A 255,597-nucleotide genomic window follows, 5' to 3' on the forward strand; every position below is an offset into this window, starting at 1 on the left:
ATGTAATGTAATAATTATGTCTGTGTATTGTTGAGTTTGTAGAATCTATAGATATGATAACAATAAAATTTTTAAAAATGATGAGTTGACTTTGTCAATCATGACTAGGCTCACATATCTAAGATCTTAGAAGGGACAGCTGGGCTGACCTGATCAGCTCCACATGGCCTCTCATCCTCCAGCAGGTTAGCATATGCTTGTTGATATGACAGAAGTAGATATTTCAATAAGAGTGAAAAAACAGTCTCTCAAGGATCAAGCCCATTACTAGCCCACTGTCACTTTCCCATTTTATTTCCCCAAGTAGTAAGACCAACCCAGATTTAAGAGGTGGAGATATAGGCACCATGTCTTGAGCAGCTGCAAAGTCACATTTTTTAAAAAATGTGGATACAGTGTGGATACAAAGAATGATATAATTGTGACCACTTCTGCAATCTATCACACAGTATTACAAGCATTCATTCTATGCTTACTTGCTCTCTTAGAACCTTTTTTCTTTTTTTATCATTGCTTAATTTAAAAAATTATGTTCATGCTCACTCAGACTTGAGAAATGGATCAAAGTGCCAAGAAGTCTTTTAAAGTCCAGATTCTTCATTGCTCGTGGATAGATACAATGCCATCTCAGTCCCCCTCCTGCACTCATGTGCAGTCACACCAAGTACTTCACTGCTTTAGAGATTCGCCCATTCCATCTTTCTGGAATGTTCTTTCTCTTAACACTTCTCTACCTCATTCCCTATTCTTGTGCCAGTTCTCAGTTTCAATGTCCCTTGCTCAGAGGATATTCCTTGATTATTTCATCAAAGTTATACCTCTTTATAATTTTGCCCTCTAGAGGACATTTTTTTCATCTTTATTAAAATATAGTAGAAAACTAGTGGCCTGTATTTACATTGTACAATCAATGAGGTTTTTTTTTCAATTATAGTTGGTATACAAAACACCAGCGTCAGCTGTACAGCATATTGATATCCATACAACTCACAAAGTGCTCACCCCACCAAATCTAGCACCCCTCCTCCCCGCTACAGATTCATTCCAACATTATTAACCATCTTTCCCATGCTACACTCTACAATCCCATATCTACTCTGCAACCATCCACCTGCATCTCTCAGTCCATTTGCCCTCTTTCCCCCCTCCCATCTAGTATCCCTCAAATTATTCTCTGTATCTATGAATTTAGACTTTTTTTTGTTTTTGATGATTTTGTTTTTTAGATTCCACATGTTCGTGAAATCATCTGATATTTGCCTTTCTCTGTCTGACTCATTTCATTCAACACAATACCCTCTAGATCCATCAAAGCAATATATTTCTCCATCCTCTTACTTTTAGTCTGTGTGTGTCTTTTAATCTGAAGTGAGTCTCTTGTAGGCAGCATATGTAGGGGTCTTGTTTTCTTATCCATTTAGTCACTCTATCTTTTGGTTGGAGCACTTAATTCTTTTCCATTTGAGGTACTTATGGATAGGAATATAGTTGTTACCATTCTTTATTCCTGTTTTTGATACATGTTTTTTCTCCTTAAAGAAGTCCCTCCAACATTTCCTGGCTTGATGTTGATAAATGCCTTTAGCTTATTTTTGTCTGGGAAGCTCTTTATTTGTCCTTTAACTCTAAATGATAGCTTTGCTGGATCAAGTATTCTTGGTTGTGGATCCTGGGTCTTCATCACTTCGAGTATTTTGTGCCAAGCCCTTCTGTCCTGCGTAGTTTCTTTTGAGAAATCAGCTGCCAGTCTTATGTGTGTTTCCTTATAGGTAATTATTTGTTTTGCTGCCTTTAATAGTCTTTCTTTGTATTTAACCTTTGGCATTTGAATTATGATGTGTCTTGGTGTGGGCCTCTTTGGATTCACCTCTTTGGGACTCTCTGAGCTTCCTGGGGTTGTATGTCATTTTCCTTCACTACGTTAGGGAAGTTTTCCATTATTTCTTCAAATAGCTGTTCAACATCTTGTTTTCCCTCAGGTATTCCAACGACACAGACATTTTTATATTTTATAGTGTCCCATAGGCTCCTTAAATTATTATTATAGTCTTGGCTTCTTTTTTCTTGCCATTCTGATTGAGTGTCCTTGACTTCCCCATCCTCTATATCAGTGACTGTTTCACTCTTCTTTATCAACTGTTTATTCCCTGTAATATCTTCTTCATCTCAGATAAAGTGTTTTTCATTTCTGACTGGTTCCCTTTTATAATTTCCATTTCCATTTTTGTTTTTTAAATTTCTTTAAGTTCTCCCTGAGTTCATCTACTCTTCCCCTAAGTTCATCGAGCATCTTTATAACCGCTGTTTTGAAGTCTGCATCTGTGAGATTGCTTGACTCCATTATTTCTGGATCTCTGTTCTGTCCTCTCATAAGGTTTCTAATTATTTGTCTTCCCATTTTGGCTGCATTTCTGTGTCTATTTCTATGTACTAAACAAAGCTCCTAAGTCTCCCGATCTTATTAGTATGGCTTTGTGTGATATGTGTCCAGTGGCAGAGTCCTGAGAGGAGTTTAGCGGCAGGTCAAATTGAGCCCAAGCCTCTACCCCACTGGGGTCACCTGTTAAGATTCAACAAGCAATACATAGATGCTGTGCTTGTAGTTGCCTCAAAAGGCCATGCCAGAAACCGAGGCCAGCTGCTTCCAGTGTGAGTCTTGGCACTGCTCAGCAAGGCACGTCTGAGTCGCTGGGGACACACCTGGATGTGGCTTGGTTGGGACTTTGAGTTCGGGGAGGTACGGTTTCAGGGAATCCTCTGGGTGGAGCAACCTCTGTTACCCAGTTCGATGCCATCTCTGCTGTGGCTGTGCTGAATCCACACACTGGGAAGGGAGAGGGCTCAACAGAGAACAATGTATACTGCCAGCACTTCTACTGGGGAGAGAGCTTCATTATGACACTCACTCAGACAACTCAGTGTCCCCCCGTAAGTTCTTGTGCAGCTGAATGGGTACTGGTGCTCAGAGCTAGCAGGTCCGTCACCAGGGTAGTCCGTTTGCGGCCGCAGCCCCTTTAATAGGCATCTGCTGCTGCCGCAGCCTCAGTCTTACTCAGCAGCTGGAGACCCAGCAGCCTTGCATCTTTGTCCCGTCCTACCTTCTGCGGTTGCAGAGCGATTTCTTAGATTTCTCCCTAGTTGTATGGCTTGTTCATCTAGCTCCCAGGTGACTTTTCTTGCTGTTTGCTCCTTATTTCTGTCACAACTTTGATTTGCTTGCCAAGAGGGATGAACAGAGCCTCTCTCATCTATGCCATTTCCCCCCTCTGCCTGTAGGGGACATTTGACAATCTCTGGAGATACTTTTTGGCACCACAGCTGGATGGTGCTATTATCTTGCTGGTGGAGGCTAAGGATGGCTAAAAATTCTATGCCAGGAACAGCCCTCCTACTCAACAACAAAGAATTATCTTGTCTAAAATGTCAGCAGTGCTGAGGTTGATACACTCTACTGTAGACCATGCATGACTATTTGGAATTACATATGTTTGTGGGTATTTATTTCACGTCTGTCTTTCCCACTAGACTGGATGCTCCATAAGGATGAGATAATGTCTATTTTGTTCATTAATGAATATCCAGCATCTAACTTGGGGCTTGATATCAGGTTATCTGCACAATAAACATTTGTTAAATGAAGGAAGAAGGAGTGGACAGGAGGTAAGGGGAAAAGGCTTTATAAGGAAGGTGTATAAACATGCCAGGGTGTAGAAGATGCTGTCATTGCCCTGCCCTTACCCCCACAGCCTTTACCACCATTTATATGCATATTGGCCTGAATTTCAAATGTCACTACCTGAGTTTCTTTGTGTGAGGGGTTTTATCAGGCTGTCAGAGCCAACTCTGCCCAGTAGCATGATAGTCCAGAATGCTAGGCATTATATTCTCCTGACAAATGTGTTTTCTAGTGTCCCTTAAAGTTCTTCAGTGATATTAAGTTAATTAATGTTGAACTCTTTGCTTCCTTCTATTACCTGTTTAAATCCCTCACATCCCTACTAGAGTTTCCTGGGAATATCTTCTGTAGTAGCCTGAATGATAGCCCCCAAAGATAATCAGATATGAATCCCTTGAACTTGCTAATGTTACCTTATATATCAAAAGAGAATTTACATATAAGATTAAGGCTCTTGAGATGGGAGAGTCTTCTGTATTATCTGACAAAGCCTAAGTGTAAACACACATGTCCTTATGAGAGGGAGGCAGAGATACATGTGACACAGAAGAAGGAAATCTGACCACTGAAGCAAGATGTTACACTGCTGGCTGTGAAGCCGAAGGAAGGGAATACAGACAAGGAATGCAGCTCTTGGAGCTGGAAAAAGCCAGATTTTCCTCTAGAGCCTCCAGAAAGAGCATTGCCCCGATGGCAATTTGTTTTCAACCCAGTGAAGCTATTTTGGAGTGCTTAACTCCAGAACTTTATGAGACTAAATGCGTGCTTTTTTAAACCACCAAATTTATAGCAGCTCACTACAGCAGCTATAGGAGTCTAATACAGATTTTGGTACCAGGAAGTGGGTTTCTGCTATAACAGTCATCTAAAAGTGTAGAAGTGGTTTTGGAGTTGGATAAAGGCTATAGGCTAGAATAATATTGAGAAGCATAATTTTTAAAAATCCTGGGTTGCCTTTGAACAGTTATTAGAAATATGGATGTTAAAAGTGCTGCTGGTGGGAGCTCAAAAGTAAGGAGTACAGCAGAGAATACCTATATTAGAGAATACCTATATCATCATAAACAGACTGTTGATAGAAATATGAAAGTCAAAGGTATTAATGGTGAAGGTTTAGAAGTAAATGTGGAATTTAATATTGGAAACTGTAGGAAAGGGGTTTCTTGTTATATGACAGAAATCTTAGCTGAATTGTAAGCAATGAAAATTTAGCTGAGTGGATTCCCAAGACATGCTCTTGTTTCTTGTTGCTGTTAATGCTAAAATGTTAGAGGAAAGACATAAATCGAGGGAAGAACTGTTAAGTAAAAAAGAACCAGGACACGAAGATACAGAAAATCTTAGCTTATCCAGATTGCAAAAGTCATTAATATGAGAGGATTCACTGTCAGGAAAATGTCCTGTGGAGATAAAATCGAGGATGTAACTAGACGTCTATATGTTAGTACCTCCGACGGATCAAAAGATCAGAGTATTCAAACAGAGAACTCTTTGAAGCAGTATGGGTTGTGAATCATTTGATCTTAGGCAAAAGGCTGAGAAGTGATGTGGGATGTGAATCATGCCATTTTAGTAGTAGCAACAAATAAATAGAAATGGGATTTTCCAAGAGAGATCTGTGAATGAGCCTCTTGTCTAAAGACATGAATCCCAGGACATATTGGGAAGCTACAAGATTTCTGAGTATGTTGAATAAACAGAAACAATGACATCTTTAAATGAAAGGATAAAGGATGAGATAAAAGAAGATTGTGGGACTTGCAAATGTTTACAGCAGAAAAGCTGATAAAACTACTTAGTTGCAAACATATGCTCAATTCAAAATAAAGATCATTCTGAGGGCAGAGCTTAGAACGTGGAAGGCAGAGATATGGACCCAGGTGAAGTCACGGAATCAGAGGGAGGAACTTCAAGTCACGAAAAATTATTCCCAGGTCTTCAACCTATGGAGGTTTGCCTGCTTGGATATTGAAATTGCTTGTATCAGAGACTCCTTTCTTCTCCTTTCTCTCTTTTGGAATGCAAATGTCTATAACTGTTAACAGCTGTAAATGAACAAAAAACAAAGCAGAAACACACTCAGTGGAGAGGAAAATTAAAATTATATATATATATAGATATATACATACATGTGTGTGTGTGTATATACATATACACATACACACGTATGTATGTATGTATGTATGTATGTATGTATGTATGTATAAAGAAACATCTCTTGGTGCTTTGGCTTGACTGAAGACGCCAAGAAAAGACATCTGGGCATAAACTGCACACAAGTTACACTTCTCTCTCTCAACAGTGTTCATCTGGTTCTGACAGATGAATCCATTAAGCATCTCATTTTGACTTCCAAAATTATTAAAAGATATTTTTTGACTGTAAAATCAAGACACTCATACAGATAATGAAATGAACATTTGTTAAAAGGTTCTATTTACTCAATGAGGGAATGGGAAGTTAAAACTGATTCAAAAGAAATTCCGAAAGTTAGATACAGGAATATTAAGAATATTTAAATGAATGTAAACTGAGGCAAAATGGGTTTCATTATATCATGGCTGGGGGACAACTTAATCCCTACTAGAAAATACATGTTACATATTAGTAACATACAACTAACAAAACATTATAAAGGACCTTGAAGACAGTGTAAGGCTAGAATCAGATAAGATGGAGTGTGTCCTAAAAATGGGAAAAGTTTTCCATTGAAACATTTATTTATACAATGTTAAAGTCAAACAGAAAATGACAGATCCTTCAAAATCAGAGTTCAGTCACTAGGGTTACCAGGGACATTTCTAGGCTGAGGCCTGATGAGGGCACAAAGGACACCAATGACATCGCAAAGTCTAGGATGTCACAAAGGGCATCCTGACCAATGAGGACTAGAGCACGGGTATAATAGGCAGAGCAGAGCACTGGTGTCTTCAGAGGCCCAGTCCAGCTGGAGAGTTAAGAAGAGCTTATTGGAGCTAAACCCAGCAACCATCATGTCAGAAAAACGAAGCCATGAGAGCTCCAATGAGGCTCCAGCCCATATTTTAACAACTGAGTTAGAGTACCCTTTGAGCTACTTGGATCGTCTTCTACAGAACGGTGAACATAATCAGAGTGTGAGTCCATCCACAGTCGATTTTCTGATGATGATGCTCGACTACCTGACAGACTACATCGTAGAGATGGTAGCCATTGAGGCCTGCAACGGAGGTCTGCAGATCTACCCGCAAGAAGATGAAAGAGCAGCAAACAATGGAGAGCGCCACAACCGAATGAAGGATACAGCCTTCACTTTGTTTGACCAGATGCCGGGATCCAGAAGGAAGGGATGAAGATCGAGTCCCAGAGCCTGGCAAGAGTCATCAGAAGAGCCCAAGCTAAACAACGAATAACTGAGGAAGCCTAGCTCTATGATTAACTGATGACAATAAAAGATTGAAATTGAATATTGTGCATCTGATTCCTCTGTTTCTGTCATTCTGCGTGGCAAGTGTATGTGAGACATCCAGAAGGAGATGTCTCATGGGGCATTGGAGGGCAGAAGGTGGGGGTCAGTGTGGGATGCTGGACTCAGGGATTTCAGGGAGCAGTTTCTAGAGGTGGCAGAGTGGGGAGCGGCCCTGGTGGGAGTAGCTGGCCAAGGTCATGGGGGAGAGAAGACTTCCTCACTGGGTCTGGGCAAGTCAAGGCCTGGGAGGCCAGGAGGCTGGCGGGGGGGGGTGAGGGGGGTGGGGGGCGGGGGGGCGGGGCTGCCAGAGTGATGGTGGTAACTGGGGGTGGAGCTATGGCTGAAGAACCGAGACCGAGGTACCAGAGGCTTTATTCATGGTAGCAAACATCTAACAGTAGAAGGTGATGGCGACGGCGCTGGGTGGAGAGGGTGGCACAGAAGTTGGCATGAACTTGATGGGACGAGCTTCACATGAAGATTGAAGAGTGATAATAGTTCCAAAATAATAATTCCAAAATAATAATAATAATAATTCCAAAATAATTAAAATAATTCCAAGATAATAATAATTCCAAAATAATAATAATAATGATGATGATGATGATGATGATGAAGAATTGAGATAGATTATTAGCTAACGCTGTGTTACTCTCTGTCCCCTGTTGTGGACACTGAAAGATTCCATACAAGCTACTCTGTGGACTAAGACAAGTCAAACAGTCCTCAATGGTTATTCTTTATGAATGGATTATAAATGCACCCCATCATAGACCATTATAAGCCTCATGTGCAGATGAAACACGTAGTCCGTCTCTGGTCATACAGTTGATAGAGTAGAAGAGTTATCAGTGGCCGAATACATGTTTGGAGAGGTTTTTAAGCATGTTCTGTGTAAGTTCTCTCCTAAGTGGTGGGCTCAGAAGTGCATATAATTCTTATAAATACTCTCATGTGCTTGTTTTAATTTAAAACACAACTGTTCTAGCAATCTATCCCCTTGCCCGTGACTGGCAACACTCGACACTTTCGCCTGTTCATCGTATGCTCGATGGCTGCCCTCTTGCCTCCTGGCCTGCCACACAGGGCCGGTCAGAGAGAGGCAGCCCAGGCGGCTTCAACAGTGGGGTCAGGTGACCTGGGCTGGCCATCCCCGTTCACCACTTTGTGGCCATGGGATCCCGGACACTCATCTGTTGCCTCTGAGCAGCAGTTCCCTCGTGTGTATAATGGAGGTAGTAAGGGTTCCTCCATTTTGGGGTTTTCCCAGTGTTTGAGTCAACGTATGTCAGTAATTGCTGCCTGACAACAGTGTCTGGGCCTGGGAGAGAGGAGGCCCCTAGAACCAGCTGCACATGTCTCCGTCCCTGTCGACCAGATGCTTAGGCGAGCTCCCCAAGGTGCCTCTGGACGTGGTTCTCATGTGACTGCTGGAGACTCAGGCCACTGGCTGAGAAAACCACGACCTGCTGAGCCTTGTGGAGAGACGGGGTGGGCCACACAGAGGAGGAAGCCAGAGGTACACCCGGGAACTAGACAGTCCTCATCCCGGTTTCCTCTCGGCTCCCCTCTGCCTGGGGACTCGGCCTCTCTCCACCTCTGGCCACCACTTGGGAAAGCTGCTGGAGCTGGCCTCACCTTTCCCATGTCAGAGGAGCGTCCTGAGCATCAGTGTCAGGGTTGTGCTTAGAGCTCCTTGGAATATGTGCGTGTAGAAATCCAAGACTCCTTTCCTGACACTGAATGCTTATTGAAATCATATTCGCAGCCTTTGTCAGGATGTCCACCTCACAATTTTCCTCAGGTTTCATCCTCTTAATCTTAGTAATACACTGGTAGTCAAGTGAGGGAGGTTCAAGGAGTTGTCCAACACAGCAGAGGCGTCTTTGGCAGCTTTCTGTCTGCCAGCATCCCCTGCCTCTGTTTTAGCATTTTCTGCCTGAAAAATGGGCCCCTGGGTCATGATATGGGTCCTGGGAAGCCTGGGCCTTCGGGGGAGCTGCTCTAGCTCCTTGGTGATTTGTTTTAGAGAGCCATGAACTCTCCTAGCCTTAGCCAGGTTGAACTCTTATTCTTGTCTTCCTGTCACTTGGCCAGCAGACCTCTCTGCAGCAACTGCAGGTGGGTCATTACCAAGTTCTCTTTGCCCTTGATGTAGTTTACATAGGGCACATCAGCTTCCATGGCTATAAAATGAGGTTGGACTCAGCTATTTCAAAGATCTGCTCAAGGTGTACAATGACCCATCTATGATCTTTTCCTAAGGAAAGTTGTCTACTGAAGTGGGTAAATGTGGCACAGGGGACAGGGATCAGTTTGTAGGGTCTCCATTTTATAGCTGAGGCTCTTTAGGTTCATAGGTGTTGATCGGCTCTTCCTTGTCCACATCCAATAGGAAATATGGCTTCTCCTACCTGTTTTGAGGCTCTTTTTTTTTCTACTATAATCTGGAAATGTAGCCTTGAGATAGAAAATAGTTTATGCTCTCTGTATAAAGAACCTAAACTCTTCAATATTTATCTTTGATTTTTTTTTTTGGATTTCTGTTAAATACTCAGCTCATTCTCATGATCTTTCAGTATGTTTTATTTGGGAAATCCTGATAGTTAAGAAGAGAAGTTTAATTTCATACTGTAAGTTTTTGTACTTTGCAAACGTAGGTCTTATTCTACTGCACATAATGTTATATAAAATGTTGTGAACACTTTTGCTTTTCAATTATCTTTTTTCTGTTAATTCTGCTTCTGTCCACTGACATGATCTTCAAAGTGATTATGTGATGACATCAGTATCCTCTGTCCGGAGACTGTTCTTTGAAGTGTCTGTCCTTTACCTGGCAGTTCTTAGCAGTTCTTTGTCAAAAACGTGGTCTCTGTTCTGTAGCTGATTGTTCAGCCCCTTGGGAACCATCAGAGTTAAATAATCTGGGGGAGACCAACACTCAGAATGACTGTGGTTAACTTAGTACTGATAATGTTTACAAAGAAAGTTTTTCTCAGAGAGCATAACAGAAATAATGTAAGGAAGGTTAAATACCTTTTGTTCTGTAATATGTAAAATAACATATAACCAATTCCAAAATAATTAGGTTTGGCGTAAAAGCCTTTGAACATAATGGTTAAGGCCATTTTAGAAAAAGTCTACTATAGGTCCCAAACATCTGTATTTCTACAAAGCTCCAGTGGTAAGTTTCATCTTCAGTTTGAAAGCACTGGTCTTGAAGATGTCAGGTGGAAACTAAATTTGGAAGATAGCAATCAAGTATTTAAAAATAACAACGAAGTTATATGTAATCACACAATTGTGTTGTTCCCTAGTATCATCAGGGAAAGTATTGCTAGGACTCTGATAAATAACAGATAATGGACAGAGAGAGAGCTGACAAATCTCCAGGAACTTCTTAGACTTGATAAAACTTCTTAAAGATGTTAGCAATATTTTCCTTATTCATATTGAACCTCAGGAAGTCTGATTACTTTCTTTAGAGAGATTTCTAAATGGTCTGACTCTACAACCAAATTTCCATCCATTTCTGCCAACAATGGAGAATAACTTATGAGCTACAGTGTATCCAGAATAAAGCACAGACTAAGTTAGGAGATAAGAAAATTAAAACTAGAGAAACAGGATTAACATAATTATATCGGTGTTTTGGATTCACCTAGACCACCAAGAAAAGACATACCTGTGTTTAAACTTTGCATGAGTTATACTTATCTGTCATTGAAATTTACCTGGCTCTGGTAGGTAATACATTGAACATTTTGATTTGATCTCTTGGATGATTAAAAGATAATTTTCAGAACAGGTTAAAATCATGATGTTCATATAGATATAAAATGAACACATCTGATAAGATTTTACTTAACTCCTAAGAGAACTGGTCGATATTATAACTATTCAAAAAGGGAATGCAAAAAATCAACAGGAAAATACTGCTCAGTAATGTTGAATTGTGCCCAGAGGTCAGAGCCACAGGCCCTAGGTAGAGGCTCTGTCCTAAAGGGTTGATCCACAGGCTGAGGGCAGAACTTCGAGCCATAGAGGATTATTTTCAGGCCTTAAAATCTAATGGAACTTGCTGGTTGGATTTCAAAATTGCTTGGGGTGATGACTGTTATTTCCTTGTTCTCCCTTATAAAATCAGAATATCCATAACTATTGTCCTATGCCTGTCCCACCATTGTATTATGAGAGTAAATTACCTGTTTTCCATTTTCGTAAGTCCACAAATGGAGAAGAACTTTTCCCCAGGGTGGATCATTCCCAGGATTTCACCCATACATGATTTACATGATATTTTTAGACTTTTAGTTCGTACTGAAAGGGGTTCAGACTTTTCAGGCTGATGGCATGGTGTGAATGCATTCTGTGTATGGGATGGACATGAATCTCTAGGGGCTCAAGGGTAGACTGGATAATGGCCCCAAAAGACATCTAGGTTCTAATCCAAAGATCTGTGAATATTACCTTATATGGCAAAAGAGACTTTGTAAATATGATTAAGTGAAGGATTTTACGATGGGGAGAATATCCTGGATTATATGAATGGGCCCTAAATGTAATCACAAGTGTCCTTATAAGAGGAAGGTAGAAAGAGATTTGACAAAGAAATAGAGGCCAGTGTGACCACTGAAGCATGATGCCGTGTTGTTATTGGCTTTGAAGATGATGGAAGGGGCCATAGACAAGGAATATAAGGAACGCATTTCTAGAAGCTGGAAAAGGCTGGGAAACAGATTCTTCCATAGAGTCTCTGGAGGAAGTGTGGCCCTGTGAACACCCAGAGTTTAGCCTAGTGAAAGTTATTTCAAACTTCTGAACTTCAGAACTGTAAGACAATAAATGTGTATTGTTTTTAGTCACCACGATTGTGGTAATTTGTTACAGAAGCCATGGAAAACTAATACACTTCCTAAATAAACTACTTGCACTCAAATCCATGTCTCAGCATCTGCTGAACCCAAACTAAGATGCTAGGTGAGGATAAAGGATATAGCAGCCATCTAATTTATCCCATTTCCCCTAAAGTTGTTCCCTATCACCTTCCTGTCACATAATGTGTATGAGTATGTTTTGAGATGATTAAAATTGTACAAACGTAAGACTACATAGAGAAAATAGGTGTCTTATGACACTTAAATGAGGTCAAAAATGAATCCCCTTGGGAGACTTTCTCTCTGACTATGATAAACTGTTACTGGACTAGCCCTTCTGCTATAAACAGCCATAAAACTGAACAAATTGATGAGCTGACTATTTGGGGGCAGTGTACAAGAGGCAGCACAATGCTGTGATTCCAGAGAGAAAGGAAACCCACAATGTAATGCAACCACCACTCCAGTTCTCTGCCTGAGGAAAACTTCCCAGTGGCACAGTGAGTTGGATTCCAGGTAGAACACAGTATTGCTGTTGGCCTGAGGAGGCATAACTCAGAGTTCAATGGACCCGAAGAAGCTGGAATTTTCAAGACAAGGCATTAGAGAACAGGGAGCTATATAAAGGAAGATCTTCAAAAGTTCATTTGGAATTTTTTCAAGAGTCTTTGGCTGAGGACTGAGCAAGACTACCTGAGATTCACCAGAGCACACAAGGTTGAGAGCAGAACAGAGATATTACTAGTTGACCCATGCTGGGTGATGTTGAAGCTGCAGGCAATAAGAGTGGAGAGACCTTGATGATACCACATGAATAACCTGGGCATCCAGCTGAGAAACTAGAGGCCTTAGGAGTAAAGATCATTCCCTAAATCAAGACCTATAATCCACCCTTAAAATTTCTAAAAACCAACCCTTTCAAGACCTGTAGAGAAGATAGGATTTAAAGGCTGGTTCCTTAAATTCTCAGGTTTAGGAAAGACCTTAGGCTTTCTGCATGTCTACCTTAACAAAGCGTAAAACCAAATGTATTGAACTCCATACTAGAACCAAAATGAACACTCTTAAGAAGATAGCAGAACCTAGGGTTTTGAAATGTATCATCCACATTGTTCAATATATAATAAAAAGTATTTAGCATGAAAAGAAAAAAGAAAATATGACCTATAGTCAAGGAAAAAAAGTCAATAGAAACAAATCTCAAGATGTTGTTGTTGGACTCTACTCTTCAGACAAAGACTCTAAAGTGATTACTGTATGGTCAAAGAACTAAAGGAGAATATGTTCAGAGAATGAAAAGTAATATAATCTTTATGAATAACCATATAGGGAATTTCAGCAGATAAAGGGAAACCCAAAATAAGTAAATGGAAATTTTAGAATTTAAAATTACAATAACCAAAATTAAAAAACATACTAAATGGACTCAATATCATCTTAGAGATGGCTGAAGAAAGACAAAATGAATTTGAAGACAGGTCAGTAGAAATTATTCAATCTGAAAAACAGAACAAAACATATATCCTTGAGACTTTTTAAAGGTGTTGTATTGGCTTCTCATGTGTGACTCAACATAAGAAAGTAATAGCTCTCTTGGTACTTTAAGCTAGACTCATATTTTTTTCCCCCATCCCCAGGACCTCACAGGGCTACTACAGCTAAAAAGAGGCCTACTGTGATAATATAAATGAATAATTATCTTAAGAAAATAATCTTCCAAAATTTTAACTTCAACCTAAGATGTAATACAGTACAAACACTAAGAAAACTTTATATATTATCCAATGTTCAGCTGAGTAGCCACGCCCTGTTACACAGTTATCTTCTGAAAGTCATAATACTTCATTGTCATGTTTAGATACTCCGACTGTGGTGCCAAAGTACCTCCATTTAACTTAAGGCCGTACCATTTACTAATTGGATAACTGTGGGCAAAATACTTAGTTTGCTCATCTGTAATATTGATATTATGATAGTTCATACTTAATATGTTTTGGAAAATATATATAATCTCACACTTGGACTAGTACTTGGCACATATGTGTTGTTATCATTAGATATATTTTTCCTCAGATTCTTTAAGAATCAAGTTTTTCAGAACAGAATATTTAAAAAAAATGAATCCTCTTTACCACATTCTCATGACAAAAATTCTAAATGTTCTTTAGAGGATGAAACAGCTATTACCTTTCCACTCCTGATCAAGAGGCATTCCTTTTTTGAAAATGGAGATACTGCCTGCTTCTTAGAATAGCCGTCCACCACAGATAAACATTACTCTGTGCTATTGGGTGTGTTCAATGTGTAAATAGATTGTGGGAACATGAAAGACTGGTTTTTCAAGTTCTTCTAGTAATACATGAGGGTCAAGTAGTCTAGCATTCTACAGTTTGTGTTTGAAAGAAAAGTGAGCGTCCAAAAATGTTCTAACCATCAGATTGAGGTAAGAATAATGTGTTTGGGGGTCTTCAGTGTGACATTTGTTTTCTTGATTTTTGTATTTTTGTTAGGGGAGTGGGGTTTGCTTGTCAAGAAATAACTTCTACCATTTGATATGAGATTTTACAATAAAAGGAGAAGGAAGAATATATACAGAGGGGGCATTTTGGTGGTTTGGCTGCTGTATAAGTTTGATGGCTTGAGGAGGGAAATGTACATATCTTATTGTTATTAGCACTTAATCTACAAATTGAAACATTGCACTGTATCCCATGGAACAATGAATGTCTCCAGGAACAAATGTGTATCCTAGTGACATAAAGAAATCAAGTTCTCAGCAGAACTGTGTCATTTTGCCAAAAAATGTCTCACACCTCTATTTATGTACAACAGTCCTTTTGCTCTGATTTTCTTTGTTTGAAAACTTAGATGTTTTATTTAGCTTTGTTGAATTGATTTTTGCATTCACTCCTATTCTTCATACGGTTAAATATCTAGTATAGATATATATATTTAGTAGAAGGATTGTTAATGTCTGGAAACCCTGGAATAACTTCAGCAAGAATGTGATATTTTTAACACCATGAGGAGATGGCTTACTGACTCTGAATGAGAATATACACTAGAAAGATACGTCGGGTTTTAAAATTTTTCTCTTTCATATTGATTATTTTAATTAGCAATGTCACCTTCCTTTTAAGTGGAAATACATTTCAACATTATATATCCAACTATGTATTTGAAGAAAAAAGAGTTATATAAAGCATTCAGAATCGTGAGAAAATATAACTTATAGATGATATATTTTAAAATGCTACTTAAAATTAGCCTCCTTAAAATATCTTTTAAGCACAGGAATTGAGTGTTTATTTTTTTTACTTTATAATAAATTGTTTATATGTTGTTTAGATAACATCTTAAACACAAGACTGTTACAATTTATACGCTAGTGCTTTAAGTGCATGAAGACATTCAATTGGACTCTTATGAAATCCTTAAAAAACAGATCCATGTGGGGCGTTGCCCTGGGAGCTGGGAATGGTCACCCACGTTACAGCATGGTGGACTGTTGACAGGCACTGCTGCACACGGCCTGACACTATCCGTGGCCTACAAATGTGCAGCTCTATGCTGTGACCTTCTCGGATGGTGACACATTGCAGCAGTGGCTGCACGTTCGCCTGGCCAACTGGCGGCATATCTGGCTTGTGGCCAGCATGGCTGTGCCCTTTTACACCAATTTCAACTGCTGGAGCACAGGCTGCCGGGCCACATGCCATGTGCCATCCTGGCCAAGGTGCTGTGAGACCAGGCTGTTAGCATGCCCGTAGCTCTCTTGGCTTTATACACTGGTGTGAGTACTCTCTAGGGAAGGGGTGACATATTTTTGTACCTGAAGCAGAAATTCTGGAATACATATAAGACCGGTTTGATGTACTGGCCTTTCATACAGCTGAACAAATTGAGCTTTGTTCCTATTCACTGGAGAACAGTTTATATTGTTTTTTTGTGGGCCACCTTCCTTTGCTATTTACAACAGAGTGAGATGGCATTACAGTTAGCTTTCATGTAAAGGAGACCGACACAACTGAAAGGCCCCCAGAGAAATAAGATGTCAAGGACTCCATGAGAGTGGCAATATTTTTTTCCCTTAAATGCACTGGATTGCCTGCTGATAAAATATTCTACTTATCATTAATGTGCTCCAGTTGGTGGAATTACTATTCCATAGAGCCACCTGTTTCTTAATTATCAATAGGTACTTTAAATTTTTCCAAAAATTTTGTTCCTGCATTCTAGCCTGAAAGTGTTACTTCTGTAATATTTTCACTTCTTTAATACTTTGGTAAATACCAATAATAATGCCCAAATGGCATTATATAATTATTACTATTTCTATTCTAATATTTTAATGCCATTATATTTAATGCATGTAATTATTAATGCCATTTAAGGGACGTTTTAATTGTATATATCTCTTTTCTAACATCTCAGGTTATTCCTAAACACTTTTAGAGCAGATTACCTTTTATACTAAAAATAGTTCTTATAATAAATTACTGTTTACATAGAACTCTATCAGGGATAAGAAAATAACCACAATACCACCCCCCAATACTTTATGCTGATATTGAAGTTCTGATATTTTATATCATAAAAAATAATGAATGATCGATGTGTCCTGTATAGAATATTTTTCATTGCTGTATTCTATTTTTTGTAATTTCTAAGTTAAGAACTTTTGAATTAGTGTTTTTAAGTTTTGAGCATATTCCATTCCCCATTTCCCAGACATACAAACTATACAAAATATTTGACTTCTTAAAGAAATATATTGAGTGAAGTTTCTGAAAAAGATGAACATTTTTTTTTCCTTTGGAAGGAAGAACTCTATTCCATAATTTTCCAGGGAAAATAGTTACCCCACATTTCACACTGATGTTATATTTTTAAACTAAATCTTTAAGGTAGACATGAGAAACTTGATCCAGTTTTTCAGATTTACTCAATTTGTCTCACATCAAAACCAGAGGGAATGCAGTCAGCAGTAATGTAATAGCTAGGTGGAGAGCCAGAGGAGAGAGAGAGCAATCAGGAAGATCATTTTATAAATTTACAAATATCTAACCAATATACTGTATATTTGAAAATAATAATAAAATAAAAAATAGACAAAACCAGGGTTTAAAAATATATGAATATCTTAAGAAATTTCAGTAAATTTCATCCAAGAATTTAACCGCAGTTCTGTTGCTTCCAGTTTGAGTATTGCACCAATTTAAGATGTTAAGCACTGAAATGTTAATAAATTTATCTTGATAATTTATATTTAAGATTAAGAATGTATACCTAAAAAAGTTAAATGATGTTATTTATATAATTTGTAATATAATTTTTTATGTCATAAGTATAGAACTTCTAAGTATATGATTTATTTGAATTTTAGTTTACATTATTGGGACCCATCTGTGGGACAATAGTAAGGAAATTTTTAGTTTAATTCTAAAATAATTTGTTATTTGCATTGTTTTAAAAATAGTTAATACAACAGAAAAGCTATCTCACAACCCATAAGACAAATTTTGTCATTAAAAAGTATATCCAGAGGGTATTATGCTAAGTGAAATAAGTCAGACAAAGACATACCATAAGATCTCACTTATAAACTGAATCAAAGGAACAAAAGGGACAAACAAAATGAGAACAGACTCGCAGACAACAAACTGGTGATTGCTGGGTTAGCGGGGAGGGTTGAGGGTTGGATTAAAAGGTGGAGGGATTAAGAATACAAATTAGTAGTTACAAAACAGTCATGGGTACCTGGAGTACAGCATAAGGTGTGCAATCAGTAATATTGTAATGGCTATGTGTAGAACCAGATGGGTACTAGAGTCATCAGGGTGATCACTTCATAAATTAGATGAATGTCTAACCATTGTGCTGTATACTTGAAACTAATATATATTTAAAAAGAAGTATATCTAGAGTAGCTATAGTAACTACTACCTGGCAATCTTTTTTCTAGCTTTATTGAAATATAATAGATAGTTACTCATATTTACATTGTACGATTCGATGATTTTTTTTTCAATTATGGTTGTTATACAATATATTAGTTTTAGTTGCACAGCATAATAATTAGAGATCTATATACTATGTAACTTAGCAGTGATCACCCCACTAAACTAGTACCTCTCTTCTCCCTTACATATTTATTACATTGTTAAATATTTTCCTTATGCTACACTTTATATCCCCATGTCTGTTTTGTACTATCCATTTGTACTTCCTAATCCTTTTGCCATTGTTCACTCCCCCAACATCCCTCCAATCTCATATCCCTCAAAATAGTCTCTGTATATATGAGTTTTATTTCTGTTTTTTGTTGTTATTTATTTTGTTCTTTAGATTCCACATGTAAGTGAAATCATGCAGTATTTGTCTTTCTCTGTCTGACTTATTAAGCACAATACCCTCTAGGTCCATCAAGATAATATCTTTTTCCATCCCCTTCCTTTTAGTCTCTGTGTGTCTTTTATTCTGAAGTGAGTCTCTTGTAGGCAGCATATGTAGAGATCTTGTTTTCTTATCTATTCAGCCACTCTGTCTTTTGATTGGAGCACTTAATTCTTTTCCATGTGAGGTACTCATTTATTGGAATGTAGTTATTACCATTTCTTATTCCTGTTTTTGATACATGTTTTTTTTTTCTTCTTAAAGAAGTCCCTCCAACATTTCCTGTAATACTGGCTTGGTGTTGATAAATTCCTTTAGCTTATTTTTGTCTGGGAAGCTCTTTATCTGTCCTTCAACTCTAAATGATAGTTTTGCTGGATCAAGTATTCTTGGTTGTAGATCCTGGGTCTTCATCACATCGAGTGTTTTGTGCCAAGCCCTTCTGTCCTGCGTAGTTTCTTTTGAGAAATCAGCTGCCAGTCTTATGGCCACTCCCTTGTAGGTAACTAACAATTTTTTCCTTGCTGCTTTTAAGATACTCTTTTTGTATTTAACCTTCGGCATTTGAAGTATGGTGTGTCTTGGTGTGGGCCTATTTGGGTTCATCTCTCTGAGACTTTCTGAGCTTCCTGGGGTTTTATGTCCATTTCCTTCACCAGATTAAGGAAGTTTTCCATTATTTCTTCAAATATATATTCAGCTTCTTGTTTTCCTTCAGCTACCCCTATGACATGGATATTTTTACATTTAATTGTGTCCTATAGGCTCCTCAAATTATTGTTATAGTCTTGGCTTCTTTTTTCTTGCCATTCTGATTGTGTCCTTGGCTTTCCTATCCTCTATATCGGTGGTTCACTCCTCTTCTTTATCCACTCTGTTTTTTCCTTCTAATACACTCTTCATCTCAGATAATGTGTTCTTCATTTCAGATCGGTTCCTTTTTATAATTTCCATTTTTTTTTGTTTTTAAATTACTTTGTTACAAAGTTCTCACTGAATTCATCTACTCTTCCCAAAAGTTCATTGAGCATCTCTATAACCAGTGTTTTGAACTCTGCACCTGTGAGATTGCTTGACTCCATTATTTCTGGATCTCTGTTCTGTTCTCTCATATGGTTTCTGCTTCTTTGTCTTCCCATTTTGGCTGTCTTTCCATGTTTAGTTCTATGTACTAAGCAAAGCTCTTAAGTCTCCTGGTCTGGTTAGTGTGGCTTTGTGCAGTAAGTGTCCAGTGGTACAGTCCTGAGAGGGATTCAGCTGCAGGCCAAGTTTAGTCCCAGCCTGTGCCCCTCTGGGGCTACCTGTTAAGATTCAACAAGCAATCCACATCACAGGTGCTGTGATTATAGTGGCCTCCAGATGCCACACCAGAAACCGAGGTCAGCTGCCACCAGTGTGAGTCATGGAGTTAGCTCAGCAAGGAGCATGGGACTCTTTGAAGACATACCTGGATGTGACTTGGGTGGGGCCATGAGTTGGGCAAGGCAGGGTTTCAGATAATCCTCTGTGCTATGGACCTCTGATATCCAGTTTAATGATATCTCAGCTATGACAGCTCTGAGTTCGCACATTGGGAGGGGAATGGGCTCAAGACAGGAACAATGGATACCGCCAGTACTTTTTCCAGGGAAAGAACCTTGTCTCCGGCCCTTGCTCCGACAACTCAGTGTCCCCCTGTTAGTCCATGGTGTACCACCAGCAGGTCCATCACTGCAAAAATTCGCTAACAGACACGGCCCCTTTAAGAGGTGTCTGCATTAGTGGTTACCAGAGGGTAGAAGGGAGGGGGGAGGTAGACAGGATAAAGGGGGTCAAATATGTGGTGACAGAAAGAAATCTAACTATGGGGAGGTGAACACACAGTGTAAATGTATATATGCCTTACTGTTAAAGTGTACAGCTGAAAGTTATTAGAATTTTTTAACCAATGTCACCATAGAAAATTAATTAGTTAAAAAAAGGGATGTCTGTAGCTTCCAGCTGCAGCTGCTGCATCCTCTGTCCCACTCAGCCACTAGGGAAGAGGCAGCCTCACATCATCACCCCCTCCTACCTTCTGCAATTGCAGGGCGATTTCTTATTTCTCTTCCTAGTTGTCCCTCTGTTCATCTGGATCCCAGGTAACTTTGCTTACTGTTTGCTCCCTATTTCTGTCACAACTTTGATTTGGTCACAAGAGGGATGAAGAAATCCCCTATCATTTATGCTATTTTTCCCTCCCCTTACCTGGCAGTCTTTTAGATGAGCTTCAGCATTATTTTTATGATGTAAGAAAAGTGTTTACATTTCATATAAAAGTCATTGGGAAACCTGACCTTGTTTATGCTATATCAAGGGGAAAGGTTATTCATAAAAGAGTATGATGATCTTTATTCCATGTGTTACTCTGTACTATCGAGAATATAAACATATATTCTCTGAGTTTTTGGAAGTAATACACTTTCAGTGTAAATAAAATAGATCCCTACATCTCTGAGTGTGTGTTACATGTCTGTGTATACACACATACACACATATATTAACATTTGGGCAACTAATAACTTGGTAACAGTTAAGGAAAAAAAGTGAGAAAATGTCTTTTTGTTGTCAAATCATATTTATTCTGTATATTTATAATTATCTGAAATTCTCTTTCTGCCTTTTTGGGAAATAGCTGTTGTCATTCAGTTTATTCATGTCTTATAATGTCTTCTAATAGGTTTAGGGAATTAAATAATGAAATAATTATCTCTACCTCTTTGTGTCCCAGAAGCACATTTAGAAGCACATATTTGTCAAAATTATTTTATTTTTTAGGATGTTAAGGAAAGGAAAAGGAAATGCAACTTTAATATGTGAAATGAACAGTTTACCTAAGCTTTATTGTGTTATGACTATTTTGCCAGTATCTGTAAACACTTAGCTAATTGTCTGTAATGCTTTCTATTTGAAATGTATTTGTAACTATGTTTTCGTACATCGCATATGTTGCTTGTATATGTGCTATCACTCAGACATTCACCCACCCACAAACATTCACACATTTTGGATGGTTTCACAAGACTTTTTAACTTCTCTTCAGCTTGGTTCCATTCTTGGCTCTGTCTTTCTATGCATAGTATCATCATTTCCTTTGACCTCTGTTTCCTTACCGTATTTTCTTCACATCTTCCATCATGTCTAGCCCATGGACTTCTGATTCTACTGAAGAGAACAATAATAAAGCCAGCAGTCCTATTGCTTCTATCACTTATGGAGTTGACAGCTGTAGTGGCTACCTTAAGTTCTAGAAGATCATCTGGAAGTTGGGCAGAATTCTTAGAAGTACAAAATCTGACAAATATATTTTGCACTAGGACAGGAAATTCACTTGATCTGGTTTCTCTCTCCTTTCAGCAAAAACACATCTCTAAGTGGTAGTTGATAAAATATGTCCCTACTGCCTTACTACTCATTTTCTCTCTTTTAATATTTCACTTTCTTTAAATTCCCCTATGATATGACATCTACCTCCATTGCTTTATTGACATTCTAATTCCAAGGGTCACTTGTGGTGCTATGAGGAAATCTCATTATATTCATTCATTTACTTATCCAGTAAATATTTAGTGACAGATATACATAAAGTATTACTAGACACTGAAGTCATAGTAGGAAACACTAAAGTCTGCTCTTATGTAACTCTAGTCAAGTTGGGAAAGATATTAATTGTTCATTTACCCATGTAATTCTATTTAACTTCTTTGTTTTATGTGACATTCATGAGCACTTTCTTTTTTTTTTAATTATTAGTTCTAAGTATACAGTACATTGGTTAGACATTTATATAGTTTATAAAATAATCCCCCTAATTGCTCTTTCTTTCTACTTCTTGAATTTTCTTTTTTTCCTTTTTATCCATGATTCTATATTATCTATTAAACTACTTTTCTACCACTTTTCCTTTTGTCTTCTCCTCTTCCCTAGTGTTGGTTTCCCCTAAAGGTTTAGCATTTGGCTCATATTACTTCTTTTATCTGCCTGTGACTTCTCATCAAGCCATAGTCTTAAATATCACCCTAAGTGAATGCCTCCAGGATATCAATTTCCAGATCTTTCCATCTGTTATATATTTCCCCACTTGCATGTTTAACTGTCACCCAATATTCATTATGGTTGTAGCCAAACTTACTGTCTTTTATGTCATACCACTTCCTCTTTCATCTGTGTTTCTGTTAATGGCATTGATGATTCCCTGGTTTCGCATTTGAAACCTGGAAGTCAATTTTGCTTCTAACTTTTCCTTTGCTCTCAATACCCAAACCACTACCAAGTCCTTTCATTTCTTTCATGATACTATGTCTGGCATCTATCCTTTTCCGGGTCTCTTTTCTGTTATTTTTTCTTTTAGTCTCTATTTTCTCATCCTTTCCTCCCCTAGTCTGAGAGCTACTTAGAATTCAAAGTCTTGGTCATACCCCACCTCTCTCAGAGAGTTCACATCTCATGGATATCTTCTTTTTCTAAATCTTGCATATGGAATCAGAGTACTGGAAAACACAGGCTTTAGTAGCCAAAGACCCAGGTTTAAGTTCTGATTCTACCATTCACTGCTTCCTGCGTACTTTATCTCTCTGTGAGCCTCAGTTTTCTCTTATACAGTAATCGCAGAGAACAATAAGATCATGGAGGTGAAATAATGTTAAACCATGAAACACTATATGAATATTAATGTAAGATTTGTCCATAGAAGACTAACTCAGGAGCAGTAAGCAAAGCACTGAGTCTTAATTTCTGAGGCAGTATGGTATAAGGGTTAAGAGCATGGAATCTGCAATCAGACTCCTGAACTTTAATCCTGGCTCTGCTACTTACTACCTCTGTGAACTTGGGAAAATTTAATTAGCTATTCTGTTCTTGAGTTTCCTCATCTGTAAAGTTGGAGTAATAATAGTTTGCACTTACAGGAGTTATAGAATTAAAAGGGCTAATAGATGTAAAATGCTCAAAAACAGTTCCTGGCACACAGTGCCCTATAAGTATGGAAGTGGTAATGGGGCGCCATGTGGGTACAAGGTGGGAGTGAGTCATTGGAACTGAGTCATCAGATGAGGATCAGGTGCATCAAGGATGGAAACACAGAGCCACAGTGTATATACACCTCTACTTGGCTGAATCCTCATGACTCAGATCAAAAATGTTCCTGATATCTGGAATAGAACTGAGCAAATGAACATCAAGGAGGCATGAACATTCTGAACAACATTTTGGGGCTTAAGGATGGGGATAAAGGTCTTTCAGACATATTTTTTTTTTAAATTTTTTGGTTAAAGAGAATGGTAAGTAGTTTGTCCTTTAGAGTTATGAAATATGTCAGTATGTTATGGAATCAAATATCAGTATCCATATGTCTAAATGTTAAGAAATCAGACTTAAGCTATCTTATGTATTCTAGAAATCTCTTTCTTGAATAAGCACAGGGTTATAGCATTTTAGAGTGCAAAGGACCTTAGAAATTCTATTCCTTTGAATTTATAGGATCTTTTCCCAGACTGTGTATTTTTACTAACACACTGTAGCAGTTCATTTTGGATAAGGATTTTCTTTTTTTCATCTTAAGAAAGGACAAAAAATAATGCTTAGAATATTCCAGAGGTGGTTGTTAATGCTTTAAATTGTTTAACTAATTGAATCTTCACAAAAACCTCATGAGATAGATATCATCATTATCCAATTTACATAAGAATAAATTTAGGATCATAGGATTATGCATAATTAGTGAATGATTGAACCAGGTTTCAAATCCAAGCAGCTCAACACTACAGCCCATATTCTCGACCATTGAGCCCTATCATCTTAGCACCAATGCGCTCTTGTGTGTGGTTAGGTGGACAGGTTCTGGAGTGCTGGGCAGCTTTTAAATATTGCAGCTCCAGTTTTCCTCGACAGCTGGTCTTAAATGTTCGACAGTTTTTTTTATAGTATATAAAATTACTTAAAATTTATACCAGGTACTCCAATATCTATAAGAATATATGATTTTTCTCAGTTATGATTCTGTATGTGGAAATCAAAGATCTCAAATAGTGATGTTCTCTATTTCCTGGACTTTATATTTTACTCTAAGTTTGCAGCTACTTTGCACTGTACTTAATTATTGTTTCTGACCATGGGGATACTCTCTTGAGTGCATACTTCCATCTTTGTTTTTGCTAATGTTTCAAAAGTTTAGGCTCAATATTTGGAGTTGCTGTTTTATTTGTTTCCTGTTTTAACTTCTTGTTCATTTAAATGTTCTCTTACCTTAGTTTTTTTCTTACTTTCTACAAACATTATCAACTACAAAAGAATTAATAGACTTACTTCACTGAATAAAAATATTAAAATCAGACTTTCCTTCACTGAGCCCCTTAATAACCTTATTCATTTCCAAATAGGCATAGTACCATTTGTTAAAGTTTGTTAAAGTTTAATTTTGCAGTTTCCAGTCCTTGTAACACCCGACTTATCCAGGCTAATTTGATTTAATCTTTCTAACCAATGCCAGGAAACACTCTGTTCATATATTAAGGAGTTGTCCAGTTCATTTAAGGGTCTGTGGTTTATATAAATACACTTCAAGTCACATTTTCATTTTGATGTTGTGCAGTCAGAAAAGATTTCCAAGAGAATGTCAGGATTTGGAAAGAAATTAAGAAAATTAATAAAACAAGCAACCCTTAAGATATATTTTAAAGCAAGTAAAATCCTCAACATTATTTTAAAATCATTTAATATTGATAGTATATTCTAAGAATAGAAGTGGTAGATTTTACCAGAAAATATAGTTGAAGTAGAGTGGGAGTTGGGACATGTGGAATGTAGCCATCAAACAATGTTGTTTCAGAGTTCAAAAATAGACTTTAAATCTAAACATACTTTTATCTGGGTTATAAAAAAACAAGTTCAGCAACAGCCTACTTGGTAAACACCAACAAAGATCCTATCAAACATTTAATTCAAGTATCAGAGATTATAGACAAGTCCATTAATATCCTCCCAGGAACTATATATAGACATCAATAGTTTTTAGTCTCCTGGCTTGAAAGTACATTAAAGTTAGTATATGATTAAAATTTTGGAAATTAATTTTATTTAAATCAAGTGATTTGATATTAAGAATGAGTTTTCAAGCAAAGCAGTAAGGGCCTAATGTGAAATAGGCATTTTACCCCCAACTTTCAACAAATAATGGAATATCCAAAGATGTCTGTGCCTATAAACAAATGTTTAATTAGGCTGCATATCTTGACTATAAACTGGATATGTATTGAAACACATTTTGTGACAGAATCACTGCTCTCAAGAGGCTAGCACAGGGAAAATAACTACAAGGAGTCCAGTCAGTAACAAGAGGTAAAAAGACTGAGTTGTTCTCTTGGCATTAGCTATGTTCAAGAAGGAAAAATTAAATCTGCTTCAAACCATTCACAGCTAAAAAATAATTTAATAGGCTTTTACTGATTTTATTGACTCTTACTGAGTCTGTGCTCTAAACACAGGAAGATTATTTCTAAATTAGTTATACATAACAAACAGCCATTGATTTTCCCTCAAGCAAATTCTTCTTTGACTCTCATTGTTCTTGTAATGGTTATATATTTGACTTTATACTTAAGCCCACTGCAACATAACTAAATATTAGCACCATCCAGGTCTACAGAGTAGGTTCCTGAACAATGAAGATAAAGCCCTGTGGTAAGATTTAGTCAATTGTATTGGGAAAGCTCTTGAACCTGGGTCAGCAAAGAAGAAATGTAGGTCCACTATCACTACTACTAATAATAGTAACTGCTCACATATTATGAGGATTTACTATGACCCAAAAACTATTCAAGTGCTTTCTATGTAACCAATATCCCACAGCTAACAAATTTCAGAGTCTGGATTTGAATCAGAGTCCCTGCACCGTGCCATGGTTAGCTTGGTCAAGTTAAGTAACTTCTAAGGGTATCTCCCTGGGATGTTTTTTTTCCATGCTGGCCCGATTTCTACCTTTCTCTCTGGGTCATAGGCTCACTCAATCTGTGCTGGTATCTATAAAGCTTTTGTTGATCTAGCGCTGTCCCCAGTGTCTCACTGGTCAGTATCCTTTCTTTGACCTTTTGTCAAGGGGGCCCTGTGTTCTCTGGGGCCCTCACCATTACTCAAGGTTCTTTGGTCTCTTGGTCCCCTCAGCACTTCCCATTCCCTAAACCACTACCAGCTCCCTTTCCTCCAACTGAGCTCTTCAGGTCGTACTTTCAGGTGCCAAGTAGCATCAGACACTTCCTAATCTCATTTTCCTCTATTCATTCCACACCCTGACCACTGCTGGAGCTTTTCTTTTCTCAGTCAAGGGAAGCTGCTCCAATGTCATATCCTACATCTTCTCTACACTTATAATGAAAATCGATGTTCAGACCTCCAAGTACTGTTCTTGGAAGAGAGAACACAGTTTGAGGAACATTAAAAGAAAAGGAAAACATATTGAGGATCACCTCAAGGTGTTTCCAAAACCAGCTGGTAAAAAACAGGTTTCTTTGTTTTTAATTTTCCAAACCACTTCAAACTAATACTTTTGTAAAATACACTGATGAAATGAGTCCACTGATTACATTCTTATGTCAATGTCATATTCCTATAAAAGTTTTCAAATATCCTTAAATTTTGTACATGTATTATCTCAGGACAGTAGCAGTTTGTAGACTAGCATCAGATCATGAACTACATTTGGAGTAGCATTGCTGTACAGACTACCTTTTTTCAGGAACAAACGGATGTGCATTGACTACAGTCGATCTTTCATTTTTCAGGTGTGCTTGTATATCCATCTTTGTACAATCTGTTGGTGTATACAAAGGTACACACTCAAAAGCAGAAATGTTGGGTATGATTGACCAAGACAAAATTGTGTGTGTTTATAGTTTTCTGCAAATGCCCCCCCCACACACCAAAATAAAAGAGCTGTATTCTAAAATGGCCCGCTAGCTCCAACCCTACCATTTGTTCTTCCATACATTTACAATGTGCACTATAAATGTGTTTAGAGAGTTAAGAACAAACTGATTTTCACCAAAAATGGAATTATTACACAATTTAAATATATAAATATATGCCTGTTAGTTATGTTATATATTGTTATATATGTATATATTATATATATATATAGTAACAAACTCAAAGGGTTGATGTGATGATTTAATGAGCTAATATATGTAAATCAAGACCTTAGAACAGTGTCTGGCATATATATATATATATATATATATGTGTGTGTGTGTGTGTGTGTGTGTGTGTGTTATGTGAGTTGTTATGTGTTTATTGTCATTACTGTCATGAGTCATAAGGAAAAGTACTTAAGACAAGTATAATAATGGAGCAGGAAATTATAACCTAATATAATACAACATATGGATAGTAAGAACAAGTATTATTAATTATGACTTGGATAATGGGAAGTATATAATGATATCTTTTTGTTTTTGCATTTGTTATTTGAGAAATTCTATCACTTCACATGGAAAAAGAGTGTGTAACAAAGACTATGTAGTTTCTTTCGATCCTCTCAGAAACCCCATAAGGTAGTAGCTGTTATTGTCTCCACTTTATATAAGAAACTGAGGTTCAGAGAGCTTAAGTAGCTTAGCTTCTATAACATAGTAAAAGGCTCAGATTTGAATGTAATCTAATTTTAGAACATTTTTGCCTTGGGATAGGCTTGGGAACAGTCTCTGGGGTCTGGGGCCACAGACTCTGTAGGAATTCTTGAATGGACTTCAAGTGGTTCATGAACCTTTTTAAATGTACACAGCTTTCATTGTCTTCTCTGAAGGGAGAGAGAAATGCAGCCCAGATAGTATTAAGAAACTCTAGGCCAGTATGTTCTCATACTTCAGAATGTACACAAATCACTGGGAACTCTAATTAAAATTTAGATTCAAATTTAGTTGGTCTAGGATGGAGTCAGACTTAACTATCATCAGTTTTGGTTCTAGGAATACTAACATTGGACCTCAATTAAATGAAATGTTATCTGCTCTAAAACTCCCTTCTCATTAACATATCTGTGATAACAACAACAACAACAAAACTCAGTCATTATTATTGTATTTTGAATTGTGTTAATAAAATATTTGCGTGCATCTGTTTTCTCTATTGTTACGTAAGTATCTACAGAATAGCCATGATTTTGCCCCTTGTACCAAAAAGCCTAAAATATCTCCTGGCTGGCTCTTAATTAGAAAAAGTTTGTCAACCCCCTAGTGTAGACCGCGGTGTTAGGCCACCTTTGAGGATCATAAATGTTTCTCATCTTACTCTCCACAGTTTCTTGCCGCATTTGGCAGACATGGCATTACCAGTCAGATTGAAAGGAATCCTAACAAAGTATGAGGGGCAGCAAGGCTCTATTTATGGGAAATGTGCCCACTAGAAGAGAGGTCTGAGAAGGTGAGAGTCAACTTCAGGTGTAGTTTAAAAATAGATCTTCCTGGGGTTCCAAACTGAGTTTTCACAAAGGACCTAGTGTCTTTTCCGCTAGGTCATGTCAATAAGACTTTGGAAGAAATCCGCAGTCCATATAGAAAACTTGATTAATTGGGGATGTATGGCAGTTAGGCAGACGTCTGGGCAGAATACTGTATTTTCTTATACCAGCCTTCAAACTACTTATAGATGTTTGTTCAGGACCTTGAACTTGCAAGAGATATCTTACCATGTGTTTAATATGTCTGAATACATTTCTGCTTATTTTCCAACACTTTGACTGTTTCGTAAAGGACTTCTTTGATTCCTTTGAGCTCACATTGACTCCTGTAAAAGGGTCTGTACTATACTGATTCTAGTACATATATGACTCTTCAAAATTCTCCAGGCTTCAAGTGGTCTCCTGCATTATAACCTCTATCGTAGAGCTTCCTCTCAGATGTCCATCTTGAACTATTCTTTCCTTTGGTCTTGGTCAATGACAGCTTTAGATTTCCTAACTAATGGCTGATTTTCAGACTATCTACATAAGTATTTTTTAAATGTAATAAGATTATTTATTCTTAACACCTGCCCCAAACAGTCTTTGTTTCCACAAGGCCCAGAACTGTGTTCAGATGTTAGCATGCTCCAGGGGTCAAGTACAACATATAACCTGGAAGGAATTAAATTATGTGCCAAAATAATAGCAAAATTTACTAATATACATTATTAGAAACCTAGGGCATTAGGCCAAGGAAGACGTGATATAACACTGGATTGGGCTGAATTTATCAATATGGATTTACTGCGATCATGTAGCTGGAAGTGTTTTTAACAGTTTACTTGATTGGCTGAAATCATAACTTAATGATGGGCTGTATTGACTCCAAGTGACATACCTGACTCCCAATTCATTAGACTTAACTGCTTCTACTGTTGATTATGCCTCTTCAGTCTTTTTCATCAACTCACTTTTTCCTTTGTCCCTTCTTTAAACATTGTTATTCTTCACAGTCTATCCCTGGCCCCCTTCTCTTTTCTCAACAGCTCGATGACATGGGAGCATTTTTCAGACTGTTTCAGGTCATAGAACTCTTTCTTCACACAAAATCCTGTCAGGAAATCCAACTTACAGAATAGACAAAAGCAGACCTTCTCTGTGAAGCAGGGATTGATTGGCACTGCAGGTTTGGCCACTCAACTCCCCTTGCTGTGTTTCCAAAGAAACCATTCCCAAAGTCACAATTTGTAAAACACTGGATTAAATCCAGATGCTTTATCTGGATACCAAACTCCTCTCTGGATGACACCTCTTTATCATTAACTAGGACCGCAGCCCTAGGGTTATTCACTATTCTCTGGACTAGTGTGTTCTTGTGACTTTTCATAATTGCTGTCTTTCTGTCCTAGAGTGACCACTCTCCTCTTCCTGATTGTCTTTTCTTCATGTTTTCAAAGCCAAGTAGGCATTTATAAGACTTTTTAAATGTTGTTTGTCTATATCCTCTAGAAAATAGACAAGTTCCTTGAGAACAGAACTCATGCTTTTTTCATTGGTGTATTCCCTAGATCCAGCATGGTTTCTGACACATGGTTTTGCACATGTTTATTGCATGAACATTTATATCCTCTGTAACCCAATTCTATCTGTTCTTTGGTTTTATCTTTTTCCAGACTGAACATGCCTTAGTGAATTAGACATTACTTTAAAAAGATAGATTTATTATCCTCAAGGCTGACTCTACTACTGATTTTTTTTCTGTCCAGTAGCCAAACAAGATAATTGATATATACATTGTATATCATGGAATATGAAGCTGTGCTAATATTGCTAGAATATTTTTGGCAACAGTGGCATTTGATGTATTTTTCTTTGTTGATTTATAAGTATAATATGTATTCATTATAGAAGCATGGAATTAAAGACAACTGTAAAGATGAAATTAAAATACAGCCATAATATAACTACCCAGAGATAGACTTACTATTCTGACTTCTTCCCTCCTATTCTTTCTTCTGTAATATTTAGGTGTGTATTTCCTTTAACACAATATAGGTAGTCTTATATTTCTGATTTTTTCACTTATCTTCATATTATAAGCCTTCCATCATTTCATCATATATGACAATCTTAGTATTATTAAAAATCTCATTACTAATAAAAATTGTGGAGTTTCTGAGCAATTGCTAAGAAGTTTATAAATTCTCAATAGAAAGTCTAGGAAGCCAGAAAGAGACCTTTGCATATTTGGGAATCAAAGGGAATAAGAAAATGTTTTTGACTGATCTCTGTTAATGACATATTTCTTAAGTGTAAGAACAGAGAGGATGGAAGGGTCTAAAATATTTTGAGTGTCTGTTATGTAACATATTGTGCTAGATACTTTATATAGTAATTCACTTTATATTCACAACAAAAGAAGTAGATATTAATATTCCAATTTTACAGATGATAAACTGAGATGCAAAAACTTGGAGCAGCTTGTCCATGTTATTCTCTCTGGGAGGAGAATTTTAATTCCATTAGTTTCTAAAGCCCCACACTTACTCCAACACCAAATTTGAAAGGGTACACTGAGCCTGCCTTTGATTCTTATTCTTCTGATTTTATATTAGCAGCGCTTGCCCTATAGACTTTAAACCTTTGGGTAACCACAGTTATAGTTTTCGATCCCTTGAAATTACCTCCCTTTGTCTATTAGAGCATAGGCATATTTTTTCAAGGTAGAGAGTCTGTAGTTCTTATTGATCATTTAATATATCCATCAAAAATTTTCTGAATTTTTACTGCAAATGATGGGGCACCAACAAGTCTTGCAGAAACTCTTTGAGGAGCTGTTAGTTTTACTTGCCAGACCCTGCACTGGAAACATTGTCTTTTCTTGCTCTGTTATCTTTTTATGACTCCCTGGAGCCCGTGGAACCAGTTTTCTCCCAATACCACCATTACCGTTGATACTATTTGTTTATAGAAGAGTCTCAAATAATTTCCATGTCTGCTAACTGTGCTGCCATTTTACTGATTTGTGTGTTCATGTAAAATAATAATAACTCTCGTATTTTTATCTCTTAATTGCTGAACATTTCAAACCCTACTTCTCTTTGTATAGCTAAAGGTACCTACACTTGTGCCGACCTGATAACAATAAATAGGGAATCATGATGCACATGCAATTTCTTCATTCCCATGAAGAACTGGAGGAATGTATGACCCTTCATCCATAATATTCCTGGTAACCACAATTTTACACATTTTCTATAGTAGTAAGTGACATGGTAAATTGAAGAAGGCCACGAATTCTTCACTACTCTCAGTACATTGGAATCTAATTCACTCCTTTCAGTCTGAGATGACTTTCGTGAGGTCCTTGACAAAGACAAACAAAACAAAAACAAAAATATGTGACAGAAATAATGTCTGGGACTTCCAAGGGTAAATCTTAAGATGTCTTACACCTTCTGCTTGGGCCTTTGGTACACTTGTTCTGGGGGAAGATAGCTGCCATGTAAAAAGTCTGACTACCCTGAGACCACCATGAGGAAGAAACCACATATAAGTGTTGTGGTTAACAGCCCTAGCTGTGCTCCCAGCAAACAGCTGACATCAAATGCCAGACATGTGAGTATATCATCCTTAACATCCCACCTAATCTAGCGTTCAGATGACTTTAGCCCCAGCGACCATCTGACTGCATCTCTCCAGCTTTCATCTTGCTGGCAATGTCACCTGTACTATTCCAAGATCAAATTCTTAAAATTATTTTTAACTTCTCTCTTTCCTTTGCATCTAACTCTAGTCAGTTACCATATCTTATTGCGTCTTGAAATTTCTAAAAGACATAAATAATATATGATTATGTGAATATGTCTAGAATAATAAACAGTATAGAAATAAGACCCTTTTCATCTCTTCTTTAACCCCTGACAATCCAGCTCCCATCCATATAGGCAACATGATTAATGGATCAATAGGTATCATTCTGTGCCTTTCCTATGCATTTACATACACACACATATTGATTACATTACATTGGAAGCATATACATTTAAAAACATAGAAACCGTCTACGGCCATGCCGCCCTGAACAAGCCCGATCCCATCTGATCTCAAGCTAAGTCAGGTCGGGCCTGTTTAGTACTTGGATGGGAGACCATCTAGGAAGACCAGGTGCTGTAGGCATAAAAAATAAGGGATTATAAACTGACAAGGTCCTTGCAATCCCGGAGGTCAACAAAGGGTTACCTCACCTAAAAAAAATAAAAATAAAAACATAGAAACTTCCTACTTTCAACTAACAATGTAAATTAGGTATTCACGTGTCAATACATATTTTTAAATACATTATTTTAATATAGCACCATGGTATTACTGTAACTTAGGATATTTCAAAATTTTCACCCTTGATAATTATACTAAAATGAATATCTATACATTGCCTTCAAGTATCTACACAGGTAAGATAGATTCTTAAAAGTGGTCAAAACATGTATATCTTAATTTTAAAAACTTTATCAAGGTACGATTGACATACAAAACTGTATGTATTTAATGTATACAACTTAATGAGTTTGGAAGTAAGTATATACCCATGAAAGCATGACCTCAATCAGTATCATAAACATCTATCACCTCCAAAAGTTTCCTCCTGCCTTATTTATTAATAAGGATACTTAGCAACATTTTAAGTATACAGCACAGTATCATTAACTATGGGCACTATGCTGTACAGTATATGTCTAGGATTTACTTATTTAGCATAACTGAAATTTTGTATCCTTTGTCCAATTTTGAAAGACTCAACTAATCCTCTAAAAAGGGTGACAAGAACTATTTGCAGATGACATTATTATATAGAAAACCCTAAAGACTCCACAAGAACACTACTAGAAACAATAAGCAAATACGGTAAAGTCTCTGCATACAAAATCAAAGTTCAAAAATCCATAGCTTTCTTACATTATAATAATGAAGTGTCAGAAAAAGAAGTGGAAAAAATAATTACTTTTGCAATTGCAACAAAAAGAGTAAAATACCTAGGAATAAATTTAATGAAACATATAAAGGACCTATATAATGAAATTCAAAGAAGATACAAAGAAATGGAAAGATATTCCATATTCTTAGATTGGAAGACTCAACATAGTTAAAATGACCATATTACCTAAAGTATTATACAGAGTTAATGCAATCCCCATCAGAATCCCATCAGCATTTTTTAAAGAAATGTAACAAAAAGTTATCAGATTTGTATGGAAGCACAAAAGACCGTGAATTGGCAAAACCATCCTGAGAAAAGAATAAGGCTGGAAGCATCACTCTGCCCAACTTAAAAGTATACTACAAAACAACAGTAATCAAAACGGCATGGTATTAGCAGCAAAACAAACACACAGACCAGTGGAACAGAATCGAGAGTCCATAAGAAACCCATACTTATATGGGCAAATAATTTTCAACAAAAAAGCCAAAAACATACATTGGAGAAAAGAAAGGCTCTTTAATAAATGGTGCTTGGAAAACTGGAAAGCCACCTGCAAAGTATGAAACTAGACTGTTGTCTATCACCACACACTAAAATTAACTCAAAATAGATTAAGGACCTGAATGTAAGACCTGAACCAATAAAATGCATAGAAGAAAACATAGCAACTAAATTCAAGGACCTTGGACTTAAAGAGGATTTTATGAATTTGATTTCAAAAGCAAGGGAAGTAAAAGCTAAAATAAATGAATGGGACTGCATCAAACTAAAAAGCTCCTGCTCAACAAAAGAAATCATCAACAAGGTAAAGAGAGAACCATCCGAATGGGAAAATATATTTGCAAGCAATACCTCCGATAAGGACCTAATATACAAAATATACAAAGAACTCATATGACTCAGGAACAACAAAAAACCAAACTATTCAATCAAAAAATGGGCAGAGGACCTGAACAGACACTTTTCCCTAGAGGACAAATGGCCAACAAATATTTTAAAAGATGCTCAACATCACTAGCTTTTAGGGAAATGTAAATCAAAAGCACAATGAGATACCATTTCACACCTGTCAGAATAGCTATAATTAATGGGACAAGTAATAACAAATGTTGGAGAGGATGCAGAGAAAAAGGAACTCTTGTACACTGTTGGTGGGACTGCAAATTGGTACACCCACTATGGAAAACAGTATGGAGTTTCCTCAAAAAACTAAGAATTGATCTACCATATGATCCAGCAATCCTTATACTGGGTATTTATTTACCCCAAAGACTTGAAAACAGACATCCGAAAAGCTATTTGCACACCAGTGTTCATAGCAGCATTATTCACAGTGGCCAGGACATGGAAGCAACCAAAGTGTCCTACAATAGATGAATGTATAAAGAAGCATATATACAATGGAATATTTGTCAGGCATAAGAAGAGATGAAATACTGCCATTTGGGACAACATGGATGTACCTTGAGTTAATCATGCTAAGCGAAATAAGCCAGACAGAAAAAGGTGAAAATCACATATCACTTATATGTGGCATATAAACCTAAAACAACAAATGAACAGGACAAACAAACAGAGACTCATGGACATAGACTATAGATTAGTGGTTACCAGAGGGTAGGGGGTGGGGGAGGAGGGGAGAGGTAGACAGGATAAAGGGGGTCAAATATAGGGGGGGGTCAGGGTAGGGCAAAGTGGGTAAACAGGATCAAATATATGGTTCCTGAAGGAAACTGGACTTTGGGTGGTAAACACAATAGAATATACAGATGTCGAAATATAATGTACACCTGAAAATTATATACTTGTACTAACCAATGTTACACCAATAAACTTAATTAAAAAATAATTAGTGATCATGAACTTACAAGAACTATAAAAGCTCTGAGATTTTACTTTCAATATAACAAGTAGGTCTGCCACGGTTTTATATGTGATAGTTGAAGACACCTGGGTCAGATACTATGGACTTTATTACTCACAGCACAGCAAGTCTCATGAGCTTCATGCTTGCATTGGTTTCCTTTGTCCCCAAGAACCCAGGCGGAAATTGGGCATGAGAGGACTTTCATAACAGCTGAGGAACCCTGAATTTAAGGAACCCAGACTTTTTCACAGTGGATTGTAAGCACATCTGCCTTCTGCCCTGGAGAGAAACTTTTGTTTTACTAAGCAGTAAACAAATCTGCCCTTTGCTCCAGAGACAGACAGTGTATCTTTCAAAGCTGGTCACTAAACAGACATTCTTGGAAGATATGTAGATATGAAAGAAACCTATGGAGAATTCTCTTTCAACTAAGGGTTGAACTTATTTCCACTTCCACTAATGGATGAGTATGCCCACTTCTACACACCTTCACCAAACACTGGATGATACAGATTTTTTTTTTACATTTCATAATCTAATGGAAAGCTAAGAATTTTTCTCCTTGTTGTAATTTGCAGTCACATAACTAGTGAGCTAAGTGAGCATCTTTTCATGTTTACGTGAATTGGTTGTGAATTGACTTTTCTTATTTTTTTCCCCTTAATGATTTACTTTCTTATAACTTATAAGAGCTTTTATGTTTTCTAGATAGTAATCTTTTTCCTGATTTTTATGAAACAATCTTATTTTCCCAATCTATCTCTTGTTTCTTTTAGTTTTATTTGCAGTGGCTTCCTTTGTACAGATACTTTAAATTTATATATGGTCTATTCTGTGAAACTATTGGGGAGCAATATAGAATTTTGTAGGTCTTGGTAGTTAAAAAGCATTTGGAGGTTAAATATGATATAAGTATATTGTCTAATTTTTGTTTCAAATCTTTTCTCTTGAATTTATTTAGGTTTCCTTCTAACCAGATATTTTTAAGATAGTGAGTATCCTCTTTAAAAACATCAAAGTACATGATGCCAGGATAAGAATCAATAATGTTAACTGTCATATTCCAAACTAGAGGTTCTGTGACAATTCACAGTAAACATTAGAGCATTAAAGTCTCAGAAGTTCTGTAGAAGAAAAAATATTTAGTTTGGCTTCACTCCACATATTCAAAACTTTGTTGGCCCAAAGAACTTTTAAAGATTTTGTATCTTATAACAGTTTGTGGGATGCTGTTGTTCCATGGGGATACTGAGAGGCGGTCATATCTAATGGTTAGAACCAGCATCCCTGAAACCAAAGTACTCTGAGTTACTAAATGGGTAACTTTGGACATGTTAATTCTCTACACCTCAATTTTCTCATCTCTATAATGGGGGTGTTACAGTTCATTTTATTATAAGAGGGACATAAGGGTTAGTTGCATTTGTATGTGTTGGCTGTTAAGATTGTGGAACATTTTGGGGATGCTGCTCATGGAACATCATTATGAAGCTGATAAAAGCTGATGGTATTGTTAATTGTTCTTTGTATTATTGTTCAGAGGATCAATACCACTTTAATTTTCTTTAAAAAATTCAACTACTGAACTCTTGTGGCATGTGCCACACAGAGTTGCCCATCTGAGAAGAAACTGCTCTATTGAAAAATCAATCCCTGCGGTTCCATAGCATCTGTCCTTGAGTCTTTCAGCTTTGGGTTCATAGTGAAAGAACTATTTATTTCTCTCCCCAAAATATCTTTATCTCTATGGCAGCTCTTATCTTTTGGCAGTCATGTGGATTCTTGTCTGCTTATCTATTTGAAAGGAACCCCCAAGATAATTTTGCAATATGCCTTTTAGCTTGTATTCTAAGCCTCCTAAACATTCCTTTAAGTGTGCCAAAAATCTACCTGTTGTGTTGTCACACAGTAACAGACAAGGAGGAAATTAATTTTATTCTTACTAATTTCATCCTAAGCACGTCCAGAAATGTTTCATTTTTAAAGCTGCATTTCAAGTACCCCTTCATGAGATATATTTAGATATACCCTCTCTTTGATTAAAATATCAACCCTATTATTTTAAGTGTCTATTACTACTCAAAACAAAAGCTTTTTAAAAAGCTTGTGATGCTGTGTGATCATTTGAGAATTTTTGATTATTGCCTCTTTTCTGATGCTCGGAGTTAGTGACCTGCCCAAAGCTATCTATGCCGAAAGGCAGTAGAATGATGTACAAATCATCTTGTCATCTTTTTAAATATTTGGGCTCAATTTGGCAAGGCTACTGGACAAAGGGACAAATCCACATCTATAATATTTAAGGAGAGTTACCTATATAAGTGAAAATATTAAAGAATAAAGTAAAACTGAATTTCTTCCTTTAAATCGGTTCAGTGTTCACTGGGTACACTTAACTAAAATAATGAGAATTGACTCTAGATAAAATGTACTCATTATTTTTACTCATTCATTTTTCATTTAATTAAAGTGTATAGTGAGTACGGGATTCTCTAGGAGGTTCCTGTAAACTAGCTGAAAACAGGCATCAAAAACAGTACATACTTAGGTGAATTCATCACAACCCAGATGCAGGTCCTCCAAATGCTCAGAAATTTGATTCAATCAGCATACAGAGACCAGCTAAGACACAGGTTCAAACTAAACCAAACATGGAGAGTTTCACTGACAGGACCTGGAATTCACTCCCTGAAGAGAAAGCTTTATGGAAAGCCAACTTACAATCAAGAGTTTTCCAGGAGGAAGTGAAATTCCAGCAAGAGAAAATAGTTGTATGATTTGTGTGATTAATGTCATGAAAATTTGCTAGACTCAGGCCCCATCACCCAAGTGGAAGGTGTGCTACAGGGAATAAACAGGTTATTTTCATTTTGAGGCCTGAGTGTTTCTCCTCTGGTTAGAGTCTGGATGGGAATTATTGTCATCTAGCTTCTTAGATCTCTTTTATCTATCCCCAGACTCACTGTCTCCTCTTCTCCACCCTGTATTATTCCAGGAGGACTGTTTTATTATAAGTTAGAGACCATCTTACAAATTATAATCACAGTCTAGTCCTGCCTCCTAGAGGAAGCATCCTGTTTTTCTTAATAAGGTTTTGGCTACTTCCGATCTACTTGGCCACTTATTTACAAATCAGCTCTAGCAGTTCTGGTACAGATGAGCAAAAATCCATTTGGGGCTAATTTTGTTAAACTCTCACAGGGTAATTTTATTTCTCTTATATCTTTGCTTGATTTCCCATCTTCTCTGTCACATTTGCTACCCCCATGGTGTTACTACCTCCCTTTATTCTCCTTACAGGGCAGACTCTTGTATTTTTAGAGGGCCAGCTTACATTTACATCCCAAGGTCAGGATGACCGGAAGCTTCGGTCAAGTATTTTTCTGGCTCCTAATCTCTTGAATAATTTCTAAATATGACTCTATAAAACAGTTGGGACATTCTAAATTTGATATTTCAAATATAAAATATGTCTTAAGTAAACCTGACTGTAATGATAACATGCTCATTTATTGAGTTACCAAGTGGTTTTCCCATATCAGCATGAAACGTGATGAGACACACAGGGATGAAAAAATCTGTGTGTTCTTTATCTGAGGAGACCACAGTTGACAGTGATGTAAAAACCAGACCCTTAATCCCTCTGAATAATCTCTTTTGTTTTTCATCATCTTGCTTCCTGTTCATGTCAACCTTAGAGTCCTTGATCCCTTCTGCCTCTAGGACTTTGGAGATGGAGAAAAATCCTGAAGTAAATCTAGAAAGTCTGGACTAACCAGGGCAGTTTTCTCAGAGGGAGCTTACTCTTGGTCTATAGGAAACAGTTCAATTCTGAGTCATTTCAGCAAAGTTCTGGTTTGGTGTACAATGTATAGAACAGACACGTGGGGACTTTGGAAAGTTTGAGGCTCTTGACAAGACCCTATGCTTTCAGATCTCCTGAGATTTTAAGGTTAGCCTAACCTTATGGTTGCTGGGAAGCCCTTAAACAGCTTCTAAGTTAGTATCTAGTTATGCTTAGAAACCTGGATAGAACCAAGCAAACCAAGTGTAACTTGCAAATAGATTGTAGTTCATAGACCTAGGAGGAAGCTGAGGGACAGTGTCATGGGATGATGCCAAATCACAAAACCTGGTAGATCATTCTAAGAGTCATTGTTCTTAAGGGAATGTACAGAAAGAATCCAGGTACAAAGCCAATGAAAGTATGTGCTCAAGAGGTAATATGAGGGGCAGGGCTTTATGAGCTTCTGATGTTGACAAGGGAGTAGTTTTAGAACATCTGTTTTGCAGTATATATTACATACCTAGAACAATTCACAAACCATTTAAATCATGAGATATAAACCCCCATCTTGAGAATAAAACATTACTCAATATAGTTGAAGTTCTTGTGTTCTATAAGCACATCTCTCTAAATTTCTGTATTTATACTACAGATATATGAATTCCTTAATTAGATACAATGTTAAAGTTATTTCCTTTATATATACATGTGTGAGTATGTGTATGAAGGATATATATATATATGAAGTATGTGTGTGTGTATATGTATGTATACTGTCATTCTGCATGAATTTTTCTGTAACTTTAGATTTTCATTCATCATGATGTTTGTGAGGTATATTCAGGTTGATATATATATAGCACTTGTTCATGTTTGTTTTGCTAGCAGTGCTTTTTATGCAGTGGTTTTACTTGTGAGAAGGAAGTGGGAGGAGGTGCGAGCCACTTAAGGGACTGGTCCTATCATGGACAGTCCAGACTGTGCATTTAGTGTCCCCAGGTGGTGACCCGATTCACCCATGGGTCAGCCGCAAGTATGGTATGGGAGCTGGCTGGCAGAGGAAGCTAATTGTAAGGGAAGAAACTGAATTTGCATAGAGAACCTCGAATCAACTAAATATAAATAACATTTCATGGTAATAAACACAATATGGATTAAAATTTATTTTTTATGTTAAATATATCACTGTAAACAATTAGACACTCTTACAAGTGCAGTGGGAAAATGACCTAATGAATTTTTCTCTTCTTTGTTTTCTCCACCTTTTCAGTGTTTTCTGGGTTCTGCCCCAGCAGATCTGATTCCTGCCCTATAGCTTTCTGAAAGATTAATGATGAGCATCATTAGTGAAACTCAGCTGCCACCTCTGTACACCACAGCAAAGGCTTTGGAGAGCTTTTTCAGTTAAAACAATAATGACTTTCTTGGACTGTAATCCCAGTGGATCCTGTTTTCTGTGTAGCCCGGATGAACACCTAACTACCATTGGTAGTTCTTCAGAGACCTTATAAAAACACTCTACATCAAAAAACTGAGTGCCTCTGGGTTGTTGAAGAGGGCCTTAAGAATTGGGATATCAATTCACCTGGAAGATTCAACCACTGCTACTTGGAGCTGCTGCTGAAATACCATGTCGAAGAACTCAGAGTTCATCAACCTATCATTTTTATTAGATCATGAAAAGGAAATTATTCTGGGAGTCTTAAAGAGAGATGAATATTTGAAAAAAGTGGAAGACAAGAGAATAAGGTAATATTCTTTGATCTTTTCTGCCCTCCTTGACTGCTGTTTGTTTGAAGCAATTTAGATCAGAAATGGAGCAATTGCAACCACTTTGGAGACAAATATTGGTCAGTGACTGCATAGGTTCCCAGCAATAGATCAAATATTAGAAAACATCTTTGGTGCTTTATTATTTAGTTAGATGGAAGAATGGAATCGAGCTAATAATATAGTGGTGATGAGAATGTCCATTTGGTAATAACATCATACCTAGTAGTAGCTAAGTGGAAGGACTTCCCAGGTTTTAGTACCAGCTCTAATATGTGTTAATTGTGTGACCTTGAGTAAGTTACTCAACTTCTCTATGCCTTTGTTCCCTCTTCAATAAAACAAGGGTAATAATAGAAGCTAACTCATAGGGTTATTGCAAGAATTAAGGAAGATAATACATGGGCAGGGCCTGGTAACTAAGTGTACAATAAATCTTAGCTATTATTTATTTATAATGCCATCCTCAGGTCAGTCTTACTGAGAATTTGCCTCCACTGTAGCTGGGAGAAGAGTAAGGGGCTCTGGAGAGTGAAAAGTAACCATAGTACCCTCAGAAATCACCTGAATATCTTGAAATAAGTTTCTCTGTGAGGGAAGTTGAATAATATGGGTACGATTGAGTTTCACATCAATCGTAAGCATGGTTGATATTTAGCTGGATCCCCAGTTATGACCTCACCTATGTTTCAGCCAGCATCCATTATGATTGGTTGTATCATCTGTTCTGCATGGTCATAGCATCATTCTGATTGGTTGCTGCATTCATTGTGATTGGTTGCTGTCTGTCATGTTTTGCTTGTTAAATATATTTGATTATTACATCTCACCTATGAATAGAGGAGTAGAAATAAATGGAGTTGCCTCTTCAGTCAGTGCCTGCTATGAAACATGTAGCTTTAGTGTCTTGTATGTTACTCAAAACCAAAATCAGAAAGTTATGTTTATTTTTCGTGGGGAGAAAACTTGTCATAAGATTATCTTAACATGTTACAAAAATATTCAAAGTACCTGAAGGAACTAGGATCTTTAGAATTGGAAATACATTGAAATATTCTTGATAAATGCTTATTTCATAGTTTAGAGCCCAGAATTTTCATTTCCATCATTCTAAGATATTTAGTCAATCTTAAAGAAACAATGACTTTTTAAAAAATTATTGTACTTTTACTATTCCTACAATTCAAGTGGCAACAAAAGGCAGTTAATGATTTTAAAGAAATAAGAAATAATATTTTTGGCATTGGTATTCCAGTCATTAAAAATGGCTAAATTTTCTTTTTTCGCTTATGATTATTGTCCTCAGATTCCCTTTTTAAAAAATTTTTAAATTTTAATTTTTTCTTTAAGTTTATTGGGGTAACATTGGTTAATACAGTTATATAATTTTCAAGTGTACATTATAATTTGACATCTGTATATAAAAGTGACTAAATTTTCTAATGTGCTACAAAAAGTTATATGGTTTATGGGGGGCAAGCTGCTAACCAGTTATTCATGACATTCTCAAAAGAATTAAAATTCACTCTCTTCAGCAAAAAGTTTAATAATCAGATTCCAGGAAACACTGAAGTACAATGAATAGGCTTTCGTTCAGAATATTTTTTTTCTGTCATTCTCAATATCTTTTAGTCATAATGTATTATCCTCCTTCTTCCTTTTGCTCTATTTTTCTTCCCTTGCCTTCTTTCCTTATTCTCTGTAAAGAAATTTAGCCAAATAGTATAATATACAAAATAGCTACGAAGGATAAAGTTGTTGATTTTCTGGCTATTTAAACCTTTTTGAGGATTTGAGTATTTTTTCTACACTGTGTTAGATATGTTGTCTTGTTTTGTTCTGAGCTACCAAGGCATGATCCCAGGCCAGATGACTCAGGCTCTGCCACTCTTAACAGCCTTTTGTATTGAAAAGCCACATCAAAGTCAATGGCATGGTATTTAGAATGCATGCTGTTGAATCACACACACCCACACTTGTTGATTAAAATCTTAGTCACACCATGGAATCTTTGTGTCACCTTAGACAAGTTACTTCCTTAGATAAATCTAGTTTCCTCATTCGACAAAACAGAAATAATAATATTAACTACCTCATAAGGTTGTTGTAAGGATTAAACAAGCTATTATCAAGAGCTTAGAGCAATGCTGACATACAGTAAGTACTCAATAATCCTGGGTATAATCATTAGCCCTATTGCTGGTTTGCATGGCTCTTGATTTATCAGTTGTAGTGACCGCTATTGGTGCTCCATTCAGATCCTCTGGTATCCTTTGTTGGATCTATGCTCCCATCTCCTAGTTTCCACATGCTTTACTTCAAAGGGCTAGCACCTACTAACTTTTTAAGAGGACTGCCTTTGGGCGGCAGGAGTTACCCATAGGATTAAAGAACCACAAGTGTCAGGTAAAGGTGAATTTATGTCCCTAATGGGCAGCCAAAGCCGATGGCCAAAAGGTGCAGAAACACTTTGCCTCAAGGTCAGACAGACTGCAGTGCAGCTTCTGCTTCAGAGCTCCTTATGGGATCATATGTGAGGCCGGACTTCATACTTGCTTAGCCCCTCTTCCATTCCCTTTCCTGCCTCACCTCCTTGTACACAAATCTACATCTCAGAGTTAGCTTCTGGAAAACCTGACCAGAAAATTTGCCAGATAAGACAGAGAACTTAGTCCTTTTTTCTCGATATCCTCCCTAATCATCAACACAAGGTATTTACGGTGTAGTAGATTTTATTGTGACAGTAAACTTTGTACTAGCTATTATAATAATTGTTTTCACCATGCTATAGAGATATAGGCTGATATTTTTTGGGAAACTAGAGGAAGATGTAATTAATTATGAATAATATATAAGATAGAAATGGAAGGAATGGTTTCAAAGAAGAGGTCATAGTTGAGCTTAGCCAAGAAATGTGAAAAGGATTTTGATATTGGCAAATATATGCCAACTGTGTTTCATTTGTTTACCATGAACCATAAAAATCATCTTTAGATTCTCCTAATAAGTTTCAGAAGGGAATGGAAACCAAATAAACTTTTTTAATGCATTATAATGATGACAAAGAAGAAACTGATCTAGAAAGTAAATGGGAGTTTGGGGAGCATTAGATTTACTGTTTGTGTATTTCTTTGCTTGAGTAGGTTTTCCTTAGAGATAAAGAAAATAGAACAATGGGAGAGTGTAAGAGTTTTAATAAATCAACATTTCAGAGACTTATCACCCAACCCTGCTCCACAGTCCACATAGCCACTGAAGTATGGCAGTAATTAAAGTGAGACTGATCTCTGGGTGCTCCTAAAGGTGCTCTGCACTCAGAGTCACATGAGAAGCCTAATAATTACCTCAAGGCATGAACTATAGACTGGGAGAGGGATCTGCCTATTATCAGAGCATTATAGGTTCATCCAAAAGGCTCAAATATATTTTTTCCTTCAGTCCAAGTAGGAAGAGGTAGTCGGAGATACCTAGACAGAGATTTTGACTATTAGAGAGTAAGAGTATTTTAAATGTTCTCTCTGAAGAACAGATCACTTAGATTTATTGATGGTTTTAATGCAATGAATAGAGGGAAGAACTGATGCAAAAGTTGTGATAACAGTGATTGCAGGTGGACTAGTTGGAAGCACAAAATAAACATCTTTGTTGGTCATTTTGCACCTTAGATGTTTCTAACTTTGGAAGAACTGAGCTTAACATAAAGAAGTACATGGATCATAGTATCTACTCCCCCCAAAATCTCATTAACAAATTCTAACTCTACTTGACCTTCTGTGGCTGAATACAAATACTACTAAATGTCTACATTGTGGTATTGCCTTGTGTAAGAAATTATCTTATAAAAGACTGTTCATTTCAGCAGTTCATCTGTGGGCTTCATTCAAAGAGGATGTAATTTCCATTTGACTACAATACCTGAGAACATATTTAGACTTAACATTCTCTTTATCACCTATTTTTGGATTTCTAATGGAAAACACTATTGATTGCTTTATAGCATACATTTCTCTTTTCTTCCTCACTATCTAAATCTCAGTTTTGCTCAGCTTCAGCAATGGATTTTTAAATAATCAGTCACCCCTTGACTGGGATATCTCTGGCAACCATTATTAGTCTGGAAGTGGACATGAAACTAAAGATGACCCATTTAGACAATAGCCCTAATTTGTGGAATGCTCACATGGAAGGACCTGTTCAATGAAATATGTAATCCTGATTGTTGTCAAATTTGAAAGCCAGCATAACAATGAAGCTGAGCCAAAAGAGAGGCAGTGAATTGTTGTCAGCATCCTGATATATAAGAACTGGCCATACTTCTGGACTTCTTCTTTAAGCAATATAATATATGTCTGCATTATTTATAGCAGTTTGAATCAGATTTTCTGTTACATGCAGACACGAGCATCCCACTGTCCCCAAGAGTCAGAAGTAATCAACATTTGTTGAATACTTTCTATTGGCCAAATGCTATGTATTTATTGTCAGAATAGAATAATGGAGGTGAGAAGAGACACAATCTAATGCTTGTTGGGTCCATAAACATAAAGACATTTGTAGTTATGGATCAGGCTTTATCCATGTTGTAGACCAGGGGTCAGCAAACTTTGTAGTAAAGGACCATATAGTAAATAGTTTAAGCTCTACAGGGCATATATTCCCTGTTATGATTACTTCACTCTGCCATTGTAGTATGAAAGAAGAAATAGACAATATGTAGGGAAATGGGTATGGCTCATGTTCCAATTAAAAAAAAATGACCCAACTAAATGTTATCTGTAAGAAACTCACTTCAAATTTAACAGTAAAAGGATAAAAAGTAAATAAAAACTTTATTAACAAAAACAGGGAGTGGGTTGGATTTGACCCAAGGGCTATAGTTTGCTGACCTTTGGTGTTGAAAACACCATCTTGGTAGTTTCCATCCTTAAGAATAGCCACATATAACCCGAAAGCTTGATAAGCCTTCTCAGGGAGAAGCAGGACATTTATAGTCCAAGATATAGGATAGAGTTGAACTAGAAACAGTCAACTATCAGAGATAGAGCATAGGCTTCTGTCTGGGAGGTTAGATTCTCCAGAGTCCTGCCATCTCAGGGGATATTTATGCCTTGCCCAATCTGTAGTGGCTCATGTGTTGGAATAGCTTAAATGTGTTTCATTGCCTCTGTAGAAGAACAGAAAAATTAACCTGGAAGAATAGAAAATACCAAGAAATCATAGAGGGTTCTGTAAATTACAAGGGAAAAATTACAAATTAATCTTTCCTATGAGGAGAAAATTATTAATATCCCCCCATAGATAGGAAAACTGAAGTGTACAGTTAAATAACTAGTCCAAATAACTTGCACAGCTAGTAAGTGGCAGAACTGCGATTTATATTCCCACAGACTGACTCCAGAGCTCACACTCAACTCTTAGGTCACTCTTAACTTCTGAGTGACATATCTGACCTTTTGGTGGGGAGTGAAGGGAGGCAGAAAAAAGAGATGGTAAACTATCCAATGTATACCTCACACCAGAGAATGTATTACTCAATTCACAAATGTATCTTCATTTAATCCCCATGTCATCCCTGAGGTATGTGCTATTAAAATGTACTATAGCTGTGACAACTAAAATAAATTTAGATTAAATAATTTGTTCAGCTGGTAAACATTAGAGCTAAGGTTCTCTCCATATTGCTTCCCTTTCTTCTCTGCTGTGATGCTCATGCAATAAGTGTACTATTCACACTCTGATGAAAGCCCACACACAGCCTTACTAATAGCTTTCAGAAAAATGGAACAAAGTGGAAAACATTTCTTTAGGCTGGTATTTACTGACAGTTCTGACCTATAAGCTGTATAACACTATCCAAAGTTACTATGACATTTAGTGAAGCATTGCTTTTGCCCAATAAAAGCTGACGAGAATTCCTTATACTGTTCTCTTCCTGCTGAAAACCAAAGTGCAAGTGTTTTCTGTTTTGTTCCACAGAACTGGCTCAGCTGATGGGCCACTCAGCAAGCCAGATCTGTGGTATCATCAAGAGACCACAGATCCCAGCCTGGAAACTTCCATTCACCTTGTGGCTTTGTTTTTATGTAGTCAACTCCATCATTTTAGAGCAGGGGGAGGGAGGAAAGAGGAGGAAGAAACAGAAGTGGACAGTATATTCAAATAAGCTATTTGGAATCCTGCAAATAAGGTAAATAGTTGGTTCAAATAGATAAATGAGTTGAAGAATTATATATTCAGCCTGGAAGTTAGGGAGGCCAGTAAATGCCTTCCCTCTTAATACTCTACAAATATTTGATGTGTGGGGCTGTTTGTTTTTCCAAATCTTATCACTACCACTAAGAACAAAATTAGTTTGACCTTCTCAAAAGCTTAAAGACTCACTGTCACCATAAAACACCAGGAGAACTATTGTAGTGGGCTTCTGGTTTGTTAAACATTTTGTTTTAATCCTTGTAAAATTGCCACAGAGTGTCTTAATGGATTAATAGAAACTCCCAGCATGAACACACTGGCTCCCTAATAGAACTCATACTCTAAAAGAGTCACAGAGAAATGGAAAAAAAAATCTGGCTTTGCCTTAAACAAATTTAAAACCTTAGGGTTTTTCCCACCACAGACCTATACACACATTGGGAAGCTAACCTAAATTTTGATTTTACAGCATTTTCCTCCAAGTAATTCTTGTAGGGCTCACTTTAGGCACAGGGCCACTAATACCTGATATTTGGGGACATTTCGAAAGCCAGATTGTCCAAATAGATATAATTGCCAGATCTTTTTGTTTGTTTGTTTGAAATAATATTGTCACCATAGTCATAAGTAAAATTGTTACCTATGGGCAGGGCGAGAGAAGGGGGTAGGAATGAATGAGAATAAATCTATCTCTTTGATTCTTCTTCAAATTCCCCTTTTCATACCCTTTCCCTTTCTTGTGTTCCTTGTGTACTGTCTAGGCAGATTTGGTGTAGAGCAGGTGTTCCCAATCCCCATGCTATGGACCAATACTGGTCGATGGCCTGTTAGTAACAGGGACACATCGCAGGAGGTGAATGGCGGGCATGCAAGTGAGTAAATCTTCATCTATATTTGCAGCCGTTCCCCAGCATTAGTGTTACTGCCTCTGCTCCACCTCAGATCATCAGGTATTAGGTTCTCATAGGAGCACTGGTCTCTGGTGCCAAAAAGGTTGGAGACTGCTGGTGTAGAGGACATGGCCCTAAGATAGCAGAGATTAATTTGCACTCATGTCTGGACACTACCATTTCCTTTTAAAAAAATATTATGGTGACGTTGGTTAATAAACTACAGTAAGTTTCAGGTGTACAATTTAGCAGTAAGACATGCATGTGTATGTGTGGTGTTCACCATCCATAGTTAGATTTCTTTCTTTCACCACATATTTGACCCCCTTTACCCTATCTACCTGCCCCCATCCCCCACCCTCTGGTAACCAATAGTCTATAGTCTATGTTCATGAGTCTTTGTTTGTTCTGTTCGTTTGTTGCTTTTAGGTTTATATCCCACATATAAGTGATATCGTGTGGTTTTCAATTTTTTCTGTCTGGCTTATTTCCTTAGCATGATTATCTCGAGGTCCATCCACACTGTCACAAATTGAAGTATTTCATCTCTTCTTATGGCTGAATAATATTCCATAGTATATATGTACCACAGCTTCTTTAGCTAGTCATCTATCATAGGACATTTCGGTTCCTTTTATTGTCAGTGGAAGAAACAGAACTATAATTCCCATGTAATCTACAACATGGCTGAATGATTGTAGAGTAGAATGTTGGGGCTGGGAGGATGAGAGAAGAGGACTCACTCTGCAAAAGGTAGGTAAGTTTATAAGGGAAGATTATATTAAGCAAATACCAACTACATTCTTGGTGAAATAGGCATTTTATTTATAAGGAAATATAAGTGAAAAATTCATTAACAAACTAACACCTCTAACATTTTAGGCTTCAGGCATGTGACCATTTTATATCAACAGTTTATATGACTGTTCCTATATTAATAGAAGTTAGAGTTTGATTGATTTAAATCTGTAATAAAATTTAGAGGACATTTAATAGTTTTTTCTAATCATTATTTCATTGCAGAGTAATTAAATGTAACTTCCAAGCATTTCCTGCAAATGTCTAAAATTAAAACTTACACAGCAAAGGATTTTTTATAATTTTGTAAAATCAATAATGTATAAGAATCTATAAAGGGCATCAATGTATACAACATTTTTTATATCATAAATCCTTATGTCAAAGAAATACTTAGAATATTTTGATATATTTTAATTATAGAAGTAATATGTATATTATAGAATATTAGAAAATGCATATAATATGAACTTTCCAGAGATAGTTTCCCCTTTTGTTAAATTCCTTTCCTGATATTTTCCTGTGACTACAGGTAACTTTCATATAATTGGAACCATATTATTTATGTAATTTTCTATCCTTCAGTTTTGCTTAACTTTATTTAATGAAAATTATTTTTATGTTATTAAAAATTCTTTGGAAGCATCATTCTTATTGGCTGGGTAAGATTTCACAACATGGATATGCAATATTTGATTATTTGTCTGAATTAACAGGAACATCCTTATTCTTAAATCCTCTGTCTTAATTTTTATTATATTATTCATATTTTGATAGACATTTCCTTTGAATTAAAAAATTGTCTCCAGAAATGTCATGTCAATTTCCTCTTCACTAAACTATTACATCATACCACTGCTAACATCAAATGTATTGTTATAAATAATTACTAATTTGATAAAGTCGTGCCCTATGTTAATTTGCACTTACATGGTTATTAGTGTTTTTACAGGGTTGCTAGTCATTTGTATTTCCTCTTTGAAATTTTTATTCACATTGTTTATCCATTTAGTATTGGGTGTTAGTATTCAATGTTATATAAATTCTTTTGTCATATATTTGGGAAATACATTTTCAAGATTCAGCAAAAATTTATTATGTGCTTATTGAATGCAATGCATAGGAGATGGAGATGAATTCATTTCCAATTAATAGAAGCAAAATTTTATTTGGATTGTGAAAAGTCTCCAATTTTACATGGACTCAAATCAAATTAACATATTCTTTCTGTAAAATATAAATAATTTACATTTTTGATTCTATATATAGTTAGTATTTTACAGCCAGGATTTGCATTCTTTTCTACTTCTGTAATAGTATCCATACTATTTAGTAGTGTAGAAATTTGGGTAAATTCAAATCTGAGTGTTAGAGAAACAAAATAATAGCTTAAGTAAGAGAGAAGTTTCTTTTTTTTACCTAGATGAAGCTAAGAGGAAAGCAACCCAGGGCTGATAATGGTGGCTCCATACTCATCAGAGGCCTTTGGTCCTTCTAACTGGTTGCTCTGCCATCTTCAACATGGGCTAATACCTGTTAAAAATATTCTGCTACCTATTAAAATGGTAAGGAAGACTTTATTTAGGACTATTGCAATAGATTTCAAGACTATCATTAAAAATATAGAAAACAAAAAAGGAGTATGGCGATAGGGAAGAGAGAACAGGCTCAACTCCCAATACAGCAAAGACAGCTGAGGATTTATAGCACAGTGAGAGGGTCAATAAATGGAAAATTACTAAGAGGAGACATTGATGATAGAGGGATTCTTACTAAACTGACCTATCAGAATTCTTGCTGAGGGCAGGCCAGATATCAGATATCAAGGGCGGGGAATTCTCATTAAACTAATTTAACAGAATTCTTAGTAAATCTTGACTATTCAGGCTGAAGACAGGACCCAAGGACAAGATCTAATCAAAAAGAGGTCTCAGAGGATCCTGTCTAAAGTTTGGTCAAGGAGAGAGTCTTAGTTACACCTAATGGTGGTCCAAGATGGCTGCTACAGCTCTTGTCCTACTGTCCTCATTTCAGTCAACTGGGAGAAAGGCAAAGTGCAGAAAAAAAGACAGGTTTCCTTCTCTTAAGGGCATGTTTTGAAAAGTTTCACAGATGACCTTGCTTACATTGTATTGGCTATAATGTAGTCGCATGACCATACATGCTACGAGGGAGCCTGTATATTTAACTGGGAAATGTAGTCTTTATTCTGGGTGGCCATGTATCCAGCTCATTTTTTTTATTGGTATAAAAGAGTAGAAAGAATACTCGAAAAAAAAACAGCAATCTGAGAAAAATGGGTGTAATTAAGATCATACATCTTATGGTTCAGATTGATTTGTGTCTCAGCAAAAATCTCATCTTCCTTTTTATGGAATCTGAAAGCAATTGTCAGTGATGATTTTCAGTGAAGGATATAAGAAAAAAACATAGCGTAGAAAGAAGACATTTATAGTCATCTTCAATGAATTTCAAAGAAATGGTGACTTGGCATTTCTTGTACGAGATACTGATACTGATTACTAGGAAAAATGCCGAAAATGTGTTTTATAATAACCTTTACCTATAAAAATGTGAGTCCCTATAAACATACTTAAAGAGGTAAAATGGGAAAAATTAAGTACTGATAACTGTCTTTGCTGAACAAATAACTCCTTCCTTGCTGCATTTAAAATAAGTTAGTATACACAAATTCAATTTAGAGACATTTTAGAAGTAAAATATGTTTATAAAAATTAAAACTAGTACATATTTATTTTAGCAGCAGAAATAATTTTAAAGAATGTTTAATGGCACCATGTTTTCTTTAAATTACCTATTTTTATGTACAAATGCCCAATTTTCTCCCATCAAGTCACTTCTATCCTGCATTGTCATAGCAATAATCTTTAGAAGTCTAGTACTTTATCTTTGTTTTTTTTTTAAAGAAATGTAGCTTTCCTACTTGCTTTACCGATTCTATCTCCACCCCCTCTTTCTTTTTCTTTTTTGTAAACACTATAGTTTAATCGTCTAAATCTGTTTCTTTTAACTTTTAAATTATTTTGTGCTTTATATTTTCATATTTATCAGTGGAAACACTTCGTAAGTTACATAATCGGCTGTTCACTCCCCTCTTTTTCTAAGTAATTTACGATATTCATAACAGGATTTTCTGCTGTTTTTCCTTATTCAAGAAAGATGTCCTTTGGATTTTAGATTAGTAAAACACATCATTGTTTCTTGTTGGGCCAGGAAATTGAGATGATAGTTATTTCAAAGTATTTCCAGGTGGAGGACTTGGTTGGTTAATTACATATGAGATCAATTTCTGCTATGATTTTGAGACTACAGGCATACCTTGGAGATACTGAGGGTTTGGTTTCAGACCACCACAATAAAGTGAGTCACAGTCATATTGCTGGTGGAATGTCTTACTTTTAACTTGTAAAAAAATGAAATATCTGTGAAGTGCAATAAAGTGAAACACAACAATATGAAGTATGCCTATATAGTTAATAATAAATAGTTGCCTGTCTGTTCACATGGCTTTGTGAGATGATCTGGTGTATTTCTACGAGTGGAGTGTTTTGCTACCAAGAAGTGTTTGGTGTCATCTGTAGACATGAAGATTTCGCAATGCCCTCTTTCCTTGAGGCAATTTCTAAACACATGAAATTTGCAGTTTACAATTTTTTTTAATCTGGACAAGTGTTTTTTCAATCCTGTTCCTTATTACTTTCTCTGAAGTGGCTTTCTCCCTAGCCAAAACTTTCTCCCAGTTCTCAGATGGTCTTGATTCTTTTTAATAACATTGGATTTGAAAGCTAATCAAAAGCTTTATAAAGTTTATTAGGACCAGAGTGGTATATTTGTTGAAGAACAGTTCCATTGGGGAATGTTTGCCATGAGAGGCTCTGTGATAAGAGGCCATTTGGGCAGATGCCATTTGGTTAGAGAAGCTGGGTGGGCAGAAGAAACCCTTCATGTTTACTGGAGCATAACTCTGAGTTGCCTCAGCGTGGCTTTGTACAACTAAGAAAGAAATAGCATTCTTTAATAATACATTGTTCTTTCTGAGAAAAAAAAAACTATTTTAATAGATTGAGAACCAAGGAGACAAACCTGATGTTGGGGAAGAGTGCGGATCTTGGAATATAAAATTCTGGATATGATTCCTGACTGCACCACTTTATAACCCCATGAACCATAGCAGGTTCCTTTCTGAGATTTTACTTTTTTATCTATAAAATGGAAATCTTTATGTCTTTCTCAAAGGTTACTGTCAAATGGCATGACGTGTAAAATAGACTGCCTGTAAGTATTTTGGCTAAGTGTTGTGATGGTTAGTTTTCAATAATGAATAGGTTCTGCTCACAGAAGCTATGATCAAAATAAAAAGTAATGTTTTTATATTCAGAGTAGAGGAAGGAGGTCTGGTCACCCCTGGATTTTCCTTAGGCAAATATGAAATAGCACCAGTGTTTATGGCATTGCCTCTGGATGTAAACAGAAGTCAGGAGTGTTAGGAGGTATGCAGTCATTGACAACAGGCTGCTGTGACATTATTCTGCCTACATATAGTATTTCAAGTGATTTTTCTCTCATTGTTTCTGGTTTGACAGTATTTTTCATCAGTCACCATGGTTTTGCTATCTTAAAAGAATATGAAACTCTAGCTCTAGACAAGGATTTAGCTTGCAGGCATTGCCACAGAGGTTGAAGCAGAACCTGAAGCAACATCTCTGCAAGAGGACAATAATAAAAAAAAGAGCTAATATTTATTGAAGTTCTTATTGTATTTATTGGAAAATACACTTGGTTGTGGGTGACAGAGACACCTTATAATAATGGCTTAAACAAGATGAAAATACATTTCTCTCAAATGGAAAAGTGCCAGTTGGTTGGCAACTTTGTGATATTGTTATGGTGGCTCCCTTATAGCATGAATATGAGCTACTTTACTTTTGTCATTCCACCAACTGGAGAGTTTGGCTGTTAATCCAAGATGGTTCACCCTATTGTTTTCATTTCAGCCTCTGGGAAGGTTAAAGAGTTCAAGGGAATGGAAGCCCTTTCCTGTTAGGGGTATGACCTAGAGGTTGTCTATATCATTTCTGATCACATCATATTGGCCAACATTTAGTCTCAGGACAAAATTTAACTGCAAGGGATACTGGGAAATATAGTATTTATTCTGAGTGGTCATGAGCCTAGCTAGGCATTCCACTAATAAAGAAGGGTAGAACAGATATTGGCAGATACATGCCAGAATTGTCTATTCCACAATTACTATATATCAAGCTTGTTTAACACTTAATGCTCACATTAAACCTATGTGGTTGTAACTATTATGATTTTTTTTAACAGAAGGAATATTTTGAGAGGCAGAGAGATTAAGTAATTTTCTTAAAGTCTCAAAGGAAATAAGTGGTAAGGCCAGGATGTGTACCCAGGCTGTCTGACTTTAGAGCCCTGTGCTCTAGGCCACTAGTATATAGTCCTTGCTTGTTCATTCTCTCTGTTGAGCCTTGATAGGCTCTTGTAGATGAGATTGGGGATTATTTAAAGGCATAAGTTAATCAAAGATGCTTTTCAAATTGTTATCTCTGGCTTCCTCTTCTAAGTACCTAGTTGCTTCTATTCTAAAATTCCTATCTTATTTGGTGCAAAATAGTGTTGAGTACAATTGGGACTAGGCAGGGTAACAAAAGAAAAATAATGCTACTCAAATGTGACAGGAATTTTGATGCAAGCAATTCCTGATTTGAAAGGAATGTATCTATGCAAAGATGAAGCAAGCAGTCTTTGTAATTTATTGAACACTTTTGATGATGGACTAGAAAAAATGAATTCAGAGTCCAGAGTGCTAACCATTACACCATGGAACCAAAAAAATGAGTTCACTATATCACCAGAATATAGAAATGACAAGATTCTGTCATTCAACCACAGTCGAGATAATTCATCTTTATAATATTTAAAATTTCAATTACATATGGGTCATGAATTCACATATTAATATGAATGTATCTGTGTAACAACAATGAAACATAAAGAGTAAACTAATATTTTAAAATGTGAGAGCATCCTGAGCTTATCTCAAATGAAGAATTGGTGTTGGCTGGAATTAAATGTCTTCAATAGCTTTTTTTCTTTTTCTTTGTATTCTTCAGTTTTTAACAGTTTATTTGGTGCCATATTTATCTCTACTACAATTTTTCATCCATCTCCTATATGCTTTGCTTCTCTTTAGACAAGAAAAACTAGAGGGATGGTTAGATTTTTAATATTTTCAAGAATCAACATAATTTTGCTTACTGAACAAAAGTGTAGGAATGAGGTTAAGGAAGATGTAAAAGGTTCTGGAAATTTTAACAAAGTAATTGATAACATTTTGTAGTTTTCTCAGGCTTGCATTATTTTTCCAAAGTGTATTAGATCTCGATTTAAAACAATTTTAATTTGACTTTATTCCTAATGGATCCAACATTGCACATTTAAAATTTTCTCATTCTCTTTTAAATAATGATAGCTTTATATTGTAAAGGCTTCTATAATTCAGAAATCACACTACCATATTTCATTGCCTCTGGCCTTCACAAACACCCTCAGAGGAAGATAGGAAAAGAATCGTTATCTTCATTTTGAAGTTAAAGTAGCTGAGACTCAGAGAGGTTAAATGGAATGCCCAGTGATACCCAGTAAGTAGCATGGTTGAGTTTCCCTCCCTCCCTCTTCTCCTGTCACTTGCTAACTTTTTTACTTATGCTTTTTAAAATTCAATTAAATACTATAATGTTACAACCACTCTTCATGTGCTTTAAAATGCAAAGCTGAACAAAATAGATAGTCTTACCCTCATGGGGATTACAGAGGAGTTGGCAAAACAAACATTAAACCAGTTAAAAACAGCCCAATAAAGATAGAATTATAAATTATGGTATGTTCTGTGAAGAAAAAGAATACAGTCCTATGAGTGAGAATATGATGAAAATCTGCTATAAATTTGGTGGTCAGAGAAAGCCTCTCTGGGGAAGCAGCAGTAAAACTGAAGTAAAAAGGATATATAGGAGCCAGATAAAGAACTAGGCTGTATATTTATCAGTCAGCATAGGCTAAGTGATGCTGAAATAACAGCCTCAAATTCTTTGTGGCTTATTATAACAAAGATTTAGTTTTCTCTCATGCTATATGTCCATAACAGGATGGTTGGGGACTCTACTTCATTGGCATCCTCAGACCAGGACCCAGACTTACAAAGCAGACACTATTTGGGACATTGCCATTGTCCATGCAAAGAAGAGGGTATGTAGCAAACCAAGCACTCACTCTTACAGCTTTTACCTGGAGTCATTTACCACACTTCATGGATGAATACTAGTCATATGACCATTTCTAATGCCAAGAGGACAGGGATATGCAGTCCCAACTTGTTTTACTTTTCCAGTATCCTTTGCAGCTAGTGGTGGTGATGCGACACTGACTAATCAAGGAAATCTAAGAAGAGTTCTGATGGCAGGACTTCCAAGTCAATTTTTGCTTTTCTATTAAGAAACAGGTACAACTCACATCTCTTATGCCTTCTTTCTGCCTTAAATGGGGATTCTATGCTGGAGCTGCCTGGTCATTTTGTATAGGAATGACAAGCCACATCTTGAAAGTAGGAAACCATTAGGATGAAAGGATGAAAGGAATCCTTAATGACCTGATTTTGTAGCTGAACTAATACAGGCAACTGCCTCATTTTGGATTTCTCATTTTGTGTGTGTGGGGGGGATGAAACCAATATTTTAAGCTCATTACTTGAAACCAAAAGCATTCTTAGCTTATGTGGATGAGAGAGATGAACAGATACTGTGCTTATGGCCCAGAAACTCACCATCCTCAGATATGTCTGTGAGACTGGGCCCATAATGCAGGCACCAAATGAGGTCTACTTTGCTTTGTAAGTGGTGGCTAGTAAAGCAAGGGGAAGAGATATCTCCCATCCTGTTCCTCTCTTCTAGCTCCCTATACTTCCCTTTTTCTTTGGTACTAATTCTCCAGTTGCATGCTTTCTTTTCTTGGTTGCAATTACCCTCTTTTCTCCTCTTCTTGACTGTCCAAAACTGGCTGTGTCCACTTAATATGAATTATCTAGACATGATTGAATTAGGTCAGTTTCAAAGAGACATTTGGGAAAAAAAAGTAAGCTGCTTAATATTTTGTGCCACTCTATGGAATTCTTCCCAGCTTTCCCCACATGTCTCAGAGATAGTTTCCAGAATATGTAGGACAATTAACACGAATTACCTTAAGAATTCCCCAACTAATGTGTTTGGACCTTTAAATTCTTGCCTCCCTGTGGCCTGATTTATATAGAGATTCAGGTCTTTTCAGACTCTAGAAATGCTAACTAGGTGAAACCTGACTGCTAAATAAAGTCCTGTCAGTAGAACACAAAGAAAGATACAATATAAATATTTGACTTTATGGCCATAATTTCTCCAAGTAGTCTCACCTACTCTAGTTTAAGTGGTTGAACTTCAGGTACCTGATCATATAAGTTTTTCCACGAGAGAATTTATTGTTGGAATACCCCATTTTCTCAATTAATTACTCTTTGGAATCCAGCCTACTGGGATAGGACTACTGTCTAGGATTGCTATCTTTGTTCTACACATTTTGATTACTTTGTTTCTTTATTATTGTTGCACAATTGTTATACTACTTTTTTTCCCTTTTTTTTACACCTATAGCACCTGATATTCTTAGGTGGTCTCTCATCCAAGTCCTAACCAGGCCCGACCCTGCTTAGCTTCCAAGATCAGACAAGATGGGGCACATCCAGGGTGGAAATTGTTATACATTTTGAATAGGCAATGTTTTATTTCTCCTGTGTCCTGAGGTGTTTAAATGTTTGCTGTGCTTCTCCAAACAAAACAGTTGTGGTCTTCAAATGAGAACTTATCCTGTTATTTTAAAGCTTGTAGCTTCTACAGATTTTCAAAAGTAAATTGTATGGAAATTTTCTTACAATTTTATGAGCCATTTATCATGGAAAAAAGGGACATGAGGGTACTTTGTATGGGATTAGGAAAGCATGTGTTGTGGGTTTTTGTCATTTGCGTTTAGATAAAAGATTGAGCATTTCAGAGTGCTCTGTGTGGCTCTTACATCATTTGTCCTCTACTCAACTAATATCAAGGATAATGGAAATTCTTAACAGATATCCTGTTTTGACTCATTTTTATCCCTGAGTACCAGAATGCCTAGCACACAATAGGTATTCATTGGATAAATGAATGAGACAATTAAATGTTTTGGAAATCTTCTCACTTTTTAAATTCCCCATTTATAAATCTCTTCTTAGGCTAGAAATTAAAAACCTGGTTTCTGTTTTTATCTATACTGCATACTACCTTTAATGTGAGACTCGTAATACCTCACAAGTTAGTTTGAAGGCCCAAAAGAGATAATAATTTTAAACATTTAAGTACCATTTAATCTGGCATGAGAAGCATAATCTGGTCCCGAGCAGTATGTATAAGAGACTGAAGTCTTTGTTTCTGCCTTTGGGGAGATGCTAGTCTAGTTGGGTATAACAAAGCACAGTAACACAAATGTAAAAGGGGATGGTATGAGATGTGTGGGATGATTCTGGGATGTTTGTTAGAAATGTTGTGTTGATGAAGGGATTAGAGATAAATAGAGTTAAGAAATGGCATGTCTGTGAAGCATTTAATTGTGAATAAACCTATTTTTCTAGAGTAATGTTTTCCAAATTTGGATGTATAATAAATTAAATAAGGAAGCTTTTAAAAATATCGTTCTGTAAGCCACATCCCAAACCAGTTACATCAGGATCTGTGAGGGTGAGACTCGGAAATCAGTATTTTTAATGATATACCAATATGTAGCCAAATGCGAAAATAAATGTTCCAGAGCTATGCTTCTCAAACTCTAATCACCTGGATATTTTGTGAAAATGCAGAATCTAATCTAGTAGATCTGAGGTGGGACCCTGACATTCCTAACAAGCTCCCAGATGATGCCAACACTTCTAGAACAAATGCAACTAGATGACATTTCAGGTAGTAAATAAAAGAAGGGACATGGAAATGGCATTTATTTAGTACCTATGTGCCAGGAATCATGCTAGTAACTTTCCAAATATTATTTCGTTTAATCTTAAAACCAATCATGTAAGAGTATTACTACCCCCATTTTAGAAATGAGGAGATAGAGTCGAGTAGGTAAATCACTGCCTAAGATCATACAGCAAATTCATGATGGAACCTGGATTCAAACATAGTCATATCTGACAGCAAAGCCCATAGGTCAATGGAAATTGTTGGAAACCCTAAAATGCTAAGTAAAAGGGTTTAGATTTAGAATGGCGGGCAATGTCTATGTAGCAAACTCTTCATTGGAAGACTTAAGGAAAGTACCCAAATTGTTACCAAGGAACAAAAGTCCTCTTTTCGAGGACCCCAAGCAGGGTTCTCTCCCCCTTTGGTGTCACAAAGCCAATTAGGAAACCAAAAGTGAGCATTAACAAGGCGAGCTTTTATTCTATGGCCAGAGAATGGAGCAGCGGGAGCGCAACTCTCAAATTCACTTCCTTAGCAGTCGAGAGATGGCCTAAATAGAGTAGTAGAAATTAAGGAGAGGTTTAAGTAAATAGGTAGGAGGAATATTCATGGATTTTGGGGGGTGGGAGTGGGAAGGGGCAGTTGCTTTCCTGGGATCATAGTTCCACCCTCTTTTTGTTCTTAATGTCTCTTCCGGCTGTTGTCATGGCGATTGTCAACTGTCCTGGCGCTGATAGGTGTGTTTAGCATGGAGATTGTAATGAACTTTAACATCTTTTGGAGGTTATTTAGACAGTCAACTGGTTTCAGCTAATATTGACAAGTTCTTAACTGCTGATCACTGCCCTACCTATTTTCAGATATAGAGTTAGAGTGGGGGAGGCATTTGGCCAGGCTCTGCAAGCCTCTCACAGGGGAACAATGTTGCCAAATTTAATTTCACACTCTTGCCTCATATAGTTTAGGCAAGAAAGAACATGGTATGTATATCTCCAGATGGGGGATTACACTCTAATGTTATAGTATCAAAGATATCCTGGTGAAGTTAGAGTTGAATGTGAATAAATACTACCAGCAAAATAGTAGGGCTGGTGACGGATGTCAAAATTCAGAAGTAAAACACAAACATGTATTGATGTCAAAACATTGTGGATTCTGGAGGGCGATACGGTGCTTTCAGAAAGTACTTGGCTCTGACTCCTTAATTCTTTCAAATGTTCTTCCACTTAAAATATCCCTTAAATAAAGATAACTAATCTCCTTTGTTTTATTTTTTTTCATATAATTTAATCTATTTAAGACATTTATCTTTTACCTATTTATTTATTTATTTATTTATTTATTTATTTATTGTGGTGACATTGGTTAATGAAATCCAGTAAGTTTTAGGTGTACAATTCAACAGTAAGGCATGTGTGTATGTGTGTATGTGTATGTATATGTATATACATACACATATACCTACACATATACATATATATGTATATAACCCCTTTTATCCCATATACCTCCCCCATCTGCCATCCACCCCACCCTTTCGTAACCACTAGTCTATTGTCCATGTCCATGAGTCTTTGTTTGTTTATCTCGTTGACTTGTTTTTAGGTTTATATCCCACATATAAGTGATATCATGTGGTTTTCAACTTTTTCTGTCTGGCTCATTTCCTTAGCATGATTATCTTGAGGTCCATCCACACTGTCACAAATGTCAATATTTCATCTTTTCTATGGCTTAGGAATATTCCATTGTATATATGTACCGCAGCTTCTTTATCCAACCATCTATTGTAGGATACTTCAGTTGCTTCCATGTCCTGGCCACGGTGAATAATGCTGCTATGAATATCTGTGTGCAAATATCTTTTCGGATATGTGATTTTTTCCCTCTTTTTCCAGGAAACTGAAAAATGAACTCTTAGAAGCAAAACATAGAAGTGGGAAGACTCAACAAGAGACCAGCAGAGTCTGTGTCCACTGTCAGAGAAACCTGGGCTTAATATTTGACCGAGGAGATCCATGCCAGGCCTGCTCACTGAGAGTGTGCAGTGAGTGTCGAGTCTCAGGATATGATGGCAGCTGGAAGTGCACTGTCTGTGCCAAAGTCGCGTGAGTTTCTTGCCTTTGTTTGGAAAACCAGATTTGATGAGTAAAGGGATTGGCATGGAGAAAGCAAACAAGAAAGAGTATTTAAAATTTAGGGATAGAATGTGTAATTAAAAGTATAGCCAAACCAATCATAAGATCAGCAATGCCTTGGCAGTACTGTGTGTGTGCGTGTGTGTGTGCACGTGTGCATGTGAGAGAGAGAGAGAGAGCGAGAGAGAGAGAGAGAGAATGAGAGAAGAGGAGAGTAGAATAGAGGAGGGGGATGGAGAGGGAGGGAAGAAGGGAGAAAAAGAGAAATAGAGAACAGTATTTTTATTTTCAAAAGCTATAACATATATTAAAATTAGAAGCCTCACAGAATGAAATCTTTTCTCTGCATTTGAAAACCACCCATGAGCTTTCTTCTCTTAGAAGCCCGCTTGGCTCCACATAGCTTCTCAGAAGGCACAGACAATTCCCCTGAGACATTCTTAGACATTTGGGGCCCCCTGCAAGATGAGTTTGAAATATCCAGCCTGCTTTTCATATCAGCTGAAGGGCAAAGCTAGAGTATTTTCTAAATTTCTTCCAAACCCAGTTCTTGAGAAAGGATGAAGGTTGAGAACCTTCTCATTCACCTTTGTGTTTAGCCTGTGAATGTGCAGGCACAATGGGTTTCACTCTGCCAACCTAGGTTCAGTTAAACTAGAGTCTATATGTGATATGGTATCTATGCCTCCTGGGGGCCTACCAAACTTCACCCTTTTGAGAAATCTCCCCCTGGATCAATTGATATGTTTTCTCCCTCCCAAGGTCCCTTTAACTCCTCTGCTCTGGGAGGTGCCTAATGATCTAATCTCAAGGCAGCTCCCTGTTGGTCTCTCTTTCCTGTGGTTGAGGAGGGGAATACTGGCATCACTTCAGGTTGGGTTGATTGATAGGTTTGGTTAGGTTTGGTTTAATTTAGTTTATGTTTTTTCCTTACTAACTCATCTTATAGGAGTTAAGAGACTACATCAAGAGGAAAGACAATAGTTTAGTAGTAAGAGTAAGTGACCTTCCATTTCCAACTTCTCTGAATAAGGACTACTGTGTTCTATTGAGGATTCCTATATTTAGTGATTGCATTGTTTTTCATAAAAATGATCCTGACTTGAACAATTCATACTATGTTTCACACTGAATTGAGTTAAGCAATTCTGAAAATATGAACCATTTAAGTTATTTTATTACTTTCCTTGGATACATTAATTTATTTAAGCAACCATCTTAAATTCTTTATCCTGCATAAGTAAATTTCTTTTGGCATTTCCTTTAATTAGCAAACACCCTTTAACAGATTTGATGGAATGAACACTGATAGAATCATTGACATATGGGTTACAATGTAGCCTTTGTCGAAATTTGTATTTATTTTCTAAACCGAGTTTAGTCATATCCAAAATCAGGATGCAAAAATAATGCTGGATATCTTCCTATTTTTCCCATGAAATCAAAGTATTTACTTTGGATATTTCTCCATATACTTATACAGAAAAAGTATCAATAATACACTTTGCTTTCTATTTAAAAGTAATGTGATACATCGGTGACTCAAATAAGTAATGCAAAAGTTGCTGTTTTAGACCCTGGTCACTTCTTAGAAAACTTGTCTCCATGTGGAATATTGGCTTTCTCCAACTCTGCTCCCCTTAATTTAGCATTTCAGAGTTGGATGTAAAAGCTCTTCTAGAATAGTCAAATAATGAGTCATAGAAAAAATGATAAATGGACAGAATTTCCTCAATTTTAGTTTTGCTTCATACATTTTTCCAGGAGTATTTGTCCCTCTCAGCACTTAATGACCACTAAAAGATAAAGCAAATCAAATTAACAAGAAACAAAGAAATAGAAATAGGAAAACTTGGAAAGAAAGTAGCATCCTTGTTTTTTTTTTTTATGGATACATGTACATATGGCCTTAAAAAATAGAGTTAACTTACATACACAAAAGGGCACAAGTAACAAGTGTACGATAAGGTTTCTCAATTTCAGCATTACTGATATTTTGAGGCAATGTGATTCTTTGCTGGGGAGTGAGGGGGGACTGACTATCCCGTGCACTGTAGGATGTTTAGTAGCATCCTTGGCTTCCACCCCCTAGGTGCCAGTAGCAACCCTCCTCCTTTCCAGTTGTGACAATGAAAAATTCCTCCAAACATTGCTAAGTGTCTTAAGAAGAGCAAAAGTGGCCCCTGGTTGAGAAGCATTGGTGTACAGCTTGGCAAATTATCACATTTTCTGTTTAACTATCACCAGGTGAAGAAATAAAACATTACTAACACTCCAGTAGTCTTTCTCATTCCTCCTCCCAATCACTACTCCCTTTTTATTCCCCTACTATAATCACTATCCTGCTAGCACCATAGATGAGCTTTGATTTTTTTGTATAGCTGCTCCTTGACTTCCGATGGAGTTATGTACAGATAAATCCATCTTAATTTGAAAATACTGTAAAAGTAAAACAATGTATTTAATACACCTAATTCACCAGACGTCATAACTTAGCTTAGCCTACCTTAAATGGGCTCAAACATTTACATTAGCCCACAGTTGGGCAAAATCATTTAAAACAAAGCCTATTTTATAATAATGTGTTGAATATCTTATGTGATTTAATATGCATATTGCTTTTACAACATCGTAAAGTCAAAACATAAGTGGAAACATTGTAAGTTGGGGACCATCTGTGTTTTGTATAAATTGAATTATACACTATGTATTTGTTTATAATGTATTTCAGTTAACATTACATTTGTGAGACTAATCCATTTTTGTTGCATATAGCAGTTATCTATTTTCACTGTTTTATGATATATTTTATAAATATATCATGATTTATGTACTGTTGTATCATTGACAGATATTTGGCATGTTTTCAGTTTTCATCTCACAAATAATGTTATTGTAAATATTCTTGTGTATGTCTCTTGGTGCACATGTGTGTATTTCTAATGGATATATACATAGGAGTAAAATTCCTGGGCCATAGGATATGCATATGTTCAACTTCAGTCGATGATGCCAAATAGTTTCCAACGTGGTTGTGCCAAGTTACCCTCTCACTAGCAATGCATGAGAGTCACAGTTACTTCGCATTTTTACCAACACTTTTTTTTTCATTTTTGTGATTTTGTTGGGTGTGGAGTAGATTCAATTTGCATATTTATTACTAATGAAAATGAGAATATTTCACAGTTTATTGAACATCCTATTTTGTAAAGTGCTAGTTCAAGTGCCTTGCCTATTTTTATCTTTGAATTGTCTGTCTTTTACTGATTAGAAGGAGTTCTTTATATGTTCTGCATATGAGCTACAACTTGTGTTTCAAATATCTTCACCCACCTTTTGACTTACCTTTTCATTTGCTTAATGGTGTCATTTGATGAGCAGAAATCTCTAAGTTTTAGTAACTCAATTTGTTCATCTTTTCCTGTATAATTAGTGGGATTTTTTTCTGTATCCTGCTAAAGAAAATTTTCTCTAACTTTTGTCATGAAACTATCCGCCTATGTTATCTTTTATAATTGTTATAGTTTCAGCCTTTACCCTTAGACTTACAATATAACTGGAACTGATTTTTATGTATGCTACATGTTAGGGATTAATTATTTTATTTTAATATGGACATTCGCTTGACCTAGCAACATTCATTAAAAAGACAATCATTTTTTCACTGCTCTACAATGTCATCTTCACAAACAAGTATCATTTCTGACCACTCTATTATGTGTCTAACATCATGCCAATGTCACATTATTTTAATTCTTGTAGCTTTATCAGAATTATTATATTCATTAGATTGCCACTTTGTTCTTATTCAAAATGATCTGGATATTCTTCATCCTTGGTATTTTCATATAAATTTTAGAATCAGCTTAACATTTTCCACAAAACAAACCTTACTGGCATTTTTATCAGCATTGTATTACATCAATAGATCATTCTGAGGGAGAACTGACATCTTTCAATATTTAGTCTCAATCCACAAACACTATGTGCCCCTCCATATTTTTAAGTCTTTAATTTCTGTCAATAATATTTTATAGTTTACTGGTATAAATCTTACACATTCTTAGATTTGTTATAAGTATTTGATTTTTGTTATTATAGTGTTCTTTTAAAATTTTTTATTTACTTATTGTTTGTTTTCATATACAGTTGTAGAGAAGGAATTGACTTGGATAGTCTGACTTTGTATTCAGAAATCTTGTTAAATTCACTAAATTGTAACAGTTTCTGTGAATCCTTTCAGATTTTCTTTATATACAATCATGTCATCTGTGAAAAATATTTTATTTCTCTTCTAACACATATCTTTTTTCTTGCCATATTGCTATTTTCAATTTTATTGAATTCTCCTTGTTCTGTATTTGTTTCTTTCTTTTTACATTCTTTGGATTTAAATTATTTTTTATTAACAGTTTTTTGATACCAATGCTTAGATACTTAATTTTTCAGTTTTTGTTCTTTTTTAACATATGTATTTATGGATTGAATTTCTGTTTTCACTACTCTAACTGCATCCCACACATTTTGATATCAGTTATTTTTATGATACACATTTTATTTTATATTCTAATTTCCATTGTGATCATTATCTTTGACCATGGGTTATTTATAATTGTCTTTCTTCATTTCTAATTCCACCGATATTTTTCTGTATCTTTTTCATATTGAATTCTTGTTTAATTCTACTGTGATCAGAGAACATACTCTATATGATTTCTATGTTTTTAAATTATTTTTTAATTTATTTATTTGAATGTTTCAAGTATACAATACATTGGTTAGACATTTATATAGTTAATAAAATGATCCCCACATTTATTCCCACCCTCCTCCAGCCCTCCACCTAAGCCATCATATTAATTGCATTCTAATTGCATTTCCTCTGCCATGCTCCCCTACCCAGTGACCAACTATCAACTACTAATTTGTACTTCTTTTTTTAAAATAAATTTTTTTATTCAAATTAGTTTCAAATATACAGTACATTGGTTAAACATCTATATAGTTCATAAAATGATCCCCCTATTTGTTTCCTCCCTTCCCTGGCCCTTCACTTAGCCATCATATTAATCCTATCCGCATTCCTTGTGCGATGCTCCGCATCCTCATGCCCAACTATTAACTACTAATTTGTACTTCTTTAATCCTTCACCCCATTCTTCCAGTCCCCCCAAACCCCCTCCCCTCTCTGTCACCAAATTGTCCACTATATTTGTGAGTCTGTTTTTAATTAGTTTGTTCTTTCTATTCCTTAGATTCCACATATAAATGAAATCATATGGTATTTATCTTTCTATGTCTGACTTACTGAACTCAGCATAATAACCTCTAGGTCCACCCATGTCATTGCAAATGGTAGGCTTTCATTTTTTTAATGACTAAGTGATATTCCATTGTATATATGAACCATAATTTCTTTATCCATAATTTCTTTTTTGATGGGCATTTAGGTTGCTTCCATATCTTGGCTATTGTAAATGGTGCTGCCATGAATATTGGACTCCATAGATGTTTATGAATCATTGTTTTGGTTTTCTTTAGATAAACACCCAGAAATGCAATTGCTAGGTCAAAAGGTATATCCATTTTTAATTTTTTGAGAAACTTCCGTACTGTTTTCCATAGTGGCTGTACTCATTTGCAATCCCATCAAAAATGTATAAGGGTTCCGTTTTCTCCGCATTCTCACCAACACTTGCTGTTTTTTGATTTATTGATGGTAATCATTCTGACAGGTGTGAGGTAATATCTCATTGTGTTTTTAATTTGTATTTCACTGATGATTAGTGACCTTGAACATCTTTCCATATGTCTGTTAGCTATCTGTATTTCCTCTTTGGAGAAGTATCTGTTCAAGTCTTCCGCCCATTTTTTAATTGGATTGCTTGTTTTTTTGTTGTTGTTGAGTTGTGTGAGCTCTTTATAAAATTTGAATATTAACCCCTTATCAGATATATCATTAGTCAATATTTTCTCCCAAACAGTCAGTTGTCTTTTTTTCTTGTTGATGGTTTCCTTTGCTGTACAAAACCTTTTTAGTTTGATATAGTCCCATTTGTTTATTTTTTCTTTTGATTCTCTTTCCCAAGAAGATATGTCCGAAAAGAAATTCCTATTAGTAATATCAGAGGGTTTACTGCCTATGTTTTCTTCTAAAATTTTTATGGTTTTGGGTCTCACATTTAAGTCTTTAATCCATTTTGAGTCTATTCTTGTATAAGATGTAAGAGGATAGTCAAGCTTTTTTTTTTTTGCAAGGATCTGTCCAATTTTCTCAGCATTATTTATTGAAGAGACTCTCTTTACCCCATTGCATATTCTTATATTTTTTGTCATATATTAAGTGAACATATAGGTGTAGATTTATTTCTGGGCTCTCTATTCTGTTCCATTGATCAACATATATGTTTTTATGGCAGTTCCATGGTGTTTTGATTACTGTAGCCTTGTAGTATAGTTTGATATCAGGTGGTAAGATACCTCCAACTTTGTTCTTCTTTCTCAAGATTGCTGTGGCTATTTGGGTTTTTTTATGGCTCCATATAAATTTTGGGATGATTTGTTCTAGCCCTCTGAAAATGACATTGGTATTTTGATAGGAATTGTATTGAATCTATAGATGGCTTTGGGTAATATTGCCATTTTAACAATGTTGATTCTTCCTACCCATGAACAGGTATATGCTTCCACTTATTTGTATTTTCTGAAAACAGGTCTTCTACCTTCTTAGTTAATTTGATTCCCAGGTATTTCATAGTTTTCGACGCAATCGTAAATGGGATTGTTTTCTTAATTTCTATTTCTGAAAGTTCATCAATTGTGTATAAAAATGCCATTGAATTCCGAATATTTATTTTGTAACCTGCTACTTTACTGAATTCATTGATCAGTTATAACAGTGTTTTGGTGGAATCTTTAGGGTTCTCTCTATGTAGTATCATGTCATCCTTTCTAATTCGGATGCCTTTTATTTCTCTTTCTTGCCTTATTGCTGTGTTTAAGACTTCCAATACAATGTTGAAGAGGAGTGGTGAAAGTGGACATCCCTGTCTTGTTCCTGTTCTTAATGGAAATGTTTTTAGTTTCTGCCCATTGAGTATGATGTTGGCTGTAGGTCTTTCATATATGGCCTTTATTATGTCGAGATATGATCCCTCTATTCCCACATTGCTGAGCGTTTTTATCAGAAATGGATGCTGGATTTTGTCAAATGCTTTTTCGGCATCTATTGATATGATCATATGGTTTTTATCTTTCATTTTGTTTATGTGATGTATCATATTAATTGATTTGCAGATATCGTACCAACATTGCATCCCAGGAATAAATCCAACTTGATCACGGTGTATGATAATTTTACTGTATTGCTGAATTCGTTTTGCTAATATTTTGTTGAGGATTTTTACATTAATGTTCATAAGAAATATCAGCCTATAGTTTTCTTTTTTTTTAATATGTTTTCCTGGTTTTGGAATCAAGGTAATGGTGGCCTCATAAAAGGAGTTAGGGAGCCTTCCCTCTTCTTGAAATTTTTTTGGAATAGTTTGAGAACAATAGGTGATAATTCTTTTTTGAATGTTTGGTAAAATTCGCCTGTGAAGCCATCTGGTCCAGGACGTTTGTTTTTTGGGAGGTTTTTAATTACTGATTCGATTTCATTGGTGGTAATTGGTCAGTTCAAATTTTCTGTTTCTTCTTGACTCAGTCTTGGGAAGTTGCATGTTTCTAGGAATGTGTCTATTTCTTCCAGATTGTCCAATTTGTTGGCGTATAATTCCTTGTAGTATTTTCTTACGATCCGTTGCATTTCTGTGGAGTCTGTGGTTCTTTCTCCTCTTTCATTTCTGATTATTTGAGTCCTCTCTCTCTTTTCCTTGATGAGTCTGGCTAAGGGTCTATCAATTTGGTTTATCGTTTCAAAGAACCAGCTCTTGGTTTCATTAATCTTTTGCATTGTTTTTCCAGACTCTTTTATTTATTTCCTCTCTGATCTTTATTATTTCTTTCCTTCTATTCACTTTGGGCTTTGTTTGCTGTTCTTTTTCTAGTTCTTTTAGTTGTAAGGTTAGATTTTTTTATTTGAGCTTTTTCTTGTTTTTTTTTTTTTTTTTTTTTTTTTGAGGTAGGTCTGTATTGCTCTGAATTTCCCTCTTAGGACTGCTTTTGCTGTGTCCCATAAATTTTGAGTCGTGTTTTTATTTTCATTTGTCTATAGGTATCTTTTGATTTCTTTCTTGATTGCATTAATTACCCATTCACTGTTTAGTAGCATGTTATGTAGCCTCCAAGTGTTTGTATATTTTCTCATTTTTTTCTTGTAGTTGATATCTAGTTTCATACCACTGTGATCAGAGAAGATGGTTAATATGATTTCAATCTTCTTAAATTCATTGAGACTTGATTTGTGTCTTAACATGTGGTCTATCTTTGAAAATGTTTCATGTGCACTTGAGAAGAATGTAGATTTTGCAGCTTTGGGATAAAATGCTCTGAAAATATCTATTAAGTCCACTTGTTCAAGTGTATCTTTTAGGCCCATTGTTTCCTTGTTGATTCTTTGCCTGGAAGATCTATTCATTGGTGTCAATAGGGTGTTAAAGTCTCCTATTATGATTGTGTTACTATTGATCTCTCCTTTTTTGTCAGTCAATAATTGCTTTGTGTATGTAGGTGCACCTATGTTGGGTGCACATATGCTTATTAGGGTTATGTCCTCTTGATTTTCGATCCCTTTATTATTACATAATTCCCTTTTTCATCTCTTATTATAACCTTTGTTTTAAAGTTTATTTTATCAGATACAAGTATTGCTACTCTGGCTTTTTTTTTTTTCATTTCCGTTTGTGTGAAGTATCCTTTTCCATCCCTTTACTTTCAGTCTGAGTGTTGTTTGATCTGAAGTGGGTCTCTTGTAGACAGCATATGTATGGGTCTTGTTTTCTTATCCATTCAGTTACCCTATGTCTTTTGATTGGAGCATTTAATCCATTTACATTTAAAGTGATTACTGATAGGTACATTGTTACTGTCATTATTCATATTCGTTATTTCTGTTTTCTTTTTTACCCCTTCTCTTTTTACAGAAGACCCTTTAACATTTCTTGTAATGCTGGCTTGTTGGTGATGAACTCCTTAAGCTTTTTTTTTTCTATCTGGGAAACTCTTTATCCCACCTTCCATTTTGATCAAAAGCCTTGTTGGGTAGAATATCGTGGTTGTAGATTCTTGTTTTTCATTCTTGTTTTGAATATTTCTTGCTATTCCCTTTTGGCCTGCAAAGTTTCCATTGAGAAGTCAGCAGACATTCTTATGGGGGTACCCTTGTAAGTAACTAGCTCCCTTTCTCTTGCTGCTTTTAATATTTTCTCTTTGTCTGTGACCTTTGGCATTTTAATTATGATGCGTCCTGGCGTAGGTGTTTGAGTTCCTCTTGTTCGGGACTCTTTGTGCTTCCTGAACTTGTATGTCTAATTCCTTTGCCAGGTTAGGGAAGTTTTCTGTCATTATTTCTCCAAGTAGATTCTCAATCCCTTGCTCTTTCTTTTCCTCTTCAGGTATGCCTATGATCTGAATATTGTTACAATTCATGTTGCCCCAGAGGTTTCTTAAAACCTCCTCATTTTTTAAAATTCTTTTTTATCTTCGTTTCTCTGATTGGGTGTATTCTGCTACCTTGTCTTCTAATTTGCTGATTCGACCTTCTGCTTCATCCAATCTACTGTTAAATCCTTCTTCATTTCTGTTATCATATTCCTCATTTCTCTCTGGTTCTTTTTTATGGTTACTATGTCCTTTTTTATGCTGTTGAGGTTCTCATTGTGTTCATCTATTCTCCCTATAAGTTCAATGAGCATCCTTATAATCATTATGTTGAACTCTGTCTCTGGTAAGTTGCTTGCTTCCATTTAATTTAGCTTATTTTCTGGAGTTTTCTCCTGTTGTTTCATTTGTGGTATGTTTCTTTGTTTTCTTTTTATTAGCCTCTCTGTGTTTGTGTCTATGTGTCAGGAATATTTGTTTTGTCTCTCAGCTTTGGCCAGAAGACCTAATGTGGAAGGTGTCCTGTATGGCCCAGTGGTGCACTCCTCTTGATCCCTTATGCTGGGAGCTCTGGACGTGATCTTTGTATAGATTGTGTGTGATCTTCTGTTCTTGCCAAGACTTCATTGTTGTTAGTAGATCAGTGGATGAGATTAATGCTCTGGCTGACTAATTGTGGGAATTAGCTACACCCACAGGGTAAGAGTTGCTGTGTGTGGCTGACCCCACTGAGTGAAAGGTGCCCTAGCAGGCTTGTTTACTTGTTGCAACCACCCTTTGTGTATATTACTAATGGGACTAGGCAGGAGTTGCTCCATTGTGATCTGGTGCCAGCCTCCAAATGCGTTGGCTTTGTGGTCTCTTGGGAGGGTCTCCACTGTAGGCCAAGATCAGCCCCTGTGTTTGATTGCTCAGGGCTACCTGGTGAGAACTACAAAGCGATTGACAGATGGTTTTTGCTTATGCTGGATCTGTATGTAAGTGGAAGAGACAACACTGTAGGCAGCGGTTGGTCATCCCTTGTCCTTGACCTATGGCAGTTTAGCAGAGGGACCAATGCTTCTCATGGCCTGACACTGCCTGTTGGTTGCCCGTAAGTCTCAGAAACTGGAAGAGCCTCTGGATAATGTGCATGTTGGGTGGCACAGGGACCCTGGGAGTCTCCTGGGTCTATTGAACAAATTTCCCCCAGCCACTGCAGTGTCAGTGTATGTGCCAATGATGTCTCTGTGGCTCCCTGTACAAGTTTCCACTTGTAGCAAGGTCAGGTGCTGCCTACCCTGAGCCTAAATGTGCTACTCCAGGGCAGGGACAGCTGCCTACCAATGTGCAGCAGGCACTTTGTGTGCTGGATGGGGCAGGAGCTCAGGAGTCAAGGGCCATCAGACCAATACAGACCCCTGCAAACCCCTCAAGAGATATTGTAGCTCGTACAGGCAGCAGTGGTCTGTCCACAACTATTTTCCTCAAAATACACTCACTGTGCTAGCCAAAGTCTGTTGCCTGTGCTAAATGCTCAACTCCAGAGCCAAGCAGGACACAAGAGGCTGCCTATCAATTGGCTGCAGGCACTTTGTGGCTTAAGTGAAGTGGGATCTCAGGGAGACAAGGTCCGTCTAGCCAATATAGCCTCAGTTTTGCTGCAACTTCTGTGCCTGGGCATTCCCACTGTAGTCACAGATCACAGTGAGACCAGCTGCTGTCAGGGGCAGTCCCACAGACCTCTGTGCTCCCCAGACATAATATTGCAACTCTTGCAGGCAGCAAAAGTCTGCCTGCTGTTGATTTCTGTTTAATACCCACCCTGTGCCAGACAGTTTGTTGTCTGTGGGGATTGGGAAATCAGGAGAGGGGAAAGGCAGGGCTGTGGCAGTTCACTGACAATGGGCCACCTCGGGCAATTTGTGGGTAGGGTGGGGTGGGGTCTCAGAGACACAATGGCAGTCAGATCAATACAGCCTCATTCTTGCTGTAAATTTGGTAACTGTTCAGAAGTCCCAGATCACAGCAAGACCAGCTGTTGTCTGGGACCCGCCCACAGGTCCCTGATATCTACCCATATTTGTGCTGGCAGCAGTGATCTTCCTGACCCTATCTCAGAAATGTAGCTCACATAGCTGGTTGCCTGCTGGGATTGGAAATGTGGCTCACAGTGCTGGTTGTCCCCTGTGAATACTTGGCCTGAATCAGAGCAGGGCTTCACAGCCATCCAGTAACAAAAGGCACCCCCACCTTCACCCCCTCCCCCCCACAATCTGAAGGTTGGGTGGGGTGGACTGAATCCCTTTGACCAGTGCTTCCTAATGGCTCTGTGGGAGCGGTCTGTAGATTGCCTGGTAAGGGAGCTGGACTAAGGCACAATGGTGACTGTCCTTCCAGCCCTTGTTCTGGTACCAGATAATGTAGACTTTCTCAGAATGAATCTTTCTCAAGCTTCTGACCCACCACTGGTGTCCCTGGTAAGTGTCCCCAGGTCTGAATGTCTGTGCACAGGTTCTTCAAAGGGGCGTCTAGGGTTTCAGTTGCCTTCCATCTCACTCATATGGCTGGAATCCTCTCTAGTTTTATTGGGGAATCTCCTCTTCCCTGGACTGGGACCCTGAGCTGGGGAGCCCCCAGATGAGACCAGGATGCCCCTCTCCTTCAGGGAAGCTTCTGTAGCCTTGCTCTCCCTCCCAGTGATCCTCTACCGCCAATAGGTGCGGGTCTAGCCCTATTTGTGATTTTGCTCCTCCTACCGTCTTTGATGTGGCTCCTTTATATTTTCAGATGTAGGTGTTTTGATCAACTGGACTTCAGGTGATTCTCCATGTTGTTTATTTTATAATTTGGTTGTAATTTCAATGTGGACCTAGAAAGAAATGAATCCTGCTTTTATCTAGTCTGCCATATTCCTCCCACATGCCTTTTCCTTAAGAGCGACTAGCCATCTCACTCCTCTGTCTGAACAGATGGGCCTTTCCAAGTCTATGATTTCAATCTGGAATTGTTGATTTGAATATCTTAGATATGTCTATTAAACAATGTCTGTTAGTTGTGTTGTCCAAATCTTCCATATCCTTACTGATATTTTATTTACATATTCTATCTGATTTTAGGAGAGATATATACTAACCCATTTTGGTAATTATTGTGTATTATCTAGTTTTCCTTTTGGTTCTGATAATATTGGCTTTATATATGTTGAAGTGATAGTCTTTAGTACCTAAATACTTAGGATTATAAGATTTTATGGGTGTACAGAACCTTAAGAATTATGAAAAGTCTCTCCTTATTTCTAGTTATAATTTTTTCTTAAAATTTACTTTGTAATTAGTTTAGCTACAACAGCTTTCTTTTGGTTAGTATATGCTTTTGCTCTTTTACTTTCAACTTCTCTGTTTCCTTATATTTCAAGTGTGTCTCTTGTAAGCAGCATATAATTGTGTGTGTGTACGTGTTTGTGTAAATCCTGTCCAAAAATTGTCATTTAATTAGAATATTTGTAGTAATGAAATTACTCATGTATTTTACTTAAAATCTACCACCTGCTTGCTCTCTTTGTCCCATCTGTTCTGTTCCTTTTTCTTCTACTTATTTGCTTTCATTTAGGTTGTCTAAGTGTTTTTCTATTTTTATCCTCTATTATTTATATATTTTTATCATTCAACCAGTGATTAGAGGTTATAGCATACATTCTTGATTTTTTAATATCTAATATAAATTACTGCTTTTAGCACTCCCAAGATAATACCAGGGTCTTAAAATTTTTCATCTTTGTTTACTCCGTTCCTGGCGCTATTATATATTTTAAATATCTATATATTTATATCTATATACACATACACAAACATATACACATATATATTTATTTATGTACATATTTTGTCTTAGTTTATGTAGGCAACTGTAACAGAATAACAGACTGGGTTGCTTATAAACAACAGAAATTTCTCACAGTTCTAGAGACTTTGAAAGTCCAAGACCAAGATTTTGGCAGATTTGTTGTCTGGTAAGGGCCTGTTTCCTGGATCATAGACAACTGTGTTTTCACTGTATCTTTTCATAGTGAAAGGAACAAGGAAGCTCTCTGGGGTCTCTTTTATAAGGCAGAAATCACATCCTAAAGGCTTCGCCTTCCAAGTACCATCACATTGGGGATTACATTTCAACATATGAATTATGTGTATGTGGGGGGGAGAGGGCACACGTTCAGTCTATAACATAGTTAATTCCACAAGATATTGTTACTTTATAGTCAATGTTCACTTAGATTTACTGCATAGTTACCCTTTCCATTGATTTCTATTTTTTTATTACTACATGTCTTTGTTACTCTCTAGAATAATTTTCATTCTGCTTAAAGAATACCTTTTAGCATTTGCTTCAGTGTAGTTCTGCTAGTATTGAATACTCTTAGTTATTGTTTTTATTACTATGGCTTTATTTCACTTTGTTTTCAAACACGTTTTTGTTGGTTATTGAATTCTGAGTTAGAAGTTGTTAACTTTTAGTAATTTGAAGGTATTATTCATTCTATTGGTTTCTGGTCCTCAGTGTTTCTGTTTAGAAATCAGATGTCAATATATTGTTGCTCCTTTGAAAGTAATAATGTTTTTCTTTGACTATTAATATTTTCTCTATCCTGTTGGATTTTGAATGGTTATTATAACAGGACTAGGTCTGATTTTCATTGTGTTTATTCATCTTGCAATTTCTAGAGTGTCTTAAATTTCTACTTATTAATGTATTTCTACTTATTCACATTTGAAAATTTCTCAGATAACATCTTTTCACATATTGCTTTTGCCCTATCTTCTCTCTCCTCTACTCCAGGTACTACAAATATATATCTTAGTTCTATTAAACATCTTTCATACATCTCTTAAACTCCTTTCCGTATTTTCTATCCTTTTCATCTCTGGATTCATTTCACATATTTTTTGTCTTATTTGTCTTTCAATTCACTAATCTTGTCATTGGCCATGTCTAATTTGCTGTCAAGTCTATTTAATTTATAATTTCAGTGGTGTTTTTCAATTTTGGAATTTTCATTTTGCTTTCATTATGTTTTCTAACTCTCTGCTGACCTCACTCTTTTCTTGTAATTTCTTGAATAAATTATCTGTAATTATTTTTAAGTCTATGAATTATAACTCCATTATCCGAGTCCCCTATGAGACTGATTCTATTTTTTGTTATTTCTCTTGGTTTTGGTCATATCTTATTTTCTTATAAACTTAGTTTTGATTGATAGAAAAATTGAATAATTGTGCAACCAAAAAAATTTAAAGCTTAGTGAGACTATAGAATAATATGTATCTATTGAGAATATACATTTTTCTTCTAGTGGGGAAATAGATAGTGTTTATTCTAGTGAGGCCACTAGGTAGTGTTACCTTGATAAAACCAGGAATTGAGCTAATTTCAAAACTAGAGCATTGGACCTTGTGAGAGCCGATCTGTTTTTGGATCACAGTTGCTTCTAGTCCTCCAAGGTCTCAAAATATACCTATTAGGTAATTGATTTTATATTTTATAGATAGTGGAAATAAGAACACTAAGTGGTTAGAATGTGTTAGTAGAATTGGGATGAATAAGTTTCTTCATGTGTTTCTCCACCTAGCTCTTTTCCTACCAGACTCTTCCAAGGTGATGTTTGCCATTTCAGGGCAATGAAGAAGGAAATGGAACTTTAACAAATGACTCACCTTCCAGTTTCAGGGTCTGCTGACTTATAAGGAATTTCTCAAAAATTTTTTCCAGTCCTTATACATTATTATTTGATCCTTGGTATTTAATCATTTTCATTTTTCCATTACTGTTGACTCTCTTTTCTATAACCTGTACCCTTCATTCACTCAGACAACAGTAACTAGGTACTATGACTCATGAGCTCTTTAGTCAATCAGGAGTTGCCTCAGGATTCTGTATGGGGAGAGGAATTTTGTCTTTAACTTCTAAATGCCACTTAAAATTACAACCCAATGGGGCTTATGTATTTACACATTGCTAATTGAAAGTTTAGCCATCAACTTGTCTGCTAGTCAACATGGATGGTAACTGCAGGTGTAATTCACACAAATGTTCCCCCTAAATATTGTCAGATCGACATTAGTTTATATTGAAAGATAAACTTTTAATGTGTTAAGTCAATGGAACTTGTAGGTTGGTGTTTACAGAAGTAGCATCCCAAACTAAATCACTTCCTGTGTTTTTCCCCTTAATACAAATAGGCTATATATTTTACTTATTATATTTCTTCTTCCACTAGAATATAAGCTTCATAATCATATAGTAAGTATTCAATGAATATTCGTTAAATGGATGAATGAATAAACAAATGAATGAATGAATAGATGAATAGTTGGCAGAGTTCCACAGAAAGCATTTCAGGCTTAAGCAAGTTGTGAAACAAGTGTGATTTTCTTCTGCCACGAGCATGGGGATAAACACACACAAATACATAAACATACACAAAACATGAGCCCTCTGAAATACATTTGCCCACTGAACAGAATAAATTTCCAGTTGTCACAGAAAGATATAACTGTGAGATAAATTGTTATCAGAAGAGTGTAAGAATCAATAATAGCAAATTGAAAGTTCTGTGTCTTCTTATGAAATATTAATGCATCAATACAGACCATCTGAATCACATGTACTTCTTTCATTGGTGAAACAATAATTTAATAAACCTATCCACCCATCTATCCCATTGTTATGCCCATCATCCCATCCATCCATCTCTCTTACAACATTGATAACCTGTTGGTATACTAAGGGATAAGGATACAAAGATGAATGAAACATGGACTACCCTCAGTGGCTTCACAGCCTAAGGAGGAAGGTGAGTTTATTATATTATTGTCTCATCATCGGAATAGATTCTGTCTTCATGCATTAACATGTCCTAAGCAAGAAATAGAGTTTACATTGTGTGATTATTATACCTCTGTGACAACAAAGAAATAACTTACAGTTATATTTTTCTGTGTTAGCTGGAAATTTACATGATGAGTGTTTAATAATTTGACATATCAAAATCTCTCTTCATTTTTAAAGCTGAAAACAGACTATTACTTCACCGATATTCCAGGTACTAGTGAGTGTTATCTCAGACTTAATCTGTCAGTATTGGAAGTATCTTGTATGCTATTCATAGAGTGGTTTTTCAAAAGGAAGCATGAATGATATTTTATTGGCAGTGAACACCCTTTGTTGTGAGAGAATGCTGCAATGCCACTGGGCTGTCTCCATGTTTAATAGACCATAAAATCGAAATTTCCACCATGACCTCTAAGAGATGGGATGAGTCAGAAAGTGACTCATTCTCTAATCAGTTGGAAGCACAGCCTTTATTGTCATTTACCTTGGATTGGGTAAAAGTAAAGAGGTTTTATTGCTGTAGCACTGAAATGATTATAGCAAAGAGTGATGGAGAGAGACTAACTTAAAATGGGCTGAGCAGCCTTTGACATTTTCTCCAACCCCTTCTGATTTTAACAAGTTGATTACTGTAGAGTCAGTTTTTAAACAAACTCTATAGAAACAGAATGAGAGGGACCCTGACATAGCCAGTTCATTTTGCTATCTTAATGAGACCTACAAAATTCCACAATTATATTAGTGGAGGTAGTTACCATTCAACAGAAAGACAGTCATAATGATCATTTTTTCCTAATTAGCACCCCATTTGAATTCATAAAGACCTCAAAGATAAAAGCTATGTGACAGAGAATCAAAAGATGAAATACTTCATGAGCTGATCCAATTCATGCTATATTGTGACATTTCATGCTGCCTTATGTCCTTGTGAGAGTCTGTCTTTTTAAAGAAAGAAGACTCTGATGTTTTTTTGATGAATTGGTAATGACTACTGAACTAGATGAAATACAACTGAAGTAGATGAAATATGAGACTCTGTCAGTAAATTGAAACAAGGAAGTACCAATGGTTGGAACATACACAGAGAGAGTGCAGAAGGGAATTTATAGTCCTTTGTTATGCAAAAGAGAAATACAGCTCCCAACATCTGGAAAGTGGTCTGATACTTACATATAGGTCTTGATGTTGTTAGGAGCTGGCCTGATACTCACAGGTAGGCCATGGTGTTCTCCTGTTGGACATAAACGATCTTAGAGCATCAGCATCTTCCAAGATCACTCTGCACCTATGATGAAGTGAAACAAAATAAGAACACTTCATAATCTTGTCTAAGCATAGACAAATTCAGGGTGACTGTTCAAGCCTAAAAGTACCAAACATCCCCCTTTCTTGGCTAATGTGAATGACTTGCTGCTTCCAACTACAGCTTTAGACTTGTTCTAGTGTGCCCTCCTTCTAGATAAAACTTATTAAGAAACCAGTCATAGCATTGTCCCCATGTCCTGACATCACATAATCTGGAGCAGATATCTGTTCCCTTGAACTTGCCAAAACTACCTAACATAAACCCAAATCCTATGTTAAATCCTTTCAAGCATCCTTTTACTGAGAAACCCATGATTCTTCATGGTGTGTGTTTTCCTTCATTATAATGAACAAAAATCTCAACTTGTTCAACAGTAGGTGGGTTCCTGGTGATCTTTGGTCTGATGGGTATTGACAGTTGCCACATAGTCATTTCGAAGTCACCCCTAGTTTAGCAGATATTCATAACTTTGCTATGAGAGAGAGATTCACATCAGAGTAATCTCACATTGACCCAGAGGTTTTTGGAGTGGTAAGAAACAGTTTGGAGTGCCTTGATGTGCTATTTTTAACCACTTATTAATTATATACAGGAGCCCTCCTCCCTTTTAGAATGCTTTGTTCACTGTGGTATGGCATTTTAATACCTACATGGACTAGAGGGATTTTTAAATGTGAACCTGTCATACATATCAACACTCTGTAATGTATATGAAGATTTAAACAATAATAAAATGTATCTTTGTATATATCATCCAGTTTAAGAAAAGAACATTCTTGTTTTACATTTTTCATTCCCCTTGCTTTATAGTTTTACTGCACTTGGATGTGTCCCTAAGTAATAAATTTTCTAATTTTTCATTTTTGAATACTGTAGAAATGAAAATCATACTTAGTCCAATCTTTAACACCATTACATTAATCTTCACTATATCTCCTAATGTATCTATTTTCATGTTAATGGATCTTTATGTTGTCTCATTTTATAATGTTACAAAAAATACTGCCATGATATTTTTGTACTTATGGCCTGACAAACATATGCAAGAGTTCTTCTACGGTGAAGTATTTAAAACTATGGGTCGTGATCTATTGGTGGGTTTTCCATTTAAAAAAATGAAGAAGCATAGAAAATGTCAATATACATATAGCTAGTGTACATGTATGTGTATATATGTGTATGTATATAATAATAAATATATACACACATATATCTGTAATGCAAATGTATATATAAATGTGTAAATGTGTATATTCCAGTACTTAGTGTGTGTGTGTGCGCGCGCGCGCGTGCGTGTGTGTGTTTATTTCTGGATTTGATATAAAATGTATTCCTTACTGTGAATTCTGCCAAGGTGTTTGAGAAGACTCTTTAGGGAGCACTCCTAGGAATGAAATTGCAGGGCAAATCCTGTGAGCATTTTTAGCTTTACAAGATAATGTGAAATTGTTTTTCATAGTGGTTATACTAGTATAAATTCCACCAGCATTGTATAAAAGTTTTCTTTGCTTTGCAATCTCACCAACACTTGGTATGATGACAATTTTCAATTTTTGCCAAACTGGTAGATATAAATGGATATCTTACTGTGATTTTAATTTGAATGTTTCTTTTTTATTAAAATAATTGGGGTAACATTAGTTAATAAAATCGTATAGATTTCAAGTGTACTATTCAATAATACATCATATGTATATTGCATTGTTTGTTCACCACCCACAGTTAAATCTCCTCTGTGACAATATATTTGACCCCCTTTACCCCTATCTACCTGCCCCCTCCACCCTTTCCCTAATCTGCCATTACGTCTGCAGCTATAGCACCCTGAATTAGCCTGATCTTGGAATTTTTTTTGGAATTGATTTTGGAATAATAAAGTTGAGCATCTTTTCATAAGTGTATTGGCCTTTTTTGTTTCCTTTTCTATGATATGACTACTTATGTATATTGCCCAATTTTCTATTAAGCTGTCTTTTCTTTACTGATTTGAAGCTGGGTTTTTTTTTGTGAACCCCTTCATCTCTAGAGACGCTTTGGCCTTAAAGTCCATTTTGTCAGCTATTAATTCAACTGTTATCATATTTCTTTCAGTTGGTATTTACAGGGTACATATTTTTCTACCACTTGACTTTCAACCTTTTTCTTTCCATATGCTTAAGGTGAGACTCTTCTATATAGCATATATGCTATTTTAAATATGTATTTAAATATTTGCTATATGTATGCTATATACATAATTTACGTGTTGTATATACATATACGTGCTATGAATATATGCTATATATAATTTTAGAAGTTTAATCTGACAATGTTTTTTAAACTATAGAGTTTGTCTAGTTATCTCCATTTTATTTACTGCAATTTTTATATTCCCTTTATTGTGATTACTGTAATATTTGCTTTTATTCATATCAGCTCTAGATAGATTGAAGTATATTTTTCTCATTCCATTTTATCCTTTCTACTATTGTGGATACCCTAAAAATCACAACATTCATATTTAATTTTACAAAGCAGTTGTTTTACCTTTCTTCTAGTCAGTAAAAAGAACTTGATGTTCTTTAACTTCAAATATCTTTTTCTTGCTTATATGTTACTTTTTGTCTTATATTTTAGACATATCCTTTAATTCTATAATTTAGATATTTTAATTTTTGTTTATACATCAATATTTATTTAGACTTATCCACATTATACCAGTTCAATTTTTTCACCATTTTTTATATTTCAGCTCTAGTTACCTCCTCTTGAAATATAGTCTTTAGAAGTTCCTTTAGTGAAACTCTACTGATAATAAATTATCTCAGTTTTTATTTTGATGAAAATTTCTTTATTTCACCCTCATTCTTGAACAGTGGTTTCTCTAGATATGTTATTCTAGGTTGATAGTTATGGTTTCTCAGAACTTTGAAGATTCTATTTCACTGGCTTCTGGATTTCATTATTACTGTTAGAAGTAAATTTCCATTCTAATTGTCATTCTTTGTATGTAATCTGGATTGTTTTTCCTTCCCTAGCTACAAAGATGTTCTCTTTGTCTATAATGTTCTGTAGGTTTACCATAAGGTGTCTAGCATCTAGGGATTTCTTTTTACTTTTCCTGTTTGGAAAGAGAGAAAGGAGTAAATATCAACCATCATCTCCATAAGGCCCAGGTCTTCATTTGTCTTATTCATGTCTATACTCATAGCCCTAGAAAAGGCCCTAACACATACTAGGAATGCAATAAATATTTGATGTGTAATGAGTAAATTTATAAATAATTTAATTACTTTCCTTATAAATAATAAGAAGGAAACTCTAATAAGCATATCTTATCTCAGAGGTTTCTAATAGTTAATAGAAAAAAAGGACAAAGATTTATTTTTGGTTACTGTTGTTCATTTTTAGAGTAAGATTACCTATTTTTCCCATATAAATCTAAGAATTTGACTTTACATTTAAGCTTCAAGTGAAAGTTTGAAGTTCCAGGAATTTAATGTTAGAATTGGGGCCTAGATAATTTTGAATACTCAGTGATCATTAATCACAAATAATGAGTGTAACTCACTTAATTTCAGTCAAACTCATTCTTCAGAGTATGACCTAGAGGAAACAAAAAATCTGTTTCAAGCCTTGTATTTTTTACACATTATATTGATGTGGCAGAAAAGGATATAAATTTCATATTGGGTATCATGTTTATTTTCTTTCCTCTTTCACCCCTCCTTTGTTCCTATCACTACCTTCAACAAACACAAACACAAACACAATCACAGTCCATTATATGAAATACTACACATTATTACTTGACTTCCATAGCTTTCACCCTTATTCAGAGCCTTATTAAAGCTGACAAGTATGAGTTCTCATCTAGCGATTTTGTCACATATAAAGGCTGTGGATTTCAGTATAAATCCTATTTCTGTCCTAATATCTTTATAACTTTGGGCAAATTATTTAACCTATGTGAGCTTTAGTTTACAGAAGGATAATAGCTACGTTATGGCTTATTGTGAGTATTAGAGGTATATATAAAGTGCCTAGCATGTTACTTAGTGCATGGTATACAGTTACTAGGTATTAGTTTCTTATTCTTCTAAGCTTTCCATCTAATTCCTGGACCTGAGAAGATGGCAAGAGCATAATTCCAAGAGACTGGTCTGATGTCATAGAGCTCTGAAATTACAAGTGACTCAAGAGCATATTTGAATTGAGCAAATAAAAGGATAATAGTGTTCTTACAAGGATAGTAAAAGGTAATGACTAAGAATTCTTGGTAGATCTTATTTGTGTTAGGTGTTAGCAGCTCTAGACATATATGGTAAAGATGATACGGAGACCCATTTCCTGGGTCATGTAGACTGGATGTGTCTTACTTTTTCCCGTCATATGTGAAAGTGTCCTCAGTGTGCTTTTCACATCACCCCACATCCCAAGGACATAAAAAAAAAACCTCTGAGATTTTGGCATCCCACTATTGGGTGGTTTTCAACCACTGATTGATATTATTTCTCTTGTTCTTATTTCTTTTTATGTAAACTCTTTGTGCTATTGCAGAAGTTAGCAACTTTTTTAAAAAATAAAATGCTAGAAAATATTTTAGATATTTTGGCCATGTGATTTCTGCTTCGTCTACTCAACTTTGCAGTTGTAACAGAAAAACAGCCAGAAATAATAGATTTAAACAAATGAGAATGAGAATATTCAAATAAAACTATTATGGATATTGAATTTTTAATATAATTAATGTAATTTTCATATGTCATGAAATAGTCTTCTTTTGACTTTTCCCCCCCAACCATTTAAAAATTTAAAAAACATCCCTAATTTGTAGGCCATACAAAACAGCTAGTTGGGCTAATTTGGCCCATAGCCCACAGTTTGCTTACCTCTGCCCTATTGCTCTTCTGAATTTTCCATATTTATCTTCTCACAACTTGTGCTAGTCACTTTCTTGGATGAATATTAAAAATATATAAATTTCTATGTTCTTTTATTGTGTTAGTTTTCTATTGCCACCATGACAAATTGCCACAGTTTAGCAGCTTAAAACAATACAACTATGTTATCTCATAGTTCCATAGCTGAGAGGTCTGGATTGGTGTGGTTCGACTCCTCACGGTTCACAAGGCTGAAATCAAGATGTGGGCTGGCTGAGCTCCTATCAGGAGGCTCTGGGAAAATTCTACTTTCAAGCTCATTTTTTGGGGGGCAGAATCTGATTCCCTTGTGGTTGTAAGAATGAGACTCCCAATTCTTTGTTGGCTGTTAGTTGAGGGCCAGGATTAGCTCCTAGAGGCCTCACTCTCTATACTTGCATGTGGACCTCTACAACTCAAAGTTTTCTCAGCACATCAAATCTTTCTCATGTTTGGAATCTCTCTGACTTCTCATTCTGTAGCACAGCATAGCATCTGACTTCTTCTTCCTCCGTTTTTAAGGACTCACTGATACTTTTGGCTCACCCAGATAATGTAGGACAATCTCCCCATTTTAAGGTCAACTGATTAGTAGTTTTAATTTCATCAGCAAAGTTCGATCATAACAGTAGCTAAATTTGCATTTGGCTGAATAACTAAAGCACAGGAAACTTTAGGAGGTTTAGAATTTAGAATAGCACAATTACCACCTAGAATTTCAACATAAATAATGATATATAAATCTATAGAGCACTTGAAATGTATCCCGAAATAATTTAACCCATTCAGGCATTTGGTTTTGGTAAATTATATCTTCTTAGATTTGATGTATTTTATAGGTGAATTTTATATAGTTTTTGAACTAATGCAATGCTTCTCATTTAGATGATCTAGTGACTTGGGAGTAAGTCCGAGATGTACATGCTATGGTATTTCATTTAAGTGAATAATTTGCTCCAAGGATACCATTTTAATTTTTTCCCCCTTAGAGCAATTGTTTTTCATATATAACTTGCCTTTTCTCTCCTACATTCAGAAGTAGAATTTCAGAGTAATTACTGTGGGGAACAATTGAACATTTTTTGGAGTGATTTTTATATTTAGGATCCAGTTGTTATTTTCTAAGTCCAATCAGTTATGAATCACATGGAAATGTTACTCTGGGGTTAGAAATTTTTATTTGACCCTCAGTTGCTTTTCCTCAGGCACCATGTGAGACTTGTCACCAATCTTGCTGATTCTCATCCTCATGAACCCAAGTATCTACATCTTTCTTTTCTCCCCTCGCCCCTATGATACCCTGGTTTAAATCTCCATCATTTTCTATCTCATCTATTGCAGTAACTTCTAATTGGCCTGCCTGCTTCTGGTTTCTCCCTTCTCCATATAATGCTCCAATCTGAACTTTAGAAAAACTGCCAGATTTTCCCCAGTGCTTCCAGAATGGCATTTCAACTCCTTAAAAGTCAAAGATTTTTATTATATGACTCAATCCTACCTTTCAACCTCATTTTCCATTAAAATATAGTAAGGGGACACTTCTATCCCATCAGGTCTGTGGGCCATGTTCTGAGAATGGTAAATAGGCCTGAATATCTGGGGTAAAGGGTTTGTGTAACAATTGCAATTGAGGCTTAAAAGATGGGTTTGATTATTCAAAATCCTTCTTTTTCACCTTCAACATTCAATTGATTGTGAAATCCAGGCAGGCCTTTAGACAACCTACATTTTTAATTTATCTCCTCCTCTCTGTTATTCTTACTAGTACCCTAATTTGAATCTTGTCATCTCTCTCCTGGGCTATTGCCATAGCAACCTGTCTCTTTCTCTCATTCTCTCTTTTCTCTAACCCAGTCATCATATTATATCAAGGTATCATTCTAAAACAGAATCTGATTATGACCCCTTTGTAATTCAAAACTTTCGCTTGTTTCCGCATTGTTTTCACTGAAAATTATGTACCCACTGAGCCCTAGGCCAGACTTCTTGGGATGGGATCCTTGCTCTACTACTTACCAGATAATGTGATGCGAGACACATCACTTTATTACTCTATCTCAGTTGTATCATCTATAAAATGGGGATAATAATGTTTACATAGAGTTGTTATGTGGATAAAAATATAAATATGAAGAGAAATTAGCCAGTACCTGGTACATAGTACGTATTCAACTAATAGTGTCCATAATAATCACTATAAAATACTCTAGAGATTAGGATGGACTTGTAAATATTCGGCTATTTTTTTACTTAACTAGGGGTTTTCAAGCATAAATTATTTTGTTAAATAACTGAATTTCAATGTTATCTCCTTTTTCCTTGAGTAGGCAACTAAGGATTGTAACTGGTGAATGGTTTTTTGAAGAAAAGGCAAAGCGTTTCAAGCAAGCCAATGTTCTAGGCACCGATGTTGTCCGACAGTCCATCTTAAAAAGAAATCCAGGTAGTTAAAGCAATTATTGGTTTTAAAATTGTTTTAATCTTCATTTTGGCAAGCTAAATAACTTCCTTGTATTATGTAGCAGATGAATGCAGTTGAATTTCCTGAATCCCTTAGTCATTTTAAAACATGAAATCTAAATTTGCAATTCATACAAGGGCAGAAGAAATCAGTAGAAAAGAAAATCCACAATGATTTTCCATAGATGTGACACACTGAGATTTTCAAAAGGAGCATTTATCTTCATCATAGACAGTTCTTTTACTGCATGCACTTCCAATTTTACTAAACATTTAAGGAAGTAACAGAAAGTGGATGAATTAAATGATTTATATTGTCATATTGTGAAAGCAATCATTGATTTCTCCATAGGATGTATTTCAGATTTCTTTTAAATGTTACTTTTTTGAATCCAGTGGTTCTCAGGCAAGGGGTGATATCGTGTACTGTGCTCCCTTCCTCCAAGCCAAGGAAACATTTAGAAATGCAAAGGGGACATTTCCGGTTGTCTTGGTGACTTGCGAGGTAGGGAGGTTAATGGCATTTAGTGGGCAGGAGCCAAAGATGCTCAACAGCCTGAAAAGCACAGGACAATTTCACTCAATAAAGAATTATACTGTCACCAAATGCAAATAACACCCCACCCTATGAATACTATTGTGTGCATTCGAACTATAGTTTGATCAGTTAAATATTGACTAAAACTTGTGTTTAGGAGCATATTTCTCATGCGTTGTGTAGTAAAGGTAAGCAGGCATCTTCTGGCCTGTTCCTAAAATATCTCATCTTTCATATACTAGAGACTAATACCCTTGTTTTGAAGTCTGGCAGGAAGGCCTAGGAGGCTTGGAACTGATTCCATTGCCGCTTCTGAGTATGGCACTAGCAAGGAAAGGGATTGCCAGATGGCCAATATCAAGTCTGATGCCACATATGGACAGAATGAAGTAGAGTTAGAATTAAGCTGTTAGCTATGGCTACTTCCTTCACTCAAACTTCAACACCTGCCAGAGTATAGACTCTTTCTCAAGTCATGAGATGTATGCATAGGTGCTCATCCTCCCAGGAAATCTAGCTTAGGTGTTCAGGATACTGTTTCTAGAATTCCATGCTTGAATTCAGTCTCTAGATATATGAATCCTCTGTCCTAAAAATACCTTTAGAGGGAGGATGTATTATTCTTCCACTGTAGTCATCCCTATAAAGCTTATCTCAGTAAGACCCCCCACCAACAGATGAGTCCTGATCTTAGTCCTCATTTAACTCTGGAACAAACCAAATGGGTTAGAAATAACTCTATGACTGGATTTCTTAGAATGGGAGACATCATTGCCAATTATTATAGACTTCTTTGTCCTACTGAAAAATAGAAAATTGCTCTAATTTCTGGTCATTTTGTATGTAAATTTGTCTTCTGATTATTTTTAACGAGGAGCTGAAGAAATACAAAACCAAGAACAAACCCGCCAGGACACAGAGAAGTCAAACACTTTACCTTTTTCCGGGCAGAAGGCCAGCCACGATGGGCCCAGGAGAAAGGGGTAAGACACAGCCTTTCCAAGGGAATTTTTCCTTTATTCCAGACACCTCTAAAATAAAGACTCCTTAGTTTTTGAAGTCTGATGTCATTTCAGTGACCCGGAGAAGGTCAGTGACTTAACCAAGGTAACATTGTCCTGTCATTCTCCTCGGAAAGTGTAGTTTTAATAACTTTCAGTCTTAGATTAATAAAGGTTCCCTCTAATCTGAACATATAAGAGTTTTTCTTGCATTTGACCTATCTGGTTTTGTACCAAATGATTCTCATTGCTTTTAGGTAGAAGGTTTCAAGTCAGGGCCATTCTTGTTTATAAAGATGTGATGACTGCCTTTGTTGTAGAATGTCAGCACCTCTCCCCTCAACCTGAATGCTAATATATGAATATCCAAATCAAAGATTTATTAATTGGGCTAAAAATGTTATATCCCCTGTTTAAAATCTAGCCTTCCTTAAGAGAAAGAAAATCACATTTGGCTATCTCAGTAACTTAATTCAGAAAGCAAATATATATGTCAGATACTAAAAATAGAAATGGGAGGCACATAGGAAAGTAAATTCAGAAAGGCATTGGGAAACTAGGAGCAAGAGGATTCCATCAGGAAGAAAAGTGGCCCCTAAAATGCAAGCTATAAGGACCAAAAGGCAAACTGCTGTTTCACATTTTGAAGTCTGTTCTTCAGGTAGCTGTTGACCAATTTTGTGGCTGAAGTAATGAGAGTTCTAATATATACCAAGTTACTTTATGGTTCTTTCCAAATAGCATTGAATTGTCTTCTCAGTAGAAATCAATGTGAGAGACTGCCAGTGTCTGAGGCTTTCCCTGGCTCTACAGAAAGTCTTTGTTATCGTTGTTATTATTGTTGTTTTTTAGAATCTCGAACTGTAAATAGGAATGAAACCTGAGTGTCTTCTAACTCAAACACTCATGACTCATCATGTCTTTATTAATTAGCAGAGATGAATGGAAAGGTAGCATAGAGTGACCATATATCTGATGTATTGATCAATCCTACCATGCTGAATCCATTTGTCACTACTCAGGACTTCCACAATGCCTTGTGCCTGTGTATCACACTTTACATTGCACTCTGACACCACTTATTACCACCCCCCCCCACTACTTAATTATAAGCGATCTCAGTGTTAAACTTGTGACTTTCTTGTTTTTGTGCTACAGTATCCAGCATGGTGTCTGGCTCATCAAAAACAATCAGTGGCATGATTGAATAAGTAACTCAGGGCCTACAAGTGCTTTTAGGATCTTTAGTTTGTAGACCCAAGTTCAAGCACCTGTGTAGATTATAGAAGGATAAGCTTGCATAGGTTATAGAGTGATGGGCTTGGAACTGGGGGACAATAAGCAACTCACAGCACAGTGAATTATATACATCGTGAATTGTTAAAAACAGTTATAGCACTGGACTGAGCCCCGTTGGAACTCATAACTGGGACCTGATGTTTCTCAGTATTCGAGAAATATAATTCCTAGTTGAGGGGAAAAGGTACACACCTGGAAAGTGAATATGTATAGAAGAATTTTAGGAAAATATAACATGACAATATGAGCTGCTTGAAAGACTTTCTAAAACAAGACAAGGTGTTAATTAACTACAAGAGATGTCATAAGGCAATAAGTAAATATTAAATAAGTGGTTTAGGTAATCAATGTCAGGAGGACACAGGGGTCATCGGGAAAGACATGGAATTGTAAGTGGGACTTGCTGAGGACTTTAAAAGATGGAATGGGTCCAGGATAGCAAATGGTGGAGAAGAGTGATTGAGGTGCACGAGACATCTTGAGTAGAAGTGTGGAAGTGGGAACATGTACAAGGTGATTCTCAGAGCAGTATAGATTTACACAATATTAAGTGCTATTCTCAACAAAAATATAATTTTTCCAGTTAGATTGCAGTTTCTGACACTGCAAAACACTCTTCCAGTGGTCTTTGAAACAGAGACAACTTGGCATATTCCATTATGATTGTCCTAATAACCTTGGATACATTGCCCGCCCCCCACTTAGAAAACTGTAGAATGTTGACTAAATGAACTGACCTCTCCTAGTGCCATCACAAAAAAAAGAATATAGTTTTGGTTTTTTATCAAAGTGAATTAGGAAACCCCCATGTTTTGAGCATTCATTAGCCTAGATTATTACTTGAATCTTGGTTCTTGAAAGCTGTTTTTACTCAAGTTCCAAATAATTTAGTGAAGTAGGAATGCAATCACATTTCATGCCACATGAGACACTCCATTGTTTAAACTTTATTCCCACAGGGAAAAATGTCATGGAAGATAAAAAGATGGTTCCTACTACATGATTTCAGTCACTCATTCCACAAGAATTGGTTGGGTTCTAGTATGTGCCAGGCATAATCTAGACTCAGGGAACTTGGAGGGAACAAGAGCAGAGTTGCTGCTCTCATGGAGCTGCAGTCTAATAAGTTGCCACCTCAGTTTGTCTTAGGACCATCAGAGCTCCCCTCTCTAGCAAGGTGAGTTCAAACTCTTTATTCTCAGCACCCCGGCAGACAGGCTCAGCCCAGGCAGTACTTATCCCTTCTCAGGTAACAATGATTAAGTTCCCAACGTCAATGGTCTCTTTTTTTTGTCAGGGACAGAGGCCTGCCTTACCAACCAGTGTTATGGCCTTGGGGGAATATCATAACCTTCTCATCCACCACCCTTGACACTATACTATAGAGGCACGGGAATACCCCACAACCTCTCAGGCCTAAGCCCACTTGACTGAAGAATCATTTACTATTGAAAGTACTACAAATGGTATTTTTGAAATTATATTTTGAAATGCTTTCTTTCCTATCTTTTAAATATACATATGTATACTTTCAGATTTCTTCTTAGCAAGTTTAGATCAGCAACCAGAGGAGAAATCATCATAACTCCCAAAACTGAAAGTGGAAGGAGCTACAGCATGGACTTAGACAGCCAACATTTTCGGAGTTTAAAGTCAGCCCCCAGTTCAGACAGGTAAGACACGTGCAGTTTGGAGCTGGGAAACAATATGTAACTCTCATTGTTTGAGGATAACAGTGTTGTATTTCCATTCAAATGGTGCTTCTAGGTGTCTGTAAAGTATTATCTCTTTGAGAACTCCTCAAACATAGCATGGAAAGCCAGGGGGATATTTTTTAGTTGAAATGGAAAGCACTTACACTTCCGGAATTACAGTGATTGAAATTGTCTGTTGCCTGCAGGGATGAAACTATGTCATGGAACTCAGGGCTACAGTTCAAATAGAGATGTACAGAGAAACAAAAATTCTTTTTATTGATTTCTCAATCTTTTTTTTTTGTTTAAACTTCTGAAAAAAAAAACCACTAAGCATCATGGATGTTCCTGATAGCTTTTGAAAATTATTAATAATTCATCATTTTAATCACTTTCGAGCATTTCCATAAATTTTACTTTCACCTCCTCTAACTCATCGGTTGGGCCAAGTGAGAATCTCCTATGCACAGAGCTATCACCTTGTCAAGAAAAGGAAATAGAAATAGAAAGGATAGCCAAGAGCATAGTCTTCTCATATCAAGTTTAATTTTCTTTATCTTATTGGGGCAGAAATCAAGGCTTACTTTCATGATTAATGTATTTTCAAAGGCAGCAATGAGAAAAAAGACCTATCCTCATGTTTCTCTGCTTCATCCAAAATGTTAACTCACTTTTGTTTGCTTAGAGCTGCAGTAATTCTTCAAAGCCAGAATAGTAAAACCTTCTTAGGCTCTATGAGCAGAAATACATTCTCCTTGTTATTCATTTTAGAATATAGAAGAGCAAATTCCCCTAGAGAGGACACTCTCAAGACTGTTGTTGTTTTTTTTTTCATGGTGGCACTTCATACCTGTTTCTTTTTTCCCTGAAGCATTTCTTTGAACATATCACTTTATGTAAAACTGCACAGGAAAACATATGGAAGCATAAAATGAATAATTTATCCACTATCAAAAGCTCATCACCATATTCAATATTTTCCAAATTTTCAAGACTATGTATATATTTCCTTTGTGATAAAATTTAAACTATGGTTGCCTTTGTCCTTGAAATAGTTACCTTTGACCTCCCTTAGAGTAGCCCCATGTTCTGTCCCAGAAAACTTTGTATAAAAATATCATTTTTGTTTTTGATTGTTCAACTCCTGACTCTTAAGACATCGAAATTACTTAGAGATGATAAGCAACTAGTTTAGTGTTGCAGTTTTTGATCAGCCTCTTAGGGACTTCATGGATGAGCCATCTTGGCTTATACTTCAGGCTAGCATTTGAGAGAGATATAGATAGATGATAAATAGAAAGATAGATAGATAGATAGATAGATAGATAGATAGATAGATAGATAGATGGATGGATGATAGATAGGCAGGTATACAGATATATAGACAAACAGAGACAGACAGACAGAGGGAGAGAGGACAGAGGAATAGGAGAGAGAAGGAAAGAGGGAGGGAGGGAGAGAGAAAGAAGAAATATGGAATTCTTTTTCTTAAAAAAAATAAACCAAAGTCTCTTGGCCCACAAAACAAAATTAGATTATTTCCTTTTAAATTAATTTGTTTTAGAGTTACTCAACAAGAATAAAGGTCATGGTCTCCAATATCACAGTGCTTGTACCATTCTTCCAGATTTTGTCTGCCTCAGTTTATTCATTGTGTCTTATCTCTTGCTGAATATAAATAACCACAAAGCTGGAAAGCTATATGGACATGTTTCACCAAAAACTGGTGTATTGACCCAGGGGTTTCTTGTTCTTATTTTAAACTGGAAGAAGGTCTCTAAAAGACTTTGTCTTTTAAATTGTAAATACCTGAAATGGTTTACAGATAATCAAAATATAGTAGTCAGGGATACTTTGGCTTAGACATGCCAAGAACAGTGTTTTGTCATTAAGAAAGGGAGTAAGGATGTTTGGGAGATCAGTAGAGCAAAATATCCTTTTCCTAGAATATGCATTTATCACAATTAACAGACTGGCTCATTAATAGACTGCCCCAGTGATATGAGTTACATTATCCCAAATTATTCCTTAGAAAGTTGGTGCAGAGGTGGCCCATCTTTTCTTAACTCCCATCACCTAAAGATGTTAACTCCCTTTTGTTTGCTTGGAGAGGCAGTAATTCTGCAAAGTAAGGTGAAACCTGGAGGATTTTCTTTTCTCCTTGCATTCTACAAGCAGACTTGCATTTTCCCCTGTAATTCATTTTAGGCTATGGAACAGCAAATGGTTGGAAGAAGATTGTAAGATCCCAGTATCTTTGGTCTATTACCTGACCCAGCTTAGCAGCTAATTCCCCTTTCTCCTCCACAATACATATTTCATCATGGTTCATTGCTCTGTTCCTGGAACAACAGGGCTGGGACATTCTTTTTTAACACTCACATCGTATCAGTGGAAACAGTGTTTTATCAGATGCCTGGCTGACTTTATTACTTTTCAGTCATTTCAAAGCAGGGAAAAGCATGAATGGGTTGGGCAAGGCCCAGCAGCTTCTCAGAAGAACATGACACATGACTCTTCACTGGTTGCTAGGGACTTGACACAAGAAGCAAATGTAAATGTAAACTATAGTTAATAAACAGAATGCTCTTCCAGGCAGTGATTCCTAATTCCTTTTACATCATGATGAGTTGTCAATGCGGCATAATTTGTGAGATGTCTATCATGCTCTCCCGGAAATAAACCCTCTGACAAAGATTCATAAGGGGGTGATTTATTAAGCGATTCCAGGGGAAACCAGTAAGGGAGTAAGAGAAACAGAATAAGGATAGGAGAAAAAATAAGCAATGCCCTCAGGTGGAGTCAGCTTGATCCTAGAAGGGACTCTAGCATAAGTTATATCTCTGAATTTTTCCATTTTGAGGAGCTGGACCGTCACACTTCTATACCAATCAGTTGTTGACTGTGAATTCACTTGGATAGAGTTTCTGAATTTAGCAAATAAAGATACAGGATGCCCAGGTAAATTTGAATTTTAGATAAACAACTTTTTTTCAAGTATGTCCCAAGAAATATTTTCATTTATTTTATTTTTATTTTTTATTAAGTTTATTAGAGTAATATTGGTTAATGCAATTATATAATTTTCAAGTGTACATTATCATTTGACATCTGTATATTTTATTGTGTTTATTGTGTTTGTGTGTTTACCACCCAAAGTCCAGTTTTCTTCAGCTATCATATATTTGATCCCCTTTACCTACTTCACCCTTCCCCTATCCCCTTTACCCCGTCTACCTCTCCTCTCCTCCCCCACCCACTAGTAACCACTACTCTATAGTCCTCTGGTAATCACTAGTCTATAGTTCATACCCATGAGTCTCTGTTTGTCCTGCTCATTTGTTGCTTTTAGGTTTATATCCCACATATAAACCTAAAAGCAACATGTGATTTTCATCTTTTTCTGTCTGGTTTGAAATACTTTCATTTATATGCTATATAAACATTAGTATATTTTTATACTAAAAATTATTTATCATTTATCTGAAATTCAAATGTAACTGGGAGTTCTGTATTTTATCTGACAACTTTATACTTCAAAGTATTCCTAGACCTCTAGCTTCAGTGCTGAAGGGCAGATTGCTGAAGGGTCACAGGTGCAAACTATTCGCAGAAAAGCACTCAAACTAGAGATGGGCACACAGAGCTGGTCCACGGGATCTGAGGAGATCTAGGTAGGATTCAACAATGTCGCCTAAAACATCAGTCCACAACCTTTTTGGCACCAGGAACCAGTGCTCCTATGAGAATCTAATGCTTGAGCTGAGGTGGAGCTGAGGCGGTGATGTTAGTGCTGGGGAGCGGCTACAAATTACAGATGAAGCTTCGCTCACTGGCCCACCATCCATCTGCTGTTCAGTCTGGTTCCTAACAGGCAGTGGACTGGTATTGGTCTAAAGATTGGGGACTCCTACCCTAAAGCACATAATGGAAAGGTAGAACTTCAAACTTAAAATTCACTCTGTTCAGTAAAAAAAAAATGGAAAGATAATACTGAGTTTTTCAGCAGCAACTCTGTCATGACATTGGAGGATATGATAAGCATTTTCCCATGGAGCCTTCTTTCCTCTTCTGTTTCTCATCCTTCTTCTTCTCCACCCTCAACATATGCCAGCATACCAGTTATATCCAAATATTTTTTCATTGCTCTCTAAGAGGCCTGGGACTATCACAATGTCTGTGAAGCTTCACAAGCTGCTTTGGTTGGCTCTAATCTAAAAGCAGAGACCATACCATTCAAGCCAGCCCTAAGCTAGTCCTCACCCACATGCAAGCACTACCCCTAGTGTATTCTCTCTCCTTTCTCTACCCCCACCCCCACCCCCGGCTTTCTCACTCATACACACAGACATGTTTGGTACCTTTATGACTATGAAAATCAATCTTTCATTATATCTATTATTTTGGCAAAATAAGTTTATGAAACTCATTCCCACAATGCATGATCCATCATCTTTTTAAAATCAGAAGTGATTTTCCTATTCTCAATGTAATTTTCATTGTCATCTTTGCATTTAAGATGCTAATTAAGCAATGCTCTCTTATTAATAATTCGAAGATAGCAAGGTGTGAGTATTCTAGCTCTGAGTTTGGACCACATCTATAAAGTCAATACTGATTTTGTATATTAGATAAAATGTTATGTAACTAGTTGCTAATGCACTTAGCAAAAACCTTTCCTTACCAGGCTTTACAAGTTATTCAAATTTATACCACATCTCTAATAGTATATGCATTTTATTTCATAATAATAGCTGTGGTAGTTTTGTGATTGTCCTCCAAAAAAATTGCTTTCACCTCTTTCTTGTGCCTTCGCTTCATTTGTCTGGTGCTAATTCCTCTTTCTTCCTTTTTACCCTCTTTGGGCGAGCTCAGCCCTCTTTAGTGGCAGCAAGAAATGGGTAATCAAAGACACAAGCTGTCACAAATGTTAACAACCTAAAACCATAGTGTCTTGAGAAAAGTGATTTTTACTTCCATGACATGATGAATATATGATAGAACAGGCGAGGAAACATAGATTCACAAGAGTATTTAATTTACTTGGACTGGGACCATATCAGTGGGAGTTACCTGAGGTCTGGAGTTGCCAAATAATTATTCAGCTAGAAAGTTATATTGATAATTCAAAACCATACCTTTTTACTCATCCTTTGCCCACCATGAACACCTATCTTGATTTGGGTTCCCCTAGAAACAAACCCTGAAATAAAGATTCAAGAACAAGTAAATTTTTTAAGATAGGGTCTTAGAAAACACAGCTAGGAGAGTGAAGAAGTGAGCCAGGGAAGGGAAGGAAGCTGAAAAAATGTGTCATTAAGTCAGTTACCACTATAGGCAGCTAGACCTCAACCTCTGGGGACAACTATAGGAAACAGAACATACCTCAGACTTATTCAATCAAGAGAGCAAGAATATGGCATATTTATAAACCAGTGCCCTGTTCATCACTGATTGAGGGATAATGCTGGGACACTAACTTTCTGGCACTTCTGACTTGTTCTGTGCACATGAGCTCCATGTTCTTGTGACCTGAGAAAGTCCCCAGGCATAGAGTTGTGAGTGTTCCCAGTAAACAGGATTCTGTGGGTGGATGTGAATGCTAGGGAAGTGGTCAGGGGCACTTGATGTCTGCTGTATTATCCCTCCCAAACTGCTCTTGGACCTCTTCCAAAGGTACAGTTTGTCAGACCACAAGTTGCTCAGCCCCTGATTTATGTTTACTTTATGCATGTGATTTTCCTTATTATAATGTCTATAATGTTTGGGGGTGTAGGGACTTGGTAGTTCAGCCAGACCCTTGACATTATACTTTGGTAAACTACATTTGGTTTCTTGACTTGCCTCATTTTTGTAGTCAAATAATGATTATAAGCCTGAAGCCTTCTCCTTGCTATCTCGTTTGTTTCTCCATTAGTTTCCGAAGATTTGCTGCCTTAGCATGTTATATTTATATGAACTAAATGGAATACCTTTCTCTTCCCTAATATAATAAATTTCATTTTTACTCACTATTACCTAAGGTATATAATGTGATATGTTACATTCTCAGGTTAGCTAAGAGAAAGTAATGGCCTTCTTCAAATCATCGAGGAGTACAGATATATGGCTTGCTTACCTATGTATTTTATTTATACCAATAAATTCAACACATAGTTCTGCCAATATTATTGACCTATTACTATATGCCAAGTGGTAAATGTGGAAGATCTTAGACAATGATACTGCTCCACCCCTTCACGAACTTTTAATTTGGCAGGGAAGATTGGGATAAGTGAACAAATAATTTCAAGGCAATATGGTATCATAATAATAAGATATTGTGTTTGCTCTGTGAAAACCAAAGATGGGCATTTATTTTTGTAGAGAATTCAGGGAAGCTTAATGTAGATGATCCCTAAACAATTTTAAGTAATGAAGTGGCCTTGGCCAGGTGAAGAAAGGTAAGAAGAACATTCTAGACAGAGGAAATAGTACAAAGAAGAAGAGGAATAATGCAATCTTGCATGTGCTGAAAAACACAAAGTTAAGAATTTTTAAAGTGTAAAAATTGAAGTATGGTATACAAGAGATGAGCTGTAAAGCTAAGTTGGGCCAAGATATGGATGGCTTTGGATGCCTTGATAACGTTTGTCTTATAAGCAACATAGCATCATAGGTAGAACAGGAGTTTAGCAAATCTGAACTACTGAGTACAGAGTAAGTGCTCATTCCATTTAGTTACTGAAAGCTAAGTTCTGCTAAACACTTGCTTTCCTTGGTGTCCACAGGGAAAGGCACTTGGCTTTCTTGCTCCTGACTGCTGGTCCACCCAAGGTTTTTCATCACTTCTGGACTCTCTCCTCCAACTGGCTTGCAGCCATTGTTTAGAAATAAGATATGAGATCAGGATTAGCTTCTGATAGTGATTGTCTCCTCCATTTTAGAGAGTCTTTTTTAAAAGGAAACTGATCCTTTAAGGAAACCATAAACATTTTTAAACCACCACACAAGTCAGCGCTTGTTTTAGTAAATCAAATTATAAAGGTTTTTTTATATAATTAACTTTGAGATTAATTGAACAAAATTTTATTGAGCACCCACCATATTGTATTATCTTTGTGCTTTCTCCAAAAAGGAAAAGGAGAGAAAATATGTGTAATTAAGCCACACGAATCCAGTGGCTTCAGAGAAAAGTACAGCTAGAAAAGCTGCCATAATGAATTTCTGCTTCTTCCTCATTTCTCTGCTTCCCTAATTATGTATTCAAGAGCTCCCGTGATGGTTCACCTGTGCCTAAGTATAACCCTCCCAAACACATACATATGTATAAACACATGCACCTAATACCTGAAATTCATTTCTTTAGCATATGTTGACCTCTCAAAAGAGTTTGGTTTTTAAATAGAGACACTCATATTCATTTATTTGTGTGCCTGTGTATATGGACACACATACACAGGGATCAATAAACATTTTTTATAGAGGTATATAGATAGTTGAGACTTTTGGCTTTGTAGGCCATACGATCTCTGCTTCAATATAAACCACAGGAAGAATATCATGTAGTCTCTTTGTCATATTACTCACTAGTCTCATTGTCTCAGGGAGTATTAGTATCTCTCAGGTTAATGCTGCCTTATGGCTGATCTTACTTAGAGCAATCAATTAACCATGTAGGCATAGGCTCAACATTGTCAGCGCACTCTGGGAAGGTTGGATCCTGGAAAATTCTTTCCAGACTACAACTCCTAGGAGACCATTATGTAAACCAGAAAGGCAACTCATTAAATTATGGTGTTTTTCCCCTATCCTTGAATTCTTTTTCTAGAAATAGATATATCTAGGAAGCTATTATCAAGGTTTTGGGCCAGCATGAAATTAGAAATAACAAAATTGAGGGATTTTAAAGTATATTTCATAAGCTAAAGTAAATGAGACTCTTTTCTACTTTAAGAAATGTATCTTTCAAGTAACCCAGAATATATAAGCTCCTCAGATAGTGTCATATCTGTACACTTTGAGTCTTATTAGAATAAGACAAATGTATCTCTTTCTTGCTAGTTTCCCCTTAAGGAAATTTTAGCTTGAAGTTTTGTTGGCACTGATTTCTAATATTTCTAATTCAAATATCAATAACATGATATGTGAATCAAAAATAGTTTTTTACTCATTGAACTTTAAACTTCTATAATTTAAATTTGGCAAAACTTTTATCCTTTTCTTGTTTAAGTGGCAAAGATTTATGTATTACATGTCATATTTTCCATAACTTTTAAGAAAGTTGCTGCCCAAATATTTATGACATTCTGCCTCATTAGACTAAATATTTTTAGTCTAATTAACTGAAACAACCAACTAAGAGGAAAATAATTTTGAGAAGCCCAGAGTGAATGTCAGGGACAAATGTGAAATTATATGTCATTTTTGAGATAATGCTTCTGGCAACAATAGTTTCCAGTAGCTGACTTAGAAAGCACAAGAATTTTTTTTTGTTATTATTACAGGGTAGCCTCTTGAATGTCATCACCACAATTAATCAACTTCTGCCATAACTTCTATACACATAGATCTTTTTGTTCTAGTAAGGCTAATTCATGATGGAGACTTTTTCAAAACTACCTAGGTCACGGAGAACTTTCAGCACAGACACAAGCAGAAATATCCACATGAGTTCCTTTAGATCATAGCTTCTTGACTCATTTCTGCAAAATTCGCTCCTATTCTTTCTTTTTTAAAGGAGATTTTACCTAAAACAATAGGGAGAGAGATTTTTTGAGGTAATATTCTGAGAGTAGAGAACCTATGGTCACAGCACAGCATTACTGCATAGTTCTCTAAGCTCTTCTAAATGGGATTACTGAAATAAGCAGAATCACTTGGAAAGGTATGAATATGGTTAATGTTGTCAAGTGAAGAAATGTAACATCTGAGATAGGAGGGCTCAAGAAAATCACCAGGGAACTTAGAATTTATTTAATCTATTTAGTCACAAAATTTATTATCTTATTGTCAGGATCAAAAAGACACAGTCATAGACCCCTCCTAAGCAGAGTCCACACAATACTATAATTTATTCAGAGTGCCATTCTAGAAAGAAGAAGCCAGAGACTGTTTCTATGTAGTATCAAAGGAATGCCACCAGAGATTTTTCATAGTTCTCTTAATTGAATTCCATGAAACTAACCCCTAGCTCTCTTTCTTTGATCATCTTCTTGATAGCTCTCTCTATCAATGTAGAACCTGCCTGGTTGTAACAAGTTGATCTTGATGAAATGATGAGTAAGCAATAATATGCACAATCAGATAATTTTTTGTTTTCATCCTGACTTTGTCATGTATACTATATGTGTGACAGTGTAGTGATTGTAGTGGTGTGGTGATGGTGGTGGTGTGTGTGTGTGCATGCACGCACGTATATGCGTGCGTGTATGTATACATATGCATGCATGTACGGAATAATTATTTAACCTCTCAGAGACTCAGTTTCTTCAATTTTAGAGTAGGAATGTTAATACTTTTTTTTACAGGGGTGTTGGTGAACGGAAAGCATCTAACTTCTAGAAAATACTCAGTAAATGAAGTTGGTATTCGCATAATTGTTGAAGGTGATGGCAGCTGGTAGTATCAATTAGGGCATATTTGATTTTAGTGGCTCTTCTTGTGTACAACTTTGAAAAACCTATAAGCTGTAGTTGATAGCTTCAGTGGTCACCGCCAATTCTTTTGACAGATTTATCTTCTAGTAATGACACATGCACAGTCAGACATTCTTTTTAAAAGCACCTTTCCTTTATTACGTTAAGTCTCTCCTCTGATTGGTTCAACTGTAAGCCTTAATTGCTATCACTGCTGTGCTTTAACAGTAAGGTATTTATTATTATAGGTACACTTATAACTTATTAAAATAGTAATTGAAAGAGTGAAATTCATAAAATTGTTTTACCACTAAGCATATTCTTTGTTAACTAAGGGTAAAGAATATAAGAACAAACTCTTCAACTCTAATTTGTCAAAGCTTATATTTACTTATGAAGCTCCATTCCATGAAAAAATGTGTGATTGCCTCAAGGGCAAGACCTGTATTTTCATTAATCATTATTGAATGGAACTGAATCAATTTTAGCAAACATGAACGTGAGTCAATCCCATTTGCCAAATGTCATTATTTTCATACCACAATTATTAAATGTACACCATGAGTCAGTCATTAAAACGACATAGAAATAAAATATAATGTCAAGTCTTTGATTAAATATTTACTGAGTGCCTCCTTTGCACCAAGACATCATGAAGATGCTGGAGATATTATGGTAAATATATCATGAACTCTGTCCCCAAGGAGCTTACAGTTGTTAGAGGCACCCAGGCCTACATATGTTGATCAGTTAGGGAGCCACACAAGACATTGTGTACTCAAGTGCTACATATTTTGGTAAAGACTGTAAGTGAATAGGAATTGGGTAGAGTAAAGGTTGACAAGGCCTGTGATTGACAAGAGGGTCTGATGGGGGAGGCTAGACTTCATCTGAACCTTGAAGGATGGGGAAGATTTGCATGAATTGAGAGTGGCAAATGGGGGAATATCAGGTGGGGAGAATGTGAGCAAAAACCTTAGAGATAGGTGCATGACTATGAGCATGGTGAATTGAGAGGATAGTAAGGATCCTGGACTGGCTGGGAGAGTGCTGGTGAGCCATGTGAAATATAGTTGGAAAGGTAGGATGAAGTTCAATGAAGAAGATCCTGGAGTCAGACTAATGGAGCTGAACCTAGTGAGTCGTGAAGGTCTTTGAGGAGGATGGTGTCATGTTAGTTGATGACCAGTTGCAGTGTGACTCTGGTTGTTCACCATGTGGTTTACACCTTGTCATCATTTTCTTGTAAGCTTTTCCTTGACTGTGTCTTTTGTTGTTGCTCTGCTTCCATCTTAATTTGGAATATTCTTTCTCATTTAGGGGAAGCACTGGTTCATCAGATCTTACTGACCAGGAAGCTGGTCCTGGTATCCCAAAGAGCAGCCAGAGCAATGGTATGACCCCAGTCGCTCAGAAGTCACCAGCCTCAAGCACACGCAGTGTGACCTCAGTCAGCAGTAGAGTAAGTACACAGATATGAAAGGACAACCAGCTTCTGGAAATCAACCTCACCACTGTAGCATGACTGGGTTTTAACTCTCTATGTCTCAGCACATGTTGTTTACACTGCTTAATGGTAGAAGCTTCTTTATCAGGACTGAACCTGTTGCATCTTTAGCTCCTGGCAGGAACCCCTGAAATGAAAAGGAAAGGGAAGGAACAGGTCAAAAGTGGCATTTGTAAAATGAGGGTTTAAATGGCTGTATGATTTGAACAAAATACAAATAAGTTTAAGAAGTCTTTGACTTTGACCTTCCATGTTACTTCTCAAGATGCTGACTGCACTAAAATATTTTCCAAACTGATTTAAATCAGGAAAAGTAGAATCTTGAACTCTTTTTGTAGTTTTCTTTTCTATATATCTATTGAAATAAGGAGTCGACACATAATGAAAACTTAAATTGCATAATATGTGTAAATATATAATATATAACATATATAATATGGAAGCTTTTCTTTTGAATGAGCATCTACCAGATTTTTTGATAAAGCATGAAATAATATATATAGCTAACATCTATATATAAGAAGTCTTTATATACAAACTTCAATTTTTTTGAGTCAGCCAATATTTAATGAGGGTCTACTATATGCCAGGGCCTGGTCAAACAAAGACTTGAAGGAAGTGAGAGAATTAGCCATGAGGGAGTCTGGGGCAAATTGTTCCTCCAGGCAGAGACAACACTGATATTTAGCAAGTATATTACAGGAAGGCTGTTCAATTACTTATGGCTAGCCTCCATCTTGAACAGTCAATGCCCTTGCTCAACCATTGTGCAAAATATCTTTAATGACCCTAGAAGAACAGCCAGTGCAAAGACCGTAAGTTGGGGGCATAGCTGGTATGTTCAAGGAAAAGCAAGATCGCCAATGTGGCTATTGTGAGTGAACGAAGGAAAGAGTACTAGGAAATGAGTTCAGAGAGGTGATAAGGCCAGATGAGGCCTTGAAGATCACTGTTTACACTTAGTCACTTACTCTGGATAAGATGGGGGCAGTTGGAAGATTGGGGCAGTTGGAAGATTTGAGCAGAGGAGCAACATGATTTGCCTTCTGTTTATGCAGGGCCTGGGGACTGTGTTAAGAAGAAGCTGTAGGGGTATGAGAGTAGAAGCCATGAGGCCATGGCATTACTGCAGGCAAGAGACTTGACTTTGGAACAGGGAACTAGAAGTGAAAGTTTGTAAGCAATCAGATTCTATAGATTTTGTTTTAAGAAAGAGCCAAAAGGCCTTCAGACAAATTGAATAATAAAAATAAATAATAATAATAATAATATATTTAAACACTAAATTATGTTTGCTGATAAGAAAAAAAGGCATATTTAAAATTTTATAAATATTTATATTTAGCTCAGCAAGCAGTACTGTTCAATAGCCAAAAAAATGAATAGATGGTTGATGATAATGCTCACTTCTTTGGCAAGGAATAATATTCAAAATATTTAGCAACCAAGCAATAAGAACAAACACTGGCACAAGGTTAGGGCAGTATCTTGGGGGCCCTTCCATGCCATGCATTATCCTGGGTTATAGGGAAACTAGGGTTGTAGAGGGGGGAGCACAGGGAAGGGAGGTGAGGGTGGGCTGAGAATAGTCCTGTTTAAAAATTTTTTAACGGTACAGTCGTACCAATGGGTAGCAGCAGACCATTTGTCCAATAACCAGTAAGTTAGTCTAGTTTGTTCTCAAAATAACCATTATCTTCCTAAGTACAATTTTTGAGAGAAAAAAGTCATGCTTTTCATGTGCTGATACCCTCAGAACTAATAGCATCTACACGAGTATTTCTTTATTAAACAATACACCTATTTCCCTAATAGAAATTCCCTGCAATGCAGTTAAGTATATGTACATATATAAGCAGTTGCCTGTGTTTTTCTCGCTTTTGCTAGTCTAGCTAGTCTTTTTAAGACAAAAAGAGAGACAAAGGGAAATATTTTCTGTTGAATACACATAAGAGCACAGTACTTTAAGAAGTACATTTGCTCTTCCATGATGAAGAGAAGAAGTATATAGCATGAGATGATGATCAAGGTGATAGCTTCTTAATTTCTCCCATTTCTCTTTGTTTTCATGTTCTTTTCTGCTTTAGCATATGAGAAGTAAGTTTTTAAAATGGAAAACTCTTAGAACATGAAAGTCTCTAACTTGTCTTCTGCTATTATGTACCTTGTTAATTTTAGGTTTCACATCCTGAATCTCCAGGGTATGTGTTGCACATTAATACTTGTGCAATATTATTTGGCCCATTAGATCTCAATATTACTGATAGTCCAGGGAACCAATTGGATAATTTGCTACCAACATAATTGCCACTAAGGAAGTTGGTCTTGCTTCATTGGAGGACTCCATGTGTGAATAACATTTTGAAGAAGTGTCAAAAACTGACCTAAACTTATTTATCTGTTTGACCTCTGTCATAGTCTTTTGATAAACCTTAGTAGTCTATGGCAGTTAATTAGAAGCTACATTCTTTTTGCTATAGAGAGAATGTGTTAGAGAATAATCAAAGACCGAAATAGTCTATATTGAAGCTGCATTGATTAGTACGTACACTAAGCCAGTGAGAGCCACATCTCTCTGGAGTGAGTTCATCTGTTTCCCTCAGTGTTTAAGGTATGGGCTTCTTATAGGGCAACAAGGAGGGAATTCCTTCCTGTAGGACTTTGGAAGGCAGTTTTTGATTGTTTATAGAAGGGGGAATTGAAACTTCTCTTTTTAGTTTGGTCATTATCACACCGTGGTATCATTTGCATGGATATTTAACCTTATCCCAGTTCTCAAAAGTTTCAAATTAGTTTTGTAATGCTCAAGCAAACTTGAAGTGATGCAATTGCCAATCCCTTATGGGCTTAGACAATTTTGGGACAGAGTTTTCCTTTATTATATGTTACAAAGAAAGCAAGTCTCAGACTGAATTCTGTCACATGCACATTTATTAGCAAGCAGGCACCCCCAAAAGTTACCTATTTCTCTAAACTAGGAAAGTCCCCATTACTTATTCTTTTATGAACTTTTATAAGCCACTTGCATAAAAGTTTCCTTCCAATAATGATGTAACCAACCATGCTCTGATCATCCAGTCTGGTGAATGAAAAAAGTGGCATGGTCTTCTGTTAAATAGGGGTGGAGGAGATAAAGGGTGGTGGAGGAGAGAAGGTATTGAGAGTGGGGAAAAACAGAGTTCTAAGCCTGAGTACTATTCTGAGGGTATAAAGCTTGCCAGATTCTTGTACATAGTTCATGTAAGATTGGAGATACCTGTATCATTCTTCTCGCTAACCATATATTAGAACACTCACTAAATTTGTGAATGAAAAATTATTTCGAATGTCTTTTGTGATAATTAATAAGCCTCTTGCCATAGATTTTAGAAAGTGATTATTAATAGTTTTAGAGTTATATGGACTCCAGATGAGGGTCCTCCAAATATCAACTAGCTCCTCCTAAAAAGTATACACATAAACGTGGTTATACAGAAGTATGTTTCTATGGAAGAATTTTAAAGGAAATTAGTGCCAGTATAATGCTTTTTATTTTATTTTATTTTATTTTATTTTCACTTTGTGAGAAGGAGCACAGTTTTAAAAATTCCATGGATTCGATTGCCTTTGAAAGAACCTCAGAGGATCTCATAAAGAATCATCGCAGAAAAACTTCTGGTACACCTTCCATAGCAGTGTCTGGGGCCTCCTTCTCCTCAGGTAGGTATTTACAACATGACTACTCTGTTGTATACAAAATATCTAAATCAGATGGAACTATACTTTTGTGTAGCATTCATGTTTGATCCACGGTGGTAGGCCCCCTCCATAAGAATTGCTTGAAGGAGGTCCCAGGTGATGTGTTCTTACATTCATGCAAAATCCATTTATTAAGTGTATACTCTTGCCAGGCATCATTGCCAGGTTTCAGAGCTATATAAATGTCAGTATAAGAATACAGGAAATATAATTGTCTCATTTGGTACAAAAGATAAGGACTCTTGCCCAGAGTTCAAGGAAATAGTAGTTCAATTGATATGGTGGTCAGAACTGCCCTATATCTAGACAGATTAATTATTTCATGGTTTAAATAAAGAATTATTTTCAAGTAGCATTAAGGTTTTAATAATAACCCCTTTCATTTGTATGGCACATTCAAATATGTCATTTCACTTCATCACAACAACCCTGTGAAACAGGTATTATTTATGTTGCAATTTCATTATGTAATACTATGCATAAAGGCACTCTTTAGACATATTTGTCATAATGATGAAGTTTATGTCCCATGTGTAGAATTAAGATCATGACAACATTCTCAACATAAAAAAGTTACTTGTTACCTAATGACAGTATTTGCATAAAGCCTAATGCTGGATTCTGTGTGCTGAGTTGGGGAATCTCTCCTAGCCAGGTGGCTCCCAAAGGTTTTCTAAATGTGTATGGTTACTGTTGCATTTTGTTCAGGACTAGAAAATCAGCTCACCTGTGAAATGCAAGATTTTAAACTAGTCTAGAAGCGAACCTCCTAGAGTATATTTCTACTCCTTCTGAACAGCCCCTGTTTATTGAGTCCTCTATGTCAGACACTATGCTAAGTACTTCTGCATTATTTCATTTACAGTTTCAAACTTAGTACTTGATCACTCTCTTAAATCTTTTTTTGTTTATAAGCAACTATATCTCTCTCAGCAGGACTTTGACATAGGACTGTTCAGTGGAAGTAAATTGTCTGTGTCTTGGTAAGCTATCTACAGCATTACTGAGTAGTGCATTGTCCTTTAACTTATATTTTCAAAAGCAAGATGTTCTTCTGATCAAAGATGTTCTGGTGCCTAAAGACATAGAACTTCCTCCCAATTTACCTTTAGCCGGGCCTTTTTGTATAAATTATCTAAATTTTTAAGAATGGCTATTGTCTTATTTTTTCTAAGCTTGAGGGCCATTCTAGGAGAGTTTTTCAATGTCTACAAGCAAAACAGACGATTTAAATAGCTTAAAATAAGTGTTTTATGGTAGGGCATTTAATCTCCTGTGATCAAAGGAGAAATAAACACGTTAATTTGGTGACTTAGTCCAAGGAAATTTCAAAATACTATAAAAAATACATGTGTGATGGCATAAATAGAATGAAGTTAATGACTCTTGACTGTTGCATTCATGACACTATTTATATCCCATGCCTATAAAGAATGGAATAAAGATTACACATTTGCAACTTAATAAAAAATTAAAACTTCTAACAGAATAAACTGTTTACTTTTCTCTTCTTTCCTCTAGACCGGACTCAATCTGAGTTAGATTTGAGTGGGTCATTTACAGAAGACTCAGAGGATACTGTAAATATAAGAAGCAAGTCTGTCCCTGGGGCTTTAGACAAAGACTTGGTAAGTTGAATGTGGAAGAGACTAATGATCATGAAGAAAGGACATGATCTTGTTTCAGACCCGTCCACTTTTAGGTGAAGATAAATTGAGACTAAAGTGAGGATATAAAATGATCTCCTCCTATTAAGTCTTCACAACCAGCACATATAAACGACTAAGTAATGATTTAGAAAGAGTAAGAGATAATCAGGTTAATGAGTGAAGACTATCCCTAAGAAGACACCTATAGAAAATTTCAGTTCCTGGCTAAAAGTATATCACTTATTCTAAACCTGGAAATTCAGGGATCTCAGCATTTCCTAAACTAAATAGTACTAGACTTATCTGACTATATATTTTATACGAACCTTTCTACCTCTCAGGTTAAACCCATTAAATTGCCTTCTCGAGACTGAATTTTATGAAAATTATTATTTAAGCAAACGCATTTATAAAATGAGAAAGTTGAATTAGATTATTGTTAAGGTTCCTTCCAGTTCTAATCTCATATTCTGATTTCTATAATTGCTACAATTAAATTTGAACTCTTGAAGGAAAGATAAAACACAAATGTTGAATGATATTAATATAATTTTTACAAAGCAAGCCAAGAAACTCAGAGTCCTAAAACTCAGTGTTACTTACCATACTATAACATGACTATGAAAATATTTTAAAATCTATCAAAAGAAAGGGGGAGGGTTGGCAATGACATCAAATGGTTTCAAAGATTATTTCTATTCAACCTTTAAAGGACAGCTAATTTCAATGTTATTAAACTATCCCTGATCTTAGAAAACTCTGAATATCTTCAAATCCATAGTTTGAAGCTGTTATAACCTTAATACTCAAACTCGATTTTAAAAATAGTTAAAAAAGAAAACTATATATAGTCATACATTAATGTATGTGCAAAACTTGAAATATAATATTAAGTAAAACCTAGCAATGAATCAAAAAATACTGCAGTTAAAACAAGTACATTTAAATCTAGGTATGAATGGAAGAATTACACTATATGAGAATGTCAATTACATAATTAATATTTCAGTATATTAAAGGAGAAAATGCAAAACTGTAAATAGATGCTAAAAACTATTGACAAAATTTTAGTTATACCTAATAAAATACTAATTTAAAACTAATAGAAACCATTAAAAAATGTTTTTAACAATACTATATATCAAAACATCCATAGTATATAGCCTTTTAAATGTTAAAATGATAAAGCCATTTCCATTAAAATCTAGAACAAAACAGATGCCCACTATTAATATTGTTTTGAAGGTACTGGCAAGTGTAATCTGAGAAGAAAATAAAATGATCTTTATATATACTGGATATGAAATTGTGTTTTTTTCCTTATAATATACTTGAATAACAAAAAAATTCTAGGTGATTTAGTAAGAAAAACTGCTAGGATTAACAAGAGAATTTGAGAAGACCAACAACTCAGCTAATCCAAGGTTATGGTTCTGGTTGGGACAAGCAGTAGGCCCATAAACTAACCAGAAATGTATCAGGAAATTTGATCAATGAGACAGCAATACAGGACCTTGATAAGCTCTTCAGACGATCTTGTGGGAAGTGGTGAGGAGAGTGAAGACTGAAGTGAGCCCAAGCTATTGAATTATTCTTGGCTGACTACGAGCCTGAGCACTTGTACAAATAAGACATGATAAGGCCTAGTAGGAAGTAAGAGCTGGAGGAGACTTGAAAACTACCTGATTTTGAATGTACTCTAAAAACAACACTCAGATTTCACAATTGAAAGAGGGTTGAGGGCCACTGGCTTTAGTCGTTTGAACAACCTCTAAACAATTACTAACTGACCAATAAACCATGCACATATAGGGGTGATCTATAGGAAGTTGGGCTTAAAAATAAAAAAAACAAGAATTTTTAAAAACAAACTGAGCAAGAGACATCAGCAGCCACAAACAGGGCAGGAAACGGATTCCATAGATTGGTCCAGCCAAGTTACTAAGCAAACAGACAAATAGAAAGCAAGGAACAACAGTAACCCTCAGTGGTAAAAATAATCAGAATCCAGAGTTGCTATGATATAAAAGGGAAAATGTTGGTTCTTTGAGAAGGTCAACAAAACTGATAAGCCTTTAAGTAGCCATGGTCACTAAACCTCATTATTGACATTTTTGGCTATATAATTTTTTGTTGTGGGGGACTGCCCTATGCACTACTGTAAGATGTTTGGGAAGATCCCTGGTTTTTACCCACTAGATGCCAGTAGCACTCTCCAAGTTGTGACAACCAAAGATATCTCCAGATATTACCAAATGTTCCCTTTGGGGCAAAATCGCCCCCAGATGCAAACCACTAAGCTAGACTAGCCAAGAAAAAGAGAGAACAAAAAACAAACTAATCAAAAACAGATTCATAAATATGGAGGAAAATCTGGTGACGGCCAGAGGGGAGGATGGTAGGGGGGTGGGGAGAAAGGGGTGAAGGGTTAAAGAAGTACGAATTAGTAGTTAATAGATGGTCACAGAGATGGGGAGCACAACATAGGGAATGCAGTCAGTGGTAATGTAATGGCTAGGCGTAGAGCCAGAGGAGAGAAAGAGCAAATAGGGAAATCACTTCATAAACTGTTTAAATGTTTAACAAATGTAGTGTATTCTGAAACTAATAAAGTAAAATTTTTTAAAAAAGGAAAACATAGGACACAAATTACCAAAATCAGGAATGAAAGAGGGGACATCACTACCAACATAACAAATTTAAATGATGGTAAAGTAATACTGTGAACAACTGCATGCCAACAAGATTGACAATTTATATGACAGATTCCTAGGAAAACACACATTAATAAAATTTACTCAAAAAATATAAATTCTAGGTAGATCTAGAATAAGTTAAAAGTATTTAATTAATAGTTAACAATCTTCCTTCAGAGAAAAGCCCAGGTATAGATGGCTTCACTGATTAAGTATATCAAATATTTGAAAAAGAAATATCAATTCTTCACAGACTGTTTCAGAAAACTGAGGAAATACTTCCCCACTCCTTTTATTAGGCCAGTATTATACTGATATGAAAACTAACAACACTGCAAGAAAAGAAAACTAGAAACTAATACTCATCATGGTATAGGTAGAAAAAATCCTTAATAAAATAAAATATTAGAAAACCAAGTTCGGTAATACTAAAGGATTATACACTATAACCATGTGGGATTTAACCTATGGATGCAGTGTATCAGTAGAATAAAATACAATAACTACATCACCTCAATAGATGCAGAAAAAGCACTTGACAAAATCTAACATCCATTCATAATAAAACTGTCAAACTAGGAATAGAGGGAGCTTCTTTATTCGAATAAGGGGGCATCTACAAAACTCCTACAACTAATATCATATATAAAGAATAAAAGGACCAAATGCTTTCCTCCTAAGTGCAAGAAGGAGGTGAGGGTTTTCACTTTCACTTCTCTTCAACACTATACAGGAGAGTTTAGCCAATGCAGTAGGAAAGGGGAAAGAAATAAAAAGAAGGGAGAGAGCAAGGGTGGAAGAAAATGGAAAATAAGGCATATCATTGGAAAGAAAGAAATAATATCTTTTTTGTTTATACATGACATGATTTCTTATGGAAGATCCTAAAGATTCTGAAACACATTACTAGAATTAATAGATAAGTTTAACGAGGTTGAAGGATATGAGATCAAATATAAAATACAATTGTGTTTCTATATATTAGTAATGAATAACCTGAAAATGAAATGAAGACTATAATTCCATTAATGATAGTATTAGAATAAAAAAAAATAGGAATAAATTTATCCAAAAATGTAAGATAGTCATGTGTATTGAAATTTAGAAAAATATTGCTGTGTTAAATTAAAGATCTAAATATATGGAGAGACATTCTATGTTCATTGATTAGCAGAATAAAAAATTTAAGACAGATTCTCTCCAGATGAACCTATAAACACAAAGTCTAAGAAGGCTGTTCTTTTAATCTGAGTATTTATTCACATAGTTTAATCAGTTTCTTAGCCAAATGTGTTTCTAATACCATCTCACTGATATTTTCCCTAAATAACATAGTTTTTAATATTATCACCATATTATTATTTAATATTATGACCATATTATTTTTTTAAATAGTTTGACATCTTCGAGGTAGTGTTTTATAGTTAGTAGCACTAAAATTTTGGGGGAAGGGTCTGGATTCTTTCAGAGTTTTTTTTTTAATTTATATTTTATATTAAAGCAAGCTATTTTATAGAAATAGACATCCTGATTCTAAAATGTATGTGGAAATGATCCAGAATAATAAAATCAGTTTTAAAGAGCAAAGTTGGAAGACTCATTTATTCTTCTAGATGTTGAAACTTACTATACAGTTATAGTATTAAGTATAGTGTGGTATTGGCATGCACATAGGCAATCGAAGAAATATAATAGGGTCCAGAAATAGCTTTTACATTTATGTTCTGTTGTTTTGGGGCAATTCAGTGGGGAAAGTATGTCTTTTCAACAGATCATGCTGAGACAATTGGATATCCATACAGAAACAAAAACAAAAACAAGAAAAAAACTAACTAAAAATGGATTACATATCTAAATGTAAAACTTAAACTATAAAATTTTAAAAGAAAACCTAGGAGAAAATTTTTGTGACTTTAGAGAAAAAATCCTTAGATATGACACCAAATGCATGATGCACACTGCATTCAGGAAAATAACCGATAAATTGAATTTCATCAAAGTAAAAATTTTGAACTTCAAAAAACATTATTAAAATGTAAAGACAAGCTGAAGACTGGAACAAAATATTTACAAATCAGATATTTGATAACAGACTTAAATCTAGACTATATAAAGAATACACTCAACATTAAAAAGGCAAATAATTCTATTTAAAAACAGATAAGAGGGTTTATAAATAGTCAATAACTACATGAAAATATGCATCACTAGTCACTAAAGAAATGAACAATTAAAACCACAATGATATACCACTTCATACCCACTATAATAGCTATAAACAAAATATAGAAGTATTGGCAAAGATGTAGAGAAAATGAAGCCTTCATACATTGCTTGTAGGAATGTAAAATGATATGGGCACTCTGAAGAAAATTTTAGCAATTTCTTTAAAAGTTAAACATAAATTTACTAAACCACCCAGAATTTAACTCCTAGGTATCTACCCAAGAAAAATGAAAAATTGTGTTAACACAAAGACTTGCACACAAATATTCATAGGTTCATTAATCATAGTACTCAAAAAGTGGAAATGATCAAGACATCCAGCAACTGGTGAATAGATAACAAATTATATATTGTATTCCATACAATGGAATAATCAACAATAAAAAGGAATAAAGTACAAATACACACTACAACATGGATGAACCATAAAAAAATATGCCTAATGAAAGAAGCCAGACATAAAAAGCCATATATTTTATGATTCTGTTTATATGAAATGTCCAGAAAAATCTATGGAGAAAATAATGCAGATTAATGGCTTCCAGGAGAATGAAGATTGATTGCAGACAGACATGAAGGAACTTATTGGGTTGATAGAAATGTTCTAAAACCGGATTATGCTGATGTTTGCACAAATATAAATTTGCTAAAAGTCACTGAGGTACATTTACAATTCATAAATTTTATGGTTTGTAAATTATACTTCAATAAAGCTGCGAGGGAAAAGTAAACAGCAAGGAGAATAGCTGAAAAAATATTTGCCAATATATTGATAATTGTTAGAGCTGGGTGATGTTATAATGATTCATTATACTGTCACCAATTTTATAGATGTTTAAGTTTTCATAATATCCTTTTTTATAATACCTTTTTAATAAAAGAAAATGAAGAAATAAGAGTAGTAGTTTGAGTGCTATTAGCTGAGGAATAGCATACACAGAAAGTACAAAACATAAAAATATAGAAAAGAGACTGTTTGAAAAAATAATATGGATATATTTCACAGAATTAAAGAAAAATATTTCTCAGTTTGAAAGTGCCAAAATTTAGAAATAACAGCTTACAGCTAGACGTATTATAGTGAAATCTAAATAGATCAAATACAAGAGAACATTCCAAAAACTTCTAGAGACAAATCCTGTATTACATACAGATAAACAAGGATCAAATTAATATCAGTTTTCATAGAAACAGTGGGTATAAGATTTTAAAAATCATTTTGAATGAAATACTTAAGAGGAGAAAGAAATGCAGGAATGGTTGCAAGGGATATAAAAAGTACAGATGATTATATAAGTTAGTGAAGTTTTTTAAAAAAAATTTTCCCCGGCTTTATTGAAACATAATAGACAATTAGTTGCTCATACTTACATTGTACAATTCAATGATTTGTTTTCAATTATAGTCGGCATACAATAATATACTAGTTTCAGTTGTACAACCTAGTAATCAGAGAATCACATAATTTGCAGAGCAGTCACCCTATTAAATCTGATACCCCTCTTCCCCCTTACATATTTATTACATTATTAACTATATTCTCCATGCTACACTCTACATCTTCATGTCTATTCAACTATCCGTTTGTACCACTTAATCCCTTTGCCTTTTTTTTCCACCCCCAACCCCTGTCCTGTCTAGTAGCTCTCAAAATATTTTTTGTATGTATGAGTTTATTACTGCTTTTGTTGTTGTTTATTTATTCTTTAGATTCCACATGTGAAATCATGTGATATTTGTCTTTCTCTTTCCCATTTCATTCAGTGCAATACCCTCTAGGTCCATCAAGGCAATATCTTTCTTCATCCCCTTCCTTTTAGTCTGTGTGTATCTTTTAATCTGAAGTGAGTCTCTTGTGGGCAGCATATGTAGAGGTCTTGTTTTCTTATCCATTCAGCTACTCTGTCTTTTGGTTGGAGCACTTAATTCTTTTCCATTTAAAGTACTTATTGATAGAAATGTAGTTATCATCATTTTTTATTCCCGTTTTCGATACATGTTTTTCCTTCTTAAAGAAGTCTCTCCAACATTTCCTGTAATACTGGCTAGGTATTGATAAATTCCTTTAGCTTATTTTTGTCCTTCCACTCTAAATGAAAGCTTTTCAGGATAAAGTATTCTTGGTTGTAGATCCTCTGTTTTCATCATGTCGAATATTTTATGCCAAGGCCTTTTGTCCTGCATGGTTTCTTTTGAGAAATCAGCTACCAGTCTTATGGGTGCTCTCTTTTGAGTAACTAACTGATTTTCTCTTGCTGCTTTTAAGATTCTCTCTTTGTATTTAATCTTTAGCATTTTAATTATGATGTGTCTAGATGTGGGCCTCTTTGGATTCCTATTTCTTGGGACTCTGAGCTTACTGGGATTGTATGTCTAGTTCCTTCACCATGTTAGGAAAGTTTTCCATCATTTTTTTTTTCAAATAGCTCTTCAACTGATTGTTTTCATTCAGGTATCTCTGTGATAAGGATATTTTTACATTTAACAGTGTCCCAGAGGCTCCTTAAATTATTATTATAGTCTTGGCTTCTTTTTTCTTGCCATTCTGATTGAATGTCCTTGGCTTCCCCATCCTCTATATAGGACATTTGATCCTCTTCTTTATTCACTTTATTTTTTCCATTTAATATACTTCTTATCTCAGATAAAGTGTTTTTCATTTCTGACTGGTTCCCTTTTATAATTTCCATTTCCATTTTTATGTTTTTTTATTTCTTTGCTAAAGTTCTCATTGAATTCATCTATACTTCCAATAAGTTCATTGAGCATCTTTATAACCAGTGTTTCGAACTCTGCATCTATGAGATTGCTTGACTCCATTATTCCTGGATCTCTTGATCTGTTCTTTCATATTGTTTCTGCTTCTTTGTCTTCCCATTTTGGCCACCTTTATGTGTCCGTTTCTATAAACTAAGCAAAATTCTTAAGTCTTCCAGTCTCGTTAGTGTGGCATTGTGTGGTAAGTGTCCGGTGGCATAGTTCTGAGAGGGGTTCAGCTGCAGGCCAAGTTTACCCCCAGCCTGTGCCCCTCTGGTGCTATCTGTTAAGATTCAGCAAGCAATCCACAGATGCTGTGCTTATAGTTGCTTCAAGAAGCCGTATCAGAAACCAAGGTCAGCTCCCACTAGTGTGAGTCGTGGCTCTGCTCAGCAAGGAGCAACTGACTCATCAATGATATACCTATATATGGCTTAGGTGGGGCTGTGAGTTGGGGGAGATGGAGTTTTAGGGAATCCTCTGGGCAGAGCAACTTCTGTTATCCAGTTTGATGATGTCTCAACTATTGCAGCACTGTGTCAGCACACTGGGAGGTGGGAGGACTCAACAGAGGAACGATGGATACTGCTGGCACTTCTGTCCATGGGAGACCCTAGCCATCGGCCCTCTGACAACTCAGTGTACCTTTATAAGTCCCTGGTACCTCCTGCACAGACAAAGCAGTGCTGGTGTTCAGAACGAGTAGGTCCATCCCCGTGAAAGTCTGCTTGCAGACACAGCCCCTTTAAGAGGCATCTGCAGCTGCCACTGCTGTAGCCTCTGTCCCACCCATCTGCTTGGGACCGGGCAGCCTCGCATCCTCACCTCATCCTACCTCCTCCCGTTGCAGGGTGATTTATTATTTCTCTCTCAAGTTGTAGGGCTTGTTTATCTAGATCCCAAGTGACTTTCCTTGCTGTTTGCTCCTTGTTTCTGTCACAACATTGCTAAGGAATTAACTGGGTTAAAGAAAAAAATTATAATAAGCATATAAAAACAATCAGAACTACATGAAAATAAAAATACTGCCAAAAAAAATAAGGGATGCAGCAACAGTCTTACTTGGGGAAAAATTTTATAGCCTTAAATATTCACATAAGAGAAGGAAAAGGGGTGAAAATTATTTACTATGAATAAACTTTTTAGTTAGGACAATAACACTAAAAAAGAACTTAAAGACATAATTACAACAAATTAATCAACTACAAAACAAAGATAAAATACAGAACAATAAAAACAAACATTGGTGCTTTGAAAAAACTAATATACAATCTCTTAAAGTATTGGTTAGGACAAAAAGAGGGCAAAAACAAGTATGAATGACAAAGGAAGCATATCTACAGATAAAAACAGATTTGAAGATAATATCAGCAATTATATGCCAAGAATTTTGGAAACATGCAATGAATACATTTCTATAAAATGTAATTTTTCAAAACTGACAAGAAAAATTGAAAAACCTGAAATTTCTGGACACGATAATAAAACTGAAACAGTAGTTTACAAACTTCTGATAAAGACAGAAACAGACCCAGATAACTTTACTGGCAAGCGCTATGAAGTTTCAAGGAAATTATTATCCTAAACATTACATACATTTTTTATTGTGGTAAAGTATACATAAAATTTACTAATTTACCTAGCTTTAAATCTATAGTTCTGTGGCAAAGAATGCATTCATTTTTTTTATAACTATCACTACTATTCATCTCTGCAAATTTTTTTTATTTTCACCGACTGAAATTCTGTACCTATTAAATACTAACCATCATTCCTCCTCCTTCCAACCCCTGGCAACTACCATTCCACTTTCTGTCTCTATGAGTTTGATGTCTCTAGAAACCTCATATAAAAGAACTCACACAACATTCGTCCTTACATACAAACTTTTTGAGACAATTGAGAGAATATTTTCAACTCTTTTGTGAGGCCAGTGGAAAACCAGACCAAGGCATTTTGAAAAAGAAAATGGCAAGCCTTTTTTATTCCTGAATATAGATGAAAAATTCCTAAGCATTTTTTTTAGCAAATTGAATTTAGTCATGTATAAGAAGGACATTATCTTTAATATAGATAAGCATGTGGAGGTGTGCATTCTCTATGACTTGGAAATTCTTCTCACTGGTCTGTCTATATCCAAGGAAAACTTGGGTTTTTGTTCATCAGGGTACATATTTATAGATATTCACAGCAGCTTTGTTCATAATAGAAAAAATCTGGAAACAACCCAGATATGCAGCAACAGAAGAATGGATAAGTAAAATGTGGGATATCATACAGTTGAATACTAAATAAAAATGAACAAACTATAAAAATATGCAACAATTTGGATGCCTTTTAAAGCTGTAATATTTAGACAAAAATGGAAAACACAAAGGATTATATAATACTTAATTTCACTTACATAAAGTTCAAAAACAAGGCAAAAAAAATCATTGTTTAGGGGTGTATGCTTAAGTAGTAAAACTAAAAAGCAAAGATGTAATTACCATAAGACTAAAGATATTATTTCAAATAGCAAAAGGGCTCTTAATATGGACAAGACACAAGGGGGGCTTCTGATTGATCACTTTATATTGTTATTATACTGTACATTTATGTTTTATGTACTTTGTATTTGCTATATTTATAATGAAGAGATTTTTTAAAGCACAAAATTATATATATATATATATAATCTCAATTTATAAAGCTTTGTCTAAAAGAAATTCTTATGTATGACTAATCAATTTGTATGTGGATAATATTATATGATTTTTCACATAAACAAGGAGAAAAATGTGGAATGTAATATGCACAGCAGGATGCAAAATATTAGTTTAATAGGATGAGAGAAGGGAAATGGAAAGGGTAAGCAAGAAAGAAAGGTGTGCATTAAAAAAAGCAATATGCATGACATAATCCATTTATGTGTATGTATGTGTGTATGTATATGTATGTATATATATTTTGGACAAGAATGCAGTGTCAAAAATAGTTTATTCTATTGGAGAGATGTTTGAAATATGGTTCCCATCTTGACAGTATACAGTTAAAAAAAATACGTACATTGCCCCAAATAAATCACCTTAGAGATCATGGAGGTAGTAATTGAACACTAGATCTGCGTGTTTCTTAAATTCATGTTTTTTTCCCATAAAGTAAGCACCACTAGGAGGGAGACCCCACTCATCTGATGAGGTAATTCAGATTGAATGGAGATAAAAGATGGAAACCTAGGAATAAGGTGATTTCTAGATATTTGTATCTGATTTTTCAGATAGTTAAATAAGAAGTTTTTGAAGTGAAAAGACTTTCTAGGAAAGAAATAAACCCAACCACTGTTTTTATCTCTTTCTTCCTTAGGACTCCTTGGAAGAGACTGAAGAAGGCTTTGATGACTTAGTGTCCTCTCAGTTTTCTGCAAACACCCAGGGTCTAGCAAGTGGCCCGTCAACAGTAAGCGGTTCTGTAGCACACACTGAAAGTTTCTTCTTTCTCTCGTTGATTTTTTGTGCATGTCCAAAAGGGATAGGAATACTCTTAGGACAATGTGTGATAGTGAGTTAAAAGTCATTATGGTCTCCTGCTTTGCCCACTGAGTGCTTTTCAGTATAATTTTGTGTGGGCTTTTCCTAAGGGTCCTGATTTCTTTCCTCTCCTTCCATGGTCCTCACCCACATTTTAAAACTCCTGCACTCCCTAGTTGAGGCTCTCATGAGCTCATGCCTATAAATTATCTCAGTTCTCTGCTGATACATTTTCCTCCCACAATTATTTCAATTCCCAGCTGTCCCCCACACTGCTGCCAGTCATTTTCCTAAAACATACCCAGTCAGATATCTCTCCTACTCAAACACCATCCATACCTTCCCACTGCCAACAGAACAATGTCCCTTCTTTAGTGTTCAAGGCTTTCCTTGAGGGGTAGGCTTTAGGAGCCCATGTTTTCTTGTACCCATCTATGTACCAGAAGTTTTTTTCTTTGCTTCTCTGATTTCTGACTGTTGCTCTAATATCCCTTTTTCCTTTTGACCTTTGGGTGACTTCTTTAAAGAATTCTCAAGCAGGCTCCAATAGGAAGTGGACCTACCTAAATGTACCTGATGCTGACTCAGACACTGTGAGTTTTCAATCTTTCTTTTTCCTTCTTCCCAACAATACTTCACAAATTTTATGGCAAGATAAATCTGATTATGTGGGCTATTTTTCCACCATTTATCTTTTTCCAACTTGCATACAGTTAAACAGAAGTTCTATTTGAAAAGGTAAATAATGTTGTCAAAATCCAAAGAAAAACATTCCAAAGAAAAACATTTATTAAACACAATCTGAGTACCAGTCAAAAGACACATGGTCCAAAATGATTTACCATTAACAAGATACCTTTAGAATAAATATCTCTTCTAAATAACAGCATTGGCTTGGTTAAGAGCATCAGGTTGGTTAGTAGTAGAATTGCCTTAACTGCCTTAATTTATCCCAAGCTTCAGCATTTGTGGGTTCTTAAATTTTTCTTCTATCCATAGGCACCCCCTGCTGACAAAGGATCTTCTATGAATAATGACTACAGAGGGATGTGTTTTAGACACAAATTAGTGATACGAGGAGGTAGTGAGGTATCGTGGGGAGACCCTCAAACTAAAAATCTGGAGATCTTGCTGTATGTCTTGGCACTGCCAACAATTTCTTTGAGCCAGAATTTTCTCATATGTAACATGAGGAGGTTGGGGCTTATTCTCAAAGCCCTTGAAACTCAAAAGTATGGTTCATGAATCAGCAACATTGCATTACCTGGGACAGAGACTCTAAAACTTTGTCAGTTCAGAGAGCCCCTAGTATCTTAGTGATACTTTCATAGCATTCTTAGGTCAAAAGTAATACCTACCTAGCCCATTTATTAAGTACTTAGGTCAAAAATAAGCGCTGGTATCCTACTAACTTAGTGGCCATTTGAAAAAATAATATGCATAAATCAAAAGAAAAATAATATTTTTATTCCATTCTTAAATAGTCCCCAATACTTACCAATGAGGTACATGTGTCTATCAAACACTACATAAATTGTCAAATCTTGAAAGCTAATTGGACAGCATCACTTTAATTTCTTGTTCTAAAGTGATTTTTTGTGCAGTATTTGTTTGTTTGTTGTTTTGTTTTTTGTTTGTTTGTTTGTTTTATCTTTGGTCATAGCAGCTACCAAAAACTTAGCTTCACACAGGTAGGACTTCATTGAAAAAAATAAAGTATGATGTAATGTTGACACTGGGAACTACTGTTAGTAGTTTGTGTGATGTCCGACAGTTGTTGCCCTGTTTTCTAATGAAATTTTAAAATATCTATGGTGCCTCTATGAGTTTGCTGTGGTGCTGCGGGATGCCTCAACATGGTTTGGAAACTGTGAAGCTAGAATTTTGTTAGAAAAGCAGAATCTCAGACCGCACCTAAGCCGGAATATATCTGAACCCTCACTTTAATAAGATCCCCAGGTGATTTACATGTACGATTAAAGTTTGAAACACACTGCTCAAAGCCATCTGCTATCATAACAATTATGTTGCTTTATTTTAGGAATAGGAAAGAGAAATTAGGTCAGTCACTGACTCTTTTAAGTTATAATTTCCCAGTACAGTCCTTCCTCAGTATCCTTGGGATGCAGAACTGATGGATATGGAGACCTGGCTGGAATTATTACATCATTGATTTTCTCTTGTCCTTGACTTAAGTTTAAAAGAGATACTAGCCACATCATTCACATTTTGTTTTTTTATCAGTCTCTGAACAATTTTATTCATATATATATATATGAATGAAAAAGTAGAAAGTCAAGGCTCTCTTTACACTCACGATAGTCATTACTTTCCAGTGATTTACAGATAGGACTTTTGAAACTACTGTGTCAGTCATGAAAACCTTCCAGGTGGCCTTTGGTGACAGTCTTGTTGCTAAAATATAGAGTTTGTGTTTCTGACACTGAAGGATAATTTTGTTATATTTAATTTAAAATATGCCTTTTGTCATTAGTGACATGTCAGAAACGTCATACAGTTTTGGTAGATTTGAACTTTTTTACGTTTTGTTTTCTTTGTTGTTTGGTGTGTTATTGTTTAGTATTGTATTTTAAGGGTTGCTATTTTACAGAGGTTTATTAAGCTGTTGTCTTATACTACCCAGGTGGCCACACAGCTGCTCAGGGGAATCACAGCAGCTGTGGGTACCCTTGTGCTGCAGTTATGGCTTCTCAGAGGCTGATGGGATGCTCTCTGTGGGTGTCTGAGAGCTTATGGCTCCTGCTAGTACTGAATATGAGATGAGCTTTTCTTTGTCCTAATCAAGCATTCTAGACCTTGAAGTAGATTGACTTTGAGACTACCAGTGAAAAAGGAGAAAGCTACATGGATGGGGAGAGGAGATAAGCTTGGAAATACCTCAATGACTCTATGTTTGTAAGAGGTAAATAAACAAAGGGTATTTGCTTTCCTGAAAGGGAAACACTTTTGCTCTCAGCAAATTTCCTGCCTTTCTTACTAACAGTCCTAGATCTTGTCCTTTCTCGAGGCTGGATTTTATACAACACCAGAAAAATAGCTTTATTTTTTATTTTTTATTTTTATTTTTTGCTTTCTAACCTCTCACTAGACTTCCTTGCTTATTCTAAAGAACAGAAATTGTAATTGAATGAAGAAGGTAGCTTCTGTGAAGAGTTAGTTAGATTAACAATGGATGCCTCTTTTCATCTTGTTTATTTCAGACTAGCCTTAACAGCATGATGAGCGTTTACAGTGAAACAGGAGACTACGGCAACGTGAAGGTCAGTGGTGAAATCCTTCTCCACATCAGCTACTGCTACAAAACTGGCGGGCTCTACATTTTTGTCAAGAATTGCAGAAATCTGGCCATAGGAGATGAAAAGAAACAGAGGACAGATGCGTAAGCACATAACATATTCCTCAGATTATTTCAGTCACTGAATTTTTTTGTCAGTATATGTGTTTCTTTTTCAGAAGTCTCTTAACATTCCTCTTGATTCAGAACCTTCTCTGAAGGTTGATTGTTACTTTCCTCCTATGCCACACTTCTAAATATTTTCTGAAGTGCATGTATAATGATTGTGTTACCATTGGGGGAGATCTAAATCCATCATTGCCCCAGTGATGCTGAGGGGCACTCGGTTATTTTTACTAATGCAGTAAAGAATTACAGATCAGCGAAATTTAGGAAAAATATTCATTGAAGTACATTTCAAGAGAGAAACAGGTTATGCGAGAGATGGCCGTAGGACCATAGAAGCGGGAGTCTGCATTATATTTGGGCCATGATGGGAGGTTACAAGAGTGGTTGGTGCTAGCTGATTGGCGTGTGAGGTCATTTTGATTGACAGTTAGCTGTTATATAACCTTTTGTCTACTGCACATGTGGTTATCCAGAATTCAGTCTGTTATAATTAGATTCATGAATTTCCAGGTGTATGTGTGATATTATAATGATGGTATAATGAGGCTGAAGTGAAAAGGTCAGTATAGTCCTCACTGTACAGATGTTTGTGGCTGGCCTAAACCAGTGGCTATTTTGTGGCTTTTTATTTCCTTGTACTTCAGGACGTAGGGGCATTGTTATTTGAAAAAAAAATGGGTGTTTCTGGAAGGTCCTAGGCGTGGGCCTTTGGATTGAGCCGTCATTCTTGTAATTCCTGAGATTTCAGAGCTGGGCCTTCACTCTCATTGCTCATGGCTACCTAACTGCCTAACAGTTATGTCTGTGGTTACCTGATTTTAAAGAAGCTATTACCGAACATGGTTTAGAACTGACATATTTGTAATTTGCACAGAGGCAGCTCTTTGAAATAGAAAGCTGACATGTTGGCATACCCCGAGATGTATAACAGCTGATTTTTGTTCTGGGAAACCCTCCAGAGAAAATTACCAAGCTGTTAGCCCAAACAACTCAAAAGGGCAATTATGAGGCTCTCGGGCTTCCAGGGATCAGCCTGAGAGGGCAGGTGGTGTGGATGATGCCACATTAGAGGGAAGCTGGATACGAAGATGTGTCAGGTTCCAAAGACCACTGCCAGGTTTAATGATTTCCTAGGAAGAATCATAGGACTCCACGCATAGTCATAATCAGCAAAAGGAAAAGGCATATGTGATGAAATTCTAAAGAATCCAGGCTTAAGCTTCCAAGTGTTCTCTCCCAGTGTAGCCACATAGGATGCATTTAATTCCTCTAGCAACAGAGTGTGACAACACTTGTGAAGTGTTGTCTGCTAGGGAAGCTATTTAGAGACTCAGCTGGTCACATACCAAAATTCCAGTCTCCCAGAAAGCAGATATTCAACGTCCGCCATATTGTTTTTATAAATAATTTAGTCACAGTGAGTACCTTATATCTGTTCTGGGAATGATGAGAATCCTCTTGAAATCTACATTCCCAGATGCTAGCCAAGGACCAACTTTGTAAGCAGGCTTTTCTAAAGATAGCATTCTCCAACCTGCTATGTGACCCCTTTTCTACATACTAGAGGACCTAGGTTAAAATAAACAACTCAGCAAAGCTGTTTTCAAGTGTCCTAAGACAGACAAATGAAAAGATTATGAATACATATTAGTCCACCTACTTTCTCAGCTAAATATCACTGGGCTTCAGTACCAATATAATCATTTAGACTAGCATGGAAAGGGGTCATCTAAAGCCCCAGGAGATGTGCTTCAGGACTCTGGTAGCATCTTGTATGTCTTATAAATTTCTGAGTCTGCCATGATGCCCCTGCCCCAACAGGCTTCTGGGATAGTTCAAAGCAAGGTGTTGGGTAGAATTGCTATTTTGACTTAGGTTGTTATTTTCTATTTCTTATTTTTCATCATTTTCCTTCATTCACTCATTACCATTGACTCCACTCACACTCATCAGAAGACCTGACATGTGAATGGAGAGGAATGTAACCCCATAATATTTTGTGATACCATTGATCATAATAATAGATTATATTTATTGAGTGGTATAGTATGTCAGCTCTTTATATATATCAACTGATTTAATCCTTACAATGCCATAAGTTAGATATTGTTACTATCCCAGTTTTACAGATGAGGAAACTGAGACATAGAGAGAGGTTAGGTAAGTTCTTGAGTTCATCAAAACTAGTGAGGCATGGAATAGCTCAACTCCAGAGCCCACACTCTTTAACACTACACCTTACTACTTTTCTCTCAATGAAGGCCCAGAATGATTTTTAAGGTATTCTGTTGTGTAGACTATATTCTCTTTGGTTCTATCTCTTATGCTTACTGGTTTATTCCCTTTACCTCTTTTATTCACTGCAGTCCCTGAGCATTTCTTGCAAAGTAGATGTTTCCCAATAATTACTTTCATCTTTTATCATCAACAGTTATGTCAAGTCATACCTTCTTCCTGACAAGTCTAGAAACAGTAAGCGCAAGACCAAAATCAGAACAGGCACTAATCCAGAATTCAATGAAACACTAAAGGTAGGTAAATAGTCTGTCATAGTAACTAAGTGGTACTGTTCACAACTTCATTGGTTTAAAAGTAACTACAGAGAATTTGCATGGTAAGGCTTATGTATATTTTAGAAAAAAAGAATTTGAATAAATTAATGCAATATGCTTTCCTAACAGTTTTTGGAAAAGAAAAAATGTAAACCACTCCTGTTCTGTTTATTTCTGTGCTGCTGCTGAATTTGCACCTTAAGTGGAGATGATCCAGCAAAATCACATCTGAGCTGGTACATCTTGTCAAAAAATATGTTTTGCCCTCGGTAAAATAGTGTTTTTTCTAGCTCCCCTTAAAGGAAGTTTATTACTTTTAACACTGACTTAGCAGGTCACTTTGTGCACACTCATTGTTCTGCTAACATAGCATGAATATGTGCTGTTTCTTGTTACAGTTTCAGAATTTGGCTATAGTTAGGAATGTGTTTAATGAACAGTGGAAATGCAGGATTAGATTTGAGAAATATCAGAGAATGTGGCCTAGATAAGATATGACCTAGGTCCCAATCCTAGAGAAATTATTTTTCCCCATGGGCTTCCATATAATAACCTTTTCTCTCAACCTGGACCAATATAGCCTGTTAAGAAAGATCTGGGGAGACAGAAATGTATAAATTATTGCCAGTCATGGGGAAATTTATGGACCTTATGCCCACAGTGATGGAGTCAGAGTCCAGGAAGTAGGTGAATGGGGGCATTTGTGGAAGCAGAAGCCAATATCAAGACAGATCAAAATGAGAATGAATGAATACAGGCAGAGGGTGAATCCAGTGGCCATAACAGGATAGCAAAGATGAGCCCATGCAGAATAGACAAACAGAGTGATATGGCAAATTCAGGAAGCAGGGAGACAAGGTTAATTATGCCAGGAATGGCAGGGGCAGACATAGAAGCAAACCCAAAATGAGTCAGTTAAGTCTGAAGCATGTCCCAGGCAGTAGTTGCAAAGAGCATGAAGGAGGTTTGAAGGAATTTGGCATGTGGACCTGGATGACATTCTTCTGGAAAGGGAAAAGCTACCCCAGCAGTATTTTCTTTCTGATTAATCTGCATATGTATCTATTCATCTCTGCATTTAGGCTGGACTTTATTAAGTTTGGTATTTGCAAGTGTCTCACTACCAATACTTTTCTGGATTTGGGAGTTCTCATGAATAAAATACGATAGAGTGGTTGGAGAATTGACAGAATGAAACTTGATCTTATAAAGTAGATGGTAAAAAAAATAATAATAATTAGGCCAGTGAAACAGGTAAAGCTGGAAAGGGAACAAGCTTCAACCCCTAACATTTTTTATACAATATATGAAGTTTACCAACACTCCCCCTACCCAAATAATTTGTTGATATATCTTTCAGTGCTAGATCTAACACAAAGGGAGTTAATGAAGTAGAACCTCAGTTTTAGCAGAACCAAAGAAAAATAAAATTCATGTTGCTAATGCATCTGATCTGAAAGATGGCAGAAGTAAATTTCAATCTGTCTAAGAATCGGGCAAAACCTTCCATGTGGAATATGATACTGTCAATTTCATTTGCAGTATACCATCAGCCATACCCAGCTTGAAACAAGAACTCTGCAGCTCTCAGTCTGGCATTATGATCGATTTGGACGTAATAGCTTCCTTGGGGAGGTGGAGATTCCTTTTGACTCATGGAACTTTGAAAATCCAAGTGATGAGTGGTTTGTGCTTCAGCCCAAGGTAGGAAATGCTTCCAAATTAGTCATACAGTTATACAGTGAGTCAAATTATGAGTCAAATTGATGTCACAAGCCTAAAGAATCTGAAGACCTCCAATTTTAAAGTGATAATCTGCAAGATTAGTGCAGCTAATTTTGGAATAATGTCATAAATGTAAATATTCTTTTGGAAATCATTAAGTACAGACTGCGTAATGCAGACCACATAATCATATGTACTATTAATTTGACTTACTAAAAATTTATCCATCATTTGGCGGTCTCCATGGATAAAAGGAATACGTTATATGATCCTATTAGAAAGAGAAAGCATTCATTTTCACATAGGCAAAAACAAATACATTGGTCAAGATCAGTCTCAAAACATTCTCTCCATTCCTCATTCTCCATAATTCAGACATAAGCAGGAATAGTCTTGTCTGGGTTCACATGAAGAAGTGACCAGTAGCTAAAGTATCTGATTTCCTACATTCCTATTTTTGTGATTCATAACCTAGGTCTTGAATTATAGTCAGAAAAATAATATCAGAGCTAGTTCTAGAAATTGATAATATAGTATGTTCTAAACTAGAGCAAGAGTACCTTGGATTCACTTGATGCAGCTGGGTGTTTTCTACATGTATAGTGACTTTTCAAGTCAAGAGTAATGTGAAAAAAAGGTCATACCTACATAACCAAACATTGTTTTTTATATAGAGAGACAAAAGCAGAAAAGACAGTGAAGATAGTGGACTCAAATCAGACTTCCTGGGTTCAATCCTGGTAGCTTCACAACTGTCTGCGTGACCTTGGGTAAATTCCTTAACTCCTCAGGCTTTGGTGTTCTCACTTGTGATATAATAATTGGACATAGCTTATAGAAATGCTGTGAGGCTTGAATACACATTCTATGTGATACTTGCAATATTGGATCAGGCACATTGTAAGCGCTCAATAAGTGCTAGGTAATATTTATGTTACCTTGCAGTCCTTGTATTGCAACTGACAGAAACTCCAGCTCATATTGCTTAAAAAGTAAAAGGAAATTATTGGTATGTGATTGATCCTGATGCTCAAATCTTATTAAAGCACTGAAATCTCTTGGTCTCTCATCTCTGTGTTGGCTTCATTTTTAGACTTCATGCAGTGTTGGCCTCCCTCACTAGCTCCTGGTATGCTTCTCTTAGACACTATATCAGCTGCAAAGCATGTCATACTTGTACCACACTGTCCAGGAGAGAGGAGAGTTTCTCATCCTCCAACAGTTCAACCAATGCCCTCGGCTTGGCTCTCCTAATTCTAATTAGATTATTTTCCCATTCTGAGCTAATCACCATGGCCAGGGAGGTGAGCTAAATTAGCTGGCTTAAGATAATCAGAACATACTCTGGTCCTGAAGGTGGTATTGCTCTAAAGGAAATCCAGGTACACTAGTACTAAAGAAATGGTAAGTGGATGCTAGACAGGGAAAAACAAAGGTTAGTAATCAACAACAACACTGATCATCATCAATAGTAGCATTATTCATACCTAATGGTTACAACTATTGTGAGCTAAACATCATTGTCCACATTTTATATGAGGGGTCTGAGACTCAGAAGTTAAATACAACGTTTTGGTGGGGTTTTATACCTGTTGACCTCAAACATGGTGTAAATAACTCATGGAAAATCTTTAGGAAGTATCATTGGGCTGCGGGTTAAATTGACAGTAAAATATAATAGCAATCCTTAAACATAAAATAACAGCAAGCCTATGACTAACATAAGTGTGATAGAGATAGGACGTACAATAATAACAAGTCCACAATAGCATAACATTCCCCTGACATTAATTATGAAAAATATTTGGTAATTATAGCACTGTGTCTTTTGGAATTGAGTGAAAAGCCTTACCATAAAGGATAATGCTTAATATAACTTAACAGTTTCCTTTCGCTCCCTTCCTTGTATTTATAATGGGTGAGCATCATGGAATCATAGCTAGAAGATGTCCAAGACATTATATGATGCGTAACACAGATGTAGAACAAGTTACATGCATTTTAGTACATTAAATTAACTTAACCTGTCATAAACTTAACATTAAAGCACACTGGGGCTTTTTGGAGGGTTTCCAGTCAATTTTCTGGAATGGCTGCAGGATTTGTACTGGGATAGTATCTGAGTTCTTGCAGGCATCCTCTGTGTTTAGGGACCAACAACTTTCCAAAGTAATCACCTTCACATTGCTACTGAGTGGTTTCACTTTCTATCATAAAGGAGAAACATCTCTCTGAGCCAGCTCAAGGTAGAAAAGTTCTGATTGTCTTTAATGCCTGGAATTCAGTAGGTCCTCTGACAGATGACCTTGGATTCCCTTCATCACATGTGTTAGGAATTTTGCCTCCAATAGCCTCTACCTGAGACACTCTTTAGAAGCATGTTCTCAGGCTACTATAGCTTTTTCCGATGTTGACAGATAGCCAGAAGTTCCTAGGAACTTCTGTACCTCCTGCCACAAGGCAACCCTTAGCCAACACCTGATGGATTAGGAATGGGGAGAGGTCTGAAAGCCCAAATCTCTTACAGAGAGTGGAAAAAACTCCTAGGTGTTACACTCCAGAGCTCCCCAGCTGAATCAGTTTGATCCATTGTCTGGCTCCCTCTCCTTTTCTGACCTGTTTCCCCTGGGAACACTTCCCTCATAAGTCACTTTCATAAGAATCCTCACCTCAGAGTCAGCTTCTGGAGAACCCAAGATAAGTTTATGTTTCTAATCCACATCATCTTTCTCTGCTAAGCTTCCTTTGACACATATAGAGGAAAGGCTACAGGTTTAGACTTGCCTAGCTACCATGCCTTCCAAAAATGGGGGGGGGGGCATTAAAAAACCTGCTGTGTACTGCCTCCCATGTCACCAGTGGCTCATCTTCAAGTTGAGCTGGCATTGATTATCAGAAGTGTCACTTTATTCTCAGTTTCCTGTCTCAGTCATTTCAGTGCAGTAGTTACTTCATCAACTGCATCTATGGGATGAGCAGCCCCAGAGACCTGATGTTTCTTGTAGATTATCCAGCTGAGGAAGTGAAGTGTGGGCTACAGGGACCAATTTTCTTAGTAATAGAGGATCAGAATTAATGATCTTCAAGCATTTGGAAATACTGATATTCTGCAGTGGGAATACTAGAAAGACATAGTGTCTTATTGCTTATTGACTCAGTGTTAGTGACAATACCTCGACACCTATCTTTGTTTTTGCCAGTCATGAGGCTGGTTCAGGTAGAGAAAGAACTCAAGATGCCAAGTATACTGCAAAGTCATTTCAAAGTATAACTTCCATTTTACTGCAGAACATGGATGTGCTTAGTAGCTATAAGTCATTATCTTTGTGAAAGGCATGTTAGGTATTTAGACAAAAGGGATTTGTTAGTATGAATTCTCTTTCATGTGTTCCCAGAGGGTGCTATTATAAAAAGGACCTTTGAAAATGAACAGTAAGCTTAAGTGATTTTCCGAGGAAACCTCTTCTGTTCTGCTTTCTGGCAGAGAGTAAATATAAGTTCTTGTGGAATTATTACCTAGCTAAAAGGCTCTATGTTGGGTACTTGTGGCTGACTTTTGTATGTAAATTATTATCCAATCTTAGACCTGTAAATGCACTGGAAACTCTGCTTCCTACTCTGATGGAAAGTGGATTTCTCTCTCTCTTCAAAAAGTAGAAGATAATGGGCATTATCTAATTATGCCATACCTCTGCTCTGTCAGATACCCTCAGTGGTTTCCTACTGCTTTTGGGTGTGATTTGAATAAATCCTAATCCTCACCCTGGAACTCAGTGCTCCCTTTATATGGCCCAGCTTTCTGTAGCAGAGGAGGATGTCAGAGCGCTTCACATATCCCCTTTTCATACATATATGGCTGTCCATTGCTTTCACTCTCACCAGCCAACACCTGACAATCTTTGTAAGAGAGGAGTCCTCAGGCCTCCCGCAGCTGTCTTGGTCTGTGGGCATGGAAAGCCAGAATAGCTTGTGTATGTAAGTCTCCTGGGGGTTGAGGGCAGAAAGAGCATAAATGCTCTCACTCTCTTACCTGTGATGGGGCCAGCTCTGAGGTGTGATATCTTGTCTTCAAAGCTCTGCTGTGGGACCGAGCAAAGTTACTCTCCTTGAAACTTTGCCTGGTATCATAATTTTGTGAAGCCTCTCTTCTATTTGTGGTCTCACTTCCCCACTACCCATCCTAATAAAACACTATAACATAAATTCAGAGGAGACACCTTATTTCTATTTTCCTTGCTGTGACCTCCCTTTACACACACCGCTAATCACACCTGACTTCCTACCATTTCTTATATACATTCTACAGTCCCCACTGTATTTTGCTCATACTACTTTCTTAACTCAGACTAACCTTCTTCCCACTCCATCTGGTATCATTTCTCCCATCACTTAAGGACCAAACAAGGGCCACCTCTTTATCCCAATCTGGATTTCTCTCTCTCTCTTGCAGTAGAAAACAGTAGTTTTCTTTGTAGTTGAACTGGAATAGCTGTCAGTATTCATGTGGCATTGAACTTACACAATAGAAGCCCAAAAGAAGACAATCAACACCAATAGTTGATCAGTTAATTAAGTATAGAAATCATGCACATACCTCTAATGCTGTCTTAAACATTTATTTTAACTCAAAACAAACAAATGTGCATTTATTTTCAAGTCTAACATAGGGATAATTCATTTTATCCGAGTATGATTTCAGTGATTAAAATTCTGTCATATCTTCCTGGCATATTCTACCCCTAATGCATTATCATCAACAGTTTCTAGTTTGAGTTTCTCTAAAGGGAAACAAGAATTTAAGAATACTTTCAAAGTAAACCAACTATAAAATGTCTCTAAATATTCATGATTTTTTCCAGTCTTTTATAGCTTCAAGCCCAAATATAATCCAATAACAAATTTATTTTTAAATCTTTATCTCTTCTATAGTATTTAACTTAATTTTTATGGCAATAGCTGTCTTTTTGTACTTATGCAAGATTAAATTATATAATTAGAACCACAAAGATGCCTGGCGTAAAGAGCTTGGGAGACTAATGTAGCTGACTTTTGGTGAGCATCCAGTTCAACTGATGGAAGCAGATACACATGGTCTTTGTGTCGAGGATCCTGCTCCTCAATGAGAATGGAGAGCATTAAATAATCTGATGAATCAGTTAAATAACAGCAGTTTAATAGAGCTTCTACTGCATGTATGTCTCCTGGATACACTGAGAACTCATTGAAAGCAGGGTCTGTGTCTATGTTCCCATAGCACGTGGCAAGATGCCTTAAAAATCATTACTACAGGAAACCATTCTGTATGGTTGAATTGAATTGAATTCTGCGACTTTTATCTGAGCAGAAGTTGGCTGAATAATGTAAACTGGTGGTAGGCAAGGAGAGGATGCTGCTTTGGAACTTCCTTTCAAGAATATTAAAAATACCCTAGAATATTAGATCCATGTGCAGGGTATATGATGACTCGTTCCTTTGACTTCCTTTTGTATGTGATTATGATGCTATAGGACTTCACGTTTATAGTTTCTACTTCCCCAAGATTTGAAGACTATATTTATATAAAGCCACTAGCATATTTTAAGTTAAATTAAAAACCAGTGAATAAATCCCAACAATGCATGTTTTGATCCCTACACTATATATTAGTATGTGACACCCGCACAAATCACTTTTTCCTACCCAAAACTCTCAGCCAAAAGCAAATGGAGCCTGTTGTATAGAACTACCAGTTGTATAAAACACTACCCTAAATATTAGTGCCTTAAAACAATAATTTATTATTATCACTCATAATTCTATGGGATAACTGGGCTCAGCTATATGGTTCACATTTAAGGTCTCTCATGTAGTTGCAGCCAGATGGTAGAGTGAGGCTGAATTCATCTGAAGGTTTGACTGGGCTGGTTGTTCAAGTTGGTTGTCTCACATTTGATGTTTGTTGCCAGTTGGGAACTCAGACCTGCCAACTGGAGCGCCTACGTATGGCTTGGGCTCTATATCATGGATTCTCAGAGGGGGCATCCCAGGACTATCCATTCTAGGAGAGAAAGTAGAAGCTGTTAATCTTAAGGCCTGGGCCCAGAAACTGGCACATTGACACTTCTGCCATAGTCTGCCAGTCAAAGCAATCACAGAGCCCACTCAGATCCAAAGAGAGAAGAAAAACACTCATCGGTTATATCAAAAAAGTAGTGACCTCTTTACTCACAGTACCCATTTATAATATTCACATAAAATAAAATTTACTGAAACTTCAAAACAATAAGAAAAGTCCTTTTCACAAGGCACTTGATCTAGAATAATCAGATTAAATATTGGATGGATAGTCTATTTCACCATCTAATCTCATTTTTACCTCTGGTAAGATGGTCGAATAAAAACAATACTTCAATTGTTTTTTCTACCCTTACTAAGAAGTTTACCGCCATCAAGATGGAAGAAAACCAGGCAAGGATTTCTTTTCTTTACTATGGCCTCAGTCTTTTTTTTTTTGCTGAGGCTTGAACAGCTTCTGGCTTTGCTATGAGTTTTGAGGGTTCTGAATTCTTTCAATCTGCTCTCTCTCAAAAGAGCAGTTCTCAACCCTTGACTCAGTGCTCAAGAATCAGATGTCTGAAGAAAAAAACTTGAGAAAGTGCATTACTATTCTTACACTATTCATAAAAAATTAAAGTTCAGTTGACTCAATTGCAATTGGGAGACCTACAAAACAGAGGCTCTGGAGTCACGTTTAATTTTTTAATTTAAACTTTTGAGATAATCATGGATCTATATGAAATTATAATAAATAATACAAAGAGATCCTATATACTCATTACCCAGTTTCCCTCAATGATAATATCTTGCAAAACTATAGTACAGTATCATAGTCAAGTTACTGACATTGAGGTAATCTACCAGTTTTATTCAGATTTCCTCAGTTTTCATTTGTGTATGTATTTAATTCTATGTAATTTAATCACATGTGTAGCTTTGTGTATTTACCACCACAGCCAAGATACAGAACAGTTCTATTACTACAAAGATTTCTCATGTTCTTTTATAACTATGCCTACTCGCATCCTGTCATGCCCATCTCTAACTCCTAGCAACCACTAATTCGTTTTTCATATCTATTATTTTGTCATTTTAAGAATGTCATATAAATGGACTTGTATAGTATGTATCCTTTTGAAACTAGCTTTTTTCCCCCCACTCAGCATAACTCTCTTGAGCTTCATCCAAGCTGTTGCATATATCAATAGTCATTCTTTTTTATTGCTGAGTAGTATTCTATGGTATGGCTTGCTGAAGGACATCTAGGTTATTTCCAGTTTATTACTATTACAAATAAAGATGATACGAATATTTGTGTACAGGTTTTTGTGTAGATATAATCTTTCATTTCTCTAGGATAAATGCCCAAGAGTGCAATTGCTAGGTTGTATGGCAGTTGTATGTTTAGTCTTATAAGAAACTGCCAAACTGTTTTCCAGAGTGGCTACAGCATTTTACATTTCCAGCAACAATGTTTGAATGAACTAGTTTTTCCACAATGAATTTTAATGATGTGAATTACCAATATAGTTTTAAATATTGATGGCTTGCAGCCCAGTGTGAATCAAGCATTACTGCCAACTTTGCCCTTGGTCACTTAGGAAAGCCTTGAGACATCATCAAGGACAGATAGGAAGAAGTATCTTATGGCACTATTTTCAGTGGCGTTTTATTCCTGCCTCATTCCTCAAACTATATGTATGTTTCGAGATGGTTCAGTTCTCAGAGCATCACAGGCACACAAATATGTGTTACACATCTCCTCTCAAATTCCTTTTACTCTGATGTTAAATGTTATATACAAGTGCCTCCCTAGGGTTTTCCAGCCTCTGTTTTCTCATACCCAAGACATCAGTAAGTGCTATTATAGTTGAATTAGAATGGATTGTCACATTTAAGCCACCAAGTAAATACTGTACAAACATGGGCTACAAAATAACAAAACAAGCATTCTCCTTTTTCTTTTGACTTGCCTCCCCTCGGCCAGGTGGAATTTTCTGCTGACACTGGCCTTCAATACAAAGGAGAGCTGACAGTTGTTTTACGTTATATTCTCCCAGAGGAGAACCTGACGCTTCCACCAGGACAACTTCAAGGTAGAGTAAAAAACCAATGACTTTGATCAAAGACATTCTATTTTTTGAAGCTTGGGATGAAGGATCAGGAATTGCTTGGACTACATTACTTCTGCATTACACAGATGAAATAAATGTAAAAGATATTTTACTGTCACTGTCTTTTGAGGAGCATTGAGAAATATATACTATATATGAGAAAGGGTGTGGGATTCTTGCAAGGAAAGGACAGAGTTCATACTTAGAAACCAGCCTTAATGGTGAGATTTATTTCCTGGAAGTTTCAGAGATATAGGATCTTCCCCCAGGGTGGAGTGGGGGCTAAGGAGGGACAGTCTGGAAAGTGCAGGTATAGATAGCTGCCATATGGATTTATGACATTCATAGCTACTCAGAGAGTCCTGAGGAGGAAATTGACCCAGAACACAGAATATAAAGGGAAAATCCAGATAAAGACAACTTCTAAATCTCTCTTGCCCTTCTCCGTCCATCAACTCCTATAGGCAGTCTTTTCTATTCTCCCATTCACTATCACCTTCTTCAGTGTGACCCTACGAAAGTAACTTACTATCTCTTTGCCTCAGTTTCCTTACTTCCTAGAGATGTAGTAAGGATTAAATAGGTTCATTCATGTTAAGTGCTTAAAATCATACTAAATAAATGTGGCGGTTATTATTCATGTTTGAACATATTTCATCATAATGAAAATGTAATGTGGGAAGAGTTTTCTCTCAAAAATGTAATTATGCCTGGGCTATAGTCTTTAGAGCTGGCCTTGTATGGAGTTGACAATTTAGAAGACTAAAATATCAAAGAAGGGAGTTATAGAATTTTCTCTTTCAGAGTCTTGGTGCTTATGTGACTTTCATTGTAGCTACTTCCCAATGAGGGCAGGAATGTGGCCCAAGAAGCTTACAAGGTCTTTTCAACTTTATTCCTTTATACCTTGTAAAAAGATATACCTTGTCTATGGCCATATCACCCTGAATAAGCCCGATCCTGTCTGATCTTGGAAACTAAGCAGGGTCGAGCCTGGTTAATACTTGGATGGGAGATCACCTAGGCATAAAAAAATAAAAAAATAAGAATAAATTAAGGGATTATAAGCTAACAATGTCCTTGCAATCCGTGAGATCAACCAAGGGTTGTGTCACAAAAAAAAGAAGCTATTCCTTATAAGAGAGTTTTTAAAATTTATTTGTTCATATTTTTTCAACTAATACAAATGAAAGACCTAACCAGAAGGAATCAAATGGGATAAAAATCATTTAAATCAATATAATAATATGAAACCTGATTCAATCAGCAAATGAAAGAAATCTTTATAGATTTTCTTTGTAAATTTTGAAATGGAACCCATGATCAATCTTTCTTCTCTCCTCTTCTCTTCCCTCTTCTTCCTCCTCCTTCCCCTTCCCCTTTTCCCCTCCTTATTTCTTCCTCCCTCTCTTTCATTTTGATGGCCTAAGCAGGAAAGAAGACCATTAAAAGAGGAAAGAAGGAGTCGCCTCTAATTTCTGGAGGAATACTTGAAGTATTCATCAAAGAGGCAAAGAATTTGACAGCAGTGAAGTCAGGAGGCACTTCTGATAGCTTTGTGAAGGGGTAATTTTTTAAATTCATTTTAGATCATACTTAATGAGAGATTAAAGAATCTGTGATCCACGAGACGGGTGGCAGTGAAGCTTCAATGCTCATCTTATTCAAAATGTTCTAGGAAAAAGCCACCCTTGCTTGAATGCTGGCTCTTTCATCTGAAACAATGAGTATAGAGCTAACTGTTTATTCTAGCCCTCAGGCTGCTTCCAGCATATTTCAGGATTGTTCACCACTCTCACCTTCAAGATGGCAGATTTTCTTGTGCGATTCATTTCTTCAAGGAGGAAAAGTATTATTTTTCTACATGTACTATACTTTTTTTTACATGCAATATACTTTTATTGTGCTGTATTATCATTTGGTGCTGACAATACACAACAACAACAAATATATTGGATCCTTGGCATTTTGCTGCCTTGGGGGAAATAGTAGTAAAAAGTGGAGGAGTCAGAGCCTTCTTCCTGGAGATATCCACTGGCGAGTGCTCTGGGGAAGGTCTGGGACTGCGTGCTGAGAATTTGTGCCCACTTTGTTACTCGAGGGACTATAGCCCTTTAAATAGACATTCTTACTTATTCTAGGCAACCCCAAAACAAATCTCTCTTGATTTCTATTTAAGATTTTTCTCCTATAATTAGAAGAACTAGAACTTGAGAGATATTTTTCATTCTTTCAAACAAACACATAAATGCACACATCTACCAAGCTGAGTGTTGTGGTTTCAGAAATTAAACGTGGCCCCTGCTCTCATGAAGTGCCATAAAACACATGAGGGCAAACAGATTCCCATGAGGTTAATTCTTTGAGTCAGTTTCCTTACTCTCCTCAATCCTTCTCAGAAAAGGGCAATTTTCCCTACAAGGAAATGAGTCAAGCCTTTACCCTCACATGTTCTAACTTTGATAAGGCCTTTAATAAGGAGAAGCAGATGTCTCGAGCTTCCCCAATGGTGAGTGTGTGTGCCTGAATCCTGGTCTGTCTGTCCTTCATTCTTTCTCATAGTAATGAGATGCTTTATTTGGATTATGCCATTGCAATATGCCTCACCAGCCCTACCATCCAAGTCAGGCCTCTTCCTGCTCACTGTTTGGTGGTATGAAGGGCTCTTTGCCTATGGCTTCATTGTGGCCTTGTAGGGGTTTTCACTTTATTATGTTTAAAATTTATGAAGTAGTGTCTATGGCCATGCTACCCTGAACAAGCCTAATCCCATCTGATCTCAGAAGCTAAGCAGGGTCGGGCCTGGTTAGTAGGTTGGGCCTGGTTAGTACTTGGATGGGAGACCACCTAGGAAAACCAGGTGCTGTAGGCCTAAAAAATAAAAATAAAAAGGATTGTAAGCTGACAAGGTCCTTGTAATCTGTGAGGTCAACCAGGGTTACCTCACCTAAAAAAATAATAAAATTTATGAAGTAGAGATTATAAAGGACAGTATCTATAAATTTTTTAAATGCCAGTAACTTTCAGGTAAATTCTCTCCGTAATTACACTTCAGCATCAAACCGATTTTAAAGGGACCTCAGATTTTTTTTAAAAGAGCATGAGAGAACAAGAATAGATCTTTCTATGAAGTTTAATATTATAAAATATATCAGTTAATATTAGCTCTGTCTATGAGCCAGCATAAGAGTGGCTTAAAGAAGACAAAAGTTTTTTTGTTTTTTTTTCTCTTACATGTAAACAAAGACTAAAGATAAGGTATCTAGGGCAGATATGGAAGCATCATGATGATCAAGGACCCAGGTTTCTTCTGTCTTGTTGTGGTGTCCACCTCATGGGCCAAGATAACTGTTTCATCTGTCCCATCCAAATTCCATCTGCCAATACACTTTTCAGAAGTTTCATACAAGACTATTTCTTATATCCAGAACTTAATCACATGACTATACTACTGCAAGGAAGACTGGGAATATAGTCTTTATTCTGGGCAATCTTGTGCTTACTAAAAATAATGAGGATATTTTTAGAAAAGTATAAGGAGAGAATGAATACTGGGAGATAAGTCATCTCTGCTTGGTATATGAAATGAAATCCCAAGTGTTGTAATGTATTTTTTTTTATCGTAAGGCCATTTGTTTTGTGGCATTTTTCATGTTTGTTTAATGAACTAATGATACCCATATGTCTTCTTCCTTAAAGCCTGTACCCTGGTTCATTAGGTATCTAGAGCCTCATTCTCTACTATGGTCAAAAATATTATTTTGGACCATGGTATAGAAGGCCTGGGGTTCAGGTGTTTTATTAAAGAAGAGATTACAGGAAGCACCAATGAGAATGTAGAGAAAATAAGACAGGGAATGGAGAGAAGCTGATAAAAATATATTAATAGACACGTTACTACTGTGGGCAATTGGGGCTCAGTTGCACTGGAGAAGCAACAAGGAAGGAAACTCACTCTGTGGAAGGTACCTTAGGATTGTCCCTTCAAGGGACAGGGAAGCTGTGGGATTCATCCATGAATTTTTAAAACTGATTGGTTGAAGGTTGCTCCTAAGGTCATTAAATCCCCAGTAATCCCAGGATTCCCTGCATGTAAGTTGAGTAAGCTCACACAGCACCAGAGGAAAGTCCTTACCTGGAGACATGGGCACTTGAGACGAGAAGCTATTAGCATACCAAGAACTGCTCATCCTAGCTTAAAGTCAACCTAGAGGTTGGGCAAAGATGATAGGAGACAGGATATTATATTGTGTCCACCACAGGAGGTATTTTCATTTCAAGATGAGGAAGGACCAAAATAGGATTCGAAAGGAGAGTTTGGTCATTTTACTATTGCCCCACTTAAAAGAAATAACAATCCATCTCATTAAAATAAATCCAGAGTTAAGCACATAAGAATGTGAGATAGAAAATCCAGTATACCTCTCTCTCTCTCCCTCTCCCTCCCCCCCCTCTCTCTCACACACACACACACACACACACACACACACACCAGGAATTATGGGAAATTGAAATGACTAATCAAGGATGTCGTTTTCTGCCTACTATCTCACTGATGGCTTGATTGCATTTTTTTCTGCAGCTACCTGCTCCCTGATGATAGCAAAGCCACCAAACACAAAACTCTGGTAATAAAAAAGAGTGTTAATCCTCAGTGGAATCATACTTTCATGTTCAGTGGTCTGCATCCCCAGGATATAAAGAATGTTTGCCTAGAACTTACTGTCTGGGACAAGGAGGCCTTTTCCAGCAACATCTTTCTGGGAGGAGTTCGTTTGAATTCTGGAAGCGGTGAGGGACTTGGGGACCCTGATATGGTCTGTGACTGGGCATGGGGCAGGGGAGTGGTTTTGCAGGTGTGATATGTAGTAGGTATATGTATAGTTTCAGCTTAGCTGACTCTTGCAATTTCCACAGATTTTCCATGTCTTTAGCCAAGGATCTTTTCATTTTTAAAATAAAATACTACTACATGACTTTGTATCCTTCAATTAAAAGTTTGGGATGGATAGTGTTTACATTCATTCTCTTCATAAAATATCATTTACACTTTAGTCTAAGTGAATTTCTGCCACTTTCTTGGGCCTTACTTCAGGTTTCGCTGAGGAGAGGATCACTAAGACAACAAAGGCTTGTAGGGGAGAGTACTTCCAAGACAAACTTTACTTTATCCTCTTCTCATTTCTGTCCAGCACTCGTAGCCGTTACTCACACTAGTTGATTGAAAGGAAATAATTGTCCCCCTAAAAAAACATCTAATGTTGTTCAAACAGGCCATGGAAGCACACCACTGGTGCCTGAAGGACACAGCTATAACAGGAGGAATTGGGGGGAAAATGACAGTAGTGCAGCACATACAGCCTCTGAAATTCTCATTATCCCATAGCTTAGGCAAGATATAGATGGTTTGCATGCACCATGGTCAACATTCCTGTTGAGAATGACTCACCCCTATGATGCTCTACTTATTTATAGATTAAGAAGAACCAAAAATATCTATACCACTAAAATGAAAGCTTCCTTGTCAGAGAAGTGGCCTTCTTAGAAAGGGAGAGCCTCAGAGCCCAGTTCAACCTGTTTTTCTGTCATGTTAGCTCTGTCCAGATGAGCCAGCTCTCTGCTATATTACCAAAGTAGTGAGGAAATGAACCTCTATGGCCATCCTGATTATTTCTCATCATCCGGGCAGAAGAGAGTAGTGCAGGCAAAAATGCATTCCATTCTAACACCATTCATTAGGTATGATAAGTGAGAACAAGGGAGTGAAGGGCTCTCTGATCAAAAGGCCCCTTCAGAGGTCAAGAGGTGTCTTCCAGAAGACCAAAACATTTCATCTGTGAAGTATAATGCTCCGCTTTCCCTTCTTTAGGTGTGAGCCATGGGAAGAATGTGGATTGGATGGACTCCCAGGGAGAAGAGCAACGCCTTTGGCAGAAGATGGCCGACAATCCTGGGACTCCCGTAGAGGGCATACTCATGCTTCGTTCCAGCATGGGGAAGCGTCGGCTCTGAAGGTACCATTCTTCAAAATGAGGCCTCCAAGGACCATCTGGCTGCCATTTCCTAGTAGCAGGCTTGGGATCTGGGATTTATCTTCCCTGTCATTTCTCACTTGAGGGTATTTGGACATGAGGAGACAGATATTGGTATGATGAACATTGCTGAGTGTCTAAAAAAGCAGGTACTTCTATATGTCCATGGGCCAGGGCCTTCTAGATTGGATGATAGAAAGTGTACTACACTGTCCTTCCAAAAAAACAAGCTGTGCAATTATTCATAGGCTTTATACTATATGAGAGAAGGCACAAGCTTATTTGACACTATAGTTGAGATTGGGAGTCCCCAAACTTGTTCTAATTATGAGTTACTTTAGATTTCCTCAAATGGTTTGAGGGAAAAGGGGGCCACTCAGGATGTAGATCACTCTAAGGGTAACTAGAAGGGATTGGCTACCATTTTCTCACCCTGGAAATCCCCACAGTCTGAAAAAGGCGTTGTAGGAACGGTTGTTGGGGCAAGGAGGTGGCCTTGTTATTATAGCAATCTTGTAGCTCAACCAGGTAAATTTTCAAGATGAAATGACAATTTTTTTCTGTGGTGACTATATAATTTATAATCTAATTCAGCCCACTTTTCAGAGTGAAGGGAGCCAAATCATTATACCAGAACATTAGATGTAAACCAGAATTAATCTGGGGAAATTGGGATATCGGGTCACCTAGTTATGACCTAGCTGTTATGTCTATTGTAAACATGTATTTTATAAAATATTCTAAGCCATTAACTAAGAGGGAATAAGAAATAATATACATTTTGAGCCCTGCTTGTATCAGGTCTACTGATACTCCATTGGTCAAAAGAAGTTACACGGCCAAGCCCAAAATCAAGAAGCAGGGACATACACTCTGCTCACAGTGAAACCAATGCAAGGGTGAGGTTACAGGAAAGGATGAAGAATCATGGCCAATAATTCAATCTACCATAACTTCTGTCACTTGGAATTCCAGATGCTTTAGCCACCATTTTTAGATGTGAAAGTAGTTAAAGCTGAAGGGGGCCTCAGACCTGATTCCTTATTTTGCATGTTCCAAATCTGAACCCAGAGAGATGAAATGACTTGCCCAAGATCTTATATAAACTGTGACTATATGTGGACTTAAATCTAAGGTGTGATGCCTAGGCTAGTGTTCTTTCCACTGTAGTCCTTGACATGATCCTATGTTTATCAGGGTGGACAGAAGGACATATCTAAAGGAAGGTAGAGCAGAGTCCGATTATTTAAGTATGAACATACCTGACCTAGTTTTCCTTTGGAGTCATCTTATAGCCCCTCAGCTATTTTTTTCACTTGAATTCATATAAAATCCTTAAAAGGATAGGAACAATTTGAGTATCAGGAAAGTTAGAATCATCTTCAGGTGTATTCTAACTTATTGTATTCATATTTTAAATTTCTTCTCAAATTTTGAGTATATGTTTAAGAATATATTTAGCATTACTCTTAGTAAGAGAATAAGCAATCCATTTTCAATATTATAAAAAAATAGGCTACCTAATTCTAGAAAATTGAAATTAGTGGTCTAGTATAGCTTTAAACAAAAACCTCACACCTATATTCATACATTGCTCTTCTTAAAAACATAAAACAAAACATGTAAGATCATCACTACTTTTTATTCGGAAAAATAAATTGTCTTCAGACTTGATGATGCGACTCATCCTATCTTCAATGACATTTTCAGGGAAGGTGAGAGGGGTGATGGTGAAGTCTGGGGACATCTCTAAAGAAGGCAGAATGAAAAGGATTTATTCACTAATAACAAAAGTAGCATAGAAATAAATACCAAAATTTATAACTCGAACTCATGTCAAACATGAACTTTATGTGTTCAGAGCTTTGCCACATTTAGAGCAATTCCCTGTATCGTGGTTTCATTAAATCCAACATCTAATAACTGGTTATTTCCATGATGCAAAACCCAGGTATGCAAAGGCCATCAGAAACCTGTTGTGTTGCTCTCAGAAATAAAAGATAAATTGATCTTTAGGTCACTTTTTTACTAAGGATAGTGTAGAAATAAAAAGAATATTTTTAAATATAGGTAATACATGTGAATGGCATAAAATTCATATAGTTCAAAGTCATGAAAAGTAAGTCTTCCTTCCTCTCCTTTCATATCATAATATATTGACAGCCTCATTCTTTTTTTATGGCTACAGGGTATTACATCATAGAGATATATCAAATTTAGCCAGCCCTGTCAAATGGCACATTAAATATGATTAAGCTATGTTTGGATTTTTTAAGCAGTCGTTTTATTTTTCAAAAATAAGCACTGCAATTCAGAATGAGATACACACACATATACACAGCAATTTCATTCACTTTGGGGTATTTATCCTAGAGGTAGATACACATGTAAGAAATGAATATATATAAGGGTTATTATTGCAAAATATTAGAAACAACCCAGGAGCCCGTCAGTAGAGGCCATCAGTAATATCATATTAAATCTGCCTAAATTTTCTGTCATTAGTTGCTCCTTCTTCTTCGTTAATGATTGTTAAATGTTAAACATTGGATTCTTCAGTGCTTGTTTTTTTTTCCATCTCACTTTCTTCACCCTCTCAGGCATTATTATGCTTAGCACTTCAAACTCACATCTCCAACCCAGACCCCTCCCTCTCAGCCCCAGACCCAGATCCAACTGCCTATAGGACATCTCTATCAAGATAGCTCATGTTTTCAGCATGCTCAAAATTGATCTCTTCATTCCACTGTCTCCCCTGTACCCATGTCTTTCTGATCTAGTACATCCTGACTCAGTACATGATACCGTCATCTACTTGGTTATACTAACTAGGCACTGGGTGCCGATCTTTGATTTATGCCTTTCCCTTACCCTGAGGCAAAATCAATCAGGAAGCCATACTGATTCTACCTCTTTAATACCTCAGAAACCTGTTCCATTCTTGCCATTTCCATGACACTACCCTAGTCCAAGCCACCATCATCTCTCTCTGATTATTACAAGTCTCCCAGGTACCATTTATGCAGCCATCCTTGCCCTCTGTCAAGCCATTCTTCATGTTATGGCCAGATTTTCCCAATTTACAGAACATATTCCCAGATTTTCCCAACATACAGAACATATTCCCAACATATTTTTAAATGTTCAAACATACAGAAAAGTTGAAATGATTTTACAGTAAACACCCTTATACCCACCACCTAAATTCAGCTTCTACCATTAGCTATACTTGCTTATCATTATTCATCTATCCATCCCCAGAGTGATCTTTTTTAAAAAATGTAAATCTGTTCATGTTTTAAAATCCTCCATGACTTTTCATTGACCTGAGAATAAAATCCAAATTCTTGCTTACAGCCCGCCAGGCATTGCATAAGATGGTTGCTGCCTCCTCTCCAGCTTGTCCCAGGCCATGCCTTTCTTTCCCTTCAGTCACACAGTGCATTTTTATGCTTCTCAGTTGTGCCAGGTTTTATCCCATCTCATGGCCTTTGCAAGAAATCTTCTTGCTCCTTTTCCTCATCAGCCTGATTTCCATTAACTATCCAGGTCTTAAATGTTACCTGCTCAGGGAAACCTCCACTGATTGCCCGCTGCCTGATTAGGTCACAGCGGCCTGTATCTACTTCCCCTTCACTACACGCATCACAATAATAATCAATTATTCATGTAACTAGTCCTTTAATGCCTGTGTCATTTGCCTCCCCTCCATACATCCCTAGAATGTAAGATTCATAAGGGCAGAGACAATATTTCTATTTTTCACAGCCCTATCCCCTATGCTTAGTTCAAAGTGGGTAATTTAAAAAAAAAATTGGCAGAATAAGTGAAAACGAAAAAAAAAGTAACATCAGAATAGCAGACCAGTTGGTATCTTTAGAGAGAGATCACTTTTTTCTAACTTCCAATCAATAGAGAAGGAAACTGGGGCCCACACAGACCAAGAAAAATCTCTGAATATGCTTACTGATTGGTCTTTCAAAAGCAACCTTTCTACAAGTACTGTAGTTACATACAACCCTAGACAGTTCATCCCCGCCTGTCTCAGCACAGATATAAGCATCAAGTGTGTTCTCCAGGCCAGCATATCAGCTTCTCAGAAGCAGAGACCATGGTCTTGCCGGAGCATCTCCTTCTTTGGAGATCTCAGCCTTCCACTTTCCCTCAGTTGAATCAGGTCAGTTGTAAAGGGACATGAGTAAGCTTAAAAGCCCGACATCCATTTAGTCTGTATATAGTGCCTGCAGGACACATGGAAGATTTAGTTTATCAGCTCTCATTTCACTATGTTGTTATTGTCACTGGAATCATAAAGATGTAGATATTTCAGGTCACGCACAAAAAAATATTTTGATGGGACTTCATAATCTTGGCCTCCTTTTCCTTAAGAAACTTATACAAATATGTGACCAATGATCATTAAGTGCTTATGTAACTAGTGAATGAATTGAGTCCACCTGATTCATAGTGGTATTAGTCTCATCAACACTTGATACCCCAAAGTTTATATTTGGCCGGGGAGGAGAAAGTTGTAGAAGTAATAAGGGCAAACCCCACTTTTAGAACCAAAGTGGATCAAAATATCAAGTCCCGGAAGTGCCTCAGAGTGAAAACCTATGGCATTTTGGACCTGGGATCAATGTTTTTCCTTCTATGCAGATAATTCACATTAATTCAGCATTTCTTTTAGAAGTTGGCAGAAGGGGTTTTCTTCCTACAATGGTGTCATTTATGGCCTCTGAAATTAAAGAAATAGAAGAAGGAAGTCTACACAGGCAAAACTATAACAATTGGATCTGGCAAGGTTTCAACAGTAACAATGGAAATTGGGCCACATCAATGATTTTAAAGGATTGTCTAAATCATCTGGAGGATAAATTAATTCCAGAGCATTACTCCAAACCAACTGAACAAGAAATCTCCATCATTTTTCACAAAGCTTTTTGGATGATTCTAATCCAAGTGGATAAAGCTGGATCATAGTTTGAGAAAACTGCATTAGAGTACAAATTATCTTGACTATATAATTTGGTCTAACTCTTTGTCATGATGGCATATTTTGGACATTACTAATTGCAAGACAACCATGGTGAGATGGAAGGAGGCTGGCCTTGGACTCAGATGACATTAGGCCAAGTTTTCACTGTTATACCAACCACGTGACCTTAGTTAAGTGAATTATTCAATCTAGGCCTTCATCTATTTTCCTATAAAATAAGAATAATCAGTCTATCTTAGAGTAATTGAAGATATCAAATGTAACATATAAATATGCTTTGTAAATTTTAACCCACCTGTGGAAAAAAAATTATTAGGGAGCTAATTATAGCACTCCGTGGTTTATAACCTCTTAGGCCCCCTCTTTTTCTGGATGCTTGGTTAGGGGTTAAGCATTCCATGTATAAGAAATGGTCTCCAGTGTGCAGCAAAAATTTAAAAAACAGCAACACTTATTTTGGGCTATGTTAGCCATTGTGGCTGTTAATCATTTATTTGTTTTTAGGGTGTTATTTATTTATTTGAAGTAGGAATTTCCTACTTCATCCAATTAGATAATAAATATATAAAAAGTAATTAGTTTTACAGAGAGAAAAACTGTGGTCAGTTTTTCTGTTAATAGTATTGTGCAACCTGCAAGCAAACCATCTTCCTTCCTGTTCCCTTAATACCTCTTCCAGTGTAATATAAATCTGTTTGTATGACCCCATGTCAGGGAGGAAACCAAACCTGTTTTCCTCACAAGGATGTTGTTTAGAATCATGCTTTTTTATCTACAGAAGAAATTTACTCTTCTGTCAAAAGAAATTCCACAGAAATACAAACTATTATTGTCACTATGAAGAATGCATAGTGTTTCAGACACTATCCATTTACTTCACTTACCTCACTGGAATTCATCAAACTATTCTGGTAGAGGGTTCCTTTCATATTTGGAAAAGAGGTAGAATATTCAATTAGTATTGCCTATAAAATGACAAAACACTCATAAAGTAAGAGGTCCTACTTTACAGTTTTCCACACAAGAGGAGACTTGTCTCTATTTTGCTTTCCTTTTTCTCTGAGGCAGAAATTAATACAGAAAGCAAATGAAATATTTCATTGTAATTGCTAAAGCAAAAGTTTAAATTATTGGCATTTGCTGAGGAAAAAATGTCTTCTTATAGAAATACAAAGAACTAGACATGTGTTTCAATCTAAATATTTCATTGTTATCCCTTTATTGTTCAATTCACTTACCTCGAGGAAGGAATCTGCGCCTTCTAAGCCTTTTTTTCTACTTAACCAATGGTTTATTTTGTCTTCAGAAAATTGAAACTTGATTGTGCACATCCATGGGAATTAATGAGTCTCCACAATTAATTTTGTTTTCTAAGTTTTATTTGGACACAAGGAAGGGAGTCATTCTATTACACAGCAGTTTATAGCAATTATTTATGGTTGAACTGTAGTTAAAGAGATTGGGTGTTGGGAATATATTTTCTGTCCTTCCCTAGTATTCATTATTTATGAATGGACATTTTTGAAGAGAGATCAGTGGCTTTCAGTTGATGTGAAAAGAGAAAAATCTAGACTTTCCTAAATCTTCTTGCTTTTGACCTTCCTCACTACCCCTAATTAATTTGGCATCCTTAATTCTCAAATATCATCTTATATTATCCTTCTGATTATTGGGGTGCACACCAGAGCTATAGCGGATGCCCTTAATGCTTTTTTCCCCACATAAATTAATGGAAATAGTTTCAGCTGCTCTTTCCTGTCACCTCCAAACCCAGCTCTGTTAGAGCTCTTTGCTTGCAAAGCATCTGAATGCACAGAAGCAGGTTGCTTTTGAGGTTGGGGAAGCTGCCCTAGTTGCTTCCCAGGGTACCAAATTATAAGGGGTATTAAACATCCCTGAAAAGGTAATGAGAACTCCTCTCAGGAACAGTATGGTATTAGCAGGAAGAAATGCCTGCTTGAATAGACAAGTGAAGAGAGACCCCATGCCTGAAGAGAAATTTGTGGTTGATAAATTCTAAGAAATACAGATCTGGTTAGAGGCAGGGCTTGAATGGAGTATGCAGACACGAATTGCTAAGGACATAGGGAAAAGGTGATTTGCCTCCATTAGGGATTTCCTTTGTATCTATTCTACTAGGCAGGTGTTCCTCAACATAAATGTACAAATATTTCAAGAACCTGTGAGAGGGGCACCACATCACCAGCATAAGAACTGGCCCAACTCTGATTGCACTGGGTCCCCATTTCTGGATTGAGTGTAGTTGTCACGGGCAGGGTATTTTTCTGTGGGCCTGAAGATGAGTCCAAGGATTTAAAGGGCTGGAAAACAAAGACACTTTCAGTACCCTAAGAACAGCTAAGGATTATTGAGTCACAAGAACATCAGAATGGGGACTCTCTTTGGGAAGAAATGAGAGGGGTAATCTAAACTCTACCAGAGTCTGGGTCACCTACATGTGGGTATGCTCATTTTTGCTTGGTCCCTAGCACTCACCTGCTTCAGCTGATAATTTATTCTTCTAAACTACTCTTCTAATAGGAAGGTGGTCTCCAGGTTTGAGTGTTTTTAAATAATAGACTTTATTTCTTAGAGAAGTATTAGATTTAGAGAGAAATTGAGCAGAAAGTACAGAGAGTTCCCATATATTACTTACTGTCTTCTATCTCTTAACCCCTTGCCACAAGTTTCTCCTGTTATTAACATCTTGCATTGGTGTAGTATATTTATTAGACCAATAAATGAACCAATATTGGTATATTATTATAAACTAAAGTTCATAGATTATATTAGGGTTTATACTTGGTGTTTTATAGTTCTGTGGGTTTTGGCAAATGCAAAATATCAAGTATCCACAATTACATTATCATACAGAATTATTTCACTGCCCTAAAAATTCCTTGTGTTCCAACCCTGGCAACCATGATCTTTTTATTTTCTCTATAGTTTAGACTTTTTTTCCACAATGTCATTCTGTTGAAATCGTACAGTACGTGGTACGTGGTATATATCCTTTTTCTACTTGCTTTTTCCACTAATCAATATGCATTTAAGATTCCTCCATGTGACTTGTTCCTTCATGTTCCACCTTTTGTGGCTTGATCGCTCTTTTGTTGTTGTTATAATAAGAACATTTAACATAAGACCTTTTTAACAAATTTGTAAGTGTATGATACAGTATCTGTGTTTTTAATAGAGACATGGAAAAGGATGGAAGAACTTTATGAAACAGTAACAATTTGTTTTCTCTGGAGATGATGGAAGGTCTGCATTCATTTGCTAGTTTTCTTGGTTTTACTGTTGGCCACAAAGTACTGTTCTCATTTACTTGTCTTGCTATGTTTAGTACAAAATTAGTAGCAATACTTAAATGCTTAATATGCCTACTTCTAAGTTTCTGTATGGAATCTGTACCCCAGACCAAAGCTTTGTGCCACCCTTTACTTGCTGCAAAGTATAATGTCTTTTCATTAAATTCCCTTTTCCTAATATCTCTAACATGTTCTATTACAAGTTATTCCTGAATACCTGAAGATATATTGTATATATTTAAAGATCGATTGTCACTTATTCCACCTGTTTTTATAATTGTCTTTGGAGAACAACATATGTGCTGTATTGATGCACACAGATTGGATGAGTCTGGTTTCCATTTCTAAGACTAAGATTATGTGGAACAACTCTTTTTGGACTCAGCTGTTGAATCGGACCCTCATTTTGTTTTTTTGCTCACCTGTAAATCTTAATCCTAACACCATTGCTCCTTTCGCACACCCCCCTCAATAAATCATGGATCATGACAAGGGAAAGGATCTAAAGTGACATTTATTGAGCACCTACTCTGCATCAGGTGCTTTATAAATTGTTACCTAATTTATTAGCTGTGCTTAAAAAAAAACAAAGGACAAAAAAGATATGAGTCTCAGAGAGATTAAGTAACTTGCCCAAATGATGTAATAAAGTATGTAATAAAGCCTCATTCCACATTGAGCTCCCCAATTCAGATCCCAAAGCTCATGCTTTTTGTATTGCACCCCAGAAAGAAATTCTGTGCTTGTCATGAGCTGGAGTGATTCATAAACCAGCAGCCTTACCATTATTGGGAGCTCTTTGGAAGTGAAAAATGCCGGGCCCCAAAGCCATTCCCACTAAATCAGAACATTCATTATAATAAGACCTTTAGTTGATTTGCAAGCACAACAACCTTTAAGAAGCATTGGTACAGAGAATATGACCAAATGGATCTTGAAACTTAAGGTACTTGTTGGCTTAAGACACCCCATTTACCAACCAGTCTTTCTCAGTTTTATTTCCTTAATTTGGCTTTCTCCCCAAAAACACATGTTTGATGACTAACATCCTTTTTATCTTTCTTGTGCTCTCTTGTAAGTATCCTGAAAAAATTCCCTAGGCATGTAGTCTGACCTTGTTTTAGAGTACATACAATGAAAACTTGGATATTTTTTTTAATTCTAGATGAGTCTTCTAACCTACTGAGTCTCATCAGAACCAATTGAATCTAGATATTACCTCCTCTAAACCTGAAGAAGTAGAGTCCCTAAAAGCTTTATTCCGTAATACTAACCAGATACCTTCTAGATGATGTCTCCTCTATTTTCAGTCTATATTTAGCATTTGTGTTACTAATGATAATCATGTGTACTGGAAAGCATTTGGATACTGGCTTGGCTTAGACCAGTAAAAATGTGATGCCTGAGTCAGGAATACATTTATGTTAATCCAACCTCAAAAGAACATAGGATTTGACTGTTAGGAGACCTAGCTCCCACTGCTAGCTCTCCTGCTTACTGTGGATTTTGAGCAAGACATTTCCTCTCTGTGAGGCTCAGTCTTCTCATCTGTAAAATGAGGGGCTTGGACTAAGTAATATCCAGTATCCCCTCAAGTTCTAAAGTTCTTGAGAGCTTGGATGCCATCCACATGCTGGATTTCATTTATTCTAAGATACCATTGATTTTAAGATGCAGCATTATTTTTTTTCCACTAAAAAAGAAAAAAAACTATTAATTCTAACTGTAAGACATTATTCTAGATGTTCTACATCTGTCTGCATTTTTTTTCTCTTTGCTCTTCTTCATACTGTTCTTTGCCTCAAGAAGCAAATCCTAATGAACTACTTTAATTGTCTTCTCTTGCCCTGTGGATTTTGGTTATTGGCCAAAGGAAGGTACCAGTGAGAGACTAAATGGAGGAAAGAAAGTGAGATTGGTAGAGTTATTTTCTTGGCTCTTTTCTGCTGAGTCACAAGGTGAAAGTGGTTACATTCCTCTGCTGGGGCTATAGCTTCTGTCAGGTAACCTTCTACAGCTAGAGCTACAGCAACCACTCTCTCCCTTCACCCCTTCAGGCCTGTAAGTGATAAAGTCTCCTGGTTGTTGCTAGCTTCACCATCACTTGTTACTTTACCTTAACCTTGACCACACCTTTATAAATAGTCCTTTTATTAATCTTTCCTCGATGTCACAGCTTCAGTGTTCTATTTGTTTCTTGCTGGGACCCTGATTGATACAGTAATTGGTATCAAGAGTATTCTTATTCTTAAGAATAGGCTCTCAAAGTAGAATTTTAGATTTGTGTTGATCACATATTTGGAAGAATATTACCAACCCTTGGAAAAGTAATAGATGTTTTGTTTGTTTGAATGGATGAAGAAAAATGGTCTCCCAACCTAATCCTCAGAAAAAAATATCAGATAGCCAGAAATCAAGAGGAATTTCCCTCTTAAGTTTCCTGGAACGTGCAAGGATGGTCATTTAAAGATAGATGTTTCTTCAAGAAGATTCTCTGTGCTCCATGCAGCAGATACCCCTGCTTCTGATTATCTTTGCTGATAGAAATGTAAAAGAAAGCATTTTCCCAGCCAATATCTGGGTGTCAGGTACTGGAGGCTTTATTGCTTTGCTCTAGTGAAGATAGCACATCTAGAATAGCAAAATGCCATCAATACGATGGATTAGCATGCTGTTCTGTATATAAAGATAATCAAGATCCCTCTGGAGTACATTATAACAAAGAGCAAGAAAGATGATGATTTTGCTTAGATTGAAAAGTAATAAACTGTTCTCTTGTCATGTTGATGCACCACTTATACTCAAAGAATACCTTGCACAATATCTCTTCTGACCAGAAAACTCAGTTTACAATAAAAAAAAGCACATCCCTAAGTCCATGCTATGGAATTCATTGGTCTTACTACATCTCTCATCACCCCAAAATAGCTGGTTTGACAGAACAATGGAATGGTTTGCTCAAATCTGTTATAGAATTAGCTGATACTTAGGCTGGGGATGTATCTTATATGATATAGCATATGCTTTTAAACCAGCAGCCAAATTATGGTGCTGTCACCCTCATAGGCAAAACACATCAATTTAGGGACCAAGATGTGCAGCTTAGAATGGTCCTTATTATACCTAATAGCTTACTTAAGAATTTTTCCTATATATCTCCATGAATTCAGATTCACTGAGCCGAAGGGTTCTAATGCCCAAGGAAGGATGTATACATAGGAAATAGTCATGGTTTTCTTACACTGGAAGCTGAGAATGCCCGTTAAATGTTTTGGGTTCCTCCCACCACTAAATCTACAGGTAGAGAAGGGGCTACCTGTATTGCTTGAGTGCTTATCAAGGAAAAAATTAAGTTGCTCATAAACAATGGTTAAAAGGAGAACTAGGTCTAAAGCTAAGGGGATTTATTGAATCGCATCTCAGTACACCACTGCTCAATAGTCTTGGTCAAGTGGAAAACTGAAGCGACTAATAAAAACAAGGCCACCTAGGAAACAGATTCTTTAGGAATGGAAGTTTGGGTCAAGCTTCCAGGTAAGGAAATCCATCCAGTTAAAGTGCTGGCAGAGAGTAAGAAGAGATTGAAATAATGATCAACTCCAATCTCATGACCAACTACAGAAAGGATTGAACCACCTATGTTTTATATTGGTTAACTGTTCCACCTTATTTCTCCTCCAGCTGTCTTATATAAAGATCACCGGTGGTAGCTAAGGTTTTAGGTCTCATGAGAGAACTGATATTATTCTGCAGTACTAGAGTAGTCAGGGATCAGAAAATTTTCTTAAAAGAGCTAGATTGTAAGGGCCATACGGTCTTTGTTATAACTAATCATCTCTGCCTTTGTAGAGCAAAAGCAGCCATAAACAATACATTAAAAAATGCGTGGGTCTGTGTTCCAATTAAAATTAATTACAGAAACAGATGACCAACCCATCAGCTGTAGTTTGCTGACTTCTGCAGTAGATGATGAAAGTTTTATTAAGGCCAAATAAAAAAGTAGATGCTGAAGGTAAAAGAGATGAACTGTGCTGAATATTCTGTTTGTTCCACCAGACTCACTCTCTACAATTTTTTAGATTGGTTTGTGCTTTGCCCCTGTGCCCTATGGTTTTCAGTCAGATTTTGCCAACTGGAGCCAATAATGAAAATTAGACAACAGGAGGAGAGAAATTTTAGGGTACTTATTTCCCATGTTCCCTTCCTGCTGGGCTAAAGGTTGTTAAAGGCCATGTTCCTCTGCCAAAGCACCTCTTGGCTGGCCTATCCTAAAACTAGACCTACAGTTCTCTCTGGATTCCAGTGATCACTCCCTCCCCTTGCCCTGTGGGCCTAGGGTGGTAAATGTATTCTGGTGCTGCTAGCTTTGAAGTGCTTCAGTACCCCTTACTAAGTTCCTTTTACCATGTCCACACCATTATAAATAATCCTTTCATTATGTTCTCTTCAATTCCCATTTGAGTCTGCCGTCTGTTATCCACCAGAACTTTGATTTAAAAAAGATGTCATTGATTGTAAGATACTCCTCACTCGAGAGACATTAAAATGTGAAAAAAAAGTACAATTTTGGATCAATGAACTATGCTAGTTGAAATATATTCCTGGTGAATGAATGAATCAGTGAATTATTAGAATTCACAGTGCAGTTCTTCTCAAAAACAGATACAATGTAGTGGTTTGACAGATTGTGTCCCATTCAGAATGAACTTCAAAAATCAGAATCAACACTGATTCTTCATAAGTACTTAGATGTTCTTTCTCAGTCTTGAGACTGGTAATCACTGAGAAGGTCATGACCCTGCCCAGGACTCCTAGTAGTTATACCTAAACATTAAAATGCTAGTTAGTCATTCCATTTCTCATGATATAACTCCAAAGCAAATGCTACCAACATGGGTAAAATTTTGCTTTTTTGGTGAAGTAATACAAGTACTGTTGTTCGTGACTCTTTATGAAGTGAGTTCATTGCTTTCTGCGAAAAGAATGGTCCACTGGTCTGAGAACACATCAGATTCCTCAGGAGTTGCAGTTAACCCACATCAACTGTCATTCATGACAAGTGGCATGTATTCCGGTCTAGCGTATTTTAACAGACATGGGCCTTCTTTACAGCCAAAGAAGTTATTTAGTCTAGATTGCCTGTCTAGAACTTACCAACCCTTCAGCAAAACTACTGATCAGAACTGCATAGGCCATCTTAGTGTAGAAATCTAGCAATGACTGAGGCTACTCAGGCTAGTATAAGAGTTGCTGTATTTTTGGAAAAGTCTTTTATGTTTCCTTTTTCTAATTTTCTATGGTCCCCATAGAGACAAAGGAACAAGTGTTTTGTCTCTGGCCCTTCTCTAGAACAATCGTCTCTGGCCCTACTTAGAGCACTGGTCAGCGATAAAATAAGGAGCGTGCATCAGAATGTAAATCAAGGTGTTGCTTCCTTCCATGAGAAAGTTTTGCTATCAAAAAAATATCAACTGAAGTAAATAACACATTTATTGACATTGCCAATTTACATTCTGGGGCCAGCTTCCTATCGCTTTGTGAACCAGTAACAAATGGTCTTGGGATGAGCACCTAGTAGTAGGTCTACACTCCAAGGAGAGTTGCTCTATAGGGCCCTAGAACTCGGTCCCTTCATGGGATCATCTTCTAAAATTGCTATCACTTGTTGAAAAATGTTTTCCTGTTCCAGTTTTCCAAGAAAGAGGTGACTCCTCTCTCCATGCTTAGTCTCAGAATGCATCAGAAACCTACTTAGTAGCCTACCTGAGTCAATTATAGTTCCACAAAACTAAGAGACACATTGGAAGATACTCAGAGAGGATTCAGATTTGATCCATGGCCAGATGACAGCATTAAACTTCCATTTGAAATCATTTTGTTAGTCTCAGAGCTCTGCCGCCTGAGTACAGCACCATCCTGTGGAGGAATTTGTTGTCTCAGATGAGACAGACAGACAGACAAAATTCCAAACAATGTGCACAGAATAAATTCCTCCCAAGTTCTGATAGAAACATAGAACAAAGAGGAAAACAAATCCTTAAGCATATTCAGAAATGACATCATAATAATAGAAATGCATCTTTATACTGCACATTCACCAGTAAAATTGATTCTGATGAACAAAACTAGATGCCTTCCATCATCCCTATGCCCTTTTCCTAAGGAAACAAGTGCTATATTTTTAAACAAGTTAAGCATAATTCTAACTTTGTAAAGCAAAATCTAAATGGTGACTATAGGCAGAGGGACTTTGGTAAATCCTATCAGTGGTTATACTTGCATCCTTCTCACCTCACCCAAAACAGTGTTTCTCACCCTTGCCTGCATTTGAGAATCCCCTTGGAAGTTTTTCAAATTCCACATATTCTGTCTGCGCCCAAATGACATTACAATTTCTGGGGGTGGCACCAAGACATCAGTATTTTTTTAAATCCCCCCACGTATTCCAATATACATACAAGGTTAACAACTACCAACATAAATGGTATTGAGAGAACTGGTAGGCCAAGGGCATGGTGGTTGTAGGTCCTCCTGAAAAAGATGTGCCGTTTACCATGGTAACCCTTAGGGCACTAACCTAAATAGAACCTTCCAATGTCTCTTCTGTTACTCTGAGTCTCAAGTTTACTATTAATCAAGTAAAGTTAGGAGGAGAGGAAATATTTTGTGACTTCTAGTGAACATTAAATGTGATAATATGTGTGCATTGTTCGTTTGTATTCTCTATGGGCCAAAAATGTCCACTCATCTCTGTTATTCATTTCTAATTAATTTAGTGAAGAGTATAGGACTCCTCAAAAAAAGAGATAGCTGCAAAAAAAAAAAAACAGAAACAGATACAGCAAATTTAAGGGGTTTTCCCTTGAACTTTGATTCTCTACAAGGTGCATAGCTACTAGGGAGACTATCCAGAAGTTCTACCAGAATGGGGAGAAAAGCTAAATTTTTATTATGCCTCCATTCCTTTCTACTCAAGCTTCTGTCACCATTTTGGAATGATATTAACAATCAGGGCACTTTAGTTTAAGGTAGCAGTTCATAATGTGTGCTCTACAGACACCTGGGCATCCTAAAACCTTTTCAGGGGACGGCTATTTAGTCGTCAAAGCTATTTTCCTTATTTGCTTTTTTCACTGTGTTGACATTTGCACCAGTGTTCCAGAAGCAATGGCGAATAAGACTGCAGGCACTTTAGCATGAATCAAGGCATTGTGTTTCTTTGCCTCCATGCAGTCACAGTAAAAAATAAAAACGAAACCTCACTTTCCTTTAAGAAAGTCCTTAATGAAGCAGTTAAATTATTCATGTTGTTAAAGCTTGACCTTTAATGTATTTTTAATATTTTTGTATATAACAAAGTACTAGAGTTGCCTCAATGAAAAGCATTTATGTGTTTGAGTTGCAAATTGAACTGGCTGCATTTTTCATCATTTTTATTTTTTAAAAAAAGTAATAATAAAGCATACTTATTCAGGCTTCAGGATTTGGCAGATATTTTCTCAAAAATGAATGAAGTAAGCCTATTACTTCAAGGAGAACAGCTGACAGTATTTATTGCCCATGATAAAATTCAAGGTTTGAAGTGAAAATTTGAATTTTGGAAAACTTATATATGCTGTTGTGAGTGTGACAGCTTCCCAATACTTATAAAGTTTTCTGATAAGGTTGGTGATGACTTTAACTAATGTGATTTTTTTTATATTGTATAACGAATTTTGTCAACTTTTGGAAGATCTGCCTGACTCTGTAAACTGATATTTCCTAAGTGACCAATGCACAAAGTACAAAATCATACATAGGTAAAAGATCTACTCAAAGTGCAAGATATGCCAATGGATTTTAATACAATAGTACAAAAAGTTTTCTATATTGACAATTTCTACTACTTGCTGAGTTTTGGTGCAATGTCGAAGAAAAATATCCAGTTATCTAAATAGGTGTTAAAATACTCTTCATTTTTCCAAATATATATATCTCTGTGAAGCCAGATTTTTTTCCTATACTTCAATCAAAACAACATATTGATATTGCAACAGAAAAGCATATATGAGAATCTAGCTGTCTGCTTTTATGGTAAATTTTGAAGAGATTTACAATAATGTAAAATAATGCCCTCATTTCACTTTGTTTTCTATTTTAGAAGCATATTTAGTTTTTCTAAAAAAATATTTTTTCTGTTAACTTTAATTTTTTTATAAATAAATTGAAATATAATTTTTTCATGTCATTTTCTTTTTATTGAGGTATAATCGACATATAACATTATATTAGCTTCAGGTATACAACAAAATAAGTTATTCATATATATTGTGAAATCACCACAACAAGTCTAGTTAACTTCCGTCACCATACATAGTTGCAAAAAATTTGTTTTCTTGTGATCAGGACTTTTAAGATATAGTGTCATAGAAACTTTCAAATATGAAATAGTATTATTAATAATAGCCACTCTACTATACATTACATCTTCATGGCTTATTTTACAACTGGAAGTATGCACCCTTTTACACCTTCACCTCTTTCACCTCTGGGAACCACCAATCTGTTATTTGCATTTTTGAGCTTGTTTTCTTTCTGTTTTGTTGGCTTTTTGTTTTGTTTTATGTATTTATATTTTTAGATTCCTTATCCAAGTGAGATCATACAGTATTTGTCTTTCTCTGTATGACTTATTTCACTTAGCATAATGCTCTCAAAATCCATCCATGATGTCACAAATGGCAAGATTTCATTCTTTTGTATGGCTGAAATATTCCATTGTATATACACACTATATTTTCTTTATCCTTTAATCCGTCAATGGACATTTATGTTGGTTCCATATCTTGGCTATCACAAATAATGCTGCAGTGAACATGGGGGTGCACATATCTTTTTGAGTTAGTGTTTCCATTTTTTTTTTGGATAAATACTCAGAAGTTGAATCGCTGGGTCATGTGGCAGTTCTGCTTTAAATTTTTTGAGTAACTGTCATACTATTTTTTCCTAGTGGCCATACCAATTTACATCCCCATCAACAGTGCAGAAAGGTTCCCTTTTCTCCACAGCCTCACCAACATTTGTTAGTTCTTTGTCTTTTTGATAATAGTCATTCTGACAGTAGGAGGTGATATCCATGGTTTTAATTTGCATTTCCCTAACGATTAGTGATGTTAAACATCTTTTCATGTATGTCTTCTTTGGAAAAATGTTATTCAGACATTCTGCCTACTTTTTAATTGGACTGTGTGTATGTGTGTTTGCTATTGAGTTATATGAGTTCTTCATATACTTTATATATTAATAACCCCCCCCCCCATCAGCTATATGATTTGCACATATTTCCTCCTGTTTGGTGAGTTGCCTTTTCTTCTTTTTTCTTTCTTTCTTTCTTTTTTTTGATTTCCCATGCTGTGCAGAAGCATTTTAGTTTAATGTAGTTCTACTTGTTTATTTTTGCTTTTATTACCTTTGCTTTCAGAATCAGATTATACACACACACATACGTTACATATGTAATATATGTATGTTAATATATATATATCATCGTCAAACACACAGGGTCTCACAGTCCTCAGAACTGGAATGGCTATTAGGGTGATAAAAAGGGTACTTAGTAGCAGAAGTGACCATGAGATTGTGAACAGACTCAAAGAATGTGGTGAGTAGAGATGACTATGGAGGAGACTTAAGAAGAAATATCATTTGAACACATAAAATTCTGAGATGTCAGTGTTCGCACACCTCATAGGCCCTGTACAGCACATCACATTTTTTAAAAGTGGAGTTTGTTAGGATGCACCAAAACCCCCAAGAAAATATTAAATTCCAATAAAATATGACTAAAGAAGGAAAAAAAAATAATCGTTAGGACCAGTGTCAAGTTGCTGCCTGTTCTCTTCCAGGAGTTTTATGTTTTCAGATTTTATATTCAATTTTTTATTCCTTTTCGAGTTGATTTTTGTGTATAGTGTAAGATAGCTGTCCAATTTCATGCTGTTGCATATGGCCGTCCAGTTTCTCAATAGCATTCTTTTTCCCTGGGAAACCAGCATTTTATTTGAAATAAAACAAAACTTTAATATTTTCAAGAAATGTAAAACATAAATGTTTTTGTTTTATAAGGGATAGGTGTTTATGATTGTAGGTTACATTTTGTGGAATCAACATAAATTAAAGGAAATAGGAAAAGTAATATTTTTAAAAGTGCAACATTTAGCTTGAAAATATTGATAAAGTAATTAAAATTACCTTTCTATCAACACTCAAACAGGGAATTTAAAAAATTAGGAGTATACCAAAATATTCAGTGTTTATTTCTGAGTGACTTTCCTTTTTCCTTACCTGTGTTTAAATCTTTTCCTGAAATAAAATCTGAGTTATCTTGTAATTAGGGAAAAAAGCATGAAAACATTTTAACATCCAGTGTTACATAGAATAGTTTAGATTAATTTTTCCCCCAAAATAATGTCATATAAAGGTGGCATGAGAAAGCTTTCATAGGAACGAGCATTGAAAAAAAGAAAAAATTAAAAATGAGATTTTATGAGCTAAAATTTTGCATCGGAGCCTTTCTGCTAAGCTGTGGACATGTCAAAAGAGATTGACCTTGAGTTTACATAGTTATGGAGAAATCAAAGACAGCTGATAGCCATAGGAAGGTGAGGTAAAAGCATCTAATTGTATCTTCTTTGTTACATGTATAAAGTAAATAATTATTATTGGCTGTGTTTATAGGCCAGACTCCTTTTAAGCATAGGCATTTAATTGAGTGACCAAGAATTTTGGTGAAGCATTTAAATCAGCTAACGCCATGATTTATTTTAAATACCCATCAGTGCTTTCCAAAAGAAATATAGCACTAACCACATGTGATTTTGTTTTCTAAGTAAGATAGTTAATCAAATTATGCAAAATATTATGCTGTCACGACATAACTAGTATAAAAAATTGTTAATGAGAACTTTATATCTTTTATACTAAGTCTTTCAACATCATTTTTTGAAGAGACTATCCTTTCCCCATGTAGTTTTGGTTTGTCATAAATTAATTAGCTAGCCATAAAAGCATGGGTTTACTTCTAGGCGCTCTATTCTGTTCCATTGATCTATGTGACTGGTTTTATAGCAATAACATATTGTTTTGATTACTATGCCTTTGTAATATAGTTTGAAATCAGGGAGCGTGACACCTCCAGCTTTGTTCTTTCAAGATTTCTTTGGCTATTTAGGGTCTTTTGTGCTTCCATATACATTTTAAGATTATTCTATTTCTGAAAAATACTATTGGAATTGTGATAGGAATACACTGAATCTGTACATTGCTTTGAGTAATATGGACATTTTAACAATGTTAATTCTTCCAATCTATGAATATGAACTATGTTTCTATTTATTTGTAACATCTTCAATTTCTTTCATCAGTGTCTTATAGTTTTCAATGTACAAGTCTTTCTTTCCTTTGGTTAAATTTATTACTAGGTAGTTCATTCTTTTGGATGTAAAGAATTGTAGATGGGATTATTTTTTTCTCAGTTTTAATTTCTGACACAGTAAATGTTGGTAGATGTAAGTCACATAAACAAAAGTGCTTTGGAGTCCTCCAAAGGTTTGAGAACTGCTAGCTTAAGGGAATATATTTATAACTCTGTCTTCTAAAGCGAGGTCATAAAAGATATTGTCACTTCCACTTCGCTCTCTCTTGGACCACTTCTACTGGAAGAAGCCAGCAACCTTGTATGTTATGAGAATACTCATGCAACTCTGTAGAGAGGCCCATGTGGCGAAAAAGAGAAGCCTCTTCCAATAACCATTACCCACTTGCCAGTCATGTGAGTGAGCCACCATGGAAGTGGATCCTCCAGTCCCAGTTAAGCCTTCAGATGACTGAAGCTCTGGACAACATTTAACTACAACCTCATGAGTGAGTACAAAACATAATTGGTCAGCTAAGCTGCTCCCAAATCTCTGACCCACAGACATTGCAAGAGATAATAAATGTTTATTGTTAAGTCACCAAGTTTGGGGATAATTTTTAATCCATGAATGGATGCTAATATAGTTACCTGCATCTTGGACATTAATCCTTTCTTTAATCTGCTTTGGATGATGTCACTGCTTTTTCTCTCCTTTGCCCCCAATTCCATTCACATAAGCTCAAGCTGAAGAGTTGAGGGTTTGTAAAGGTGAAATCTCCAGTTCCTTAGGAATGGCTTGGACACCTCCACCTCTGGCTCAGCTTTCCACAGACAACTGTATCTGGACCAAAAAAAAACAAAAACAAAAACAAAAACAAACAAACAAAAACAAACAAACAAAAAAACAAAACAAAACAAAACAAAAAAACTTCCTGGAGGCATTAGTGATCAAAGCTATCATATACTGGAGGATGGTCAGGACTTGGAACAGGGCAAATACTCTAGGTAAATCATCAGGTTTTGGGGGGTTGCAGTGTATACACCATACTGGGGTTAGGGGAGGCTTAAATATAGTCTTACTGGGTTGGAGCATTCCACATGATTTGATGTATGGTTCCATTTTCATTTATTTCGAGATAATTTTTATTTTCCTTTTTTGAATCATTGTTCATGAGGAGTACATTGTTTCCACAAACATGTAGATCTCACTTTCCTCTTGATATCCAGTTTCATACCATTGTGGTCAGAAAAGATAGTTGGTATGATTTCAATCTTAAATTTGCTAATATTTGTTTTGTGTCCTATTATGTGATCTGTCCTGGAGAATGTTCTATGTGTATTTGTGAAGAATGTATATACTGCTGCTTCAGGATGGAATATTCTTTATATGTCTGTCAAGAACATTTTTTCCTAAAGTATGGTTCAAATCTAATGTTTCTGTGTTTGTTTCCTATCTGGATGATATATCTATTACTAATCGTAGGGTATTGAAGTCCTCTAGTATTATTGTAATGTTGTCAATTTTCCTTAAGATATGTATTTGCTTAATAAATTTTGATGCTCAGGTGTTGGGAGCAAATGTATTTATAATTGTTATATCTTCTTGATGTATTGACCCCATTTATAATTATATGACCTTCCTTGTCTCTTGTGACCATTATTGGCTTGAAGTCTATTTTGTCTGATGCAAGTATGGCTAAGTTCGCCTTCTTTTGGTTTCTGCTATTTGGAATATCATCCTCCATCACTTCACTTTGAGCCCATGTGTGTATTTAGAGCTGAAAATGAGTCTTCTTTAGGTAGAATATAGTTAGGTCATGATTTTTTAAAATCCATTCAGCCACTCTGTGCCTTTTGAGTGGTGAGTTTAATTAATTTACATTTAGAGTGACTGTTCGTATGTAAGATTTTACTACTGCCATTTTACCTTTTGCCTTCTTAATTTCGCCATTGTTTCTTTTTTCCATTTATGTATACTTTTACAAATTGGTGGTTTTCCATGGTCATTTGCTCAGTCTCCCTTTTTTATATTTTGTGTCTCTGACCTAGATATTTATCTTGTGGTTTCCATGAAGTTTGTGTAATACATTTCATAGATATAATGTTTTTTTTTCCTACTGATAGCAATTTATCTTCACTTGCCTATAAAGTTTCCATCCTTTTATTCCTCCCCTTTTCTATTTTTGATGTCACAAATTATCTCTTCATGCTATGATTTGTTTACCCAATCGTAGTAGCTATAGTTATTTTTAATGCTCTTTTCCTTTAATTTTTATGCTATAATTGTTTGATTTGATTTACTATTCTAAAATAGTGTTAGTTTTCTGTTTTTCACCTTAATCATAGGTTTGTGTACTTTCAACTTTTCATTTCAGCTTGAGAGCTCCTTTAAATATTTGCAGGGCAGGTGTAATGGTGGTGAACTCCCTCAGCTGGTCTGGAAGAAATCTTTATTTCTCCATATCTGAAGGATAACTGCCAGATAGAGCATTCTTGGCTGGCAGTTTTATCATTTACTACTTTAAATATGTCATTCCACTCTCTCCTGGCTTGTAGGGTTTCTTCTGAGAAATTTGTTGATAGCCTAATGGGGGTTCCTTTATAATTCACTGTCTTTTCACTGGTTGCCATTAAAATTCTTTATCATTGACTTTTGACAACTTTATTATACTATGTCTTAGAGAAAGTCTTTTTACACAGAGATAATAAGGTGTTCTATAAGCTACATGGACTTGTAGATCCAGTTTCTTCCCCAGATTTGAGAAATTCTCAACTATAATTCTTTTAAATAAAAGAATTGCCTCCTCCTCCCTCTCTTCTCCTTGTAGTATTTCCATTAATCTTATGTTTGCTCTTCTGATTGAGTTTGGTAGTGCTTAAAGCACTTCTCTATTTTTTTAAAATCTTAGTTCTCTCCTACCTGAATCATTTATAAACTATCTTTGATCTTGCTTAATCTTCCATTGGATCTGCTGTATTTTTAGTGCTTTCTAATGTAATTTTCATCCCCTTTATTGAGTTCTTCAGCTCCAGATTTTTTTATTTTTTAGAATTTCATTCCCTTTGGTAAAGTTCTCCTATCGTTTATTAATTTTATTCCTAAGTCCACTGAATTGCCTTTTCGAGTTTTCTTGTAGCTCACTGACTTTCTTCATAACACCTATGTTGAATTCTTTATCAGTCAGAGTGCAATATTCCATGTCTTTGGGTTTGGTTGCTGGAGTTTAGCATTTTCTTAATACTATAGTATCATTTTTCATAGTGTTTGATATAATGCCTCTACTACCACATTTGAAGTACAGAACACCTTTCTTATTTAGGTAGATTTTTGTTTACTTTGATTTTAACAGTTCGACAGGTTAGTAGTTAGGAGCCTTTTGTCTTCCAGAATGTGGCACTAGCAAAAATTTTCGTTTTCTCTTATGGGAGCTGACATATCCCTAAGGTTGGGAATGTGCACATAACAAAGCTGGCATGGAAAACAAAAATATAGGTGGCACTAGAGTGTGGGGGAGGTATGTGCACACTTGGGGCTTTGGATTTGCCCATGGGCTGTTAGGGAGATCTTTGAGTGGGAAGCGGGGTGTCCTAGAAGTCTGTAGGTAGATCTCTTCCTGGAATCCTAGGGAAGACAGGAGGAAAGGCATTCCTTCAGCTCTCTGCCTGCCTTCAGCCTTCTCCAAGTCATGGAGGGCTTTCTTCAGAAATCTGGGGTGTTGCTGAAGAGCAACAGGACCATCCAGCTACAGCACAAGTAGCCTGCGAATCTTTCACTTTTCCACTTCCTCTTCTAGAGAGGTCACTGCATCTGGTGCTGAGAGTCATAATTCTAAAACCATTGACCACAATGAGTAATAAGTACAGCCAGTACTTGAAGAAATGAGTTTTAATGAATTTGCTCCAAAATATTTTATTAGTAAGTTTTATATAAAAAAACAGGATTGAAGAAAGTTACTTGTCACACCGAATAGCATATAGAAAGCATGTATATGGTTATAGTTTCTAATTTCTCTACAAAATTAACCAGCCATCATGGAATAAAGAGTTAGAAATAGTAAACAGTCATATCATTTTTTGGAACACTTCAAAGAACAAAAAGCATCATGCTAATTTTTAAGCGCAAAGAAAGGTCATAATAAAATAGACTTTAAAAATTACAAATAAAAATCTGTACATCAAGGATATTTTTAAGGCCTTTCTGTGTGCATAGCACTATATAGAAAGAGAAGAAGAACCGCAGAGAGAGGAACCATTACATCAGGTGTTACAGGTCTGGCCCATTTCAGCTTGCAGGGCCATCTCCTCTTTTCTCAAGGGGAAAGTATCGATCAGGTTGAAGAGGGCCACAGGTGTCACCAGAGAGACATAACGTTCCTTGTCCATGCCATGCTTATCTACTAGTACCATGCTGAAGGAATAGAGTGGGATTCGCAGCAACAACCTAGGGCAGACGAAGTGAAGAATATATCAAATCTGACAAGGGTTCTGGTAGACCAACCAGAGCTCTATAGTGACACTGTATGCAGACAAAAGATTAATACTACAAATGACTGAATCACTCTTTAGACCCTTGCTACTCAAAGTTTGGTCCTCAGGACCAGTAGCATCACATGGGATGTTGTTAGAAATGGAGACTCCCATCCTCTACCCCAAACCTACTGAAAGAATCTGCATTATTAGCAAGATCCCCAGATGACTGGCATGTACTTGAAGTGTTCAGTAGCACTGCTTTAGATTATAATGGTCAGGAAGACATTAGACCTGCAATGGTGCTATGTACCAGTAGTTACTACAAAGCATGTATAACAATGCTAACATTTTTTACATTAAATTGGAGTCAATCCAAGTTTGCACAAATACGTACATATTAGAACTAGGTCAGCAATTATCAACAAGGGTGATTTTGCCCCACAGGAGACAGGTGATTTATCTGAACACATTTTTGGTTGTCATAATAGGGTAGTACTTTCTGGCCTCTAATGGATAGAGGCCAGGGATACTGCTTAACATCCTCCAATGTACAAGACAGCCCTCCACCACCAAAGAATTATCCAGCACCAAATGGCAATAGTGCCAAGGCTGAATAAGCCTGGACTAAATGAAGCTGATTAAAATATACATCCAAACTTTGTAGTTCTAATCCATTCAGTAGTCAGCTCAGGTTGCACAGAGGGGACTGAACTTGTATTGACTTAGTTAATTATAACTTGTACCTAAAATAATTCCAGAAAGAATTTGAAGTGGTTTCAAAAGTCTGATGCTTTTGGTACTCTACCTCACAAGAATTTAGACTGTGTAAAAAAATACATGACTTTTATATTGATACAAACATTTTTATATGAAAAAAAATGGGTAAGTTGAGCCCTGTGAAAAAATGAACCCACTCAGACTCTTCTCCGGATTCTGTTTTTTAGTTTCAATATCTTGAGATTGTATGTGTGGCAGAATATATGCTGCCATATAGATTTGAATGAAATATTTTTTCCTCACACAAATGAATCCAACAAAAAAATTCATTCAAAATCCAAACTGCCTATACTTTCTTCTGCCTTTTAAGAAGGAGTGTGAAGAAAGATGGGGATAATTTATATTTTATCCCAGTGGAGAACTAAATCGCTAATTCACTTCTAATGGCTAGAAATAAAAGTTTCCTGCGGTGGTAAGAGGGGAACTCAGGGGTAGAATCTTCCTGGAGGTGCACTGAGTCTTTGAACTTGTAACTGTAGACCATGAAGTTAGGTGGAGACAGAGAAATCCTGGGCGAGGGGAGTGGTCCCAGGAAACAGAAGAGAAGCAAGCAGATCTGGAGGGAGAAAAGGACCAAGCAATTGTGTAGTGTCTGGAGCCTGTAGGAAAGGGTGACCAATGAGGAATTGGAACATTTGATGTTATAGTGCTTATGAGGTTAGAATGGAACCCCCCACGGTGTCACTATCTGCTCCTATGCATGGTCATCATGTGAGCCTTAATTGACATAGAATTAGAAAAACACCAGGGGAAGAGATGAGTGGTTAAAGCAGCGGTCTAGCAACAAGCACAAGAATGCATCCTACCATGGCCAAGAGACCACAGAAATCTCAGGGATGGATGATTGGACACTCCAAAAATGAGGAGTGTCCAATCATTTGTCAGAATTACATAAATATCTGTCATCAGATTGAAATAAATTCTTCCTGGAGAATCTTCTAGAGAACTCTACATACTCAAAAAATGCTACAGGAGGTTTCAATTCAAGATAGCAACATAGGAAAATCCTGAACTCACCTTATCCCACAGACACCGAATCTACAATTACACATGGAACGAATTCCTCTGGAGAATAAAAACTAGCAAAGTGACTCTGTATATTGGTAGGCAAGAAGAAAACCACATCCAGCAGGTAGGAAAGGCTGAGAAACAATCTTGTCATAAGCCCCACCCCTAGTATGATGACCTACAATTTGGAAGGAACTCAAAACCAAGAGTTCCCTGAGGAGTGAAAGGTTTGTACCCCACATTAGGCATCGCAGCTTTTAAGACCTACACCTGAGAGATGAGCCCTCTAAATATCTAGCTTTGAAAAACAATGGGGCTAGAGCCCACAAAACCTGCAGGGCTGTTGCACACTGAGAAATGGCTTTTAAAGGACTTGCAGGAGGACTCATTGGCCCCAAGGCACAGCAGAGAAGCAACCACTCAAAAAGCACCAAGATTTTATGTGAAAGAGGCTCATTTGATCATTTTAAAGCATAAGATTGAGGGGCAGGGGCCTAACACATACTCTACAGCCACAGAAGCTAGTAGGCATTGTTTTGGTGTTATCCCTCTGTTTTGCTAAAGCTAGTGAGCTCCATCTCTCTCTCTCTCTTTCTCTCTCTCTCTCTCTCTCCTCCCCCCTCAGTCTCTGTCTCAATCTCAGTGTCTGTATATCTCTGTCTCTATGCCTGCCCCTCTCTGTCTCCATATCCTCCTCTGTCTTCCAGTCTCTCCATCTCACTCTCAGTGTCTTTCTCAGTGTCGCAGTCTGTCTTTCTGTTCATGTCTCTGTATCTTTGTCTGTCTTAGTCTCTCATCTTTTTCAGTCACCATGTATCTCTGTCTCTTGCCTGATTCTCCTCTTCTCCCTCCCTCTCTCTGTATGTGTGTGTTTCCTGCTCTTTCCCTCATTCTCTACATCAGTCTCCATCTCACTTTGTTATTCTCTCTCTCTCCTTCTCCATCACTGTCTCTCTCTTGCTTTCACTCTGTCCCAATGGCTCTGTCATTCTCTATTTCTCTCCATATCTTTAACGCTGAGACTCTTTCTGTGTGTGTCTGTGTCTTGGTCTTCTCTTTCACTTTGTCTCTGCTCTCACTCTGTGTGTGTGTGTGTGTTTCTTTCCCTGTCTACATTCTCTGTGTTCTCTGTCCTGTTTCTATCTCCCTCTCTGTTTCTCTGTCTCTCTGCCTGTCTTAGTCTCTCTGTTCCTCTGTCTCTTTCTGTCTCTGCATGCCTATCTCTGTATCTTTCTCTGTCTCTTGTTCTTTTTGTGTCTGTCTTCTTTCTGTGCCCATGTCTGTCTCTTTCTCCCTACATTCCTCACGCTCACTGTCCTTCCCTCTCTTTCCGTCTCTCACTGTCCCTCTTAGTGCATGTCTCTATCTCTGTGTTTGTCTCCTCTGCATGTGTCTGCTCTTGTCTCTGTTCTCACTGTCTCTAACTCCTTCCCTCTCCATCTATCTCTGTCTCTTTCACTATCGGTTTCACCCTTCCTCATACTCTCTCTCTCTCTCTCTCTGGTGTGCCTGACTTTGTGTCTGTTCTCCGTCCTTTCTCTGTATCACTCCGTCTCCCGATCTCTGCAAATACAGATGAAGCTTAGCTGGCTCACCAGCCGCTCACTTCCTTCTGTGTGGCCTGGTTCCTAACAAGACACTGGTACCAGTCCACGGCCCAGGTGTTGGGGAACCCCTGGCTTAAAGAACTTATGTGACAATATCAAGCAGACTAACATTTGCATTACAAGAGTCCCAGAAGTAGAAGAGAAAATGAAAGGGTCTGAAAAATTATTTTAAGTAATAAAGGCTGAAAACGTCCCTAACATAGAAAATGAAATAAACATCCTATCAGGAAACCGAGAATGTTGCAAATAAGATGAACCCAAAGAGACCCACACCAAGACACTGTAATTCAAATGTGAAACTTTAAAGACAAGGAGAGAAGCGTAAGTGCATCAAGAGCAAAGTAACTTGTTATGTACAAGAGAACCCCCATAAGACTAAAAGATTTTTCAGCAAAAACTTTGCAGGCCAAAGGCAGTGGCATAATATATTCAAAGTGCTGAAATTAAAAACAATAACAACCTTCCAATCAAAAATACCCACCAAAGTTATGCAAAATTGAAGTTTTCAAATAAAATCTAAAGGAATTCATCAACATTAAATCTGCCCTACAAGAAATGTTATAGAGACTTATTAAAGCTGAAAAGAAAGGGAGCTAACTAGCAACAAGAAACTATATGAAAGTGTAAATCTCACTATAAAAATAAATATGTAGTAAAGGTAGTGCATTAGTCACTTATAAAGCTAGTGTGATGTTCAAAAGATAAAATTAGTAAAAATAACTATAACTACAATAATTAGTTAAACATTACTCAAAGTAAATTGTGACTCCAAAACATGGAGGAGAAAGTAAAAGTATAGAGCTTTAGAATGCATTCGAACTTAAGTTGTTACCAAGTTAAAATAGACCATTGTAAATATAATGGTTTAATGTAAGCCTTATGGTAACCACAATGAGAAAACCTATAGTAGATACACAAAAAATAATAAGAATCTAGGCTTACCATTAAAGAAAGTCATTAAACCACAAAGGAAGAGAGCAAGTGAAGAACAGAGGAACAACAACAAAAAACAACCAGAAAACAAAATGGCAATAAGTACATATCCAGCAATAATTACTTTAAATGTAAATAGGATAAATTCTCCATTCAAAAGACAGAGTAAAGTTGAGAACCATACGATATCACTCATATGTGGGATATAAAACCAAAAGCAACAAACAAAACAGAGACTCACGGACAAAGACAAGTTTAGTGTTCACCAGAGGGAAAGAGAAGAGGGGAAGAGGTAAATAAGGGTAAAAAAGGTCAAATACATGGTGATGGAAGGAAATTTAACTTTGGTTGGTGAACGTACAACGCAATATATGCATGAAACAGTATTGAATTGCACACTTGAAATCTATAATTTTATTAACCAATGTCACCTCAATATATTTAATAGAAAAAAGAGAGTAGCTGAATGGAGAAAAAATAACATATACCCATCTATAAGTTATCTACAGATGTAAGAGCGCTTCAGATGTAAGGACACACAGACTAAAAGTGATGGATGGAAAAAGATATTCCATACAAATAGAAACCAAAAGAAAGCTGGGGTAGCTATAGTTATACCTGACAAAATGGACTTCAAAACAAAGACTGTATTAAGAGACAAAAGAGGGAATTACATGATAAGTGGATCAATCCAAAAAAAATATAAAATTTATATTTATGCACTTGTTTTATAACATAGTAGCATTTAAATATATAAAGCAAATATTAATAGACCTAAATAGATAACAGTACAATAGTAGAGGATTTACAAGTAGGTATTAATCACTGGATAGATGATCTAGGCAGAAAATCAATAAGGAAACATTGGTCTTAACACATTAGACCAGATAGACTACATATATACAAAACACTCCTTCCAGATGCAACAGAATATATATTTTTCTCAAGAACTTTGAGAACGTTTCCCAGGATAGACATTAGGACACAAAACAAGTCTTAATAAATTTAAAATATTGAAATCCTATCATCTTTTCCAGCCACAATGGTATGAAACTAGAAATCAATTACAAAAAAAAAACTGGAAAATTCACAAATATATGGAAATTAAACAACATGTTACTTAACAAGCAATGGGCCAAAGAAATCAAAATAGAAATTTAAAAATACCTTGAAACAAACCAAAATGTAAATACAACATACCAAAATGTATGGGATGCAGCAAAACCAGTTCTACAAGGAAAGTTCATGGCAATAAATGCCTCCCTCGAGAAACAAGAAAAATCTCAAATAACCTAGCTTTACACCAAAAGTAATTAGAAAAAGAATAACAAATGAAGCCCAAAGTTACTAGAAGGAAGGAAATAATAGATCCAAGTGGAAATAAATGTAATAGAGACTAAAATAACAATAGAAAATAAAAATCAATAAAACCAAAAGATATAGTTCTTTGGAAACAAACAAAACTGATAAAACTTTAGCTAGTGTAACAAAGAAAAAAAGGGCTCAAATAAAATCAGAAATAAAAGAGATGTTAAAACTGCTAACACAGAAATACAAAGGATCTTAGATTATGAACAATTATACAAAAAAAATTAGACAACCTAGAAGAAATGGATAAATTCCTAGAAATATACAACCTTTCAAGACTGAATCACGAAGAAATAGAAAATCCGAGCAGGCTAATTACTAGTAAGGAGATTGAATCAGTAATCAAAAAAACTCCCAACAAAAAAAGTCCAAGACCAGATGACTTTACTGGTAAATTCTGCCAAACATTCCAAGAATTAATACCACTCCCTTTCAAACTCTTCCAAAAACAGAAAAGGAGAGAAAACTTAAAAACTCATTTTACAAGGCCAGCATTATTCTGGAATCAAGAAAATCAAACAAGGACTACACAAGACTAGAAAATTACAAGCCAATATCCCTGATGAAAAATAGGTACAAAAATACTTAACAAAATATTAGCAAATAGAATTTATTTCAGGGATGTAAGAATAGTTAAACACCTGAAAGTCAGTTCACATGATATACTGCATTAACAAAATAAAGGATAAAAATCATAAAATCAACTCAATAGATGCAGAAAAAAACATTTCACAAAATTTATCATCCATTTATGATAAAAACTCTACACAAAGCAGGTATAGAGGGAATGTACCTCAATATAATAAAGACCATATATGACAAGCCACAACTAATATGGTACTCAATAGTGACAAGATGAAGGCTTTTCCTTGAAGATCAAGAAGACAAGGATGCTGATTCTCCCCATTTTTATACAACATAGTATGGGAAATCATAGCCAGAGCTGTTAGGCCTAAAAAGGAAATAAAAGGCATGAAAACTGGAAAGGAAAAATAAAACTGTCACTATTTGCATTACATACACACACACACACACACACACACACACACACACATGTATATATAAATGATGCCACCAAAAACCAATAAGTGAATTCAGTAATGTTACAGGATACAAAATCAATATATAAAAATCTATTGCATTTGTACACACTAATAACAAAGTATGAGAGAAATTAAGATAACAATCCAATAGCATAGGGAGTTGAATCAAGATTACAACTGAATTATAGAACGACCATCTCTGAGAGCCACCTAAAGACAAGATAAACAGAATTCCTATAACTAATGATATAAAGAAGCCACACTGAAACAGATAGGAGGGGCAGACATGTGGTCAAGGCAGGTCCCACACTCACAGTGTGGTGATTAATGGAGGGATATTTTGGCTGTGGAGGTACCCCATGAGGAGCAAGGGGTCCCAGCCCCACACCAGACACCCCGGCCAATCCAGAACACCAGTGCAGAGAAGAAATCCCCATAACACTTGGCTTTAAAAACCATTGGGGATTGCATCCCAGAGAGACAAAGAACTGTGAGTTCAAGAAATGTTGCTCTTAAAGGGCCAGTGCACATGCTCACACACTCTAAACTCCAACGCGGGGTAAAAACTGGAAAAATTACAGGATCATACTGGGAAGAAATAAATAGACTAACTTTAGGGCAATGGCTAGAGGGGCAGAAATCAGGGAAACTCTTAGAGGACGGAAGCACTGGCAGGTACCATTGTTCCTTTGTGAAGCTCTCTTCTCACTCATGCAACAAATCTGTGCTCTCTTTTAACCTGGCTTAACAACATTCTCTCTACCCTAGTGATTCCCTGAGTCCTCACCCCAACTCACTCCCCCACCAAGCCAGGCTTCTTCCAGTGGCTCTTACATACAATCAGCCTGCCTGGGCTTACGTTACAAACTTTCCCTCTAATCAACAAATGTCACATAAGTGGTTGCTTCCCTTGATTTATACTGCATACTTTCTCAAAGGTCCACAAACCGTACATAAGCAGCGGCCAGACTCAGCTCACAGCTTAGCTTCCCCTAAGTGCCTACAAACCCAGCACAAGTGGCAACTGACTGCAGATCACTTCATAGCTCCTACCAAACAACCTCAAGACTGGCACAGGCAGTGGCTAACCATGGCTTTTACTGGAGCCCCTCCCAAGAGTCTCCAGACCTACCTAACACACCTAGTAACAAGCTTCAAACTACACTAGAGTCCCATCCAACCACTGCCACAACTGACACACCTGATAGGCAGTCTCAGCTGGCACAGGAGCCCCACTAAACTGACTCCTGCTCAGTGGGGTCAGCTCTCCACGATAGCTCATCTGCTGTAGTCACAGCAGGCCCTCACAGCCAGTCAACCTGAGGGTCAACCCTACTCATCAATGTGCCAGTAGCAGTCAACCCCAACTATAACAGGAGAGCATACACAACCCTCATAGGGGGAACCCCTGGAGCACCTGGTTCAGATGACCAAGGAGACTGCACCACTGGGCCCTACAGGACACCATCTACCTAAGGCTACTCTTTTAAGACCAGGAAACATAGCAGATTAACATATAGAAACAAACATAGAAAGGCAGCTAAAATGAGACAAATAAACATGTCCCAAATGAAAGAACAGGACAAAAACCCAGGAAAAAAATAACTAAGTGAAATAGAAACAAGCAATCTACCAAAAAAAAAGAGTTCTAGACACTGGCTAAAAGGATGCTTAATGAACTTTGGAGAATAGATGAACTCAGTGAGAACTTCAACAAAGAGAGAGGCAACATGAAGAGATCAAAATAAAGATACTGGACCTCTATCTTATACACAAAAACAAACTCAAAATGGATTAAAAATGAACACAAGACCTGAAACCATAAAACTCAGAAGAAAATAGAGGGTAATCTCTTTGACACTGGTCTTGTCAATGATTTTTTTTGGATATAACAAAAAGCAAAGTTAGCAAAAGTAAACAAGTGAGATTACATCAAACTAAAAAACTTCTGTACAGCAAAGGAAATCATCAACAAAATTAAAAGGCAACCTATAGAATGAGAAAATATTTGCAAATCATATATCTGATAAGGGTTAATATTTAACATATGTAAAGAACTCATACTACTCAATAGCAAAAAAATATATAACCCACTCTGATTTAAAAATGGTCAGAGAAGCTAAATAGATATTACTCCAAAGAAGACATACAAATGGCCAACAGGTACATGCAAAGGCGTTCAACTTCACTACTCATCAGGGAAATGTAAATCAAAGCCACAGTGAGATATCACCTCCCATCTGTTAAAATGGCTATTATCACAAAGACAAGAAATAAGTGTTGGCAAGGATATGGAAAAACAGGAAACCTTGTGCACTGTAGGTGGGAATGTAATTGGTGAAGCCACTATAGAAAACAGTATGGCGGTTCCTCAAAAATTAATACAACTACAATATGACCCAGCAATTGCACCACTGGGTATAACTGAAGAAAATAAAACATTAAATTGAAAAGTTACATGTACCCCCAATGTTCATTGCAGTATTATTTATAATAGCTAAGATATGGAGACAAAGCATTTGCTGATGGATGTGTGGGTAAAGAAAATGTTTTAAACGCACACAGAAACATTCTTCAGCTATAATAAAAAAAGATATACTGCCATTTGTGACACCATGGATGGACCTTGAGGGCATTATGCTAAGTGAAGTAAGTCAAACAGAGAATGGCAAATACCATATTATCTTATCCGTGAAATCTAAAAACAACAAAACAAAAACCGGAGCTCATAGATATGGATAATAGGTAGTTTCCAGAGGCAGGGATTGAGGGTGGGCAAAATGCCTGAAGGGATCAAAAGGTACAAACTTCCAGTTATAATATAAATAGGTCATGGGTATGTAATGTATAGCATGGAAATTACAGTTAATGAAATTATTTCATATTTAAAATTGTTAAATCTTAAAAGTGCTCTAGGAGAAAAAACGTCTGTAACTATGCACAGTGGCAGATGTTAATAGACATCATGGTGATTTCACAATATGTATAGATACGAATAATTATGTTGTATACCTGAAACTAATGTTATATGTCAATTATACCTTGAAATATGAGTATAAAATTATGTCATTCTTGATCCCTATCATCCTTGAGATTGCTGGAAAATTATTCTAGGGAGCATGAATTAGCCTATATATTCAGATCTACAAGAAATGAAAGCAAGAAAGCAGGTAGGTGTTGACCATGCAAAACCAGGCACCCAGTCTTTCATTTCTGATGCTGCCCTTCAACTATTTATCCTGGCTTCAGTGCTATTTGGAAATAGTAATCCATCCAGACAAGAGAATTTTTAGATTGTCCAGGCATTCTGCTTCCCCTTTTTCATGCTTTCAACTCTTTGCTTAACGCGGCTCTTTTCTTCTGCACTAGACTCTAGTGCATAATTTAAAGGGGAAAAAATAAAACTTTCACCTGCCAAGTCCCTTGTTCCTCACTGATAGTTCTAATAAAGGGGACAAAAGGCCCAACACAGGCTCCATTAGGTAATGCATGTGAGGGATCATCTCTGCATGACATTTTCCTGGCCTATTTTCTGGCTACACAATAATTATTGAGGCTCTTTTTATAGGATGCTGTGCAAAATTTATATTTCAAAACTATAGAGCATTTGGTAAAGCACCAGACCAGTGGTTCTCAGTGAGGTCCCCAGACCACCAGCATCAACACCATCTGGGAACATGCTAGAAATGCAAATTCTCAGGCCCCATCCTAGACCTACTGAATCAGAAACCCTGAAGATGGGGCCCAGCAATCTATATTTTAACAGCAGCCCAGAGAATTCTGTTTCAGGCTAAAGTTTGATAATCACTGCATAATTCAAATTATTTGTTGTTTAAATCATCCTCAGTTTATAGACGTTTATTGTAGCCTCAATATTTACAACCTGAATGATACGAGTTTTTTTCTTAAATCAGATTTTTCTGTTCTTCAAATTTAAACAGTTTACAGTCTCAAATTATTATAAAGATTCCCTCTATATTTGCCTGCAATTCAAAGAAAAATGTTTAGCAAATTCACTAACAGGTTTTTTTTTAAATCACTGACATTGGGTATGAGCAGGTGGTTTTAAATAAGCAACAACCTCATAAAACCTACTTTGAGAATTTCATTATAAAATTTCAAATGTCAACATAATCCTCTCTTTTGAGTTTTGCAGTCTTCAACTCGAGGTGTTGGTAATTGTAAATACACTCTTAAAGGCTACTATCACTCCTGGAAACAGTAATATGGTTTCAATTTAGAGTCATTTACTCCATTTACTTAGCACTAATATGGTGCCAGTACTGTGCTAGGTACTGAGTAGTGAATGTTGAAAAGATTTGGAACTGACTTCAAAAGTGTTACATTCTAGGGAGGTGCTAGATATAAATGCAGTAGGACATAAAAAATAAAAATAAATTAAAGCTTATGAGTATACCCAGCTTTCTCCCTCCTTCAGCCAACTGAAGGGAATTCAGGTATCCTTTTTTTCTTCATCCCTGACTGAGTTTTTGACCTTGGTGTGGACAGAGCAGACTCTTGTTAGATGGAGAAAGATATAAATCAAACATGGGATGAGTCCAAAAAACAGATGGAAAATAGAGAAATTAACGAAAGAACCTATGGTGTCAATCTCTAGCATCACTTACTGAGGATATATTTCTATCACATATTTGCTCAAGGAATTTCTGTGACCCTCTTTGAACATTTGTGATAAGGTTCATCAAGTTTTATTTCATTTCCTTCTTCCTGGGAATACAAAAACACTGCATTTCCCATCCTCTCTTGAAGTTCGACCGCAATCATGTGACAAGGTCAGGCCAATGGACTGGGGGAGAGAGAAATTTTATCCTTCCAAAGTGAAACATAAGGATGGTATGGTTTGATTTTACTCTCTCTCCCCTTTTTGAAGAAACCTGGAAGCCATGTCTTCTGGATGTTGCTGCTATAAGACGGTGGAGCCATCATCAGCCTGGGACCCTGCGAGACTCTGTAGAACAGAGACCTGCATCGTCCGTTGTAGTGTGTGAGAGAAAAAGATGGGTGAGAAAGGAAGATTTGCAGGAGTGTTGCTTTTCCCTAATTATCCTTTTCACAATAGTCAAGAGATGTGAGTAAAAATTTGAGTTGTTCTGAAATTACCTTTTGGCTGTTGAATTTTGCTTCTTTAATGGCTCCGGTTTTATAAGTGTTACCAAAATAAAACATAATTGTTAAAATGGGGGTATTGACAAGTGTTCTGAAAGCACGGAGATAAAAGAGGCAAAGTCTGGAAAGGCTAATTGGATGCCTAATGAGACCAAGGATTACTTAAGTCTTTATGCAGCCTCTGTGCTACCCATTCCACAGTGGGGTGGGGCGGGGGGAAGTGAAGAACAAAGACAAAGCAAAAACATTTGAAAGAATAGAACACTGGTACCCACAATGTGATATATTTGGACAAGGAGCAACATGCCAATTAACATGGTTATAATATTCCCAGAATAAAAGCAATTAAACAGTGAAAGTTACCTGGAATCAAAACTGAAGAGAAAGAAATCAGGGAGCCCGATCAGAAAAAAAAAAGTGAATTTATAGGGGACAAAATTTAAGGGCAGTAAGTCCCCGTACCTGAGCTGCAGAGCTAGTGCTGGAGGCATAATCTTTGCTCCTATCCTGCCGATGAGGGTTGGGAACACGCCTACCAGCTCTACCACAGTGATGTGTCGAAGATCCAGGCTACACTGTGCTTGCTGGAAAAAAAAATAGGGGAGGTGTGACCATGGCTGAAGAAAAAGACTTCCATCTCAAACTACAGACTGATGGAAACAGCACTGGTTTGTTTTTAGAAGTTTATTTGCCCACTCCACACTGTCCTGAATAACAGTTGAGAAATTGGGTGGGGTGAAACCAGTGGCTATAAAACATTAATACACTCCTAGAGGAATTCTTCACAAATGGCTTGGCATTGGGATTTTGAAAACGTAAGCAAAATGGCAGTCTGTATTTCCAGATGGATTGAGACCTTGCATGAGCCAAATTTCCTAGAAAGTATCCAAGATCACCCCCAGAGGATTCTAAATTTGACTTTGCAAGGATAAAAGAATATTTCCAGAATCCTCCTATCCTCCCTTGTGTCCACCCTCCACATCCCCTGCTCCATGTCCCCCACACCAGAACAGGGTAGGGAAATAAGGATAAAAAGTTCTAGTCCTCTGAGCTGGCCCTTGGCAAGATGTCTGGGAAAGCGGCCCACTCAGCCACATGTTAGGAGGACTCACCATCAGCAGCAATGGCAATAAGGAACTGAAAAGTAACAAATCTGCCTAAATAGGAAAAGAAATTTAAAACTCTGAATTATGAGGACACTAATTTCTTTACTACAATTCCACTGAAACAGCCTTATATGGGGTGACAGAATTGGTAAAAAAAAAAGTTAGAAAAGGTAAAAAGGTACTTTTTATTATTCTAACTGAAACACCTAAGGCAATCAAACTTTCTCTTGAAGACTCTGGTTAAAAATGCAAGTATAAATATATTGAGTTGAGGGGATCACATACAAACACCTTGATGCTAATATCTTATCCAACTAGTTGATTGGTAATTTAGCTAGTACCTGAAGGAATGGGATACACTGGGGCAGGAATTAGCACACCTCCTCTGTAAAGGGCCAGATAATAAATATGTTGGGCTTCACAAGGCTGAATGGTCTGTCCTAATCAATTGTGCCACCATGGTATAAAAGCAACTATAGACAATGCACAAATGAATGAGCATGGTTGTGTTCCATTAAAATTTTACCTACAAAAGCCATAGTTTGCCAATGCAGAGGAAAAGCAAGTTGTTTGGCTTAGTCCTCTTCTTGTGGAATAAGGGGAGGTCAGGAAATGTATGATTGAGGAATATAGCCTTCAAGGCCAAGTTCCCACACGATGGAGTGGTGTGAGGTCGGGTTATCTGAAGAGCAAGTTCCCTAGCTGAGACAAGGGGATACAAGGATGGAGGTAAGGTGGCAAGGATTGGGGATAAAAACACAATGAACTGGGTTCCTATCAAAGGAGTCTGAAAAAATTTGTGTGGTTGTCCAGAGTTCATGGAATCCTTCAAGTACATGGAGGAGAATGAAGAACGATTTATTATTCTCGTGGTATTAATGCTGAAATGAGAAGTAAAATTGTAGCCTTTAATTAAACCAAGATTGTTCTAAACACAGTTCTATTCACTAATAAATGAAGTATTCCTTAAACAAAGTGCAGCACCGAGTTCAAAACCCAGGGGACATCCTGCCTCTTCAGCGTTCAGTCAGCTTGGCCACTCTTATTGCTAACCAGCTTCAGGACAAACTCAAGCAAGTTCTGGTTTGATCCTTCAGTTTCTAGGTTTTTTTTCCCAAAAGACACTGGTTGCCTTATTTCGTAGCTATAAAATTTACACAGATGAGAAGGGCATTTCCTAGAAAAGTGTTCTTCAAACTTTACAGTGCTTAGGAATCACCTGGTCTAAAATGTAGCTTCTGATTCTGTTGGCCTTAGGTCTGGAATAGAACTTAAGAATCTGCATTTCTAACAAGCTCCCAGGTGATGCTGATGCTCTGGTCCATAGCACTTTGAGGACCAGTGTTCTAAAGATGGTCATCACTCTCTGAGAGCTTAGGAATCTCTGCCCCACCCCCCCACAGAGATCCTGGACTCTCCTTATCCCATGAGCCAGCCTTTTGGGCTAACAACCTCCAATCCAGGTATATCCTGTACAGGTTCAGGAAAAACAACTGTTCCTGGACTGGGCCTGGAGAGCATGTCAACGAGGCTTATTAGTGAAAACAAACAAACCTCACTAGTTGGAAAACAACTGTGTTAGTACTGGGGAGTCAATGTTAATCAGGTTATGCCCCAGAACCAGAAATCAACAGTGGTAACTTTAAAGTATTAGTTCATAAAGCTCATAGTAAAAGGATTAGACACCGAAGCTGGCCTTTACTTTTAATTGTATGACTGGGCCCTTCCTAGTTCACTTTCCCATGGACTCACCTGTAGCATTCCCAGCTGCAGCCTGTAGAGGAGGTTTCGGGCTGTGGGTGTAGACACAATGAGGAGTCTCCTTTTCTCATAAAACTGATCCAGAAGTGCAGCTGCTGTTCTAACTCCCACATTGACATTCATGGCTATAATTAGAAAGAGCCAGATGGGTCAGAAACACTCTACTGGTTCTAGTTCAACATAGCTCATGTTAACACAGAACCATATGTGTAAGAAGTAGAACCTGAGATAAAGATTCAGTTGTAAGTAGTTATTTTGGAAGTAAAAGAGTGGACCAGTGTATTAATTTTCTCTTGCTGCTGTCACAAATCACCATGAACTTGGTGGCTTAACATAAACAAATATTCTTCTACAGTCCTGGCTGTCAGGAATTTGATATGGGTTTCACTGGACCAGAATCAAGGTATTGGCAGGGCTGAGTTCCCCCCAGATGCTCTAGGGGACACTCTGTCTCCTTGCCTTTTGCAGCATCTAGAGGCCACTTGCATTCCTTGGCTCATGGCCCTTCCTCTATCTTCAAAGCATAGTCCCTTTCAATCCCTGACATCTCCTTCTATCATCTTTTTCTCTAGCTCTGACGGCAATTCTGCCTCCATCTTATAAGAACATTTGTGATTACATTGGGCTTACCGGGATAATCCAGAATACTTGCCCCATCTCAAAATCTTTAACTTAATGACATCCGTAATGTCTCCTTTTCCATGTCAGGTAATATATTCACAGATTCTTGGAATTAGGATGTGGATATCATGGGGGTAGGGGTATTCTCCCAACCTCTGGAAGTGAGATGGGGAAGGAAAGAGGTATATTCTTTCTACTTTCATGTGTGAAATTGAAGTACCTCAGACATTCAGCTGATGGTGCACATGTCTCATCTAATTCTGAATGGCTGGGATTAAAGGGAAAGCATAAAGATGAGAAAGGACCAGGAATTAAGACAATATATAAATAAGGAATATATAAATAAGAGATATGTCCAGAATTTTCTGGCTAGAAAATTTTACACTATTATTGCTATCCAGCCCCAGTGTTAGTCCTCAGTAATAACAGCTGACGTGCACTGAGGGCTTATCTGGGGCCAGGCACTGCTCTATTCCACTGCTCAATGGATGACTTCATGTAATCTTTACAACTCAAAGAGTGTTATCTCCCTCATTTGACATAGGAGGGAAAATTTTGAATGTCCAAGATCTGAGTGACTTTTAATTCAGTGTTGCAAAACGGGCATTATATTGCCTGGACATGTGGTATACTGGCTTTGCACAAAAGATCTCATTTGGAGAAGGGAGGAACAAAGGCAACTACAGCAGACCTTGCTGATGCATAATGTTGCCAAAGGCTGGTCCTGGGTTCCCACCTCCAGCTTCTCCCTTAGAGGACATGAAAGAGAAAGAAGATAGGCAGAGGCAAAAGAGGAGAGTGGGTGAGATGAGCTGCAGCAGGGATCCAGGGACTGTTTTCATCCATCAGATGAAGGGGGATGACATTAAACCTTTCAAAGTGCATGGAATGAAACCCTCCCCGTATTAGAATTCAGTACCAAGGGGTCCTCAGGTTCTGCTGCTGACTATAGAGAGGGCTGCACACATACCTGCACAGGTGGGCTCTGTGCCAGACCAAGCCAGGTTGGATTGACATACTCGGGCAGGGCTACCTTGTAGCTCATAGCCACCAATGCAGGAGAACTCACAGGTGGCTCCATAATTATCGCCGTCACTGGAGCACTTCATGTAACCGTTCTCTGGAGCGTTGAGTTTGCCACAGCGTCTGACTGTAGAGACACAAGCCCAGACAGGTCTCAGTGCTGAGCTATCCTTCCACTGAGTAACCAGGGAAAATGAGGGCTTAGATGTTCCAACTTTGTAATCAGGCTTCTACATTAGCTTGTGAAATGAGTGATGTTGCAGAGATGGCTATCTGGCCAGTGGTGGGCCTTAGAATGGTTGCTAATCATACCTATGAAACCACTGAGATCAACTGGTTTAACCCCCCTGTGTTTTTTATATGAGGACGTTAAACTCAGAAAATTAAAGTGTAAAGATGGTTAGAAATTAGCTGCCCAAACCACGAGGCATAAAATAAGTCTTAAAAACACATTTTTTCCAGGTAGACCAAAGGTTCTAGAACACCAAGAACATGGTCTGGTGGCCCAAGCTTGGGGGCTCCTAACCCCCTTTGTGGAAAGACCTGCAGGTTTTAGCTGGTCACCCAAGCCCAGGAATGGAAAAGTTTTCAAATAATATTTTTCTAGGACACACGTGGGCTTATGCTAGACCAGCTTACTGTTCTCTCGGGCTCTTTAAGTAATATGCCAGCACTGAACCTCATCCAAATTTGTATTGTGAAATTCAGGCATTAAGATGATATACTTCCCCAGCCTCATCTAAGGTGAATCCAAGCTGGGAAGTATCCATATGGTAGTGGGCATTCACAGAGTGTTCTTGCTTGAGGGCCTGCTTCCCTTCGCTCTTATGGAGGGGGAAAGCCAATAAGCAATACTCTTACCTCTTACTTTAACTCGAAATTTGCAAGTGCCCTTGTTCTCTGCTCGGTCATAGACTGTGTACTGGATCTTGTGATCTCCTTCTGGAAAATTCGAGCCTGGAGGAAGGCCTTTTAGAATAACACTTAAAGGGGGGAAAAACAGAAAATGAAGATGATCATTCTGGGCCCAATGATCAATGATGATCATTCTGGGCATTTATTGAGCACCCACTCTGCACAGGATGCAGTGATACAGAGGGGCAACCATTAGGCCAGTCTGACTAGAACAGAGATTTATTGAAGAATAGAATTTCCAGAGTTTGTTTTGGAAGAGCAGTTTGAGAGCAGAAAATGGAAGTCCCCAAATCCTGGGAAGTTTAGATTCATTTTTCTTGCCGGAAGGTAGAACAGAAAAGTTAGGGGAGGCTGAGAACCCAGGCCCAAGTCTTCTTCCATTCCCACTTTTGTTCCAGGGGTCCTCAATTGCCTTGCTGTTCAAGGCTGAGGGAATTTTCTGTGAGAAAAATCATTTATGAGTATAGTACAAGTAGTCACTGGCAATTTGGGCCTGTAGGAGGTGCTAGAACTTTCTTTTTCTATCTGGGCCAGTGGAGACCTTTGCTGTGCAAAAGGCAAGTTCACTGATTCTTTGGTGATCCTGATGATGACGATGATGTTGATGATGTTTGGTACACTTATATATGTCAGGCATGATTCTAGGCATTTCACATATATGAGTTTCTTTAATTTTCATAATATTTCTATGAGGTAGGTATTAGCTCCATTTCACAGATGAGGAAATGGTGGCACCAAAAAGTTAAGGAACTCACCCAAGATCACACAGACAGGGTGATTCCAGCATCTTTCTTCTTGGCTGTCTGATAAGAACAGCAAGAGGCACAGCATGATGAAATGCCAAGTTTTGTTTGTTGGTTTTTCAATAGACAGATAATTTCTTGTCTCTCTATAGTTCTTAAGAATGACGAGAATATTTGCTAATAATGGACATGAGAAATTATTATTATCAATACTGAGGATAATTTATATACATATAGACAAGGCGGCTGTTTGCAAGATTCTTGGGAAAGTGCCGGAAATCCCACCATTAGAGACATGCTACTTTGGTCCCAAGATACCTTAAGGTCCTCAGGAAGCATGATTGTTCCAATTTTAGTATATGTGCTGCAGAAGTGAGCACAGGAAGCATGATTGAGATGCAGATAAACCTGAGAGGGAGTCAAACTTCCAATATGAGTGGCTGCTAACCTCTTAGAGATTATATTTCATTAGTGACATGGCAAATAATAGTTATAAGGAATAAATAAAGGAACTCACCAGCAACACTTGTCTCAGCTTGACACTAGAATCTTTCCTCATAGAAGGGGACTATATAACAGCAGTTTGCATAAGACATGGGGGAAGGAGTCACAGAGAAATGCCAGAGAACCAAGTAAGAGCTGAAAAAGGGACAAGACAGCCTTCTCTAAATTCCTCATTCTGCCAGAGTGCACTCCGCACAGCATCCTGCTCCAAGTTTCTGCTGGCTCCGGGCTGTAGAACTCTCAAAGCAGAGAGCTGCTTTTAACAGAGGGGTAGGAGCTACTAAGACACTCCTTAAAATGTCATATTTCTAACCATAACACACAGATTACCCATGAAAAGGCCAAGGTGAATAGTGTCATCTGGTGACCTGTTATTTTGTGTTTATTATACAGGATTTCAATAGCAATCATAGTTGCAAAAAAAAATCTTAGAACCTATTAGGTATTAGGGTCTGGGCCAGGCATTGTGCTAGTCCCCAAAGGTTCAAAAGTAAATATAAAATCTTATTCCTGCTTATGTCAACTGTAACTTAGTTATTAATCCCAACTGATTAGAGTTTCTCATTAGGGATTTGTGACATGTGTATGTGACAGCAAATAAATTTTTTTCTTATGAAGTTTGAACTTTATTTTTGAGGAGGTACAGGGAGGAACGAAACTAGTAATATTATGTAAACTAGGTGGTACAGTGAGAGAAAATTATCAGGATGTAGAAAGAAAATGTCCTGCTAGGGATGCAAGACTCAATCTCTTCCTAGTAGAGGTGCTGTTATTGCTAATAATTGCTTTAAAATGTTTGCTCTTGCACAACCTGGGCTGATAGGATTATGAAAAGTCTTTCCCTACTGCATTACTCACTGGGGGGGAAGGGGGTGTAAATCAGAGGTAGCCTTTGTCCACAGATGAAAACAGTGGGGTGGTCTAACATGGCCATGAACTTTAAGGCATGATGTGAACATTGATGATAAAATGGTGGCCTCCAGGGAACAACTGCAAGGATACATTTCCAGATGCTAAATTAGAGCAACATAACATGTAGCTAACTTCACCAAAGGAATCACCCATTTTTAAAAACATTTTGGATGTGCAGCAAACTATTAACATAGTTGGTTCTAGAGAATGGGGTTGGGGTGGGGAAGAAGGCAGAAGACACCTATCCTTTTTAAATAAACTTCTCCTGTAAGCTTTTTCTTCACAAATTTAAAAATAAATAAATAAATTTAAAACCAAAGTTTTGAAAGAAGCCGATGCCAAGAAACACGGGATGGAAAAGATCTGCACTAAACCGTACTCACAGAACACAATGTAGGGGCAGCAGCATCTAGAACACACAGAGCATTTCTAGGTGGGTGATGGCTTAGTAAGGCCCAGGAACATAAGTAGGGGCCCCCTGGGCAAGCAATGGAGGCGATTCTATCTCCAAATTAACCAGGTGGCTTCCTCTTCCTCTTCCTCTTTCTCTTCCTCTTCCCTTCTTTCCACTACCCTTTCTTACTTCCCATCTTTTCTTCCACAAATATTTAGAGAATACCAACTATGTTCTAGGCATGGTTCTGGGCATTAGGGACATGATCGTAAATATAATGTAATGGAGAAAGGCAACTAACAAATACATCAGTGAAATACATAGTATGTCAGATGGTGAAAATGGCAATGGAGAAGAAGAAAGCATGAATGAAGAATAGCTGAGAGTGCTGGACTGAGTCTAAAAGCATTAGTGGATTAGCGTCGATAAATTTCCCCACTCTGAGTAGTAAATGTCTCACATAAAAGAGGAAACATCATTCCAGCTGCCAAATTTCGCTTACTCAGTTAGAATGCCATCTGCTGTGTCTCTTCCCTCAGGGGTATCCCAAGACACCCGGACTGTCAGCTTATTGGGTTCAGCAATGCGTTCCTTCACACTTGGGCACTTGATTCTAGGAGGTTCCATATCTGAAAATATAACCAGAGTGTTCTCACCATCATCAAGAAATATCTTGGCAACTTGGGGATTCAACACCTAGCATCTGACATGCCAAGAGCTCTAGGTATTCTTTATTTTTGAAGAGTTTATTTACCTCATCCGTATTTCTCTTCCCTCCCTTCATCTTCTCCCCTGCTGAGTTTTGAAGATTGTTTGGGTACTCACATGTGCATGGCTAAACCTACAACCAATTATCCTTGCTTGCTGTCTTGTGCGGTAATTTATTTGCTATTGCTTCTTCTTTCCCCATGTTTCCAAACTCTGCCTACTGACTTGGCGATATGGCGGTAACCCAAATAAGTCTAGAAGTCATTCAACCTTTAGCGAGGCCCTCTTGCTTTAAAAACAGCATCATAGAATACTAGGGAAAAGTACCTTAGCTATCATATAGTTTGATTCAATTCAAGGCAACAAATCTTTAGTGAGTACCTGCCTTACCCAAGGCATCACTCCAACTGCTGGAGCTAGGGTTCACAAAGGCAAGAGAACCAAGTGTTTTTCAAAGAGTTTAGTCTATTAGGGGGATATGACATGAGGTAGAAATGGCACTACCCCAGGTGAGGTCAAAGAAAATGTTATGGAGGCTTAAAGGAGCTACCCAATGCTCATTTAACATATATGGAAACTGAGGCTCAGAGAGCTTAAGTGATTTCTTTAAGGCTGTTCATGTAAAGAGTGGAATAAGCCCTCTCTCTTCTGGCTACATCTGTTACGAGCATATTCTTCAATATCTTACAATGAACAATGTTCTGTCTGGGCCTACTCTCCTCTCCAACTGCCACTGGGCCACACCTATTATTTGTGTCTGGAGACAGTAATTTTACCTTGACTCTGCCCCTCCTAAGGCCTCCCAAATTTCCTCAAGGAGTTTATTTATCTGGTAATGAAATTTCTGCCCACTCACTATCAAGGATGGGTTGACAATAAGGTCTAGAAATAAATGAGATGCCAATTCTATACTGGTTTGGATTTCATCTTTTTATTATAACTACAGTGAAATCACAAGAAGGGAAGTTTGAACTTTAGCAAATTCTGCTTGATGATTCTGAACAGGTAGAGAATATATTTCAAGTGGCCACAGCAAATTAACAATTTTCAGATTTTCATTGCTTTACATATCAAGTGACAAGTATTTAAATGTTACTACAACCCAAATGAAAATTAAATGTCATTTGATTCTAAATCACAAACATCTTTGAGAGACTAAATGCATCAAATGTAGTCTTCACATACATTCTCCTGTGTCTTGTCTAATAAGTTCTCTTTTTATTTAGGGTAAGAAATTACAAATCATTTGTTAAACAGTTTTGCCTTCACATAACCAAATTCCTTTTTATTCTGTGTCATGCTTCAGTGAATATGAATTTATAAACTTAATACACTAATCCTAAATTGAATAACCACTCCATTTTACTGAGTCTAAGTCACTATCAATTGTGAGATAACATTCCAATTTCAGGGATATTAAAATGTGAAAAAATATGCTTCTTAGAATTGATAAAGTATATAAATGTTATGATGAAATGGGGCTGCTTTAAATGCATTCAAGGTATCTTTTCAATTGCTAGGTTTTTATTTTTATTTTTTCTTTAAAACCATTTACTTACAAACTTTAACTTGGCAAAGATCTGTGTGAGAGGACTGGGGAGAAGAATCCCCTGAAGTCGATGTGGACCCCTAGAATGAAGAGAGGAAGGCTGGTGGTGCAGCTGGCCAGGGGCAGGGCCCAGGGTCACTTCAGGCCAACTGGTCCTGCTGGTGCACAGGGGCAGAGTTGCTAAGTTTTTAAAAAGAATCTTTTTTTTTTTTACTATAATAGGTTAATAGGTTATAGAAGACATACTTTTTATAAATTTAGACAAATGTTTCACAGCTTTGGGTGAATCAGAAAGACAAGTATACAATATCTGCCTCCTGCTGGTCAAATATAGCTGGCAATTTCATCATAGAAAGTAGAAAGTATACATATATAATGTAAAGCAAAGAGAAGAGAGAGGTTTCGATGTAAAATTATATTGTACTACTGTATTTTCTTGGAGTGACATTGGCAGAGTGAAGAGCTACTCTTAGTCTCTGTGTCATGTAAACTAAACATGTGAATGATAGTCTGGATTGTTTTCTGTATTAACTAGACATACTGACATTGAGAGCAAACAGGCTCCAAATTATGTTATCTGGATAGAGTCTCAGAGCTACCCAAAGCCAGCTTATGTCTAAATAACAATGATCAGTGGAAACTGGCCTAGTTTTTCAGAAGCAGTGCTCTTCTAAACAAGAATCAAGAAGAAAATCACTAGAAATAATAGTTAATATTTACTGAACCTCCTACATGTCCACCGCATGCTAAGTACTATCTCTGCATTATGTCACTGAATCCTCACACTCACTAGACTAAGGATTGTTATTATCATTCCCATTTATACACTGGGAAGCATTTCCCCCTCTTAGAACTTCTTTGTGGTCTGAGATTTTAAGACATGATTATGTATTTTTAAATTATTTTAATAAGCCAAACACTTCTGTGTGTCTGCCTGCTGCTGACCCAGTATTTTCCTCCAACTTCTGCACACACATTCTTTTGTGGTCGCCTGTTACAGCTTCCCCATAAATCCTTGAAGAGCAACAGCAGGACACACGATTCTGTTGCATCCGTGAACATCATGCCCTCTCTTTCAGCTGATGAGACCAGCTGGCTTGCCCTTTACAGATACTCCAGAAACCTAAACCTATTATTACACAGCCGTGGCCATCATTGCTTTTTATAAGTTATCATAAATTTCCATGAATGACATGAACAAAGTTGCTATAGAAACATCATGATGATTTCCTGTTGAGTCAGGATGCCCACAGAGCCAGTTATTGTGTGGAAATCCTGAAACTCATGAAAATCCTGGCCTCCACCTCATTCATTGGAGACATTTGACAAACCATCTCCCTTTTCTGTGCTGTAGTTTCCTCTCTGCATGTAAAATACCAGTAACAAACATATTATACTGTATCAATTACTATTTATCTGAGAAGCTGAACTATGTACTTGGGATCCTTAACACATCTAACAAGGTAGGTGGTAAAAATAAGAAAAAGTTTCAAAGGACAGTATCCTGACCAATGAGTGACAAGAAATAAAAAATAAAAAAAAACTTTTAAACTGAGGCTATAAATTAACTGCATCCTAAAATGTTTGCTTAAATAGTATTTTCCAGGGAAGATCTGTTTGAAGATGAGTGCTAGAGATTAATAGGTGCTTCAGAACATGATAATAACTTGTATCTGAGACTGCCTGACTTGGAGTGAGGTCCTGTCTCTCCACTCCGTTCGAAAGCAAGATGATATTCTTATCCTAAGTAAAGGGTTGTCATAGCTCCAAATAGCAGACTCCATTTAATTACGCTTTTCTGACTTCCCACATACCCCATTCAAACTAGCTTTTTAACTGCTGCTCCTCTCACTTCCCTTACTCCTTGATCGAAATTTTACACGAACTTCCTCTCAATCTGTACAGTTGATGTGGCAGAGACAGCTGGTTGTCTACTGCTATCCGATCTCCCTTCTTTTACAGCCAAAAAAAAAAGTTTGAGTCTTTGGCCTTCCAAAATAAAGACTACATTTCCCAGCCTCTCTTGAAGTTAGGTATGGCCATGTGATATGTTCCACTAATGAGATGTGAGAAAAAGTAATGTGTGTAACTCCCGGATTATGCTTAAAAAGAAAGTGGGAGGGAGGAGTGTACCCTCCTCTTTTTCCTTCTTCTTCTACCCTGGTTTGAATGTTGATGTGGTGTGGGAGCTGGAGCAGCCAGCCATCTTAGACTGAGGGATGAAAGCTGTAAGTTGAGTGTGAAAGAACAAGTGACAGATGTCTGGGCCTAGGACACTGCCCTGGAATACTTAAGTACAAACATTTATATGAGAATAGAACTTCTATCTTGTTTAAGGCATTATGGTTTTGGCCTTGTTAATAGTACCTGAATGGTACAGAAGCAATCATACTTGTTTTTTTTTCCAAATTACTCCTATATAGCACCTTGTGGCATCTCCAAGATGTATTTCACTAATGATTTCCAAGCACTGATTTCTAACAAAGAATATTGCATGCAATTTCCTGCAAAAATAGCTACCCGTAATCCCTTTATATATATGCAGTTCCTCTTACCAAGAGGTGGAGTCAATTTCCCCTCTGTTTGAATCTGTGTCAGCCTTGTAATTTGTTTTGACTAATAAAATGGGAGGAAAGTAGCCCTATGCCAGTTCCAGAGCTAGGCTCTGAGAGAGTCTGACATCTTCTACTTTCACTATCTTGAAAGTCAGATGCCCTCTAAGGAAGTCCAATTACCTGACCGTAGAGGTCCTACGGAAAAGATGAGACATTATGAAGGGGGAGGGTAGGGAGAGGAAAGAGAGAGAAAGAGAGAGAGAGAGAGAGAGAGAGAGAGAGAGAGAGAGAGAGAGAGACTGAGACTAAGACTGACTCAGCCAAACCCCAGTCAGTACAGCCACCTCTGATTGAGATGCCAGACATGTGAATGCAGCCATCTTGAATCCTCCAGCCCCAGTAAGCCACCTCAACCATTACTATGTGGAACAGAGATGAGCTGTCTCCACCAAGACCTGACCAAATTCCCAACCCGAACAACCATGAGCAATAACATGGTTGTTTGAAGCCACTAAGTTTTGTGTGGTCTGTTGTGCAGCAATAGATTACTGATAGAAATATAAAGTAGTTTGAGGTTGGTGATGGAGGATGGAAGTGATCATTTCATGGAACACAGGAAGAGTCACTGCCAAAGGCAGAACAAACCCTTGCCCAATTATTTATTTCCCCAGCTAGAGTGTAATCCTCATGGATGTCTCAAAGAAGTGGTTCTTTGGCACCATGTAAGATATTAGAAAACTTTCTCAAACTAACAAAAGAGGCAAGAAGGGAAGCAATGAATTCCACACTTAAAAGTCACCATTTTCACCAGAAAGATGGCCAACTAAAAACTCATTGGTGATATGTTTATTACAGAGAGAGTCACTAAAAGTTTACCTGCTCAGTTTATACAAACAAACCATATCAGGTCAAAATGGATCAGTATGTCAATCAATCGAGTGGTTTCAAAACTGAAACTAGCTTCCTGAAAGTTTGTAAAAGAATGTATATGTGTCAATACAGGAAAATTTTTTGGCATAATTTAAGATCATCTACAACAATGCACTAATACATTTATTCTTAGCTCCATGATGTTTGTAATTTCAACTGATTTTCTGGAGATAACGCAGTGCAGTCCAACAGACTTCCCTATGGGTGGGTCACTGGATAATTCCAGCTGTCAGATAGTTGGGGAGCAAGAAAAGTATTCCATCAATTTGCATATCTTAAATCTCAGATTTTTTTTATTACAGAATTTCATTTGTACTAACTTTCCATTATTTTCTACTCTGTTTGAAATACAAAACAAGCAGAGGGCAGTTCCAAAAACTAAGTTGGTTGGTACATTGTCCCTTGTTAAACCAACTGAATTGTGTTCTCTGCCTGTCAAATGATATTTGCTGAGTTTTCATTGTTCATGGCTTTTTAGCTTTCTTTAATTTTTTTCTTTTTTTCTTTTTTGGCCTATGAAAAAGGGTTGGCCTAAAGGAGAGACCATGTGTCTACTCAAAATCTGGTCTCTAGATGAGGACTTATAATTCTAACTGTCCATTGTTATAGCTAAATGCCAATGTAATCAAAAATAACTAAAAATAGAAAGAAAAAAATATCCCCTCAGAACAACAGTTGTTACATTATAAGGTTTATTTCTTTTTATATCAATGGGAGTTGTGGCTCTTTTACTATTTTACCCTCCTGCAATTTGCTGCATGTTTTTTTCTCCTACATTAACTTATTTCTATCTATATCTGTTTCTGAAATAAACATGGATTTGAATTCACTGCCAGAATGTGGTCTGCATAAGAGAATTAATTTTAACGTGTGGTACTTTCAAATTTGCCAGACAACAGAACTGACCACTCTGAGTCAAAAGTCAGCCCAGCATTTTGTCTTCCCTCCAGGTCTGGAGAACTGGGACAATTTTCTCAGCACTCAGCACAGCTCTGGCCAAGATGCACTATTCAAGGTTGTGTGGAAAACTGGGAACTAATCAGCTACCATGTGTCAGCTCCTAAAACAGGCTGAGGCTCTGAGTTATGCTCAAGGTCCCACTAGCCTCACCAACACAAAAATTTATTAAACTAATTTAATGCATTTAAAGCCAAGAGTCAGTGATAGCCCTGGAGTAAAATTCACTGAGGACAAACTCCAGCTTATCTGTCACCAAAATCAAAGAAAAAATTGTCTGCTTTGCTTTGTTCTTTTTTTTTCCTAGGAGCTCTATTCTCTCCTCTGGCTCACTGATCCCCTTTTAGCCACTCCTACCTAATTGTAAGCACAATTCTCCTTCCACCAAGGAGAACTAAACTTTGCCGTGGCGAACTCTAAGTTAATCTTCTGAAATTGGGGTTCATTTTGTAGTTCTTTCTCTTTCCCTTTGAGAAGGTTCCAGGCCCATCTGGTCCAGCTTAAGATGTGCTTGTTACTTTTTGAGAATAATTAGCCTTTTCTTTCCATTGTTCCACACAATCTAGACATCTAAACAGTATGATCCCTAAACAGTATGAACTGTTTGCCAATGCTTGCTTAGCAGAAACATTTTTGAGCATCTCCTCCCATCACCTCTGCCTCTTCCAATGTGAGGAAGGAGATACTCAAAAATTGTTGGATTGTTTTGAAGAGCTAGCTTGCATATACCAAGTCGTGGGGGAAATACTGAAAGCAACATCTGTGAGGGGTCCTTTTGACCTAAACATCTGGCCTCAGGTTATGTACTTCAAAAGGAATATGTCCAGAGTTCACAGCCTCAGTGCCATTTTACCTGCACAGGTTGACCAGGGATTGCAGTCTTCTCTTCACTGACAACTATAATGATTCCAGGGGAGAAATCTAAAATCTCAGAAAAAGGCTGCTGTGGCAAATATTCTGTTGATGCTGTTTTTTTTTCTATACTCTCCTCTTTCCTGCCTGGACTGAAAGTCTCAAAGTTACATTTCCCAGACTCCTTTTGCCAGCTGGGTTCCAGATTGGTTTGTCAACAGGAGGCATTCTCATAAGAAAAGAAGGTGGAAGCCATTATACTTTTAGTAGGAGCTTTAACGAGTTTTCTGGGCTCCAAATATCAACAGGAGTGTGGGCTCCTGACTTCATTCTCATCAATGATGGTGTAAGTCAAGGGTAGGGTTATGAACTTTGGGTAACACTAAAGTTCCACTTTTGCTCCTCCAGCCCTTGGTTGGAATGGCTTTCTGCTTTAATCCCTGGTAACAATGATTTTCCTCTTTTGCTCCTCCAGCTCTTCCTATATTTTTGTAACCAATTCCATATATTAAATTCTCCTGTTTGAAATAGCTAGATTGGTTTGTTTTCCCAATTACTGACCAATATCAACTCCTACCTAAATTATAGAAAAAGGATAAATCTAGTTATCTGAGTCATTATTTGAACCTGGTGCTCTCATCAAATGAATACAAGGTATGGTCCAGGCTATGACTCTGATATATAAGGGTTTTGATCACATCTTGGGCCAGCTATAGCTCATTTACCACATAACTACAGAGTAAGAATGGCTGATGCAGCCAGGGAAGACAGTGGACAGTGGTGCCATCATGAAGACACTCATGCGACTGAGGCCAGAGGAGCTGTTGCACATCTGTCCCCAGACGGTATCATCCAAGTTCAGTCACAGTCCTGAAGTGTGTGCTCCAGACACTGAGCAATCAGGAAGGAGTCCTTTGGGTAACGCATATTAGTAGACTGAGCTGAGCAGTTCTCTGAAAGATGGGCAGATCCCAGCAGGGTAAGAGCCAGGCATCTATGGCCAGCTACTTTAGCACCTCAGTGCCAGAGATGTCCCTGGATTCACAGACTTTGGGCCTGAGAGCCTGGAGACTAGGCTCTATGCATACTCAAGCAAATCAGGTGACCTCTCAGATCTCATCCGTAGAATAGGGGGATTGAACTAGAATGTTCTATAAAGTTGGGTCCTGGCAGCTCTAACAGTTTATGAGTAAATGATCCACTGGGACAGTGGTACTTAGCTACCTGGAGGAACCTTGGAAAAACACCAGGGCCTCAGAGATTCAGACTGAAATGGCAACCAGAATTGAAAACCACTGCCATACAGCAGTCTGCCTCAACATTTTAAGGGCATAGGAATCTCCTGGGTATCTTCTTAAAATGTGGATTTTGATCTGCCAGGTTTGGGATAGGTCCCAAGATTCTATATTTTTAACAAACTTACTGCTGGTGCTGATGCTGCTGGTCCAATGGCACTAGTTTGAGTATAAAGGTACTAAAGTTCTTGCCAAATTTGACCTTCTAAGGCAAAGGTCTCAAAATTTAAAGCATTAGAGTCCTCTGGAGGGCCTGTGAAAATGCAGATGACTAGGACCCATCCTGGAGTTTTTAATTCTGTAGTCTGGAGTATGGCTGGGAATTTGCATTTCTAACAAGTTCTCAGGTTAATGTAGGAAGGAGATAAGAACTGAAATGGTAAATCAAGCTACATTCAGAGACTGCAATATGCTGATCAGCCCTGCAGCGAGTAACCTGCAGAACAAAGGAAGACTTCAGCTGGGATTGCTAACAACCCATTCCCCACACAGTGAAGGGGAAACAGGTAAAACAGTGTTTAAGTGGCTGCCCTACTCAAAATAAAATCATCCATTCCTTATGGCTACAACCATGGGGGACCTATGAATCAAAGGCTGGGAGCCGCCAGCAAGCCTTTCACGGTACATATTCTTATCTTTTCATGCTACATACTCTTATCCTTCTTCACTGCATGTCCATATTAAAGGAAGTGGGTAAAGTATTTATACTGTAATTCACAGGGGAACTAAAGAATGATATAAACTGAATTCCTCAACATTCAGGGCTTTTTTCATTGTCTCGGCTTTTTGTCTTTGCTTTCTCGTCTTTGCTTTTTTCTCTTCTCTAATAAACTTTCCTTTTGACTCTAACTTTGATGTCTGTTTTAATACTTTCTAATGCTCAGCCAGGAACTCTTTTCTTTCTCAGTGCAGGGCTTGAGTTCCCCTACTAGGGGGAATTTGCCCTGCCCTGCATCAAAGTGATGCTGACACTGCTGGTCACAGAACCACACTTCCAGAACCACTGCTCTCAGACAATGGTTCTCCACCTTAGCTGCACATGAAAACCACCTGGGAAGCTTTTATAATTCCCCTTGCTTCCTCCAGCTGTCCCATATCAGTAAATAAATCAGAATCTCTAGGTAGAACCAAGGCTTGACCAGCATCTAAAATATACTCAGGTGATTCTATTAAGTAGCCAGGGTGGGTATCCACCTTCCCTAGACCAGTGATTCTCGATGGAGTGATTTTTCTCCTTTTCTCCTGTCTGACAATGTCTAGAAATATTTTTGGTTGTCACAACTGGAGAAAGGAGGATGTTACTGGCATCTAGTGGGTAAAAGCCAAGGCTCTCCTAAACACTCTACAATGCAGAGGACAGAACCACATGAGAAAGAATTAACTGGCCCCAGATGTCCACTGTGCTGAGGTTCAGAGACTTTACACCAGAGCATGGCTGGGCAGAATCCCAACCTCACCCCAGACCTGCTAGATTAGGATCTCCATTTCTACCAAGGTTCCTAGGTGGTTCTGATGCAGGTTAAAGTTTGAGAAGCACTGCCTTAGATCTGTGGCCTCTCTACTTCACTTTAGAATCCCCTGGAGGGCTCATTATAGCAAAAATTCTGCGCCCTCCCCCAAGTTTCTGATTCAGCAGAATCAATAATTTGCATTTCTAAAGAGATACCAAGTGAAGCTGTAGCTCCTAGGACCATACTGTGAGAACCTCTGCTCAACAAACCCAAACTAAGGTAAAATATCCAAATTCCTTCAATCTTAGCAAACTGAGCGCTAGCTGACTAGCAGAGTCCATGACAAAGGACATCTGCTGGCTGAAAGACACTAGAGGTGCTCTCTGCAGTGCTGTCCCTGCAAATGTCAACTCTGCTCAATGCTACAGGGCAGAATCCCTGATCTTAAGGAGCAGGAATGTGCCCTCCCCCTGGCAGCCTGCTGCTGTCTCAATAGCAAGCCAAAAAAAGAGACAAACATAGTAGGATGAAAGCCATCAGCTGTGAATTCAGCTCGAGGATACAGACTGAGGCTAGGTCTGGCCTGAGCTAGAGAACTAGGGATGAAGGGAATTACTGAAAGCAAAGCTGAATGCTTATGCTTTACACCAAGATATTGATTGTTCTTTTCAAATCCACTGGACGAATACCCCTACTCCTCCCAAAGTATGTGTGCCTTATGAGGGCTGTGATATTTTCTTACCAACACAGGAGGCTGGTTGGCCACTCCAGGCCTTGTTGTCCATACATGTGACCATCCGTTCCCCTTTCATTGTGTACCCTGGTGAGCAATAGTACTCACACCGAGAGTTAAAGTAGGCACCATCTATGCACTTGAACCCTCCATTTGCTGGCATGGCAAGGGTAGGACATCGCTTTTCTAAAAAAAAAGAAAAGAAAAACATATTGAGCATTTTGTAATTTTTGTCCATAGTTTTGGAGTCCAGAAACTCTGAAAGCATAGGGTGAAATGTGAATTTAAATATAATGGACAGAATTAGAGAAAAAAGTGGGTGGCTGTATGTCACACAGAAGGAACATGAACTTTCATATCAGACTAGCTTGGGTTGGCATCCCAGCTAAGCCACTAAGTCTTGGGTTGGGTTCCTCAGAAGCAGACCCCGAGACAAGGATTTATGTACAAGGGATTTAGTAAGAAAGTGCTCCCAGGGGAGACCAGGGAAGGATGGGGGAGGCTGGACAAGGGAGGGGTGGAAGCTGGGCAAGGTGGGATCTCAGGCAAAGTCAGCCATACCCTGCTCCTGCTAGGGAGCTCTGAGGCATGAATGACACCTGAGCTTGTCCTGCCTCCAGGCAAGGAAGCTGGGCTTTCATATTCCTTTACTAGTATAGGGCAGTTCCAGGCGGGCCATGGGGTGGGGTGCTCTACCTATAGAACAAAGGGGGAAGTCCTCTGAAGGAAGAGCCTTTTCTTCCTCTGAAGAAAATCAAAGGTGCAAGCAAAGCACTCAGAAGCTGGGGCATGGACACGAAACTGCTAAAGGGGCATCCAGAGAGATCTGAGGAAAACACTGGAAGTGTCCACTATAATCACCCAGTTGCATAGTCTGCGTAGGCTAGAGCACATGGCTGCAGCCCTGAGCCTTAGTTTCCCTGGCAATAAGTAATGACATCCATATCAATAGCGTTGTTGCAAAAATTGAATGTATGTGAAATGTGTGGCACACAATAGGTGCTCAATAAATGGTGGCTGTTTTGAAAACCAACGGCATCTAAAATGTGCTTCAACAATGCTGTAACACTTGCAGTTTGCCAAATTCAATATGAATTTTCATGAAGGTAAAAGTCAGCCCTGCCCTACTGTCTCTGATGCTATTCTGTGAGACCCTTGATGGCAGAGCCTCTGTGCGTCTTGTTTCTAAATCTCCAACACCTATAAAGGGTCCAGTACTTAATGAACAAACATAACCTGTTTTCTGAACAAACCTCTGTTCTCTCCTTTCCCAAATAGCTGATCACACCCTTCAGTCTGAAAGGCGTCATCTCATTTCCACCATATCTTAGAAACCCATTGGTTTCTGCTTACGAGGTTTTTGTTTTTGTTTGTTTTTTTTTTCTCATTAAAGACCACAAAACATTCAGTAGGAAGCCCTGATCTCAGAGAGAAGAACTTTGGTTCTGATTGGCCCTGAGGACCCAACATGGGGCTGGGTTACTCACGCTTGCAGATGACCTTGTCGGACCACCGCTTATTTGACAGGCAGATCAGCTGGGAAGAGCCATGAAGCTCATAGCCCTTCCGGCAGCGAATGTCACACCTAGTTCCCAGGGCTGTTTTGTAGTATCCTCCTTCAGGGGCCCTGCAGTATACATCCCCATACTTCACCTTGATGGGGGAGCACCAAGGGGTGTCTATAGGTAGCAGAAACAAAGGAGGGGAAAAATAAAAAATCACATCTTCAGAAAGTGTCTTCTCACTCTTGAAGTCCCTGACTGGCTGCATTCCAGATTTTGGATATCCAAATAGTGTCCCATGTCTTTTGAGGTGTCTCTGGGTGAGGTTATTATTTTAGGACTCAGTGTCAGACATATTTGAGTATGGATCTGGCTTCCTCCATTACTAGCTGTGTGATCTTGGACAAGTTACTTAACCTCTTTGAGTTGATACCTACAACTATATCTTAAGAGAACTAAAAAAATAATGCATATCGAGCATCAACCACAGTGCTTAGAACATAGTAAATATTCAACAAACATTTGTTCTTTTCAGTATTTCCCTTAACTAGATACATACCTCTCTTGAGGGCATTGATATTGTGAACCCTAACCCCAACCATCCATACAAAGTAGTGTGTATGGCGGTGGTGTGTGTGTGTGTGTGTGTGTGTGTGTGTATGAATAATTGGTTAATTTATATTTTATCAAGCCTGTATGCATATTCTCTGTAAAAACTCCTAGTGCTATTTTAATTAAGGTGAATGAAGCTATATTTCCAGGTTTTTTGCCACAGGATATAATTTTGACTTAAAGTCACAATATTTGCTCCCTATAGGGAAGCAATCCCGCTTTCAGATGTGCCCAGTTATGGCCCATGTCGGGAAGAAAGTGACGCTCTTCCCAACTGGCAAATTTCCAGGGCGTTTAATTTTGGTCTCCTAGTAGTAACCTAGAGCACAGCTAAGATGACACTAATAAATCAGAACCTCTCCTATTTACCTTAGGGAAGTGCTGAGAGCCATAAAATTATTAGGGCAAGATTAGGTACTCAATGGGAAAGGTCCCACAGTGGCCACTGCACAAGCTGAGGGGACCAGTGACAAGTTCCCTAAAGCCTGCGGGACTCTCAGTGCCTTGGGCAAGAGCCCTTTCCCTCCTTACAGTGGCTTGGCTTTTCTCCATTTCATCCCAGCACCTGAGCTGTCAGTGAGTAGGCTTCGTGCGCCATCATGTGGCCAGGAAAGAGGACAAACCCTGCTGACTGCCAGGAATTTTCTTCTAAGGTTGTTTCTGAGTACCTCTCAGCCATGTCCTTGTCTGGTGCATAAATTGCTCTTTCACTTTTGTGCTGCCACGTCTCCTTTGGCTAATACTTTATGATATAGTTTTTCAGACAGCTGCAAGTGGGTCCTAAAGTCAGTACCAAGCAGTATTCCCTGGATTTTCTGGGTAAAAGTGATATCCTAAGGGCTTAGTGTAGAACTGATTATATTTGACCATGTGGGTACAGACTTACAGGAGCTTACAGCAGGTTTACAATCCTTCCTTGAAATTTATACATATAGTTTATATGTGCTAATATTTTTAAGTGAGAAAAATTCGAAAACTGAAGTAAAATTCAAAACAGCATATATGTCTCCATTATTTTCTTCTACATATAAAAGAATTCTTGAACCAATGTTAAATAATTTAGTGCCTTCTTTGGTGATGGCTCCAGATAGGCCATGGAACTAGATTTCAAGATCACAGATAAATGAGAAGTCCTTGGGGTATGCCTGCTTAGCACTGCCAAGCTGTGGCTCTTTCTTCTATTATCAAAATTCCTTCAGATAAATTCTGGAAAAATCCACAGATGCCTACCTTTCAAATAAAACTAATATTTGGAACCTACTGGCTTCTGCAACTACTAGAAGTGAGGTATATTTCTCTCCCCCTCTTTCTGCCTTTCCTTTCCAACTGTAATAGGAAAGATTGCCTACAAGGAAATTCCCAAATGTACTTGGTTTTGAATCTCAAATAAGCACTTTTTATAGTTCTTCAGAGGACTTCCATGATGTAGCTCTTAAAAATTACCTGTCACTTTACCTCTTTATCATCTCCTCCCCTTTTCCCTACCTTGCCCACTGTCTCTTTCCTTAGTTTCCCTGTCTGCCTTGCTCCCCTTCTAGCCTGTAATGCTTCTGTGCTTCTCCAATCTCTAGCCTTATTCTCTTGCCAACTGGGTCCCCTTTACTGCCTCTTTTGCCACCATTTCACAGACCAAACTGTGGAACCCCTGACTGAAAACTGGGCTCCAAGAGAGAAAATGAAATCCTCCTTAGAGGCAGGGCAAGGATGATGATGTGGGAATGAATATGGAAGACCCAGAGGGAGATGATGAAAACATAGTAAGCAAGTGGAGTTTGCAGGCTACAATATTGGGCAAAGAGTCAAGAGGCCTGGGCACATATTCTAACCCTATCATCTCCTAGTAACCCTGGAAAATTCAGTAAATTTTTCAGGGAATCAGATTCTTCATCTACAAGAGACAAAAGTGGATTAAGTTATTTTCAAAATCCCATCTAGCTTTAAAGTTGTATGGTTCAAATTCCGTTATTCCTCTCCGATCCCTTACTCATCTCCCACACATGCCCAACTCCTTATTCTTTCTTCTGACTGATGACTTTGGGTGGTCTCTTGTAACCCTTTCAATTAATACAAATTCTTTTACATTCTGGGTCCTGATCACAATTCCACTGATGTACAGATTGGAAGAGTGTCCAATTCTCCATTTGTTTTTCACTTAAATATTGAAAACACTCACATCCTCCAGCTTCTACATTTTGGCATGAGTTTAGGAGGGTCACAGTTTAAGAGTAAACTAATATGAGGCAGTGTACCTGTAATTCTTACCAAACATTCTGGTTGTCTTTTCCATAAATATACACAGGAGAAATATTTAAGGCTAACAGGTACATTAGAGAATGACCTGTGAATACATATCACAACTTCACTTGTTTTGATACAATATGCAGTTAGCAGATTTTGCCCCATACTCTGCCCCTTCAAATCCTCCTAGCAGTTCTGGCTTGCACATTCAAAAGCTGTGCTGTTGTCAGTGTGTGGAAAAGCATCTTGTTTTCATTTATTTTCAAAAGGAATTTTTTTTTTGGATTACTTTCCAAGACCAAATTTGGGGAGATATTTTGACAGTTTAGCAGCCTTATAGTGATAGTAATTAAAATGTCAGCGAGTGACTTGAATGTCAAGTGCATACAAGCACTGTAAGTTAAAGTGAATTAGCAAAACGTTTAACATAGAGGTTTAGAGAAAAGAAGTTCTTATGCTGATGCTTCAATTAAGATAGGGTTTATTTAGGGAGAAATCAAAATTGATTATTCAGGAAAGCTTTATCATCCTCCTGGGCCAATGTGGTAAGCATTCCAATTAACTGGAGTCCCTGGGGTAGGCAGTGTCATGTAGAAGACTAATGGAATCACTAGCAAACTCTGGATGTTGAGTCAAAACATCTGGATTTCAGACCCAAATGTAATGTTTGCTAGTTATGTGACTCTAGGCAAGTCACCTACCCTCTCTAATCTGTGGTTCCTTCATCTATAAATAAGAAATAACAATATATCTCTACATGCCTTCTTCCTTCCCTCAATTAGTATGATGATATGATGGCATTCCAAGTAAAAGTATCAAAAGCAATGCTTGCCACATTCTAAGAACACAATAAATGTAGGTTAAATTTCATTTTCTTTCTTTTACTTAAATTTAATTTAAAAACACTTATTGAGTTTATACTATATGTCAGGCACTATGTAGGGGCCTGAGGATCTAGAGCTAAATAAGTTTTAAAACTAAAAACTGACAATGCAAACAACTTCTCAAAAGATATATTTATTCTTAAACATTCAGGGTAAATTCTAGAGCTGGCATACATTCTGGCCATCTGGTCTACCTTCCATACTTGCAATACTATGAGGTGAGGATAAACACTGGGAACAATAATACAAGGGGACTAGACAACCCCTACTATGTGAAGGATCACATGTTCACGTTCATGCTTGTGTTTTGGGAAGATTTTTCAACAAGGGATTTAAAAGAAAAAATATTTTTAAGCCCTCAATTAATAGGAGCTATGAACAGGAATGAATATTTACATTTACACATCAAAAACAAATGTGGAAAATGGTACGAAACACACCTGTACATAGGCACCAGTCATTATTTGAAAGATTGTTCATTTGTGTGGAAACAAGTGAAGGACTCTCTCCAACCAAAGGCTGACCAGTACTACTCTAATTGTCTTATAATTTAGACATATCACAAGAGAGCAGGGCTGTATCCTCTTGCCAGAATGTGGAAATATTTCCTGGGCAAAATGCCACAATGGAACTTTGTTAACTAATTTTCTTCAAATTATTTCTCCACTGTAAAGGGAACCAGATTCAGAGAGAAATAATTTAAATTTACCTTCACTTTTCCGAGAGCTTCCTAAGCTTCAGAGAAATGACTCACCAGAAGAAATATGTGTGGATGTACTTACCTGAGCCTACATAGAAAGTTCTTGATTAGGTTTTTTAATGCCTGGTTGGGGGTGGGTTGCTGGAAATGTGTAGAGATGGAGTTCTTTGGCATTTAAGTTTCAGGGGGGCAACACACTTTACTTATCATTTCAGGAGCCAAGCTGGACTCAGAAAGAGCATGATGAAATGAGCTTATGAAAATCAAGTTCTCTCAGTCCCCATTCATCTCAGTACATTAGCAGCACTGGGTCCAGATTTGACCTTGGGTGGTTTACTCTGGATGACTGTGGCTGTAATGTATGAATCTGGCAGAACTCATGGCTTGATTTTCACTTTCATCAGCTAGAGCTCGGCTTTGCAGAAGTAAGGACAGCAAAGAAACTATAAAAATAAAATGACCACTGGAGTGCTCAAGGTCAGCACTTCAGAGTTTTCCAAAAGCTTTTGTTTTCTTTCGTTTGTCTTTATTATTTTTTTAATGGGAGCATATGTGTATTAATTTTAAATATTTTTTTTTCTGGACAGGTAATTAGAACTTTAATGTGCTGTCTGGTCACTTTATTATAGTCCATTCTGCGGGGCCAAAGGGAAAAGTTCTTGTGGCATCAGCAGGTCCTCATTAGCACACAAGCAAAGCATTCACCTTTATATCTAGTGTGTGAGTACCCGACTTCATCATCTTCTAGCGGTGAGTCTCCAGATCCTACAATAAAAAAAGAACAGAAACTGCAGCAAGAAAAGCCACATGATATGGGTGAATATTTCGAAGCATTGCTTTGGCACAGTCCATGCAAGAGGGGCTATTAGAACGCAGAGCCAAGAGCGAAAGCTTCTGTGGCCATTAATGAAGGGATAGGGGACCTCTCAGAGTGAACCTGTCTGGGCCGAGATGGCCAGAGCCAATTAAAATGATCCTCAAACTGTTTGGGACTTGGCAAATGCCAACCAAAATTCTGGACTCGGGATAGAGAGAAAGTCAACTTCACTCTGAGAAGATGCCAATATATATGAATCTCATGCCAGGGAAGACACAGTAAAAGGTGTGTGACTCAGACACAGCCCAGTTTCTCCAGTAATTAAAGAACACCCAATAGAATTGGGTATTTATGGTACCTAAAACTTAGTCTATCTTGTGAAATAAATTTGGGTGGAGGATAAGGAGGCAAATCAAATGTCTTAATGACATTATTGCTTGATAAGTCTTGCTACTCTTGAAAACCACCATCTAAGAGAGAAAGTCTGTATTTAATTTTCAAATTTAAACTCATTTGGAAGTTGGAACTGAATCATTTTTAAAATATTAGATATTGAATTCCAGTAAGTGGTAGATCCTTAATCTTTAAAACAGTACCAGGCCTCAAACTTCAAAACAGCATCTTAAATTTAGAGATCTTTCCCTCTAGACTTCCTAGTCTGCTCACCGATTGTTGAGTTGACATCATCTTGGTCATATATTTACCTACAGGGACCTACAACCATTAGACAAGGACACTATTATGGGGTTATTCAAATCCCCATACAAGATAAGCAAATGAGTATCAGTCTCTGCTCCACTTCTATTCTAGATGAGAGATGGTGAGTGTGGAAATTGAAAATGGGGAGGTGATGGAGGCTGGGACCTGTCCATTTGGAAAAGCTCCCTCCCTCACCAACTAGGGAAGCCCTGTTCTGTGTTCTGCTTGCTCCAGGTTTCTTCACCTGTTCTCTAGCCACCAAGACAGGTACAAAATTACATAAACTGTTCATTATTCTATATCAAAAAGTGAACATGAAAACCTGTGTTACTGTTCAGGAAAGCAATCTAGCAATATGAATCAAAAGCCTATGTTCAAACCCCTTGATCCAGTCATTCCACTTCTGGGACTTTATCCCAAGGAAATAATAATAAATATAGAAAAAAATTTAGACACAAAGATTTCTTTGCAATGTCATTTATAATAGCAAAAGACTATAAACAGACCAAATAGTCAATGTTATGGTTAAATAATCCACAGTGTATTCATTGGATATAATGTATCCATTAAAAATAATGTTTATAAAAAGATATAATAGCATATAAAAATGTTATTACAGTAAATGAAAAATGTACTATAACAAAACTACATAAATGGCATGATTTATAAAAATGTAAAAAATCAAATTAAAAATAAACAATGCATAGAAAAAAGTCTGATAATTGAATGTTTTCTAAATTTTCTACTAGAAACATGTATTACTTTTATAATAGAAAACAAACTATTATGCATATAACTCAAAGAAGCTTAGTTTCCAAAATACAGTTTGAATATATTAGAAATGTTAAAGACTATACTGTTCCTCCCCCTCCCCTTGTCCCCCATTTCTCTTCATATTCAGAGATGAACTGGAATTCCTCTAAGAATTCTTGGATTCTCCAACTCCATATGGCATATTCCTAAGTAGCATGTGATCTGTGTCATATTAAGAGCACTCTTCTCTTCCCGCAGGTCATCCTGACCTGGCTCTAAGGAGACAGCTGCCACAGGTTGGGTTCTCTTGGAAGTAGCTTCTGAGATGGAGTTTAGTGTACAGGATGTTTATTAGGGATCAACAACTGCAAAAAAGATGAAAGCAGGTTTGGACAGAGGGAGAAGTCAAGCTCTGATGTCAACCCAATGGCAGCCTCTCATGTTAGGCTGAAATAGTTGGACCTTTATATCCCTGCCTCAATCAGCCATTGGATATGACCCACCTTGGGAAGGACGTGAACTTGGATAAAGCACTCCCAACAGCTAAGGCAATCTCTGAAGGGGCTGAAAGGTGATGGCTGTCTGAGAATAGCATTGCCAGTTGAGACAGTTTTTTCTTGAAGGAAGATTTGGTCAGTGCATCTCCATGACCATCACAACACTCACTCTTTGAGAAATAACTTGTGATAAGTAAACTCACGAAAGGGGTTCCTCTATAGAGAAGGGAAGGGACTGAGACCTACTGGAGAGATAGGGGAACCTGGAGTACACACTACCACTGTCCATGAGCATTCTAAGAAACATTCATCACATATTGTTTATTATAGTGAAAAATAAAGTATGACAATAGTGCAATGAGCAAACAAATTATATCAACAAGCTATTATATAACCGCTAATCGAGTTTGGAATGGGAAATGTATATGAAATACAGCTAAGCAAAGAAGCAGATACTGGAAACTATATGCATGATGAAATATGAAACTGAATATATAATATTGACACATACATATGTCATATTCGAAATATAAGATGGGACTATTAATACCTGCTTTGAAAGATACTGTGTAAGGATGAATGCCCGAAACTAAAGCAGCCATTTTGCAACCATGAAGTAAGACATCTCAACACTAAAGACTTTCAGCCGAGGATGGTAGAGTGCAAGGATAAAAAGAACCTGGGATCTACGATGAACTTATTGAGTTAATAAATTAACCTTTGACATCTTACCTTCATATTTCTTGTTAAGTCAACAATAAATGTCCTTTTGATTGAAGCCACTGTGAGTAGCATTGTTTGTTTCTTGCAGTTGAATGCGTTCAAACTAATACACAAATGAATGAAAAACTTACTGCCTACTATTGATAGAAAAGTGAAAAGAAAATAAATGGATATCAGCCACCTCTTGCCCCAAATTTCCAGTTTATATTTGGCCTAAACCCATATATCAACTACTATTAAAAAATGATGACAAGTCTACAAAATGGACATCCTAAAGGATATGATGAGATCAAAGACTGATCATTTATTTTCAGCAGATTGTACTTACTAAAGTTTTCTAAAACATTAAAGACTTTCCATGGGGTTAAAAAGAGAAGGAAAGAAAAGAAAAAAAGAAAGAGAGAGGTAGTGGGGGAATTTTCTAACAAACTCTTCTTTGTTTACAAAAGGCCATCCCTTTAGAATTCTGGTTAACCATGGTTTTATTATGACCACCATTAATCAATGCTCATATGGTTTGGATTATCACTCTTTGGAAAGAATCCGTCAGTGCTTCTTTCACACAATCACAAATTCTACATTGGCTCAAAAATCAGAAACTCAGAGCTATGTAGGATTCTGTCCCTCAGCCACACCTGGAGCCAATTCCATTTATAATTCTGCTCTCCTTAGAGAAACTTCATTTAATTCAAGAGATTTTAAAAGAATAAGCCACTCCTTTTACCAAAGTTCAAAAAAAGGTCTTCCTGGCCTACTGAATCCTACCCTTTATTTCTGACTGTCCAGGTAGATAACATTAAGACCCCAAACTCACTCTTAAAAAATATCTATTATGTGTATTAGAATTATATCAAGAATTTTGATTTTAGAAGGCTACTAGAGTGCTCCCTCCTTTACCCTAAAGTTTTTTTTCACTGTAAGGTGGGCAAGGGGGGCATGAGGAAGCATTTGAGACCGATAGAAAATGTAGCCAATTTACTAAAATGATATATTTCTTTATTGATTGTGATAGATGATCTAAATGGGCAGATTTGCTGGTTCTATGTTCTAGTTTTAGCTTAAAGTGTTGGGTTTATTTTTTAGTTATTTTGAAGACCGCTCTGCATTCTTAATGTTTTGTCAAAAAATTTTGGTTTTACCTTCATCATCATTATTCTAAATATAATTTCATTATTATCATAAGTTCTATTTAGTTGTAAACAGCATCATTAATTTTATACTGAAAATCCATGGGAAAAATAAAATTCACTTTGCAGTAGAGATTCTTAACCTGAGTCTCTGACCTCCTAGAGGACCAATGGAAGAACTTTGGGGAGTCCGTGAACACCCCGTAATCAGGCATGCCATTTGGTATATGAATGCACTTTCCTGGGGTGGCGGGGGTGGGGGTGGCGGGAAGCTGCTAAACTTCAGTAAATTTTAATAGGGGTCCATGATCTAAAAAAATATTAAGAATGGTTTTCAGCATTCTTTATTATGAAGCATGTTAGAATATTTACTGAAGAAGTACGTAGTATCTCCTTAATATTTGACTCTTTTTAATATGGGAGAGGAGAGGCAAATATTTTTAAAATGAAGATAAATGCTTACTTTATTAGCTCTTAGTGGATTTTTGAGATTATTACTGTCCAATGGAACTTTCTTCAACGATGAAAATGTTTTTATATCTGTGCTGTACAATATGGAAGCCAGTAGCCACAAGTGACTATTGAGCACTTGAAATATGGCCAGTGTGACTGATGAAATGGATGTTTTTATTTAATTTTAATTAATTTAAATTTAAATAGCTTCCATATTAAACAGCATAGGTTTAGACTTAATTTTTTTAAAAAAATTCTATGGAGTCAATCACATCTTTGAATTGTTCAATGGTGAAAGCCATGTTTTATTTGCCTTATAAACTTAGAATATGATTCAAAATTCATAATCAATAAATGTAGGAAGAAAAGAAAAAAATCTGCTTTAAGTTTCTTATGACACAGAAATCATCTGTCCATATGTGGAATGGTTTTATCCTACTCAGTACAGCTTCAGTATATAAATTTGAACTGTGACAATACTGAAGAGATATGGATGTTTAGAAAAAGGTATTTTGCATTACTGGAAGCTACAGATGTTTATTTGTGGGAGCCAGATGATTAAGTGCTAGGAAATGATTTGCCAAAGGGGTTACACTGCAGCTGCAATAAAGTGAAAAGGATATTTGAATGGCTTCCGAACAAAGATCAAATCCAGGCACCGCCAGGAAAACATAGTCTAAACACGAATTCGAGGATGTTGATTGTCAAATCTTTTGTTAAATTAAGGAGGTGCCTCAGAGTACCTTCAGTCCCACTGAAGGTCTTTTAAAAAATAAGGCTGTGTCTCACAGATCCTTTCAAACAACACAAAATAATTTATGTTTATGACATTTGTGGGTGTGGCTTTTATCTAATGGCATGAACTCTAAGAAGATTCACAGAAGACCCACAAAGTTCTTAATGAGTTATATATGCAGAAATATCACTAGCATGACTGAGAGGAACATAGATATTACAGAACAAGGAGAAGCCTTTGAACTCCCAGAATTCTACTGTCAGGAAGTAGGCTCATAGAACTGCTTAGCTGTAAATAAGTGTCACCTTTCATGAAAATCCTGCAGGATTCATTTTCTTGAGGACCTTGTAGTACAGTTTTTATCTGAGACTGTATCCCTGCTTGGCTCTTTTTTGCTTCCCTCCCTTACTTAATAGGTTTTCCCTGAGCGCAGTCTCTCAAGTCACAGGCTCTGCTTCTAGGGAACCAAGTTAAGACAGCTATTGAATCTCTGTAAAACTCAAATACCCCGGTCAGCCTTGTCTCATGGGATTGCCATAAAGGTTAAATGCCATATGCATTATGTTTTAAAATATTTCATTAAAATAATTACTACTATACTTGGTTTGTTTTACAAACTATTTGATGGTTCATAATCACATGTTCTACCTAATTCATTGGGTCTATATCTTAGGCTTCTACTACCTTGAGCTGTTATGTATGTAAATGAGCTTCTGGTAAAAAAAATATTAAAATATGACAAACTTTGGCCTGATATGTTTTCAAGATTTTTTTTTTAGAGCATTATCATAGTCAGGCATCTGAGTGCTACCAAAGTTTTCTGTGTGTTTTTTTTAAATTCCTCTGTCTGATTCATCTTCTTGTATAATTTATGACTTAGAAAAATATAATAGCTATCTATTTATTTTTAATTTAATAACCACCAGGAAAAGTCACATACTCAATCCTCTATAGTAAAATAAACTATAGGCAAGTTTAATCTATGAATTCAGATGATCAGATGATAAAATTTGCTTTAGGAAAATGTGACTTTCAGGCTCAAGCTATTAGTATAGTTTATCCTTTGAGGCAGCAAAACCCCTGTGGTTCTCTACTATATGCCTTCATGACCTAAAGATCTTTACAAAATGAAAACCTACAGAAAGTTATTTTATTGCTGTGAAGTATTACTACTCTCTCACATTCTGGTTGCTCTTGCTAACACATGAGTGTTCAAACATGTTGGAGGACCCCAAGGAAGGGTGGACACAGCAGTAAACCTTCTCTTCTCCATGGGTAAATTTGCAAGGGTTTCCTAGTTAGAAAGTCCTAATATATGGGGAGGCATTGAAGAAGCCCAGGAGTGAGTCTCACATGTCTGACTGGCAGACAAGACCTGCTCTGTTATATCTTGGCAAAGTTTTGAGACAGGAGAGATGTCCAGGAGCTGTGTATAAATGTCTGTGCTTGAAAGAGTAGAGTAGGGAAGACATTTTAGCTTTTCAAGGGCATCAACTTCAACTCCAAGTTGCAGGCCCAGAACAAGTAAGCAGAGGGCCAGAAACTATAAATAAGACACTCTTCCTTAGAAGCCTCACTTCTCTAAATTAGTGGCAGACTAACAGATGAAAGCTCAAGGGCAAGAAAAGGGGAAGAAGTACACAGAAACCATGTCTGTTCCACGTGGAAAAAGGGAATCCTGAAAGATTGATCTAAACTTTTTGCTATTAGTGGAGAATAGATTGAAGAAAATGTTTATTACCAGTGTTGGGGCGGGGCGGAGAAGCGGGGAGAATATTCACCAAAATGTTCAGATAGGACAAGTTTAAAGTACATCTCAGACATTCACCTCACCATACACCTGCCGTTCCCCTTCTCCGTTATGATCCCAAGCCCCTCACATGTACCAACAATCGACTAGAGTACTGTGTTACAAACTTTTTGACTGTTGTTCAGCATTATTATCAATTGCACTTCCTTTCACATTCAAAAATGTGCTGATGGAAAATAAATAATATATTCAGTCTAATAATAGATCACAGCAGTATAGATTTCTTCATATGGGTCTTCATTACAAAAATTAGAAAAGCAGTGATTTTGAATATTTCGAAAATCCATAAGCAACAGCCTTGTCTAGCTATTTTAATTCTTTCTTTCCTCAAAACGAATATATCTGACTATCAGAGAAAGGCTTCCAGGAGCAGTGGTGGAGTATTTGCTTTCCCTTGATTTGTTCAGGACATAGATGTTCTATCGCATCAAATGTCCAGCAGGGATGGAGTTTCCTCAGCTGTCCATGGCCATCATCTCTGGTAGGATGCAATTACAAGAGTGCTGGGATTAAGTTCCAGCTCCTCTACTAACTACATGATCTTGACAAGGGAAGCCACTTTCCTTTCCTGAGCCACAGTTTGCTCATCTGTAAAAGGGAGTGACCAGTGGTGGGGAGAAGAGTGAAGTACATGTTTTCAAATCATGATCCCTCAGAACATTATTCCCATCTTCAACCTCTAGTAGGGATCACCGTAGTCAAGCACATCATCTAGCCCTCCTCTTCCTCCTCCACTTCCTCCAACTAGTAATAAACAGCATGGTGCATCACTCTAAACTTCACCAGGTTCTTTCATTTCCATTGTTTAAGTCCTATGTGTAAGGCCACAAAGTAGATATCATCCAGGGACTAGATTATGAAATGGGAGGGCAGTGACTCTTTGCTACCTTGTTCATGACTGTATTCTCAGCTCAGAGAATGAATATCAGTTACAAAAAAAAAAAAAACGATTGAATACTTCTGACCATAAATCTTATGTAATTTCACAGCTACTTGTTTGTGTCTTCATGCCTTTGCATAACCAACCCCCCAAAAAAGCCCTTCCTCTCCTCTCAACCCTTTCCTGTTTTAAAAGCTATTTCAAAGCCTGGCTCCCTCCTCTAGTTTGTCTTTTCTAATCTTTAAATTCTATTTATTCACATCGATATTCTCTGTCTACATTTTTGAATTAGCACTGATCTTATACTGCTTTTAATTTTCAGAAGTCATTTCAGATGTGTGTAGGTTCTGTCTTTCTAAGTAGACATCAAACTCCTAAAGGAATATGATTGGGTTTTGTTTCTACTTACTGACCCCAGTGAAACTAACAAGGTTCCTCTCCACCGAGAGTCCCTAAAAAGGGTTCTTCCTGTCAAAACTTTAGTCTATACACTACTGAGCAGCTTGAGAAATTTCGCCATGTCAAAATGAGACACCCATCTCTGTTAGTGAAGGCTGTGCTTACAGAAACAGATACTGTATTTAAGATTCAAAAAGGCTGCCCAAATAAAGCTGCAACTGGTGCATATTTCTTGGCAGTAAACCAGTGGTATAATTTACAAAATTCTGGCACATTATGGCAAAACTGAGAAAACAGGACTTAGGATAGAGCGGTACTAAGAAAATAAAAATGCAGTGGTGTGTACTGAGAATGGTAGGCAGCAAGCCTTTAATTGCACAGCTATAGAATGATATTTTAATATAGTACGTTAAGTGGTAGAGAGAGAAGAAACTATGAGAAGACACTTCCAGAAAACAGCCCTTAAATGAACATGAGAATGTCTATAAATGACAGACTGCAGGCTAGTCAGCTGAAACCTGAGGCTTTGTCCTTCTGGAGCATTCCCTGTTTCCCTGACCCAAGAATGAAAACTTTGACTTCACTTGACGTCTTTCATACACAATTTATTTGGCCAATTCTGCCTGTGATAGGAGGTAGAATGGTTTCTTTTCTGAGTAGTCTCTCTCTTGGATTTAGAAAGCATCCATTTTCCATTCAGTGCCTTTGAACTGATAGTCATATACTGGCTGCTATCAGTTATTATTTTCACTTAACTTCAAGTTCTGGGGCTGGGCGGGGGGAGAGGAAGAATTGAACTGATGGCAATTCTTGTTTTCAAAATTATAATCCATGGGCCCTGTGTAATACCTGTTGGGAGAGACTAAACCCCAATATACAATACCTGGTGCTACCCCTTTCTAGGTGTGATGGACATCTACCATGTCCTTCTAAGTGAAACAGGACCCCTCCTTTTGAAGAACAGCATAATTCCCCATGCCACCCATGTGGTTCTAGTGGAGATGGCTTCGTCCTATCCCCTGACCATAGGAATGATCACATGGACCAAGCTGGGATGATCAGATCCTTCAGAGCATTTTTCTCTGGTGGTAAAATAAAGAAGTTGTGAGCTCTGTTGCTGCCAAATGACAAAGTGACATCTCATAAAGAGTGCTAATACAAGAGAATAAAATTGTCAGAGAAAAGCAGAGACAAACAGAGAAAGAGGGAGAGAAAGAGAGATCCTACAGTATTTAAGCCTTTGGTTTCAGCATTCCTTGGGCCCACCAGCATACCCTTGCCCTTATATAGAACAATAAAATCTCCCTTTTGCCAAAGCTAGTTCAAGATGTCACTTGCCATTAGAGTTCCGACTTAAACTGTAGGCCATCAATTCACGTTTAAATAAAATGAATTACTAAAACATATAGCATGACATCTAGTTTGAGATAAGAAATCAGTATTGGAATATCACCTCCAATTCCTTATTTCAAAACAATACTGTATCTCATATTTAAAATACAGTGTGTTCTTCAATAAATTTAGTGGGACCAGCTTTACTTTAAATAAAATACATTAGATCCAAATAGGGGAAGAAAGTAAATACTTATAATACAATGTTTATAGTAAAAGTTTATGAAACCTTTATTTCAGTAATATATGTATATTTTATGTACATTTCATTGATTCCAAAAAGCACTTTTTTCACATTTTAATTTCTCTGAACTTGCAGTGACCTTTATAATCAATGGAATGGCCTATTTTAATTAGCATCACTTATATCTAAGATAACGGTGCCTCTGACAACTGACAGCGTCTTAGATTTGATGACATACTGTGTGTATATATGTGTATGTTTTGGATTGTGATGTAAAATATATTTCTTACTGCAGGTAGCAATCAAAAGAATTTGAAACCAACTGCATTATACACTTTATCTGGGGATCCCAAATTGATAATCAAGCAGAGTAATCTTTGCTATACATATCAACTAAGGAATTTACCCATTCTAGTATTCACATAATACCTTAACACAAGGAATTGTACAAAGGGTTCCCAAAATGGCTTCTTTCTTATTATGGGAACTCCCTGATCTTCACGGCTAAGATTCAAGTAGCAGAACAGGCAAATAGAGATAACATATTGGAACGATGGGCTTCTAGTGTTATTCAACAAATACCACATGTAGGCCTCTGCCCAAAGAGAGGCTCAGACTGGTTTATAACTCTGCCATGATTTCAAGGCACTGATGACAGGGGAGCCCAAGTACCTCTCATCTACAGATGGCAGTGTCCCAAAGGCATATATGTAAATCAGCTTTATTGTTAACTTGGCTTTCCCTTGACTGCATATTATAAATGGTGATCAGACCCCTTGGGGAATCCACAAGAACTATTTTAAGTCATGATGTAATCCAACTCTAGATGTGCCTGGGGGTGACTCAATATCCACTAAAAAGAGAGGATATCTTCCCCTGTAGCAGGCACTGCTACATCCCATATCCACTGCTACTCACCCACATCCTGGAACACAGCATTCAGGATTATTCTATTCCCAGTACAATTATCCTGCTAGTTGACAGTCTTGATCTGTTGACCTAGAGTCTAACAAAGAGACTAATACACATGTGAATATTTATTTATGTGTCCTGGTTTCCCTTACTGAAAAGCCTCTGGCCCAAGAATTCAAAGCTTAGAAATTCCAGATGCAAATACAAATTACAATGTTTATGTCTTGGCTGCTCTGGAGGATGCTGCAACTTATCAATACAGGACCCTGCAGGTATGCTGGCCTTTTCCCAGCCTCTTGCTGGGGAAAGGCCTGCAGTGACAAGTTCCCTTTGTCCTTCCTCCAGTACTTCCAGTCATCAGTAAGCCCTAGGGTCAAAGCAAGACTGTTTCCAGGGAGAGAACTGGTAGAATTGCTCAAGTCCCTATTTGCAGGGATAAGGTCAAGTCTCAGAAACCATGGGCCACTGAAGAAGGAAGTATAAACCTTTAAGGGAACTTTGCCAAAGTCGTATCTTTTTGAGCAATTTTTCAACACCCTGATGAGTACAGGATAAGAAGGAAGCAGCCAAATAAAAAGGTAAATGAAATGAAGTAGCAGTGATTCCTACAACCTTTTATCACACAGGAACAGTTCTGTGAAGAACCACCTTATTCGGCCTTATTAGCCAAAGTAGACATCACTGAGTCTCAATGCAGGTATTTGCGGTTTTTAGGAGGAAGGACATACTATTTAGTGGACAGAAACTATCCCAGGCACTGCTCTGGGTGGTTCCTATAAAGTATTTAATCAATGTATTCACATGAAGCCTGTCCAAAAGAAAGGAAAAATGCAAACATGTTATTTTGCATCTGTTATAAAAGTTGTCAGAAATTTTATTGTTGGGCATTGATCTTTGAAAGTTTTTCCAGATGTATGGTAGTCATGTCATATTCAAAGTCTATACTGCCAGGTCAAATCAAATCGGGTATGGGATTTTTTTCATTAAGGATGCATTGGGAAAGTAACAAAGTAAGATATGGGCACTAGAGCATGAATGCAGATGTCTCCTAGAACTATCACTCTTCAATGAAATACTGAGCAACAAATTGCAAATGAAAAATTATGGCAGGCAGTAAGTGGGAAACATCCTAGGTAGATTTTTCCTCTCCTCCCTTGGTAAACACACACAAAACTTTTCCAATGTTAGCACATGGCAACTTTGTTTTATTATAAAATCTTGAACAAGTGATGGGGTAGCCATCTCCACAGACAATTTTCTAGTTTGTGAATCTGAGGAGGGCAGTTTTAGGAGGTCCAAGTGTCCTTCAACTCAATCGAATTACCAGATTGCTCTGGTCCAATTCCATGAAATACATTTAAGAGTAACTAGAAATTGGAAAGGGAATCAATTTCAAAGTCTAGTAATTAGGACTCTATTTCAAGCAGTATGGGAGTCTTTACAGTCTAACTGTGCTCATGCAAAAATCAACTGAAAATTCTGAATGAATTTTTTGTTTAGATTTTGAAGTCTACTTTGAGTTTGTAAGAAAGTAAGGAATACTTAAAGGCCAAAACACTTGCAAAAGTGGGAACCTGGTCAGGTAAGCAGATATTGGGGCTCACCTTTCATTTTGAGGACAACTGCCAAAACTGAGCTTTGATATCCATGGACCAATGAGACTCAGATACAGAAGATAAACTCTAGGGACCACTCAATAGTGGCAATTTCAGAGGAGACCTCCTATCTACCCTCACCTCCCACATAGAGCTGATACACAGAAGGTTTACAAGCTCACTGTATAGGGGAACTTGAAATAAATCCATCCCTTTTATAAGGGCTACAAAGAAAAGTTCTCTTATATCCAGGTACTGAATGGAAGATGAAAAAGCCTCCCATGAGAATTCATAACCACATTATTATTACTATTATTACTGAAACCTCATTAATAATAATAATAATAATAATAACCACAGTGATACCATTTTACACACAACCAGTCTGCCAAAAATTTTAAAATTTAACAAAATCAAGTGTTGACAAGGACGTTGAGCAGGGTAAACACACATTGGTGGCAAAAGTTTAAATTGGTACAACATCTTTAATAAATGATTTGGTATTATTGAACAACCAGAGCATTTATAATGTACTTGATGCAAAAGAAAGTTTGTTTGTTAGGTTGCACTGTGATCCAGCAATTCCACTCCTAAGTATTTATTCTAGAGAAAATTCCTGCACATTGTTCCAGGGAAATAGACAAGAATCTTCCCAACAACACTGTTTGTAATATAAAACTAGCAACAATCCAAATGTACATGAAGAGTAGCATGAATAAACCATGGTATATTTACCATATAGCAATGTGAATGAACGAACTAAAACTGCATGCAACAATGTGAACAAATCTTAAGAATCTTACATTGAGAGAGAAAAACAAGTTATAGAAAAGTACATTCAGTATGAGTCAATTTATACAAAGGTCAAAAGCAGGCAAGAGTAAATAATACGTTGTTAAAGGTATAAACATATTCAGAAATACTATGAAGAAAGTCACAGGAATGATAAACCCAAAGTTAGGATATTTGTTACCTCTGAAGAGATAGAAGGGGTGGAATCCAGCAAGGGCTTAGGGAGGGCTTCAAGGTAACACTCATGGATTTGTTTGTTTGGGGCGGGGGTAATGTTCTTTTTATTAAACTAGCTGGTATATATAGAGGTAATTTGTTGTTATTGTTCTTTTATTACATATAAGATAAATATTATTTTGTTCTACTCAATGTTAAATGTGATTTTTTTCAATGTTTAATTTAAATAATATTTTTTTCAACCAGAGTATTTATAATGTACTTGATTCAAAAGAAAGTTTGTTTGTTAGGTTGGCTTCTCATTTGTTTGCAATTATTAGAACTTGTTTATCCTAGAAGTTAAGAATGACTGTTTGGGCCTCAACAAAAAGGCATACTTTGCCGATAAAATTAGAAAATCTTAAATCTGGAAATGCTCTTGGAAGATAATCTGATGCAGACACCAGCGTTAAGGACTTAGTTTCCCAAAGAAAACTCAAAGTCTAGAGACATAGCCACTCCAGCTTACTCTCAAGCAGCTCTCAAAATTTTACCTTTAGGATGGTCTAAAATTCTTCCTTAAGTCCACTTGAAATCTTGCTTTTATATGTATGCCAATATCCTACCGTTGTCACTATCAATGCTCAGGACAAACTTTCTGTGTGGGTCAGATAAACCTGGGAAAAGGATGATGAGAACATATCAAGGTGGACAGAGAAGGCTTCTTGAGGTTTAGGCAAAAAAAAAACTGGGTCAAATGGAACCAAGACCTAGTCCATGAAGTCACCCAAGCAAACACTGGAATTTCCCATCTCCACAGTGGGAAGTTAGAGTTCTGAATCTAGACTGCCCAGGAGAGAAGGACCAAGAAGTACTGGTTACCATAGCAAGGTGAGAAAGAATTTAAAGTCTAAGAGAGAACAAAAGCGGAAAGGCTTACAAATTAAATCCATAAAATATATTTTCCCAAACAGATTAGGAAAACTTAAGAAGATGAGTAATATCTAGTGTTGGTTAGACTATGGGGAAATCGTTTTATATATTGCTTATAGCTGTGCAATTGTGAAGAATCTTTCTGGAAAGCAAACTAGCAATACGCATGAAAAAATCTTAAAAATACACATGCACTTTGATCCAGCCACTACCAGAATTTATCTTAAGAAAACAATAGAGAAGTATGCATAAACAAGGATGTTTTTAATGATGGTGTTTATACTAACGCAAAGTTAAAACACTCTAATGCCCATCAAAGGGTGCCTAGCTAAATAAATTGAGATATAGCTATTAAAAGTAATGATGTAAATAGTAATGAAATGATGATGGCATACAAACTAAAGCATGTGGTGCTAATGTCTATAAATTTGAAAAATATTAAAAAACTAGAAGTATTGATGAATGGCTAGATTGACAGATATTCAATGAAGCATGTATAAATGTTAATTGTAGAACCTAGTTGGTACCATATGGTTGTTCACCATAAAAATGCTTTCAACTTTTCAGTGCGTTTGCAATTTTTGGCAACATTTTGCTTATACCATGAATTTTAAGTTTCTAAAAAGCAAATTACCTAAAAATAAATAGAAAATAACATTGTTTTAATTGTGTTAATGTTTGTATAAAACAGAACCTAGAAACATAAACACCAGTATTAAAAGTGGTTATCTCTGTGTGGTAGATTATAGGTAACTTGATTTTCCTTTTCATATTTTATGCTCTTCCATCTTTTCAGATTTTTTCAATGGGCTGGTGTTACTTTTACAATTATTTAGTAAAGTTATTTCCAAAAAAAACATAGAGAAAAGAACTAAAGAGTGTCAAGAATGGAAAGCCAGGAGTGGGTAGGTTTGGGAGTAGGGCAGAGAGTTTAAGCCCAAAGCCCAAGCGAATTGTGCTGACCCTGCTATTTCTATGAGAGCTGCCTTTTAGGACCCCAGCTCTGAACACAGTCGTGCCTCCTCTCGAAGGAATCTGGCAGCTTCTGAGATCACCTGCTACTCCCACAGTCATGTGGAAGAATCACTAAATTGGGGACTAGGTGAGGGCAACATCTTGTTCATCTTATTATGATGCAAACTACCCAGATTCCATATAGCTTAATATAAATGAAGAGTTTTAAAGTGACAAGAAGATAAAAGATGAATTACACCATTTGAGAATCAGTGGAAACAATAGATTAACAACACTAAAACTATATTTTCTCAACTCCTGCTGTGCTTCTGTCACCTCCAGGGAGATGAACTATCATCAGACTAGAAAAATCCACACATTAGGAAGAGGGGCTTGAAACGAGAGTTCTGAGTCTCCAGCTGGCTGCTTTACCTGAGCTCAAATTTCCAGATCCAAGGAAACTACATCTCAGGGATTATAAAACTGTAGAGGGCAGCTGTGGAGGGCATACTGTGGAATTATTCATCATAATCACTGAAAAACTAAAGGAAACCAAAGAAGTGTCAAACACTAAGGATGCGCAAGTTTCAAACTGATAAAAATATGGAGTGTGTAAACTAAAAATATGGAAAACTCCAATTCTATCTTAAGCTTTATTTTAGAACATATTATTAAACAGAAAACAATTGGACAAATAATTTTTCAATGGTGATAATTTGGAATCAGCATTGGTTTTAAAAAAATTGGGCCAAATTAACCTCATTTCCTTGATTTACTCAAGAAAATGTCTTCTCTGACATAGCATAACTTGTCTGCATAAAAGCTGATGTGCCTTCATCTGATATTCCTTTAACTAGACTGTAATACCTTAAGGGGCTGAAAATAATCTAAAGAAATACTGATTTGAATATGGTGTTCCCATAAACAGTGAGTTTTTAACTTTTTAAAACTACAACCCACAGTAGGAAAAAAATTGTATCTTAAGACTCAGTATACACATATATTTATATGACTGAAATATAAGTTTCAGAGAACAGTACTTAAAGTGTAATGCCCTCTCATATTTTCAATTCTATTCTGTTGTAGTTTTGAAAAAGCACTGGTCATGACCCAGCAAATGGATTTCACAACCCATTAGCAGGTAACACTCTCTCAGGAGGTGAGCTGCAGGGCTTTGTGTAGTTCTAGGAGTGAAAGAAGAATTAACAAGAATAATGTGAAGAAAGTACACAGCTAGAGAGGGCAGGATCTCAGTTTTGCTCCTCCCAAAGCAGATCTGAGATGACTTGGTGTAGGAAGGTCGTTTGGGAGCAAAGTGAGAAAGTAATGGAAGTGAGAAAGGAAAATGAGAGAAGTCTATAAAGGTGTGCTAAGGAGCAGGCTGCTTCTGGGGGCAACCAAGACTTATCTCCATGGGGGAATCTCTGGGGAACTTGGAAGCTATGGTATTTATCTACTGACTCCTCCCCCTCCTTGGTTGAGGGGTAGCCCCAGGGGTGTTAAACTCCTACTCTTGCAGAACTTTCTGCTGAGTAAGTTCCCAAAGCACTGGAGAAGGCCTCCAGGCAACGCCTCTGAGTCAGGGACATCTGAGGCCAGAAGCTGTCAGCATGAGTGGGAACTGTCTACTTTGCTGCAAGGGAATGTAGAGGTGGGCTGAGTAGAGATGGGACAGGGCATCAACAGGGGTGGTTACAAATGGGCAAAACTGACAGATGAAAAAAATCATCAGAGGCAGTAGCTGATTCGAAACTACAAGGAGAAATTTCATAGAGATTATAAATAAGGAGTCTTGAATTTCTCTTCCTACACTAAGCTGCACATACCCAGTATGGAGGGACCCGCTCTGGCAGACTTGGGAGACAGTGGTTATGTAGTTGCCCATGTTGTGAGCTGGCAGGTGAAGCAGCTTCTAAAAAGGAGAAAGCAACAGTGACCAGCAGGAGGACAAAGACTAAACCATAGAAGCCTAGTTTATCCTAGACCAACTGCACTGGGCATACAGGGCCATTTTAGCCAATTCTTGGGGCAACACTTTACGAATGACACAGACATGCTGAAGATGCTAGAAAGAAAACCCGAAAAGTGACCAGCATGTGCTAGCTTGAGTAACAAGTAAATAAGTAAAACATATAAGTAAAAAGTTTGTCAAATGAAGAAACTTTAGATTTATAGTCTGAAGGAAATTAGATTAAGGGAAATAGAATTTCTGTGCTCTCATTTCTCATGGATGAAAATACAGAGAGACTAGCTCTGTATACTGTAATTCAAGTGAAAAATAGGGACAATGTCTGGAAGTTATCCAGAGACTGGCTTCAGCCCAATGTGAGGCAGAATTTTCTAAGGCTTTGAGACCATCTTGAGACACCATCAAAGCTCATGGAGCCTGGAAGTGTTCCCACAAGGCTGGCGAATGCTAACAAGGGAAGTGAGATGGGAGCTTTCTGCACTAGGAAGGAAGGTGGGGAACTCTAAGGTCCTTTCCAAGGTTAAGATTCTGTAGTTCTGAGAAATTATAATACCAAATAATGTCTCACACACAGACCCAGATTGACTTTTATGTCACTGAAAAGCAACCTTTGGAGAGGAAGGGATGAAAGAAGACTCTAAAAATAAGAAGTAGAAATGATAAAAAAAAGGAAAAGAAAAGTGATCAAGACCTACAAAAGAACATTTTGTCAGCCCTAAGGAGGAAGGAAGGGTCTGCGGCTTTCAATACACTGTTGTTTACAAACGTGGGCCCTTGTCCCTTCCCCTGCTGTAAAAAAAAGGTGGGGAGAGAGGAGAGAGAGAAGCCTTAGAGAATACTCATTCCATATGTCTCATATTAAAAGTAAAAAGAGAAAAACAAGAGGTTTCGGTATTGTCACTTAGAAAATAAGCTACAGATACACTCTCACACATATTGTTGGAGCCTCAGAGCACAGATGTGCAGGAAAATATAAATCCAGATGTGCCTGGCTTGCTAGAAGCATGCATAGCAAATATTAAATAAGCGAGTACCCTGAGTTGGGAGCCAAGATCACGGCATGATTATCACTATGATTTTCGGCTGTGGCAAATGCCTCTTTTTAAGTAGGATTCTACAGCACTGACGGTACAAAGATTATGCAGGCACCAGGAAGCAAAAGTACCCTGGAGCGCAGAATAAAACTTTAAGAGGAAAATGAATTTTTAAGATGGATGAGAGAGGTGACTTGTTGCATAATAAAGGGAATTAGTGGAATATTAAGTTCTGAGGCCCCAGCAAAAAAATCAGAAATCATGCCATATGTCACCTGTCTCCTCTTCTGCACTTTTCCCAATCTGTCCACCACCAGTCATCCCTCCTATGTACACCTTTTATAAATGTTTCATTTAAAGATAAATGCACAGTTCAATGAATTGTTACAACTGAACACACCCATTTAAAAGCACTCAGATCAAGAAATGAAACATGACCAGAATCGCGCCACCATCTTAGTTTTTAACACCATCATAAGTCGATTTTCTTTCACATACTTAAAAGGTGTGGAAAGAAAGTTGTGAGCAGGTTAAAAATTAGGTGTGGCATCTTCAGAGGTGAAGTTCTGCGAACAGCGCAGTGTCTTTTTATAAGAGTAGAACAATAGAGTGGGTACTAGGATGGCTCATCTAGCTCTGCCACCATCTAGCTATTTGACTGTGGTCAGCCCCACCATCTCTCAGAGCTTCGGTTTCCTCCTGTTTAAACATGGAGTTGGTGTATTTTATTGAAAAGTTTAAAACTGAGACACCAGGCATTGTATCAGAGGGAAAGACTTGATTTCAAGATTGTGAAAGCACACAGATGAGGAGAAAGATGGGACTGAAAAATTGAGACTGGCTAGAGAAAAGGAGAGAAGGTTCCAGATACCAGTGTTGGGTGCTCTGGTTTAAAAGCAGCATGGTTCTAATTTTAGACTTTAATCCAGATTTATATTTCTGCAGTGCTTTTATGAATTAATAACAAATTACATGCCCACACTGTTGGCTCACGACTTTAAAAGATCCTATTAAATTGGGGGATTTGGCTTCGTTGATGTTTTAAACAGAGCTTGAATGTTAACACAAAAGTTTTCCAAGCCTCAGCTGTCACTGGATTTAAGCTGCAGTCAACTTCAGGGGTCTGCTCAAAATAAGAATGTGCGGCTGTTTCATCTGTGAGTTGAAATAGCTTGGGTGGAGTAGGAAGCCGAGCTAATCACCTGAGTTAGGGCCACCTAGTACATGACCTAGTACATGGGTCTGCTGCAGAAAGCACTGGAAAAGAAGCCACATAGTTCCTCATGGTTCATCCCTTTATAGATTAGTAGATATAATTTCACTTATGTTTTGAAGCAGTTTAGTGAGTTTGATGATAATACTTATACAAAAGCAACTAATTGAAAAGTTTAACAGAAGCCTCATCTGCATGAAATATCATGTTTTACTGAATCTCTCCTAATTTCAATTCTACAATTTCCATTTCTCAGACAACAGATAGGATTGTTCATTCACTACTCAGATGAACTATCTAATACAGCAAAAGCAGGATATAGAGCATTCGATACATAATCATTTGGCATGGTCATATTCCTTTAATTTTTAACATATTTGCTGGCATGACCTCATGAAAAAAAGGCTTTGGATGGAATGAGTTACTTAAAGGAACAAAAGTAAGTTATACCTGTATTGGATGCAGATATATTATCCTTTTGTAGTTACAGAGTGCCTCCATAAGATCAGTATTCTCCACTTTTAAAATAATTTTTCCTTTTCTTGCCCTAGTAGGCCTATCTTTGGAAAGCACAAAATGTTTTCCAATGATGAACATTCCAATCATTTCTGTTAATTGTAATATTTATAAAGCCTCATGCAAAAGAATTTTTACCATCTGCAACAAAGTCAAGTCAAAAGTTCTTTATTAAGGTCTAATAATATACTTGGTACCACAGTCAAAAAAAATGTAAGAAAGAAAGAAAAGAATAAACAAAAGAGAAAAAGAAAGAAGGGGGGATGGAAATCACCTATTTGACCACCATGTAAAAGATCATATAACATTAAAAATACAAGTCACAGGATTCTAGTTCTAGGCAAAATGCAGTAATCACATTGCACCTTGTCTTTCCTACTGAGTGCAACTAAAAACCCTGAACATAGTGTATCGACAGCTATTTGAGGAAGCTGAAAAGTAAACATTAGCAGGCAAACTGGAGAAGAATTTAAAGTACCACCAAATTGGTATTAACTTTTCCTTGGGCTGAACTCAAGTCAGCCACAATCCAGGAGCAGACACTGGATTCAGATGTCCAGAAGCAGCCCTCTAGTTCCTGCTCAAAGAGTGGAAAAGGAGGTTCCTGATGCTCAGAGAAAGTGGGGGAAATCCTCTAGTTTTTTTTGTTTGTTTATTTGTTTTTCTTTGTTCTTTTGTGCCCTAGTCCTCAGGTAGTCTTATGATACCAATGGACAGGATTGACAACAGTGGCTGCTATAGCAGTAGCAAAAGAAGCCTGACAATATCTAAAACTCTGAATAAGGGGAAACTTTCTCTGTTTGGAGAAGTTGTGGTCTTAAGAAGGTGGGGAGAGCACCCATGGCTTTTTGTCCTTCTTTGTATTTCCCTTGCTTGATTATTTTTTTTCAGTCTTTTTTCCTCTATTGTTCAGGGACCTGTGGGACAAGAACAAAAGGTCTAACATAACATTCAAAGCATCAGAGTTCAAGAAGGAGAGGAGAAAGAGTGCAGTAGGATGCAGCTAAAGTTGTGCTTAGAAAGAAATTTATAGCATTGGACACATATTAGAAAAGAGGAAAGGACTCAAAACAATAATCTAAGCTCTCACCCTAAGAAATGGATAAAAAACAAAATAAAGCCAAGGAGAGAAGGATATAATAACGGTAAAAGCAGAAATCAATGAAATAACACAATGGAGAAAATCAATAAAACCAAAAGCTGGCTATTTAAAAATATTCATATGTCTGATACAAATCTAGCAAGACTGACAAAGAAAAACAAGAAAAAATAAATTACCAATATCAGGAACAAAGCAGGGGATATCACTTCAGATACTATGTACAACTCTACACAAAACTATGGCAACTTAGATGAACTAGACCAATTCCTCAAAAATCACAAACTTGGTACCAAAACTCACCCAGGATGAAATCAATAACCTGAATAGTCCCATAAATATTAAAGAAATTAAATTCGTAGTTCAAAAATCCAGGCCCGGATGATTTCACTGGTGAATTCTACCAAATATTTAAAGAAATAACACCAAATTTAAAGAAATAGTACCATCTCTTCTAGAAAGTAGAGGTGGAGGGAACACATCTCAAATCATCTTATGAAGCTAGCATTACTCTGATGCCAAAACCAGATAAAGAAATTATAAGAAAATAAAACTATAGGACAATATCTGTTATGAACATAGAGGCAAAAGTCCCCAATGCTATATCACCAGATAAAACCCAGCAATACGTAAAAAGAATAAGATACCAACATCAAGTGGCACATATCCTGGGAATGTAAAGCAGGCTTACTAGTTAAAAAAGCAATCAATAAAAAAAATCAATCAATGTAATCTATCATATTAACACACTAAAGAAGAAAATTCACATGATCATATCAATTCATACCAAAAAAGCATTTGACAGAATTTAACAACCATTCATGAAATAAATTCACAGCACACTAGGATGAGAAGAGAACTTCCTCAACTTAATAAAGAGGATCTACAAGAAGCCTATTGTTAACATATTTCATGGTGAAAGACTGAGTTCTCCCTATGATTGGGAATAATGCAAAGATGTTGTTCACTTTCATCACTCTTATTCAACATTATCTAGTAGTTCTAGCTAGTACAATAAGACAACAAAGAAAGGCATGCAAATTGTAAAGGAATAAGTAAAGCTATCCTTATTCACAGATGGTATGATTATCTATGTAGAAAATCCTAAGGAATCTATGAAATAACTCCTAAGGTTAGCAAGGTTTCAAGATACAAAGTCAAAACATAAGAATTACTTGTATTTCTATATGCTAGAGAAGAACCATTAGCAAACATTAAAAAAAAAAACCTACGATTTCCAATAGCTCCAGAAAATGAAATACTTAAGTATAAATCTAACAAAACATGTACCCAAAAACTCCAAAATGTTAATGAAATAAAAAAATGACCCAAATAAATGAAGAGATATATCATGTTTGTAGATTAGAGATGTAAAATAGTAAAGATGCCGACTTGCCCTAAATTGATCAATAGATTTAATTAGTTACAATCAGAATCTCAGCAGTCTTTTTTGGTAGTTATAAGCAAGCTTATTTTAAATTTTATACGGACACTATAGCCAAACCAATTTTGGAAAAGTGGAGTAAAGTTGGAGGAAGCACACTACCCAATTTTAATTATTTACAAAACTACAGTAATCAAATAATGGGGTATTGGTGAAGGCATAGACACATAGGTCTATGGATCAGAATAAAAAACACAGAAACAGGCTTGCAAAAAATTAATATCTGAAAAAGGTGCAAAGGTAATTCAGTGGAGTTCATTATATATCAAGTATACCTGAATGAAACTGTTAAAACACGCGTGCGTGCACACACACACACACACACACACACACACACAATCCCTGTGTGTCCCTCTCAGTTTTTTTTTTTAATTTCAGAAATTTCAGGAATGTTAAATGCATGAAGAGGGGCCTTTGGGATTCGCAGAAATGGAAAATTATTTGGGACACTACAGCTGTTCATCCAAGGTTCTTTTTCCGAATTTAGAAGCTAGATGAAAAGTGTTCTGTTACTTATTCCTCATGTAATCAGTGTCCTTATTAAACATTCAGCACTGAATTTAACATTAGGTCTCGGAGAAAAAAATGATCTATGAAAATACCAAATCATATATTTTAGATTTTAGCATTAATTACAAATGTATTCAAGGTCAAAGTAAATCTGTTTGGTATTGATAGTACCAAGGAACACTAAAGCCCTTTGCTATGGGTCACAAATGATACAATTTCCTTGAACTGAAAGGACATTAGGACAGTTGAGGGCAGAAGAAGTAGGCAGTGGGAGTTTTTTATTTTTTTACTAGAACCTTAAAAACCAAACTGGCTTAGAAAATCATAGTAGGAGACACCCACGTTTACTTGCACTTACAGTAAATGATCTGCCTCAAATTGCTAGTGGCCAGTGGTTACCTAAAGTCATGGCTAGCAATTTGTGGGTGTCTGTCACATAAAGTCCAGTGAGGGAGACAGAGAAAATGACTAGTCAGCCCTCTACAAGAAAGAGAAATGTGTTCAAGTTGTTTTGGGGGCAGTTATAACCATACCTTATACATTACAAATCATTTTCCTAGGAGAGCAGGTGACATTTGGCATTTGGCAGATGAAAGCAGAAGTTGACCAAGTTCCTCCAACTTAGTAGGTGGATGATGATGCTGAGCATCTTGTCTAACTCAGGCTCACAAAGATTTTCTCCCATATTATCACCAAAAAACTGTATAATTACAGGCTTTATATTTAGATCTATGATTGATTTTGAATGGCCTTTTCTTTAATCAAAGTCTTTTCTTTTGATGAAAATAAGAGAGAGAAGTGTGGAGGAGTAAAGGAAGGAGGTTGTGCTAGTACCAGTAAGCAGTGGAAAACATATCCCTTGGATCTTCCCAGGACTACATATTTACTCAGTTCTATGTACTTGCAATGACTCTGGGCATGCTCCATTCTATAGCTAAATAGTGGAATGCACTTGGAGAGCTAACCTGTGGCCCAGCATTTAATCAGAATGCATCTAGAAAACATCCTAAGAACTTAAACTTGCATTTCCAACATGTTCTTCCAAACCAGCCCTGTAATGGATTGTTTGCAAAGCTGGCCACAAACAATTACTCCCACCCTGCACATGCATACCACTCTCCCCATCTACCACTCTCCCCTACTACCACCACCCTGAATCTCGGCCTGCTTTGTGATTTGCTTTAATGAATAGAATGTGACAGAAGTGATGCTGTGACACTTAGGTGCCTAGGCCTTAAACATCCAGGCAGCTCTGGCTTTCATCTTCTGGGAAGCCATATGCATGTAAAGTTATTCTGCTGGAGAAAAGAACAACATGGAGATATAGAGAAGACATAGACAACATGAGACTGCAAAGAGGTAGAGAGGCCCAGCCATCCCAGTTATTCCAGTCATTCCAGATGAACTACCAGACATGCTGGTGGAGCCATCTTGGATCTTTCATTCCCATATGAGCTGCCCCAGCCAACACCACATTGAACAGAGATGAGCCATCTCCACTGAGCCCTGCACGAACTGCAGAATCATGAACAAATAAATACCGGTTGCTGTTTTAAGCCACTAAGTTTTAGGATGGTTTCTTACACAGCAATAGATAACTGAAACACTCCTCAAGCTTCCATCATAGAAGTCAGCCTTATGGTTCACCTACTAACCTAGATAGCTCTATATAGCAGGAATCAGTTCAGTAGTAGGAAGAACTCTGAATCAAAAATCAAAATCCTGGATTGAGTTCCAGCTTACCCATTATTTGTGTGAGTTCCCCCAAATGGAGATTCTAAGACAAGGTACATATAGTTATTTGGGAGGAGATCCCAGGAAGCATGATGATGGACTGGGGCAGAGAGACGGGGAAGGGAGGAAAGGCAATATGTGTACTGCTGTGGGCAACTGAGCTCCATCCTGCTAAGGATTGTTCCTCTTTCACTTGCATGCCAACAGCAGCACTCTTATGTAAGTTTTTTTTCCATTAAAGTTATTCTTAAATGTCCATTTTAACTTTATTTTATCCAAAAAAATATAATGTTGATAAGGTAGGGGGCTGGTGAGAGGATGATCTTTGCCAGATATGAGCTCTCAGACAGCCGTGCTTCTACAGCTGCTTCCCCTGAGAGAATATTCTTTCCTCTATTCAAACTCTTTTTCACAAGACCCCAAAGGGAACTTCAGGCAGAGCTGATGACATCTACAGTCCCCAAGCACTCAGGCTTTAACTAGCAAAGACAATGAAGACAGCATGTGGCTTGTGAAATTTTACTTGTGGTCATATTTCACATAGCTAACAAAAGAAAGTTAGAAGGATAACTTTGTAAATGAAGGCATTACTCTCGTCCAAGGGAAAAATAACATTTTTTCCAATCTAGTATCCCTCCATTGTTTAATATTATAAAAGGCCAAAATGTGTTCCTGCCCATGGCCTACAGTTGAAAAAGAGGAGAAATGGGAAACAGGCAATTTATGCTGAGGAGGTCATCCCAAAGCAGAACCCTGAACAAATGCCAACTCCTGTTCCCACCAAGAGGCATACCCAAAGCACTGGAGTCTGATTGTTCGAATTCAACAGATAGACAAAAAGAGGTCTTGTCTTCAAAGCAAAAACAGACAACAGAGCCAAAGCATTGCCATATGGTCTTCTGAAGGCTTGACTATCCTTCACAGAGGTCAACTGAGACACAGTCGAAATCCAAGGAAGGAGTGAGGCTGCATCAAGGCCTTCAGCAGAAGATTCCAGACAGATCCAGGCACTGACTGAGACCATGTGGCATCAGAGAGCTACAGAGCATGCAAGGGAGACAGTGAGGTGGATAAAAGCTTGTAAGCTCTTGCACCACATTCACATCTGCCGACCATCAAATTGCCTCTGTTTTCTGGCAAATGAGGTGATTCTGCTTCTATTACAGTTCTGTTCAGAAGGAAAAAAACAAATCAAGAACCCACCCATCCACATCAGCTCTTAAGGTGTTAAGGCCTCACCTACATTTAAACAGAGCAAAGACCTGGGCAAGGAAACTTAATGGTTCCTCTCACCTCACCCACAGCCTCAATGTCATTAGGATTTTCAAACTACGTGACAACATAGCATTTATAAATTCTCTGATAGCAAAGAATAAAAACTGTTCATATGCAGACCCATGGCTGTGACACCACTGGCACCAATATGGAATGGCAAAGGAGGAGATTCTGGAATGAGTGGGAGTGAGCTAAACTCTGAGAAAGAATGCACAGCTGTCCTGTGCTGAGAGGTGCTGCCTGGGGACAGGCCACAGCCTCAGATCTGAAAGCTTCCAGAGGTTTTCTCGTGGTGAGGGCACTAAAAAAAGCCATTTGGACTTGACTGGCCTGGAAAGGTAGGTTAGGGATTCGGATGAGGAAATTTCATGGAAGAGGAAAGAACATTCTGAATGTAGGTGATGGGCAGAGGGGGAGAGATATGCATCTCATAAGGCTTTCTTAATATAATACAAAAAAAAACATATTTTAAAGAACACATGTTGGCAACAGCCAAAAGTTTGTGGTTTTCCTTTAAAAACAACAAATGGGAAACACTAGTCTAATGAGATGCTGAGAAAATTTAGAAATATCACACTTGAGCATGCACCAGAATCACCTGGAGGGTTTGATAAAACAGAGATTGCTGGGCCCACATTCCCTCACATCCAGATTCAGTAGCTCTGGGATGAGGATTGAGAATTTATATATTTAATAAGTTCCCAGATACTGCTGCTGCTGGTCTGGGGACCACACTTCATCTGTGGTCGTCGCAATTACTCTCTGTCCTCTCCTAGAGGGTAACAAGGTGCAGTAGCATACCAATGACCTTTAGCAGTCCTGACATCAAGAAACCTACTTAAATCAGCATTTCTCGATTTACTTACAATACATTCTGCTGCCCATAGAACATCTATGAACCTCTCTGGAAATCAGTGCTTCAAGGAAGTCACTTTCAGAAATGTTCTCCTAGGGAAGGTCCTGACCGGCAGCAAGATTACAGGCTCTTGAAAAACAGCAACTGGTAAAAGACAAATGTCCAAGTCAAGCCCTCAGTAGCAATCAGGGGTAAGGGACAGTAGAAGGCTGTGGGCCACACTACCTAGCAGGATCCTGGCAGGACAGCAGATCTGGAGAGATCCAAGCCTGTTGCTCAGAAGTCAGGCAGCATCAAGGAAGTGTGTCAACAGGTAGCATAGGCCAGTACACCTCCAGCTCTGAATTAGGACACCAGGCCTTGACCAAGAATTGGCAAGAATAAAACAGGGCTCTCATTTCTAGAGGGTCTAAGGTAACTAGAGGTACCAAGCCTCAAACACAGAGAACAAGATACTCACTTATTTGTCAGATAAATTAACAGTATGGTGCACAATTCTAGTTACAGGTACCTTTCAAGACTCCTGGCTGAGGCCAAAATGAGTCCTGGGCCAGGCCTCAGGGTGAAGGAAAAGCAGCCCCAAACACCTAGGGATCTTGTTAAAATGTAGGCTCCAATTTCATAGGACTGATGTTCAAGATTCTGCAGTCCTATAATGCTACCAGGTGAGGCTGGTTCTCCATCTATACTTTGAGTAGCAAGGCTCTGGTTTAGGAGTTGGCAAATCTTTTCTGTAAAGGGCAAGATAGCAAATACTTTCAGCTTTTCAGGCCATACAGTCTCTGTCACAGCTACTCAACTCTGCCATTCTATTACCAAGTAGCCATAGATAATGCCCAAACAAATGAGCATGGCTGTATGCCAATGACACAGACATTTGAATTTCATATAATTTTCATGCATTATGAAATATTCTCCTTTTCATTTTTCAACCATTTTAAAATAAAAAAAAACATTCTTAGCTCACTGGTCATACAAAGCCAAGCAGTGGGCCGTATTTGGCCTGCCTAGACTCAGTTTGCAGACGCCTGCCCTAGATGACAGGTCTCCATTCCAAATCGGCCAAACCAGAATACATAAAGGTGGGGTCAGAGAATCCTCATTTAATCAGACTTCCCAGATCATCTTAATTCAGCTGTCCAAATACCATTGTAGGGTTGGGAAACACTTAGGCACCAATACGCCCCTTTCCCCACTTCCAAATGTGGGAGGCACACTTTAGTGCTATTAACAGTTCAAACTTCCTGACCTGCCCCATTCGTGGGGCTTGAGTGCGGGACTTAAGGTGAAGATGCTGGGTGTGCTCTCCTGACTTCCCTATTGGTGTCTATCTCACCCATCCTCCAAGGTCCTGCCCAGCAGCAGCAGTGTCTGGTACAAAGATGTGTAGCTCTGGGTCTTTAAGGGTTGGTCCATTCCAGTGATTCTCAGTCCTAGGACTAGCTAAGTCTTGTTAGAGAGGAAGGAGTGACCCTGATCACACTAGTGTGGCTTTCTTAAGAACTAAAGTTTTTTCTAAGATACAGCTTAGCTCTAGAGCAAAGCCATGCAAGGACCCTGTTACTAATCACTGAAGACGTGCTTGGCTGCAGCTGGAGGTTAGGCCAGGCAGGCGCCCCACTCCTGGCAGGAAGACTTGACATGAGATGAAGTCAGGGGCCCCCTAAGGGTTGGATTTGTTTTCTTTTTAAGTTAGAGGAAGGAATAGGAACCTAAGGGCTGTACATGCTTATCTTAGGAATGTTGGAGACAGGAAAGGAAGTCTAGAGGATGCAGTGATAAAGGCAAAGCCAAGAGAAAAAGGGAGAGAGAAGGGGAAAGGATCTATTGTGTGGCAGTTATAAACAGGGAAGCCGCCTGTTTATCAGACCTTTCCTTCTGCAGTTTCACTGTGTATAAGAATCATTGAAGGGATCTTGTTAAAATGCACATACTGATCTAGTAGATCTTGGGTGGAGCCTGAGTATCTGCATTTCTGACTTGCTCCCAGATGATCCAAGGATTCAAGCATGTAAGGATGCTGCTGACATGCATGAACAACTTTTTGTTTCGTTCTCCATTTAAATAGTCACAAGCTGTAAAAGAATATGAGATCCATAGCTCTATCCTACCTAGGGCTAATGCAGGACTGCTACATATATGGTTGTTCAGGGAGTTCGCTATAGCACCCACTGACATATCAAAAGAACAAGCAGGGTCTCAAATCATCCTCCCTCCACTCTCCAAGTGTAGAGACCTTGGTCTGCCCCTATCCTTTTCCTAATGACTGGAAGTCTATCTCCTGATCAATTCGTGTGCCCACAAAATTACATGGCCCCGACAGGGCATCTTTTTTCTAATTCGCCCAAAGTTTCCTTATGGGCTAGCAATAACCCTGCAGCCACCAGTAAGTGGGTGGCAGACATCCTTAGGTTTCTCTTGCCAGTATCATGTCACAGATGGCAGAACAGACACTGCTTTGTCACTCAAACCTTGAGTAGAAGCTGTTAATGAGCTGAGATAAAATGACATCATTTTAATCAAAAAGAGATAATATCAAGAGTTTGTGAGGATGTGTAGAAATTGAAACCTTCATACACTGCTGGTAGGAATGCAAAATGGTGTGCAGTTACTTTGGAAAACAATCTGGCAATTCCTCAAATGGTTAAACATAGAGTTAACATATGACCCAGCAATTCCACTCCTAGGTATATATCTAAGAAAAATGAAAACATGTCGACACAGAGACTTGTACATGAATATTCATTGCGGCATTACTCATAATAATCATAAAGTGGAAACAACTCAAATGTCCATCAACTGATGAATGGATAGATAATATGTGGTCTATCCATACAATGAAATATAATTTGACTATAAAAAGGAATCAAGTACTGATACCTCCTATGGAACGAATGCATCTTGAAAACATTAGGCTAAGTGAAAGAAGCCATACAGGAAAGGACAAATATTGTATGATTCCATTTATATGCAATGTTAAGGAAAGGCAAATCTAGAGAGGCAAAAATAAATTAGTAGTTGTCTAGGGCTGGGTGGGGGGTAGGAAGTGATGGCTAAGGGCTGGGGGGTTTCTTTTGATGGTAATGAAAATGCTCTAAAATTGTGGTGAATGATACACAACTCTGTGAATACACTAAAAACCACCGAATTGTTTTAAATGGTGTGTGAATTATATCTCTATAAAGCTGTCACAATGTCATCACATATCAGTTGGGGAGCTCAAAGCAAGTAGCATAGAGTGTCAACACTTGGAACCTCAACAAAAAAGGGCAAGAACTGGCCATAGCACAGCAACTTCTCAGAAACCTTGAGGAACATCCAAGCAGCCCCAGGTCGAGACCCTGAGATTGCCACCAAGTGTTAATATGAATAACCATGCTGAAATACACCCTGGACAGGGGTTCAGTGAGTGCATGCAGTGTGACTGATTCTTGTCTGCCTATCTCTGGTGACTGGCACAGTACCTAACATGTAGTAGACACTCACAAGTTGGGATCACTATATGCCTATGGAGGAGTGAAGGGAATTCTGGAGTCACTAGACTTGTAAACCCAGCTCTTCTAACTCCCTGTGTGACTCCAGGCAAATCCCTCTAACTGGCTTTGCTTCAGAGAGTCATCACTAAGACACAAGGTGTTACATCTCTGGTGCTCCTTTCAGTCTGAAGTTCTACAGTTTCATGAATTTCCATGAAGTTCCACAGTTCCATGTTGAGGAGCCTGCATGTGGGTGAGAAATTCCTGTGGGAAATTAGATAGAGTCTAAGACACCCACCCAGCAAGTCAGGACTAGCCAGAGTCATGATCCCCAGCAGATTTCATTCCACAGATCCACTGAGAGCCTCCTGGGAGCCAGATCCCTACTAGGCCACGAGGACACACAATTAACAAAACTGGGGGCATCGGATCCATGAGTAGCTTATGGAAAAACAACATGTTTCTTTTTCTTGGAAAGCTGAGTTAAAATCTAAGTAGAAAGAGAATTTCAACATTGGTTATTTAAAAAAATCAGAGCCTTTGTCTGACAAATGCTGAGTCAGTGGTAACAAATCAGAGTTCCTACACAGATGGCCACTCTGGGGGCAGTCTCAAAAGGTGGGCCACGTCACCACTTCCTCACCACTCCACAATGGGCCTGCCAAACCTTGGCTCAATTATCACCCTGTGGCCTTAATTTAACCAGTGTTTTGAACATTCTTGGATCCTGGAATTGGCAGGGTCATTCAGCTCAGCCACCCACACAGTAAGGGTCCGGGGAGTGCAATCAACATTGAAGAGATAGAATGCCCACTAGGAACAACTGGACAGACACTGCAAAGAGCCAGTGACAGAGCAGGAAACAAGTTGTTGATGTATGTGAGCCATCACACTGCAGGTCACCATAAGAGTAGGGAAGAAGAAATAATGTGGTGATATTTCAAGGTTAAGGCAGAAAATCTGCCTCCAAATTCTGTATTTGGATCTGTCTGACTATTACTCATGAAAATAGTTTTAAACCCAATATACTCAATTTACAACCCCCAATCTCTGGGATAATCCAAGCCATTATGTCCAAACCCATTTATCCTCTCCCTGGAGAACAATACATAAAGAGGCATCCAGTATGAGCTAAGGATTATGGGTGAGTGAATCACTCAGCCTGCGAATGAGCAATCCAGAGGTTTCTGAAGCCAAAGTTCGCCATGCAACAGTAAGATCCAGGTGCAATCAATTATCATCTGGAAAACTTGGAAGTTTAGCAATGCTACCAATGACTTCTCTCTTGCACAAGCTTTATCCTTGCACAAGCTTTATCCTTAAGTCTTTATCTGAAAATCCTGCCCCTGGAACTGCCTGGAGTCTGTAAGTCTCCTAAATAGTGCTCTAGGGTAGACTGGAAATCCAAGAGCCTCAGCAATTAACTGTGTGCTGACTTGTTGCCTGTCCAGATGGGTCTTGAGTTCAGTTAACTGCAAATTTCCTCTGACATTCTGCTATCTTGTGCTCCTTTTTCTTTGGAAATTATGCTCTTGGAAATTCTGGTTAAATCCTGCAGGGATATTTGAAATAAAATGTGTTGATTCCCTGTCACACTTCAATCAATCCACAAATATTAACTCAAGATCTTCCTCAGGTCCCACACACTATGCTAAGTGAGGGGAACAACCAGTTGCCAGCCCAGACCTGAAGGGAATTCTAGTTTACGATTGTGTCTGCTTTGTTTGCTCTTGGCTTTTTAAATGAGAATGGCTAATTGTACCATTAGTTATAACTCAAGAGGCTACTTGCTCATTGATTCAATCAAAGTTTCCCTACTCTGACAATTTCATCTTATTTTGCATGTTGATTTTCATTCCCATTAAGTGCACATTCTCTCAGAATTCACGAAGATGATCTATTGAGCAGTGGTTTTGAATTGGGATGGGGCCGTCTCCCCAGAAAAAGAACACCCACACGGACTTTTATTTTCAATTTCAATGTGTTCTTAGAGAAGCCCACTGACACCCTACTTTAACCTTCCCTGAATCAGGATCTATCAGCATCATTCTTCAAGGCCCAGTGCCCCTGAATGGCTTCACTTTGCACTCCCAGGCCTGTCAACCCACCCATGTTATAACATTTACCACCTCAGCTAACTCAGTGTTTGTTTCCCAATAAGATAGAAAGCTACTAACAGAAGGAATTTCCTCCCTCCTTCATCCTGGTATCTCAAGTACTTCCTCATGCAGTGTCCACTTTGAAAAGTAGGTCTCTGGGTAGAGCCCACAGGTTTCATTAGAGAGGGAAGAAATTGATTGTGCTTAAGAACTAAATTCAAATGTCCAAGAGAAAGATTCAGGCTTAAAATCCCCAAAACAATGGCCCATAAAAATTGACAGTCGAGAAATCACATAATTGAGAACTGAGGGGCTGGCTTGAGAAACTCCTTATGAACTGGAACTCAGGAAAGGTTATTATTCACACTGCTCTTTTGGAAGTAAATCTTTATCCTGGGTATTAATCAGAACTTGGCTGCTACAATTTCATATTTTTCCATAGCCTGGCAAAAGTAAATCTTCTGTTTAAACTCAATCTTCACTTTCAATTACCCATTTTAGTTGTGTTCTCTGAAAGGGGAATTGATGTAGCATACATATTTGCGTTTACTAAGGAAACTATTCAACTGCTTTGGAAGGGGCTGTAGAGAAGTGGCCAACAAAAATAATAAATGTGGCTATAGTCAGTCTCTCATCTTACAGCCCCCAACAGAGAAGGTTATTGCTTCAACAGAGGGTGTTACTGAATCTAAAAGCAACCTCTATAGCTAGCAAGCCATAGTCCCTATGTATGTAGATTCATGGTGGCACAAAGCCCTGTTAACCTGCACACAAGTTTCTCTCAGCTCCTTTACTGTCCAATGGTCCATCATCTGAATTATAGGGAACTGTTAACTCAAATATCCACCTGGCTCAACGTCTTCGGCTAGGTACCATGGGAAATACAAAGAAAGGTAAGACATAGAGGCACCCTGCCTTCAAGAGCTCAGAATCTAAGTACAGGCATACCTCATTTTATTTTGATTTGCTTTATTACACTTCACAGATGTTGTATTTGTTTGTTTGTTTGTATGTTTGATTTTATAAATTGAAGCCAAGACCCCTCCATCAGCAAAAATATTAAGACTTGCTTTATTGGGATCTTCGCTACATTGCCGTGGTCTGGAATTGAACCCTCAATGTCTCCAAGGTATGCCTGTATAGAGGAGTACATAAATTATTGCAATGTACAGCAGGTAAGAAAAATACCACAAGAAAGACATGAAGCACTATGTCCTCAAAGGAGACAGAAGCTTTCCATTCAAGGGATCAAGGCAAAGTTTCTTCAAAGTGTGGGTGTCACTGGACAATGGGCAGAACTTGGACAGACCAGTGGATGGGGGGAAGCAATACAGTTGCTGGAAACAATAATCACCAAGGAGGGAGAAATGTCACTTGAACTGTAAAAACATGTACTCTATTTAGGCCAGATTTTAGGAAACCAGGAAAGAAGGACTGAAAATTAGGCTGGAAGCCCATCATATAGTCCCCTGAAAATAGCTGAGAACTTTCTAATTAACGTTAGAGAGGTTAGGGAGCTGCTGTTCTATGTCTTTGAGTTGGAGAGTAAAGTAACAGCAATGGTACTAAAATTGTACTTAAAAGACCAGTATCTGGGCCAGAGAAAGTAGAATGAGTTAGAATAACAGAGACTAAAAGTGAACATGTTATAGTAATAATTGAAAAGACAGGGGCTGTATTTCAATTGTGGTGTGAGTACTAATGAGGCGGGAAAGTTTGCGAATGGGGCTTTAACAATGGTTTCTGGTGTCTCTTTGAGCTCAGGGGTCTGTGAAGTAAGAAGCATTCACACCAACATCCTGTCCTGAAAGTGTCATCAGTGAAGAAAATGCTAGATGAAAACGTCATGCTCTCCCCAGCATTCTCCTTGTTAATGCAGAGTAATTTTGTCAGCTTATTACATGTTTTGAATTCAAATAGGAATTTCGAGCCTAGCCTGAGACTTTAATTGTATATCCTGAGCCAGGTGTTCACTTCCTAATACTTATCTCCACATGTGGCATTTCAGAAGACTGCTTTGGCTGATGTGGTTTGGTGTGGCTCTTAGCAGACCTCACTCAGCTTTACTGACTGGCCAAACCACATTACTTTAATTAGTTTTCTCCAGGTGTAAGGTACACAGAGCCTTTCTTAGTGGCCACAATACGAATTTTCCAGCTTCGGCCTTGCTTACAGAAGGAGGTGCAGCAACCCTCCCAAATCTAAGATGTAAATAAGGTTTCAAGAGTTTATTTAAAAATATAATCAAAATTCCTGCCCCTTATAGGCATACTAACACAATCAAATGCAGACAAGTTGGCTGTGAACTTTCCACACATTTCATGTAAGTTTTTTTTCAGACACTATCTTTCCCGGGCTGCAAAGACTAACTCAAAGGACCAGAAAAGCTGCATCAAATTCGAAGAAGGAAGAACTCTAGAAACTTTCTAGAAGTGGAAATGGTTTGTCATGTTTGTTTGTTGCTTTCAATTTTAAATCCCACATATGAGTGAAAACATATGGTTTTCAACATTTGCCCATCTGACTTATTTCACTTGGCATGATAATCTCAAGATCCACCTACGCTGTCACAAATGTCAGTACTTCATCTTTTCTTACGGCCAAGTAATATTCCATTGTATATATGTACCACATCTTCTGAAAAACAGAAATTCATGGTCACAGACATTAGTGGTTACCAGAGGGAAGTGGGTGGGAGAGATAGATATGGGTAAAAGAGGACGAATATTTGGTGACAGAAGAAAACTGTGGATGGTGAATACACAATGCAATGTATATATTACATATTGTTTAACTGTACACTTGAAACTTACCGGATTTTATTAACCAGTGTCACCCCCATATTTTTAAGAAAGAAAGAAAGAGAAGAAAGAAAGAGAAGGAAGGAAGGAAGGAAGGAAGGAAGGAAGGAAGGAAGGAAGGAAGGAAGGAAGGAAAAGGCAAGGCAAGGCAAGGCAGAAAATGAAGGAAGAAAAGAAAAGAAGAGGGAATGGGAAGGATTTACTCTCACTCTGACAGATTTGCTGTTAAATCTCAGCCAGTTATATAACCAGGAGGCTGATATGGCCTAGATCCCTGCCTCCCTCTTTCAGAGATTACTGGCTCCAGGCCTCTTCTTACCTTTTCTCTTACTAGAAACATGATGACCACTTGCTAATAGGGTGTCTCTGAAATGATCTTCAAAATCTGTCACCCAGCACTTAGAGTGAACTCAGTTGACATGATTTGCCTCAGGACCCCACTGGCCTAGAGTATCTCCCCTCCTCAGACTTCCAAAGCCTCTGGCTTGGAGCGAAATCCCACCTTTGAATCCAATAGCCCCAGCTGAGCATTTTCCCTGAGAAAACCCATTGAGAAGTACCAAAAGAGGGCTCAAGAGCAGTGCTTTGAAAACCACTCCAGTCAGCTTCTGTCTGCTCATTTGTGGTCAGAGAAGAGCCAGAGGGCAGGTTAAGAATTAGTGGAATGGGTGGCAAGGATGAGGGTGGTGGCCTCCAGTTGGCGGTAGCCTGCAGGCTGGTGGAGGAGGGGCAGGTCCCTAAAGATGGAGTAGTGAGTGTCCCAAAACTGGCAAACCCATGATTCTGTGGGTGGCTGGGGCCTGGCAAGCTATACTATACAAGGGTAGAAGATGAGAGAAAGGAGAGTGGAAGGCAGGGTAAGAGAGGGGTGGAAGTCAGATGGAAAAATAGAAGAAGCCCCATTGGATGAGAAAGGCTCCACTAGACATACAGGCAGTTCAGTGATACCTCCTGATTCAGAGAATAGGGCTGCCACTAGCTTCTAAATTCTCCCGCTGCTCCCCCAGAGCAGCACTTTGTCTAATATTGACTTCTCTTTCACCTCCAGATTCATTTTAACCTGACTCCTGCTAAAAGGGGTGGGGTGCATTAACATGCCATGGGAATGACACTTGCCTGACACTGAGGATAAAGTCTCCTTTCCATTTTACCCTGAATCAGTTCCTACCTAACAGCTTAAACTTGCAAGAGACAGCTTAAAACACAAATGTTCCTGTTTATCACTACACATTTGTTTGACTAATTCATTTGAGAATGCACAGAATATTTCCAGCAGTTATCCCTGTATCTCCCTAGAACAGTATCTTGGAGCACTCCCCACTCAGCCTGCCCCATCCTTCATTCAGAAATCAGACCCCAGATTGAAACTGCCCACTGTCTACTTTGTTGAACGCAAAGCCAAATACCTGCATGCCCTATAGTCTATGTCAACCGCTTTCCCAATGACCCTAAGTTAAAATGCGCTCATGAATTTCTTCTCCATTCTGAGGCCTCGGAGGTGCATTCATGTTGTCCTGCTCCCCTGAAGCTCTTTGCTAAAACTCCCGGATGAACAGTTAGCTGCAGCTTTTCAAAGAGCATTTCCAAAGAAAGTTTGGCCAACACCAGGAGAGCTCTAACACCAGGGTCCCCTTAGACGTTAGAGACCACACCCTCTAGGGCAGCGGAGCCTCTCCTAGCAGAGCTTCGTGTGTGTGTAGCCCTCTTTCCCTGAGGCTAACCGAGCGCATGCCACATGTCACCACTCTCAGTTGGCACCTTTCTCCCAGAGGCGCAGACTCTCGGAATCCCCAGCAGAGGGGGTTGGGGAAAGCGGGAGAGGCCTTGCTTGTGCTGTCCGCAAGAGTCACTCCACCGTGACTCGTGCCCTGCAGCCTCAGGGGTGGTCCGGGACCTCGTGTGAGAGGGAGTAAGGTATCCTTCCAGGACAAGCCACCAGGCAGCTGGGCCCTGGCCCTGAATAATCGTGTGAGAGGCAAAATTCCGGCTGGTGAGAAACTAGCCCGCGACCTTCTCAGAGTAGCCTCCAGCGGCAACGTGGGTTTGTCTGGACCTCTGGAACCCCAGACGCAGAGGGTACTCGGGCTCCCCAAGCCGAAACGCTCGGCGCTCGGCGGGGAGTCAACAGCCCGCTCTCCCCTCTTGGTGCGCAAACGTGAGCCCCACTCTGCGTCTGCCCCTCCCTTGGGTGGCGAAAGACAAGTTCGGCGCAAACAAAGGGCGCCCCCTGCACCTCCCTCTGTCGCGAGCCGAGGGTCCCCGGTGCTCAGCTGAAGAGGCTGCCCCGCTGGCCCTACCTGGGAAGCCTCGGCTCGACGGGAACCGCAGCAGCAGCAGCAACAGTGGGGTTAACAGCAGCGCAGACCACAGTACAGGGCTCCCCATAGCGCGCTGGCTCTCCGCTCCCCTCGGCCGCCCAGCGCGCTTCCCCAGCGGGAGGAGAAGCACCAGACCGAGGGCTGCGCAGCGAGCGGCGGGCAGAGCTGGAAAACTCCTCCTCTTGCCTCTCTCCCTCCCTCTCGCCTGGGGCCTACCCTCCTTCCTCCGCCTCCCCCAACGCTGGCGCCGTTCAGGGCTCCCACCCACCCCCTTCCTTTGTGCCAGCACTTCTTCAGAACGTGGGACTAAGCCCTTAGGGACAAAGCGCGCCGGGGGCATGCCCTAGCAAGCCAGATTACCCTAAATTACTTTACCATTCACCAGTTGCGCACCCTTTCACTGGAGTGTACACAGTGGTGGTCCAACTGCCTCCCAGATCCTCGTCCCCAACATCTGTGCCGAAAGCTGCATGAGTTACACAGAAAGAGTAGAGACAACCAAGAGTGTCCAGAGTGGCCACTGCAACTGGTTGTGATGGCCACCTGTGCTGGTTTGACCCTGGCAAAGTAAGAAACATTCAAACCTATAGAGAATTTTAATGAGTTTATTTGAACCAAACTGACTAAAATGGGGAGGAGCAAAACCTCAACAAATTGTGAAAATGCTCTGGAGAATAGCAGTTTTGCATTAGAATAAAAGGAGATATAAGGAAGGTTACATGAAATCCATTGGTGGTACTGTTATGCCTCGACTGGCATCTCCAGGAACCACCAAGAAGCCGACAGGATGCAAAAGCAAGAGGGAGTTTATTTCAGACTCGAGTCCGGACCTTAGTCCGCCCACTGACACAGCAGTGAGTAGGAGGCGGTCCCGAACATGGGGCTTCAGGGGTATTTGAAGGGAAAAATCGTAAGCATGGGGAGCGATGTCTTGGTGTTACAGGATTGGTACAACGAGCTTGTCTCTTAGCAGGATTGGCTGGGCGATGGCGACAAGGAACAAGGCGGGGAATTTGGAGAGTTACTTTCCATAGTTGCTCTGATTGCCTGAGTCTAGGGTGGGGTGATCGTCTCGCTATCTGCGGCTTTTCCGGGAACTGGCCTGTGCTTAAGATGGAGTCTTATACCTAAGATGGAGTCACTTTGGTTGTTCAGTAGACTGAGGGGGCAGGAGAAAGCAAAGGGGGAAACTTTCTGGAATTGGATAAAAAGGCAAAACAGAAACACATACTTCTTTTACATTAATGGGTACGGGATAGTTAATAATTAACATTTACAGCACATAGAGATGGTGTGTGGGGGGCGGAGGGGAACAGGATAATAGTGAAGGGTTCTGCTGGTCTATGCTGAGGTTGTGCCCTGAGAGGTCTGGAAAAGGAGATTACTCTCTCAAAGGTATGTTATCTTAGATGCCGAAAGACAACAGACAGGCTCACTTAAGGTAAATATTGACCATTGCCAAGGAAGCTACAGGCTTAGGATGTGACTACCTACCGTGACCACTTTTAGTTAGAAATTTTTCTGTTCAAACCATCCTATGTGGTTACTTTTGGTCTCTGAGTTTGTAAGACCCACCATGTAGGCCTCCCCAAATGTAGGGAGGGGGCAAGAGAATTAAAATGTTAATTGAGCCACATTCAGTGGCTGCACAGGGCTGATCAGCCCTGCAGCCAGGCCAGGAGGATACCTGCAGAACAAAGGAAGATTACTGGGATTGCTAACAACCCATTCCCCATACCTGTGAAGGGAAAACAGGAACCAAGAGTCATTCCCTAAGGCTAAAACCATGGGGAACCTAAGGATTAAAGGCTGGGAACTAACAGCAGGCCTTTCACTGTACATATTCTTACCTTTTCAAGCTAAATAGTCTCCTTTCTCATTGTATGTCCATATCAAAGGAAATGGAAACTAAATAATTGCATATAAACTGAATTCTCTGACCACTCAGGGTCCCTCAGTGTCTTTACTCTCCCTCTCACTGTCCCACTCACTCTCTGCCTCTGAGAGAAGACCACACTCTGTCTGTGGAGTGTTATCCCTTCTAATAAACTTTCCTTTTGACTCCAACCTTGGTGTGTGTGTTGAATTCTTTCTACACTCTCCGCCAAAGGACACTCCTCTCAATGCAGGGCTTGGTCTTCCCGTCACTTGGGGAAATTTGCATTGTCCTGCATCACCCTGAGCTTGTCAGGTTTTATATGTGGCACCTTTTTCTCCCACAACCCTCACTATCACACCCCAAGTTCAGTATCATTATGCCCATTTTACCCAAGAAGAAACCGATGCTTAACAGACAGAGCCGGGGATTTGAACTTAGGTGTATGCTTTGGCTGGCATTAACGTTCATACTATAGGATTTGTGGTCCTCTTTTGTAAAGGAATGAATCAAGGGCTGCACTGCTATTTGCTATGGGGCTCGAGGGTCTCCTTCCAGGGCTGGCTGATGGGCGAGCACAAGTCAGAGAAAGTTTCCTGTCTCACCCAAAGCCTTGGGAATACAGCTGTTGTACTTTACTGCAACCTTATTTCCCCATTTCCTAGGCTATTCTCAACCACCCCAAGGACACCATGACCTCCCTGGAACCTCCACCCTGTTATGTGGCATGAGGATAGGGTTTCTAGGCTGCTTGCGGGACAGATCTGGTTTCACTGAGGCTTTCTCAAATAGGTGTTTTTGTAAATCCATAAGGCAGAACCTTACTCCTTTCTTGTCGGAAGGAAATCTTAGTTAAGGCAAATTCCAACCAGGACTAATGCATTAGGTTGTGCAGTTTGGGCCTCACGTGAAGGTGCCTGGAGGAAGTGGCAAGTGGGAGCATAAATCCTGCTGCCTCTGGATTCATGGAGCCCTGTGCTATGGCAGGGGCCACGTTAATTATGAAGGGGCTCCTTTCTCCTTCCACAGCACCCAGGCCCCTTAGCTAGGCTAAGGGCTCTAAGAACATCCGTCAGAAGGTTTTCAAATCCTTTTATCTGGAAGGTGTGCCCGTTTCCCACTTCTCACAAAAGTTCTTAACTTGATTGTCCATCTAATCCTTACCAGTCCTTCTGGGGCTTTTCTCCATCTCCTGTAGGTTTCTCCATTGCTGCTATCTCCTCAAAGAGCAAAAAAACAACCCTTCAATAACTAAGAAAATGCTTCATCTGTGGTCTCCATCAGACCAGATACTCCAGGGAATAGTTTTCAATCCTGTCCATACACAAGGGGACAGGAGGGTTTCATGAAAATACCATATCCAGGCTGGATCCCAGACCAATAAAACTAGAATCTTGGGAATGTGGCCTGAAGATTGACCAGATGCATATTTGCTCTCCCATGCTCAGTGGTGATAATATTGGAATAAATCCCAGGCCAGGGTTTCTCAGCCTAGGCACTATTAACATTTGGGGCTCAATACTACTTTGTTGATGGGCGAGCGGCTGCCATATGCACTGAAGGATGATTAGCAGCATCCCTGGCCTTATGTACCAGATGCCAATAGCAACCCCTTATTTTCCAAGTTGTAACAATCAAAAAATGTCTCCAGATGTTGTCAAATATTCCCTAGGGAAAACTTACCCCCCTTGAGAACCACCATTCTAGGCCCATGACCAAAGATCAATGTGCACCTCAAATTTCAGGTACAGGTAATCTGTCCCATGGTCATTTTTTTCCTATGCCGCTTCTGAAACAAGCTCTCCTTACAAAAGCCAACATAAATTCAATTACTGCGCTGAGAAGGAATACCTGGTTTTCTTCTGGCACCTGAGTCTTGCTGAAATACAAGAAACACCACTCTTAGTGTTTGTGTTGCTCTCTTTGCTACCTTAAACTCTGATGCAATTTACTATATTATTATTATTATTATTATTATTATTATTATTATTAATTATTATTATTCCAGGCTTCTCTCTGATAGGATCAGGGCAGAAGGAAGGCAAGGTTATCAATTCATCCCACAGTATCTTGGTAGACAATAGGACAGTTAAGTAGATTCAAAATCTATTAAACAACTGAACCCAGAAGATGGGGTAATGAGTTGATGGAGACAGGAAAAGAAGTCACTCAGGAAGTGCCACAGAGCTATGATATCATTCCTGTGCTGCTTGAAATAACTATTCATAAATTGAAAAAAAAAACATTTGTTGGCATGAGATACAAAGATAGGCAGGCAAGAAATGGTTCTAAACATCTCTATAAGTAAGAATGCTGTATTGACTCTGAATAGTAAATAAGGATACATATGATATCCTGTATTAGATCTCAAATACCAAGTACACAGATACAGAGTGGGGGAAACATGGCTGCACAGTAGTACCTGTGAGGGGACAGCCTAGTTTCCCACGAGCTAAGGAAACTTTCCCAGGCACCTCAGGGCCATGCTGACAGTACTTGTTCTGTGCTCTGAGGCATTCCTCTGTGCTAGGTAAAGTGCCAGAAGTGAGGAGAAGAGAACACAGACATCAAAGCCTTGAGAGGGAGTGGAAGTCTCTTTCCAGTCTGTGCTGTGTGAAGGAGGTTGGATTAAACACATCTTATCCTGTGTGTCAGAGCAGTAGAGAAGGAAGGAAAAGGATTCTGAGGATTCACCCCCACTTCTTTGAGCTTGTCAAATCAGAGATGCTATTGAAGGAGAACCTGGCAGCTACTCACCTACTGCAGGAAATTTTCTGGGAGAATCAGTCAAGGCCCTTCTCTCTCTGTATCTCTACCATCTTCCCACACCTCATTTTCCCACCCTTTCAAACCAGTTCTTCTCTTTCCACATACTTTCAGAGTAAAGGACCTGAAGTTTAAGGGGAAAACTGGTGGTGCTCTGTCCCTTGGGAAATGGGTTGGCATTTCCCAAAGTCAAGGAGACACTCAGGAGTTATGCAAAATAGGACAATGTTTCTCAAACTATCTCTGGTAAAGAACTATTACTTTAAATTTTCCAATCCATCACTGATCAATGCTTTTGTAAAATTAATAAACATGACTCTCTAGAAAAATAAAATGGAACAATGTCGGAGAACAGCACAGGTCCAGGGACCACACTTTGAGTAGCACAGTTATTGTGGATTTAGTCTTTGATATACTGCACCTATACAAACTACAGACTATACTAGACTCTCCAGGTTTCCAAGAACTCAAGAGTAAATGGACAAGGATATTTGACCTCAGTCTATTGGAATCACCCTGAATGAATTTCAGAAGGGTAAGGTGAGTTGGGCTGGTGCTTTTGCTCACTGGCATCTATTAAAAATCTAGATGTGAGAAGGTTAAGGTAAGAATGTTCAAGGTCAAGATCAAAAAAGCTAAGGACAGTCCAAGAATGGTATCTTTTTACAATCCCCTGGCTTAAAGAGATTTCTTCTCTTTCTAAGATAAATATTCAGAATGAAACAACACAAGCTCTAGGGGACGAAACATTCTGCAGCATAAGGAAAAGAGAATATTTTTGCTATAAAGATTCAAAGAAAAACATCTTTTTAATGAAAGTAATAAGCTACAAAAAAGGAAAGCAATTTTAGAAAATATCAATTTGGTATTCAGTAAAAGAGTCAAGGAAAATGCTTTGGTAAAGTAGAAATAGGAGGTCATACAAAGAATTGAGAAATGCAGGTATACCTCAGAGATATTGTGGGTAAAGTTCTACACCACTGCAATAAAGTGAGTTATATCATTTGTTGGTGGAGGGTATTGCCTTTAATTTGTAAAAAGAAAAAAAAAGAAAAGGCAACATCTGTGAACACAATAAAGCGAAGTACGGTAAAATGAGGTATGCCTGTATAAGAATGCAGAGATTAAAAATGAAGTTAAACAACTTTCAGTTTCAATTGCCACATGTTTGGAAGTCATCATTTCTATCTTGACTACAAGAAAAAGCAGGGTAAACAGAAAAAAAAGTTACTTTTCTCAGACTCAACAAAGAACTGAGTTTTCGGGGCAAATAGCCACTCATCACTATCTGGAAAGCTAGTCACATCCAGAAAGTCACAGCCAAGATCTGCTTACCTAAAGCAGAAGACATACAGGAGCATACATTGGTAGGAACATTTAAAAGGAAATTTAGAAAAACTGCTGGAAGCTGAGTGTAGACTAATATGAAAGTGAGAAACTCCTGAGGGCTAATGTCATAGCAGCCCCCCTCCACACTGCTATGGGCTCTGCCTCCAAGAACCCTACCAGATTTTAATGTTAAAAATCCAATAAAGACCCCTCTTTCTCTGGCAGGGAGACATGAAGAGTAATCATTTTCCTTACTTGTCTTGATGATGAATTTCCAGAAAAAAAACATCATTTAGGGAACTGCTACTGAGGTTTTGGAGGGGGCCTGCCAACCACAGACACTCCAAATCTTGGTGATACGTATGGTTACCTGAATAAGGCTGGGTCAATAGCAGAACTTTGTCCCCAAGCCACTGTAATTAGAGGGGTAAGCACAGATCCCAGGCAGGCCAGTCAGAGGCTTGCTCAAAAATTTTTTAAAAGAGGCTGGTTGAAGAATCCCTCTTATTTTCCTCTTTGGTTAGGCATTGTATGAAGGTGACCTAAGAAATGGTAGTTTTAAGTGGCGTCAGAACACGAGAAGACTGCAATATGTCTAGGCTCCTGTGCGAGCTGCTCTGCCACTTGAACCATATGATCCAAGTGATCTAGTGATACTCAGAGTATCAGTGGCAGACAGAGATACATTTTGAAGTCTTTGGCAAGCTCCTATAAGTGAAGCAAAACCCAACCCTTAGAATTTTGTAGCAAATCCCTGCTATCATTTGTGGATAACTACTCTTCTTTTCAGAAGCAACTTTTGGCTCGCCACTGGGCCTTAATAGAGACTGAACACTTAACCATGGGTCACCACATTGCCATGTAACTTGAGCTTCCCATCATGAATTGAGTGTTGTCCAACAGGCCAAGCCATAAAGTTGGATGTGCATAGCAGCACTTCATTATCAAATGGAAGGGATACACATGTAATCATGCTTGAGCAGGACCTGAAGGCACAAGTAAGTTGCATTAGGAAATGGTCCAAATGTCCATGGCCTCTAATTTCACTATATTGCTTTCTCTCTTCCAGCCTAGATTTCTGGCCTGATGGAGTGTTTGCTATGATCCTTTGACTGAGGGGGAAAAAAAAAAACACCTCAAGCCTGGTTTACAGATAGTTCTGCATGGCACGCAGGTACCGCGTGAAAGTGAAGTAGTAGTGCTATAGCCCAGAAGGGTAGCAGTGAGGGGAAATCCTCCTAGTAGACAGGACTTTGAATAGTCTACCTGGTTACTCGAATAGACATTTACACTGAACATGGATTTCCCTCCCCTATCCACATATTTCTGCCAAAATTACCACCTATGGTCTTACGGAATACTTTATCCGCTATCATGGTATTCCATATAACATTGCTTCAAATCAAGGAACTCACTTCACAGCAAATGAAGTGAGGCAATGGGCCTATGATCGTGGAATTCACTGGTCTTACTATGTTCCCCACCATACTGAAGCAGGTTAACAGAAGTGGAATGGTCTTTTGAAGACATAGTTATGACACCAGCTAAGAGGCAACACCTTGCAGGGCTGGGCAAGGTCGTCCTGAATACTGTATATGCTTTTGAGTCAGCATCCAATATATAGTGCTGTTTCTACCATAGCCAATATTTACAGATCCATGAGTACAGTGGTGAAAATGGAAGTAGCACTCTTCACTATAACCTCAAATGATTTATTAGCAAACTGTTACTTCTCATCCCTGTGATGCATATGCTCTGCTGATCTAGAGGTCTTAGTGCCAAAGGGAAGAATGCTTTCACCAGGAACCCAACAATTATTCTACTGAAATGGAAGTTGAGACTGCTGCCTGGACAATCTGGGTACCTTGCACTATCAAATGAACAGTTAGTCTGGCTGGGGTTATTAATCCTATCAGAGAGGAATAGTGCTGCTACTACCACACAATAGGGTGAGAATGAGAATATCTGGAAAGCAGGAAATCTTCAAGGGTGCCTCTTAATATTCCCATGTCCTAGAATTAAAGTCAACAGAAAACTACAACAGCCCAATTCAGGCAGGGCTGCTAATATACCAGAGCCTTTGAGAATGAAAATTTGTGTCACCTACCAAGCAAAGAACCATGACCAGCAGCTGAGGTGCTTGTTGACAGCACAAAGAATATGTAATAGTAGAATATGGGAAGAAGGTATTATAAATATCAGTTATGACCATGTGATCATTGCAGAAACAAACATTGCAATGGATATATTTCTTCCATATTTTAATACAAATATGTTTATATATCTATATATCTATATATATCTATATCTATATATATATATCTCAGATATTTTTTCTTTCCTTTCTCATCCTTTTATTATCAAACACAGATGTATTAATAATACTTAATTTTATATATCAGTATTTAAGTTATAATATATCAAAGGAAGTATGTAAATCTGCTTGGAACAGAATAAACATCACCCAAGGACAAAAAAGGAACTTTGCATTCTCTTCTGGGGAAAGGGTTAGCCTTTTTTGACTTAATGAAGGATAGTTGTATCATACTAGGCAGAAGCTGGACTGTGGTTATTGTCTTTATTCAGAGATTAAATATGCTTTAAGGAGATGTGTATGAATGCCAAGTTGACGAGGGGTGGATTTTAATGGCATTATAATGTGTCAACTTGGCTAGGCTGAGCTGTATTTCCCAGAATTCAATCTCTATTTTGTTTCCAGTTAAGATGGGCCACAGGGAAATTCTTGGGAGATTTTGAGGCTGGAAGGGAAACAGTGGCCATTTTGTAGCTCACACATGGTGCTGATTTGCTGACTTACCTCGTTGGTATGAAGCAGCAGCTGGGTCTGAAAGTGATCTGCTTTCCCTGATCCTCCTTCAATTTCTTAGACTCCTAGGCCAGGTGTGTGTGTTTAGTTCTATGACAGAGAACCCCACTTCTGCTGCATACCCTCATCATCAAGGTTAGCAGCAACAAGAATACGAGTTCCAGTTCTTTTTCATGGGGTTCTAGCTTGTGCTTGTTGGGTCCAGCTTGCCCTTGATTGCCCCCTCCACTTTACATTTTTTCCTTCCTTACCGCCTGACCCATGAACTTCAAGCTCTAGCATAGACTCAGAGACAATAGACAGAAAGGAACTGCTCAACAAGCTCCCACAATTGCATAAGAGCAATCCCCTATAACAAATCCATATTGGCCTTATGTAGTATATATTCCTTTCTCTGGTTGAACTTGGACTGATACAGACAAGGAGCCAGTATGGGGAGAAAATGAATTTAGTTTTGAACATGTTAAGATTGTGATGCAGGTGAAACAACAATGTGGAGTTGCCTAGTGCTAAGATAATTTGAAATTCAGTAGGAAAGATGATTAAAGGGGTATAGATTTGAAATGTTTACAAGGAGATGAAAGCTGAAGTCACTTCTCTTAATGAGATTCTTGAAGACATTGGAGAAAAGGGAATAAAAGGGGAAAAAAGAATAAACAATTCGAACTGGAAAATGAAGGAAGCCTTAGCAAACATCGGCTTCTGGATCTTAACAGGAGTCAACTGAGTCCCAAGGACATTTTCTTTTGCCTAATAAAACCTGTTGAAATATATACAAGGGAACATGACCCAGGACTAGAGGCTGATGGAAAATACAACAGTGAGGACACATCAGTTAGATCTTGTGACATAATCTCTTCCTGTAATGATTGAGCCCCAAATTTCAAAGCCCTCATCTTGGGTTGTAATGTGATTTATGACACTAATCTCCCAGACTAACAGAGGAGCAGAGAAGCAGGAGCCCAGGACACTTCTGAGGCAGGAATTCTTTAATGTAATAATGAGGAAAGAGTCCATTTGTATCTCAGAGGCTGTGCATTTGAAAAGGAGTATAGCTAGTGTGGAACTGAGATTTTTTTGTTTCGTTTCGTTTTCTTAATTTCACTTTTATTATTATTTTTTTCAATGAGAAAGAAAATAAAATCCCCCCCACCCTCTCTACCTTTCTCCTTCCCCCTCCCTCCATCCTCTGGAAAACACTAGTTCATTGTCCATGTCCATAAGTCTCTGTTTGTTTGTCCTGTTCATTTGTTGCTTTTAGGTTTATAGCCCACATATAAGTGATATCGTGTGATTTTCAACTTTTTCTGTCTGGCTTATTTCGCTTAATATGATTATCTTGAGGTAAATCCATGTTGTTGCAAATGGCAGTAGTTCATCTCTTCTAATGGTTGAGTAATATTCCATTGTATATATTTACCACAGCTTCTTTATCCAATCATCTAACATAGGACACTTTGTTCACCTCCATGTCCTGGCCATAATGAATAATGCTGCTATGAACATCAGTGTGTGAATATCTTTTCAGATATGGGTTTTCAATTCTTTGGGATAAATAGCCAGTAGAGGGATTGCTGGATCGTATGGTAGATCAATACTTAGCTTTTTGAGGAACCTCTATACTGTTTTCCAGGGACTGAGATATTTTTGCATAAAAACTATCCTCAGAGATATGCCTCCAATCAAACTATTGTAATATTGAGTTCCCAAAGAAAATCCCAGTCCTTGGCACAGTGGGATCCACTCAGAGCCCTGTAGAGGTAGGTCTGGCCCTTTTTCATTTTATTCCCAACAAGATTCTCGGGAGGCCAACTTTGAAGATAGTACAACTGACATCCTACAGAAGGCTGCATCTATTGAAGTGTCACCCCACTCTGTTTTTAATTCCTGCTGATTCTGTTGATATTAGCACATCCTAGGGCCTTTGTCTTTTAGAATGCTGATTCATCCAGAAAGCATCTACTGGAGGTAACAGTGTTGTCACATATTTTAAGTCAAAGAAGGATGTATTAGAGGAGAGGGAAAGCTTTTATTTGCTCTCTTGTAAGCAACCCAAAGATCAGCATCACTGTAAGAATGTAGGCTGGAAAATTAGTCCTGGAAGCTAAAGAAAGGCTTCCAGCTGCAAGAAGAACAGCTAACATGCATCTTCTCTCTGTGCGTGCAAAGTATAGGCCGCCTCTCCCTGTGGTTGTACCCATGCCTTTTCTCCTCTTTTTTCCTCAAGACTTCTCTTGGATCCTGAGAGTTTCTGGCTCACTGTGAGGTCCTCAGGGAGGCCAGAGCACACGCAGAAAACCTGCTGTTTGGCCAGAGCTCTGAGGGCTCCGTCCAAGTACAAAAAAAAGCCAAGTTTAGAACCAATGAGTTAATAGTCCTTCCTGGGTTGCATCATGCTGTTAGTGATAACTAATCAAATGCTTCATTTAGTAAAATCCTGTTGGATTTTTTTGTTCCAAGTGCTTTTCAAGGATCAACCTTTCTCTGACCCCAACAAATGGCCAAAGAAAAGTTGATGCATGGAAAAGTTACAAGACTTGCACAAAGGCCCACAAGAGTTGAACATGTCTGAGCTGAATAAAGATTCTGAGTTATCAGCATTGGGATTCTACAGTAATATTTTTCAGCTGCTTGAAGCTTTCCTGCATTTCTCTGGTTTTTCTCTATGTTGGAGTGGGTCCAATTTCTGTTTATCAGAACAGATAAGATACAGGCGCTTTCCCCTTTTGCCTCATGTTCCCTTCTCTTTAAAAAAATACACAATGACGTTTCTCCTGAGTGTATATTATGGTTCAATGAAACCCAATGTTTGGCATATCTTATTCTCAAATAGATTCTATTGTATGATGGTCATATTATATAATTTTCTTCCAATTCTTCTTTTCCCTTCCAAAAATGTTGTCTAAGCTCTCTGCCTCCATAAACCTACTCCAATCCAGGTCTCCCCGCATTGCTCCTCTGAAGTAATTCTTGCTGTCATAATCTGCATGTCATTTGTGCCAACAGATATATTTCAATTGTCATCTTCATACACTTCTCAGAAGCATTCAACAGTAGTGACTACTTGTCGCTTCTAGTAACGTTAACAATCTTTATCTTCTAGGACATCACACTATCATGCCTTCAACCTCTTTAAATGCTTAGTCTCTTTGGCCACCCATCAGTCTCTGGAAAACCACTGAGATTTGAATTCCATGAGAATCTCTATACACACTCCCTAGGTGGCCTCATTCACACATGGAACTTTAATTACCAGCTAAACACTGAGAATCTGTATCTTTTGGCTTTCCTATGTGTTCTTAACCCTACTATATAACTTGTCTTGACTGTTGAAATGCACCTCTAAATCCACATATGCTGAATAGATTCAGGACCTCTATCTAACATGCAAACCTAATTATCCTCTAATATTATCTGTCTCTGTGACCGGCACCACTACTCATAATTGACTCCTTCCTTCCATTTCACCCAACCCAAACCCTAATTGCAGTTGATTTTTCTCATTATGCTCCTTGAATTCTGTCATGCTGCTCCATCTTCATTGCCACCCATTGGATTCTTATCAATGACTTTCTTAGCAGTCTCCTACATCCACGCCTGTCTCTCCTGCAACCTCAGTATACTCACCACTTGTAGCTGGAACAAACTCACTCACCAGCTTAAAATTCTTCGAGCGATTACTGGTACAGGTAGATGAAGGAACAAGATTTTGAGCATAGCATACAAGGTTCTGTTGATCTTCACCCTCAACTATCACCACCCTTCCCATCACTCCTTATACTGCAGTCACATGGTCTTCTTCTTCTTCTTTTTTTTTGGTCTGTGCTCTGTTCTTTTCTGTTTCAGTATCTTTGCACAAACTCTTCCTTCTGCCTGTTTTTTCCTACTCCTTATTCTAGGTAACATCTCCTTATTTTCAGATCTTATTTTAAAATGACAGTTCATGGAAGCTTTCCAAGACTTCCTAGGGTTTCTTCTTACTTGCATCCTAAGCATCCTAGCCAAGGAGGAGTAGTTGAAGCAACAGGCAACAAGGCATATGTACAAGCAAACACAAAGAAAGCATTAATGAAACCTAGATCCTGGCAGCATATGGGGTATGATGATGACTTCTTTTTTATGGTCACCACAACCTTGCTTTTAGAATGGCCAAATAAATTAGTTGGGACCAATATTCTGGCAAATATTTTAAGTTACTGATGTGGTAGATATGTGTTTTGTGATAGTCCAATACCTTTTCCAAATGGCACCCCAATTTCTTTCTAAGGAGCTTCCTCTTCCTATTTTGAAAAATCTGGTGATATTAGAAATTTAAATGGCTCCTTTTCCAACTCTGAACACCCAAGAGGGTTTAAGGAGGTAATGTCCATCTGATTCTTCCTTATTTGCCCAATACAGTGTAAGGCAAGCACACCTTTTCTTGGTCATTTGGACCTCGAATCTAGGACAAGTGACAGAAAATGATTTCCCTGTGCACTCTAACCCCACCCAAAGCTGCATTCCTTTTGCTTGTTTTCAAATCTTTTTCTTCTGCCTTCCTGCCAATATAGGATACTCCTGATATCCATCTCACTTTCCACAAATACCCAGTCTTTCTCTTTAACAACAGAGTTCCTGAACTTTAGCTAGGTACTTGGATTCCCAGCTCTGGGTGATATTTCAGCCTCTTTTGCAATTTCATGTGGTTAGGAGACTAAGTTCTGGTCATTGGATGTAAGTAGAAGTAATGTATGCTAGTTCCAATTTGTGTCCTTACAAAGGAAAGTTCATGTGCTCTCCTGAGTCTTTCCGTTTAATCTTGGCTGAGAGGTTATGAGAACTGGACACAAGCCATCATGATCCATGAAATAAATGGAAGCTCCATATCGAGCATTACAAAACAGTTTTACTAGCCTTGGACTGTACATTTTAAAATTGTGATCTTAGAGAGAAACATGTACCTTGAATAAACTACTAAATAATGGTTCTGTGTCACAGCATCATGTCATGTGCCTGAATTACATAATTTCCAATAAGTTCTTAATTTATGATCAAACTTATCTAATATGTCTAATAAATTAATATTAATAATATAAAAATGTTAATAAAATTAAAACTTTTGTGGGATTTTGAAGTCCAAATATTGGTGGGCATAAAAGGTTTAAACAGTTTTTCAGTCAAGAGAAGTTACTGCTGACACTGGAACATTTATAGTGTAAGACAGGAACAGTCATGGTATTTGTATTTCCATAAAGCTAAAGAACCATTTTCATCTTGGATCCAATCTAGAAATTATTTTTCCTCCCAAAGCCTAACTTGGATAAAACACTCTCCTTCACCAATGTGGAGCAGAAGCCATAGGAGGAGAATACTGCATTTCCACTGAACAGAGAACAGAGCCACAGCGCAGAGAATGTGATCTTATTTCCAGCATTGTATGATGAAAGCAATGAGCTTTTTGCAGAGTGTTAGAAGGGATGAACCTGCCTAGTAATATAGTTGCTATATCTTAGGACTTAAAGGAAACTTTGAGTAACTATTTATGTAGACATAATTTTCTATAAATTTTCAGAAAGACCCTATGACATGGACATTTACTGGCCACCAAATATTTATGTGATCCCCTGCATTTCCTAGCATTTTTGCAATTAGATGGAACCATGTGGCAGGTTCTGGCTATGAAAAGTGTGACGCATCATTCTTAGGCTTTAGCATTTAAGAGCCAACATGTGTAGTAAAAACCTTCCCACAAAGAATATTCCAGGTCCAGTTGACTTCATTCCTGAATTCTACCCAATATTTAAGGAAGAAATAATACCAATTCTCATAAAATCTTAGAGAGAAAATTGAAGAGGAAAGAATTTAATGAGTCCCAACTCATTCCATGAGGCCAATATAATTGCTCTGATAGCAAAAGCAAAGATATTACAAAAAAAAACCTACAGACCAATTTTTCTCATGAATATAGATATAATCTTTTTAATTTTAGCAAGCTGAATAAAAGTAAGTAATATAAAAAGTATAATATGGAGTTTATCATAGGAATAAAAACTAGTTTTAACATTCGAAATTCAGTTAATGTATTTTACCACATTAACAGACCATTAAAAAATCTATATGATAATCTAAAAAGAAAAAGTATTTGACAAAATTCAACATCCATGCCTTGTAAAAACTTTTAGCAAACTGAGACTAGAAAAAAAAACTTCTTGAACTCAATAAAGAGTATTTATTTTCAAAAATGCCATAGATGATAGAAGCTTCGTCCCTCCCCTCTTGCAACCACATCAAAGTTGAGACAAAAACACGGAGTAAACAGCAAGCAGAGTCACCTGGGGGTCTAGATGAATAAGCCTTACAAACAGCGAGAGGAATAAGAAATTCCCCTGCAATTGTTGGAGATAAAAATGGAAATGGAAATTATAAAAGGGAACCAGTCTGAAATGAAGAATACATTATCTGAGATGAGAAGTATATTAAATGGAATAAATAAAGGAATAAATGAAGTAAATAAAGAAAAGGATCAAATGTCCTATCTAGAGGATGGGAAAGCCAAGGACACGTAATCAGAATGGCAAGAGATAAGATGCAAAAACCAAAAAAATAATTTAAATAATCTTAAGAGTATACGGGATACTATTAAGGGTCCAAATATCCATCTGATCAGCGTAACTGAAAAAAATCAAGATGTTGAACAGCTGTTTGAAGAAATAATGATGGAAAACTTCCTTAACCTGGTGAAGGAAATGGACATAAAACCCCAGGAAGCTCAGAGAATTCCAAAACTCAGGGATCCAAAGAGGTGCGCACCAAGACACATCATAATTAAAATGCCAAAGGTTAAATACAAAGAAAGAATACCCATAAGACTGGCAGCTGATTTCTCAAAAGAAACTATGCAGGACAGGAGGACTTGGCAAAAAAATATTCGACAAGATGAAGACCCAGGATCTATAACCAAAAATACTTTATCCAGCAAAGCCATCATTTAGAGTTGAAGGATAGATAAAGAGCTTCCCTGACAAAAAAATTAAGTGAATTTATCACCACCAAGCCAGTATAATAGGAAATGTTGGAGGGACTTCTTTAAGAAGAAAAAACATATATCAAAAACAGGAATAAAAAGTGGTATCAACTACATTCCTATCAATAAGTACCTTAAATGGAAAAG

The 255,597-nt window shown here is 37.5% G+C and overlaps 3 protein-coding genes and 2 pseudogenes across 6 annotated transcripts; 4 read left to right on the forward strand and 1 right to left on the reverse strand.

Moving 5' to 3' along the window:
• The first annotated feature begins 6,669 nt into the window (after nt 1–6,669).
• LOC107514865 (huntingtin-interacting protein M-like) lies at nt 6,670–7,008 on the forward strand. Its single transcript, XM_016153028.2, has one exon. The coding sequence runs from the start codon at nt 6,670–6,672 to the stop codon at nt 7,006–7,008; it is 339 nt and encodes a 112-aa protein (XP_016008514.1).
• A 7,363-nt stretch (nt 7,009–14,371) lies between these two features.
• SYTL5 (synaptotagmin like 5) lies at nt 14,372–142,184 on the forward strand. Of its 2 annotated transcripts, XM_016152971.2 has the most exons (18): nt 14,372–14,444; nt 40,750–41,228; nt 61,083–61,292; nt 86,264–86,379; nt 87,809–87,917; nt 90,770–90,907; nt 101,866–102,007; nt 105,622–105,751; nt 107,312–107,418; nt 118,464–118,556; nt 119,155–119,220; nt 121,849–122,027; nt 124,483–124,582; nt 126,146–126,307; nt 134,352–134,460; nt 135,912–136,044; nt 139,061–139,269; nt 140,348–142,184. In XM_016152971.2, the coding sequence occupies exons 2-18, from the start codon at nt 41,110–41,112 to the stop codon at nt 140,488–140,490; spliced, it is 2,265 nt and encodes a 754-aa protein (XP_016008457.2). In that variant the 5' UTR covers nt 14,372–14,444; nt 40,750–41,109; the 3' UTR covers nt 140,491–142,184. The 2 variants fall into 2 exon arrangements, with proteins under 2 accessions (XP_016008457.2, XP_016008476.2); XM_016152990.2 differs by lacking the exon at nt 119,155–119,220.
• On the forward strand, nt 32,907–33,023 carry LOC118608519 (annotated as a pseudogene).
• Nucleotides 137,214–137,350, forward strand: LOC118608609 (annotated as a pseudogene).
• Nucleotides 142,185–164,087: 21,903 nt separating the features above from the next.
• SRPX (sushi repeat containing protein X-linked) lies at nt 164,088–239,820 on the reverse strand. 3 transcript variants are annotated; one of them, XM_016152997.2, is made up of 10 exons: nt 239,629–239,820; nt 202,199–202,258; nt 197,045–197,236; nt 195,567–195,743; nt 185,030–185,156; nt 181,921–182,042; nt 181,007–181,186; nt 179,407–179,540; nt 177,011–177,132; nt 164,110–164,656 (listed from the first exon to the last, which is right to left on the reverse strand). In XM_016152997.2, exons 1-10 carry the CDS (start codon nt 239,714–239,716, stop codon nt 164,473–164,475), a joined length of 1,386 nt encoding a protein of 461 aa, XP_016008483.1. In that variant the 5' UTR covers nt 239,717–239,820; the 3' UTR covers nt 164,110–164,472. The 3 variants fall into 3 exon arrangements, with proteins under 3 accessions (XP_016008492.1, XP_016008500.1, XP_016008483.1); XM_016153006.2 differs by lacking the exon at nt 202,199–202,258 and having other exon boundaries at nt 164,088–164,656; XM_016153014.2 differs by lacking the exon at nt 177,011–177,132 and having other exon boundaries at nt 164,088–164,656.
• Between the last annotated feature and the right edge of the window lie 15,777 nt (nt 239,821–255,597).

This window comes from Rousettus aegyptiacus, unplaced genomic scaffold (assembly GCF_014176215.1).
Source record: "Rousettus aegyptiacus isolate mRouAeg1 unplaced genomic scaffold, mRouAeg1.p scaffold_m13_p_9, whole genome shotgun sequence".
Taxonomy (NCBI): Eukaryota; Metazoa; Chordata; class Mammalia; order Chiroptera; family Pteropodidae; genus Rousettus; species Rousettus aegyptiacus.

What these genes read in the sequence shown, in the direction of transcription:
- SRPX (XM_016152997.2), bottom strand. Translation starts at nt 239,716, where the DNA reads ATGGGGAGCCCTGTACTGTGGTCTGCGCTGCTGTTAACCCCACTGTTG. An exon ending in CCAACCAGCCTCCTGTGTTG is followed by an intron (nt 185,157 to 195,566) that starts GTAAGAAAATAT and finishes TTATATTTTCAG; the next exon opens with ATATGGAACCTCCTAGAATC. An exon ending in TGCAGCTGGGAATGCTACAG is followed by an intron (nt 177,133 to 179,406) that starts GTGAGTCCATGG and finishes TTTTTTTTCCAG; the next exon opens with CAAGCACAGTGTAGCCTGGA.
- SYTL5 (XM_016152971.2), top strand. Translation starts at nt 41,110, where the DNA reads ATGTCGAAGAACTCAGAGTTCATCAACCTATCATTTTTATTAGATCAT. An exon ending in TGACCTCAGTCAGCAGTAGA is followed by an intron (nt 102,008 to 105,621) that starts GTAAGTACACAG and finishes CTTTGTGAGAAG; the next exon opens with GAGCACAGTTTTAAAAATTC. An exon ending in CTGATGCTGACTCAGACACT is followed by an intron (nt 119,221 to 121,848) that starts GTGAGTTTTCAA and finishes TGTTTATTTCAG; the next exon opens with ACTAGCCTTAACAGCATGAT.
- LOC107514865 (XM_016153028.2), top strand. Translation starts at nt 6,670, where the DNA reads ATGTCAGAAAAACGAAGCCATGAGAGCTCCAATGAGGCTCCAGCCCAT.